Source organism: Dermochelys coriacea, chromosome 26, assembly GCF_009764565.3.
Source record: "Dermochelys coriacea isolate rDerCor1 chromosome 26, rDerCor1.pri.v4, whole genome shotgun sequence".
NCBI lineage: Eukaryota > Metazoa > Chordata > Testudines > Dermochelyidae > Dermochelys > Dermochelys coriacea.
Genome location: NC_050093.1, coordinates 15,823,476 through 16,105,099, shown reverse-complemented (window position 1 = coordinate 16,105,099; position 281,624 = coordinate 15,823,476). Strand labels below are relative to the sequence as shown.

The window sequence follows — 281,624 nt, the reverse complement described above, 5'->3', positions numbered from 1 at the left end:
GGCCACAGCCTCTCTGAGCCGTGCCCCTCGGCGCTCCCTCCCCACCAGGGTAGGGTCCTGCGCCTCCGGTGTGGTACCCTCCCCAAGGTCGGGGTGCAGTGCTCCTCGCCAGCTCTGGCTACAGGTCACAACCAGGGCAGTCTGGGGGTTGCTTGGCTAGTCCTCTAGGTCCCCCTCCACATCAAAACCTCAGTGGGCAAATGCTGGTGCACCCTCACATCCTTGGGGCCCTCCTTGGCTCCCCATTTCAGGTGTACCCTTGCCACGGGCACCTTGAATGGGGTCCCACCCACCCCCGTCAGGGTCAGGTAGGTGTTGGGCACCACCCAATCTAGGGCCATCACCTCGGGCCAGGCCAGCGTCACCTCCGCGCCCATATCCCAGTATCCATTGACCTTCCTCCCATCCACCTCCAGGGGAAGAAGTCCCTCTCTCCGGAGGGACAGCCACACGCCCACCCTGTAAACTGAGAACCCTGAGTCCAGAGCCTCCAGCCCTCTGGCGCAGCTGGCCAGGGGTATCTTCCTTCCTGAGCAGGTGGTAAGCTGGCAGCCCCCTTCCTTGGGCCGACTGCCCCTCGTCCAGCTGGATCCCTACCCAGTTAACACTGGGTAGGTTGGATCTGCTCAGTCTGTCCCTGAGCCTGGGGCACTGGGTCCATATGTGGCCTCTCTGGCCACAGTGATAGCAGCTCAGGTCACGCTGGTCCCCTCTAGCGGGTCAGAGGGTCCTGATGCCACGCGTTCCCCTTGGGAGAACTCTCTATACAGAACTCTCTATATTTCCCCTCTGGGAGGTCCCATGGTGACTCTCTTTCTGCATCGTGGGGGCCCTGTTCTTTTGGGACTCCTCCCTGCTACCCCCTGACTGACTGTTCATAAACTCGTCGGCCAGCTGCCCTGCGTGCTGTGGGTTCTCTAGCTTTTTGTCCACCAACCATAGCCTCCGGTCGGAGGGACACTGTTCATATAGTTGCTCCAGTACAATTAGGTCAAGCAGGTCCTCTTTCACTTGGGCTCCAGCTGTCCACTTGCGGGCATATCCCTACATTTGGTTGACCAGTTGTAGGTATGTGACCTCAGGCACTTTACGCTGACTCCGGAACCTTTTCCGGTATATCTCAGGGGTCAGCCCAAACTCACGGAGCAGGGCCTTTTTGAACAGTTCGTAGTCCCCTGCCTCCGCCCCTGTCTTTTGGCTGTACACCTCCATGGCTTTGGGGTCCAGTAAGGGGGTGAGAAACTGGAGCCTGTCTGCAGGGTCAACCCTGTGCATCTCGCGGGCATTCTCAAAGGCCGTCAGGAAGCTATCTATGTCCTCCCCCTCCTTACGCTGGGCCAGGAAGCACTTATCAAAGCTCTTTGCAGTCTTGGGTCCCTCCTCACTCACTGCAGCCAGGGCCTTACTGCTCCTTAGCCTGGCCAACTCCAGTTCATGCTGTCTCTGCTTCTCTTGATGCCGCCTCTGTTTCTCCTTCTCCTCCTGCTCATGCTGACGTTACCTCTCCTCCTCCTCCTGCTCATGCTAACGCTGCTTTTCATGATCCTCCAACTCCCTCATTTTCATCTCCCTCTCCCATTCCAGCCGCCTCCGCTCCAGGGATGGGGAGTTCCGCTGGGAGGATCCCCTGCTGGCTGCCGGGGTCAGAGTACCCTTGGTATTCGCTGAGCTTCCCCCAACCCCTCCCCCAGGCATAGGTAGGAAGGGTCTCGGGATGTCCTCAGCAGCAGTCTGACCCCTCCCAGCCTGGTCAGGCCCCAGGGCCCACGCTGCTTCCACTGGGTGGCTTCCCTCAGGGACAAGGATCAGGTCATCCAAGTGATCCCTCTCCTCCAACTGGGCAATCAGCTGTTCTGTGGTGGACCTCCCAACACGCAGCCCCCTCTGCCTGCACAGCTCCACCAAGTCACTCTTAAGGCGTTTAGCAAACATCTCCCTGCTGGCCACTCGCAGGCCTGGGCAGCTTTCCACGTTTTCCAGAAAGAACCCCTAGGGTGCCAGTTCTTCTTGAGGTCACCACCTCTTTGCCAGGGTCGAGTTGCAGACTCCTCCGCCCCTGGGACCGCTCACTGCAATCCCCCGGGGGACCCTGTTACTGCAAAAGTCCTTCTCTCTGGTCACACATTCCCAGGGGTTAACCGCCCCCTGAAACCGTCTCTCGCTGAATCTTCAGCATGCCTGGTCCCCGTCAATCCCCCTTTGTTTTACTGTTCCCCAGTCACTTACTGCAGGAAGCGCCGTTCACGAGGTGCAGTAGATCCCACCCCTGCCACCAGTTGTCACAGAGTGTGGGGGAGTCCGGGGCCTGCACCCCTCTTCCTGGGATTCACTGTGACTCTCAGCCAGCCAGTAAAATAAAAGGTTTATTGGACAATAGGAACACAGTCTAAAACAGAGCTTGGGGGTACAATCAGGACCCCTCAGTCAAGTCCTTCTGGGGAAGCAGGGAGCTTAGACCCCAGCCTTGGGGTTCCCTGCATTCCCCCACCCAGCACCAAACTGAAACTAAACCCCCCCCCCGCCCCGCCAGAAGGCTCTTTCCTGCAGCCTTTGTCCACATTCCCAGGGCAGAGGTGTTACCTCCCCCTCCTCCTCCTGGCTCAGGTGACAGGCTCTAAGGTATCCCATCCCCAGTGAAACTCCTCTGCCACATTCCCAGGTTAACACTCCCCCCTCCCTGCTGCGTCTCAACCACCTCCAGAGCCCAGGTCAGAGAACCTTCCCCAGTGACTTCTGCATCCAGAACTCCTGCTTGGGCTATAGTGTAGCTTTCAGGAAGATGTCCAACTTTGTTTTAAATACTCTACAGTGATGAATATACCACCACATCCCTAGGTAAACTGTTCCACTGGTTAATTACCCCTCACTGTTAAACATTTGTTCTTTATTTCTAGCCTGAATTTGTCTATCGATTAGAGAGACAAGGTGTGGGAGATAATATCTTTTATTGGACCAACTTCTGTTGGTGAAAGAGACAAGCTTTCGAGCTACACAGAGCTCTTCTTCAGGGCTGGGAAGGCATTCAGAGTGTCACAGCTAAATACAAGATGAAACAGATCGTTTAGCATAAGGAGCAAATTCGCAGTGTAAGAGACCATTCGAGGTGAAGTGGGTAGTTAACACACCTAAAGTCATCGGACAAAAAAGGGGGGTTAATGGGTTACAGAGTGTTGTAATAAGCCAGAAATCCAGGGTCTTTATTAATAGTATCTAGCAAGGTTATGAATGTAAGCTCCCTGGCTCGTTGTCTGAAACCGGTGTGCAGGGTTCCTTGGACTGGAGGATGATGACTGAGAGGTCAGATATGGAGTCATCATTTTGTGAAGAGCGTTCTCCCATGGATGATCTGGTGTTTTTGTCTTTTATCATTTTCCTATGTGAGTTCATTTGAGAGCAGAGCGACTGTCTGGCTGGTTTCACTCACAAAGCTGTTGGTGTGGTATTTAGTGCATGGGATGAGGTAAGCCACATATTTGTGATTGGCATGTGTAGGACCCACAGATCTTGAGTGGTGTGTTATGGGGGGTGTTGATCATCGTAGCAGTGGAGAGATGTCTAAAGCTTTTGCAGCTGTTCTAGCATGGTCTGGTGCTGCTTTGAGTTGGTGGATCCTGGTCTGTGGGGAGCTTGTTTCTAATGATAAGCTTGACGAGGTTGGGGGTTGACTGAAGGCCATGGAGGGGGGTTCAGGGAAGATCTCTTTCAGGATGTGGTCCGCACTGAGTATGGATTGTAATAGTTTAATGATACCCCATATGGGTCCTGTGTGGGGTGGTAGGTGATAATTAGGCGTTTGCAGCCCGATGGATTTTTTCCCTGTATTGAAGCGGGTACTCTCAGGATATTTGGGTGGCCTATTCCATGATGCGATCTACTTCTCCGGTGGAGTGTCCTGGTTTGCTGAGGACAGCTTTAACCATGTTAAGGGGTATGTGAGTGCTTCACAGCAATTAATGTCTTTATCCTCACAACTCCCCGTGCAGCAGTGCAGTGCTATTCTCTCCCCTTTACAGATGGGGAACTAAGGTACAGAGATACTTAGGCCCAGATCCTCAAAATCCTGAAATCAATGGATGTTGGCCTTCTAAATGCCTTAGAGGGTCTGGATCTAAAGGCATGTCTACACTACAACCTTAAATTGACCTAGGTTAGGTCAACTTACAGCCACTGCAGTAATTACTGTAGTGGCTGATGTCCAAACTACCCTCCTTCTGTCGGTCGTGCATGTCCTCACCAAGAGGGCTTCCACTGACCGAAGGAGGAGCTCTCAGCTCCGCACAGTTCCCCCCAGGAGCTCACCTGCCCCCTGGGGCTTCTCACCTCCCTGCTCACAGCCAGGAGCTGGTGGGGGGAGATGCCCAGGGCTTCTCACCTCCGGTGGGTAGATCCATACCTGGAGTCCGGGTTGGCTGCCATGCTCCCAGTAGGGAATGGGGAGCCAGGACCCTGGGATGCAGCATGGCCCCCACTAGGGAGTGGGGAGTTTGGGCAGCAGCCCAAGTTGGGAGCATGGGGGGCAGCCCAGCTTGGAGCGGAGACCCAGCAGCAGCCAGCTGGGTAGCCAGGAGCAGGGCTTTCTTTGTCGGTTTCACAGCTTCAGCAGAGGGCCCTATGTTCCCTGCCCATCAGTTCCCTGAGGGAGTCAAAGTCTGCTTTTCTGAAGTCCAGGGTCCATATTCTGCTGCTCTCCTTTCTTCCCTGTGTCAGGATCCTGAACTCCACCATCTCATGGTGGCCCAGGTTGCCACCCACTTCTACTTCCCCTACCAATTCTTCCCTGTTTGTAAGCAGCAGGTCAAGAGGAAAACAGCCCCTGGTTGGTTCCTCCAATAGTTGCACCAGAAGTTGTCCCTAACACTCTCCAAAAACGTTCTGGATTGTCTGTGCTCTGCTGTCCCAGCAGACATCAGGGTGATTGAAGTCCCCCAGGAGAACCAGGGCCTGTATTGTGGAAACTTCAGTCAATTGTCCGAAGAAAGCCTCGTCTACTTCCTCCTCCTGGTCTGGTGGTCTATAGCAGACGCCCACCATGACATCACCCTTGTTGCTCTCGCCTCTAAACTTAACCCAAAGACTCTCAACAGGCTTTTCTCCCGTTTCATACTGGAGCTCTGAGCAATCATACAATGCAAATCCTCCCCCTTTCTCCCCTGCCTGTCCTTCCTGAACAGTTTATACCCATCCATGATATTCTCCAGTCATGTGAGCTACCCACCAAGTCTCTGTTATTCCAATCACATCATAGTTCTTTGGCTGTGCCAGCACTTCAAATTCTTCCAGCTTGTTTCCCAGGCTTCTTGTGTTCGTGTACAGGCACCTAAGATAATTAGCCAATTGCCCTACTTTCTCAGTGTGAATCAGGAGGCCCCTCCCCCCGTTGCACCCTCCTCCTTGTGTTTCCTCCTGGTATCCCACTTCCCCACTTACCTCAGGGCTTAGGTCACCGTCCCCCGGTGAACCTAATTTAAAGCCCTCCTCACTAGGTTAGCAAGCGTGCCTGCAAAGATACTCTTCCCTCTCTTCGTTAGGTGGATCCCATCTCTTCCTAGCAATCCTTCTTCCTGGAACAACATTACATGGTTGAAGAATCCAAAGCCCTCTCTCTGACAGCACCTGCGTAACCACACATTTACCTCCACAGTTTGATGGTCCCTACCTGGGCCTTTTACTTCAACAGGGAGGATGGACAAGAACATGACTTGTGCCTCAAACTCCTTTTTCCTTCTTCCCAGAGTCACATTGTCTGAAGTGACCCGCTCAAGGTCATTCTTGGCAGTATCATTGGTGCTTACATGGAGAAGTAGGAAGGGGTAGCGGTCCGAGGGCTTGATCAGTCTCAGCAGACACTCTGTCACATCCTGAATTCTAGCTCCAGGCAAGCAGCACACTTCTCGAGTCTCTTGGTCTGGTTGGCAGATGGATGACTCCATCTTCCTTAGGAGGGAATCCCCGACCACCACCACCTATCTCCTCCTCTTGGGAGTGGTGGCCGTGTAATCCCCATCCCTTGGACAATGCATCTCATGCCTTCTGGTCGATGGGGTCTCCTTCTGATCCCTTCCCTCAGATGGCTCTTCCAAATCATTCTCCGCAGTAGTACTTGTGCAGAAAGCCTGAAAATGGTTTCTTACCTCTATCTGCATAGGTGGTACATGGGTTCTCCTCATTCTTCTTCTGGAGGTCACGTTCTGCCAATTTGCTTCCCCGTTCTGCACTGCCCCCTCTGATTCTTCAGCATGTTCTGCCTCCAGAACGAAACGTTGACTTCTATCCAGAAAATCTTCATTTTCATCCGATGAAGTGAGCTGTAGCTCACGAAAGCCCTTATGCTCAAATAAATTTGTTAGTCTCTAAGGTGCCACAAGTACTCCTTTTCTTTCATATTCTCTGATGCAACACAGGGTTGTATTTGGGTCTCTAGTCCTTTAACCTTCTCTTCCAATATGGAGGCCAGCTTGCACTTCGTACAGACAAAGTCTCTTCTATCCTCTGGAAGAAAGACAAACATGGCACATCCTGTGCAGGTCACAACAGCTGAATGGTCCCCATCCTTATTGTCTTCCTTCTAAGAGCCTCTTCAGATGTTGTATTTACTGCTCACAGAAGACTGAAAGGTAAAGAACTCTGTGGGAACTCCCCCCAGGCGAACTCCCAGGCAAACTCCCTCTGTTCACGGCTCACTCAGTTTGCAACTGGCTGCCTTTTTATAAGACTTCTGACTTGAAGCAGTTGGCCTGGCTCAAAGCCTTCCCTCCAATCAACGCAGCTAACAGAGAGCCCCCTACCCCAGCAAGGGTCTGGGTAACATATCAATGACCAGCTGTCCCATCCAGCAGCGGCTGTGGCAAAGGATAGAGCCCATCCCAGAAAGGGCAGGTATTGCAGGGGGTGGGGTGGGTAATAGGGTCCTATATAAGACAAAGTGCTTAATACTCAGGAAGAAGCATTTCTTAAATGCAGTCACCAGGGGATTTTTCTGCAACTCTTGGGTAGAGATAGGGGAGGGGGCAAAGCAGTGGCCCCACCCTGTAGCACCCAGCTGTTGCTCCTAGCTGCCTTGGTGTTTGCTGGCTCCACCAGCAGGAGATCAGCACCCTGCACCACGCAGCCTCCTGGGGGCTCAGGGCAGCACCTCTGCAGACATGTGGGGCCAGTGTGTGTTCTCAGCAGGCTTTGGGCTTCAGCCCTGGGGCTCTGGCTCTGGGCTTGGAAAAACGGTCAGAGCAGTCACCAGCAAGGGTTGGTGGCCACATTCTGAGGCCACCCTAAGCTCTGGTCACATTACTGGGGCAGTGGGCGGGACTGGGTGCACTAATGAATTAGTCTGGGTCTTTTATGAAACCACTAGCCTACATCTGTTGGCAAATTTCCCATACCATAGAATCGTAAAATATCAGGGTTGGAAGGGATCTCAGCAGGTCATCTAGTCCAACCCCCTGCTCACAGCAGGACCAATCCCCAACTAAATCATCCAGCTTCTCTGCCCAACGCCTGAACTTGGGGGGCAGTTAAACATTGCGGCTAAGCACCAGCCTGTCCAACATACCCATGCTCCCATTGCCAGCCCAGTGCATTGTGGGAGAACATGCAAAGCATTGTGGGATCAGACAGGTTTTTTCCGACTGTGGCACAAGAAATCTGGTGTTGGATGCAGACTGAACTTGGGGAAAGATTTTCCTAAAGCACTCAGCGCTGGGCAGCACCAGTCGATATCAGGGCTCTGCAGGGGTTCACTGCGTGGGATTGTACAGACCTACACGAGTGTTTGTGAAGTTGTGCCTATGAAAAGTGGAGGAGACCATCCGGGCTTGCAAGGAGCATAGATGTAGGGTTGATTGCTTGGAAACCAAATGCAAATTTTGGACTGAGCATAGCTTGACATTCAGGCTGGTATTTCAATAGACCGGGGTGGACAAACTTACTGATGCTCCAAGCCACGTACGATAATCTTCAGAAGTTCGAGAGCTGGGTGAGTCTGCCAGGGCTCGGGCCTTCTGCCCTGCAGCAGGGTGGTGGGTCTCAGGCCTGAAACCCTGCAGGAGGCACCTGCCAGGGCTTGGGACTTCAGCAAGACTGGGGCTGATAGGTAGAGCGTGAATTTAAAGCACAATAACTATTCCTGATTAACTCCATGTGAGGACACTCTTATTCCAGAATGAGTGCCTTGTTCCAGTTTAGCTTAATCCACTTTCAGGAATAGCTAGCCTGGATTAGACAAACCCTACACACAGGCTGCAAAACCAGTATTCTAGCCCTTGTGTTTGCAATCAGGGAATTCCCTCAACTCTCACAGTTTCTCTCAGGCCTTTCATGTGCCTTAGAATCATAGAATCATAGAATATCAGGGTTGGAAGGGACCTCAGGAGGTCATCTAGTTCAATCCCCTGCTCAAAGCAGGACCAGTCCCCAATTAAATCATCCCAGCCAGGGCTTTGTCAAGCCTGACCTTAAAAACTTCTAAGGAAGGAGATACCACCACCTCCCTAGGTAACGCATTCCAGTGTTTCACCACGCTCCTAGTGAAAAGGTTTTTCCTAATATCCAACCTAAACCTCCCCCACTGCAACTTGAGACCATTACTCCTCGTTCTCCCAAATCCCAACAGGTGCCTCCCGCAGGGCTGAAGCCCCTAGCCCCACCACACCGCTGGAGGGCAGAAGCCCTGAACACACACCTCCCAATTCTGGTAGGCGGAGAATGGGTGGAGGCTCTGCAAGCCACACTTTACCTGTAAAGGAGCCGCATGTGGTTCGCGAGCTGTGCTTTGGCCACCCCTGCAATAGACTCTCTTGCTAAAGCACGAATGAAAAGCACAATTTGGGCTTAAAAAAAGCTTCGTGCCGAGTAACTGGCATTACACTATTGGAATTTTTAACCAGTGCCCTGAAATGCTAACCAGCCATTCCCAAACACAGTGCGCTGTGCGTCTCTCATTATGCACATGCGCCCTTGCTTTGACTGCTCATCAGTATGCTCTGATCTTTCCTTGTGCGCAGTAAAACTAGCCAGCTGATCACCTCTCTGGAGCAACCTCCCCTTGTCCTAGACTAAATTGCACCCCACCCCGCAGTGTAACCCCGGTATGTGCAGGGCTGGGATGAGAATTCTGGGCAGAGCAGAGCGGCAGTGTCTCAAAGCCAAGGAGGAAGCACCGAACCATCATGCGTGAGGCCATATGCCCCAAGTGATCCCTTCAGCTCTCAGGGGATCCACATGTCCCATTGTTCAAACTTTCTCCCAAGCACAGCCCAGTTCAAAGTGTCTATCCCTCTTCCACTCTCCCCGTTGCTCTGGTGGTTTAAAGGAGCAGTTTGCTGTGTCTACACGCAGATGTTTCCCCAGATTATCTGAGGCCTTACCTTGGGTTTAACTACACTGGGCTGGGATGCAGGAGACCTGGGTTCTATTTCCAACTCTGCCACTGCCCTGCTGGGTGGCCATGGGCAAGTTACTTTCCTGCTCTCTGTCTCATTTTCCCCATCTATATAATGGGAATAGTTCTACTGACCCACTTTTGCAAAATGCTTTGAGATCTATGGCTGAAAAGTGCAATAAAAGAGTGTGGTATTATTATTATTATTACTATTATTTATAATTTATTACACAAGAAAGCGGATCTGATTTAAATAATTCGGGGAGTGGGGGGTTTCTTTTCAGATTAAACTGAATGGAAATAAGCCACTGCGACTCATATGCAAACTTGCACTGTTTTAAACCACACCCTTAATCAAAACCGTGCAAATTGGTAATTAGACATTAGAGGCATATGCCCTCACCATAGCTGTAAATATTTTCATTGAGCACAATCATGGGTTCTGCAGAAACATGCTACACCCCAGGGAAATTCTGGCCCCCACGACTCTTTATTATGCTTGCCACAGGGAAATCAGGGAAGCCCAATGAGAGTTGATGCAGACGCAGTCTGTGACATGTTTCAGAGTAGCAGCCGTGTTAGTCTGTATTCGCAAAAAGAAAAGGAGGACTTGTGGCACCTTAGAGACTAACAAATTTATTAGAGCATAAGCTTTCGTGAGCTACAGCTCACTTCATCGGATGCATTTGGTGGAAAAAACAGAGGAGAGATTTATATACACACACACAGAGAACATGAAACAATGGGTTTATCATACACACTGTAAGGAGAGTGATCACTTAAGATAAGCCATCACCAACAGCAGGGGGGGGAAAGGAGGAAAACCTTTCATGGTGACAAGCAGGTAGGCTAATTCCAGCAGTTAACAAGAATATCAGAGGAACAGTGGGGGGTGGGGTGGGAGGGAGAAATACCATGGGGAAATAGTTTTACTTTGTGTAATGACTCATCCATTCCCAGTCTCTATTCAAGCCTAAGTTAATTGTATCCAGTTTGCAAATTAATTCCAATTCAGCAGTCTCTCGTTGGAGTCTGTTTTTGAAGCTTTTTTGTTGAAGGATAGCCACTCTTAGGTCTGTGATCGAGTGACCAGAGAGATTGAAGTGTTCTCCGACTGGTTTTTGAATGTTATAATTCTTGACGTCTGATTTGTGTCCATTCATTCTTTTACGTAGAGACTGTCCAGTTTGGCCAATGTACATGGCAGAGGGGCATTGCTGGCACATGATGGCATATATCACATTGGTAGATGCGCAGGTGAACGAGCCTCTGATAGAGTGGCTGATGTGATTAGGCCCTATGATGGTATCCCCTGAATAGATATGTGGACAGAGTTGGCAACAGGCCTTGTTGCAAGGATAGGTTCCTGGGTTAGTGGTTCTGTTGTGTGGTGTGTGGTTGCTGGTGAGTATTTGCTTCAGATTGGGGGGCTGTCTGTAAGCAAGGACTGGTCTGTCTCCCAAGATCTGTGAGAGTGATGGGTTGTCCTGTATCCCCGATACTGTCACGGCTAACCTGGTGGCAGAACTTTGTGACTTTGTCCTGACCCATAACTATTTCACATTTGGTGACAATGTATACCTTCAAATCAGCGGCACTGCGATGGGTACCCGCGTGGCCCCACAGTATGCCACATTTTTATGGCTGACTTAGAACAACGCTTCCTCAGCTCTCGTCCCCTAATGCCCCTACTCTACTTGCGCTACATTGATGACATCTTCATCATCTGGACCCATGGAAAAGAAGCTCTTGAGGAATTCCACCATGATTTCAACAATTTCCATCCCACCATCAACCTCAGCCTGGACCAGTCCACACAAGAGATCCACTTCCTGGACACTACGGTGCTAATAAGCGATGGTCACATAAACACCACCCTATATCGGAAACCTACTGACCGCTATTCCTACCTACATGCCTCTAGCTTTCATCCAGATCATACCACTCGATCCATTGTCTACAGCCAAGCGCTACGATATAACCGCATTTGCTCCAACCCCTCAGACAGAGACAAACACCTACAAGATCTCTATCATGCATTCCTACAACTACAATACCCACCTGCTGAAGTGAAGAAACAGATTGACAGAGCCAGAAGAGTACCCAGAAGTCACCTACTACAGGACAGGCCCAACAAAGAAAACAACAGAACGCCACTAGCCATCACCTTCAGCCCCCAACTAAAACCTCTCCAACGCATCATCAAGGATCTACAACCTATCCTGAAGGACAACCCATCACTCTCACAGATCTTGGGAGACAGACCAGTCCTTGCTTACAGACAGCCCCCCAATCTGAAGCAAATACTCACCAGCAACCACACACCACACAACAGAACCACTAACCCAGGAACCTATCCTTGCAACAAGGCCCGTTGCCAACTCTGTCCACATATCTATTCAGGGGATACCATCATAGGGCCTAATCACATCAGCCACACTATCAGAGGCTCGTTCACCTGCGCATCTACCAATGTGATATATGCCATCATGTGCCAGCAATGCCCCTCTGCCATGTACATTGGCCAAACTGGACAGTCTCTACGTAAAAGAATGAATGGACACAAATCAGACGTCAAGAATTATAACATTCAAAAACCAGTTGGAGAACACTTCAATCTCTCTGGTCACTCGATCACAAACCTAAGAGTGGCTATACTTCAACAAAAAAGCTTCAAAAACAGACTCCAGCGAGAGACTGCTGAATTGGAATTAATTTGCAAACTGGATACAATTAACTTAGGCTTGAATAGAGACTGGGAATGGATGAGTCATTACACAAAGTAAAACTATTTCCCCATGGTATTTCTCCCTCCCACCCCACCCCCCACTGTTCCTCTGATATTCTTGTTAACTGCTGGAATTAGCCTACCTGCTTGTCACCATGAAAGGTTTTCCTCCTTCCCCCCCCTGCTGTTGGTGATGGCTTATCTTAAGTGATCACTCTCCTTACAGTGTGTATGATAAACCCATTGTTTCATGTTCTCTGTGTGTGTGTATATAAATCTCTCCTCTGTTTTTTCCACCAAATGCATCCGATGAAGTGAGCTGTAGCTCACGAAAGCTTATGCTCTAATAAATTTGTTAGTCTGTGACATGTTGAAGCATCCGGGTTTGCTTCAGCTTCCTGTTTTTGCATATTGTTCCTCCTATGATGAAATATACAAATGTACATGGCGAAGGGAAACGCTGTGGAATCTGCCTGGAGGCTGAGCTGCAATGAGGAAATAAACAGCCCATGCTGTTTCCTTACTGTGTGATGAAGGATAAAGAAGGACTGAATGGGTTTTATTTTTGCCTGCCTTTTTATTTTTTATCTTCGAAATTGTGATCTCGACAATATTTTTGTTGCATAGATTCAAACGCCAGAAAGAGCTGTTACAGCTAGTCTGACCTGGCCTCACTTTTTCTTAGAAGGTTCCATGTAGTAGCTTCGTGACTTAGCTTCATGACGCCACAAAAATAAAGACGTGAACCTGACTCACTGAGAAATGAGGCTGGTTTACTGACTCTTCATCACCCTGTGGGGAGTTCGTTTGTTTGGCCTCAGAAGGGCAAATACAGGACTGCTCTTTAAAAAGGGGAACAAAGAGGACCTGGAAAATTATAGACTGGTCAGCCCAACTTCAATGCCTGGAAAGATACTGAAACAAATCATTTAACAGTCAATTTGTAAGTACCTAGGGGATAACAGGGCTATAAGGAATAGTCAGCAAGAACAAATCATGTCTTTCTTTGATAGCATTACTGGCCTAGTGGCTGAGGGGAAGCAATCGATGTGATATGTTTTGATTTTTATAAGACTATTGTCACAGTCCCACAAGACATTCTCATAAGCAAACTAGGGAAATGGGGTTAGATGAAATCACTATAAGGTAGGTGCAGAACTGGTTGAACGACCACACTCGAAGAGTAGTTATCAAAGGTTCACTGTCAAACTGGGAGGCCATCTCTAGTTGGTTCCTGCAGGGGTCAGTCCTGCATCTGGTACAATTCAATATTGTCATTAATGACTTGGACAACAGAGTGGAGAGTATGTGCAGATGACACCAAGCTGGGAGGGGTTGCAAGCACTTCGGAGGTCAGGTTTAAAATTCAAAGTGACCTTGTCAAATTGGAGCATTGGTCTGAATTCAGCAAGATGAAATTCAATAATGACAAATGCAAAGTACTACTTTTAGGAAAGAAATCAAAAGCACAACAGCAAGGGGAATAACTGGTTAGGCAATAGTACTGCTGCAAAGGCTCTGGGGCTTATAGTGGATCACAAATTGAATAGGAGTCAACACTGTGATGCAATTGTGAAAAAGGCTACTACGATTCTGGGTGTATGAACAGGAGAGTCATATGTAAGAAACAGGAGGTAAATGCCCCTCTTTATTTGGCATTGGTGAAGCCTTCGCTTGAGTACTATGTCCGGTTTTGGGTGCTTTAGGAAAGATGAGAATAAATTGGAGAGGGTCCAGAGGAGAGCAACAGAAATGATCAAGGTTTAGAAAGCCTGACCTGTGAGGAAAGGTTAAAAACCCTGGGCCTGTTTAGCCTTGAGAAAAGAAGATTGAGGTAGGACCTGATAAAAATCTTCAAACATGTTAAGGGCTGTTATAGAGAGGGCAGCAATCAATTGTTCTCCATGTGCACTGAAGGCAGGACAAGATGTAATGGGCTTAATCTGCAGCAAGGAAGATTTAGGTTAGATATTAGGAGAAGCTTTCTAACTATATAGATAGCTAAGCTCTGGACCAGGCTTCCAAGGGAGGTTCTGGAATCCCCATCATTGGAGGCTTTTAAGAACAGGTTGGATGAACACCTGTCAGATCCTTGCGGTCCGCACCCCTTCCCGCAGATCCCATTGGCCGGGAACAGCAAACCGTGGCCACTGGGAGCTGCGGGCGGCCATGCCTGCGGACGGTCAATGTAAACAGTCTCGCGGCCCACCAGTGGATTACCCTGATGGGCCGCATGGGGCCTGCGGTCTGCAGGTTGCCCACCATTGGCCCAGACCATTTCAGCGCCCCCTTGTGACCTTTCCTCTGAATCCTTCCATACGTGGCTGCATAGGGCACCAAAATATTTGGAGCACGTCTGGGTCTTAGTGTCCACGCTTCCGCCTCTTCCTATCCCTGTTCTGACCCTTCCTGCAGGCTCCCACCACAGCTGGCTGCTGCAGCCTGGTGAGTCTGCCTCTGGAGGGGACCTAGTACTTAAAAGTGAAAAGCCTGCCAGACCTATTAGCACAACATTGAAATTGTTAAAGAGCTATTCAAGTGGTAATGAAGCCATTTAACGGCATTTGCCAACCCCCAGGTATGTACTGTCAGTTTCTGAATTTACAGACAAAAACAGTTGTGCATTACACGGAACCCATCACAGGACACTGTCAGTACCAGGTCGAGTAACTGAGAATGCCAACCAGGCAAATAACCTACTTCCTTCCCTGTTGAACTGATGCACCCCACCCATGTACTTATTCTCTACACCAATACTGACTTGGACTCTTAATACATTCCATGGGTGGCGTAGCTGAGCCCCCTATCCACTGAGGCTTTAAAAACTCCCACACTCCAATCTGGATCTATGCTGGTTATGTGATATGTATGTACCTTGTAAACCTTGTAACCAATACTTGCAATTCCCCCATAACCCAAGCCCAACCCCAGATGTACAGTACCTTCCCTCTTAACTTGTGTAAATTTGATTTTAAACATTAACTTTAATAAAAATTACATCAATAAAATAGGTTTCAGAGTAGCAGCCATGTTAGTCTGTATTCGCAAAAAGAAAAGGAGTACTTGTGGCACCTTAGAGACTAACAAATTTATTTGAGCATAAGCTTTCATGAGCTACAGCTCACTTCATCGGATGAAAGCTTATGCTCATCAATAAAATAAAATCACATCTCTAAAAAATCCTTGCATAGATTTTTAGATGCACAATCTGAGTATTCATCTTTAGCCTTAAATGCTTGGATCTTCAGACATATAGTTTTTTAAATAAATCCTTCAAAAGACCACCCTTATCTACAATACACAAGTGAGCCCGGGCTGCTGTCAGGCATAGGGGCACCAGTTTAATAACACTGCATAGGGCCCCATAAATCCTAAGGGTGGCCCTGGGCTCGCCCTGGTGGAATAGACTGGGAGATCCATCCCCATTTGGATTATGCAATCCGAGAGATTGCATCAGAGACTGAGCCCTGGGAATTTCCCAGTTTAAGAGACACTATAAAGCTGAATGACGTGCTCCAAAGAAATCATTCAGAACTACAGGGAGCAGAAGACACCCTGAATTGCACGAAGAAGTTGTGCAGACACAGGTATTGTCATTGCATTTCTCTGCCGTGGTGCCCTTCAGCTGGGGCGTCTGTGCGTCAGACAGCGGCCTCTTCCTTTCTTCTCCCTTGGTTGTCTGTGTGGTGCAATCTTTTGAGGCAGTTTCCCACAGAAGAGTTAAAACAGAGAACAGCTGGATTTCTAGTTATAGCAATGTTACTTAATGTTGCCTGTCTGGTAGCTCCCAAGGGGAGGGATGGCTCAGTGGTTTGAGCATTGGCCTGCTAAACCCAGGTTTGTGAGCTCAATCCTCGAGGGGGCCATTTAGGGATCTGGGACAAAAATTGAGGATTGGTCCTGCTTTGAGCAGGGGGTTGGACTAGATGACCTCCTTCCAACCCTGATATTCTATGAATCAGAAGCCAATCAACTAGAGGAGGCTTTCCTGCAGGGCTGGCTCCCAAATAGCAGGAGGAAGGCTAGATGGAGCACGTTCAGATGGGAATATTATACCTGGAGCTGAATCTAATGTTTTTCCTCTTCCAGAAGCAGCAATGGCCAGAGTACCTGAACCGCTCACTGAGCTGATAGGATGTGATAGGTAATTACTGGTTCCTACTCATTCAGAAACTGGAGGTTCAGGTCTGTCCTGTCATTGCTGGGCTGCCTTTGGAGATGAGTTTATGGGCCAGATTCTTAGTTCAGTTAAGGCGAGGATGGAGTAATTCCATGGGCTTCATTGGTGCCACGCTGGATTTACACTGGTGCAGTTGTGATTAGGATCTGGCATTGCATCCATGAGCAGATGCTGTGCACAGAGGCTATAAACAGCCTTCCCCCAGGGATGGATAGGAATGAAGGTGACCCGTTGCCTTTGACGGGAACTGTGTTGCTGTGTGCACCATTAGATGAGCACGTCAATTAGCCTCTGTAGCAGTCAAGGGTCAAATCCCACTTGGATGATGTGGGTGGAGCACCAATGAAGTCAGGGAGTGGCACCCAATTAATTGGGGTAATTTGGTTTCATGAGTCCAACAAGGAAACACCACCAATTTGAGCCTTCTGCTTAAGGTTAAATTGCCTCTCTTTAATATGCTGGGGCATGATAACTGACTGAAGGTCCTACAGCTACAGACTGGGAAGAACCAAGCTCTTTCCATCACGCCTACAAGAAGCCCACCTTCTCAGGGCACTCTGCCATCTTTGTATCTTTCTTGTCTAGACAGGTAGCTGTCTCCACTTGGTCTTGTCCAGAAATGAGCTTCCTGTCAGTGCTTAATGATGACTCCATTCAAATGTCCCGAATGTCTGGATGATAAAAAGAACAGTTACTTATATCACAGTCACTGTGGTTCTTCTTTGATCCCTTTGAGCCCTACTGTGTGTGGATCCCATTTGATCCACATGGATAAAGCCTTGAAGAAGAAACCATCTTTTTTTATTACCAGTTTCACCAAAGGCTAGCACAGATCATACTGAGCTATCTTTGATTTGTCTGTTTTTTGCCCCCCATAGTTACCACCATGAAATTGACTGTCCCTGCCGGATGAAGGTAAAGAGCCAAGTTTAATTTTGAGATGATTGTAAGATTCGCTATCCTGGGTGATTTCTGATTTAGCTTCAAGGAAGGGCCTGTGTGTTCCGATGTGTGTGTATAGCACCCACATGACGACTCCCAAGGAGGGCTTCTGGGTGCTATCACAATAAATAACAATGTTCTCTCTTTGGCGTGAGTGGTAGCCAATATCTGGGGGCATGCAGGGCTGTCTCTGCCTTGAAGGGTGTAGTGAAGTGGTCATCAAGGGGTTCGCTGGGTTAGTCAGAGCACAGTCACACTCCACCCCTTACTTACTTCCTGTTTAGTTATTGGATGTGCTTCTTGTGCACTGAGCAGTCCCTTTATTACAAAAAAAAGGGCTTGTCTACACTTGAAAGTTAATTCAGATAGGTAGGGCGTGAATTTAAAGCACAATAACTATTCCTGATTAACTCCATGTGAGGACACTCTTATTCCAGAATGAGTGCCTTGTTCCAGTTTAGCTTAATCCACTTTCAGGAATAGCTAGCCTGGATTAGACAAACCCTACACACAGGCTGCAAAACCAGTATCCTAGCCCTTGTGTTTGCAATCAGGGAATTCCCTCAACTCTCACAGTTTCTCTCAGGCCTTTCATGTGCCTTAGAATCATAGAATATCAGGGTTGGAAGGGACCTCAGGAGGTCATCTAGTTCAATCCCCTGCTCAAAGCAGGACCAATCCCCAACTAAATCATCCCAGCCAGGGCTTTGTCAAGCCTGACCTTAAAAACCTCTAAGGAAGGAGATACCACCACCTCCCTAGGTAACGCATTCCAGTGTTTCACCACCCTCCTAGTGAAAAGGTTTTTCCTAATATCCAACCTAAACCTCCCCCACTGCAACTTGAGACCAGTACTCCTTGTTCTGTCATCTGCTACCACTGAGAACAGTCTAGATCCATCCTCTTTGGAACCCCCTTTCTGGTAGTTGAAAGCAGCTATCAAATCCCCCCTCATTCTTCTCTTCCGCAGACTAAACAATCCCAGTTCCCTCAGCCTCTCCTCATAAGTCATGTGCTCCAGTCCCCTAATCATTTTTGTTGCCATCCGCTGGAAGTTTTCCAATTTTTTCGCAGCCTTCTTGTAGTGTGGGGCCCAAAACTGGACACAGTACTCCAGATGAGGCCTCAGCAATGTCGAATAGAGGGGAACGATCACGTCCCTCGATCTGCTGGCAATGCCCGTACTTATACAGCCCAAAATGCCATTGGCCTTCTTGGCAACAAGGGCACACTGATGACTCATATCCAGCTTCTCGTCCACTGTAACCCCTAGGTCCTTTTCTGCAGAACTGCTGCTGAGCCATTCGGTCCCTAGTCTGTAGCAGTGCATGGGATTCTTCCATCCTAAGTGCAGGTCTCTGCACTTGTCCTTGTTGAACCTCATCCGATTTCTTTTGGCCCAATCCTCTAATTTGTCTAGGGCCCTCTGTATCCTATCCCTACCCTCCAGCATATCTACCTCTCCTCCCAGTTTAGTGTCATCTGCAAACTTGCTGAGGGTGCAAGCCACACCATCCTCCAGATCATTAATGAAAATATTGAACAAAACTCGCCCGAGGACCGACCCTTGGGGCACTCCACTTGATACCGGCTGCCAACTAGACATGGAGCCATTGATCACTAGCCATTGAACCTGATGATCTAGCCAGCTTTCTATCCACCTTATAGTCCATTCATCCAGCCCATACTTCTTTAACTTGCTGGCAAGAATACTGTGGGAGACTATGTCAAAAGCTTTGCTAAAGTCAAGGAACAACACGTCCACTGCTTTCCCCTCATCTACAGAGCCAGTTGCCTCATCATAGAAGGCAATTAGATTAGTCAGGCATAACTTGCACAGGTGAATCCACGCTGACTGTTCCTGATCACTTTCCTGTTCTCTAAGTGCTTCAGAATTGATTCCTTGAGGACCTGCTCCATGATTTTTCCAGGGACTGAGGAGAGGCTGACTGGCCTGTAGTTCCCCGGATCCTCCTGCTTCCCTTTATTAAAAGATGGACACTACATTAGCCTTTTTCCAGTCGTCCAGGACTTCCCCCGATCGCCATGAGTTTTCAAAGATAATGGCCAATGGCTCTGCAATCACATCCCCCAGCTCCTTTAGCACTCTCAGATGCAGCACATCTGGCCCCATGGACTTATGCTCGTCCAGCTTTTCTAAATAGTCCTGAACCACTTCTTTCTCCACTGAGGGCTGGTCACCTCCTCCCCATGCTGCGCTGCCCAGTGCAGTAGTCTGGGAGGTGACCTTGTTTGTGAAAACAGAGACAAAAAAAGCATTGAGTACATTAACTTTTTTCACATCCTCTGTCACTAGATTGCCTCCCTCATTCAGTAAGGGGCCCACACTTTCCTTGACTTTCTTCTTGTTGCTAACATATCTGAAGAAACCCTTCTTGTTACTCTTAACATCTCTTGCTAGCTGCAACTCCAGGTGTGATTTGCCCTTCCTCATTTCACTCCTGCATGCCTGAGCAATATTTTTATACTCTTCCCTGGTCATTTGTCCAGTCTTCCACTTCTTGTAAACTTCTTTTTTGTGTTTAAGATCAGCAAGGATTTCACTGTGAAGCCAAGCTGGTCACCTGCCATATTTACTATTCTTTCTACACATTGGGATGGTTTGTCCCTGTAAAGTCTCCACTGCAGTCTCCACAGTTTGTAGCTGTCTCTGCTACATGAAGGGTCTTATTTGCTCCTTCCAGTCTGTGAGTGATTGACACAGCCCTGGGAGTTCATGAGATTTAATGGGATTGTCTTTGGGCTAGACTTACAAGGTGACAGCCATTAGCACCTTTCACACTAACAGTAACGAAAGAGCCATATGGACAGAAACAAACGGTTCTGAGACTAGATCAGAATCCAGAACAACAGAGCACAATGTGCAGATTCCCATCCTCCCAGGAACCAGAACCAGGGCCCAAACTGAAGGAGCAGCCCACTTATCCTGCAAAGGGGTCCCCAGACTGATGCTACGCTGGTGCCTAATGTGAAAGGTTTAGGAACAGTAAAGGGGCCTTAGGAAGACTTGGGGCTGGACTTGGGGCTCTGTGCTCAGAAACACTCTGGCACAGCAGCAAATGGGGCAGTTTTCTGGACTGTGTGATACAGAAGCTCAGACGAGAGGCTCACAATGGTCCCTTCTGGCCTTAGATTCTATGAAAGGGTTAACCGGGGTAGCCAATTAGCTTTGCAGTGATCACAGTCATCCTGGTCCCCAGTGGCAGAGGTTAAGGTGCTCTGCTGGCGCATCTCTGGAATAGTCTCAGCCCTGCAGGCTTGTTGCGGATGAAGATCAGTTGTCCCTGTGGACAAGGAAGGCTCTAAATAGCGGATCAGACTGGGAGGCTTGGGGGCATGTCTAGATCAAACTTAGTTGGAGCTCACATGGGCAGCGGAATGAGAGCACACACGAGAGAAGTGAGGGGATGTATCTTGTTTTCTGGCTGTTGAAATCATTGCTTCATTGCTCCACAAAGCTCCTTCTATGACTCCAGTCCTTGTCCCTTCCCCAAGAATCACTCTCTGTCGGAGTTGGGCAGCCATTGGAAGGCCATTGACCAAGTCGATTCGGTGGCCTTCAGGTGGGCTGCAGAGGTGCCTCAAGGGGAGACAAGAAGGAGGATGAACCGGCTTGCCAGATCATTCACAGACATTGACTTCATGAGGATGCTGAACAGTGCCCTGGTGGAAGGTACAGATATAGACAGTTTCCTTTTCTGCACACTGTTTGAGTAGAGATAATCTGTGCACTCCCAGGCCTCAGGGAAATTTAGATCTAAGCTCAGACTCCACTGCTTTCCAGAAGCAGTCCTTTCCAGAAGAAACTGAATGACATGGAAAATTAAAAGGAATTAATTTAGTCAGTGCAGTCTACAGGCTTAATGATGTTTAGCAGCACAGAGTTTTCCTGTGTGTGGGAAAACCTACATAGGATGGCCTATAATCTTCATTAAGGGTACAAAAAAGAACGAAAGCCTTGGTGAAAGAGCACAGAGTGTGTGTCTCTTCTGTCCATCCGCACTGAACTGAGCGCACAATGGATGCTGTCTCTGCAGGTGGAAAAGTGAAAGCAAAGGTATACCAGTTTCTTAGCCAAATATGCCAAGCAAAGGAAATGCACTGTCTTTACTAACCAATGCGTCTATTCCAGGGTGTGGGGGACATGTCCCAGTGAGAGATTTCAAACTGTGTAAGACCCTACAGAAAGATAAGAGGGGCCAGGCCTGTTAGTGACTGAACAGTGGGGAATTCTGCAGCTCTTGTGCTATGGGTAACCCGGGGACGGGGTGGGGGAGTAGGAGGGGAGGGGAAGGAAGGGGAGAGCGGGGGGAGGGCCTGATTCTCTCCTCACACCTATTACACTTATGCAAACTCCATGGATTTCAGTCAAGCTGCTCCTAGATTTCCAACGGGCTAAGTGGGAAGAGAATTGAGCCTCTCAAGTTTGAAACCTTGGGCCCCTGCAACAGATACAAGTGCCTCTTGCCAGGTGTAAATTCTGAATCTGGCACTTGCTGTCTTTGTGACTCTGTGATCTTGGTCCTCATACACTCCATGTTTTCAGATCCTGTATTCTTCAACAACAACTCCTTCACGCATGCAGAGAACTTCATCTACAAATACACCCGCTCCAAGCTGTACGCAGTCCAAGACGAGGAACACAAGAGTTTTGTCCTGCGGCATCATGCCAACCAGGCCCAGCTGATGGCGGTGCATTTACAAGGCCCCAATATCAGCAAAGCAGGTAAATTTCAAAATATTTCTTTCCTCTGGCCCCACCCCCAGTTTATCTCCTCTTGCTCAGTTACCTACTGATATAGGTGTGAGGTTCTGGGGATCACCCAGACCAGCAAGGGAGTCAGTCACCGCCTGCCTGGGTAATTTTGAGGGCCTTAATGCTGGGCTGCTATGGGTGAGAGCTCTGACACCTGTAGTTGGCCTTCAAGCACAAGGACTCACCCTCACTTCTACCAGCCTAGTTACTCCTTGCAGGGTGACCTCAGCTATCCCTTCTGGTCCCAAGTCTCCCCAGATCCATTTCCCTGAGTTCTTAATTATAGACACTTGGACTTTTCCACTGTGGTTCATCAACCCCGAGGGCATGAAACTCTCCCCCAATTATAAGTTCTCTCTGGGGGACCCACACTCCAACAGTTTGGACACCAGTGACCTGCCTGGGGTAGAAATAAACAAACAGCTTATTGAATAGAAAAATCATAGCTTACAAGATTGAATATTCAGAAAAGCAAACGCTGACAAGTTACACAGAAAACAAATGTAAAGATGCAATCTCAGGCTTTACACTTCTACATTGGCTAAATACCCTTTTCTAATCCAAGTTACAGTGTGCCCTCTGTCCTAGAAAGGATCCCGTGTTTCATGGTCAGGACCCCACTTAAATGTTAGTCCTCCCTTTCTGGATAAAAAATCCCAAATCCATGCTCCTGACGGGGAGACAAGAGCCCAGTGCTCAGCAGGGCTCCCAGTGCGGAACAGGAAGCCAGGATCCCAGGGGGCAACAGGGCTGCCAGTGGGGAACTTGGCTGTCAGTCCAAACTGGGACCCTGGGTGGCAGCCCAGCTTGGAGTGGAGACCCGGCAGCGGGAGCCAGGAGCAGGGCTTTCTTGTCAATTTCACGGCTTCAAGCCCATGTAAGGAATACAGTGTCTACACAGACACTGACACCCTAATGACACTGACATAAGCCCTACGCCTCTCGTAGAGGTGGAGTTATTATGTCTGTGTAGTAGGGCACTTACATCGGCTGGAGCAAGGCTGTAGTGTAGACACGGACATAATTAGGTCAACCTAAGGCCTGGTCTACACTACACAGTTAGGTCAACATGAGGCAGCTTATGTGGACCTAATTATGTCAGTGTCTATAGGACAGCCTTAAATTGGCTGTTGGTTATCTTGTCAATTTTACAGCAGGAGCCGTGAAACTGACAAGGAATTGGGGCAGCTAGAACCCAGTTGCTCCAATAGGATCCTGTGACATTCCCCTGGTGTTATCTGGACTGGTGATCCACTAGGTCACTCCAATCCTTGACTCCGGGAGCCAGCCTTATCCTGCTCTGCTAAGAGAATCCCCACTCCTGGGCTGTTCACGCATAGCCTCTGGTATGTAAGGTGCTCCTTGGCTTGTGCAACCGAATGATACTAGCCAGTATCTCCGGTCCCAGACACAACCCTAGGAACCTCTGTCTTGCAGTACTTGTGAGACTAACAAATTTATTTGAGCATAAGCTTTCGTGAGCTACAGCTCACCAACCTGTCTTGCAGTGTCCAGTTATGCCCGCTGGATGCTGCAAGCTTATATGAGTTTATCAATTTAACAAAGAACTTGATATGCACCAGGCTTGTTATCACAAGGGGAGTCTCTGACACACTTCAAACCAAATACACTGCTTCAGCTAGAATAAACAAACAAATTTATTAACTACAAAGACAGATTTTAAGTGATTTTAAGTCAAAACACAAGAAGTCAGATTTGGTCAAATGAAATAAAAGCAAAACGCATTCTAAGCTGATTTTAACAATCTCAGTGCCCTTACAAACTTAGATGCTTCTCACCACAGGCTGGCTGGTTGCCCTTCAGCCAGGCTCTCCCCTCTGATCAGCGCTTCAGTCGCTTGGTGGTGATGTCTGCAGATGGAGGTGGAATAGAGAGTGGCATGGCAAACATCTTTCCCTTTTATCATGTTCTTTTTTCCCTTTTGGCTTTGCCCCCCCCCTTCAGGGTCAGGTGAGCATTACCTCATCACAGTCCCAAACTAACCAAGGGAAGGGGGGTGACTCACTCAAGAGTCCAACAGATCCTTTGTTGCTGCTTAGGCCAGTGTCCTTTGTTCCTGTGAGGCTGGGCTGGGTTTGTCCCATACATGCCCTGATGAGGTGTGAACTGCCCCTCTGCTCTTGGAGAGTTTTTGCCTGAGCTTGTTTTAAGCCAGAATACATTTTCCGAATACATTTTCAGCCTCATAACTATATACATGAAATTACAACCTATAACATTACTATAATGACAATTACTACATCACAATAACAAAAATGCTCAGTGCATCATGAGCCTTCCGAAGGCACCCGACATGACAAACTTTGCACTGGATACCACACAATCATTTTATAAGGATGAACATGGGGTGCAGGGTGTTCCCACAAGGTACAGAACGTTACAGACCCTGCTCCCTGAAATTGACAAGGCTGCCTGGCTCCCAGCGAGAGTGAGCGGGGCAAGGGGGAGGGAAGAGGACGGGAGCCTGGGAACCTGTAGGGCAGCCAAGCTCCTGGCAGGGAGCTGCCAGTGGAGCTGAGAGACCATGCTTTCAGCTCCCCACACTGCCCCTCTTCAGTTGATGGAAGTGCTCCTGTTGAGGATGTGCACCCCTGACCCAAGGAGGGTAGTGTGGCAGCTGTAAATCAACCTCATATAGGTCCGCTTAAGTTTCTTATATAGTCATGCCCTAAGCTGCCTTACGCTGACCTGTTTAGTGTAGACCAGCCTTTTCTCTCTTCCCCCCCCCTTTTTTTTCTCTTCCCTCTGGCTTGATGACTCATGGTTATTCAGAGTAGAATGCCTGCTTTCTCAGTTTTCCAAGACTGAGGGTATGTCTTCACTAGCAACGTTAAAGTGCTGCTGTGGCAGCATATGGCTGTGTAGTCGCAGCTTTCTCAGAGCTGTAAAAAAACCACGCACATGAGAGGAGTAGCTCCCAGTGCTGGGAGCATGGCTTGCAGTGCTGATGCACTGTCTATACTGGCACTTTACAGCACTGAAACTTGCAGTGCTCAGGGGGCTGTTTTTTCACACCCCTGAGTGAGAAAGTTGCAGCGCTGTAAAGTGGCAGCGTAGACAAGGCCTGAGATTTTCTTTTTGGCTTCAATGGCTTTCCATTGACTTTAATGGCCCACCATTGTGTCTTCCTAGCTGGACAATGGATGGGTACTTGAAGTTGGTTTTGTGTAAACAACTAGCCTCCGGGGGCAGGGAGGGATAGATGGGGGGGTGCCCTACCCTGCCCTGCCCCGCTTGATTGCTTCACCACCTGTGGCAAGGTGATGCTGTAGCTGCACCACAGTTACAATGTTCTACACATGCACACAAGTGAAGATTCACAGCCATAACCTGGCTATAGATCTCTTAATGACCAGCAAGTTCGAAACATTACAGACTTTCATAAAAGATCTTGCTTGACATATATTTACACACTATGTCATTGCACACAACCAGTTGATTCAATTGCTTATTCTTTGGGGTTCATCCCTCTTGTTCTCCCTTCGGGGTGTGTGATGGGATGTACACACCCCACGCTGGACCAGAAGGGGTTAAAGGGCAATACTGGGCCCAGAGCATGGGCCAACTGGAGAGGAAACGTACAAGGGAGCAACCCAGCTCAGAAGAGGGAGGCTGGGGAAGAAGATGGACCTACTCTGAGGGTGCCAAAGAAGCCACCTTGTGAGAAAGACGACTGCGCACTGAGCCCATTGGGGCTGAAGCTTTACTTGTCTTTCCTTTTCTTTTGCTAACCTATATTGGACTTGGAGGTGTGGGGGAGATGGATGGTAGGAAGTGACCCAGACAGGCAGCTCCGAGGACAATCCAGAGTTCCAGACACTGTTGTCTCTCATGGGGCCCTGGGTCAGCGCCCAGTGGAATGGGAGGACCTGGGCTCCCTTGCCAACTGCATTTGGTGCTGGAGGTGCATAAATCTAATTTCTACCCCTGCCAAGTAAGGGGAGGGGGAGGACATTGAAAACCCTGAGGTGAAGCCACATCCACGGTAAGGAACTGGACTGAAAGCCCTTCCCACTGGGAGTTGTAAGACTGGAAACTGAGTGCACTACCCACTAGGTCACTGGCCTTCTGGGGACTCTATTACATCTGGTGGAGAATTCAGGCATGCTAGTGTCCCAGGCCTGATGGTAGGCCAGAGAAAGAGGGGAAGTAAAACCAAAAACCAGAGATGGATTTTGAGAAACTGCTGAAGTGGGTCCTCCTCAACCAGTAGCAGCAGGTGGCCCAGCAGCGGGAGGAGCAGCTGATTAAGGAAATGGCAGAAGCACAGCAGCAGCTCATCCGGCAGATGGCGATGCTCCTAAAGCCATGGAGGGGGAGCTGCTGACCTAGTATCACCCATCCCGGTAAAGCTGACAACAATGGGTCCTGTAGACAACCTAGAGGCATTCCTTGTCACATTCGAGAGAGTTGCCATCACGGCCCGATGCCTCAAGGGAAACTGGGCCAACCTATTGGCCTACTACTTGACAGCGTGCTGGGCCAGGCAGCATACTGGCACCTCAGTGTGGCAGCTGCACGGGGCTACACTCATTCGAGACACCTGAACATCTCCCCTGAAACCTATCTGCAGCAGTTCTACCGCCAGAAATTCCCAGCCAAAGCCTGACCCCGGACTGTCGCCCATAATCTGAAGGATCTTGGCTGGCATTGGCTCCAGCCCAAGGGATGCCTAGGGGTTCAGGTAGGAGAGAAGATCGTCATGGAGCAGTTCACCCAAGTTCTCCCCCGGGGCAGAGGGAGAGGGCGGAGTGAGTGGGTGTTAAGACATTGACTGGAAACCTTGGCAGAGGCGATGGCTTTGGTAGAGAGTTACCTGATGTCCCTCAAGCTTGTGGGGGAAAACCAAAAGTCAGCCCTGAGTGCCCCCTGCCCTCACATACCCCCCCATATCCTGCTGAGGGTACCTAGAGGAACTTGGACACCCAACCCTAGTGGAGGGGATACAGGGGCCAAGTGAGAAACCCAGAAGCCTGCCCTCAACCAGCCAGGAGGGATCCAGGTGCAACCGAGTGGCCATATTCAAAGGGGCCATCCCACTTGGGAGTATCAACAGTGGATCCGACTTCTCCCGCGGGGGGCCATTCTGTATGTGGACAGGAAGGCCATTTCAGAAAGGAGTCCATTCATGGACTATAATTATAGTCAGGCCTGGGCAGCTTATAACAGGGCTCAGAAGAGAGGCTCAAGGAAAATGTTACTTCCCGTGCATATGGATGCAGTATCAGTACAAGGACTGATGGACTCTGACTGTAGCCAGACTTTAGTTGGGGGACAGCTTGTGGTGCCGGATTGTAAATCTGGAGTTATGATCTACCTCCAGTGCATCCATGGAAACATACACCCTACCTGACGAGAGAAGTATGACTGACTGTGCAGAACGGTGCAGGTCGGAATGGCCAAAGACCTGGCCTACGAGCTCATACGTTGGCTCAGTTGGTAGTTTTTTTGAAGAAGTCACATCCATCCTAATTGAACTGGCCTTGTTACCACTGACCGCCCCCCCTCCCCACTTGGTAAGGCAACTCTCATCTTTTCATGTGTTGTATATTTATACCTGCTTACTGTATTTTTCACTCCATGCATCTGATGAAGTGGGTTTTAGCCCACGAAAACTTATGCCCAAATAAATTTGTTAGTCTCTAAGTGCCACAAGAACTCCCGTTGTTTTTTCAATGTGTAGCAGGGCGCATCCATAGACGGTGCCAAGCCAGAGAAGGAAGGCCCAGGAAGCAGGAGATGGCCATGGTGGCTGAGAAGGGGCCTTGAGAGAAGAAGGTTCCAAGGGAAGACAAAGACCCAGGAGAGTGATCATCCTTGTGGGGAAGGACCATTCTCTTGAACCCAGCTGGAGTAGTAGGGGCCCGCTGCCACCTCTCCACCTTGACCTGCTGTCTAGTGAGGTAAACTTTGTGGAAGAAGAAAGAAATGAACCAACCCTGTGTAGGGTTTATGAGCAGCTCGCCTGCCCAGATGACAAACTATTAGACTCTCAGCAGTTGAAACAGTGGCCCCATTTCAAACTGGTAGAGGAGGGGACGTATCAGGAATTGAAAGATCCCAAGATGGAGGAGGTAAGAATGCAGCTCTGAGGGCCAAGGAAGTTTCAAAGAGGGGTGCTTCAACTGGCCATGCAGTACCATGTGGGGGTCATTAGGGCGAGAGAAGACTCTTAACAGAGTGACCACGAGGTTCTACTGGCTGGGCGTCCATCCAGAGGCGTGGGATTATTATGCATCATTCTCTGAGTGCCAGTGGATGGGCCAGAAAAAGGTTACCGCCAGTACCACTACCCATTGTAGGGGTACCCTCTAATCTGGGGGGCCCATTAGAGAAGTCTGCAGTGGGGCACAAATATATCCTTGTAATCTTAGACTTTGCCACCAGCTACCCTGAGGCCATTCCCATCCGGTGAGCAACGGTGGCTGTCGATGCTAATGAACTCACAGAAGTATTTGCCCAAGTGAGGCTCCCCAGAGAAATACTAAGAGAGCAAGGGACGAACTTCACCTCCCAGTTGATGAAGGACAATGCATGATGTGCCAGGTCTCAAAGTTGGGCCTGGGAGGCCCAGACAGCTGCTGCATCCTGGCCTCCACCCAGAGTCCACTGAAACCATGTGGGCCAAGGAGCTACTAGGGCTATAGCCTCAGCCAAGACTCCACCCATGGGAGCCCTGATTGGAGGCTCTCCTGGCTCCACCGTTTGGTCCAACTTTGCTAAGCCAGAAGGAAGCACAGGAAGCTCATCTGAGAAACAAGGTGGTTTCCTGTTGTGGCTGCACTGGACCCTGCTTGTGCCTGTCTTCTGCACTGCTCCTGGCTCCTACCTTTGCTCCTGCCGTATGTTGACCTGCCTATGTAGTGTAGACCAGGCCTTAGGTTGACCTAATTATGTCAATGTCTACTCTACAGCCTTGCTCCAGCCGAAGTAAGTGCCCTATTACACCGACATAATAAGTCCACCTCCACGAGAGGCGTAGGGCTTATGTTGGTGTCGTGAGGGTGACACAGTGTCTACACACTTACATGGGCTCCGAGCCATGAAATTGACAAGAAAGCCCTGCTCCCCAGCCAGGCGGCTGCACACTCAATCCTCACCTCTCCTCCAGTTCCTGCCCGCACACCTCGCCACCAATCCTCAGTGACCAGTCCTGGCTCTGGCCTCTGACTTCTGACCCTTGACTCTGACATTTGGTATCTGACCCTAACTTTGACCCTCAGCTTCGATTTCTAATTCGGACTCAGGCTTGACCCCCTGGTTCTGATAACTGGCAGTTGACTCTGGTGCCCTTGGCTTTATTCCCCAGCCTGTATGGCTGCTCCGCCCATCGAATCTGACTCCTGCTCTGACTACTAGGCCAGATTGCCTACATCCCAGTCCATAACAACCTGGTGCTCAATCACCTCCAGGTTGCTGAGAGCTGCAGTCTGATCAGCTTCTACCTGAGCAGCAGTCTCCTGTGGGAAAGTAAGGTCCGGCTGGACAAGGGTTATTCACAGCTCTGATTCACCTTCAGAGTAGGTCCATCCTGCGTACCGAATGAGGCAAGGCTCCTGTGGAAAAAATAGTATGTGATCAGGTAATTAAATACGATCATAATAGATATGGTCACAGGGCCGAATTCAGATTGTAACAGGCATTCTGGCATTTCTTACCTTTGGAGTGCTTGACTTTGCAACCTCTAATATTCTTTTAATGTCATTTTCGGCATGTAATTATTATTAAGATCTGATTTTCCAACTCCTGTTTCTTCGGAGTATTTTGTCTTCAGGCACAGTCCCACTGAAGTGGATGGTATTACTCAGATGAGTAAAAGTGCACAACTGAACCTCTGATGTGCAGTTATTTTTAAAAGTGCTATCAGTGTCACCGGTAAAGTGATATGGCAGCTACTGTGCATGGATTTCAGGTTCCTCACTCACTAGTTATAAATGATGGTGCTTCCCAGCTCTTCACAGACAGACAGGCTGCCTTTTTTATTGTAATTGAGTCTGGATTTCCTCTTGCTTTTCTCTTCCCAGTGAAATTAAATCTGGATTTATATCGCTCACCGCACATCTCCCCAAAGCGCATCACTCCTGTTGCTATGAACATTGTGGAAAGTAACACTGTGGAAAACAATCTGTATCTGTGCTGTGTGAAGGCTGAAGGCAGCCCTGTGCTGCAGCTGGAGGTGAGTGGGATTAGCAGACCTTTAGCATCATCACAAACTCCACAGTGACTGAAATTCAATCCACATCTCTAGTTTTTATTGATACCTTTACATGGGACTCACTGTTTTCCCCAGATACTCTTTATGATTACTATTATCAGTTATTGCTATTACAGTAGCACCTTGATTCTTCATTCGAGATCAGGCCCTGTTGTGGTAGGCACTGCGCAGTCACATAATAAGAAGGTTCCTTCCTCAAAGATTATCATCTAAATAAAGGTTTCAGAGTAGCAGCCGTGTTAGTCTGTATTCGCAAAAAGAAAAGGAGTACTTGTGGCACCTTAGAGACTAACAAATTTATTAGAGCATAAGCTTTCGTGAGCTACAGCTCACTTCATCGGGCACCTTAGAGACTAACAAATTTATTAGAGCATAAGCTTTCGTGAGCTACAGCTCACTTCATCGGATGCATCCGATGAAGTGAGCTGTAGCTCACGAAAGCTTATGCTCTAATAAATTTGTTAGTCTCTAAGGTGCCACAAGTACTCTTCTTCATCTAAATACAGAAGACAAAGAGTGGAAGGAGAAGCAGAGATAAGAAGTGACTTTACCAGGAACCCAGGTCACCTGAATCCCAGTCCATCACACCACACTAATTCATTAGATCATGTAGTCTCTTGTGCCCTGGGGGTATGTCTATACCGCAGCTGGCAGTGAGCCTCCCTGTGTGGGTAGACAGACTTGCCCAAGCGGGGTTTGAGCTAGTCCACTAAAAAGGGGAGCTTGGGCTTCCAAGCCCAGCTGCCCCCCTGGTTCTGAGCCCAGGTGGCTAGCCCGAGTCTATGCCGGAGCTGCCATGTCCACATGGTTATTTTTAAAGTGATAGTTTGAGCAAAGCTAGTGCAAGCCTGTCTACAGTACTGATGGGCTTGCTCCCAGCTGCAGTGAAAACGTATCATTAGTGATCAAGGTTTACAACTGCAGCCATGCTTTTGCAGCTTCTGTGTAGTTATTGTCTACCGTTGGGCCTCATCCTTCTTACATTGAAATCCCATTTAATAGGAGCAGGAATAGGTTCCTTGTTTGGTGGACAGTCTTTCTCAGGTGTATGAAACTCCTTTGGTGTCTGGGTCAGAGTTTCCTGTCTATGTTCACCAGGTGTTTTCATTACAATCAGAGGGCCAGCATTTCACACCCACTTTGCACTGGTGTAAATGACAGCCCAAAGTAGAAGGCAGGGGAGAGTCAAGCCCAGTGTTTCCTTGGACCAAATTCTGCTCAGGGATACCCACATAATAGTTGCATAGGCACAAGTGAGAGCAGACACTAGCTCTGTGTCCTAATTAGAAGCCCCTTCTCATATTCATCCCATTGCAGGATGAAAGCCTTGGAAAGAGCACCCCTGTTTCTAACTGGCCTCTGTTATTTCCCATAGAAGGTGAAGGGGCCTATGAAGGAGATCAGGACCGGGGATCAGGAGCGTTTCCTCTTTTTCAAGACCAGTTCTGGTTCCACTTCCAGCTTTGAGTCAGCTACCCATCCAGGCTGGTTCCTCAGCACCTCAAAACTGAACGACAAACCCGTCAGGATGGTGAATCAAACCGGAGAGCGGGACATCACTGATTTGTATTTGGTTGAAATCTAATCCCCAGTCAGCAGTTACTGGTTTAGAACTGAATGCTTGTATGTACTATGTACAATAGGAGCATAACTATTTATGGGATCTCAGCATTTCCATATTTATTCAGTTTTATTAATTAATTCATTCATTAATTCAAATTAATTAATTTAATTGTTGGTTTAAAAATAATTAAATTGAATTGTACTATGTATGTATCTTGTGAACCTTGTAACCGATACTTGTAATCTCTCATAACTCAAGCCTGACCCCAGATGTACAGTACCTTCCTTCTTAACTTGTACATTTGATTCTAAATATTAGCATTAATTGCATATTAATTCAGTTTTATTTATTATTAATTATATAATAATAATAATTATTATTACAGTAGCATCTAGAGGCACCAGCCACGATGGGATGTCTCATTACTTTAGGCACTATACATATAGTTTTGTTCCCTAATTATTTATAGGGACACTGTTAGATCAAATCCTGCCTCTATTATTAATTGTTAGGTTTTTGTGGGTTTTTAAATATTTTTTTACAAAATATCAAGAGAAAAAAAATTGTCTTTTTAAATTCCAGTGGAAATGTTTTTGGGGAGGGTGGTTATAAGCAAATAAACCAGCCCCTGCAGTATTTGCAACCAGCACTGGTGTCTAGGGAGTTGAAAACCTGAAGGTGCAATTGGCTTGAAACTGATTTGTTACTAATGTGTAACCAACTAGTCTTTTTTCATTGTCTGAACTGAAATGCAAAGAGAAAGCAAACAGCATGAATGGGATGTCTTTTACAGTTTCTTGCAGTTTGAGTAATCTAAGGTGGTGATATATTTATTACAAAACTGTCAATCTCAACAGTATGTGGATTATAAAGTAGCAATGTTATGTTGTAGCAATTAAGTTATAGTAATTGAGTATTATATTATTATAGTATTATTATTTCTTTATTTTTATAAAGTTGGTATTTAAAAATTGTTAACTCCTTTTGTTCATTTTGGACTTGAATGTGGGGAGGTTGACCATATGCAATTCTTGCTGAACATCCTTAGTGACTGAATTCTGGGTTTCTAGGTGCTTTTCTATGAGAGTTGGGTTTTTTTAGGCCCTGGAGAAGGCCAGTGAAGTAAACTCTAGCCCAGGGGTTCTCAACCTTTTTCCTTTCTGAGGCCTGCCCCCCACCCCCCAACATGCTATAAAAATTCCACTGGCCCACCTGTGCCACAACAATTGTTTTTCTGCATATAAAAGCCAGGGCTGGCATTAGGGGGAAGCAAGCAGGGCAAATGCATGGGGCCCTTCAGCCCTGGGTGTTGAGGTCAGGGCAGCATGGGCTTTCTGCCCTGGGCCCCAATTAGTCTAATGCCAGCCCTGTTTGGCAGACCCCCTGAAACCTGCTTGGGAACCCCCAAGGGGCCTTGGATGCCTGGTTGAGAACTGTTGCTCTAGCCCACCCAAAGGTTAAAGAGGCTTAAAGAAAATCATGGGAGTTGTGATAAAATTGCGAGAGGTCTGGTCTACACTAAAAAGTCAGATCGACCCAGCTATATCGCTCAGAGGTGTGCAAAATCCACATGCGAGTGGTGTAATTAAGCCAATTTAACCCCAGGTGTAGATAGCATTCTTCCGTTGGCCAGGCCACCATTATCTGTATGCAGTGGTGCCTGGATGTCCTAATTAGGATCATTGTACTGAGAGACGGACGACCACTGTCCCAGCAAGCTCCCAGGCTGTGTGTGTGTGTGAATCTTTTTTTTTCTCTTCAGTGTGATTTGGTGGCTGACAGCCATGGGCAGCGGGTGAACCCCCGCTTTGGGGAGACCTGCTGTCCCCGCCCCTTCCACCCGAGGCCTCGCCCTCTGCACTGGAGCCCCAAACACCGCCCCCCTGTAAAAGGAAAAAGCCCTGAGGAGCCATGGCCCACCTGCTCCAGCTGGCCCCTCCGACCCACTGCATTCCCCCCCAGCACCAGACTGAGATGCCAGACCCCCAAGGAGGAGGGACGTGGGGAGTAGCGGGGACCTTGGAGGTGGGTGTCTCGGGGAAGGAGGGTGCGCTGTGGCCCAGTTGTCCTGCGGCAGGTCGGCGGCAAAGCCTTCCCTGGCCTATCATACCCGCTGCCCATGCTGACAGCATCCCCTGGAAAGGTTGGTTAGTGACCATCTTGGTTGGCTCTGTTATCCCCAAAAGCTGCGTTAGCCATCTGGATGGAGTACAGCAGGGATGCAACCTGTTAACGGGTTTATCATTGGACATTATGGAGTTTGATCAGGGGTGTGGTGGTTATTTCATGGGGATCTAGCTGTTGAAGAGAGCTGCGTGCCAGGTCAGTCTCCTTGGCCTCTGTGTAATGAGTAGGGTTGCCAGGCGTCCGGTTTTTGACGGAACGCCCGGTCAAAAAGGGACCCTGGTGACTCCGATCAGCACTGCTGACTGGGCCCCCCACCCCAACCCCCTGCCCCACCCCAGAGCTCTCTTCCATACCCTGAATGCCTCCTTTCTGGCTCCACCCAGAGCTCACACCCCCAGCCGGAGCCCTAGCCCCCTGCACCCCAAGCCCCGCCCCACCCCACAGCCCCCTCCTGCACCCCAAACCCCTCATCCCTGGCCCCACCCCAGAGTCCATACCCATGCAGTTAGTGGCCACAAGGACTTGGCAGCCACCTTCAGGAGCTAGGGCAGGTAGGGAGCCTGCCGTAGGCCACACCCCCAGCCGGAGCCCTCACTCCCTCCTGCACTTCAAAACCCGCGGCCCCAGCCCAGAGCCCCCTCCTGCACCCCAAACCCCTTATCCCTGGCCCCACTGTTGTAGCAACCAGGCAAGGTACTAACAAACTTCAACAGGACTTTATTTTAAAAAGTGGAAACCTCTTTACCAGCTGCTGCTGCACCCTCACTAGTTCTCACTCTGCCTCCTCAACTTCCCCCCGCTCCTTCGTGTTTTCTGTCCTTTCAGACTCCCAACAGCCAGTGCTCCCAGTTCTAATAATTACAAGCAGCATCTAAACACAACATTCCCTCCTCTCTTAAGAAACTCTCCCAATTAAAATAAACATTGTTGTTCTAACCACAGGAACAAATATGAAACAAGACACTATACTACTGGGAGAAATATTACACTGAAAACACTGTAGATGCTACATAACAGTCTCTAGTCCAGACAGGTGGTCATCTGGGTCTGACAGTCTCTCAAGCCCCGGTTCCAGTGCAATGTCTTGTTGTGTTGGTACTACGGTGAAGTCATCCAATGCAGACTGGCTGTTGGCATAATCTCCTCTTGGTGCATAGGCAGGTGCAAGATAAGAAGCATTCCATACCCGCCCATCAGAAAGTCAATAGGTATAAGGTCCCTTCTTCTCTAGGATTTTAAGAGGAGCTGTGAATTTATGGTCCCCTTTGCGTAAAATTCCAGGTTTTCGTATTCTAACGAAGGAACCACACTTGAACTTTGGTTCCTTAGCACCCCGCCGCTTGTCTGTGAAAGGCTTATACTTTGCTTTGTTCTGTTCAATTGTTTTTCCCACATTATCCTCGGTTGGGGCATCAGGTCGTGCCTTTAACAGTCCAGCAATGTTCAGTTTAGTATTCATCTGTTTCCCTGTAACTCTGCGGGTGATCTTTGCGTTGTGGCATGTCGTGTAGCCTGGTGTACTTGCAATAAATCAGTAGTGAAGGGTATCCACAATCGCCCTTCCAGTTTAGCAGTTTGCAAACTCTCTTTCAAACTTCTGTTAAACCGTTCGATTTCCCCATTGGCTTGAGGGTAATATAGGGATGACCTTCTGTGTAAAATGTTTCTCTGTGCTAGAAAAGTTTCAAACTCCAGGGAAGTAAATTGACTACCATTATCTGAAACCAGTTCTTTGGGGTTACCTTCCCTGCTAAAAACTGAAGAGAGGAACTTAATTACTATAGCAGAAGAGATTTGCGACGTAAACGCTACCTCAGGCCATTTACTGAAATAGTCTATTAAAGTGATGGCATAACGGCAGTCAATTGAAGCAGTATCAAAGGGTCCTACAATGTCAATTGCCACTTTTCCCCATGCAGATTCAGGAAGAGGAACAGGCTGTAATGGAGGGGAACATGTCACTGCTGTCTTATCATGCATTTGGCAAGTGACAAAGGATTTTATGCGTGCTTCAGTTTGAGAGTCCATCCTGGCCACCAATACAGATCCCGTAATCGTTGTTTGGTTCGGACAATTCCTTGATGAGTATCATGTGCCAGATGTATGAGATTTGACTGTAATTCTTCTGGCACCAGTAGCCAGTGCGTACCTCATAGCACACAGCCATCAAACAAAGAAAGTTCATCCAGAATTCTAAAATAAGGCAGCAAAACTGGGTCAAGGTTTTTAGGGTGACTGGGCCATCTCTTTGTCAGAAATTCCCATAGTTTTTGTTGAATTGGACATGCTGAACAACCAGCTTGAAATTGTTCTTTTGTAACTGCTGTGAGAGTGCTTGTAATAAGCGCAACCACTACATCCTCATCCTCCGGTGGACCATCTAGTGAAGGCAAAGGCAAGTGAGAAAGGCAATCAGCGACCACATTTTGGTTTCCAGGCTTATATTCCAGTTCATAATTGAAAGGAGTAGTCTTGCAGACCATCTAGCAATATGAGATCTTGCTCTTCCCAGTTCTTTCGTGGTGAGCAACATCAAAGTGCTGTGGTCTGTGCACAACTTGAACGTGTGGCCCCACAGGTAAGTTCTCCATTTTTCAGTAGCCCAGAAACAAGCAAGTGCTTCTTTTTCGACTGTAGAATATTCCCCCTCAGTATTACTTAGTGTTGTCAGGGTTCCTTCCCCACTGTGAATGCTAGGATACAGACGTGGGGACCCGCATGAAAGACCCCCTAAGCTTATTCTTACCAGCTTAGGTTAAAAACTTCCCCAAGGTACAAACTTTGCCTTGTCCTTGAACAGTATGCTGCCATCACCAAGCATTTTAAACAAAGAACAGGGAAAGAGACCACTTGGAGATATCTTCCCCCAAAATATCCCCCCAAGCCCTACACACCCCCTTTCCTAGGGAGGCTTGAGAATAATATCCTAACCAATTTGTTACAAAATCATCAAAGACCCAAACCCCTGGATCTTGGAACAATGGAAAAATCAGTCAGGTTCTTAAAAGAAGGGTTTTGTTAAAAAAAAAAAAAAAAAAAAAAGAAAGGTAAAAATCATCTCCGTAAAATCAGGATGGAAAATACTTTACAGGGTATTCAGATTCAAAACACAGAGTATCCCCCTCTGGGCAAACCCTTAAAGTTACAGAAAACAGGAATAAACCTCCCTCTTAATACAGGGAAAATTCACATAAAACAAAAGATAAACTAATCCGCCTTGCCTGGCTTACCTCTACTGGTTGCAATATTGGAGACTTGGATTAGGATGGAGAAGATGGATTTCTGTCTGGCCTCTCTTAGTCCCAAGAGAGAACAACCATGTAAACAAAGAGCACAACAAAAGCCTTCCCCCCACCCAAGATTTGAAAGTATCTTGTCCCCTTATCAGTCCTTTGGGTCAGGTGCCAGCCTGGTTAGCTGAGCTTCTTAACCCTTGCATAATGACAGGTTTCAGAGTAGCAGCCGTGCATCGGAATGCATTCGATGAAGTGAGCTGTAGCTCACGAAAGCTTATGCTCTAATAAATTTGTTAGTCTCTAAGGTGCCACAAGTACTCCTTTTCTTCTTAACCCTTTACAGGTAACAGGATGTTGCCTCTGGCCAGGAGGGATTTTATAGCACTGTATACAGAAAGGTGGTTACCCTTCCCTTTATATTTATGACAAGTGTCCTAGAAGTGAGGAGAGCCCCAAGTCCATAATCAGAAGCATCAGTAGTTACAGTTGTGGGCAATGCAGGAATGAATAGTGCAAGTACTGGTCTATGTATAATCAAGTCTTTCACCGTTTCAAAACTAGCTTGTGCATCCGTTGTCCACACTAAGGTTGAACTTCTCCGTAGTAATTTTCGTAATAGTTCAATGACAGAAGCATAATTGGGAATGAATTTTGTATACCAGGAGCTAAGACCCAAGAAGGAACGTAAGGTTTGCAAATCTGTTGGAGGAGGAGCATTTGAAATTGCCAGGATATTATCTGGATCAGGTTTTAGTCCAGTCTGTGAAATTGTATGCCCTAGAAAGGAGAGTTCAGTTTGTCTAAATTTGCATTTGAACCTATTGAACTTGAGGACTGCTTTGCTGAGGCAGTTTAGTACAGATTGCAGGTTATTGTGATGCTCCTCAGAAGTATTTCCAAACACAATAATATCATCCATATAGCACTGAACTCCATGTTGATCCTTCAGAATTAATGACATCATCTTTTGGAAGTCACTTGAGCGAGACAGTATGGAACATGTTTAAAATGACTATTTCACGTGTAATAAATGCTGTGAGGTCTCTGCTATCTTCATGCAACATAACCTGGTAGTATGCGATCTGCAAATCAAGAGTAGAAAACATCTTTGCTCCACAGAGTTCTGCAAATACTTCTTCTATGTGAGGAAGAAGATGGCTGTCAATCACAATCGCTTTATTTTGCTCCCTTAAGTCCACACAAAGGCGACTGCCTCCACCCTTCTTCTGCATCACTACTATAGGTGAAACCCATTCCAAGGAGTCAAACTCTTCAATAATGTCCTTTTGAACAAGTTTTCTAAGTTTCTCTGAAACAGCTTCCCTGACTGAAAATTGTAAGCGCCATAACTTCTGTCGAACAGGCATCACATTATTCCGCATTTTCACTTTTCAGAAACCCATAAGCGCAGCTGAGTTTCTCCTCAACCTGGTGTTTGATCCCAGCTGAAACTGGTGTGTGTTCCGCAAGAGTGCTTTGCTGAAGAAGATCAATTCGTCCATTAACTATCCTGAGATTTAAAGCAGCCAATAAATCTCTGCCAAGGATAGGAGGGCCTTTGTGGACAATGTAGAACTCTGCAGTTACACAGCAATCACCAAAAGTAACTATTGCTGGCAGGCAGCCATGTACTGGAACATGGTTTTTCAAATAGCACATCAAGTGAAGTTTGGGTTCAGTAAGAGGCACATCTTTAAAGTAATGCAAATAAATGGAATCAGGTAGTATAGATACTGCTGATCCAGTGTCCAACATTAGCTGAATAGAGTGTGATTTTCCTGAGGGTATGGAGGAAACATTTACAGTGCACTTTATTTGTTCTGGCATATGTGCAATAGTGATTTTGTCCACGTTCAACACAGTAACAACTGGTATTGTAACTGCATGCACTTGTTGATTGAACTGGCTGCTGCAACATACTTTAGCAAAATGTCCAATCTTTTTGCAATGATTGCACAGAGCTACTTTTGCTGGACATCCTGTATAGCTTGCAAGGTCTTGTGGGGATCCACAGCAAAAGTATGCTTTTACTGTATTTTGAATTTGCTGATTTGGTGGTTTTCCCTTAGTTTTCCTCTTGTAATTGTTTATCTTCAGCGATAGTGAACTTTTCTGCAAAGGAGTCACAGCCTGGACTGTGCCTCCTGTATCCATGCTCATTATTTTGGCTTCAGCTGTAGCTGACTCAATCTGAGTAGCAATGGTTATTGCTTTTTCTAGTGTATTGGGGTTCTAGAAGTAGGTGTTCTCTTACACGAAGCATGGTTGTTTTCTCAATGAGCTGGTCTCTAATAATCTCATCTGCCATATTCCCAAAGTCAAAAGCAATAATCAGACTCCTCAGGGAAGCAATATACTGCATTATAGTCTCCCCTGTTTTCTGCTCAAACTGGTGAAATCTGTAGCGATTAGCTACCACATTCACTTTTGGCACAAAAAAGTTCTTTAATGCAGTGAGTGCAGTCTCATATTTATCATCTGTAAGGGGAAAAGTGTAAAATATCGCTGCCCTTCTGCTCCAAGGCAGTGGATTAGCAGAGCACACATTCTTACTTCAGAAATCTCTGTAGCAGTGATTGCAAGCAGATAAGTCTCAAACATATGGATCCAGGCAGTAAAAGCAATTGGAGGCTCATGTGGGCTTTGCAGAAAGGGTGCAGGAGAGTTCAGAGGCAGAAGATCTATCCTCGTCGCCAAAATGTTGTAGCAACTAGGCAAGGTACTAACAAACTTCAACAGGACTTTATTTTAAAAATGGAAACCTCTTTACCAAGCTGCTGCTGCACCCTTGGTAGGTCTCACTCCGCCTCCTCAACTCCCCCCCCTTCCTGTTTCCTGTCCTTTCAGACTCCCAACAGCCAGTGCTCCCAGTTCTAATTACAAACAGCATCTAAACACCACACCCACCCCAGAGCCTGCATCCGCAGCCCTCATCCCCCTGCACCCCAACCCCCTGCCCTACCTCAGAGCCCCCTCCTGCACCCCAAACCCCTCACCTCAAACCCCTCATGAATGGGGGAGGCAACCTAGTGACAGAGGATGTGGAAAAAGCTTGAAGTACTCAATGCTTTTTTTTGCCTCGGTCTTCACAGACAAGGTCAGCTCCCACACTGCTGTCCTGGGCAACACAGTATGGGGAGGAGCCCTCAGTGGTGGAAGAACAGGATCAGGACTATTTAGAAAAGCTGGACATGCAAAAGTCCATGGGTCCAGATCTAATGCATTCAAGGGTCCTAAGGGAATTGGCTGATGTGATTGCAGTGCTACTGGCCATTATCTTTGAAAGCTCGTGGCACTCGCGGGAGGTACCAGACTATTGGAAAAAGGCAAATATAGTACCCATATTTTAAAAAGCGAAGAAGGAGAACTTGGGGATCTACAGACCAGTCAGTCTCACCTCAGTGCCTGGAAAAATCATGGAGCAGGTCCTCAAGGAAACCTTTTTGAAGCACTTGGAGGAGAGGAAGGTGATTGGGAACAGTCAACATGGATTCACCAAGGGCAAGTCATAGATTCATAGATATTAAGGTCAGAAGGGACCATTATGATCATCTAGTCTGACCTCCTGCACAACGCAAGCCACAGAATCTCACCCACCCACTCCCACAAAAAACCTCTCATCTATGTCTGAGCTATTGAAGTCCTCAAATCATGGTTTAAAGACTTCAAGGAGCAGAGACTCCTCCAGCAAGTGACCCATGCCCCATGCTACAGAGGAAGGCAAAAAACCTCCAGGGCCTCTTTCAATCTGCCCTGGAGGAAAATTCCTTCCCGACCCCAAATATGGCGATCAGCTGAACCCTGAGCATATGGGCAAGATTCACCAGCCAGATACCCAGTAAAGCATTCTCTGTAATAACTCAGATCCCACCCCATCTAACATCCCATCACAGGCCATTGGGCCTATTTACCATGAATATTTAAAGATCAGTTAACTGCCAAAATCATGTTATCCCATCATACCTCCATAAATTTATCGAGTTTAATCTTAAAGCCAGATAGGTCTTTTGCACCCACTGCTTCCCTTGGAAGGCTACTCCAAAACTTCACTCCTCTGATCGTTAGAAACCTTCGTCTAATTTCAAGTCTAAACTTCCAATGACCAGTTTATATCCATTTGTTCTTGTGTCCACATTGGTACTGAGCTTAAATAATTCCTCTCCCTCTCCGGTATTTATCCCTCTGATATATTTATAGAGAGCAATCATATCTCCCCTCAACTTTCTTTTGGTTAGGCTAAACAAGCCAAGCTCCTTGAGTCTCCTTTCATAAGACAAAAAGAAAAGGAGTACTTGTGGCACCTTAGAGACTAACAAATTTATTAGAGCATAAGCTTTCGTGAGCTACAGCTCACTTCATCGGATGCATTTGGACCAAATACCAAATGCATCCGATGAAGTGAGCTGTAGCTCACGAAAGCTTATGCTCTAATAAATTTGTTAGTCTCTAAGGTGCCACAAGTACTCCTTTTCTTTTTGCGAATACAGACTAACACGGCTGCTACTCTGAAACCTTTCGTAAGACAGGTTTTCCATTCCTATCATCCTACTAGCCCTTCTCTGTACCTTTTCCAGTTTGCATTTATCCTTCTTAAACATGGGAGACCAGAACTGCACACAATATTCCAGGTGAGGTCTCAACAGTGTCTTGTATAACAGTACTAAAACCTCCTTATCTCTACTGGAAATACTTCACCTGATGCATCCCAAGACCGCATTAGCTTTTTTCATGGCCATTTCACGTTGGCAACTCATAGTCATCCTATGATCAACCAATACTCCAAGGTCCTTCTCCTCCTCCATTACTTCTAATTGATGCGTCCCCAGCTTATAACTAAAATTCTTTTTATGAATCCGTAAATGCATGATCTTACACTTCTCACTATTAAATTTCATCCTATTACTATTACTCCAGTTTACAAGGTCATCCAGATCTTCCTGTATGATATCCCGGTCTCTCTCTAAATTGGCAATACCTCCCCGCTTTGTATCATCCGCAAACTTTATTAGCACACTCCCACTTTTTGTGCCAAGGTCAGTAATAAAAAGATTAAATAAGATTGGTCCCAAAACTGATCCTGAGGAACTCCACTGGTAACCTCCCTCCAGCCTGAGGGTTCACCTTTCAGTTTGACCAGCGGTAGTCTCCCTGTTAACCATTTCCTTATCCACCTTTCAGTATTCATATTGATCCCCATCTTTTTCAATTTAACTAATAATTCCCCATGTGGCACTGTATCAAACACCTTACTGAAATCTAGGTAAATTAGATCCACTGTTCAGAGTAGCAGCCGTGTTAGTCTGTATTCGCAAAAAGAAAAGGAGTACTTGTGGCACCTTAGAGACTAACAAATTTATTAGAGCATAAGCTTTCTGAGCTGTAGCTCACGAAAGCTTATGCTCTAATAAATTTGTTAGTCTCTAAGGTGCCACAAGTACTCCTTTTCTTAGATCCACTGTGTTTCCTTTGTCTAAAAAATCTGTTACTTTCTCAAAGAAGGAGATCAGGTTGGTTTGGCACGATCTACCTTTTGTAAAACCATGTTGTATTTTGTCCCATTTACCATTGATGTCAATGTCCTTAACTACTTTCTCCTTCAAAATTTTTTCCAAAACTAACAGGCCTGTAGTTACCCAGATCACTTTTTTTTCCTTTCTTAAAAATAGGAACTATATTAGCAATTCTCCAATCATTCGGTACTACTCCTGAGTTTACAGATTCATTAAAAATTCTTGCTAATGGGCTTGCAATTTCAGGTGCCAATTCCTTCAATATTCTTGGATGAAGATTATCTGGGCCCCCTGATTTAGTCCCATTAAGCTGTTCAAGTTTTGCTTCTACCTCAGATACGGTAATATCTACCTCCATATCCTCATTGCCCTTTGTCATGTTACCATTATCCCTAAGATCCTCATTAGCCTTATTAAAGACTGAGACAAAGTATTTGTTTAGATATTGGGCCATGCCTAGATTATCCTTAACTTCCACTCCATTCTCAGTGTTTAGAGGTTCCACTTCTTCTTTCTTTGTTTTGTTCTTATTTATATGGCTATAGAACCTTTTACTATAGGTTTTAATTCCCTTTGCAAGATCCAACACTACTTGACTTTTAGCCTGTCTCACTTTATCCCTACATGTTCTGATCTCAATAAGGTAGTTTCCTTACTGATACCTCCCATCTTCCACTCCTTGTATGCTTTCTGCTTTTTCTTAATCACCTCTCTGAGATGCTTGCTCATCCAGCTTGGTCAACAACTCCTGCCTATGAATTTTTTCCCCTTTCTTGGATTGCAGGCTTCCGATAGCTTCTGCAGCTTTGACTTAAAGTAATCCCAGGCCTCCTCTGCCTTTAGATCCATAAATTCTTCAGTCCAATCCACTTCCCTAACTAATTTCCTTAACTTTTGAAAGTCAGCCCTTTTGAAATCAAAAACCCTAGTTGCAGATTTATTTTTGTTTATCCTTCTGTTCAGTTTGAATTGAATTAGCTCATGATCACTTGAACCAAGATTGTCCCCTACAGCCATTTCTTCTATGAGGTCCTCACTACTCACCAAAACCAAATCTAAAATGGCATCCCCTCTAGTCGGTTCAGCAACTACTTGATGAAGGAATCCATCAGCTATCATATCTAGGAAAATTTGAGCCCTATTATTATTACTAGCACTCATCCTCCATTCTATATCTGGGAAGTTAAAGTCTCCCATGATCACGCAGTTTCCATTAGTATTTACTTCATTAAAAACATTAAAGAGGGCTCTATCCATATCCAAATTAGATCCCAGCGGTCTATAGCACACCCCAAGCACTATCCCAGGGGAGGCTCTAGTAGTTTTGGTTGGAATGTTGGTGTAGAAGCCCTCTACACCAACATTGCACACAAAGATGGACTACAAGTCATCAGGAACAATATCCCCGATAATGTCACGGCTAACCTGGTAGCTGAACTTTGTGACTTTGTCCTCACCCATAACTATTTCACATTTGGGGACAATGTATACCTTCAAATCAGCGGCACTGCAATGGGTACCGGCATGGCCCCACAGTATGCCAACATTTTTATGGCTGACTTAGAACAACGCTTCCTCAGCTCTCGTCCCCTAATGCCCCTACTCCACTTGCGCTACACTGATGACATCTTCATCATCTGGACCCATGGAAAAGAAGCCCTTGAGGAATTCCACCATGATTTCAACAATTTCCATCCCACTATCAATCTCTGCCTGGACCAGTCCACACAAGAGATCCACTTCCTGGACACTACGGTGCTAATAAGCGATGGTCACATAAACACCACCCTATATCAGAAACCTACTGACCGCTATTCCTACCTACATGCCTCCAGCTTTCATCCAGACCACACCACACGATCCATTGTCTACAGCCAAGCTCTAGCCGCATTTTCTCCAACCCCTCAGACAGAGACAAACACCTACAAGATATCTATCATGCATTCTTACAACTACAATACCCACCTGCTGAAGTGAAGAAACAGATTGACGGAGCCAGAAGAGTACCCAGAAGTCACCTACTACAGGACAGGCCCAACAAAGAAAACAACAGAACGCCACTAGCCATCACCTTCAGCCCCCAACTAAAACCTCTCCAACGCATCATCAAGGATCTACAACCTATCCTGAAGGACGACCCATCACTCTCACAGATCTTGGGAGACAGGCCAGTCCTTGCTTATAGACAGCCCCCCAACCTGAAGCAAATACTCACCAGCAACCACACACCACACAACAGAACCACTAACCCAGGAACCTATCCTTGCAACAAAGCCCGTTGCCAACTCTGTCCACATATCTATTCAGGGGATACCATCATAGGGCCTAATCACATCAGCCACACTATCAGAGGCTCGTTCACCTGCGCATCTACCAATGTGATATATGCCATCATGTGCCAGCAATGCCCCTCTGCCATGTACATTGGCCAAACTGGACAGTCTCTACGTAAAAGAATGAATGGACACAAATCAGACGTCAAGAATTATAACATTCAAAAACCAGTTGGAGAACACTTCAATCTCTCTGGTCACTCGATTACAGACCTGAGAGTGGCTATCCTTCAACAAAAAAACTTCAAAAACAGACTCCAATGAGAGACTGCTGAATTGGAATTAATTTGCAAACTGGATACAATTAACTTAGGCTTGAATAGAGACTGGGAGTGGATGGGTCATTATATAAAGTAAAACTATTTCCCCATGTTATTTCTCCCCCCACCCCACCCCCTACTGTTCCTCAGACGTTAACTGCTGGAAATGGCCCACCTTGATTATCACCACAAAAGGTTTTCCTCCTTCCCCCGCTCCTTCCTGCTGGTGATGGCTCATCTTAAGTGATCACTCTTCTTACAGTGTGTATGATAAAACCCATTGTTTCATATTCTCTGTGTGTGTATATAAATCTCCCCACTGTATTTTCCACCAAATGCATCCGATGAAGTGAGCTGTAGCTCACGAAAGCTTATGCTCAAATAAATTTGTTAGTCTCTAAGGTGCCACAAGTCCTCCTTTTCTTCTTATTTCTTTACATTCTACCTCATCATTGATATACAATGCTACTCCACCACCTTTACCTTTATTTCTGTCTTTCCTAAACAGCACACACCCTTCAATACCCGTAGTCCAATCATGACGACTGTTCCACCATGTTTCTGTTATTCCTATAATATCTGGTTTCACTTCCTGCACCAGTAGCTTTAGTTCCTCCATTTTGTTACCTAGGCTCCTCGCATTGGTGTACAAACATCTTAATTTTTGCTGTTTGGCCTCACTCACATTCTGTACCCCTGGTCATTCTACAACCAGTATGACCTATTAGACTGGTATCCACAAATGCCCTTCCTCCTTATATCCATTCTCCTACCCATGGCTGTATCCTTTCTTACTTTGTTTTCTTCCCTCTCAATGCTAAAATCCAGTGTGGAGATTACCTGGACATCTCCCAACCATCTCCCCCAAATTCCTAGTTTAAAGCTCTCTTAATCAGTTGTAAAAAAGAAAAGGAGTACTTGTGGCACCTTAGAGACTAACAAATTTATTTGAGCATAAGCTTTCGTGAGCTACAGCTCACTTCATCGGATGCATTCTAACACGGCTGCTACTCTGAAACCTGTTAATCAGTTATGCCAGCCTCCATCCTAGAATTCTATTTCCTTCCCTACTCAGATGAAGTCCATCCCGAGAGAACTGTCCTCTGTCCATGAATGCCTCCCAGTGGCCATACATCCCAAAGCCCTCCTTATAGCACCACTGCCTGAGCCATCTGTTGATTGTCATAATCTTGTCACACCTTTGTTGCCCTTCTCTAGGAACAGGCAGAATCACACTAAGGAACACCTGAGCCTCGATTTCCTTAAGCGCCTTCCCCAGCCTAGCATAGTCTCTCTTAATACTTTCCAGTGAGAATCTAGCCATATCATTTGTTCCCACATGAAGGATAATTAGTGGATTCTTTCCCGCTCCCTTTAGGATCCTTTTCAACCTCAGATCTACATCCCGTATCTTAGCACCTGGAAGACAGCACACCCTTCTATTCTCTGGATCAGCTCTGGTTATAGACCTGTCTATTCTTCTCATGCCTGACGAACCTGATTGCCTTCTATGATGAGATAACTGGCTTTGTGGACATGGGAAAAGTGGGGGACGTGATATATCTTGCCTTTAGCAAAGCTTTTGATACAGTTTCCTACAGTATTCTTGCCAGCAAGTTAAAGACGTATGGACTGGATGAATGGACTATAAGGTAGAAGGAAGGTGGCTAGATTTTTGGGCTCAACGGGTAGTGATCAACGGCTTGATGTCTAGTTGACAGCTAGTATCAAGCTAGGGGTCAGTCCTGGGGCCGTTTTTTTCCCAGCATTTTTATTAATGATCTGGATGATGGGATGGATTGCATCCTCAGCAAGTTCGCAGATGACACTAAAGCTGTGGGGAGAAGTCGATATGCTGGAGGGTAGGGATAGGGTCCAGAGTGACCTAGACAAACTGGAGGATTGGGGCAAAAGAAATCTGATGAGGTTCAACAAGGACAAGTACATAGTCCTGCACTTAGGACGGAAGAATCCCATGCACCGCTACAGGCTGGAGACCGACTGGCTAAGCAGCAGTTCTGCAGAAAAGGGCCTGGGGATTACAGTGAACGAGAAGCTGGATATGAGCCAGCAGTGTGCCCTTGTTGCCAAAAGGCTAACAGCATATTGGGCTGCATTAGTAGGAGCATTGCCAGCAGGTCAAGGGAAGTGATTATTTCCCTCTATTTGGCATTGATGAGGCCATATCTGGAGTATTGCATCCAGTTATGGGGCCCCTACTACAGAAAGGATGTGGACAAATTGGAGAGAGTACAACGGAGGGCAACAAAAATGATCAGGGAGCTGTGGCTCATGATTTATGAGAAGAGGCTGAGGGAACTAGGCTTGTTTAATCTGCAGAAGAGAAGAGTGATAGGAGTCTTCAACTACCTGAAAGCAGGTTCCAAAGAGGATGGATCTAGCCTGTTCTCAGTGGTACCAAGTGATAGAATAAGGAGTAATGGTCTCAAGTTGCAGTGGGGGAGGTTTAGGTTGGATATTAGGAAACACTATTTCACTAGGAGGGTGTGAAGCACAGGAGGTGGTGGAAGGTCCATCCTTAGAGGTTTTTAAGGCCCGGCTTGACAAAGCCTTGGCTGGGATGATTTAGTTGGTGTTGGTCCTGCTTTGAGCAGGGGGTTGGACTAGCTAACCTCCTGAGGTCTCTTCCAACCCTAATCTTCTATGATCCCTGGCCCCACCCCAGAGCCTGCATCCCCAACTGGAGCCCTCACCCTCCCACACCCCAACCCTCTGCCCCACCCCAAAGCCCCCTCCTACACCACAAACTCCTCATCCCCAGGCCCAGCCCCATCCAGAGCCCACACCCCCTCCTGCCCCAGCCCTGTGAAAGAGAGTGAAGGTGGGGGGAGAGCAAGAGAGGGAGGATGGAGCAAGTAGGGGCAGGGCAGGAGTGTTATAGAATCATAGAATATCAGGGTTGGAAGGGACCTCAGGAAGTCATGTAGCCCAACCCCCTGCTCCAAGCAGGACCAATCCTCAATTTTTGCCCCGATCCCTAAATGGCCCCCTCAGGGATTGAACTCACAACCCTGGGTTTAGCAGGCCAATGCTCAAACCACTGAGCTAGCCCACCCCTAACCAATGGTTTGGTTTTGTACCATAGTGGAAGTTGCCAAGTATCGGGGGGGGGGGGGGGAGCCATTAGTCTGTATCCACAAAAACAATGAGGAGTCTGGTGGCACCTTAAAGACTAAATAAATCCGTTAGTCCTCATTAGAGAGTGGGCACCCGCGGCAGGGAGACGGTGCAGTGTACAGCGCCGAGCGCCCTGATCCCGAGCCTGGCCCGCAGTCTGCAGCCGGGGAGGCGTCTTTCTCCCCGCCCCCTCAGAAAGGAGGCGGGAACCGAGCGCGCACCCCATGATTGACACCCCGCGGTCCCGCTCGCCGCGCCTCGCAAGCCAATCGCCTGCGCCGCGGGCTGCCGCAAGCTCGGCTTCTCTCTTATTGGCTGCTTCGAACGCCGCGGCGGCCAATGGGCGCGCAGGAACGGTCGGCCGCGACAGCTGCGGGCCGCGGGCCGAGAAGTCGGGGCGCCATGGAGCGGGCCAGGGCCGCGGCCGCCCAGGGTGAGCGCGGGGTGGGGGCCCGTCCCCCCTCCGGCTGGGGCTGGGGCTGAGGCACGGTAGGGGGGGAGGGGGCTCCTCGGTCCTCGGGGGGCCCCGTCTCAGGTCGCCGGGGTGTCGAGCGCCCGCCCCCCTCGCTCCTGGGGGAGAGGCCGGGCCCCGTGCGGGCCGCCCTGGGGGAGGGGGAGCAGCGCTTCTCCGGGCGTGGGTAGGAGACGCTGCAGCGCCTTCCTGTGCCCCTTTTGTCTCGCCTACCCCCGCGTCTACCTCCCTTGGAAACGACTCGTTTCCAACCCCCCCACACCGAACACAGAGGCGTCAGCCACGCTATTGCTGACCCTCTCACTTTAGCATGTCGGTATAAAATAACTCGGCCGGGGTATGCATTTTGTACTTGCGCTCCCGTGGCTAGTATACACAGCGGTATAGATATTTCCTTGTCTGTATGACATTTTAGTTTTGTACTCGGGGTGTAAGGGGTTAACTGATCAGCTTCAGAGGAGCAGCCGTGTTAGGCTGTGTCCGCAAAAAGAGCAGGAGGACTCGTGGCCCCTTAGAGACTAACACATTTATTAGAGCAGAAGCTTTCCTGAGCTACAGCTCACTTCATGGGATGCATTGATGCTTATGGGTTTCTTATGCTTATGCATCCCATGAAGTGAGCTGTAGCTCAGGAAAGCTTCTGCTCTAATAAATGTGTTAGTCTCTAAGGGGCCACGAGTCCTCCTTTTCTTTTTGCGAATACAGACTAACACGGCTGCTACTCTGAAACTTATGGGTTTCTGTTAATGGTTGAACTCTGGCCTGGTAGCTTGGGGCTGCAGGTGCCCAGGGTCCCTCGGGGCTGCCGGCTCTGCTGCTGCTGGGAATCCCTGCGTGCCTGGGGTCTCTCTGGGCTGTGGCACCCTAGGTGGGGGGCCAGTGACTAGGACCCCTAATTCCCCAGGTAAATGTTTAATCATGTAACCGATAGAATTTTAATCGGTTGCATGGGTACTGTTTTTACATGTTGCTTACATCCCTAATTTGTACTGACTCTGCTAGTGTTTTTGATGTAGCCTCTTGTAAAACTAGGCTAATATCTAGATGAGTTGTTGTACTTCCTAGAAGATCTCAGTGTATCCCCATGGGTACACCTGGTCGAGAACCACTGCTCTAGTCTAATACCTCATTCTGTTTCCACCTTGAATTCCCTTTATGCCAAACGCCTGAACACTGAACTCCTTGTTTTTCTTTTCTTTTTTTTTTTTTTGGTCAATAAATGCATTTGTGTGTGCTGTACTGGCCTAATACCTTCCCCTATATTCATAGTCAGGCACCCAACCTGCTGCACTAGGGCATTCTCTCCAGAATGATGTTGCCTCTTTATTTTATGGGACTCAAATTAAGGGTGTCTCTGTTTCCTTATGTTTTGCCCCATCTGTCTTTCTGTGTTGTCTGTCTCTAGTCTTATAGTGGGTTGTAATCCCTGACCCAAAGAGTTTATCTTTTAGTTCTATTTGCACAGCATTTGACACAACAGTATACTGGGGGTTCCTAGGTAATGCAGGTAATTCCTATGGTAATGCAAATAATAAAATGGAAATAGCTATATACTTCAATGACAGACCTCTTTGGGCTGGTCTACACTAGTGAGGTACTGCAGGAATTCAGCTGGGTTAGGGTTGGCAACTGGTTGAGATACCACTTGGGGCCGGTTGCCCAAGGCTACTCAGCTTGGGCATCCAGCTGCCTAATGTCTGGTCTCCCCACATACAAAACACTGTAAGGTGGGGGGGGGCAGCGGGGACGGGCCCAGGACCAGATTGAAAGGGCAGTGAGGTACTATAGGGATTCAACTGGCCATGATTCTGTCCCTGACTAGGCTTCTGGGCCTTGCACCTGCAGTTCTTTTGGGTATGTCCGAGACACCCACAGTTGTAACAGGTTACCTTATTTTTTTGTTGTTGCCACAAATGCAGTGTTTGTACACAGCACCTAGTTACACTGAGTGCTAAGTAAAAGGCTCCATATTCCAGCTGCCTGAGCCTTCCCATCTGTTTCTGTACTGCCCATTGATGGGGGTGTGACTGCTCTTGACTCAGCTATGACTCGTGTTCTTACTCTAGGTCCAGGATATTGAATTCACCCAGATTGAAATGAAGGTGATTTAAGGCCTGAAAATTGGCAATGAATGTCTGAATAGCCTGGCTTTTTATATCTTTAGCTTGTCTGGCTTCACATTCAGAGGCCCACATATAGATGGGCTCATAATCAGAGCCTGGATTCACTCCCAAGTAAAGGGCTATTTGCAGGTGGGAGTTAAAACCTTCCTGTAGCATTTTTAGAAACACCTGATCAGTTTTCTTTGCATTGGGAATGCTTGCATTACTTGAATACATTTCCCATTTTCGCTCACAATATTAAGCAGCAGGTTCATCCTTGCCTTGTATGCATCCCACTATTAGTCCCCAGTTACTGGCTCCATTCCCCCGAGATGTTTTGGATGGCTTCCTTAAAATCAGTGCAGGCATGAATCACATCACTTTCTGATTTAAGTTTGATGGAGGCCCAAGTACCATTCCGCTGCTCTTCTGAGAGGATCTTGACCCATGAAAGGTTGAGACTTTTAGCCTTAGTTAGGATATGAAGATCCCTGGGATGTAATGTATCGGTGATAACCATCTGACTTTTTTTTTTTTTTTTTCAAAAATTTGGGATCTTTGGGCTTTAAATCGGGGAGATTTTTCAGTAAGCCTTTCATTTCTTCTGTGCTGAGAGGAATGTAATTATAAGTATTATGAGCCACTCTGTTATCTGCTGGCCCTGACCATGGTGTGGTTACTTGGAGAGGGGCCAGGGTAGTGCTGGCACTTAAGTCTGGGTTAGGAGGAGGGGCAGGAGGCCAATTATCCCAGTTTTTCCCTGTGTGTGCCAGGTTCCAATCTTGGATTTGTTTTTCAAGGTGTTTCTAATTAATTTAGTTTTGGTCTTTTTCAGTATCGCTGCTTGAATCAGGGTCAGTAAAATTACCCTTCTGTTGTATGCTAGCAGCAATACGGCATGCAAAGGAGCTGGTTTCTTTTATATTTGCTTTCAGAGTATTGTTTTCTGCTTGAAGCTTACTTAATATGTGGTTTAAATCTGTCTTTTGCTTCAGCTCTGATGTAAGTGTCTTTTGGAGCGTTTCTAGTTCCCGTAACTTCCTTTCATATTCACAGTATAGTATTACAATCCCCTTCTCTAAACTTCCTTTTGTCTGACCAGACCACACAACACACTATCCATTGTACTCCCACCCTCATTCCATCCATCTTTTGTCATCATCTTTTGAACCTTTTCATGTCTTCCTTTTATAAAATCAATGAGCCTCCCTCTTGTAGAGGGCATCACTGATGTTCCCTGAGGCCAGTCAATGAGTTTCCCTCCTGTAGAGGGTATCATTGGGGCATGCCAACAAGTCCCCCTCCCATAGAGGGTATAGTTGACGCATTCTGAGGCAATTCATACGACATCGTATCCCAGCTTCCACAAACCCACTTAAGCTGTGCTTCAGGGGAGACTGACTGAGCATACCCTTGTACTCGGTCTACTGCAGCATGCACTCTGGTGTTCAATACCTGGCGATGAAGCCTTCGCCTCCAGCAATCTCTGCACCCCAAAAACCTTGGCCACAAACACAGTCCCGTTCAGTCCTCTTGTCTGTATCCTATATGTGGTTTGTATTAAGAAGGGGGGTGAAGGGGCGTTTTGGAGTCCCAAACCAAAGTGCGCGCTAGTAAAAGGGTACTCGCCTCTATCCCTGGTTGTGAGAAACTCTTTCTGAGGATTCCCGATCACACCTTGCTCGCTGCGCCAGTCTGTTAAGTAAGGAGATTTTTTTCCCCCAAGAATCAGGCAGGCACAGACAATACTGAAGGAGGCACAGGTGCCAACTTTTCCTGGCGCTAGTGAGTGCTTGTGCCCCCCTGCCCCGCCCCAACTCCACCCCTGCCTCGCCCTCATTCCAACCCCTTCCCCAAAGTCCCTGCCCCAACTCCGCCTCCTCCCCTGAGGGCGCCATGTTCCCCGTCCTCCCCCCTCCCTCCCAGTGCTTGCCACCGCAAAACAGCTGTTTCGCGATGCAAGTGCTGGGAGCCAGGGGGAGAAGCAGGACGTGGCGGCGCGCTCGGGGGAGGAGGCGGCGGAGGTGAGCTGGGTGGCGGGGAGCTGCCAGTGAGTGCAGAGCACCCACCAATTTTTCCCCATGGATGCTCCAGCTCCGGAGCACCCATGGAGTTGGTGCCTCTGGAAGGAGGATTTATTCATGGTACCAGGAAGATTGGTAAACAGCTTCCAAGGTGTGGGGTTACAGTGACCAATTATATACCTTTCTTTTATCACTTCATTTGCATTTATTTTGTTCTTACAGAGACAAACGTTGTTTCAGAGACAGAGAACACACTTAACATGACAGTGATAGGAACAGAACATACGCATAAAACTGTTTTGATTACGTTAATTATTCATGACTACTTTAAGGAAAAGGGGTGGGGCGGAGGTGAATGTTTACAGATATCCAGAGGGCTGTGAAGGGAGGGTTTATTCTGTTCTAAGAGCTGAGTTACTGCACGGACATTTGACCATATAAGTTTATAAAGTGTTTAGTTTTCAGTGTCCTTGGGCTTCTGGTGTTTCTGCTTGTTAGTTTTGTGGGTTTCTGTCTCATGACTAACTGAATTTTAAGTAAAAGAAAAGGAGTACTTGTGGCACCTTAGAGACTAACAAATTTATTTGAGCATAAGCTTTCGTGAGCTACAGCTCACTTCATCGGATGCAGTCAGTGGAAAATACAGTGGGGAGATTTATATACACACAGAGAAAATGAAACAATGGGTTTTATCATCACTCTCCTTATAGTGTGTATGATAAAACACATGGGGGGGGTGTAAATCTCCCCACTATATTTTCCACCGAATGCATTCGATGAAGTGAGCTGTAGCTCACAAAAGCTTATGCTCTAATAAATTTGTTAGTCTCTAAGGTGCCACAAGTACTCCTTTTCTTTTTGCGAATACAGACTAACACGGCTGCTACTCTGAAACCTGAATTTTAACTGTTGCCTAACATCACTGAGGTTTGTCTAAAGAGTTTGGAATTAAGCGTTAGCCTACAAAGCAGAGAAAATTGTGCTCTTTTTGGTAAGTTTGCATAAATAAAGGTTAGGAGTTGTATTTTTTTCTGGTTGTCTTTTTAATATTAGACATATCTGGTCTTGTCTAGCCCATTTTTTAGTAGAGGACTCTGGATGACTAGAGAACTAGTGACTTTAAGAAGATGAAAATTAAATAACTGAGGGAGAAGAAATTTTAGGCAAGACTCACTGTGATGCTCTGTACCTCAGGGGGAACACCCCGCACCCCCATGTTCATCCTTGTAAAATGATTGTGTGGTATCTAGTGCAAAGTTTGTCATGTCAGGTGTCTTCAGAAGGCTCATGATGCACTGAGCATTGTTGTTATAGTGATGTTACCATAATTGTTACAGCAATGTTATAGGTTATAATTTCATGTATATAGTTGGGAGACTGAAAATGTGTCTTCATGGCTTAAAATAAGCTCAGGCAAAAACTTTCCAAGAGCAAAGAGGCAGTTCACACCTCATCAGGGCATGTATGGGATAAACCCAGTCCAGCCTCACAGGAGCCCTAGGCCAATGTCCTTTGCAGCAACAAAGGATCTTTTGGACTCTCAAGTGAGTCACACACACCCCCTTCCTTTTGTCAGTTTGGGACTGTGATGAGGTAATGCTCACCTGACTCTGAAGGGTGGGGGCAAAGCCAAGAGGGAAGAAAGAACATGATAAAAGAGAGAGATGTTTGCCATGCTTCCTCTCTGTTCCACCTACATCTACAGACACCACACAAAGTGACTAAAGCCCTGATCAAAGGGGAGAGCCTGGCTGAAGGGCAACCAGCCAGCCTGTGGTGAGAAGCATCAACGGCAGAGGTGGGCAAACTACGGCCCATGGGCCACATCCGGCCCACAGAACCCTCCTTCCCAGCTCCTGGCCCTGGAGGCTAGCCCTTGGGCCCTCCCCCACTGTTCTCCCTCCCCCTCAGCCTTGTGCTCTGGGTTGCCGGGAAGTGCAGTTGCAGAGCCGCGGCCTGACCCAATGCTCCAGGCAGCACAGTAAGGGGGTGGAGAGCGGGGGGGAGGGGTAGGATAGAGGGCAGGGGAGTTGGGGTGGTGGTCAAGGGCGGGGGTGTGGATAGGGTCGGGGCAGTCAGAGGACTGGGAACAGGGGGGTTGGATGGGGCAGGGGTCCTGGGAGGGCAGTCAGGAAGGAGTGGGGGGTTGGATGGGGCAGCAGGGGGCAGTCGGGTTTTCAGGGAGCAGAGGGGGTTAGATGAGGCAGGAGCCCCAGGGAGCTGTCAGGTCAGATAGGAGGTGGGGGCTGGGCCATACCTGGCTGTTTGGGGAGACACAGCCTCCCCTAACTGGCCCTCCATACAATTTTGGAAACCCAGTGTGGCCCTCAGGCCAAAAAGTTTGCCCGCCCCTGATCTAAGGGCTTGGCTACACTTGCAAGTTAGAGTGCATTAAAGCAGCCCAGGGCACCCTAACCCCTGACGTGGCCACACTGGCAAGGCACGTAGAATGCCTGGACTCCACGGCTGGAGCGCTCCTGATAATCCACCTCTACGAGAAGCATAACGCTTGCTGCTCCCCAGCTGGAGCATCGCAGCGCCATTTAGGTGCCCTGGCCTATTAATGCGCTCGGATTGGCCTCTAGTAGTGTCCCACAATGCCTCTTCTAGACGCTCTGGTCATCACTTTGAACTCTACTGCCCTGCCTTCAGGTGACCAACCATCAGACCCGCCCTTTAAATTCTCTGGGAATTTTGAAAATCCCCTTCCTGTCTTCTTAGCCAAGCGTGGAGTGCTCTCGGTGAATCTTTCCAGGTGACCATGCTTCCACCTGCTAGGTGATCCCCAGTATGGAGCAATGGCAAAGTGCTGGACCTTCTTGGTGTTTGAGGGGAGGAAGCTGTCAGGTCCCAGCTGCGCTCCAGCTGTAGGAATTACAATACCATAGGGCAGACATCAAGGGACATGATGGAAAGGAGCCAAGAGCAGGACACACTGCAGTGCAGGGTCAAAGTGAAGGAGCTGCGGAATGCCTACCTCAAAGCGCAGAAGGCAAACTGCCACTCTGGTGCTGCCCCCGTGACCTGCCGTTTCTACGAAGAGATGGACGCAATACTTGGGGGCGACGCCACCTCCACTCCAAAGACCACCATGTACACTTCACAGCCCAGTTCAACAAGGCGGGAGGAGGAAAGGGGGGGACAGCCTGGCATCTCTAGATGCATGCAGTCAGGAGCTGTTTTCAAGCCAGGAGGAAGGTAGCCAGTCGCAGCGGATGGTACTTGGGGAAGAACAAATAGCAGAGGAGGTTCCCAGTAAGCGGCTTTTATTTTGGGAAGGAAGTTGTTTGGTGTGGGGCTCTTGGGGCGAGGAGGGTTAGGGCTGCACGCATGCCTAGATGCGGAATAGGGCATTGATGTGCTCTCTCATATTGTGGTAATTGGCCTCAGTGATCTCTTCAAAGGTCTCATGCAGAAGCTGGGCAATCTGCTTGCACAGGTTCCTTGGCAGAGCTACTGTGCTCCATGTCTCAGTAAGGCTAACGTGTCCGCACCACTGCACCGTGATGGGTGGGGCGGACCATTGCTGCACACAGGCAAGCTGTCTATGGGCCAGAGCGGAAGCCGCATTGTAGTTGAAGACCCTCCCTTGCTTCCCAGGTCACCCTCAGCAGCGAGATATCTTCCAACATGAACTCATCCTGTGGAAAATGTGGAGATAGTGTTCAGTATAAGGTCCTCCTGCAGCTGTTGACTCTCCCCAAGGCACAGAACCCCAGAGGACAGTACGGCCATAAAACAATCAGTCCCTCTTGCCCCTGTGCTTACTCACCATCTTGGGACTCCTGTGGGTTATGTGCGCTCGCTTTGGGACGGGCAATTTCTGCTGTTGTGTACATTGTACTTTAAGTATGTCCGAATCATTGCTCTGTCTGGTGTGAACAATGCTGCCTGCGTTAAGTGTTGCATTTTGGCTTTACAGATGCAACCTTGAGATCCTAGCCGTCCTTGTTATCAACGGCCGAAAGACTCCAAAGAGTCAAAACGTCCGTGAAGAAGCAAAGAGGACATGCTGCATGAAGTCATGCAGCAGTCCTTAATGAAAATCAAAAAGTGCAGGAGAGTGAAAGGCGGGTCCGCCAGCAGAATGCAGCTCGCCGGCACCAAAGCATGGAGTGGCTGCTAAGCATCATGGAATGCCAAACGGACTTGATACAGGCACTCGTAGCAATGCAGGTGGAGAACTTCCATGCCTGCAGTCCTTGTCCCAAAACTTTTCCTTGTGCCCCCATGTCACCGCCAACCCACTTTTCCCAACATCCGGATTCTTATCGCCACCAGCTGCCTCCAACAGTTGTAGCTTTACCACCTGCAAACTACGATCCTTACCCACTGCACTGAACCCCTATCACCATGCATTTTAGCCAGCCTGAAGTGCCACATTCATTGCATGGCACTCCAGACACGAAGACTGAGTGTGATAACGGGACATACACATCTGTGATTGTCCCGTTCCCCACTCCACCCCCTTCCCTCATGCTACACAGCACAGATGTGTCATTCCCTTTCTGTTCCCCAAGCAGTTGTTTCTTTTCAATAAATGAATTTTTTGGCTTTGAAAACCTTCTTTATTACTGCATTAAGTAAAAGATGCAGTGCTGTTGCTTTCCTGGGCTACAGTAAGTCAGTGCATCATGCGTAGCAAACCACAGATTCCTACTAACATTGGAACTGCTGCACTTCACTCCCGTGCAGGGCAACAAACATTACTGGTGGCTTTCAGCCTCAAGTTGCTCCCTCAACGCATCCCTAATCCTTGCAGCCCTGCGCTGGGCCCCTCTAATAGCCCTTGTCTCTGGCTGTTCAAATTCAGCCTCCAGATGTTGAACCTCCAAGGTCCGTGCCTGACTGAATCTTTCACCCTTCCATTAACAAATGTTATGGAGGGTACAAGCATGCAGATATAACCATGGGGATGTCATCGGCTAGGTCCAGCTTCCCATACAGACAGCACCAGCAGCCCTTTAAATGGCCAAAAGCACACTCCACAGCCATTCTGCACTGACTCAGCCTGTTGTTGAATCGCTCCTTGCTGCTGTCAAGGCTCCCTGTGTAGGGTTTCATGAGCCACGGCATTAAAGGGTAAGTGGGGTCTCCAAGGATCACAATGGGCATTTTGACTTCCCCTACAGTGATCTTTCGGTCTGGGAAGAAAGTCCCGGCTTGCAGCTTCCTGAACAGGCCTGCGTTCCAAAAGATGCGTGAGTCATGCACCTTTCTGGACCACCCTGCATTAATGTGAATGAAATGCCCACAGTGATCCACATGCACCTGGAGAACCACAGAGGAATATCCCTTCTGATTTATATACTCGGCGGCTAGGTGGGCTGGTGCCAGAATTGGAATGTGCGTCCCATCTATCACTCTTCCGCAGTTAGGGAAACCCATTTGTGCAAAGCCGGCCACAATGTCATGCACGTTACCCAGAGTCGTCATTTTTCTGAGCAGGATGCAATTAATGGCCCTGCAAACTTGCATTAATACGATTTCAACAGTTGACTTTCCCAATCCAAACTGGTTAGTGACCGATCAGTAGCTTTATGGAGTTGCCAGATTTCAATAGCCACCCATTTCTCCACTGGGAGGGCAGCTCTCAATCTTGTATCCTTGCGCTGCAGAGTGGGGGCGAGCTCAGCACACAGTCCCATGAAAGTGGTTTTTCTCATCTGAAAGTTCTGCAGCCACTGCTCGTCATCCCAGACTTGCATGCCGATGTGATCCCATCACTCAAGGCTTATTTCCCAAGCCCAAAAGCAGCGTTCCACTGTGGTGAGCATGTCCGTGAATGCCACAAGCAATTTCATGTTGTATGCGAGTAGACATCGTCGGACTCCTCACTGTCAGTTTGTAGCTTAAGGAGTAACTCGACTGCAATTCGTGACATGCTGGCAAGACCCATCAGCATATTCCTCAGCAGTTCGGGATCCATTCCCGCAGACCGAAAGGGAAAACAACACACGCAGTACAAAAAATGTTGAAAGATGGTGCCAAATGTGGATGGAATCACAGGGATCGCTGGGATGCAAAGCAATGCATCATGGGGCATTGGGAGAGAACCCAGAATGCCCCGCCCCCTTCCCACAAGGCACAGTGCCAGAATGGGAAGAGGTGCTCTGTGGGATAGCTGCCCATAATGCATAGCTTGCAATGCAATGCAAATGCAGCAAATGTGGCCACGCCAGTGCACTTACAGTTGACAGTGTGAACACACTGCAGCACTTTCCCTGCTGCAGTCTCCGAGGGCTGGTTTAACTAAGTGCTCTACATCTGCAAGTGTAGCCATGCCCTAAGATTGTAAGGGTGCTGGAAGTGTTAAAATCAGCTTAGAACGCGTTCTGCTTTTATTTCATTTGGCCAAATCCAACTTGTTATGCTTTGACTTATAATCACTTAAAACCTCAACCTATCTTTCATAGTTAATAAATTTGTTTGTTTGTTCTACCAGAAGCAGTGCGTTTGGTTTGAAGCATGTCAGAGACTCCCTTTGCGATAACAAGCCTGGTACATATTAATATCTTCGTTAAACTGACGAACTTATACAAGCTTGCAGCGTCCAGTGGGCATACCTGGACACTGCAAGACAGAGGTTTCCTAGGGTTGTGTCTGGGACCGGAGATATTGGCTAGTGTCATTCAGTTGCACAATCCAAGGAGCAAAAAGAAAAGGAGGACTTGTGGCACCTTAGAGACTAACAAATTTATTAGAGCATAAGCTTTCGTGAGCTACAGCTCACTTCATCGGATGCATTACGTGAGCTGTAGCTCACGAAAGCTTATGCTCTAATAAATTTGTTAGTCTCTAAGGTGCCACAAGTACTCCTTTTTTTCTTTTTGCGAATACAGACTAACACGGCTGCTACTCTGAATCCAAGGAGCAGCTTACATGCCAGACGCTGTGCATGAACAGCCTAAGAACGGGGGCTCTCACAGCAGAGCAGGGTAAGGCTGGCTCCCAGAATCAAGGATTGGAGTAACCTAGCAGATCACTGGTCCAGATAATACCAGAGAGGAATGCCCCACTCACTTTGGGGGTGGGGGAAAGCATCTATTAACTCATTTTTCGTTAACATGTTTATTATGCTAGTGCCTAGGGGCCAACCCCATTGCGCTAGGCGCTGTACAAACAATAGATGGCTTCTGTCCCCAAAAAGCTTTTGTATCTAAATAGATAGGACAGACACTAGGTGGGGCAAGGGGTATAACAGACAAGCAGAGTGAACTATGTGATGGCAGCAAACGTCATGTTAGGCTTTGTCTACACTAGCACTTAAGTTGGCAAAATTTTGTCAGTCCGGGATGTGAACACCCCCCCGCCCGACTGACATAAGTTTCCCTCCAACATAGTGCTATCCACCCCGACGCTTTTGTTGGTGAGAGCGTCTCCTGCCGACATTGGAGGTGGTTTAATTATGCCGGCGGGAGAGCACTCTCCCACTGTCATATAGCTGCTACACAGGAGACCTTCGCCTCTCTAAGGTCTGTAGTGTAGACATAGCCTCAGTTCTCCTTTTTAGTTTAACCTTTGAAAAATTCAGCATAGCACCATCCTGCCCTGTACTCCCAAAATCACCCCAAACAAAACAAACTTTCATCTGAAAGATGAGGCCTTGTTTTGTCACATCTTATAGAACTCAAGTCTTACTTTCAGATGTTAGCTTGAATACTAACACCACAAATATAAACTAGTTTTATGGTACATCTGTTTCAGTGACATATTTCTAGGAATAGTGTCACCTAGTGCAGTCAGCAGAGAAGGGGAGCCCAAGAGATGTTTTAGGGTAAAATAATTTAAATGTGAATTAAAACAAATCAGCCACTCTCATTAATATGTTAGAAATATTAAGTCCTATGATTTTTTTTTAAATGTATATTATACTTTTACTGTGATCTCGTTGCAGAAGAGCGGCAGAACAAGCTTCAGGAGTATTTAGCAGCTAAAGGAAAGCTGAAATGTCCAAATACAAAGTGAGTTTGAACAAATTTTTAATTGAATCCTGTGTTGCTTGCTAATATTTAACTTCAGAATTCTCAGTTAATTATTAGCTGAGAATTCCTGTTTCCCTGTGCTTAGCTGCCCCTATAATGACAAAGAGGAACATATTTTAGTACCCCGGTTCTCAAGTTGTGGTCCCCACAGAGTTGCTGTCACAAAACAGAATCATCTCTTCTTAGTTATAGTCTCTTCAGGTATTTTTTTGAGTCTTTTTGTCCAATTAAAGGGATATAGTTGACTCAAATTACACTGGTCAGAATATGTTGACTATAGTTAGACCTAAGATTACTGTAACTGAAAAATTAATCACCCTGTATATTTGACAAAAAAAATCTTATTCGTTGTGAGTTAGGGCCCAATCTTGGAATAGGATTTCTGAGGACAGACTCTTATGCTTAAGGAAATCCTGTTGGAGGACAGAGGCCTTGGTCAGTTTCCCTTGTTTCTGTGGGGGATCTCTCACAGAAAAGCATTTCACTTTTTAAAAATGAGGTTGTAAGCCACAAATTGGCAGATGAATTCGTGTGGGAGGGAGCAGGTGTAGAACCTGAAATTGTTCTTAATTCACCTTTTTAAAAAAATAAAAAAGACTAGATTTCTAGTTGACTTTCAACTATATTCTGAGTAAATGCTTTGTCTCTAATTTTGAGGTTTGTAAATTGCACAATGACTGCATTTTGTGCCTGGTGCCAACATTAGAGGTAGTAAAAATATAGGGGAGCAGAACCTAATAACTGTGACCTGGAGAGAATAGAGCAGGGGAATTTGAAGGTGATATGGGGAGATTTGGTGCTAATGTTTTTAAAGTCATGCTCCCAAGGAGAGGAAGCAAATAGCTCAGATAGTGTGAGGTGGTAGAGGAGAGGCATTAGAGACTTTCTCATCTTGACTCTTTAATTCTGATATAATAATCAGTTGACAGGTACTAGTACTATGGCAAAAGTGAGTCCTCTTTGTAAAAATAAAAAAAAATTCATACATGTTTGTGGGGTGATGAGGAATAAGGGCTGGGAGCCAGGGTTAGAAAACTGCTCCCTGCCTTTCAAATAATGGCCAAAATTGAATCCATATGTTGCCTTTGGTAGTGGAGGGCCTCGAGGGCTGCATGGCTTGGCGGTTTCTAAAGATCAGAAATACAGCTTAGTAAGGAGGGGAGAAAATCCATAATCTTTCAGTCACTTAGTCAGTGCACAGTTATGATCAGAGATGTATTCTCTATCTAGGCCCTTGTATCCCACCATCCAAGTATTATCTGAGCTCCTTACTGAGCAAAAATTAATCTCTATAGAAATTCCTGTTGAGTTGGTAATCTTTATTAATATTGCACTGCAGTTTGTCATGCTGTCTGGAGTGGCTCCTGGCCCTAAGAGAGGGACTCGGGGTCGATACCCCAAGCTGGTGATGTGTTCTATAATTAGATTTCACCAAGCCAGTAATAAATGTGAACTCCTGGATCACTATATGAGTCTTATTATGGAGTCACAGACAGTCCCCTTAGGGCAGGGGTGGGGAACCTTTTTTCTATTGGGGGGCCACTGACTGACAGAAAAATCAGTCATGGGGCCCACACAGCCCTGTCAGGGGGGAAGGGGCCATCAGGGCTTCCCCTAGATTCTGGGGTGGGGCCAGAAATGAGAGGTTCAGGGAGTGGGCTAGGGTAGGGGGTTGGGTGCAGGCTCTGGGAGGGGGTTGGGGTGCAGGAGGGGGCTGGGGTGTGGGAGGGGGCTTGGGGTTGGGGTGCAGGAGGGGGCTTATGGCTGGGGCAGGGAGTTTGGAGTGGACGTGCAGGCTCTGCGAGTGAGTTAGGGTGCAGGAGGGAGTTTTGACTTTGGGCTGGGGGTTTGGGGTGGGTGTACATTCTCTGGGAGTGGGTTGGGGTGCGGGGGGGGGCTCAGGGCTGGGGCCGGGGGGTTGTGGTGTGGGAGAGGGTGAGGGGTGTGGGCTCTGGCCAGGTGCTGCTTAGCTCAGATGGCAGCGCAGCAGGTTCCCCTCCCTGCCCTAGCCCTTTGCCACTCCTGGAAGCGGCCACGATGTGGCCAGGCGGCTCTGTATGGTGCAGGCAGAGATAGGCGCACATGGATTTGGAGCTTCCCTGATCACCCCTGTGCCTAGAAAGAGCCACAGAGATAGCTGACCGACAGGCCTGGCATCCTAGTTTCCCCACACAGTGGGGCGAGCCAGTGCTTGCAGTTCCAGCCCCATGGAGGGGACACCGAGGCTCAGGGCTTCCAGCCAGTGGCGCAGAGACTTGCCGTGGGCCAGATGTAATTAAGTAGGGGGCCAGAGGTTCCCCACCCCTGCCTTACAGTATGTCTACATTGGTAAGTTTTTATGCCAAAAGTTATACCATTTTTAAAGCCCTTTAATTAAAAGCGCTGTTGCATGTCCACACTAACTCCTTGTGCTGCTGGAGCAGCTGTGGTAGCTATTCCACTATGCAACTGGCCGTAGGGTGCTTTGGGAAGGGTTTGCAATGCCTCTTGGAGCAGGGACAACCTCACATGATGTAGGTTTCTCAATTCCATTGCCAGCTGCTTTTCAACTAACGTGGGGGGGACGGTGTGTGACTGCAAGTGTGTGTAGGGGGAGAAGACAGACAGCATGTGTTATAGTAGAGTGTTGGCATGCTGTCTCATAAATTCAGACAGTCGTTGGAAGTAACCAGTCCTGAGTCATGGGGAGGGGGAGACCCCAACCTTAGGGGAGCCTCCCTCCCTAGCTCTGCACCTCAGTCTCTCTCACTGTCATGCACGCATGCACCCCTGTTTGCCTCTGTTTCTATTGTGGGAGATAGCAGGAGCATTCCTCAATAATGATTTGCTTTATGTCCCAGCCCAGGCTGTCAGAACATCAGAAAGGAGCTTTGAAAGGGGAGGGACTCAGGGCTGCCGAGTTCAAAACAATGAGCAGAGTGGTCACTGCAGGCATTGTGGGACACTTCCGGAGACCAACTGCAGCGCTAAAAGCAACCAAGGCGTTCACACTGGCACTACAGCATTAAAGCCTCAGCGCAAAAGGCCTTATGTCTATCATTGGGATGGTTTTATTACAGCGCTGAAACTTAGGAGTTTGGGCGCAAAAGACTTGTCAATGTGGATGCCACTTTGTTTCAGTGCAAAAAGCTGACTTTTAGTGCAAAGCTTACAAATGTAGACCAGGCCTTACACTGGAAAGTCTATCTTGCCACCCAGCTGAAATTGGACTTTGTGATAAAACGGTTGGTTACACCAAAAATCACATCACATTTAGATTGCTTCTAGTCCTAAGAGACTAGTCACTTGCCCTAAATCAACTGGTACTCTATATCTTACACTCAAGACAGTGCTGGTAGTCAATTCTATAGTAAACTAAGTTTTATTAGCTAAGAAAGGGAAATAAGAGTTTGAGAGGTTAAAGCAGGTAAAATATATTGACAGATAAGTCAGTTTGTCATTCTAAATGGTGGCAGTGATATAATAAACTGTCAGTTTCCCAAAAGTCTTTTCAGGGTTCTCCGATTGTCTCTGGGGATTTCTGCTTTGTGTCTGGTACACTTCCCTGTAAAGAGTCCAAACAATCCAGAGATGAAAGATCTTTCCTTGAATCCATACTTATAGCTTCTTCTCACAGAAAACAAGCTGACAGTGTTAGTACCCACATGGGCTTTTCCTTTGACAGAGAACAAGGAAAGCATTTTGGGTCTTTGACCTCTCACAGAATGACCACTTGCTTTGAAATTAGTACTTTTCTGTTAAAGTTCTTCATTTGCATTTCACAATGTGTCCTTGTTCTTTGATGGGTTATTTTGTTACGGGGATGTACACAATGTAAATGTTTGCTACTACATTATAACAGGATACAGATAAGTGAAAACAATGCAAGAAACTTCTCATGAAGTTTAAACACCAAGTACACTCTCATACTGTGACAGGTTCCCTGGGGTGCAACCTGGAACTGGGGTACTGCTGAGCCTTCTGGCTTACCAACCTGGGCTCCTTCTCACACTGTGATGCTATTACAAACAGCAAACCTCTCCAGGTACTGCACTTAACACATCATCAAGCAGTTGGTGCTTGGTGGTCACTCCTTTCAAAATCTTTAGCAAGACAGCTGTTCTTTAAGAGCGAGGATGTGCTGTGGTTTAAGCTGGTGGAGCTGAGGACCAAGTGGGGCCACAAAGGACACATCACAGAGCTGCTAGGGACTCATGGTCACATGAAGTGTCATTTTGATGGGCAGCTGAAATCCTAGGACATGGTGCTGCTGAATCTGTACAAGTGCATCTTTCCTAAATGGACTTATGACCCGCATGTGCCGGAGCCGGTACCGTGGGTGAGAAAAGAACAGCAGCTCCCTATGCAGGACGTGAAGATGGAATAACCCTCCAGGCCTAATGTGGCTGCTGTGGTTCGCACCTCCTGCACCCCACGTGGGTGCTTTGGCTGTTTCAAAGCCTCGGGAGAAGTAGGAAGAATTGCCCTGGACTTTGCCTTTCCTGGGGTTTGTATCTAGCATTCACGCTGGCTGCTGCAGCATTAGATCTGGCTCACAACTGCCTATGCCCTAGCCTCCAATGCCAGTTTATTTCAATGGTAAATATATCTTCACTTCAATTTAAAAAAAAAAAAATCCATAGGCAGGGACACGCCTAGCTGTGATACATGAATGCTTTTGACAACCATTCATGAACCAACAATAAAGAGGCTCCAGCCAATTCCTCACAGCTCCCTCGTCTAGGACCCCAGAACTGCTCCCTCGTCTAGGACCCCAGAACTGTACCCTCTTGCCCTGGACAGAAGCCTGACCAGTGTAAGTTTATAACCCAGTCCACCATTCCCTCAGTGTGGAGAGGACATGCGCTAGCTCTTGTTCCTAAGCAGATTTCCCAAGCACTTTATGCCAAAACACATTGTTTTAGGTAAAATATAAAACAGATTTATTAACTACAGAAAGATAGATTTTAAGTGACTATAAGTAATAAGCATACAAATCAAAATTGATTACCTAAGAAATAAAAGTAAAATCACAATTTGAGCTCTATAAACTAGACAGGATTTAAATCAAGCATTGTCTCACCCTAATGGTATAGTTCCTTAATACAGGGGGTGGGATTTCTCTCTTCAGCCTCGGACCACCTCCCCAGTTCAGTCTTTTGTTCTCCAGATGTGTTTCCAGGTGTTGAGTTGTGAGGGGAGCAAGGACAAGCGATGATGTCACTTCCCCCTTTTATAGCTTCTTCCAGCTTGCTGGAAAGATCCTTTGCTATGATGTGAGGCAAGCAGTCTCAATAGGTGCTATCTCTGAGAAGTCCCCATTGTATATCGTTCTTGGGACAGTCCTTGTGAGTATGTATTCCCTTTAATGGGTCATTAGCGCACCTGCTTCCTCCATTGTTGTACCTGAAAGACTGGATGTGGGTGTTTCCAACTTCACAACAGTTTTCAGTAACACACACACACAGCAAAACTCCATAACTCCACATAGCACATACAATTCCACAGGATATTAATGTTCAACAGATTAAGACTTTTAAAATGATACCTTTAAAAGGAAGGCTTTGTATAAAACATATCATAATCATAACACCATGGTAAATATGGGGTTGGCAGGGTGTTGCTTTAGGGTACAGTGTCACATATACATTTAACAATCACTTTGATCTATACTAATACATAAGTGAATTGACCTGGGGCTCTGGCATGAGCTGGCACCTGGTTTGCCAGTGTCACACAGTTTACTAACTAGTCTCTGCTATTAAAAAGCATCTCAGAAACTACTAACACTAAAACTGCTTTTGAATTGTTGCCTAATGTTTAATCCTTCATCCAACATCCTGTTTGGTACATTGATATTTTGTTTGATTTTTATAGACCCTATTTAAAGGACCGGACCAATCAGCCAAATCCACAGTTACCACCACTTTCTAAATCAGGGCCTGTAAGTAGAAAAGACCTTTCTCTTATGACGTTCTAGTTTTGTATTCTTTGCTGGAATCAGCCCAGACATGGTTAGGGACTCTGTAGAAACACACAATAAGAGCCACACCAGCAGGGGCTCGTTCACCTGCACATCTAGCAATGTGATATATGGTAGCATATATCAGGATGGTGTGGATTGCACCCTCAGCAAGTTTGCAGATGACACTAAACTGGGAGGAGAGGTAGATATGTTGGAGGTTAGGGATAGGATACAGAGGGCCCTAGACAAATTAGAGGATTGGGGCAAAAGAAATCTGATGAGGTTCAGCAAGGACAAGTGCAGAGTCCTGCACTTAGGACGGAAGAATCCCATGCACCGCTACAGACTCTGGACCGAATGGCTCAGCAGCAGTTCTGCAGAAAAGGACCTAGGGGTTACAGTGGACGAGAAGCTGGATACGAGTCAACAGTGTGCCCTTGTTGCCAAGAAGGCCAATGGCATTTTGGGATGTATAAGCAGGGGAATTGCCAGCAGATTGAGGGACGTGATTGTTCCCCTCTATTCGACATTGGTGAGGCCTCATCTGGAGTATTGAGTCCAGTTTTGGGCCCCACACTACAAGAAAGATGTGGAAAAATTGGAAAATGTCCAGCGGAGGGCAACAAAAGTGATTAGGAGACTGGAACACATGATTTATGAGGAGAGACTGAGGGAACTGGGATTGTTTAGTCTGCGGAAGAGAAGAATGAGGGGGGATTTGATAGCTGCTTTCAACTACCTGAAAGGGGGTTCTAAAGATGATGGATCTAGACTGTTCTCAGTGGTAGCAGATGACAGAACGAGGAGTAATGGTCTCAAGTTGCAGTGGGGAAGGTTTAGGTTGGATATTAGGAAAAACTTTTTCACTAGGAGGGTGGTGAAGCACTGGAATGCGTTACCTAGGGAGGTGGTGGAATCTCCTTCCTTAGAGGTTTTTAAGGTCAGGCTTGACAAAGCCCTGGCTGGGATGATTTAGTTGGGGATTAGTCCTGCGTTGAGCAGGGGATTGGACTAGATGACCTCCTGAGATCCCTTCCAACCCTGATATTCTATGATATGCCAGCAGTGCCCCCTGCCATGTATATTGGCCAAACTGCACAGTCTCTACACAAAAGAATAAATGAACACAAATCGGACATCAAGAATTGTAACATTTAAAACCCAGTAGGAAAGCACTTCAGTCTCCCTGGACACTCAATAACTGACTTAAAAGTGGCGTTTTTTCAACAAAAAAAACTTCAAAAACAGACTTCAACGAGAAACTGCAGAACTGGAATTAATTTGCAAATTAGACACCAACAAATTAGGCCTGAATAAAGACTAGGAGTGGCTGGGTCACTACAAAAAGTAACTTCCCCTCTGTTGATATTCACCCCTCCTTGTCAACTGTTTAGAATAGGTCACTTCCACCTTGATTGAATTGGCCACCTAAGAACTGACCCCTCCACACACAACCCCAACTTGCTACGGAAACTCCCAACTTTTCATGTGCTGTAATATATATATACACTGCTTACTGTATTTTTCACTCCCTGCATCTGATGAAGTGGGTTTTAGCCCACGAAAGCTTATGCCCAAATAAATTTGTTAGTCTCTAAGGTGCCGCAAGGACTCCCGTTGTTTTTGCTGATACAGACTAACACGGCTACCCACTCTGAAACCTGACACAATAAAATGGATTCCTTGCCCTAAAGAGATTGGTGTCAATGGAGTGCTAGCTAGCTTGGCACAAGAGGCAATTAAATACAAATCTTTTCTTACTAAATGTATTAAAAATGCTGAAGACCTGTAGTCACTAAGCATTAAATTCAGACTTTAAAATATCACCATTATAGATTTTCCTTCTGGAAACATGCCAATATGCTTGTTGTTTCAGCCACTGTTAAGATAGAGTTATCTCTGGGGTGAAACACCAGCTCTCTACCAGGGTAGCAACACTGCACAGAAGTTCAGAACTGAAAGTGTGTACTACATCCAAACAAAACTAAATCACCTTAAATTGCTATTTTTAAATGATTTTTGTTCTCCTTTGGGTGATTGTCAACATACATATTTCACTGTTGGTATGTGCATGCCTAGTTAACTTGAGAGGGAGGCTTTTGGTCAGCAGTCCCTGTTGGATTGGCGCATGTATGTATTTCAAAAATTAAGGAAATTAGTTAGGGAAGTGGATTGGACTGAAGAACTTGTGGATCTAAAGGTAGAGGAGGCCTGGGATTACTTTAAATCAAAGCTGCAGAAGCTATCGGAAGCCTGTATCCCAAGAAAGGGGAAAAAATTCATAGGAAGGAGTTGTAGACCAAGCTGGATGAGCAAGCATCTTAGAGAGGTGATTAAGAAAAAGCAGAAAGCATACAGGGAGTGGAAGATGGGAGGGATCAGTAAGGAAAGCTACCTAATTGAGGTCAGAACATGTAGGGATAAAGTGAGAAAGGCTAAAAGTCGAGTTGAGTTGGACCTTGCAAAGGGAATTAAAACCAATAGTAAAAGGTTCTATAGCTATATAAATAAGAAGAAAACTAAGAAGAAGTGGGGCCGCTAAACACTGAGGATGGAGTGGAGGTTAAAGATAATCTAGGCATGGCCCAATATCTAAACAAATACTTTGCCTCAGTCTTTAATAAGGCTAAAGAGGATCTTGGGGATAATGGTAGCATGACAAATGGGAATGAGGATATGGAGGCAGATATTACCATATCTGAGGTAGAAGCGAAACTGAAACAGCTTAATGGGACTAAATCGGGGGGCCCAGATAATCTTCATCCAAGAATACTAAAGGAATTGGCACCTGAAATTGCAAGCCCATTAGCAAGAATTTTTAATGAATCTGTAAACTCAGGAGTTGTACCGAATGATTGGAGAATTGCTAATATAGTTCCTATTTTTAAGAAAGGGAAAAAAATGTGATCCGGGTAACTACAGGCCAGTTAGTTTGACATCTGTAGTATGCAAGGTCCTGGAAAAAATTCTGAAGGAGAAATTAGTTAAGGACATTGACGTCAATGGTAAATGGGACAAAATACAACATGGTTTTACAAAAGGTAGATTGTGCCAAACCAACCTAATCTCCTTTTTTGAAAAAGTAACAGATTTTTTAGATAAAGGAAACGCAGTGGATCTAATTTACCTAGATTTCAGTAAGGCATTTGATACCGTGCCACATGGGGAATTATTAGTTAAATTGGAGAAGATGGGGATCAATATGAACATCAAAAGGTGGATAAGGAATTGGTTAAAAGGGAGACTGCAACGGGTCCTACTGAAAGGCGAACTGTCAGGTTGGAGGGAGGTTACCAGTGAGGTTCCTCAGGGACCGGTTTTGGGACCAATTTTATTTAATCTTTTTATTACTGACCTTGGCACAAAAAGTGGGAGTGTGCTAATAAAGTTTGCAGATGATACAAAGCTGGGAGGTATTGCCAATTCGGAGAAGGATCGGGATATTATACAGGAGGATCTGGATGACCTTGTAAACTAGAGTAATAGTAATAGGATGAAATTTAATAGTGAGAAGTGCAAGGTTATGCATTTAGGGATTAATAACAAGAATTTTAGTTATAAGTTGGGGATGCATCAATTAGAAGTAACGGAAGAGGAGAAGGACCTTGGAGTATTGGTTGATCATAGGATGACTATGAGCTGCCAATGTGATATGGCTGTGAAAAAAGCTAATGCGGTTTTAGGATGCATCAGGAGAGGCATTTCCAGTAGGGATAAGGAGGTTTTAGTACCATTATACAAGGCACTGGTGAGACCTCCCCTAGAATACTGAGTGCAGTTCTGGTCTCCCATGTTTAAAAAGGATGAATTCAAACTGGAGCAGGTACAGAGAAGGGCTCCTAGGATGATCCGAGGAATGGAAAACTTGTCTTATGAAAGGAGACTTAAGGAGCTTGGCTTGTTTAACCTAACTAAAAGAAGGTTGAGGGGAGATATGATTGCTCTCTATAAATATATTAGAGGGATAAATACAGGAGAGGGAGAGGAATTATTTCAGCTCAGCACCAATGTGGACACAAGAACAAATGGGTATAAATTGGCCACCAGGAAGTTTAGACTTGAAATTAGATGAAGGTTTCTAACCATCAGAGGAGTGAAGTTTTGGAATAGCCTTCCAAGGGAAGCAGTGGGGGCAAAAGATCTATCTGGCTTTAAGATTAAACTCAATAAGTTTATGGAGGAGATGGTATGATGGGATAATGTGATTTTGGTAAGTAATTGATCTTTAAATATTCAGGGTAAATAGGACTAATCCCCTGAGATGGGATATTAGATGGATGGGATCTCAGTTACCCAGGAAAGAATTTTCTGTAGTATCTGGCTGGTGAATCTTACCCATATGCTCAGGGTTTAGCTGATCGCCATATTTGGGGTCGGGAAGGAATTTTCCTCCCGGGCAGATTGGAGAGGCCCTGGAGGTTTTTTGCCTTCCTCTGTAGCATGGGGCATGGGTGACTTGAGGGAAGCTTCTCTGCTCCTTGAAGTCTTTAAACCATGATTTGAGGACTTCAATAGCTCAGACATAGGTGAGGTTTTCGTAGGAGTGGGTGGGTGAGATTCTGTGGCCTGCGCTGTGCAGGAGGTCGGACTAGATCAGAATGGTCCCTTCTGACCTTAGTATCTATGAATCTATTGGGATAGCACTCCAACACTGAGTACAATGCATACATCCCCAAGCATTAAGAACTACCCTGTTTGCAAGGCTCTTGTGCCTTTTAACGATGGATACACTCAGTGCCTCATTTGCTTAGAAGATGGGCACATCACAGACTTCTCTGAGTGCACTCAAAAGTTGAGTCTCATCTCAAGATGCACCTTATGGAGAGGTCCATGCATGTGGCCTCTGATATTGAAAACTTCAGGACAGCTGTGTCCATTACTCTTTCATGTAGACAGCTACCACAGGGCCTCTGTGCGATAGAGAATGGTTGTGGAAAGAGGGCCCAAGAATTGCAAACAAGAAAGAACTATCTCTCAAATGTATATGAAGTATGAACTCCTGGTCTAATTTTGAATCTGGGGGTGGATTCTGTTCATTTCTCTTATTTTTAAGACTAATGTTTATCTTTTCTCTCCTCAGGTTGTCCAGACCAAGAAGGATGTTCTCTCAAAAGTGTCCAAATGCATACCAAAGGATCATGCACCTGCTGTCAAAAATACAAGAAGTGCAGGTCATGCTCTTCAGCACAGGTCCTCAAATGCCCCTGGGTCCCAGAGGCCAAAAACTGTACCTCCCAACCTTCTGGGAAGGAGTACAAGGCCACCTGCCAACCTTCTGCCAAACAAAAGCCATTGTGTGCAACTGAACAGAATGGCAACATCTTCTACCTGTCATCAGTTAAATCAAATACAAGAGACTGGGAAATCTGAAAATCGGGAGACAGTCACAGATCAAAGGGCTGTAATGTTGACCCAGACTGGAAAAGATCCCCAGTGTGGGGAGCACCACTCAGTAACTGAGAATTTGCAAAAAATGGTAGACTGTGATAAAGTAAACCTTCCTAGTAAAACCACTCTAGAATCTTCTGAGAACAGGACAGAGTCTGGGCTGGACATCAAAGTACAATCTAGGACTGGTTTAAACAAGCCAGAGAGCAAAATAGGTTTGGTTCACAGGCATACCTTGGGCACAGCTCCAAGGAATAATGTGGGTCTGAAAGACCGAGTTACTGCCTGTTGGACCAGTAAGGAACTAATTCAGAATAAACTAGCAAAATCTCCACCTGGCTGTAAAGTCATGTGTCCTCAAAGACCAAGCAGCAAAGCCCTGGGGTCAGTGCCTCCTTCCCAGATATTTACTGTTTCTAGGACTTGGCTATCCAAGAAATCAGGTGCAGAAAAACAGTGTCTACGTCCCAGTTTTGTGAGGCAAAACACAGTGAAATTACAGGCAGTTGGAAGGCTCAGTCTTGCAAGACAGCCCACACAAAAGCAATATGTGAAGCACTCAAGAACATGTAAAACTCCTGGCACTCTGGAAGTTGGAAGGTCCAAACAACAGGCTAGAGCTGGACAAGATTTGAAACTGACAAGGTGTCCCATAAATTCTCATGTCTCCAAGAGGCCCTCTGTGATGGAACTGAAAGCAAAATCAAAACCCATGTCAGAGAGACCCAATTCAAAAACAAGTGGCACAGCCAACTGGCAAATGAATGCAACAAAAGGGAAGCAGTGCATTAAAGACTTGAGGGAAGCTTCTCAGACTTGTAATACAAAATCCAAAAGCACTCTCCCCAGAAATTGTACTGCAAGCACATGCATGTCCAGAGACCAAACCAGTGTTGGCATGCTTAGGAATATGAGAGAAACACCTAAGCGGGAGCTGTTAAGGGTAAAAGAGGTTCTGGGTAATCAGGATCCCAAGACCTCAGCTGCTGAGAATCGCAAGTGAGTAACTTCCTTTCTGGTTCTCCTCATTTCTCTCCTGCCTGTAACCCTGAACATGGCAGCTAACCTGTTTCCTCACTCCTTCACCAAACCAGGTTGTCTTCATGGAGAGACAGGAGTCAACCCAAAGGAGATGAGCTCCTGCCTCATGGTGGCAAGGGCTCTGCTTTACCTTTCTGTTGCCTCCCTCTCCATGAGGGAGTCAAATGCCCTGGCTGGGCCTCTACCTTCTCCCCCACTCCACTGGTGCAGTAACTGTGTCTAATTCAGCTACTGATACCTCTTGAAGGAAGTTTCTCTTCAAGGGAAAGCTTACTTATTGCTAAATTAGATACAGCCATCCTGAGGCAGAATAAAATGCTCGAGGTTCATTTGTTCACCAGGATTCCAGTGTTTTTCCACCTCACAGATGGATGCTTACCACCAGATTTCGTCCACAATTTGGATATGTATTAAACTGCAGTATTCTGTCAGTACCCTTCTAAACAACACTGTGAATAAGAGAGAAGGGCTCAGTATTTCCCATGCAACAAGCAATATCTAAAACATATGCAGGAAATGTAGCTCTTTGAATTGTATTCAGTGCATTGTTTGAGGTGGTCTGCTGAAAGCAGGCTAGGGTAAATCCTATTGTCTGGGATATGGACAGATCCGGTCTCGGGAAGTGAAATGTTTATTACCTAGTGCCAGGTAGACATGCTGCTAATCTGCACCAAGATATCTGTAACATTTCAATAGGTGTTCTATTCCTTCAGAAATAGTTTACCAGATCTATTCAGGATTATGTCAACCTGAAAGGGGATGGAATATCTTCTTAAATTGACCTGCAAATTCTGTTGGTAGTAGTCTGTCCTTTTTAGTGGTTTGGGGCTACTGAAGTGTTCTACATTCTGACTGGCATTAATGTCCAGAGCAGGGATCTGCAACCTTTGGCACGCGGCCCACCAGGGTAAGCCCCCTGGCAGGCTGGGCTGGTTTGTTTACCTGGCGCGTCTGCAGGTTCGGCCAATCGCAGCTCCCACTGGCCATGGTTTGCCGCTCCAGGCCAATGGGGGCTGCAGAAAGGGCGGCCAGCACATCCCTTGGCCCGTGCCACTTCCCACTGCCCCCATTGGCCTGGAGCGGTGAACCGCGGCCAGTGGGATCTGCAATCGGCCGAATCTGCGGACCCACCAGGTAAACAAACCAGTTCAGCTCGCCATGGGGTCTTACTCTGGTGGGCCGCATGCCAAAGGTTGTCGATTCTTGGTCCAGAGACCGAAAAAACACATGAATGAGAAATAGATGAGATTTCTAAGCCACGAGTCTGCCTCAGCATCCAGGTTACAATCAAGCTCTGGCCTGTTTCTGACCAGAACATTTGAAAGGTAAAGAACCGTACTCTTTTCCCTCTGTCCTGCAGACTATGCAAACTGGCTGCTTTGAAAAGCAATCATCTTGGGTGGTGGGCCCATTCTTTTACTAAAATCACTGCTCCTCGCCTCCAGAAAAACCCTACAACTTTACTGCCTATTGAATTCCTCTCTCTTGTGCTCATTTCAAGCTGCTGTCTGGGAAAGCACAGAATCTAAACCTTCTAATGTATCTGAAAGTACCTGAAAAATTCTATGAATTATGGAGTTGCTTTAAGGCAAATATTTGGCCCTGAATATAATAATTTTAAACTGGATGGGTTTGTTTAGAGCTGCCTATTAGTAGGGCCTAAATCTGCCAGGTCATCATATCTTCTAGTCTGAGCTTCAAAAACATACCTAATTAACTAAAGGTTGATCAAGAATGGAGACAGAGTCCTGCTGAAATTCCAGGGTACACCTAGGAGAAGGGAAGGGGAGGCACTCTGGGCTCCTTTCTTCTCCCATCAGAGTGTTATCTCTGGAACTCACTGGGTAGCTTCTTTCATATCAACCTGGTAAGTAGGTCTCTGCTAAACTTGGAGCTCTCCCTTTCTCCTGTGCATATCTTACCCCGCCCCGCTACTTACCCCCAGCAAAAACAGTAAAGTGAAACTTGCTAGAACAGGGCCAGTTTCACTTTGCAGTGGGCCTGAGAGTGCAATGAGATTGTGCTAATGTTGCACTTTGGATAGAAAGGGATTGTAAATTCAGATGCAGCAAGAAGGGTTCTCTGAAATTTCCCATAGCATAGGACAAGTGTTGAAGCTTATGGCTTTAGTTTAATGCTGAATCAGCAGAAGGCTGTATTCAGAATGTAGTAATTTGTTTATAAATCAGTCAAGCACTGTAGCGATGGTCTGACTGGAAACACCAGTGATCTCACCATCTTACTGAGTAGGAAAGAAGAGGTGCACCTGACTCTTTAATTTTAAAAAAGAGGGTTCTTTCCTAGCCTTGCCCAGCTCTTTCAATAGATCTTGAAATATTTGTCATATCTATTAGCTCTTTATGAGCAACACAGTGGACTCAACATATGACTAAGACAAAAATCAGAGCTGTAGCCCAGGGGATAGCGTTGGTAAATGAGAACTGGTAATCTGATGTTGATGACCTAATGATCTATTTGCCCTTTGATAGGAAGCAACTGAAGCAGTGGTTGGCATCCAAAGGGAAATCGTATAAACGTCCGCCCATGACACTGCCTGCTAAAAAGTCAGTCAAGACGATGATGAACCTGTCCTTCTGGAATGGCATGGAGGAGGAGGAGAAGAGAAAGCAGCTCTGTGTGTCGGACAAGATCAACAGCATGTTGACAGAGTGTCTGGAACTCGCTGAGAAGGTGAGGACAGAGCAGGAGTGGCTTTAACAACCTGCTCCTCTTAATGTCTTTTGGGAGACTGTTAGGCAGAGATAGCATATGAAGTTTTGCAGAGGTAGCTTGAGGCAACCCTAACTTATAATACAGGGGCATGGTTTGTGAAGACTGCAGGCCCCAGCATGCAGCATTCTTTTTGCTCAGTGGCCTTACTGCTTGGATCTGGCCTGCCAGATGCTTCCACTGGATAATGGGATGGATCACTTGATAGTTGCCCTGTTCTGTTCATTCCCTCTGAAGCATCTGGCATTGACCACTGTCGAAAGACAGGATACTGGACTAGACAGACCATCAGTCTGGCCGTTATTATAGTTATCAATCAGACCCATTCTGCAGTGTCTCTGTAGTCAACATGAGGACCATTGCAATTTGCTCTTTAATGCCTAAATTAGGTGCAGCCATCTGGGTTGGAGCAAACTCCCAGTACAGATCTAAGGCAAAATTGCAGTGTCCATACTGACCCAATTTCTTTCCTACCAATGAAATATTAATGTGATAGGATGAAAATCTGTTGCTCAGCTTTCCTTGAAGGATTCCATAGCCCACTGCAGTAAGAGATGTAATTGAGATCCTGTGGACTGTGGAGTTTTCAGTTACCGAGCAAAGCAGCACTGAAATCTGTGCTAAAATGAGAATTTTACATCATTAATAGATGACAAACTAATTGATACCTTGAGCGTTACCCATGATTTAAAAGTTCTTGTCAGAAATTTTTTCTTGCTGCTCACAGTGCATTTGGTCCCAGAAACTTCCAAGTCCAGCATCATACCTTAACTTGTGTCTAAATCTGAACATTTTAAGAACCTTACTGTTGTTGAATTTCATTGCTGGAAATGCCACGTGACTGTACATGATCTGTATAGGTATTTATGTGGTCCCCCATCACCACAGTATCAGCTCCTCAAAAATGAAATGTATCTTCGCAACACCCCTGTGATACATCTGTGACACTTCGGGATTCAACCCAGATCAGGAAGGGATTGTGTAATTGCCTGCCCCACAACCCTGGGTACCTTACATGTTATGCTGCTGTGGCTGACAGCTCTGACACCAACAGCATGCACACAATCATGCAGGTCACATCCTGGCTTCCACTGTCCAGTGACCAACATTCTCCCAGTCCCAAATTTCCCCAAAGCTATCTCCTTGCAGTGTCCAGCCCTCTCCTGGAGCACTTGCAAAAGTTAAATTTGTTGCTCCTTTTAAAGAGACCAGTACGCTACAACTCATTAATTTAACTGTGATTTGACATACATTTCAATCACAGCACTGAACTGGTTTATAGTAAAATTAAAACAAGTTCATTTAACAAAAGGACACAGGATTAAGTGATACCAGGTGTAAGGAATAAAGATAGAAAGGATCACAAACAAATGTAAAAAATGCTTTCTAATGACTTAAGACCTAACTTAACAAGCTACAGTCTTTGGTGAGGACTCCTTGAATGATCTTTCTTTTCCAGCAGTAGTTGACTAGCTCTTAGTCAGAATCCGCACAGACTCCAAGCTGCTGGTTTTCCTTGCCTTCTCAGGTGAAAGATAACTTAGGGGTTCTGTGCCCTTTTCTCTATAGTCCAGTAAACCTTTGAAAAGAGTGTCTGTCATAGAATCATGGAATATCAGGGTTGGAGGGGACCTCAGGAGGTCATCCAGTCCAACCCCCTGCTCAAAGCAGGACCAATCCCCAACTAAATCATCCCAGCCAGGGCTTTGTCAAGCCTGACCTTAAAAACTTCTAAGGAAGGAGATTCCACCACCTCCCTAGGTAACGCATTCCCGTGTTTCACCACCCTCCTAGTGAAAAAGTTTTTCCTAATATCCAACCTAAACCTCCCCCACTGCAACTTGATACCATTACTCCTCGTTCTGTCATCTGCTACCACTGAGAACAGTCTAGATCCATCCTCTTTGGAATCCCCTTTCAGGTAGTTGAAAGCAGCTATCAAATCCCCCCTAATTCTTCTCTTCCGCAGACTAAACAATCCCAGTTCCCTCAGCCTCTCCTCATAGGTCATGTGTTCCAGTCCCCTAATCATTTTTGTTGCCCTCCGCTGGACTCTCTCCATTTTTTCCCACATCCTTCTTGTAGTGTGGGGCCCAAAACTGGACACAGTACTCCAGATGAGGCCTCACCAATGTCGAATAAAGGGGAACGATCACGTCCCTCAATCTGCTGGCGATGCCCCTACTTATACATCCCAAAATTGGCCGCCTTGGCAACAAGGGCCCACTGTTTACTCATATCCAGCTTCTCATCCACTGTAACCCCTAGGTCCTTTTCTGCAGAACTGCTGCTGAGCCATTCGGTCCTTAGTCTGTAGCGGTGCATGGGATTCTTCTGTCCTAAGTGCAGGACTCTGCACTTGTCCTTGCTGAACTTCATCAGATTTCTTTTGGCCCAATCCTCTAATTTGTCTAGGGCCCTCTGTATCCTATCCCTACCCTCCAGTGTATCTACCTCTTTTCCCAATTTAGTGTCATCTGCAAACTTGCTGAGGGTGCAATCCACACCATCCTCCAGATCATTTATGAAGATACTGAACAAAACCGGCCCCAGGACCGACCCTTGGGGCACTTCACTTGATACCGGCTGCCAACTAGACATGGAGCCATTGATCACTACCTCTTGAGCCTGACAATCTAGCCAACTTTCTATCCACCTTATAGTCCATTCATCCAGCCCATACTTCTTTAACTTGCTGGAAAGAATACTGTGGGAGACAGTGTCAAAAGCTTTGCTAAAGTCAAGGTACAACACGTCCACTGCTTTCCCCTCATCCACAGAGCCAGCTATCTCGTCATAGAAGGCAATTAGGTTAGTCAGGCATGACTTGCCCTTGGTGAATCCACGCTGACGTTCCTGATCACTTTCCTGTCCTCTAAGTGCTTCAGAATTGATTCCTTGAGGACCTGCTCCATGATTTTTCCAGGGACTGAGGTGAGGCTGACTGGCCTGTAGTTCCCCGGATCCTCCTCCTTCCCTTTTTTAAAGATGGGCACTACATTAGCCTTTTTCCAGTCGTCCGGGACTTCCCCCGATCGCCATGAGTTTTCAAAGATAATGGCCAATGGCTCTGTAATCCCATCTGCCAACTCCTTTAGCACTCTCTGATGCAGCGCATCCAGCCCCATGGACTCGTCCAGCTTTTCTAAATAGTGCTGAACCACTTCTTTCTCCACAGAGGGCTGGTCACCTCCTCCCCATGCTGTGCTGCCCAGAGCAGTAGTCTGGGAGCTGAGCTTCTTCGTGAAGACAGAGGCAAAAAAAGCATTGAGTACATTAGCTTTTTCCACATCCTCTGTCACTAGGTTGCCCCCCTCATTCAGTAAGGGGCCCACACTTTCCTTGACTTTCTTCTTGTTGCTCACATACCTGAAGAAACCCTTCTCGTTACTCTTAACATCTCTTGCTAGCTGCAACTCCAGGTGTGACTGGGCCTTTCTGATTTCACTCCTGCATGCCCGAGCAATATTTTTAGACTCTTCCCTGGTTTTGTCCAGTCTTCCACTTCTTATAAGCTTCTTTTTTGTGTTTAAGATCAGCAAGGATTTCACTGTTAAGCCAAGCTGGTCGCCTGCCATATTTGCTATTCTTTCTACACATCGGGATGGTTTGTCTCTGTAACCTCAATAAGGAGTCTTTAATTCCGTTCTCTCTCTCTCTCTCTCTTACTCACTCAAATTTTAAGAGGCAGGAAGGTTTCCTGGGGGCGCAGTCTCCATCCCCCGGTGAGATTAAGGGATCACTTTTTCCTCCACGGGCTCTACGGATGTCTTTGATTGCCTGGCATGCAAATAGGCTTTTCTTTGTCTTTGGTCACACCTTGCTCAATTTATATAGCGGACACATTCAAGCAGGCGGAACTGCATTCCTTTGTCTGGAAAATACCTCTTTATCAACTCCGCCATTCCTGTCTGTCTTAAATACATTTTAATCATAATTCCAGCACATCTGTATAATCCTTTGTGAGTTGATCATACATACAAGAATATTAATGATTAATAAGTTGTTAGTTTTTCAATGATCTATTACATGACACCTTTGGGGTATATATCCTGACCAGTGTATTAGGTGTAGTGAGTATGTCAGGTCTAATGAGTTGTTGACACACAGCTGTGAACCACCAATAGGCCTGTCACAACATTATCCTTATTTTGCTGATGACCAACTGAGGCAAGAGAAAATGAATGATTTTCCCAATGTCACCACAGTAAATATATGTTAGAACTGGGTATTTAACTGAGTCCCAGTCAGGTGCCTCAAATATAAGACCATCCTTCCTCTCCTTGAGGGATGTTAACCATTAACCTTGTCAGTGGCTTTCCTCCCTTCTAACCTGCACCTCTCTTTCTGATATGATTTGTAGGGTTTTCCTTCAGAGGAGCTCTTCACCACATTGTCCAGTGTTCCAGAGGCAGAGAAGTTTGCAAAGTTCTGGATATGCAAGGCAAAGCTGCTGGCTCGTAATGGCACCATTGACATGACTGGGTTGTATAAAGCAGCGGTTTGTGCTGGTGCTGCGGTGAGTGATTGCTTCACAAACTTCTCATCAGAACTTCCTCTGAATTTGCAAATGTCCCAGCTAGTTCTGGTGGCCTCGACATCAGCAAACCTCATTCAGATATTTCCTGTCTCAGGAGGCTGGGGAAAACAGCGATGGTGACCCATTGTCTCCAATAAGCTAAACAAATTTTCCAGAGATCAATAGCCAGATCTGACTGGAGGGTGTGTGTTTGTGGGTAAACATACTAGTTGAATGTCTCTTAAAGCTGCTTATATGGGGGTGAATAGTGTTTGGCAAAAAGATTCTTTTCCCCAAGAATCATCCAGGCACAGACAATACAGAAAGGGGTTTATTTACAGTACCGGGAAGACTGATAAACAGCTTCCAAGGTGTGGGGTTGCAGTGACCAATTATATACCTTTCTTTTATCACTTCATTTGCATTTATTTTGTTCTTACAGAGACAAACATTGTTTCAGAGACTGAGAATGCACTTAACATGACAGTGACAGGAACGGAACATATGTATCAAACTGTTTTGATTACATCACTTATTCATAACTACATTAAGGCGAAGGGGTGGGGTGGGGGTGAGTGTTTACATATATCCGGAGGGCTGTGAAGAGAGGGTTGTTCTGCTCTAAGAGCCGAGTTCCTGGGCGGACATTTGACCATATACATTTATTAAGTGTCAGTGTCCTTGGGCTTCCAGTGTTTCTGCTTGTTAGATACATAGGTTTCTGTCTTCAAACTGCTAACTGAATTTTAAGTCTTGCCTAACAATAGACACTGAAATGGCTACACTCTAGCCCTAATTTTAGGTGAGCATGGTTGGTCAACTGTATAATCATGTTCCTTTCTCCAAACACACAGGAGTTACTGAGACACCTGCTCCCCATCACAGTGTAGGAAGGAGGGCAATATTAAGTTTTCCATTCAACCAGAGTTTGGAAGTCGACGTGGCTTGATGAAGGCAGCATAGTTTGGTGGGAGGGGCTCTGGAAAGAGCTATGGGCAGACTGCACAGCTGACAATTTGCAGCCATAGTATGTAGGTCTCTTATGCACTTGTACTATTTCTTGTTATCTTCCATCTACTCAAGCCCAGCCTGTTTCCACCTGGTGTCACTGCAGCCTCTGGCTTGTAGCCCTCTCGGTAGCATGGGATGGTGGCAGTTAATCTTTGTTTTCGAAAGTCTGACATTGAGGTGTGTGACAGGCTTTCCCAGAGGACAGGTACATACTGTGGACACCAGAACTGTAACGACACAGACCAAAGTGTGGAGGGGGTGGAATGTTTCTCTTCTTGCTGACAGCATCTAGCAATCCTCTGCTTGCTTGTTCAAGAACAGACTTCAGTCGGCTTACAAATATTTCCCCTTCTCTTTATTGATTCACCTTGGTTTGGCTGCCTGGTGCGGGGAGATAGGTTGTGATTTAATGGAATAGTGAGTTCCGAACACACTACAGTCTTTGGGACCCAAAGTCTTGGTTCAGGTGCCCACATTTTCCTGAGTCAAGTGTGCTCTGACCTTAAAGTTCTCAGTTTTTTTCTTGCAGCCAATCCAGGAGCTGAGAGAAGTTGTTGTTGAGTTTTTGAAAAATACAGACAACGCATCCCAAGGTAACACATACTAAACGAAACTTAAGCCTTGAAAAGACTGAGCAAATGGTTAGCTGGGTGAAACTGGAAGAACACATGAATGGGAAAAGGCCCTCTAAAGAGGGATGATGTTTCCTTAGGAGTGGAGGAAAATAAGATCACAGCTTTCTGACCTGGGTGTCTAAATTTGGGCATCAAAGTGCTCTGATTTTCATAGGTGCTGAGCAACCCCCCAAATACCCTCCCCCCCCCCCCCCCCCCGACTTGCCTGGAGATTGCAGATGCTCAGCTCCTCTGAAACCCAGGCTAGCTTTTTAAGTCTTGAAAATGTAGGTCACATAGAGCTGCAGCCCCAGCCAGGTATCAGTAACTCCTAGGCAGCCCTGCCCCCATCAGCCAGTTAGTAGACAGCTGGGTTAATCACCTATGAGCTGTTCAACTTTTGTAGCTCCTGGGCTTGCTGCTGTAGAGCCTGACCCAACCCTACTTCAGCCCTGGGGGTGGGGCCCCTCCTCCAGCAGCTTCAGGGAGCTGCTCCACTGCTCCAGCCAGGGTTAGGGGTGGACAAGGGGGGAGTGCAGGGCTCCCTCTGCTCAGCAGAAGCCCAGTCTGATCAGCAGCAGTGAGACCCTGCTCACCTGGGTGGCCCTGCCTCCTACCTAGATCTCCTGGGCAAGCTCCAGCTCCAACTGCAATCAGCGCTAGATGAGTCCTGTTTCAGGCAGAGGGAGCCTGGCTGGAGTGGGTGCTGCAGTGTCAGGAGAGGGGGAGGGGAGTCCACCATGGGTGCAGTTTAGGGATGGGGGGACATTCAGAGTCACTGCACTGCCTTCCCCAATTTCTGCCAGTGCCAAGCTCCTCTGCTCTGCCTAGGTGGGGTACTATTTAGGGGAGAAAGGGTGGGGGAACTGTCCTGACCCCCCACCCGCTCCAGGATAGTAAAAATATGGGGGCAAATTTGTCTCTCTCATCCTCCCTTGCACCTATGCATTCTTTATCTAAAATACTCATTTGGCACTGAAATTAAATAGATGTTAACAAAATCTGACAAAACAGTTTTTCAAAATGTGATTTAAAATCCCTTCTCCTCTCCTTTGCTCAATTTTCTGTCTCTTGTGAATTATATCATTTCACTAGTTCTCTTGGTATCATAGGCTTTGTCTGGACTAGCATTTGTCCTCCTGTTGTAATTATTAGCATTTACTGTCAGATTGCCAATTGCTTGTTAAGTATCAGGACATGGTGGCTCAGACTCAGACAAACCACAAAACTTTGTGCCCCATCCCCCCCAAAAAAATTGGAGAGAACCTCAGTTATCAACATAATTAGCATTTGCAATCAATTAGCTCAAATTATAACAGGACCACCAACTCCAGTCTAGACAAAGCCAAAGCATGAGTCCCCCAGGCTAGGCAGGACCTGGATCTTTAATATAAAAGGAGGCAACATAAATGTATCTTCCCTCCCCAAAACAAACATGCAAGCAAACAAACAAAACACCTAGGCCCCCTAATCTTCATGCCGCCTTTACACATCCGAAAAAAATCAAATGAAGGCACAGTCTCAGTTATTGCCCCTTACAGATTACCTTTAAAAATGAAATTATCCTCTACAAACCTAATTCCCTGAAATCAGGATAACTGCTGACTTTGTGGGGATGAAAGACTGGTGTCGGACTAGATGATCAGAATGGTCCCTTCTGACCTTAGTATCTATGAATCTAAGTTCATATAGAACAGAGTGCTGGGTTAGGGTAAGAGAAAGCCGATTAAGAAAAAGAGGGCCTCAAAAAAATCTTGTCTTTGAAAATAGCCACAGGGTTGGTTTAGTAGTCAAGATCTTTGAGGTCATTTAAGTGAGATACAGTCCCACTAAAATAATCATGTAACATTCAAATTTTACACTTCTTATAACTTTTTTTTTTTTAAACACATACTTGGGGCTCAAACTGAGGCTCTGGTCCTGATATTACTCTTTTGGGATCAATCGTGGGATAATTTTCACCACCCACTTCCATTTTGGGGAAGCAATAATTAAAAAGCTATTAAGGGTTTGGGGTAGAATTTATGGTGCAAATTTAGGTCATTTGGTCAAGAGGTTCCCAATATATGTCCTCCCCCTGCATTATTAACTTCTTTTTCAAAGTACTCTAAATTCTACAAGCAAAATGAGATTATCTAGGAGATTGGTATACCACAACAGGGGCAATGGTGCAAGTTTGGAATAATTTGGGTCAGGCATTCCTCAGATACTGCCCCCCCCATAAGAAAATTTTAATATTCCAGTTGCTCTAAAACTGACATGCATAGTGAGATTACCTTGAACAATGGTATTCCACAACTGAAACTGAGGTACAGGGGAACTCCCATTGAGATAAATCGGTCATTTCACACCACCCAGAGCTATTGCGTTAGACTGTTCATCTCTTTGGACCATCGTAATTCATCTGAGCACACCCCACTGAATGGGCCATTCCACACATCAACAGTACTCCTGTATTGTATTGCTCCCTAAAGTAGATACAAAGTCAGGGGCTTCCTGCTATTCCTCCAGCTGGTGGATGTGCTCCTCACAGCCCATTAGTTACCATCCTCCTTTCTTCCCTTGGCCCTTCCAGCCCTACCGGGGGAATGGTGGGACCAGGAGGAGGGCAAAGCTGGTAGCTAAAGTGGCAGATCATTCCCCTCCCATAGGTGCCCTCCAATCATGCCCCCCTCACTAACAGCTCTTCCTCAAGAAAAAATGTAAATTAACTGCCCAAAAACATGGTTAATGCAGGTCTTGTTTACACTACAGTGCCTTTCCTAACCCTAAACTATGCCAGCTAGACTCACCCCTGCTTAGTACTCTCTTCAACTCAAGAAAAGTGTTTCAGATTCCTGCTGGCACTGCCAGTGTGACATGCCTTCTCTGGCTTGTCAGATTGGGTTTATATCTGCTGGTGAACCACAGAGCCACTCATTAGACTGCTTCCCAGGCTGGTGAACCAACTATGATTCATTAATTTTATACCAGTGTAACTCCAATGATTTCATTGGAATTGCTTCTGATTTACACTGCTACAAGTGAGGAGAGACTCAGGCACAGGCACTGACTGTGTGGGTGCTCCAGGGCTTAAGCACCCATGGGGAAAAAAATAGTGGGGGTGGTCAACACCTGCTAGCCACAGCTGGACTGCCCTTCAACCGTTCGGCAACTGGCATGGGGCCTCGGGGGGGGGGCAGGAAGAGGTGGAATGAGGGCGGGGCTTGAGAGAATGAGCAGGGACAGGAAGAGTCGGAGCGAGGGTGGGGCCTCGAGGGAAGGGGTGGAGTAGGGCGGGGCTGTAGGGTGAAGTGGAGGTGGAGCACCCACTGGGAAAAATAAAAGTCAGTGCCTATGGCAGGTCATGCTATAGGCAAGGGGATAGAAAGTAACAATGGGGTCTATTGAATACAATGCTCCTTTAAGCCTGACCATGCAACACATCCTTGCATATGGGGCTGGAATAGGGCCTATTTGGAAGGGTAAAGGATGCAAGATCAGGTGTTACAGAGCAGGACAGCAAAGATTTCAGTTTTTCTCCACCTATGGGCAGCAGAAAGGTATGGCTGGGAATCCTGGTTTGTACCTTTAGTTTCCTGCGATCGTTAAGAGATGAAGTGCAGGTTTCTCAGTGCACATGCAATGGGGGAGAGAAGCAGTGATGACCATTATCAAGAAGTTAAGAAAAGATAATACCTCTTGTCCCGTCCCACCCTCAAGCCTCTGCTGGTCTTCTAATCAAACAGCCATCCCCAGTAGTATATCTGGTATCTCGGCATCCACTCTCTAATCTGCTCATCCTTCTGAGGGGCATTAATGTGCTTAATGTTCCTAAATGAATGAGTCACTAACTGAAATTGCTCTGTAAAGATGACTAGCCAAGGAAAAATAAATAGAGGTCTGTCTTTTGCTGCTTTGAGATAAAGAAGGCCTCAGGTTTTTAAATATTTTTCATGCTTGTTTGTTATCTTAGTATCGAGACCACCAAACCTGTTTTTTTCTGGAAGTCTTGGAGGTGTGTTAAAAGCTTTCCACTCATGGGCCAGTGTTGCTAAATCTTAATAGAGAACTCTTTTTTTTCCTCCCATTTGTTTGTAGGGTGTTTGGGTTAAATAGAGGTTACAGTTGGAATAAAAGTCCCTTTCCCCTCTCAGCTAATCAGCTGTCACTTCCTTGGTGTTCGCTATAATACATCAATTTCTCCAAAGATCCATAGTGCTTTCCAGTTTAGAGAAGATACATATTGTATAGATGTTATGGCCAGAAAGGCCCATTGTGATCCAGGCAAGAGATTATCATCCTGTGACTTCACTGTCAAGCCCAATAATTCACGATTGCATTACAAGATATCTCTGTAGGAAAAAGAAAAAAAAAAAAAAAAAAGATTTCTAATCTGGATTTAAAGACTCAAGTGCTGATGAATTTATCCCATCCGTTAGGAAGCACATCTGGGGGTTAATTTCCCTCCCTGTTAAACGTGTGCCTTTTTTCCAGGGTGAATTTTTCAGAAATCAGCTTCCTAATATTTCTAAAAACAGAAAAACCTTCCTTAGCAGTGCCTCACTCCATCACAGAGAAAGACCCACAACCAGTTTTCTTTTGCAAGTCATTGTTTGCTATAACAGATTTGAAAACTGGCTTCTTCCAAAGTGTTTCATTACTGTAACCCTACTCGAGCTTGCAGCTTCCTTCCTTCCCTCTTTAAGCCAAGCTGAGGCCACAAAACTTGGAATTGACATGCTGTCATAACCATAAGGGTAGCCTAAAATTCCTCCTTACCTGTAAGGGGTTAAGAAGCTCAAATAACCTGATTGGCATCTGACCAAAGGAACCAATGGGGACAAAAGATACTTTCAAATCTGGGTGGGGGAAGGCTTTGTTTTGGGTTCTTGGATTCATGTCCGGTCCCGCTTAGTCCCAAGAGCGAACGAACACAGAAACAAGTCCTCCAAATCATTCTGAACCAGTCTTATCATATTACAGAAATTGTAAGTACAGTCACCAAGGCATATTAGTTTATCTTTGTTTTCTCAACTTGTGAATTTTCCCTTTGCTGGAGGGAGGTTTATCCCTGTTTTGCTGTAACTTTGAAACTAAGGCTAAAGGGGGTTCCTCTGTGTTTTGTGCATCTTTGGTTACCCTGTAAAGTTATCTTCCAACCTGATTTTACAGAGGGGATTTTTACGTTTTCTTTTTTCTTAAATAAAATTCTTCTTTTAAGAACCGATTGATTTTTTCCCCCCCCTCCCCCCGGTGTCCAAAGATCCAGGGATTTGGGTCTGTGTTCACGTTGTAACCAACAGGTTAGGATATTATTCTCAAGCCTCCCCAGGAATGGGATTGTAAGGGTTTGGGGGGATATTTTGGGGGAACAGGAACTCCAAGTGGTCCTTTCCCTCATTCTTTGTCTAAATCATTTGGTGGTGGCAGCATGCTGTTCAAGGACAGGGTGGAATTTGTGCCTTGGGAAAGTTTTTAACCTAAGCTGGTAAAAATAAGTTTAGGGGGTCTTGCATGCAGGTCCCCACATCTATACACCAGAGTTCAGCGTGGGGAAGGAACAGTGACACATGCTGTTTTTCTTCCTCTCCAGGAGTCCCTGCAGACCCTTCTGCTGAAGTCGGCTCTCTCTCAGTGGAGGATACATCTGAACAGCCAGTGCTTCAGGGGCCCAGAACTCCTTGCCCTGGCTTGAGAGAGCAGGTTGTGGCAACTCCACAATCCAGTTTAAGGTTCTTGACTAGCAAGCCAGTCTCCTTGGTCAAGTTACAAGTTGTCCCAATGCCCAGGTAAGAACCTGTAACTTGCAGTTCAAGCTGCTCTTATCCCTACTGTTGTATACTGTTCCTCACGTCCAGTGATCAGACCTTTCTACCTGTTGCTATCAGCCAGCATGTCATTAGCCAAGAGATCGACCATGCCTCTCCCTTCAGTGTGTGGGGTCATGAGGCAGGTGTTTGGCTTCCTGTCTTGCTCCTGAGCTTTGCAGGGCAAGGCTCCCTGGGACTTTGATCCTACAGTATCTTGATTATGGCTGCAACTACATTAGCCCTGAGTTCTTGTTTCCAGGTCAGCAAAATGTGGGGAAGACCTTAACAGGATGGCGGACAGGGGTGGGCAGAGTGGCCATCAGCACAATGAGCCCTGTAGAGCTGTGGTAGCCCTAATTAGAGATTTTTTTTTTTTAAGGGGGAGACCGATCTGAAGGGATCCTTGTTGTAGCCTTTCAGATGGGTGTAGGCCTTTCATTGTGGGGAGGGGTAATCCCAGCCTGGATGGTAGGAATCTAGTAGCTCCCCAAACCTCTTCTGCTTTATAGTGCTGTGTCTTTGTCTAGGGTCTACGTGTGGGAGACCAGACCAGGGCAATGGGACTCTTCAACCAGCCAAGCTTCAGCTAAGGGGCTTTTTCTCTTCTTCTCTTTGCAGAATGAAGGGACTGTCTAATATGCAAGACTGGAAATTCTTAACCCCAGTGCGGCGTTCTCTGCGGATAGAGCATGCCATATCCCGCTACCCAGAGATGCTGAAGGAACATGACACTGTAGTGTCTTCCCTTGATGAAATAATGGCCATGGAGGATGTGAGCCAGTTCGTGTTTCGTAAAAATGAGGCCCTGCTGGAAGAGGAGGACCTGAAGCTTTAGGGCTTGTAGTGCTCAGAAGGGAAATGCTGCAGCAAGAACATCCAAAGCATTTCCACTGCATCAAAAGGGGCTCCAAGTACAGGCTGGTGGCACCCACAATGTTATCCAAGCTTCATGGCCAGAGCTTCTGTTATGCCTGACTAAAGGGGAGGCTGTAAATATCCTGGGGGAAATGTGTAAATTGCCTTTCTACAGTGTTACTACTCTTAATAATGTACATACCCTGTGACACAGTATAACCTAGCACATTGCACACTAGCCTGGGACACAAGGTAGCTGTTTTTGGCTCTACTACTGGCCTGCTAGGTGACCTTGAACAACTCATTTCATCTCTCTGTGCCTCAGATTTCCCATATATAAAATAGGGGAGAATAATACTGACCTCCTTTGTAAAGTGCTGTGAGATCAATGCATGGAAGAGCACTATGTAAGACCTAGGTGGTGGTACTGTGATGAATAAACTAATGCTGAATACTTGGAGCCATTAAATAGCATTAAATAGAAGCTTTTTTCCCTACCACATACTGCAGGCCTCAGAATAGCAGGCCTGCAGTATGATGAGCCAAGAGGGGACACCAGAGCAAAGCAAAGACCTTGCAACCTTTGCCTTGGGTTCTAATCCCACCACAGGGGTAGGGCTTCTCAGCACAACTAATGTTGGCACCTCCAATAGCTTTGTGCCTCTTTAAAATGGTTGTGCGGAGTTGGGGGACATATATCAGACCCTCTCTCCCGAAAGACCCTAGCCACTGGTCTTATTTTGTAGTGTCATAAACTAAACTAAATTTTAAAAAAATGTATACAATAGCCTTAAAAATTCTCCTCCATTCTCAAAGAGCTACCTGTGTGCTTTGAGCCATGAAAGGCAATGCAGGAGCAGTTCTGCATACAGCCTAGGGTGCTCAGACCCAAAGGAGAACAAACACATGTGCATGCACACACACAACTATTCTCCATCCCTTTTTACCTATGATAGGTAGGGCCCTCTCAGCACTATTTCAGGGATAGATGGTATGTATACTTGGATGCTGCTGTGATCTGGATGCCTATTCACTTTGGGATAGTCTTTGCACCACTCGGGTAGCTGACTTGATTTAAATTTATGATCAGGAACTTTCTCTGCCCTGCTCTGGAAGGCTGCAGTGCTAGGGTTCACCTGCATTTCCAGTGGAGCCATCATTTAGCACCAAAGGGAAAAAGTATGGAGCTTGTGACTTTAAATTTCAGTCAGGTTTGAGCCTTACTGGGACAACTTGGATTCCTTTCTTCCCTGAACAGACCTAGGACAACCTTCATTCATAAGCCTTCATTTGTATAGCACATGCCTTTAAAAATAGAGACTGCAGTGAGACAGATAAGCCCAATGTTCTCAGGCTAGGAAACTTAACGGTACTCAGTTTGTGGGAGGGGGTTGGGCACTATCAAGCATCCCTGCTGATATAAATGCAGTGGGGCTGCAGTGTTTCCTGAATGCATTCGATGAAGTGAGCTGTAGCTCACAAAAGCTTATGCTCAAATTTGTTAGTCTCTAAGGTACAAGTACTCCTTTTCTTTTTCCTGAAGGAGCTGGAATTCCAGCTCAAAAGAAATCCAATGTATACTGAATGAGAGTTCACACTGCCTGGGGGGATGGTGGGGGAGTGGAGGCAGAGGGCACAGACCAGCACTGCCTGCTCCAAGCCCCAGAATCCAGGTTCAGCCACAATCCCCAGAGAATGAGAGCCTTCTTTTCCAAAAAGAAAAGGAGTACTGGTGGCACCTTAGAGACTAACAAATTTATTAGAGCATAAGCTTTCGTGAGCTACAGCTCACTTCATCGGATGCATTTGGTGGAAAAAACAGAGCGGCAGTGGAATCGGTCAGGGTCACTCCTGCCTTGTAAGGGGTGGGTATCTGACTACTTGTAAGGGAATCCCACCGCTGTAGTAGACTCGCACAAAGCAACAACTGCTACATGAGTCAACTTAGCAAAGGAGAAATCAGAGTTGGGACTGGACAGAGAAACTAGGGTACCCCAGACTTCTTGTGCACCAGCAGTGGCCTCTTACCCTTCCCTGGCTGCTGCAAGCCTTCCTGCCTCGGGGCAGTTGAGGGGATGCCTGGCCATGAACTGTCTCTACTGAATAAATCCCTGGAGGAAAATGTAAATAACTGCTGGATTCCAAAGGGGCCCCCTAGGCAGGGACAGTTTCAGAACACCCTCAGGGTTCACAGGATTTTGATGCCTCAGAAAAATGCTTTGTTCTAGATTTGGCAGCTGCTGTCCAGTCAACAATCAGCCTGTGGCCCGTCATCATCCTCAGCCTCGTCGGTGTCCTGAAAAATGCCTTCAAGTTTTCTGAGTTAATAAACATTTAAAGGACAAAAGACAGCAAATCTGAGCTGGGTTGCGACATCTCCCTCAAGCCATGAGCATGGGCCTGGATAAGCTGACCCAGCAGCATCTGGCTAACCTGATTTGATTTGTGTAGATGATGCACCCAGTCGAAAAGGAGATCAGAGAGGCAGTACGAGGCTGGGGTCATTGAGCCCTGCGGTGCTCAGCTCAAAGCTTTGCTGGAATACTACAGTGATGGACACTAAAGAACCAAAAGACAGTTGTAGCTTCCTGTCTAATTCAAAACCATCCAGTAGCCTGACTGAGTACTACAGGCAATTACTTGGCTGATTTCCTCCTCTGCGGCTCCATGGATCTCACTTTACTGGCTGTGGAGCAGGATTTCTGCAAAGGTGGAGGCACAAGCATTTCCCACAGGGTGTGTGTGGCGGGGGGTGTTCTTCAGGAGCCTTACAGCCTTTGCAACTCCCCTGGCTCCCATCACATGACCTGAACCCCAAACACAGCTTGGCTTGCGAGGGCAGGCTGGAGTTGGAGTTAGGAACAGGCTGGCTTCAGTGCACCATCCCTTGGGTTTTAATTAGGAGGGATATTTGCATGAAAACAGGATATTTCCTGGTCTGGCTGCTTTTCCGCACCAGGAGAAGGATTAAGGCTCTTTGAAGCCTGTGGCAAGCTCAAAGGAGCCCAGCTCCCAGGACATGTCGGAGTGGGATGGCTGCAAGCTGACTGGCACGATGGCTTTAAGGAAGCCCAGCAGCGGCTGTAGCTAGGGCACAGCCCAGTCTTTGATTGCTGTGCCAGCCTGAACCGGGGGCAGTTGTGTTAGGAGACACACACAGCACGCTCTCAGAGAGCGCTTGGGCTCACCCCTGGTTGCTTTTCCTGAATGGAAGGGGTGAGGGCTGAAAGCTGTGAATGTGCAAGGGTCTAACTTGGCTCAATGACTTGTTTGCTCACAGACAGTTGCCTTGGGGAAGAAGCCTCCCTTGGCCTCGCTGTCCTGCAGTACCTGTTGCTGGAGAACAGGCCCAGCTGTAGCCTACCTGGGCAGAATGGTTGCAGGCATCGTTACTGGCCAAGTGCTGTGCAAAAGCCCAACTCAGTGAGGTCCGAGATCCAAATGCATCTGATCAGCTCAGAGAGCAGATCCTGTTCTGGGGCTGTACTGAGTTCAGTGCTGGCCCAGCCCGCTTAGCACCTGAGCCTGCTAAAAACTGAGTCTGGTACACAATCTGTGCTTTTTGGGAGCTGCTGCATTAGTTTTGCTAGACATATCTACTCTTCACAGCCTGGCTGAGGTATGCTAAGCACCTTCCAGGAGAGGAGAAATACACAGCACCTGCCCCACAAGGGCTACCACAATCCTCAGAGGTCAGACGGAAGGGCAGAAAGTACTGCTTTAGCCAGCACTGGTCAGGAAATCCACCCCCATTGAACTCCCACCAGTGCTAGCAGCAGCGCTAGTGTAGATTAGCACAGGCTTTATCCACTCTGGGCAGGGTAAGAAGGCCTGTGCCCACTCCCAACTGCTGCTACCATCTGTGGAGCTGCAATGGTGGGAGGTCTTTGGAAAAGGCTAAAGCAGCCCCAGCTGCAGGGTGCTGGTGACATGGTAGGGGCCGCTTTTTGGTTAGGACACGGTCAAGAAATAGCCCATGGGCTGGATGCAGGGCAGCTGGGCAGACAAGGTGGGCAGTGAGGGGCAGCAGAAGCCCAGTACAGAGGCTGATGCCCCTTAGTTGTAGGGAGAGGGAGGGGGCAGCTGGGGGAGTGAAGCAGATCAGGCAAGAGGAGAGAGAAGCCAGGCGCAATGAACGTAGAAGGTGGAAAGATGGGAGGTGAGAGAGCACAAGGTCAAGAGCGCAACCACCCACCTGATGGCCATGGAAGCTGAGCTAGTGCAGCTGATGCCCTGTTAACAAAAGCCTGACTCCCTGCAATCCAGGCATAAGTGCTCTACAGTCGATTCATGCGACATCTGTGGAAGCAGAGAGAGCATTTGTACACAGATTTTGGGCCCTGAACTTTGTTTCCCAGGAGTGAGCCTGAGCTTTTCCTCCAGCTCTACACTTCCCTGGGTTGGGGCCCCACCTTGTGAGCTGTACCAGGGCAGATCTAGGGAAGCAGTGACTGGATGGACCCAGTGCCCATAAGACGCAATGGCCTCTCCCCCCGTATCTAGAGGCACCAGAAGAGCCACCTCCCTGCCTTTATACATCTCCTTCCATCAAGGGCTTCAAAAGTACCTCCCACATATTAATGAAGCCTCACAAGAGGGGTCAGTAGCAGCATGCCCGTTGGGGAAACTGAGGCCCAGAAGTCCCTGGCAGGGCTGGGAATAGAGCCCAGCTCTCCGGGCTCCCAGCTCAGTGCCTGAACCACAAGGCCTTTCTTGCCCTCAGCAGGGCCAGCTGCATCCTGGCCTCGGGCAAACCTGATCCCATTGGATGGCCCTGTTGAGTTTCCCTCTGGACAATGGCCAAGCTCCCAGGACAGGCCAGCCAGACTGACCCAGGGCAGAGTCCTGGCCATCATCTCCCTCTCTAACCCAGGAGTTCCAGGCTCCCTGTGGATCCAGCCCATCTTCTTGCCCTGGATTAGCCGTCAAGTGCATAGCAGCACGGGTGGTGCACGGAACAGGTAGCTGAAGGGGTAGTAGAGGAAGTTGATGAAGGAAGCTGCGTAGAGGTCTGCATAGCGCATGAGCTGGTTGGCGAAGAGTGTCTGGCAGGAACCACAGCGGAAGAGGCTGCCCATCTTCCCGTAGCACATGTCCATCTCATGAGTGACTTTCTGCAGGAGACAGTATGTGAGTCAGCATGGCCTGAGGCCCAGCCCTGCCCTGGCTCCCCAGTGAAGAGACAGGGGCCTGTCAGTGTAGGACCCTTTTTTAAATGGAGAGTCAGATACAGGACAGACACTGCAACAGACATCACAACAGGCCCAGGTGCAAGCTCCGGGGGACTAGCCAACGCTCAGGGCTATGTACCACAAGGCCCAACAAAGTCCTATGGGATCCCTGCCAGGGATCCCCAGATCCTACTGTGTCAGGCTCTGCCTGCTTTCTCCAGTGCTATCTCTTCCTGGCCTGGAAGCTCAAACATCACCACAGCAGAGAGTCACTCTTCTGTCTGGCACAGGCAGCTCAGAATTTGCTGCCCCTTTGGCACCAGCCTGGCACCTACTGTGTTCATTCCTTTTGCCCCTCCGTGCAGAGATCAGCTCTGGCAACAGAGGATTTGGGCATCTGCTTCTGCAGAGCAAGCAGGGGGGAGCCACAGCACCAGCAAACAGCAGGAGAAGGCACGCAAGCCTTTCTGATGTGGGAAAGGGATCAGAAGGTGAACTCGGGAGCCCCAGCACACTCAGGCCTCCCCCCCCACACACACACACACCCCCAACAGCAGCTATAACTAGACACGAGGAAGCAGGGATCATTCTGTGGCCAGGCCCTGGGGGCTGGGGTGGGCTCCCCGGTGGTGGAGCAGGATGAGCCAGGAGCACCGGCTGACAGGCTTCCCTTCACACCTTCCTGCCCCCTGTGGCCAGAGGCATGGAGGGAACTGGAAGCATGTTTCTGCTCTCTCACTCCCACAGCTCTTAAAACAAGTGGCAGGACCCCAGAGCCCCTCCCTGAGCCAAGAGCACTGGATACCTGGATCTGGTGCTTGATGGAACTGATGTCCAGGCGCTCGCTGTTGCCACTGTCCAAGGGCCTGAGAAGAGCACAGCACAGCACCAGGGTGAGTGTGGCTGGAGGGAGCAGTCCCAGCCGCTCCCCACACAGTGCTCAGCTTGACTGAACAAGAGCCAGAAGGGGCCATTGCTACATGCCCACAAGGGGGCCCAGTTAACATCACAGACCCGGGCTGATTCTGCCAAGTGCGTGTCAGATGCCCCTGAGCCCCCCTCCTCGCAGGAGGGCATCCCACCCTACCCAGTCTGGGTGTAACTGACATGAGCGGCAGGACTAAGGCCCTTCCCGACTCTGGGAGGGTCATGGCGCAGCCCTCGCCCAGTGCTAACAAGGGGTTGTTGGTTTCCAAGGCTCTGGAGAGACGTCGGAACAAGGGAAAGCATCAGGCCCCTGACAGACCCTGCAGGCAGCACCCACTCAGCACATTGGCACAGTGTGACAGCAATGAGCAGGCATCAGAGAGAAGGCCTGGCACAGCCAGCGCCTTTCCCAGACCTGGGACCTAAGCTTCAGGGACACTCCAGCAACAGCTGGAGGCCTTAGGAGAGGGAGAAAGGGTCCCCAGGGAATAGCCCCATTGCAGGGGCCTGCCTGGCTGGCAGAGAGCAGCTGGACAGCAGCTCCTGGCACAAGGGGCTGAGGCAGGAGTGCACGGCATTATGGGTATTCTCTGCATCCCAGCGTATATGTTAAGAGCAGCCCCAGAGCTTCTCCAGCTTACAGTGCATGGCCCCAGAACTCAGGGAGCTCCAAAGGGGCTTAAAACCCACCTAACACCCCCTCCCTGTCGTGCCTCAAGTGCCGTGGCTCAGGCCTTCCGACATGGGGACATTCCCTGGAGGGCCTCATGTGCAATTCCAAACATCCAGAATGCTGAGCATTCCCAACCCCTTTCTGCCAGCCCCCAGCTGGAGAATACACTTAGGGAGGCTTTTGCTCAGCCACCCCCCACACCTCACAAAGTCACACGATGTAACTTGCAGCTGCAGCTCTATGTAAGGGGAGCAGCATGGAATGGGCACAGGTCACTGCTGGGAAGGTGCCCACCAGGCTGCCTACATAGGGCGTTGCAGAGTCTTGGGACTGTTGGGGGCTAGCTGGCTCGGTGACCATTGCTCTTCACATGGGGGTGGAGGGATTGTGCTTGTGGGGTTTCCCTTTCCCATTCACATCCAGCTCAAAAACCAGATTTCCCAACACCTTCCCCAGCCACAAGACCCTTGGGGGCAGAGCCAAAGGCAGATTCTCTTTCTACTTCCACCAGGTTAAGGCCTTGTCTACACTACAAAATTAAGTCGACCTACAGCCACTGCAGTAATTACTGTGGTTTTTCACGTCCACACTGTCCTCTTTCTGCCAGGAGTGCACATCCTCACCAGGAGTGCTTGCACTGACAAGTGGGGCAGTGTGGGGGGCTCACAACCTGAGCTGTCAGCCCTGTGCCAGGCTCACTGCTGGAGCCCCCCCCACCCCAAGCTATCAGCCCCACCCAGGGCAGGGGGTGAGCCTGGCATGGGGCTGACAGCCAAGAGGGCAATGGCAATAATGGCTGCATTTTAAAGAATCCTTATTGAGGTTACAGGGACAAACCATCCCCATGTGTAGAAAGAATAGCAAATATGGCAGGTGACCAACTTGGCTTAACAGTGAAATCCTTGCTGATCTTAAACATAAAAAAGAAGCTTACAAGAAGTGGAAGATTGGACAAATGAACAGGGAAGAGTATAAAAATATTACTCTTGCATGAGTGAAATTAGGAAGGCCAAATCACACCTGGAGTTGCAGCTAGCAAGGGATGTTAAGAGTAACAAGAAGGGTTTCTACAGGTTGTGACGAAGCGGGACTGTTCTTAATGTTTCCTCTGAATATTGTGGGGGTGCCTCAGTTTCCCCTATGCAGTTCTTAACTGTCTAGGTGGGGGGATAAGGGGGTATGATCGTTGCAGAGCCCTAGAGGGCAGGTGTGTGCACAGGTCTTGACACAGAGAATGGCCGACACCCTGTTTCCTGGCAACTGATGGCCTGGCCCCTCCCCTGCAAGGTGAGAGCTAAAGGGTTGGAGACCAAAGGGATCAGGTGATCCCCTGGCCCGGGAAAGGGACAAAGCCCAGAGGAGTGGGGGCTGAAGCGGGAGTCAGTTTGGGACTGGCTGGGGACATGGAGTGAAGTGCAGACGGGGCTGTCTGGCTCACTGCCCCCCAAAATGGACCCGGTTGAGGGGTCCTGTTCTCTGTACCTACAAGCTCTGTTTTAGACCATGTTCCTGTCGTCTAATAAACCTTCTGTTTTACTGGCTGGCTGAGAGTCCCGTCTGACTGCGAAGATGGGGTGCAGGACCCTCTGGCTTCCCCAGGACCCCGCCTGGGCGGACTCGCTGTGGGAAGCGCACGGAGGGGCAGAGGATGCTGAATGCTCTCAGGTCAGACCCAGGAAGGTGGAAGTTGTGTGAGCTACGTGTCCTGAAGACAGTCTGCTCACAGAAAGGAGACTCCCCCAGAGTCCTGACTGGCTTCGTAGGGAGCAGTTCCAGAGCATTGCCCGGGGACTCCGTGACACAGCTATGTTAGCAACAAGAAGAAAGTCAAGGAAAGTGTGGGCCCCTTACTGAATGAGGAAGGCAACCTAGTGACAGAGGATGTGAAAAAAGTTAATGTACTCAATGCTTTTTTTGCTTCTGTCTTCATGAACAAGATCAGCTCCTAGACTACTGCACTGGGCAGCACAGCATGGGGAGGAGGTGACCAGCCCTCTGTGGAGAAAGAAGTGGTTCAGGACTATTTAGAAAAGCTGGACGAGCACAAGTCCATGGGGCCAGATGCGCTGCATCTGAGAGTGCTAAAGGAGCTGGCGGATGTGATTGCAGAGCCACTGGCTATTATCTTTGAAAACTCATGGCAATCGGGGGAAGTCCCGGACGACTGGAAAAAGGCTAATGTAGTGCCCATCTTTAAAAAAGGGAAGAAGGAGGATCCGGGGAACTACAGGCCAGTCAGCCTCACCTCAGTCCCTGGAAAAATCATGGAGCAGGTCCTCAAGGAATCAATTCTGAAGCACTTAGAGGAGAGGAAAGTGATTAGGAACAGTCAGCATGGATTCACCAAGGGCAAGTTATGCCTGACTAATCTAATTGCCTTCTATGATGAGATAACTGGCTCTGTGGATGAGGGGAAAGCAGTGGGCATGTTATTCCTTGACTTTATCAGAGCTTTTGACACGGTCTCCCACAGTATTCTTGCCAGCAAGTTAAAGAAGTATGGGCTGGATGAATGGACTATAAGGTGGATAGAAAGCTGGCTAGATCATCAGGTTCAATGGCTAGTGATCAATGGCTCCATGTCTAGTTGGCAGCCGGTATCAAGCGGAGTGCCCCAAGGGTCGGTCCTGGGGCCAGTTTTGTTCAGTATCTTCATTAATGATCTGGAGGATGGTGTGGATTGCACCCTCAGCAAGTTTGCAGATGACACTAAACTGGGAGGAGAGGTAGATACTCTGGAGGGTAGGGATAGGATACAGAGGGCCCTAGACAAATTAGAGGACTGGGCCAAAAGAAATCGGATGAGGTTCAACAAGGACAAGTGCAGAGTCCTGCACTTAGGACGGAAGAATCCCATGCACCGCTACAGACTAGGGACCGAATGGCTAGACAGAAATTCTGCAGAAAAGAACCTAGGTTACAGTGGACGAGAAGCTGGATATGAGTAAACAGTGGGCCCTTGTTGCCAAGAAGGCCAATTTTGGGATGTATAAGTAGGGGCATCGCCAGCAGATTGAGGGACGTGATTGTTCCCCTTTATTCGACATTGGTGAGGCCTCATCTGGAGTACTGTGTCCAGTTTTGGGCCCCACACTACAAGAAGGATGTGAAAAAAATTGGAAAGTGTCCAGCGGAGGGCAACAAAAATGATTAGGGGACTGGAACACATGACTTATGCGGAGAGGCTGAGGGAACTGGGATTGTTTAGTCTGCGGAAGAGAAGAATGAGGGGGGATTTGATAGCTGCTTTCAACTACCTGAAAGGGGGTTCCAAAGAGGATGGATCTAGACTGTTCTCAGTGGTAGCAGATGACAGAACGAGGAGTAATGGTCTCAAGTTGCAGTGGGGGAGGTTTAGGTTGGATATTAGGAAAAATGTTTCACAAGAAAGGTTGGTGAAGCACTGGAATGCGTTACCTAGGGAGGTGGTGGAATCTCCTTCCTTAGAAGTTTTTAAAGTCAGGCTTGACAAAGCCCTGGCTGGGATGCTTCAGTTGGGGATTGGTCCTGCTTTGAGCAGGGGATTGGACTAGATGACCTTCTGACGTCCCTTCCAACCCTGATATTCTAGGATTCTATGATTAATGCAGTGTCTACACTGACAATGTGTTGCCCTTACTAAAGCGACCTAAGCCATGCCTCTCATGGAGGTGGCACTATTAGCTTGGTGTAATGGGTGACTTACATCATCCGGAGCGATGTTGTAGTGTCAGCTGCCTTACGCCGACCTAACTCTGTAGTGGAGACCTGGCCTAAGTCAGGTCAGAGTTGGCTGAAAGCAGTGGGGCTGCCCCTGGAGTAGAGGAACCAGGTCCGGCTGGAGACAGCTAGCCCAAGGGGAACGGGTGAGCGTGTACTAATGGGGTGGGGTCTAACCCTAACCACTTTGCAACCTTCCCTGCAGTATTCGCATCCACGCCAATCTAGAATTCACACTCTCCCTCTCCAGCTGGATTCACGAGCAACAAAACCTCATGTACACAATGGGCCCAGCAAATTCAGCCACGGAGGTGGTGACTCTCTGGCACCAGCAATGTAGAGAACAGCGCAGGCACACGGAGAGGCCTCAGCCTGCTGCTGCTGTTGAGTCACTCCGGGCTCACTCCAGCCGGAAGTTGGCCCACAGAGCGTCCGGTGCCTTCCCCCACCACTGGCTGCTGGACGCTCGCCTTTGCTGTTTCATAGGAAGGTAGGATGCGGCTGCTCCTCTCTCGTTCCAAAGCTGGCACCATGACAAGCTTGCTGCTCTCTGACTCCCTGGCTAGAGAGCAACAGCTGATCGGTGTCTGCGCAGAGCCTGGCACAGTGGGGCCCTAGTCCATGCCTGGGGTTCCCAGGCACTAGCACCGCACAAACAATAGATGATGGACAAGGGGGCAGGAGGGGCCACTTTAAAATGATCCAGCCAGGGCACTCCAGGGCACTGCTAGCTCATTGCCTAAGGTGGTCCAAGCACTTTGTGGACACAGTGACATAGGCTAACAGAGAATCACTATCCCTGTTGCACAGATAGGGAAACTGAGGCACAGAGCGAGGAAGGGGATACACAGTGAATCAGTGGCAGATCTGAGAGTAGAACCCAGGAGTCCTGCTCTAACCCACTAGACCCCACTCCCCTCCCAGAGCTGGGGATAGAACCCAGGAGTCCTGGCTCCCAATCCTGGTTTTGAACAGTATTTCTCATTCCCCGTTCGAGGTGCTGCATGAACACAGAACACAGGGCCTGGCCCCAGGGAGCTTACAACCTACCAGTGCTCCCTCTCCAAGTCTGCTTTCCCTACACTGCCCCGGACACCCAGGGGTCTGATCAGCTCCCGGCACAGGCTCCACACCAGTGGGTGTTGCTGCTGTCCTTCCCCTTGGGTTATTCAGTCAGACAGCCACAGGTTTGCCCTGTTCCAGTTGCAGAGAGAGAAGCTGACATGTTCCCTGCAGCTCTGGGCTCTGTGGGGAGGAACCAAACTGGGGGTCTGAGCCCCAAGCCAAGCACCAAGTGACCTTCCCCCACCTCTCTGCACCCCCAGGGGCAGTCAGGCTGCACCATGAATCCTAGAATAGCAGGGTTGGAAGGGACCTCAGGAGGTCATCTAGTCCCACTCCCTGCTCAAAGTAGGACCAATCCCCAATTTTTGCCCCAGATCCCTAAATGGCCCCCTCAAGGATTGAACTCACAACCCTGGGTTTAGCAAGCCAATGCTCAAACCACTGAGCTATCCCTCCTCCCACGGAGCTAGGGCTCGGCTTCTCTCCTTCCACTTACTGGTACAGCTCCACCAGCTGCACATCCAGGCTCCGCACCACCTTGAAGATCTCTGCAAGCAGAAGTGTGGGGGAGGGGTGGGGGGAGTTAGCTGGGAGTGACATCCTCTGTCAGTCCTGGCTCCCCATGGCCCCAGTCCACCTGGGGGGTCAGATGCGGATCCTTTCTCCAGCTGCATGAAGCTCAACACAGCAAGGCCCCCCTCAAACACCACAGCTGGCCCAGTGCCAGACCCACAGCTGGATGCAGCACCCCTGGGAGCCCACGGTGACAGAATCAATCCCAGCTCAGCCTTTCTCTGGACTATCCCATAGCATGAAGCTTCAAAGAGATTCTTAGCAGGTCCCTGGCACTTCGCTGTTAGTCTGTACCTGCTCAAGGGGGGTACACAGGCCTGGGAGGCAGGGGGAAGAGGTTCCCCATCAGTGGGGGTGGGGAACAGAACCAGGCTTGGCTCTAAAATCCCCCTGCCTGGGCACTGGCTGTAGGGCTTCCCAGCACTTTGCCTCTGACCCTCCCTCCCCCCGCTTCCAGCCCTGGGCCCCACGCTCTCCCACCCGGCATCCAGGCCAGGGCATTCCTCACCGCTCTTCTCCATTCACACATGCAGCTCTCAGGCCAGCTCCGGCACCACCAGGAAGGTGCGCCAGCCATGCCTCTTCTTGGACTTGAGGATGTCCCCAAAGACGTGGTCCCCGATGTAAAGGATGTCCTTACCCTTCACTCCCAGGAGGTCGCACACCATGTCCGAGGAACCTGGGGCGAGAGGACCAGCGGTCAGCGCCCGTAGCCTGAGGGCGCACTCTGCCCCCAGGAAAGCGTGTGCAGGAGGAAGGTCCCAGCAGGATTCCTGGGGGCCAGCAGAGCAGCTAGAGGCCAGAGGGCAGGTGCGGGTACCAAGCATTACCTCCAGAATAGACAGTGCAGTGCTAGAGGGGTCCAGAGTAGGTCCCAATCCGCAGCTTCCCCATGTCCTGGAAGTAAAGGCAGGGTGTTACACTGGGCAGACAGCGAGGAGCCATGCACAGAGGGCTGGATTCTTGAGCACAAGGGGCCCACTTGGCAGGCCCAGGAGTCCCCTGATGAGGGAGGGTCAGGGCCTCACCAGGGAGCGGGTGAGGAGCGTGCTGCGTGGGATCCACTGACTCAGACAATGGCTGCTGGGCGGACGGGACGAAGAAAGCAGCCCTCAGGGAGTGGTTGGAGAGGCCAGGATGGAGACAGGTCTTTGCTGCACCCCACGCAATGCGGAAGCCAGCTAGTGCAGGAACGGCAATGAGATGAGGGCTGGAAGTGCCCACAGTGGAGCACAAGCCATTTCAAACCCATCCAACGCACCGAGTGCTGGACAATCCCAGCCTAACCCGCCAGCACGTGGAATTCCAGCTCCATTGACCAGGTGGCTAATCCACGGGCATGGCTAACATTTGCAGCTATGCCGGCTAATCTCATGCTTCAGGGCACAGAAACTGATCCCTTGCAGAGATCAGGCAGGTGCCACCCACTTCCTGCAGCGCTCGGTAGGGCAGTCTCTTTGCCTCTGGAGCAGAGCCAGGATTGTGGGGTAACCGGACCCACGCTCTGCTCCAGTCTTGCACTGCCAGCAAGCCCTGGCTGGCTTTCTGGGGAAGCCGCTGCAGCAGGGGCCCTACCATGTTGACCTGCCGCAGGACAGTCCCCTTGGCGAAGAAGAGTGGCTTGCGCGTGTCCATGACAATCAGGTTGAAGTAGGAGCGCCAGGTTGCTCCCAGGTCTGGGCCCACTAGGTCAGAGACAGACTTCCCACCCCACATTGCCAGCACTCGGTTTTCCTGCAGCCGATCCCAGCCTGGCAACCAGTGCCCAGGAGCGGCGGTCAGATCCCACGGTGATGGCCAGATCTCCCAGTCTGCCTCAAGAGCCGCAGCCCAGGAGCCAATCCCTCTCCCCGACAGTTCCCTCTTGGGGTTTGTCCCGATTCACCTTGTCTCCCGGGTCAAAGGTGAACAGTACGTCATTATCGCCTGCCAAAGACACAAGCGTGGAGTTGGCATCCGCTGCGCTGGCACAAGACGCTCTGCTTAGGGGAAGCAGATGAACGCCACTCAGAATACATGCACTGAAAGCCAGGCTGGCTGACAGGGGCCTGGCCCCTCCTAAGGAGACAGGCTCCGGGGCGTGGGGAGCTGCACAGCAAGTGCTGTGATCACACAAAGGCTGCCCAGCCTGGCGCCAGACCAACACAGGGAGCCCTGGATATGCCCCACTTACTGGCCCCCAGACCTCAAGTCTAGCTCACTCCTGCGCAACATGGGGTGCAGGTCGTTTGCTGATTGAGCATCTCTCACACACAGGGCCCCTCTGTCCCTCCTGTTCTCTGCCGGTGGCTCTCAACAGCTGGCTCTCCTGAGGACTGAAACGCTTTGGGCTAATGCTGGTCACAGGTTTTGAGGGGGTCTGGCTTGTCCCTTCCACTCTGACTCTGAGACAGACATAGCTGCTGGGAGTCACTTTCTGATTTTTAAAGCAGCATGACTCTTAATTTGGACCAGGCCAGGCCCGGCCCCAGAGCACCCTCCTATGGTGAAACCAGGCTGCATTGGCTGGGAGCTAGCGACCCAGAGACAACCACAGGGCCCCGTCCCCTTTCTGTTCGTTGCAGGCAAGCCCTGATGCTGTCTGACAAGGGAGAAGATGCAACCCCCTTTGTCAGGCGCTCTCCCCCTGCCCCATGCATGTATTTCAGCTTGGGTGCTCGACGTGCCCCCCACCAGCAGAGAGCACTGCAGACCCACAGGTGGGGCAGGGAGGCCAGGGCAAACAGGGCTTTGGCTCAGGCTGAGAGCACGGGCCACACCAGCTCCCAGGGGAGGGCTGGGTACTCACATCCGTGTAGTTGTAATTGCTGTTAGTGGCCAGGAAAACCTTCCCCGCTTCCTTCATGTGGCTCAGCAGCGGGGGCTGCACAGAATGAGACAGGCTCCATGCAAGGGGCTGGCTTTGTGGGCCCGGATGAGGGGGCAGCGGTGCCGCCCTGGGGCTGGGTCCTAGGCCCAGCGCTAGCTGGGGGAGTTCTGGTGGGCGAGGCCCTATGCCCACAGAGCTGGAGGAGCAGGGTTCCTGGTAATGCAGCAGCTGGGGGTGGGGGTCGTCCAGCCGGGGAATGGGGGGATGGTTTTGCTCAATTCCCCCACCCCACACACACACTGCAGGAAGGGAGCTTGAGAGAGATCTCAGTGCGGGAGGGGAGGGAGCCAGTGTGGTCCCAGGGGGTTGGGGGAGCAGGACAGGTTCAGGAACCATGCCAGCCATAGAGCCCAGGGGAGGGGACGCCAAGGAAGGATGCATGGGGGCCATGTCGACCCAGCAGGACACAGGTGTGATGCCCTCCAGTCCCGTGGTGGGGAGCAGCCGTTCCAAGTGGGGGACGCAACACTCACATCTTTCACCACCAACTTCTCCAGATTCTCCAGCGTCTTCTCCTTCAGGCAGCCCTGGACAAGTGCGCGGAGAGGGGGCGGGTCACAATTGCTGCCATCTGCCCCTGTAGGCTGCTTGCCCCCTTCCCCTGCCCACATGGTGTGGGGGACTCTTCTTATACCAGGAAATGGACCGCGGCCCCAATTCCAACTTCGCCCTCCCCCACACCTGGTATCCCCACTGCATGCCTGGCTGGGCCACAACACAGCCCATCACATGCTGTGTTGCAGCGTGGGCACTGAGGCCCAGGGAGTGTTAGACCCACCCTCTGCACCCCGGGGCACTGCCCAGCCATGCACGGATGGTGCTGTACAAAAATCCCCTTGAGGGCACCTGTCCCAGCTACCAGTGCCCCAAGCTGCAGGACAGAACCAGCCCCCATTGTACGGCATGGGCCCATGCCCTCAGGAGAAACACAACTTCACATGAGAGAGGACAGCACCCGGCACCCCCTCACTGGGGCAGGCATGTGCTGCCAGCCGGCATCCAATCACCCAGATAGTCCCGTCCAGTCAGTGCTTCATTTGTAATGAAAGAGGGGCTGGGGCTCCGGACTGCCAGGCCCAGAGGGGCCAGGGCTCCGGACTGGCACAAATAAAGCACTGGTTCCAATGCTGTAACTCACCTTGCTCATTTGGGGCCAGGGCTCCACACTTGCCACTCTGGGCAATGGGCTGAGCTGGGCTACGCCCAAACCCACAGCTGGAGTCCATGGCCCAGAGGTAGCAGCCCAGCCAGGTCAGCCAGATGGGCACCTCCCCCTGGCTGAGCCAATCCCATCAGAGAATCACCCTCGCCTGACAAAGCCCCTGGGATCCCCCTCGCACCAGTCCCATCTGCACAGGGAGCAGGTGGAGTAGAGTGTCCCGGGGAGGGTGCTGCTGGTGGGGCCTGTGCAGCCCAGGGCCCAGCCTGTCCACTGGGTTGGGATTACACAGCTGAGCTGCCAGCTTTCCTGGGCTGAGCATCAGTTTCCCATGCAGGCACCCGTCTCCCTGTACGTCTGCGTGCCACTGACTTGGCTCAAAGAGCCAATCGGGAGCCCCCACCCTCACGTGGGCTGCAGCAGCCCGTGCACAAACACCGGCGAGCCCCATGCTGCCCGGGGCCGTGTCTGGACTGGAGACCACGTCCTGGTGTCAACAAGATCAAACCTCTTGTCACCCACGCACCCCCCCAGCTACAGATGGGAGCAAGCGGGTATAGCCCACGGCAGTAACTTGCCATGTTACATTGGTTAAGCTTGCTTGGAACCTGTTTCGGTGGGTTTACACTGGGATTTTAAACACGTTCCTGTGCAAGCTTCCCAATTCAGACCCGGCCTCCCAGCCCACCGTGGGGTTCCATGCAGCGACCGACCGAGAGATGCACGTGGTCCATGGCATCGCGCACGTCCTGGAAGATGCTGCAGAAGGACATGAAGAGATTGCCATGTTTGTAGCCTGTGTCACAGCTGGGAAAGGGAGGAGAGAAAATGGTCAGTGGGGAAAGGGGGTCACTGGGTTGGGGGGCTTTGAGTGGGGCAGGGGGAGGTGTAGCTGGGATGGCAGCCAAGGCGCTCCTAGACACACCAGGGAAGGTGTGAATTGCAGGAATTGCAGTCCCCATGAGTCCCAGGCTCCCCAGATAGACAGTTCCCCTGAGAGCAAAATGCTTCTTCCCCATCACATCCAGGAGAGGCAAACCCTGCCCCTGCCAGGCCCCAGAGCAGCTGGGCACTTCCCACAGCAGCTCCCAGGGGTCGGAAATTGGGGGGCTCGGCTCAGAAACAGGTACTCAGGCGGGCTGGAGTCTCAATGGGAGGAGATTGGGCTGCCTGTTGGGTGGGGGGCGGGCAGCAGGGTGGCGTGGCAGCTTGCCTGCTGGCCACCCAGCATCTGCTACCGCCAGGCCCCAGGGCTCTCGCTATGGCTATCAGCAGGGACATTGAACCTCGCAAACCTGCCAGCCTCCCTAGCCCCGGGGATCCTCTCCCAAGCCCCAAGGAAAGCTCTGCTCAGAGCCAAACGCAGCCAGCCGCACTCTTTGGCAGAGCTTCTGGAGCTTCCCCAGCCTGCTGTGGAGATAGCAGGATGCAGCCGGGCTTCTGGGCGCATGGATCAGCAGAATGTGCCCCCACACACCCCAAACCCTCCGTGTGCTGCAAGGCAGGGGCTCTCACTTGACGTATCTGGAGCAGTTAGTGAAGAAATCCACCAGGCAGGCGTAGAGAAGGCCTCTGCCAAGGGAAAGGGAGGGCAGGTCAGCAAGGTGGCTGGCTAAGAGAGAACAGGCTGCAGGAGAGGGGCCCTGGGAGCTGTGGATGTGGCCCAGGCATACAACCACTAGCCTGGGACATGGGTTCAAGCCCTGCTCTGCTACAGACACATCTGGGCCAACACTTAGCCTCTCTGGGCCTCCGATCCCAGCTGTCACCTGCACGGCCCTGGCACACGGGGGGTAAACGCATTAGGTTGAGATGCTCAGATACTTTGGTGATGAAGGACAGATAGGTATCAGAGAGAGGTAAGGAGCCTGGAGGGCTAGCCAAGGAGCTGGGTGAGTGAGGAGGGCCCCAGGGGAAATGGGGGGTGAATTTTACAGCAGGGCTGCCCCCTGCACATGGGCGGAAGCTGTAGCTTTGCATACCTGTGAGGTTGACGAGCATGTTGAGAATGTGAAATCGCTTCATATTGTCCCGCTGAATTAACTTGTTGGGGTAATAATTCCAGATCTCAGCCCTGGAGGGGGAGACGAACCCATGTAAGGGGCTGGGAGTGAGGGCCAGGTGCAGGGTCAGGGCAGAGCTACCAGAGAAGGCAGATGCTGTAGAGCAGAGGCAGGGCTCAGCTGTGATGAATCCTAAGGGGGATTTTCCCAGGGAGTCTACTGGACACAGACAGACCCTGGGGTTCTCTCTAGCTTCCAGCCTGCAATGCCCAGTGTTACCACAAGCTGGCGACCTAAGTCCAGGGCTCCTGCCCTGTGTAGGTGGCTGAAGCGGGCGTGTTCTGTACACGCTGAGCACCGCAAAGAGCCAGCTGCATCCCCCTAAGCCACGCGCTTGTCTGCACGGCCCTGTGCAACATCCCAGCAGGTGCAGCACCCGCACAGGGAGCCGGCCAGCCTGAAGTGCCCACCCAGCTCCACGCAAGGAGCCCAGCGGCCACAGGCCGAGAGCACTGATTGGCTGCTGCTGTGTGGCAAAGAGATTAAAAACTAGGTTATAAAGCATGAAAATGGGACACCCCTCTGTGCCCCAATTGGCACTGACAGCATGCCCCCCCAGCCTCATGGCCACTGACACCATGCCCCCCACCAACCAACAGGATGCCCCAGGATGGTCAGCAGGGCATGCTGGGCTGCGCTATTTATACACTACAATGCAGGGCATTTGCTGGTCACTTTCCCACCAAAGCCCCCCCCCCCAAAATCCTACTCACATCTGGTCCCGTTCTCGTCCTGCTCCCTGCCCCATGGGGTACCAGCACTTCTGCCCCCATCCAGAGATCTAGCCCCATGGCCAGAGGGCTCAAACAGGCCCCTGATATGATGCTCCCTGGCTGGGCCTTTTGTCCCAAGCTGCCACTGCCCAAACCTCAGGAGTTTTCCAGATAAACCCAGCACAACCTGAGTCCCTCGACATGAGGCCTTCCTCCCTGTCCAGGAAGGGGACAACCTTCTCCATGCTCTTCCCGGGAATGTCTCCCCAGAGGGCCAGGATAGTGGGGGGGATACACCACATTCCCATGTTTCCCTAAATCTTCTGCATGTTTCCACTGCCCCCGGCGGCCACAGGGAGCTGCAAAGCCGGTGGCCCAGTCGCTCAGGCCTCAGGGATGGAAGGTAACAATAGCCCCGGCCCAGTGCCTAGGTGGAAAGAAAACACACTGGCTAAATATATCCCCTGCCTGGCAAGCGACGGAACCGCTGGTCCCATTGTGCCCAGCTGCTGCACCACCCCACAGCCCCCCATCTGGGAGCATGCGGCTGTCCCCCAATCTGCCCCAGTGCTTCCCAACGCAGCCACAAGGGAGCTGCTGGTGCAGCCGCCAGGGGCAGCCATCTCCCTGCGGAAGCGGAGATGGCCATGCCAGGTGACAGGCAAAGAGCTGTGACCAAGGGCAGGGCAGAGCCAGCCCTCTCAGATCTCCCTTCTTCAAGAGGAGTTCTGGGGCAGGGAAGCAAGGGTGGACTGGGGCAAGCCCCATGCCCTGATGCGCCCCCGGTGCCAGCCTCAGCACTGGGGTGAATTTGCCCCTTGGAGAGTAACCCCAGCCTGCCCCACCTCCCCCTGCAGTTCAGGGGCAGCTCCTCCAGGATGAGTGCCAGGCTGGGACGGCGGAGAGCGCAGCTGGAGCAGGACGCTGGACAACGCTGTGTTTATAAAGATGAAGTGGTGGGCTAGCAGCAGGCTGGTGTTGGCACGCCATATTCAGAACCATGACAGCAGCCCAGAGACATCCCTCCGCCCCAGCCTGGTTCCCCCCACCTCCCGGGAGCTATTTGCAGCCTGCCAGCCCATCGTTGTGCCCAGGATCAGAGCACAGGCAGCAATCCCAGGAGTGTAAGGATGGCCCACTGGTCAGGGGCTGGCCTGGGAGACTAGGCAAAGTCACTTTGGTGCTCTGTGCCTCAGTTTCCCCCTCTGTCCAATGGGGAGAACATCCCTGCCCCACCAGGGCTGGGTGAGGATAAATCCATTAAAGACTGGGGGGCATTCAGAGGCCAAGGCAATGGGGGCCTCAGAAATACCTTCACTAAGTTTGGTACAGCAGGCTTCTGTCAGTGGTGGGGGGAGTCCCACTCTAGTTGCCCTGCAAGGGGAAGGACATGGGGGTAGGCATCTCTGGAGAGGCCAGAGCAGGTGGGTTTGTCAGGGACGTGATCAGTTGCAGCCCACAGTAGCTGAGTCAGACCCTTCCCGCATGGATAGTGCCAGAGTCAGGGGCAAGCCCCACTCCGTGACTCAAGGGCAATTTGGGGATTGATCCCTGCAAGGCCCTTTCTCCTCTCCCCCAAAGCACCAAACCAGGGAGCCAGTTCCAGGGCCCTTTGTGCCCACCTCAATGCCACCACCCCTGCTGTACAGCGAAACACCAGGAAATCCACCCCCCCACCCCCTCCCCCGGCGCAGCAGCGATGGAGACAAAGGCAAGGAACAAACAAACCACTCGGGGGCAACAGGTGCATTTGGTTCCCAACCCCCTCCCTGATTCCTGGCGCTCGTAGGGCCCCGCTGTGCAGCCAGGCCAGGCACCCAGAAGCAGACCCTGGGCAGTGCAGGCTGGGAGCCCCCGGTCTGTCTGTGCCCAGCATCCTCCGTCATGCGGCTCCTGGGAGGAGAGGAGCCACCGAATGCTGCTGTCTTGACAGCACCCCTGGTCTCCTCCAGTTCCTAGACATGCCCCAGCTGAGTGCTGGATCGTCCCTCATTGCCCTCCCCCACCCGCCAGCCTTCCCTTATTTGCAGGGCACACCCGCTAGTCCCTGCAGCACCTGCGGGCAGAGAGGGTGGCAGGACCGAGCAACCGCCTTCGAACCCGGCCAGGAATAGCTCTTATCCAGCAGGGATAAGAGCTGGCCCAGCGCGTCAGGACCATTCAGCCCGGGGACCAAGTGTCCACAATAGGAGGAAATCTAATAGGGGCTGTTGCAAGGCAGACGCCTCTGTACATCACAGGGGTCATGGGGAGGGAATTGGTGGGTGGCAGTGGAGGATACGCAGGGCCTGAGGCTGCGCTGGCAATGCCCAGGGACCGAAAGCCCTTGCCACCCCACGAGTGCCCATGCCCAGCGGGCACTCTGCCCTCAGCAGGATCAGTGCCCACCAGTCTGCTGGCTTCCACCGGATTCAAGGGGCGAGGAGGTCAGAGGAGCCAGGGGTCCCGATGGGACAGGGGCACACAGGAGAGCAACACTGCCGCGTATCTGCACTCAGGAGCCCATGGACGCAGCATGGGAAGAACTCCGGACGGCGGAGGATTGCTCCAGCGTCTCCCGGGGCTCCCAGCCCAACCCAGGGCTGTGCCCGCAGCAGACAGCCTGCTGGGCTGGCAAGGGGAGCAGTGAAGGCACCGACCCCTTGAGGAAGCAGAAGCCGTGGGCACAGACCAGCAGGTTCCCATGGGAGTCAACCTTCAGCAGGTTCCCATACTGAGCGTCAAACACCAGGCCCCTGCAGGGGGAAGAGGAGAGTCCAGGGGTGGGGGGAGTCCCATTCAGAGGGCAGCCAGCTCTGGGAGCTGCTATAACCTCCCGGCGCCAACCCCCCACGCAGGGGAATTCAGCCCCAGCAGTAGAGGTTCAGCCCCTGCGTTCGAAGTGCAGGGTGATGGGCACCACTGGCAGGGCCTTTGGTTCTGAAGCACTGGGACCGGGGGGGACCGGGGGGGGGAAGGCCAGCTCCCCCTTGTTCGTCCTTCATCACCTGGTGGCTTGTCTGACTCCACAGGCCTCAGGAAACCACTCAGACCCTTGGCTGAACGGCACCACCAAAACGGCATCTTCCGTCACTGGGTTTACACCTGGGACCAATCAGGCCTCCAGGTTCCAACCCATCATGTCTTGCACCTTGTGCAGCTGTTTACACCTGGGCACGGGAGTGCCAACTTGGAATGGCAGCAACAGCCCCCCGCTTGGAAGAGGGTAAGTGACAAGGCAGGGTGGCAACGGATGGGGCCCAAGCCCCCTGGGAACAATGGAGGTTCCCCCATCTCCCCCTCCCCATGAAGAACAATGGAACCCTCCCGACCGGAGCTCCTGGGCACTGAGCAACACAGCCCCTGGCCATTCACTCCAGAGGACAATACCCATGGAGCAGGGAGCCCAGCTTGACTCTCAGATCCAAGGGGGCAAATAACCACTAAGTGGTGTAAGCCAAACCCCTTTGAACTGGGGGTATTCAGACACCATGAGCCTGGTGCACTGGAGAAGAGGGGGCACTTTAAAACATCACTGCCCCCGCCCCAAGCAGTTGGTGGGGCTCGCTCAGGGACACAGCCAGAGCAGCTCGGGAGGGTGGGGGGGAGGGGCAGCGCTCACCTGGTGGGGAAGGTCGGGTCATACTGGTACTTCAGGATCTCGTGTGGGTACCCGATGGAGACCAGCCGGTCCAGCAGCAGAGCAAAGGCCAACTCCTCGTAATCTGGGACTTTGTACACTGCGAGGTGGGGGGGCACAAGCCAGAGCTCCAGCAGCCAGGAGGAGCCCTCTTCTTCCCCCCCAAGCCCCAGAACCAGGGAATAGGGCCCAGGGCTGCCTCCCGCAAAGACCCCAAGCTGTAGGGACACCGGGGGGGAGGGAGGGGGGTTACAGCAGGGAACCCAGTTAGCCCACTGGCACTGATGTGCTGCAAACAGCGTAACCAGCATGAGCCCCGCTGGGGCAGGAAAATGGAACCTGCCTTTGGAATGTGAGCAGCCCCTGGCACTCGTGCCCCATCCCCACTGCGGCATGGCCCATCCGGGGCCAGCTAGCTGATAAATGTGAGAGGCAGCCTTAGAACTAACTATGGCCTTGCCCCTGCTCCCATCCAAGCCGATGGCCAGAACCTGGTGTGAATCCAGAGCTGCTCCGAGGCTGAGGAGCGGGTTAGTCCAGATCTCTGGGAACAAGATGGGGGGCTCAGCAGGCAGCCATCACAGACAGTCCTGGGTGCCAGAGCAAACTGGGAAGTGGGGATCAAACTGGGGGAAGCCAGCAGAACCCCCAAACCAGTGACAAAGCCACCAGGCCAAACTGTGGGGACCCCAGATACAGGCCAGCTCCAGAACCTCACAGACCAAACCATGGACCAGGCAGGTTAGCTCGGTGCCTACCCAGAATTCTTCCTGGGCCCATCAGCTGGATCCCATGGTGCCACTCAACTCCTCACGGGCCAGGCCAGAGGTGGGTCCTGCCCTATAGGGACCCCACCCCGCCCCCGGTATTCTCAGCCCAGAACTCACTCGCCAGCGTATAGCCCATGTCAAAGCCAAAGCACCTGATCTTCTCCAGAGCCAGGCTGCGATTCACAAAGATCCTGGAAGGGAAACGACAGCAGAGGATGAATGGGGGGTACCACTGACCATGAATCATGCGTCAGAGCCTCGCACAATCTCCAGGGCTCTCTCTACAAACAGCTGAGACGTGATTCGTTGAACCACAGTGGCCAGCACAGCAAAGCCAAGGTGACAAAATGCCTGCATACTGCTTCATAGCAGCCTTTCCTTGGTACAGGGGCACAGACCCCAGCCTGATCAGGAACCCCTACATACCCCAACCCCCCACACCAACTGGCATCGAAGACACAGGATTCAGGGGTCTTTAGTGTTTGTCTGAAAGCCCCCAATCCCAGAATCGCGAGACTCAACTTGCATTTAAAAAAAAAGTTTCCAGCTCTCGCCACTGCAAAGAAGAGTTGGGGAATGCAAAACAAGCACACCCTAAAGGCAAGAAAGAAAGAAAGAAAGAAAGAAAGAAAGAAAGAAAGAAAGAAAGAAAGAAAGAAAGAAAGAAAGAAAGAAAGAGATCACATGATCTCGTGATTTTTTAAGAAAGTCTCAGGATTCTGGGGGCCAGAGTAATGATTTTTGTCCATTTTGCATTGGCAGCACTAGAGACATCCCATTAGCTACACACTGGGGAAGGTCCCCCCCACCAACTAGCTGAGGTTTTTATTCCTACAGGGCATTCATTGATGAGTTAGTCTATGCAGACCCAATTTGAGTAACCAGTTTGGAATCCATTCTTTGTCCAGGTCTTTCCTCCATCGCAAGCCAGTGAGCTGCAAAACCTCGCGCTGCTTTTGCACGTCACCAGCCGAGACCCATCGCCCAGCTGCGCAATCATTAACACATTTTGATTTTCTCTCTTTGCAATATGGACGGAGCAACACGCACTTGCAATGTCTGCTTTTTTTGCAAGCAGAAGCACATTCGCAAAAAGAAAAGGAGTACTTGTGGCACCTTAGAGACTAACAAATTTATTAGAGCATAAGCTTTCGTGAGCTACAGCTCACTTCATCGGATGCATTTGGTGGAAAAAACAGAGGAGAGATTTATATACACACACACAGAGAACATGAAACAATGGGTTTATCATACACACTGTAAGGAGAGTGATCACTTAAGATAAGCCATCACCAACAGCAGGGGGGGGAAGGAGGAAAACCTTTCATGGTGACAAGCAGGTAGGCTAATTCCAGCAGTTAACAAGAATATCAGAGGAACAGTGGGGGGTGGGTGGGAGGGAGAAATACCATGGGGAAATAGTTTTACTTTGTGTAATGACTCATCCATTCCCAGTCTCTATTCAAGCCTAAGTTAATTGTATCCAGTTTGCAAATTAATTCCAATTCAGCAGTCTCTCGTTGGAGTCTGTTTTTGAAGCTTTTTTGTTGAAGTATAGCCACTCTTAGGTCTGTGATCGAGTGACCAGAGAGATTGAAGTGTTCTCCAACTGGTTTTTGAATGTTATAATTCTTGACGTCTGATTTGTGTCCATTGCCAGCTCTGTCCACATATCTATTCAGGGGATACCATCATAGGGCCTAATCACATCAGCCACACTATCAGAGGCTCGTTCACCTGCGCATCTACCAATGTGATATATGCCATCATGTGCCAGCAATGCCCCTCTGCCATGTACATTGGCCAAACTGGACAGTCTCTACGTAAAAGAATGAATGGACACAAATCAGACGTCAAGAATTATAACATTCAAAAACCAGTTGGAGAACACTTTTTGCCACCATCAAAGCTGTTTTTGGGGAGCCCAGGGCTGGGATAGCAGGAGGGCTGCAGGTCAGGATTGAGGGCAGTGGAGGGGGCTAGTCCCTGCCCCCACATCACACTGCACTCTCAAGCCCTTGCTTTCATGGGCACCAAATTGCCTCTAAACCATTTAAAACACAGAAGACTCCCAGCAGGGGAGAGAGGCTAGTGCATTCCCTGCCCTGGGGTGGGAGCAGGCAAGCAGGGGGTGCAGGGGATCAGGGGGGCTGAATTGCCCCCCATGGGTCAGCATTGCCAGCCCCACTCATCCCCCAATAGCCCATCTGCAGCAGTCTCTGCTTCCCACAGCTGATTCCTCCTCGTCCGGCCCACACTCCCCCAGCCTGGCTGACCCCAGTGGCCCCAGCCCCCTTATCACTCCTGTTCAAACAGTCAGCACTGCATCAGCAGCAAAGTGCTCAGCAATGGGACCTCGAAGAAGGGGGAAGGAGGTGGGTTGGAGGTAGGACCAGATGTCCTAATTTTATAGGGACAGTCCCAATATTTGGGACTTTGTCTTATATAGGCGCCTATTACCCCCCACCCCCATCCTGATTTTTCACACTTGCTGTCTGGTCACCATAGTTAGAGGAGGATTCATCCGGTGGGGGTGCAGGGGGTGATGGTGAAGGAATTCCCTGCAAATGGCAAACAAGCAAAATTCAAGGTCTCCTTCTTTCCCAGTGGCGAGGGGGGGCAGCACTCCTACAGGCACCAGATTCTGCCAGGTCACTCTGCTCGGGAGAGGGCATTTCCCACTGGATCCCCCCCAGCCCCCAAAGCCAACCTGCTGCTGCCCAGGGGAGATCCTTCAAGCTGCAAACAGGGCACGTGGTGGGAGTTGTAGTCCGACCCCTGCTGTCTGTGTATTTCATTAATCCAGGGAGGCTGCCATGGATTAGGACACCCCCCTAATTTTACAAAGGGGGCCAGTGGGCTGGCCGCCTAGATCTCCAGCACAGTGGCCACAAATGCACCCAATCTACAAGTGCTGGTCAGCCTAGCTCTGACTGTTACCACACATGCCCCTCTGAGAGCCAAGGCTGGAACCCAGGCATTCTGATCCCCAGGGCACTGCTGGTGGAGCAAACAAGTGTGTGCCCCCTAAGAAAAGCTTGTCATGTCTCCCGCTGGCTGCAGACTCTGAACAGCAGCCAGCTGTTAGTTCTGGGGTGGGGCAGTGCCGGGCAAGGCTGGGGGGCTGGAAGGTTGAGGCAGCCACTGGAGCAGGTTGCGGGAGCTGCCTAGCTGGAAAAGCTGCTTTATGTAATTCATGGGAGGAGAAACCAGACCAGATCCCAGAGGCAAAAAGAAGAGATTGGGACCGAGGTTAAGAGGTTGCAGAAGCTGGGAGTCACTGAGGAGTGCCATAGTCAATGGTCCAGTCCAGTCGTTCTGGTGCCTAAGCCAGATGGCACCAGGAGATTCTGCAATGACTTCCAGAAATTAAACCAGGTGGCCCAGTTTGATGCTGCCCCATACCTCAGATAGACGAGCTAATTGACCAACTGGGAGAAGCACGATTCTTGTCCACCCTCAACCTGACCATAGGTTATTGGCCAATCCCTCTGGCCAAGGAAGCTAAAGAGAAGACTGCCTTTTCTACACCAGAAGGGTAGTGCCAGTACACCATCCTCCCTTTTGGATTGCATGGGGCTCCAGCAACCTTCCAACAGCTCATTGATAAACTATTATGTCCACACAGCAAGTATGCCGTTGCTCGCGTGGATGACATGGTCATACACAGCCCAGACTGTGGGACGCACCTGGAAAAGGTGGACACAGTACTGAATATCCCAAGGAAAGCGGTTTCACTGTGAATCCCTCAAAATGTGCAAACGAAGCCAAATACCTCAGGTACCGCGGGAAGAGGCGTCGTGAAACACCAGCCGCACAAGCTAGAGGCGATACAAAGTTGGCTGTGACTGATCCGGAAGAAACAGGTCAGAGCATGTGTCATAACCTTAGGGGTAGCCTAAATTCCTCCTTACCTGTAAGGGGTTAAGAAGCTCAAGTAACCTGGTTGGCACCTTACCAAAGAAACCAATGGGGACAAAAGATACTTTCAAATCTGGTTGGGGGGAGAGGTTTTGTTTTGGGTTCTTTGTTTTCTGTGGCAGTTTGCTCTTGGGACTAAGAGGGACCGGACATCATCCATGTCCTCCAAATCTTCCTGAACAAGTCTCTCATATTTCAAACTTGTAACTAACAGCCAGGCAAGGCATATTAGTTTACCTTTGTTTTCTCAACTTGTGAATTTTCCCTTCGCTGGAGGGAGGTTTATCCCTTTTTTGCTGTAACTTTGAAACTAAGGCTAGAGGGGCTTCCTCTGTGCTCTTTGAATTTTCTGCTACTCTGTAAGGTTAACTACCAGCCTTTTACCTTTTTCTCATTAAATAAAATTTTTCTTTTTAAGAACCTGACTGATTTTTCCTTTGTTCCAAGACCCAGGGGTTTGGGTCTTTGATCATTTTGTAACAAATCGGTTAGGATATTATTCTAAAGCCTCCCCAGGAAAGGGGGTATAGGCTTGGGGGAATATTTTGGGGGAACAGGATTCCAAGTGGTCCTTTCCCTGATTGTTTGTTAAATCACTTGGTGGTGGCAGCAATCCCAAGGCAAGAAGGAAATCTGTGCCTTGGGGAAGTTTTAACCTAAGCTAGTAAGAATAAGCTTAGGGGGTCTTTCATGTGGGTCCCCACATCTGTACCCCAGAGTTCAGAGTGGGGAAGGAACACTGACAACATGTCATAAATATACAGGGAAGGGTTTATGTATGTAGTAATATAAAATCCCTCCTGGCCAGAGATACAGAATCCTCTTACCTGTAAGGGGTTAAGAAGCTCAAATAACCTAGTTGGCACCTGACCAAAAGGACCAATGGGGAAGGAAGATACTTTCAAATCGGGGAAGGGGGTGAGAAAGGCTTTTGTTTGTGCTCTTTGTTTGGGTGTTCTCTCAAGGAGAGAGAGAGACCGGGGCAGAAAAAAAATCTCTTAAGAACCTGCCTAAAAAAGCATCCAGAATTACTAAAATAGTAAGTAAAGCCAGGAAAGGTGTCAGATTATCTTTTGTTTTAGCTTGTGAATTTTCCTATGCTGGAGAGAGGTTTATTCCTGTTTTTGTAACTTTGAAACTAAGCCTAGAGGGGAATTCTCTGTGTCTTAAATCTTTTTTTCCCTGTAAAATTGTCTTCCATCTTGATTTTACAGAGGTGATTCTTTTACTTTTTTTAATAAAATTCTTCTTTTAAGAACCTGATTGATTTTCAGTGTCCTAAAGACCCAAGGGTTTGGTCTGTGCTCACCTGTACCAATTGGTGAGGATATTATTCTCAAGCCTCCCAAGAAAAGGGGGTGTTGGGGCTTGGGGGGATATTTTGGGAGAATAGGAACTCCAAGTGATCCTTTCCCTGAATCTTGGTTAAATCACTTGGTGGTGGCAGCATACCGTCCGTGCAAGGACAAGGGATTTGTGCCTTGGGGAAATTTGAACCTAAGCTGGTAAGAATAAGCATAGGAGTCTTTCATGCGGGTCCCCACATCTGTACCCCAGAGTTCAGAGTGGGGAGGGAAACTTGACAGAGCATTTCTGGAGATCATGCGGTATTACCACCGATTCATTCCCCACTTTGCTACCAGGGTGTCACTGGGCCTCAGAGGGACACAGCTGAGGAAGCCAAATTCAGGATACGCTGCTGAGAAATGGGGAAGGCTCACATGGGCATAGCACATGACTTTACATGCTCTGATGACTCACAGGGGCACCCATTGCCCATATCCTTACTGGGGTGACCTCAGGAAGGCTTACAGGGTGGGATGAATTTCTTCTATGGCCCATTGTTAGAGTGGAGTGTCCTTAATGGGCTATCAGCACATACCTGATGTAAAGCTGTGGGAGGGTGTCACCCAGGAATACAACACATGTTTTAGATACAAGTCCATGGCCAATATTCATAACTGCAGATACAACGATACATGCTTATAAACTGGATAGTCATATTTAGCAATTCATAGCCATTCCATTGACATCGTCCTTTGTACCAGAGTCATTGCAATTGTATAACCACAGTAATATCAATCATACAGCATCACACACCATAGCCATTGACAGACCTGATCAAGGCCCAGGGCACAGATGTCATGAAATGGAGCAGTGCAGCTGAAGAGGCTTGTGCAGAGCTGAGGACAGCTCTCTGAAGTAACCCAGTGCTGATGGCCCCAGACTCTGAGAAGGAGTTTATACTACAAAGGGATGCCTCCAAGGTCTGGTTGGGAGCTGGACTTCCCCACATGGTTGGAGAGGAAGAACACCTGGTCTTGTACCTTAGTAGGAAACTCCTTCCCAGAGAGCCAAAGTACGCCATGGTGAAGAAGGAATGCTTGGCAGTAAAACAGGCCATTCGAACCCTCCAGCACTACCTACTCGGACAGAGGTTTGCCCTTATCACAGACCCCCAGAAATGGTTGCACCAGAACAAGGACAGACATGCTAGGGAACACAACAGTTCCTGTCACACCAACCCTTCTGCTTCAGAGTGCCACACAGGGCACAGCCTGTCGAGGGTGCCCTGGTTCTCAGCCCACAGCTCAGCCTCAGGGTGTTGAGCAGGAGAGGATTTGTGACGAAGTCAGATTGGATGGCTGTAACAGGGTGGAAGGCCAGTATATTAGGCCTTTTCCCTATAAGCTGAAAAGGAGTTACCTCCAGTCAGCTAGGGACCCCTGGGAGATGACTGCCTAGGAAGGAGTACTGTTGAAGGGGATCTGGGGGTCCTAGTGGATCACAAGCTAAATATGAGTCAACAGTGTAAAGCTGCTGCAAAAAAAGCGAACATCATTCTGGCTGGATTAGCAGGATTGTTGTAAGCAAGACACGAGAAGTAATTCTTCCACTTTACTCTGCGCTGATTAGGCCTCAACTGGAGTATTGTGTCCAGTTCTGGGCACCACATTTTGGGAAATATGTGGACAAATGGGAGAACATCCAGAGAAGAGCAACAAAATGATTAAAGGTCTAGAAAACATGACCTGTGAGGGAAGATTGAAAAAACTGGGTTTGTTTAGTCTGGAGAAGAGAAGACTGAGAGGGGACATGAGAACAGTTTTCAAGTACATAAAAGGTTGTTACAAGGAGGAGGGAGAAAATTTGTTCTTTTTAACCTCTGAAGACAGGACAAGGACAATGGGCTGAAATTGCAGCAAGGGAGGTTTAGGCTGGGCATGAGGAAAAACTTTCTGTCAGGGTGGTTAAGCCCTGGAATAAATTGCCCAGGGAGGTTGTGGAATCTCCATCACAGGGGATTTTTAAGAGCAGGTTGGACAAACACCTGTCGGTGTTGGTCTAATGTGACGTTCCCCTCTGGTGTTATCCGGACCGATGATCTGCTAGGCCTCTCCAGTCCTTGACTCTGGGACCCAGCCTTACCCTGCTCTGCTAGGAGAATCTCCATTCCTGGGCTGGTCACGCTCAGCCTCTGGCATGTAAGCTGCTCCCAGGTACTTGCAGCTGAATGACACTAGCCAATACCCCCAGTCCCAGACACAACCTTGGGAACCTCTGTCTTGCAGTATCCAGTTATGCCCACTGGATACTGCAAGCTTATATGAGTTCATCAATTTAACAAAGAAATTGATATTTACCAGGCTTGTTCTCCCAAGGGGAGTCTCTGACACACTGCAAACCAAACGCACTTCAGGTCGAATAAACAAACAGATTTATTAACTATAAAGGTAGATTTAAGTGATTATAAGTCAAAGCACAAGAAGTCAGATCTGGTCAAATGAAATGAAAGCAAAATGCATTCTAAGCTGATCTGAAACACTTTCAATGTCCTTACAAATTTAGATGTTTCTCACCACAGGCTGGCTGTTCAGCCAGGCTCTCCCTTTTGATCAGTGGTTCAGTCACTTGGTAGTGGTGGTGCGCAGCTGTAGATGTAGGTGAAAGAGAGGGAGCAGGGCAAAATGTCTCTCCCTTTTATCATGTCCTTTCTTTCCTCCTCCCCTTTGGAGTTGGGTGAGCATTACCTCATTGCACTCCCAGACTGCCAAAAGGAAGGGGGTGACCATTGTTCCTGTGAGGCTGGGCTGGGTTCATAGACTATCAGGGTTGGAAGGGACCTCAGGAGGTCATCTAGTCCAACCCCCTGCTCAACACAGGACCAATCCCCAATTTTTGCCCCAGATCCCTAAACGGCCCCCTCAAGGATTGAACTTACAACCCTGGGTTTAGCAGGCCAATGCTCAAACCACTGAGCTATCCCTCCCCCCATCCATGTCCTGATGAGGAGTAAACTGCCTCTCTGTTCTTGGAGAGTTTTTGCATGGGCTGGCTTTAAGCCGTGAGGATACATTTTCAGCCTCATAACTATATCCATTAAATTATAAACAATAACCTTACTACAACATGACTGTAACAATCAATCACTATAACAACAATGCTCAATGCATGATCAGCCTTCTGAAGACACCCAACATGACAAAATTTGCATTGGATACCACACAATCATTTTACAGAGATGAACATGGGGGTGTAGGGTGTTCCCCCAAGGTACAGAGCGTCACATCTAGATAACACTTAAGCCTGCCATGAGTACAAGGGATTGGACTAGATGACCTCTGGAGGTCCCCTTCAGTTCTAGGATTCTATGATCCAGTTAAGGGCTGCCTCCTGTCTGCGATCTTTACACACTCCTTCTGCAAGGAGAGACAAGATGCTGCAGGCAAGGAAGGCTGCGCCAGGGCTGAGGGATGCTCTCCTCCAGACCCACCAGGAAGCTACAAACCAGACTGCCTCTTTGGGGGAAGGACTGACACCCATGACCTGGGGAACCAGCTGCTCCTGCTCCTTCACAAGAAGGGTCACCACAGGGCTGATCCCTGCCCTCGCAGCATGTCTCCCAGGGCTGTCAGGAACCCAGCGACAGACACAGAGTGGGGCTACCAAGATGCTCAATGTCTAGTTGGCAACCAGTATTAAGCGGAGTGCCCCAGGGGTCAGTCATGGGGCCAGTTTTGTTCAACATCTTTATTAATGATCTGGATGACGGGATGGATTGCACCCTCAGCAAGTTCGCAGATGACACTAAGCTGGGGGGAGAGGTAGATATGCTGGAGGGTAGGGGATAGGGTACAGAGTGACCTAGACAAATTGGAAGATTGGGCCAAAAGAAATCTGATGAGGTTCAACAAAGACAAGAGCAGAATCCTGCATTTAGGATGGAAGAATCCCATGCACTGCTCCAGACTGGGGACCGACTGGCTAAGCAGCAGTTCTGCAGAAAAGGACCCGGGTATGGATGAGAAGCTGGATATAAGTCAGCAGGCTAACGGCATATTGAGCTGCATTAGTCGGAGCATTGCCTGCAGATCAAGGGAAGTGATTATTCCCCTCTATTTGGCACTGGTGAGGCCACATCTGAAATACTGCATCCAGTTTTGGGGCCCCCACTACAGAAAGGATGTGAACAAATTGCAGAGTGTCCAGCAGAGGGCAATGAAAATGATCAGGGGGCTGGGGCACAGGACTTACAAGGAGAGGCTGAGGGAACTGGGCTTGTTTAATCTGCAGAAGAGAAGAATGAGGGGGGATTTGATAGCAGCCTTCAACTACCTGAAGGGGGGTTCCAAAGACGATAGATCAAGGCTGTTCTCAGTGGCGGCAGATGACAGAACAAGGCGTACTGGTCTCAAGTTGCAGTAGGGGAGGTCTAGGTTGTATATTAGGAAACACTATTTCACTAGGAGGGTGGTGAAGCATGGGAATGGGTTACCTAGGGAGGTGATGGATCTCCATCCTTAGAGGTTTTTAAGGCCCAGCTTGGCAAAGCCCTGGCTGGGATGATTTAGTTGGGGTTGGTCCTGCCTTGAGCAGGGGGTTGGACTAGATGACCTCCTGAGGGCTCTTCCAACCCTAATATTCTATGATTCTATGGCCTGATCTACACTGGGGGGGGATTGATCTAAGATACGCAACTTCAGCTACGAGAATAGCGTAGCTGAAGTTGACGTATCTTAGATCGACTTAGAATCACATACTTCGCGTCCTCGCGGCGTGGGACCGACGGCCGTCGCTCCCCCGTCGAGTCCGCTTCCACCTCTTGCCGTGGTTGAGTTCTGGAGTTGACGGCAGAGCGATCAGGGATTGATCACTACCCACCGATCTGGCGGGTAGTGTAGATGTGGCCTAAGGGTAGGTCTTCAAGACCCGCCGTATTGGCGGGCAGCGATCGAGCCAGCGGGGATCGATTTATCGTGTCTAGTCTAGTCTCGATATGATAAATCGACCCCCAAGCACTCTTCCGTCGGCTCCTGTACTCCAGCGCTGCAAGAGGCGCAGGTGGAGTTGACGGGCGAGCGGCAGCAGTCGACTCACCGTAGTGAAGATGCGGTAAGTCGATCTAAGTATGTTGACTTCAACTACGTTATTTACATAGCTGAAGTTGCGTAACTTAGATCGATCCCCCCCAGCATAGACCAGGGCTATGATACCCATGTGACGTTAATGACAGAATCTCTAACCATATAGATCATTGTTGCAACCACTGTTATATATTTCAGAGTAGCAGCTGTGTTAGTCTGTATTCGCAAAAAGAAAAGGAGGACTTGTGGCACCTTAGAGACCTGATATTCTATGACTAACAAATTTATTTGAGCATAAGCTTTCGTGAGCTACAGCTCACTTCATCGGATGCATCCCCTCCCACTCTGGATGCATCTGATGAAGTGAGCTGTAGCTCACGAAAGCTTATTCTCAAATAAATTTGTTAGTCTCTAAGGTGCCACAAGTCCTCCTTTTCTTTTTGTTATATATTTGCAGCAAATATTGTACAAAGGTTGTCGTGTGAGGGGCCTATGGGAAGGTTATGATTTGCTGGTTATGATTATGGTATCTGTATGGGTGTATCAATTTTGTAGTTAAAGTTATGAATATTGGCTATGTACTTGTATCTCAATGTGTTTTGATTCTAAGAAGCCTCAGTGAAGCATTTGGTCGGCTTCTTGAGAAGGGACTATTCTCAGTAAGTGCCCAATCAAGAAACACTTAATGGACAATAGACCTTGGAAGACTCCAATCCACATAAGAAGTCTTCCTGGGAACGTTCAAGATAGCATGTAAGCAATGGCTGCCGCCTGTAAAGAACTGAGTCATGCATTGACATGTGACTTGCCCATGTGACTCCAAACTCCATTTTTGCTGTAATTTTCCACAGTAAGAACAAAGAAATGTCCTTACACCTGGAAGAGACTATAAAAGGCAGCTGCCTCGCCTCCATCTTGTCTTCAATCCTGCTTCTTGCCTCTGGAGGGACTTTGCTACAAAATGAAGCTCTGCACAAAGGGCTGAATGACCCATCCCAGCTGTGGATGTTCTCCAGAGACTTGATTTGAACCTGCAGCTTATTCCATCACTGCTACAAGCCTGAACCAAGAACTTTGCCATTACTGTATGCAATTGATTCCATTTAACCAATTCTAGCGCTCATCTATATCTTTTTCCTTTTATGAATAAATCTTTAGATTTTAGATTCTAAAGGATTGGCAACAGTGTGATTTGTGGGTAAGATCTGATTTGTATATTGACCTGGGTCTGGAGCTTGGTCCTTTGAGATCGGGAGAACATTGTTTTTTTACTGGGGCATTGGTTTTCATAACCATTCATCCCCATAATGAGTGGCACTGGTGGTGATACTGGGAAACTGGAGTGTCTAAGGGAATTGCTTGTATGACTCATGGTTAGCCAGTGGGGCAAAACCGAAGTCTTCTCTGTTTGGCTGGTTTAGTTTCCTTTGGTGTTCAAAGGAACCCCAGCCTTGGGCTGTAACATCCCTGCTTTAAGCAATTTGTCCTGAATTGGTCCTCTCAGTTGGGTCCCACCAGAACCAGCATCATTACAACCTGCACACAGACAGACAAGCACAGTCAGTGTGGGAATGCATGCAAGCCTATAGCCCACACTCATAGATTGTAAGGTTAGAAGGGACCATCTTGATCCTCTAGTCTGACCTCCTGCACATCGCAGGCCACAGAACTGCATCCACCCCATCCTGTAATAAACTCCGAACCTCTGGCTGAGTGACTGATGTCCTCGACTCATGGTTTAAAGACCCCAAGTTACCGAGAATCCTCCATTTCCACTAGTTTAAACCTGCAAGTGACCTGGGCCCCATGCTGCAGAGGAAGGCGAACCCCCACTGGTCTCTGCCAATCTGACCTGGGGAAATTCCAAATCTGGTGATCGGTTAGACCAGAGGTGGGCAAACCATGGCCCGTGGGACCATCCTGCCCGGCCCTTGAGCTCCTGGCTGGGGAGGCTAGCTCCCGGCCCCTCCTCTGCTGTCCCCCCTCCCCCGCAGCCATGCCACTGCATGGGCAGCGTGGCTGCTGCCAGTCTTGCCACTCTGAACAGCATGGTAAGGGGGCAGCGAGTGGGGGTTGGATAAGAGGCAGGGGGTCTCAGGAGTCCAGTCCAGTTGGATGGGGCAGAGATTCTGGGGTGGGGTGGTCAGGGGACGGGGAACAGGGAGCGGGTTGGATAGGCGTGGGCAGGGGCGGCAGGTTTGTATAATTTTTGGTGGTGCCCAAACTCTGCCCCCCCCCACCTGCCCAAGGCTCTGGGAGGGAGTTTCGGTGGGGGAGGAGGTCTAGGGTGCAGGCCCTAGGCTGGGCCAGGGGATTGGGGTGCAGGGTGCAGGCTCTGGGAGGGAGTTTGAGGATGGGAGGGAGGGGGTGCAGGTTTTGGGAGGGGGTGCAGGGGTGAGGGGTGTGGTGTATGGCTGCAGATGAGAGGGTATGGGAGGGTCTCAGGGCGAGAGTAGGGGTGTAGGGGGTGAGGGCTCTGTCTGGGGATAAGGTGTTTGGGGTGTTGGAGGGGCTCAGGGCTGGGGTAGAGGGTGTGGTGGGAGAGTGAAAGCTCTGGTTGGGGGTGTGGACTCTGGGATGGGGCAGAGCATTGGGGGTGTGTGTGGGGGGTGAAAGCTCTGGCTGGGGGTGTGGGCTCTGGGGTGGGGCAGAGGGTTGGGGGTGTGTGGGGGGGTGAAAGCTCTGGCTGGGGGTGTGGGCTCTGGGGTGGGGCAGGGCTGGGGATGAGTTTGGGGTGCAGGCAGGTTGCTCCGGGGCAGGGGCCAGAGAGGAGGACTCCCCCCAGCCCTTTCCCTGCCGGCAGCAGCGAGCTCTGGGAGATCAGCCCCCCTTTCCCGCCCCCCCAGCAGCACACTCACCCCCACCACTGTCACTGCATGTGCTCCTAGGGCCCCTCTCAGGTCCAGGAATCTCCCTCGCCTCCCCCGTGGTGGGTGCCGGGGGGTGCTGCGTGCGCCTCCCCCCCTGCTGTTGCCCCCATCTGTAGCCTCACTGGGGGAGAGGGATGGGGCTGCCCCTTGCCCAGCATGGGGCAGGAGCGGTGACTGCGGGCGGGGGGCCCTGTGCGAGTGGAGGGCCCCAGCGGGAAAGGGAAGGGTCCGAGGTGGAAGGGCAGGCTCAGAGGGGGCCCTAGGACCCTGCGGCAGCAGCTGCTGCAGGAAGGCGGCATGGAGCCGCAGGGGGGAGGCCGGGACCCTCTGCTTGGGGGCAGGTGGGGCTGGGGCGGGGGGGGACACAGCCTCAAATATTGGTGGAGCTGGGCCCCGGGCTCTGGATATTGCTGGTGCCAAGGCACCACGGGCCCATGTAACTCGCCGCCTATGTGGGAGTCCCAGGGGGCCTGTCAGGGGGTGGGGGTTAGAGGGGGGTGGGGTCCCGGAGGGTGGTTGGGGCAGGGGGTCCCGGGGGGGCGCTCAGGGGACAAGGAGCTGGGGGGGGTTGGATGGGTTGGGGGTTCTGAGTGGGGCAGGAAGTGGGAGGGGGCCAGGCTGTTTGGGGGGCACAGCCTTCCCTACCCGGCCCGCCGTACAGTTTCACACCCCCGATGTGGCCCTCGGGCCAAAAAGTTTGCCCACCCCCGGGTTAGCCCCTGAGCATGTGGGCCGGTCCCACCAGCCAGACACCTGGGAAGGATTCTCTGTAGTAACTCAGAGCCCCCCCCCCCCAGTGTCCCATCACCCCCCCAGTGTCCCATCACCGCCGCTGGGGATTTTGCTGCTAGCAGCAAAGCAGCTCCAGGCCATTGTAGACAGTCCCACCGCCCCCCCCTCCATAAACTTATCAAGCTCAGCCTTACGTCCAGAGATGCTGGAACCATTCGTATAGTGGGGGTGCCGAGAGCCACTGAACCAAACAATAAATCCTGTATATGATGGAAACCATTTCAAGCCCTAGCACCCCTGGACGTAAGGAGCACCTATGGTTATGTCTGGGTTTTCTTCCCAGCTCTGGGGAAGGAGTGGTATCTAGTGGTTAGGGCTGGGAGCCAGGACTCCTGGGTTCTCTCCCTGGCTGTGGGAGGGAAGTAGTCCATACTAGTTAGAGCGGGAGGCATGTATGCGCAAATATACACACACACTTCATTCCACTCTTAAGCTGGGACCCATTGTTCCTCTTGGGAACTGAGTCTCCCGGGAGAGGGAGCAGGGACAACAGCTGGAGGGGTAATCATACTCCTCTCCTCCCAGCTGGATTTCAGCTTCATTTCTGGGCATCAGCCAGCATTCTCCCACAGCCAGGGAGAGAACCCAGGAGTTCTGGCTCCCAGCCCCCCCCTTCTCTAACCACTAGATCCCACTCCCCTCTCAGAGGTGTTTGGCTGTGGGGTGAGTCATGTACCTGGCAGTCAGCCCACTCACCAGGGCACCAGCTCAGAACCCAGGGGCATGGGTCCAGGACACAGCACAACGACCTCCAACACCCCCCACAACCCACTGTGCTCCCCAGCTCTCCATGGCTTTCAGCACCTGCCCAGTGGGCCAGTGTAAGCGTCTCCCAGCCCAGAATTCCCAGAGCACCCGTTAGCAGAGGTGCTAGAACCATTTTTATAGTGGGGGTGCTGAGAGTCATTGAACCCAACTATAAACCCTGGATATGATGGAAACCACTTCAAGCCAAGGGGTACTGCAGCACCACTCACATCCCTAGTTCCAGCACCTCTGCCCGTGAGCGCTCTGAGTGCTCATGTGCCAGGGTGATCAGCACAACATAGATAGAAACGGGGGGAGACAGACAGACAGATATGTAAGTGGGGGAATAGTCCCACTCTTGTGGGCAACTTTCCTGGCTTCTGCACGACCCCGGTGAAGTGGGCTAGCGAAAGGATCCGAGTCCTCGCTCCCACTTCCTTTACCCAGTGGCCTCCCTGCCCTTGAGGACTCCCCTTCCACTCTCCTGTCTGGCAGAGCCCTTGTAACCCCAACAAGGCTGTGCCCAGGATTCCTGGGGGGCTCGACCCCAACCCTGCTGTGGTCATCTAGGACAGGGGCTAGGGTGTCCCCACTCTGGGGTACTCTCTGCACTGGGCACTTCTCTGACCCACTGACCATTACATACAATTTGAAGCAAATGCAAGGTATTTAATCAACAATTAATTTTATAAAGAATAAGGGGAAATGGGAAAGGTTAAAGGAAACACATCACCCCGCTCTGTGGCAGGGAACATCACAGACAGTGTCTCTGGAACGTCCGGGCCGTTCACAGTCTGTTCCTTGTCAGTCCCAGGCCTCCTGCTCCGGCCCTGGCTGTGCTGCAGGGATGCTGCGGGTTGGACACTTGCTCTGGTGATGGCCACATGCTCTCGGTGGCAGGACCCTTCTTCCCAGCGTTGCCCCCGCCCTGTCGGGGTTACCAATCCCCCTCCGAGTCTGGCCGGCAGAGCCTCCTGGCTGAGGCGTCTCCCTGTGCTGGGCCCGCTGCCCAGGGTCCCCCTCGGTCTCTCCAGCTGCTCACAACACCCGGCTCCGGACTGCTCCAGCCCCAGCTCCAGCTCCACTCTGCCTCAGCACGGCTGCTGCTCTGCCTCCAGCTCCCTGGGCTGCTTCTCTGGCCCCTCTGGCTCTGGTTGCTGCAGCTCTGCTCCCAGCACAGGGGCTGCTCTCTCTGGGCTGCTTTTCTGGTCCCTCTGGATCTGGCCCAGCTCAGCTCGGGCCCCTACTTTCTCCTTAGCTCGGCCTCACTCTGTCTGACCCAGGCAAATCCAGCTCACCCGGAGGATGGGATCCCCCTGGCCTCCTGACTCCCTGATTAGCCTGCCCGCCCCATCATTCAGGCTGACCTGGAGCATTGGTCTCTCCCCATTGCTCCTGGGGACTGTCAGTCTCAGGGTCCTGGTTTCCCATGGACCCTTTTCCTTTCAGTACTGGGAGTTAGCAACCAAAACACCCTCACTGAATGTTAGTAGGGGGGCAAAGATATTTCCTGATATCTGCTGGGAGAGCAATACAGCGGTGCATAGACAATCCAGGAAGTTTTTGGAAAGCGTAGGGGACAATTTCCTGGTGCAAGTGCTAGGGGAGCCAACTAGGGGGAGCGCTTTTCTTGACCTGCTGCTCACAAACCGGGTAGAATTAGTGGGGGAAGCAAAAGTGGATGGGAATCTGGGAGGCAGTGACCATGAGTTGGTTGAGTTCAGGATCCTGACGCAGGGAAGAAAGGTAAGCAGCAGGATACGGACCCTGGACTTCAGGAAAGCAGACTTTGACTCCCTCAGGGAACAGATGGCCAGGATCCCCTGGGGGACTAACATGAAAGGGAAGGGAGTCCAGGAGAGCTGGCTGTATTTCAAGGAATCCCTGTTGAGGTTACAGGGACAAACCATCCCGATGAGTCGAAAGAATAGTAAATATGGCAGGCGACCAGCTTGGCTTAATGGTGAAATCCTAGCGGATCTTAAACATAAAAAGAAGCTTACAAGAAGTGGAAGGTTGGACATATGACCAGGGAAGAGTATAAAAATATTGCTCGGGCATGTAGGAAAGATATCAGGAGGGCCAAATCGCACCTGGAGCTGCAGCTAGCAAGAGATGTCAAGAGTAACAAGAAGGGTTTCTTCAGGTATGTTGGCAACAAGAAGAAAGCCAAGGAAAGTGTGGGCCCCTTACTGAATGAGGGAGGCAAGCTAGTGACAGAGGATGTGGAAAAAGCTAATGTACTCAATGCTTTTTTTGCCTCTGTTTTCACTAACAAGGTCAGCTCCCAGACTGCTGTGCTGGGCATCACAAAATGGGGAAGAGATGGCCAGCCCTCTGTAGAGATAGAGGTGGTTAGGGACTATTTAGAAAAGCTGGACGTGCACAAGTCCATGGGGCCGGACGAATTGCATCCGAGAGTGCTGAGGGAATTGGCGGCTGTGATTGCAGAGCCCTTGGCCATTATCTTTGAAAACTCGTGGCGAACGGGGGAAGTCCCGGATGACTGGAAAAAGGCTAATGTAGTGCCCATCTTTAAAAAAGGGAAGAAGGAGGATCCTGGGAACTACAGGCCGGTCAGCCTCACCTCAGTCCCTGGAAAAATCATGGAGCAGGTCCTCAAAGAATCAATCCTGAAGCACTTAGAGGAGAGGAAAGTGATCAGGAACAGTCAGCATGGATTCACCAAGGGAAGGTCATGCCTGACTAATCTAATCGCCTTTTATGATGAGATTACTGGTTCTGTGGATGAAGGGAAAGCAGTGGATGTATTGTTTCTTGACTTTAGCAAAGCTTTTGACACGGTCTCCCACAGCATTCTTGTCAGCAAGTTAAGGAAGTATGGGCTGGATGAATGCACTATAAGGTGGGTAGAAAGCTGGCTAGATTGTCGGGCTCAACGGGTAGTGATCAATGGCTCCATGTCTAGTTGGCAGCCGGTGTCAAGTGGAGTGCCCCAGGGGTCGGTCCTGGGGCCCGTTTTGTTCAATATCTTCATAAATGATCTGGAAGATGGTGTGGATTGCACTCTCAGCAAATTTGCGGATGATACTAAACTGGGAGGAGTGGTAGATACGCTGGAGGGGAGGGATAGGATACAGAAGGACCTAGACAAATTGGAGGATTGGACCAAAAGAAATCTAATGAGGTTCAATAAGGATAAGTGCAGGGTCCTGCACTTAGGATGGAAGAATCCAATGCACCGCTACAGACTAGGGACCGAATGGCTCGGCAGCAGTTCTGCGGAAAAGGACCTAGGGGTGACAGTGGACGAGAAGCTGGATATGAGTCAGCAGTGTGCCCTTGTTGCCAAGAAGGCCAATGGCATTTTGGGATGTATAAGTAGGGGCATAGCGAGCAGATCGAGGGACGTGATCGTTCCCCTCTATTCGACACTGGTGAGGCCTCATCTGGAGTACTGTGTCCAGTTTTGGGCCCCACACTACAGGAAGGATGTGGATAAATTGGAAAGAGTACAACGAAGGGCAACGAAAATGATTAGGGGTCTAGAGCACATGACTTATGAGGAGAGGCTGAGGGAGCTGGGATTGTTTAGTCTGCAGAAGAGAAGAATGAGGGGGGATTTGATAGCTGCTTTCAACTACCTGAAAGGGGGTTTCAAAGAGGATGGCTCTAGACTGTTCTCAATGGTAGCAGATGACAGAACGAGGAGTAATGGTCTCAAGTTGCAATGGGGGAGGTTTAGATTGGATATTAGGAAAAACTTTTTCACTAAGAGGGTGGTGAAACACTGGAATGCGTTACCTAGGGAGGTGGTAGAATCTCCTTCCTTAGAGGTTTTTAAGGTCAGGCTTGACAAAGCCCTAGCTGGGATGATTTAACTGGGACTTGGTCCTGCTTTGAGCAGGGGGTTGGACTAGATGACCTTCTGGGGTCCCTTCCAACCCTGATATTCTATGATTCTATGATTCTATGAACAGTCCCCTTACAGATAGATAGATAGATGGGGTGGCTGGGGATAGATCAGGGGTGGTCAAACTTTTTGGTCCGAGGGCCACATTGGGGTTGCAAAACTGTATGGAGGGCCGGATAGGGAAGGCTGTGCCTCCCCAAACAGCCTGGCCCCCACTCCCTATTCGCCCCCTCCCACTTCCTGCCCCCTGACTGCCCCCCTCAGAACTCTGACCCATCCAACCCCATCCCCGCTCCTTGTCCCCTAACTGCCCCCTCCTGGGACCCCCTGCCCCTATCCAACCCCCCTGCTCTCTGTCCCCTGACTACCCCTTCCCAGGACCCCACACCCCAAACTGCCCCCCCCAGGATCCCACCCCCTATCCAACCCCCCCCTCCCCGCTCCCTGACTGCCTCACCCCCTATCCACAACCCCACCCCCTGACAGGCCCCCTGGGACTCCACACCTATCCATCCCCCCCGTTCCCCATCCCCTGACTGCCCCCCCACAGAACCTTTCCCCCATCCAACTGCTCCCTGTCCCCTGACTGCCCCCTGGGACCCCCGGCCCCTTATCCAACCCCGTGGCCCCAGCCTCGGCCCCCGTACCATGCTGCTCAGAGCAGCATATCTGGCAGCTGCGCCGCCCGGCTGGAGCTAGACACGCTGCCACTCTGCTCGGCAGAAGCGCGCAGCTCCGCCACCCAGAGTGCTGCCCGCTTGGTGGCGTGGCTGCAGGGGGGGACATCAGGGGAGAGGCTGGGGTCAAGCCTCCCCGCCCGGGAGCTCAAGGGCCAGGCTGGATTGTCCCACGGGCCATAGTTTGCCCACCTCTAGGCTAGATAGGGTGTGTGGGGCTAGCTAGCTAGCTAGATAGAGGGGGTGGCTGGGATAGATAGATTGGGGGTGTCTGACGCAGGATAGATTGCGGGGGGGGGGGGATAGGTTGATCTCCTCCTCCATTGGAAGGCTGAGTTACCAATGGACTTGGGGCCTCGGTTTTTTGGTGCCAGGGTGTCCCCTGGTGGTGGATTCACCTGTTGAGTTCAGCTCCCAGGTTCCTTTCTGCTGTGCCGTACTGCGCCATGGCGGGCCGGCGGGCGGGCGGGGAGGGGGGGCGATTCTGCATTTGCTTTCCCTGCTCCACAGTTCCATTGCCCCCTTTCTGTTGGTTTTGCCCTTTCATCGCCCTTCCCGCCGGTGCCCCAGGCCAGACCCGGCCTTGACTCCCGCCAAGGTCTATGAAGAGTGACTGCACTGGGGTTGATGCAGTTACACTGAAGTGATCCCCCAGGGGGCTGGGAAGGGGGGCCCCAGGCCATCAGTCTGCTGGCTGCCCTGACCCCCTGGCTATGGCGGACTGCTAGGGTGACTCCGATCCCCATGTTCCACTGTAGGGTATTGCTCACAGGGCCCGCTCAGGATCGGAGCCCCTTGGACCAGTCACCTCCCAGCTGCAGAGTCCAATTCCAACCCAGGGCTCAAGGCATCTGTCCCCACACTTCACTCAGCAGCCAGGGGAAAGCTGGGGTCCTACACCCCCCACCCCTTTGCTGCCCAGCTTCCTGGGCCTAGAATAGTCCCTGGCCTGATTGGCAGGTGCCCCGGGTGGTGGAAGCTGCAAAGCTGGCCTGCCCCAAGGAGCTGTGTCTGCCAGCCCCTTCCCCAACCCCTCTCTGGGGCTGGGGCTGCCCCCCCCCCCGTCTGCCTTCAGTCACTCTGGACAGCTCTGCTAATCCAGTCACCTTCACACATGCCCTGGCTCAGGGTGTGCTGTGTGATCCCCAGAGCTGTGAGCTTGCTCACAACAGTGCCCTACAAATACTAGCTGCTGAATTGTCTGCTGTGCTGGCACTAGGGCCAGCACAGGGACTGAGGGAAGGTAGCTGGTACCATAGTGGGGAGGGGATGCCCCATGCTGCCCTCCCTGTGGTGCGGAACAGCATAGCCCAGCCACCAGCTCCTGCCCCCAATCCACCTCCCTTGGAATGACTCCTGCATCGGGGTCCCCTCTAGGGTGGCATAGAGCCCCCCAGTGCCCAGGCATTCCCTGAGGGAAGCTCACCAGCCCCACACCCCTCAGTGCTGGCAGAGTTCAAACTGCAGAGTAACTCTGCAACCCCCTGTGGATGTTGCGACACAGATGAGCTCAGCTGGGCTCTGGCCCCAAGGTCAGGCTGACGCCTGTCTCTCCCTATCCTGCCAGCCTGTCCTTGAATGCCAGAGGTTGCCCTAACCAGGGGGCCCAGAGCCATCCAGCAAGGATGCAGGATGCTGATTGTGTGCCCAGGCCCTGCCTCTCTATCAGACGAGTCACCAATGGGGGAATGGTAGGCAAAGGAGTGGGGTGGCTGGGCCTCAGCTGCAGGACCTTCTGTTCGAGAAGGCTGCAGTTCAGTGCAGCGCTGCAAGCTTCCCCAGGAGCAGTGGTGCAGTGAGTCTATCAGCGCTGCAAGCTTCCCCAGGAGCAGTGGCGCAGTAAGTCTATCAGCGCTGCAAGCTTCCCCAGGAGCAGTGGCGCAGTGATTCTATCAGCGCTGCAAGCTTCCCCAGGAGCAGTGGCGCAGTGAGTCTATCAGCGCTGCAAGCTTCCCCAGGAGCAGTGGCGCAGTGAGTCTATCAGTGCTGCAAGCTTCCCCGGGAGCAGTGGGTCTGTTGCAGCACCAGAGCCATAATGCTGTGAGCTTCCTCCAAGCCCAACTCGCTGACTCCGAAAGCTGTCAGCTTCCTGGCTCCCAGGAACAGAGCCCAGGAGTCCGGACTCCAGCCCCCCACTGTAGACACTAGTCCACCAGTGTAGTAGCCATGTGACCGCACAGGTGGTTTGCCTGCTCAGCAGGGCCCCATGGAGAACAGCCTTCACCCAGCCCAGATGCCAGCCAGCGGCTGTGCCCTCCTGGCTGTCTAGACAGCATGTGGGAACTCCCTGGGCCCCACCCTCTAAGCAGGCTGCAGGCAGTGATGAGATGCCAAAATCTTAACCACCGGTTCCCTCCTCACCCCATGAGGGGTTGTTGCCCCCCCACCCCCCGGGACTCCTGCTCCATCCAACCCCCCGCGTTCCTTGACGGCCCCCCCCCCGGACCCCTGCCCCATCCACCCCCTCCCCGTCCCCTGACTGCCCCCAGAACCGGGCAGGGGGGTCTCGTGGGCCACCATAGTGGGTGTCCACCCCACCCCTAAGAGCCAGAGGGACCTGCTGGGGGGTGAGGTGGGGAGTCCCAGCAGTGCTTACCTGGGGCAGCTCCCAGGAAGCATCTGGCAGGTCCCTCTGGCTCCTAGGGGTGGGGGAGCGTAGCTAGGGGAGGAGCAGGGGGAGCAGCTGCTCCCCCCACTGATCACATCAAAAGTGGCACCTTAGGCACCGACTCTGGGGTGCGCCAGGGCTTGAGCCCCCATGGGGAAAATATGATGGGTGCAGAGCCCCCACCGGCAGCCCCGCGCCCAGCCTCAGCTCATCTCCCCTCCGCCTCCGCCCCTGAACCCACCGCCCCGCTCTGCTTCTCCGCGCCCCCCACTGGCTTCCCGTTGTTCGCGCGGGAAGCCGGGAGTTCTGAGAAGCAGGCGGCAGCTTCCCACTCAGACTGAGGGAGGCGGAGGTGAGCTGGGGCGGGGAGCGGTTCCTCTGCGGGGCCCCCCCCCCAGGTTACCTGCTGCGGCGTGGGCGGCCCTCCTCGTGCCCCCCCCCGCCCCAGCTCACCTCCGCTCCACCTCCCTGGGCCTGAGCGCGAAGCCGCCGCCTGCTTCTCAGCCCCCCCAGGCTTCCCGCGCGAACAGCTGGTTCCTGGGAAGCCGGGGGGGGGGGGTGGCGCAGAGAAGCAGAGCGGGGGGGGCGGAGAAGCAGAGCGGGGCGGCATGTTCAGGGTCGAAGGCGGAGTGGAGGTGAGGTGAGCTGGGGCCGGGCGCGGGGCAGGGAGCTGCCAGTGGGGGCTCTGCACCCACCAAATTTTCCCCGTGGGTGCTCCAGCCCCAGAGCACCCACGGAGTCGGCGCCTAAGGTGCCACTTTTAGCCGGTTAAATGCAGAAGCCCTCGCGGGACAACCGGTTCTAAAAGGGCTTCTACATTTAACAACCGGTTCTAGCGAACCGGCTCCAGCTCACCACTGCAGGGTGCCTAACACCTCCCCCGTGCCAGTCAGGGGCTAAGTCAGCAAAGGGGTGAGCGTGAGCTGAGGACCCTCGACCCCTGGAAACAGCCTGGTACAGCCACAGAGCACCCACTTTGAGTGGGGGCAGGCAGGACCTCACCCCCAGCTCCTGCTGGGGTGGGACATGAAGTGCCCAATCAGTCTGCAGGATTTAAAGGGGGCTCCCCTGCCCTGCCCAGGACCCCCAGGGCCTGCCATGAGCCAGGAGGGGCGCAGCCCTCCTCCGCTACCCTTCCTCACAGGTCTGAGTTCCAGGGCAGATCCAGAGCCTGGACAGGTACCCGGGGGCCCAGCGCTCTGCCAGGGAGGTTCAGGAAAACCTGGGGCAGTGCGGGGAGACGTAGCCATCCATTGTGACTGCAAGGCCGCCTTTGGGGTGTGTCGAACAGGCTCCCGCCCAAGGGCGTGCCGTGGCAGGGTTTGGATTCCCACCAGACCCGCTGCCCAGTGCCAGCTGGGCTGGCGGAGGCTGCATGCCGGCGGGTGAGCAGCAGCCTGGGGGAGGGGGAGAGACCCAAGCTGCAGGGGGCAGGTGGAGGAACAGAGTCCGAGCAGAGTCCCTGGACCAGGGGTCACCCCCCGCGGCTCCACGTGCTCAGCCACTGCTGTTCCCGTCCCCCGCACCCTTTGTCCCTGGAGTCGCCCCTGGCCACTCTGGACTGGGAGCCTCCTCCTGTCTGTTCTGCAGGGGGGGCTGGTGGCGCGGTCCCCCCCGTACCCGATTTCCACTGAGCTGGGGTAACGGGACAGGGGGAATCTGTCTGGCTGCAGCCTCTCTGGGGCCTGAACAAGCCTAGCTCAGGCTCCTGACCCTGAGTGCTTTCTTAAAGAGACAGCGCACTCCTATACACACACGCACACACTCTTCTCAACACAACACCCACCCACACACCCACCTTCACACAGTCCCTCAACACAGACACCAGGGCTCTCTGCATCCAGGTCATTCCCCACCTGGGCTGTGCTGAGGCATCAGGAGCTGCTGTTCCCCTTCCCTCTCATAACACAGCCCAGGCAGGGAAGGTGACCTGGATGCAGGGTGGCACAGTGCAGGGGTTAGGGGCACAGCGGGGATGTGCAGGGGGTGGAAGCATTGGGGCGCAGGAGGGGAGGTGAAGGGGCACAGTGCAAGGGTTAGGGGTACAGGAGGGGGCAGAGGTTGGGGTGAAGGGGCACAGTGCAGGGGTTAGGGGCACAGGAGGGGGCAGGGGTTGGGGGCAGGAGGAGGGCAGGAGTTGGGGTGAGGGGGCACAGTGCAGGGGTTAGGGGCACAGGAGGAAGGTGCAGGGATTGGGGTGAAGGTGGCACAGTGTAGGGATTATGGCACAGGAGGGGCAGTGGTTGGGAGTGAAGGAGGTGTAGGGATTAGGGGAGCTGGAGCAGGCAGGGGTGAAGGGGGTGCAGTGCAGGGTTTGTGGGGGGAAGGGAGGGTGCCACACCCATGGGGGCCAGGGCACCAAAATGCAAGTTCGCCCAGGGTGCCATTTTCCCTAAGTCTGGCCCTGGCGACCGGCCCACGGCCTGCCTTGGGCTCTGTCCTGCCTGGCAGGGAGCACTGCCCACTCCAGCTACTGACCAGACAAACAGCCGGTCAGCCCTCCCTGGCCTGACTGATAAGGCACCAGAAAGGCCCTTTGCTGACAGTCCCTTGCTGCTCTGCCCTGATAAGGGTGGCGTCAGCACAGCCTGCTGCTGTCTTTTCTCTCCCCCAGGAACAGGCTGCAGGCGGAAGCAGGGGTTCCAGGCCCCCCAACTTTACGCACCAAGCCCAGATCAGTGGGGGTGAGGTGGGGGGGCAGATGGCAGCCTTGGGTGTGTGGGGGGCTGTTTTTCTCAGATGCTCTGGAGTTCCCCGTCCTGACACAGGCTGAGCTGCGTGCCAGTATTATCAGCTGCACGGTTCTGGGCGACATCCTCCAAAATGGGCTCTCAAGATTCTGGGTGGGAGAAACAGCCCAGGAATGCCTGTTAAACACCCAGAGGTCAGCTGGCAGGGGCCGTGGGCAGCCACGTGGGGTGGGATGGGATCTGTCTCTCATCGGAGCAGTTGAATAATGGATCTGTCGTCCCCCAGGGTGGGGCACGGAGTCAGGGATCAGACAGGGCCTTTCCCTGCTCGCTGCTGGAGACAAGCTTCTGAACAGCTCCACCCTGAACCTATCTCCACCAAAAACTCTGCCTTTGGGATTTCTTATCACAGGGCGCGGTCAGTGTAGCGCTGGCAATCAGAAGACCCCGCCTGTGACCTCAGGGCAAGTCACGCCCTGGTGCCGTGCCTCAGTTTACCCAGCTGTCCAGTGTGGATCATCCTGACAGCCGTGGGAAGACAGGAGCAGGAGGTGGTGAGGGTAGTGTTTGTTGATGTTTGAAAAGCATGTTGGGATCCTGAGGTGGAAGGAGCTAAAGAGAGTGAAGGATGATTATTGGCTATTATTAATAATCATTATATTTGTGTGCAGGGAAATGATCCTAGGGTCCTTGGTCCCCTAATGTTGAGCATAAGAAAGAAAGAAGAAGCTAGATGGGGTGTATGGAGCTAGATTCCCCAGTCACCCCCATCCCTCCCTGCTCTGATCCTGTCGGTCATGCCTATCCCAAGCACTCGGTTGCCATGTGGTCCTAGCCAATGCAGCGGCTGGTTGTTATAGTTGCCTCAGCTGTTTCCTGCTCCCCCCACCATCACCCAGAGCACAGAGCTGTCCCAACCCAGCCTCGTCCATGGTTTGCCCCCTTCCCACCTCCCCCACCCGGCTCCAGGGAGAAGAGCCAAACCCTCATCCCCATCTCAGCAGCTTCTGGGGGAAGGGTTTAGCGCAAGCCCTCAGGATGCTGCTGTGGCTGTAGCATCGGCAAGCCAACACCCCTGATCTCATGCTTGGAAACAGCTGAGCCCTTTTATCTGAAGCTTTTCCAAAAAAATGCCTCTGGAGGCTGACACCTGGCCTGGGAAATTTCAGCCCAAACCGGTTCAATTAGGGTAAAGTGACAAGCAACTGAAGACAAGGTCTTATCATAGGACATGTTAGGCAATGCTAACTCCAGGCAGTGCTACCAGTCCTGATGCTCTGGGCCTCAGTTTCCCCCTCTACAGAACGGGGAGAATGATACTCAGCTCCTTGGTAAAATGCTCTGAGATCTATAGATGAAACGTGCTAGGTAAGAGGTAGGAATTATAAGTTCTTATCCCACCCCATCACCATGATATCTGGGCTCCTTGCAGTCATGCATTAAGCACCTGTCACGTGTGATTTGTTCTCTCCCAGGAGGCGTGTGTGGGCAGCATGTATGTGTTTTGGTAGGGTTGGTTTTAATGCCCATGCTGCTCTGTGTTGATATCAGAGGAGGCCTGATATAGAACCCAGGAGTCCTGATAGCCAGTCCTGCTGCTCTAACCCCCATGCCCCTCCCTGAGCAGACCCCCTACAGCTCGTGGTCCCAGCATTGGTGATCCTGTGACAGCTGCTCCTCCCAGGGATCATGTGCCCAGCCCGCAGGGACAGCCCATTTGTATTCAGCCCCTGCGGCATTCACGGTGCTGCCAGCCAGGGCTCTGAATGAGCTTCCTCTGGGGCCTCTGGTTCCCAGGTGAAGAGTCCAATGCCCCCCAACTTGCCCTGGCATGGCTCCCATGAGCAGTGAAAGCCCTGAGCTCCCTTCCCAGGGCCAGGATCTGTTCCCACTGCCCAAGAGGCAGCTTTATATAAGAGCCCACACCAGCTGTTGGGGTCCTGCCATGCTCGGTGCCAGGCGGCGGGGGGAGCCCGCCATGCTCAACTGGGCCTGCTGGCCCCCCCACCTCCCAAGCCCTTCACCTTCCATAGCTGGCATTTCTGTGGGAGCAGCAGCCTGGCTTTCCCATGGCATTCTATGGGTGGGGAGCTGCAAGGCTGGGCTGGTCACTGCCGTCACCCCATGGTGCCCATAGCTCAGGCCAGCTTGGACCCTGCACTGCTGCCAAGCTCGGAGGGGGGGGGGCAAAGTCTTCCAGCCAAGCGTCAGGACAAGGGCTGCTTCTTCTGGAATTTCATGCCGTGACCGGAACCTGCCAGCTGCCAGCATGTGAGAATAGACCACAAGCTGGAGAGCCAGGCCTCCTGGGTTCTGTTTTCATGGTGTTACCTTAGGGCAGTCCCTTCTCCTGCCCCAGGCCTCAGTTTTCCCCATAACACTGGTCAGTTCAGTCTGTGGGTTTGGGTTTCCTGGATTCCTCACTGATGCTCAGCTCTCACAGGTGCTGCTTTCACCATCTCCGGCTGCGTCCCACCCTGGCAGGCATTAGTGCTACTGACTAGTGTCCCCTCCCGCCTGGGCTCCAGCACTGCCATAAATCTGGGTATGAAGCCCTCAGAGAGCTCCAGCGTGCTAAACGCTGCACCACATGCTCCCATGAGCTCACCCCCATCAGCTCCCCGTGAGCAGGTCCCACTGTCGCCAACCTCAAGAGAGCAAAAAACCTGAGTCAGACCTGAAAACATGAGGAGATTGGCTCCAAAAACATGGGATATTTTTGTTTTTAAAGTACATCTTGTGTTTTATTCTTTCAACTGTTGCTCTCGCCTGGCCCATCCCAGAAGTGTGCATGAGGGGCAACCAGTGCTGTCCGCTCTCCCAAACAGTGTGTCCTTGGGGGGCCAGCCCAGCCTGAGACAATAGGAACATCTGCATTCATCTTGGCCAAGGGCAGTGGGGTCTACTGGGGAGAGCGCTGCTCAGGAGGCAGGAGAGTTGGGTTCTCTCCCCAGATCTGCTGCTTGGCTGATGTGTGAGCTTCAGTAAGTCGCTTCCTCTCTGTTGCTTTCCCCTCCCACCCTTCAACTGTCGTGTCTTCTCTGAGCTCTTTGGGACAGGAATTGTGTCTGTGCAGCACCCAGCAAAACGGGGCCCTGAGCTATCAGGGTCTGTGCAGCGCTCGGCACAGCGGGGGGCTGATCTCAGTTGGGGTCTGTGCAGCGCCCGGCACAGTGGGGCCCTGATCTGTCAGGGTCTGTGCAGCACCCGGCACAGCGGGGGGCTGACCTCAGTTGGGGTCTGTGCAGCGCTCGGCACAGCGGGGGGCTGATCTCAGTTGGGGTCTGTGCAGCACCCGGCACAGCGGGGCCCTGATCTGTCAGGGTCTGTGCAGCACCCGGCACAGCGGGGGGCTGACCTCAGTGGGGGTCTGTGCAGCGCCCGGCACAGCGGGGGGCTGATCTCAGTTGGGGTCTGGGCAGCGCCTGGCACAGTGGGGGGCTGATCTTAGTCGGGGTCTGGGCAGCACCTCCATTCGGCCCTCTGTTCCAGTGTGGATAATGACACTACTTGTGAAAGAAATCACACTTGTGAGCTGTTGCTCTTATTAACAATTTATATTTATTAGCCATTTGAATCCCACAATGCCCTGGGGCATTTCATATTGCAGCATGAACTTTTCAATTCTTGCTAAAATGCAGCCACCTTTGGGGTGAAGCGTTGCCGTTGTCTACCAGCGTGTAGCAATGCCATACCACAGCTTCTGGCAAGGGCTAGGACAGGAAGTGCAGGCAAATCTTCTCTCCCACTGATATCGAAAGGCGAACGCACAGGCCAGAGAGCCGTTGTGTGTGGCCAGCACCCCTTAAATCATGGAAGCGCTTTGGAAATTCTTCCAACCCCTGCGCTGGCTTCAGAAGTGATTTTTGCCCTTCCTAGTGCTGAAGTGGCTCCATTTGATCTCACTCAATGCCAATGTCAATAGATTTTGGCCCCAAAACCTGTTGACCTCAATGGTGCCAACAGATTAGCAGAACCCATGATCCTGCCCAGCTCTGCCAACTGGATCCCGGGGGGGGGGGGGGTTACGTAGTAGTAATGCAGTGTTGCTTGCACCCGGGAGAATTGCCAGCCTTGGGAGGAAATGTTCCTAGCACCAGGGCAGGGATTTCCCATCCCTGGAGCCAACCGCAGAGCTCAGGGAAACAGGGCAGGGAAGCCGCCCCCATGTCTTGGAGCCTAATTTCAGGCTGCTCCACTTCCCCGTTTGGGATGAGGGCTGGGAATGGGGTGCTCTAGGGAACGCTCTGAGCTGAGGCAGGAGTGTTGCGTGTATACATCCTGCATGTGTGGGTGTGCATCCCGTGCGTGCGTGTGCATGTATCCCGTGTGTGTCCTATGCATGTGTTCTGTGTGCCTATCTCATGTATCCCATCTGTATGTGTGTGGATCCCGTGTGTGTACACACATATCCCACCTGTGTGTATCCTGTGTGTACATATGGGTTACCCATCTCTGTATGTCCTGTTTGTGTGTCCATATGCACAGACATATCCCATCTGTGTGCACTCCATGTGTGTGTGTATCCTGTGTGAGTCTGCGTCCCCCCCGTGTGTGTCTCAGGTAGCCGAGGAGTGTGATCAGGGGGTGACACTAATCTGTTCTCTTTGCAGTGGCTGCTCCCACTCAGCAGGGGGGCCCTGGGCCCTTTCCATTTGCATCTGAAGGTCACCTGGGACACCCAGTGAGTCACGGCCCCTGGCAGTGCAGCCTGGGGACACCCTGTCCTGGCCCCTTGGGAATCAAGCACATGAGAACTGAGTGGGCCAGGCCATGGTGCGGCTGTGCCTGCTAGGCCTACGCAGCCCTCCCTGCATCCCCTCACATGCATGGGAACCCCTCCCCCAGCATGCTCCCTGCTACGGTCCCATGGTCCGTCCCCTCCCCTGACAGATTCACTCCCAGGGGAAGGGCTCAGACCCAGTGGGGTCATGACTGGACCCCTGGACTCTCTGACCCGGCTGCAGGCTCTCACTCTGGGGGTGATCCACGGGGCAGAAGATGGGGCTTTAGCTCCAGGGCCAGACACAGCAGATCCCACCAGGACTCCATCCTCCTTCGACCACGGTGCAGTGACACCCAGCATCCAGCCTGCAACTGAGCCAGAGGGATCCGAACTGCCCTCTGAAAACTGGGGGGAGGATGGAGGGCACATCTGCTGTGTGTGTGGTGATGGTGGGAGGCTCAGAGAGTCCCCCCTCCCCTGGAAATAAATACCACTCCTGTTGCACAGATGAGGAAACTAAGGCACAGGTACACACATCATGCAGTGAACCAGGGGCACAGTTTGGAGTGGAACCCCAGGAGCTAATTCTCTGGGGCACGCTTCATGGGTGCAGGGCTGCCTCCTGCATGGCAGGGATGGGGTACTGCACAGCTCTGCTTGAGAAGCAGCATCCCTACATGGCCCCCAGGTCCAGTGAGCTCCCAGGGGATCATCAGCTACCCCCAACCTGCAGTACCCAGTCTCTTGCCTTTTACATAAATCTCTGGAGGCCCCTATTTCCTAGCACCACTGGGACATGGCAGATGCTGTGGGTGGGTCAGTCTGGGTGCCCATCCCCTTGGTGCCTGTGGAAGGTGCATGGTGGTGGCTGACCAGCAGGGTGGTGCAGCTGGCACACTGGGGATGGCAGTGCTGTAAGTCTGGCAGAGCAGCACCGAGAGCTGGCGAGAGGGGAGTTGATCTAAATGAGCTGGTGGCATCTGACTGCAACAGCTGCCCGTGACCTTGCACTGACATTGGGCTGGAGCTTGGTGGGAGGTACCCATAGCCAAGCAGCAGGTGGAGGGGCCATGGGTTTCCTCTTAGAGCCAGCACAAATCTGGGCTGCTACCCACCCACCCACCCCCAGCCCCACTGGTCTAGGCTGAGTCCCATGCTTCACATTCTTGCAAGCCCTCCTCATAGCAACATGCTAGATCCCAGCAGCCAGTGTGTGGGAAAGCCCAGAGCTGCTGTAAGCTGAAGAATCACCCACCTCTCCCCTCCCCGTCCCTACTACCAGGCCTGGGCCTGGGGTAGCAGTTCAAATCACTCCCTTGTGACACAGGGAATGCTATCAGATCCTCAGAGACTGGAGCTGCATGGTCTAGTGGTTAAAGCACAGGAATAGTAGCCACCACTGCTAGATTCTAGCCCTGGCTTTTCTATTGCCTCAGTTTCCTCAGCTGTAATCCAGGAAGAGTTCTTGTGCCTCCTTGCAAAGCCAAGTGAGTGATGGCAGACAGGCACTGGGGTCAGGGTGGCACCAACCCATCTCCTGAGGGGGCTGACCCTAGCGTGCACGTTCCCCTTAGATGGGAGGCACCAGCATTTCCCAGCTGTGGGTGAGGCCAGCAGTCTTTTCCACTCTCATTCCTCCTCTTCTACAGAGCTCATCACAAACCAGAGCAGGCACCAGCTCCTTCCCCCACCCCCAGCATAGCTTTTCAGGCCAGGACATCTCTGTACAGAAATCCATCCTGCCAGAGGGCTCTGGGACTACTGTGCCCCACAGCAGCAGGATCCGGCCCAGGAGAGGTCCCCACGCAGCGCTCTGCCACAGGCTGCCAGGGTTTGCTCTACAGAGGCCTCTTGGCCCCAGCAGTGGTCTACACACCTGCTGAAGGGAAAGGTGTTGCTTGGATTGTGCCTTTTAGTTTCCACACAGCAGCCTGGGGTGCCTGAAAATACTGTGCTGGACCCTGGGGAGATGCCACCCAATTCACTGAGGACAAGGTACATGGGTCTGAGATCCACCAGGCTCTGGCCCCAGCCAGCCCTGTTGGGGCAGGTGGAGAGCTCCTGAGCAGCAGGAGTCAGAACGGTGCCTGCTGCAGGGAATTCAGCCTTATTGGCAGATGGGCTCCATAGGGAACTGCAGGGAACATGGAAGCGACAGACTGGGCGGCTGTAGAGATGCCACACCTGGGAGACAAATGAACCCCATCCATGGCAGGGCAGCACAGAGCACCCTCTGCATCTATGAACAAGGGAATAGCATCTGTGATGGAGGCACACAAATCTTCCTCCTCACCCATCACAGCCAGGAGAGCCACACTTGCAGGATTTAGCCAGTCACTGTTATTAACAGAACAGGGGGAGTGCTTGTCCCTCAGCCTACTGATACAGGCTGGGAAAGCACCCAGGGGCTCACTCAGAATTGTTGCCTCCGTTATCTTCCACACTTATGTTTCCTGCTAATTTATGCTGCCCCCATAACATTGGGAGTACATCAATTAATGTAATGCTCTAATTACAGATTGTAAACTGCAAGGCAGGAGACAGCGGGGATCAGGTTGAACATGAGGGCTCTGTGTGCCAGGCCAACCCCTGTGAGGCAATTAAAAGGGCTAAGCAGCACAGCTGGATCTTAAACTGCACAGGGACAGGCATGCAGGTGAGCACTATTGCTCATGCACCCCAGTGGGGGTGAAGCCCTGGATCACCTCAGGCTAACATGAGGCTGGTCTAGGCTAGAGCTGCCCCCCAGAGCAGAGGTGGCATGGCATTTTCCCCACTCCAACTAGTCTACTGAACCCAGCACATACCCAAGCCATGTAGCAGGCTCCCAGCATGCCCATTTGTGGTTACCTGTGACCCCTAAAGTGGCTGGGGTCCCACTATGACAACACCTCCTCCTCTGTCCTTCTATGCAATTGCAGCACAGAGGTCCTTGTGCCAACAGCCCCTACCCTGGTCTAAAATGGGGGGGGGGGGGGAGCATGGCCTTGTAACTTCTTTCCTTGGGGTTGTCCACCCCAACCCTTCCAGGGGAGAGATGGTTGGGCCAGTGGAGAAGCTGGGATGTCAAGTCCAGCATCTGTCCTAGAGTGAGGATGGTTTGGGGAGGTGGGCTAGCTGGATGCAGTGGATTCACTAGGTCACAGCACCAGGAGGGCCAGTGTTCCCAAAACAACCATGCAACATGGGTGGCGCTGGATTCAGAGAAGTTCCAGGCAGCAACAGCACTAGAAGTGATTGGGCACTCACTTGGCCCTACACTGCTCCACTTAGGCACCCACAATGCAGAGGTCCATCACAGGGGACAGCGTGCTATTCTGGAACAGGTTCAGTGAGAGTTTCCACTCTAGCCCCACGCAGGGGAGTTCAAAGGAAGTGTCAGGGACTCCACAATCTTGCATAAAGCCCTCCAGCCACTTCCTCTTTCTACACTAGTTCCCTCTTCCCCTGCACCAAGCTCTGTTCTGCTTCTCTTCCCTTGGTGCTGTCCCCCTTCTCCCAGCACCCATCTGCCCAAGGGTGAAGCTCAGCTTTATGCCCCCTCTCTTTTCTAGATGTAGGAGTAACAGGTTGGGCCAATGGACAGAGCACAGCCTGGGATTCTGCAGGTTCAGGCAAGCCACTTCCACTTTCTGCACCTTCATTTCACCCCCTATGAAAGGGGCTAGGACAAGCCTTGGCCAAGTGCTTGGAGAGGGAAGAGGGTTTGTGGTAGTCTTTAACACAAGCACAGGTAGGTTGCTGGAGGATGTTTTGGATTAGGAGATCCCCAAAACTGAAAGAAGCAAAGGGAGTATTACAAGCCACTTCCTTAACCCCTCCCCCACTACCAACAGAACCCAACCACTTGAGGAACAGTTCTGTGGCAGTGCTATCTGTGACACCCCAGCATCAGCCCTGCCTGGTAGAGCACTGCTGTAAACAGGGTCCAGCTGTCTGGGAACAGACAGGGGAAACCAACCCTCAACCCTACAATGACAGGCTGAGAAAGTTGCCACTGTGTCCCCCACCAAATCTGTGCTTTCATACTCCAGTGAAACAGGAGGGAGAGTTGAGAACAGAAGGATCAAGCCCACCTCTATACCCTGAGAGCAGCAACAACAGTCTCCCTGTGTAGGGCACCTTCAGATTACTCCTCCATTCCTTCTGCTAGGCCAGACAGCAATTGGGCTGGAGGGCTTATGCGACAGCAACAGGCTGGGGCTGCAGAGTGCAATTAGTTCACTCCAGCTCTTGCACTGGTTTCCTGGGAGAGTGCGGATCAGTAAAATGGAGAGGACTCTGATGGAAAGTATTAACTCCTTCCTTCTAAACCTCTTCTCAGTCTGCCACAGCAGCTTCTGTATGTTTAAGACAGGAAGCTGCAGGGCAAAGGGGCCCACTGTTCAAATGCTATGCTGCCTTCTGCCACTATAGCAGTAGCAAAGTGAGACTGTTCTAACAGTACAGTTCAGTCTGGCTCCAAAGCAAGTCTATGGCTGTACTTTCTGCTGCAGGGAAGAACATTCCCACTCTAGCTCTGGTGTATTTGCTGAGACCAACTGTTACAAATGACAGCATCACCTAGGATTGCCCTGACCTAAGTGCACTGCATGAACATGAACATTCAGGCTGTGTTATAATCCCAAATTGACAGGCAGACTGAGTACTGGATTAGAGGATGTGCCAAAATCAGGGGTTGTCTTAAACTGAGCATGCATCTGCCTTGAGAAGCTGCTTTAACAGTACATCAGCTGAGAAAATGAGAGGTTGGGCACAGCAACACAGCTGCTTTACTAGTAACAAAGGCAGAGTCTAATGACTGGTTAGGCACCTACTGCTTTCCTCAGGCAAAGTGAGAGTCGAGTTTAGACTGCACTGGATTCTCCCCTTATCCCAATTTAAGCAGCAGGAAAGATGAGCTCATTTATTTGCTAGATTACTAGATCAGGGAGGGTCTAGCTTAACCAGGTAACTCACTCAAATCCTGCCAGCTGCTGTAGCTTTGGAAGGGGGTCATTTCCTCCAGCTGTAGCTAGTCATGCTGAGATCACGGGATGGATCACACCGCTTGTGGAATTAGCATGTTAACATTGTGCTGGATGGAAAAATCCCAAAGATTTGTTTAAAAAAAAAATGAAGCTTTTATTCAGTTAGAGGTAGCAATGGGGAGCAGAGTCTTGTAGTGTCAGGGTCACTGGAGACAGCTAGGTTCTTGGCCAGTAGGGGGAAGGAGCAGTGAATGATCTCAACATTAAGATTTTAGCACATCCTAGATTCAAAACAAAACTCCCCCCTGGAGCTTAGGTGCACTTGCACAAAATGAAAAGACCACGCAAGACCAGAACATCATGGTACCACAGGTTTCTCTTTTTTTCCCACCTGTAAGTACTGAAATGGAGGCAAAGCTGGACATACTACAACCTGCTTCTAGCAAGAACCAGTGCCATCTTTCACAGTTCTTGGGGCAGTGGTAACATGTCACACAGTACCATGTGAGCTGCAGAAGGGGGTGTGTGGGGAAATGGTGTGCAATAGGTATTGCTCCACAAGGAGTTAGCCAATAGGTATGTTTAGTTTAAAAGTTTTATTTAAAAAAAGTGGGGCCTCTGGGCATAGTACCCGTTACTGCTAACCTAGAGCAAACATGGCAGTGGAACAGTCACCCCTCCAAGCTAGTCACACCAGACTTTACTGTGCCTGCCAGTTCTAAGATTTAGTGCCAAGGAAAAACATTTAAAAAAAGGATGCTACTTCAGTGAAAAACCATAATGGAAGGTAAGCTTGATACAAAAGAAAATACAGAAATATGTACAGTAATTCACAGCCCAAATAGGAAATGGACCTTAATCAGATCAGTCGGGGCACTGGTTATTTTGCAGCTAATTTAGAGATGAGTCATTCAGCATGAAAGCAGTTACAGCATAAATGCAATATTCCCATCTCCTCCCCAGGCAAGTCACCCTAGCACTGTTCCAGTTGCTCAGAGCAGCAAGATATGGATTTCACCCAAGCTGGTCTCACATTCCCAGGATGGCATACTTGAACAGTGCCATGATGGCTGCACTGATGAGGCCAGAAATCGGGACAGTGACAAACCATGCCAGGAAGATGTTACGGAAGAGACGCCAGTCCACAGCCTTCCTGGAACGGAGCCAGCCCACTGAGACCACAGAGCCCACCTATGGAAGATACACCAAGGGACTGATTTAAAGACTAGGAGACCACTATGGTCTTGTCTCCTGCACAGCAGGCCAGAGACCACCACCTGGTGCTTCCAGCATCAAGCTGAACAGATCACAGTCTTTCTAAAAGATACTCTAGCTGACCAGAATTTTTAGAGACTGAGCAGCACGTGCAGGGAGGCAGCTTGTGCACCCCACCCAAATCCCAGCTGCCTAGATTGGCAGCTCATGCATGGCAGTTCCACCCCCTATCTGCATGTGTGCACATGCACCAGGTCCAAGGTCTCTGCAATGGGGCCAGGACACCTGTGCAGCACAGCTGTCATGTTGATTCCCAGTGAAGCCACAGGGGAAATGAGTTCTCCTCCAAAGGCTGTGAGCTGGGTAATTGGGGCCCAGCCTCCTCCCACCCACCCTGCACCAAGGCACACAGGGTTGGGTAGGAACCCTAGGGAGTAAGACTGGGCTCTCTTATTCTGCCTTTGTCTGCTAGAAGCATGTCCCTAGCTCTCAAACTTCCTCAACCTTCTCTAAATTAAGCTAGATTGAGTTTGCCTGCAGAGGGGAAACATGTTGGAATGCTGACAGATTGGGAAGGGTACCTAAAGACCTAAAACCTACCTTCTAGTGAGCAAGCTCAGGTTTCCAATTTGGCAGGGGTGGCCAACCTGTGGCTCTGGAGCCACATGTGGCTCCTTATATAGGCACTGATCCTGGGGCTGGAGCTACAGGCACCAACTTTCCAATGTGCCAGGGTGCTCACTGCTCAACCCCTGGCTCAGCCCCCATTTCACCCCTTCCCATGCCCTCCCCTGAGCCTGCTGTGCCCTTGCCCCTCCCCCAGAACCTCCTTCACCCCATGAAACAGCTGATCTGGAGGGAGGGGGAGGCACTGGGAGCGGGGTGGGAGCTAATGGGGGCTGCTGACTTATTACTGTGGCTCTTTGGGAATGTATAGTGGTAAATTCTGGCTCCTTCTCTGGCTCAGGTTGGCCACTCCTGCAATATAAATATGGCCTTACTAAGGAGAGCAGCATTGAATAGGTTCAGACACAAGACAAGCCTGAATCCAATGAGAACTGCCCAAAGAAAACCAGAGTCATGTTGAAATGTGGGCCAAGTGCCTTGTTCATGTTTTGGAGGGCAATCTCCCTGTTGGAACTGTAGTGCACAGCCAGCACAGCATGGGGCCAGGCAGCAAGGGACCAGCAGAGAAGAATTTCACAATGAGATTATAGGTGCACAAGTGCAAGGATTATAGGAATGAAGCTTCCCATGATGTGAGTGGCCCAGGGAGCTTGGCAGCTTCATAATTGATCTGTTTGACAGTTTTTTGTACAGTACTTTTCCTCCATGCCCATTTCTCTTTAGCTTCCCCCTACACCACTTCCTACATTTATTCTATGTTCATTATCCACAAATGGATAGATTTGCATGCAAATTATAGACCCGTCAAACTCCAGACCAATGCTTGGTGTATTTTGGAAGCTATTCTACTAGAACTCAATTTTGGATCTGGTTAGTATTGAAGAGGGAAAAAAGGCAAGAACCAGTACTTTGAGACAACTGAATTCTCATACAGTACACCAGACCATCACTTCCTGGTCCCATGCCCTACACCACTAACTCCACCTCTTGAGACATGAGGTTTCCTGCAGAACTCATAGGCAGGTCACCACAGGAGCCATTTAACATACTGGCAAGCATTTCACTTACTTTGCAGTGCGTTGTACTGATGGGAAGACCAACATTTGATGCAATCACTACAGTCAATGCAGATGCCAGTTCAATGCTGAAGCCACTGTGTACACACAAAGATAGTAACTGTCAGAGGTTGGTATGAGCCACACAATGTCAGCAAGGGATTCTTGCACAGCAGACAGCCTGTGCAAATGGCAAGTACAGAACTTTGGCTTACAGCTCCTGTTCTATGCATGGTTCCAGGTCTCCCTCATTAACCAGTTTGTTAAGGCATTTGATTTTGTACACACTTCTGCTTTGTATGGAGTACATCTGGGGCCTCTTGACAGCTCCTAGATGGAGGCCAGAATCAAGGCTAGAGACCTTTAATCCAGGGCTTTGGAGCTGTGCTCTGGCTCCACTCCAGCTCCAGGCAAAAACCTGCAGCTCCACTGCTCTGGAGCTGCTCCAGCTCTGGGCTCCGCTCCAAAGCCCTGCTTTAATCAGAGCTTCATTTTTCCTTCCATTTCTAGTGGATACATACATCTCTGTGGGAAGTTTAGAAAAAAGCCAAATATCCATAACTCAATGGCACCCCCCTTTACACAATGGAGACTGAGCAGATTTCACAGTCACTCCCTGAGCTCAGTTATTTGCATTCAAAGCAAATGCCTTGAGGAATTGATCTGGGTCCTGGATATCAGAGATCAGTCCCTTTTGGGACAGCCAATTGGAGATGGTGGCAGGGAATTCAGTGGATGATCTTTGCAGTCCATTTCCCCCCTCCAGAGGGTGGAGCTATAAGGCACAGTGGAAGGTCCAGCTCTTCTGACTTTTGACCGAGAGGCGTGGGGGTGTGTGTGTGTACACAAGCACCTGATCCCATGCAGGGGCCATGACCAACTGTTCAAATGCATGTTGGAACCATACCAATGGAAATGACAATGAGGGGTGATATTTGTGGTAGTTACCTTCAGGAAAGCTTCCTGAATATCAAAGCTATTGTACCTCAGAGCACTAGGAAGTTTGGAATGTGAGCAAACAAGGTGGAAAGAATTAATGAACACTTCAGTTTCAGTAGGCTGCAGACTCTGCATTGTATAATTACATGCTCACCCAGCCTCTGAGTAATAATGTTATGTACACAATGGTGAGTGCAGAAACATCATAAGCATCTTCCTGTGTCCCCCATGAAGCATCTTACCTAGATGGTGTGATGGGAGTCAGATCCTTCCCCATGGTCTGAATGACTCTTCTCCCCCAGACCCACAGGCCAATGCAGATCCCAGCACCTCCATACAGCAGCAGCCAGATGGGAGTTGCCACTTTGGAAGCCACCTCACCTGTCTGATAGACTAGGTACAGAGCCACCAGAGGGCCAATGGCATTGCTGAAAGGAAACAAAGATGCATTCCACTCAGACAATTAAGGGATCTTTCCATGCTGCTGGCTTGAGAAGTGATGAACTCCAATCTTGTTATAAACCCTAACTTGTCATCCAGAAAATGTAGCCAGGTTCGTGGTGAGCAAGTATTTGCCAGAAAAGCCCTCACAATAAGCAGCTTTCACACCAGCATGCTAGGCATACATGCTCCAGAGAAGCTGGTGAACATATTGCATTAACATTTCTACTTAGAGAGTAGCCAGCTAAAACCTGTCATGCAGATTAAGTCTACTGACCTGACATCGTTGCCACCATGAGCAAAGGAACCAAAGCAGGCCGTGAGAATTTGCAGGAACTGGAAGAGCAGGGACACTTCTGGTCTATCCTGGTCATGCCACTCCTCCAGAGAGCCAGTGCTGCACTTCCTTTCACCACTGCCCATTTCCACCTTGCCTGCATCCATATCCACATCAGCAGCCGGGTGGGTATCTGCCACAGCATTGCAGTAGCTAGTGTAGCTGTCCATACGGATCCTCTTCTTAGTGTCTGCTCCAGGCCAAGTCAGCTTCTCCATCTCCTCCCCCTTGGGCTCGCCCTCTTTGGGACGGAATGAATCCAGCGGCATGCCACAAATGGCCATAGTGTACGATGTGTAGCTGTTGTTGCGTCTCAGGGGCTTGTCACCAGAGTCCCCCATGCAATCACCCACTTTGGCCAGGTGAAGCTTGTGCAGCAGCTCTTTGTACAGGCCTGAATCCTTGTGCACAGTGTGGTACTGGTAGTGGCCACTGTAATTGATCTGATTGCTGACAGCTTGGTTGAACTGAACAAGATTGCCACTAGGTAACTGCACAGCTCCTGCAAATAGAAGTGGAGTTTAACCCACATCCACATGGCCAGGTGAGAAACATGCCTCAAACAGGAGCCCAACCAAAAGCACTACAGACCTCATGCTTGTGCCACTCTGCCCTGATATATTTGCTGGTGGACTATGCCTCTACATGGCATGCTTAAGGGACTCCCACTTCATCTGGACTTGCCAGGGCCATCTGGCAGGCAGGGCAGGCTGCTAACCCCAACTCACCGCTATCAATGTTTGTTTCCTTCAGGTCAACACTAGGGAGCCTCTCCTGCTCTGGTGCTTCCTCCACATCTCCCAGATTGAAGGAGACTGTTCTCTCCTCCATGGCTGCCCTGTGGTGCACGGCAGACACATCAGTGATAGGGCTCTTGTCACCCAAACCATTGCCCAGTGGCACTTTAGACTCATCTTGATCATCCTTCTGGTTCTTTTTCTCCATCAAGGGACTCTCAGAAGGACTTGACTTGATCTCTCCTGTGGAAAGAAGAGACTTAGTTCCCTTTCCCAAAGGCTACCGCCATTTAAAGCCCATTCAGCCCTTTAGCTCCTGATTCCAGCCTACTCTGCATCCACTGAACTGAGCAATGCTGGCACTTGTCAGAACCCAGATTTATGCATGCTGGATTTCTGGTTACAGCTCAAGTTAGTAACCAAGTAACTACTCACATGCTTGTGTTACACAATGTGCTGTACATGGGACATCCAGATCTCCAGACACAGAACTTGCTAGTCTGAACTGTGCTCTTTTGCAATTTCAAGCCCCCTCTTGGCACCCAGCATAGGTGTGGTTAGAACTGGCAAAGTGACTAATGGCATAGCAGGGTTCTGCATTTGTTACAAGCACTGGTTCTTCATTCTACACTGAGAATAATGGTGGGCCACCAGGAACTAACTGACTGGACAGATGGTGCCAATTCTTTGCTTCCAGTTTAGTGTTAGGAAAAGCTAAAGATACATTTCTAGTATTGCACAAGCAGCCGCACAGAGAAGTTACATGGTTGAGAGCTGGCCCATCATATGGCCAAGACATGCACCACATTACAATGGTGCAAGAAAGCTTATTTTGATTACAAGTAAAGATTTTTAAATCTAGATGACGGAGCCACTCTTCTTGGGAGCAGTGTTCAGCAGCAAATCCTCACCAGGGTATCATTGGTGAAGTTCTGCAATTTGCACTATGATGCAAGAGCCATAGGGGTATACAGGTGACTCATCTGTGCCTTTTGCAGGGTTAAAGCATGTGACAATACAGAGACTGCACTGGGCAGGAAGGTACCTTTTCACATGGTGATGAGCCGTGACAGCACTAGGGTTTCACTACAAGGAATTTGGAAAAATGCACCATACTTGACTTTAAAGTTTACACAACTTTAACATCTAGAGTAGAGGCAGGCAAAAAAAATTCAGCAAATAAGAAGTCTGCTAAAAAAAGTAATAGGGAAAGTAATGTTGTAGCTGTGTTGGTCTAGGATATGAGAGACAAGGTGGGTCAGGTACTTTTGTTGGACCAACTTCTGTTGGTAAAAAAAGGAAGGTTTCAAGCTTACACAGAGCTCTTCTCAGCTCTGTGTAAGCTTGAAACCTAGTCTCAACAGAAGTTGGTCCAATAAAACAATGCTTCTCAACAACCCATCTGTGGGCCAACGCTGGTCCCTGAAATCTCCCCGATAGTTTAGGAAGGCAGGAAGCCAGTCACTGGTATTGAAAAGGTTGAGAAACACTGCAATAAGAGATTACCTCATCCACCTTCTCTCTCTCTCTCTCTCTCAAGTTGAAATGGCTCATTTTGGCCACTGCAACAGTGTTTCATGTCAATTCTAAATGTTTTGACTTTCAAAATGGTGGTTTTGAAATTTTGCTATGAAAACCAAAAAAGTGAAATCACCTAAACCACCAAAAACAAGACAATATGGGCCAAACAAAACCCCATAAAAAGTTTTGGTTCTCATTCCAGGGAGGAAAAAAAACTGAAAGAGCGGCTAGTTTCAAATTGAAAATGAGGTTCTGTTTGGCCCCCCAAACCAAAAGATTATTCACTCAGCTCTAATCTAGAGCCTTGGTGAGACTTTAGCTTTCCAACATGAACAAAAACACTACTAGTTAGGGTAGAACTGGGACTTGGAGTGATCCTGCCTCTGAGGGCATGATCTTGCCTAAATTCACTGTGGGTTCTCAGTTCTCTGAAAAAGCATGGCCTGTTATTTAAAGAGCCTAACCAGGCCCACAGGACTGTCCTGCCTGGCCCCCGAGCTCCTGGCCAGGGAGGCTAGGTTCTGGCCCCTCCCCTGCAACCACATGGGCAGCACAGCTTGTGCCTGCCCACCTCCCAGGCTTTCCAATAAGCCTGTTACCATGCTGCTCAGAGCAGCATGGTAAGGGGGGGTTGTGGGAGTTGGATAAGGGGCAGGAGGTCCTGGGGGACAGGGGGTGGTTGGATGTGGCAGAGGTTTGGGGCAGTCCTGGGAGGAGGGGGGTCAGGGGACAAGGAATGAGGGCTTGGATGGGAAAGGGGTCCAGGGGGCCTGTCAGGGGATGGGGGTCCCTGACCACCCCCTTCCTGGGACAAGGAGCTGGGGGGGTTGGATGGGTCAGGGGTTCTGAGTGGGGCTGTCAGTGGGAGGGGGGCAGGCTGTTTGCAGAGGCACAGCCTTCCCTACCCAGCCCTCCATACCATTTTGCAACCCTGATGTGGCGATCAGGCCACAAAAAAGTTTGTCCACCCCTGGCTTAACCAGATAGCCAATTTTCAAACCTGGCTCTAACATCTGTGTTTCCCCAGGCCATAAAATGGAAAAAACTTCTACCTTACAGAAGGGAGGGCAAAGCTAACAAATGCTTAAAATCTTCAGAGCAAGACCACCAGCAGTCAATTAAAAGCTTCCCAATCTGTACTATATTAAAGAGACAACGGATTTCAGAACTCATTAGTTCATTGCAAGCACTTGGTCAGAACTTTAGTATCTGACCTGACCAGCCAGACTTAACAGCATGAAGCCTCTATAGTTCCCTAGTTCTGATGCAGTGCTATGTGGGGCTGCCCACACTACTGCAGTATGTGTCACTGGGGTTGTTTAGGAATAGGCTATGCTGAAACCCCAACAGCTGCAAACAGTTTTGCTAAGTCACATTAATGAGAGGGAAAATTTGAATTACTGTCAAGAGTATGAAATGCCTTTAACAGCTGGAAGGATGAGCTGTCTCTAGACAGATTTCAAAGGCAACCAGAAAGTATCTACCAAGCTATTAGTTATGCACCACTTATGCAAACCTGACAAGGGTACTTGTGAATAGTTATTTTCTCTTAGCTACTGCTTAGAGACAGGTTTCAGAGTAGCAGCTGTGTTAGTCTGTATTCACAAAAATAAGAGTACTTGTGGCACCTTAGAGACTAACAAATGTATTTGAGCACATTTGTTAGTCTCTAAGGTGCCACAAGTACTCCTTTTCTACTGCTTAGGATGCCTTTCCCAAGTCTCACGAGTAATTTATAGGTGAAACAGTGCTCAACTATCAGGAGCCCCACAGAATATTAGGAAAGTAAAGCTGGGGAATGCTATTTGAGTGCCTTTCAACAGGTATTCTTTGCTACAGGGCAGGGATTTTATGAGATCACCTGCTTAAAACTAATCTGCATCAGCAAGGTCAGATTGCTCACTGGGAGTGAGATTTGTAAGACACTTCTTTCCACCCCCCCCACCCCCTGGCAAGATGAACCAAAACAGGATATTTAAGTAGCTCATCAAGGAGAACAGGATTTTATGTCATTCTAAAGTGTTACTTACGTTCTATTTTCTTCTTCATTCTTGGACACACAAAGAACCAGACGACGAGAGCACAGACAACAGCACTCCCCGCTGAAGTTAGAAGGATACCCCAAATAGGAAGTTTGTCAAAGCCCAGCACTAGGAAATAAAACAATGAATCTTGAAACCCCCAGGGCAAGAGCCCCTTCAATGTATGACTACCCTCTTCACAGGAGATCTGTTCATAACTGGATCAAGGGGTGCTTGGCACATGACATTCACTGCTACCTCCCAGGAGTCTGCAGTGCCCTGCACCAGCTTTGCTATGTTAGCAGCAAATCTGAGTAGAAGTGAATACATAATAGAAAATCCAATACTAACCCTACAAAAATTAGAACTTAACCCACATGGGAGCCCCCACCAGGTTACACTCTCCCCATCTACTCTTCCCCTCCCTAGAGAAAACTGGATTACTGAGAGCATTGTACACTCTGGTAACCCAGCAGCAACTGACTAGACATTCTCCATCCTCCCCTCAGTTTAGTTGTCAACATAGTACACACAGAGGCTTGTCCTGACTTGCTGCAATGTCAAAGAAAAAAGCAAGTCTGCTGCTGCAGCAGACAGTGCTATTCCCCTGGCATGCCAGTCTGCTAGTAGCCAGGGGGAGAAGAGTTGTACCCACTTGAGATCTCCAACAGATTTATAGTAACGTGACATTTTAGGTTTGTGATGGGATAGGACTTTTCCAGCCAAATGGTGCAACAATGGCTTCTGCATCTCACTCCAGAACACTTATTTTTAAATTAGAATCAAATCTACATCTTTCGAAACAGGAGAGGCTTTAAGGTGTTAACTGACCTAGTTACACAATCATTTACAAATGAGTGGCTGGATTTTTTATTTTTCCCCATAACCTCAAGCTAAGGTATTAAGTGTTTGCTAAATGGCCATCAAAAATGCTTCTGCAGCTTCTGCTGCAGCCAAGAACTATAAACACTCCCAGTACATAGAGGACGGATAAAGGAACTGCAGAGGTCAAGTGTATGATGTGTCACACCTATTTCGTATGGCTTAGTTAACATGCCACACTAATAGCAGCTTACAACAAATAGAGTCTGGCAAACCTCCCAGCTAAAGTGGAACAAAGTTTAACTGAACCTTGTCCACAGATTGTAAATTCAACATGAATCTGGCTAGTAAAGTGCAAACTTGTAAACTGAATCACATGGTGCAATGCTGTTTATACTTTAACTGGTTAAGATTCCTACTTCACAGGACAATGCCATATTCACAGGCATAAAGAACACTTTGGCTGAACTCCATTAGTCCTGCAACATGTGTTAGAATTTCAGGACCATAAAGTGCATTTGAATGGACCAATGTATGAAGGGAAAGCTGGAGTCATTACTTCATAGCTATACTGAAATAGATTTAGTGTTGAGTAGTGAAATAGCCTGAACTGTCCAATATGACTTTGTGAATACCTGCCACTGTCAGCCTCTACCTAGCTCTAGTTCCTTGATGACCTGTTTAATACATCACAGAAGAAAGCCCCAGCTGAAGCTGCCATCACAGTCCAGGGTAGCAGGCCCTGAATAAGGTAGCTCAGTATCCAGAGTTTTGAAATTGACTGTTAAGTTAGCTGTGACTGATATTTTCTACAGCTTGCCTTGTAATTCCGCAGGTCTCCAGGCCCTTCTGTGCCAAACTACTTTGGATTATGATAGCAGCTGCCTGTTCCATTCATCAGTTGTGTTCCCCTGCCCACGACAAAGTTAAACATTTTGATCTGGAGCTCCCAAAAGATTTCAACTCTGAAGCATGAATTCCTCTTCGGAGTACTCGTGCTGGCTATGACATGCCAGTTCTTCTTGGTCAGGAAGTGTCAGGACAGTTAATATATTCTTGGGGATGAAAAGCAAGCAAGCTCTCATGCTGGAAAGGCCAAACTGAGCAAATCCAATACAAGACTCCAGTGCCGACTAGCCTTACTGGAGAATAAGAAAAACTTAAGGAGACTCTTCAGCAGCTGGGTTCCTGAGCTCTAGCATAAGTAGGAGAGAGGAAAGGGGAAGTCATGTTATCTGCCATTCCTGTGAAGATTAAGGAGAAAGCTCTGTAGTAATTTAGATTTGAGCAGGCCTCTTTGGTTGGGTAACTATCTAGGTTAGAACTCGGCACACACTAGCCTGCAGCCTTCTGTAGCCAGCACAGGCCAGCAGCCTTCTAGAAGATTTCAGCCCTGTAAAGCAAAAAGGGGTAAATCATGCATTTAATGGAGGTTTTTGTAAAGAATTATAAAAGTAGCACTGAAGTATTCTGACATGTACTTACAAGGTGCACCACTGTACATAATGGAAAAGAGGTTGATCCCAATTGTACAGGCATAGAAGACTGGCAAAGCTCGCAACCCATTGGGAACTGGATCTGCCTGTAAAACAGATTAGTTGATACTATACAAATCCAGATCCCAGATTCTAAACACAACAGCAAAGCAGACACTTAAAGTACACTTCTACATGGAAGAGGGTCTAAAAATGCTAACTTCTTACAAAGATCTGTTTTGTGCACTTCACAGACTTAAGTTTATTACTTCCCTCCTACTAGCCCAGCAGAAGCAGCTCCAGAAGAAGGGGATGGAGTCTCTTGTGCATCAAACAGAATTGTTTGCTAAATGCCAATTACAGGCTAATCCATTACAGTTGTGAAAGCTCCATCAGTGGGGATGCATAGGAGTCAGCAAGGAGAGAATTGGGTCTGAAGAACCCTTAGAACTCACACATCATGAGTTACTGAACCCTGCATACCCAGTGGGTGGTTAGGGTTGCCAATGAGTGCTCTGCTCACAAGTAAAAAGACTTTTGATGTACAAGACAAATGTGCCTCCCCTCACCCCCCATGCCATTGTGGTTTCAAAGCAGAAATGCACATTCCCTGAAACAGCAACGTAGCCTTTTGAACAGCCCATCCCACAGAAAGAGTGGATGGAATCTGATGCTTGAGAACTCTTCACTTAAGAGTATTTTACTTCTAAGTTTTAGACAAAGTAGTCATGTCCCAAGACTTGTTTTCTCTGTAAGGCTCTGGATTTTGCCTTCAGATATTCAATAGCCTACCCATCAGAACAAGACTAAAACTGACAGTTTTAGCCAACAGCACTTTCTAAAAGTCTTTGCTTGAATTCACTAAAGCAATTCTCTTTTGGAAAAAAGCCCATTTGTCAGAGGCTTCCCTCCATTTCCCCAGGTGAGTCAGGCCAATTGTTAAAATCATTTAACTGATTCAGAGGGATTATTCACAAATGCATTCCTACATATTGAAAGGAACACCTCATCTAGGCAGTGGAATTGTTTGAAACTGCTGACCAGAAGCCAAATTCTAGTGTTCTGATGCTCAATGTTCAGTGAAATTTAATGTATTGAAAAGCATGTTTGCTCTGTCCTATTACAAAAGGATCTGAACAAGTGTAAAGTAGTGAGTACAACTTTGAAAGGCCAGTTATACAATATTAATCTGACAGCTGTGCTAAGTTAACTACTGTCAGGTTGTAAAAACGAACACAGAAGGATGGGGGAAACCAACAAAATTACTGCATTTTTCAAAGCAGAAACCACAGGAGTTAGATTTGAGAGCTGAAGTTACATTTTAAACTACTCAACAACATCCTCAAAATATACTTGGTAACTCCAGAGCTAATTTTATGTTTTATATTTGAAAGCTGTTTACACACGAGTCCTGGACACCAGACTATATATAATTACAAAAAAAGAAGAGTACTTGTGGCACCCTAGAGACTAACAAATTTGAGCATAAGCTTTCGTGAGCTACAGCTCACTTCATCGGATGGAGCTGTAGCTCACGAAAGCTTATGCTCAAATTTGTTAATCTCTAAGGTGCCACAAGTACTCTTCTTTTGTGAATACAGACTAACATGGTTGCTACTCTGAAACCTATATAATTACAGCATCTGTTTGACCAGCAGTCTAGTCTGTACACTACCAGCATGCTTAGTGTTAATTCATGTTCAGATTACTGATCTACTCAGCATGCTGAGCAGCAGGAGTATAGAGAGTGGCTTGTGTTAAATCATTCAAACAAGTTTAGTTTTGTTCTCCCATTTCCAACTGCTACTTTTGTTCCACTTACTAGAACAGTATTTGTAAAGAGTTCCAAACCAAGGAGCCTTACAACAGAAAGCATTTGTCTGGATGAGTAGAATTCAGCCCAATACACCCAAACCTCCCGGACAAAGCCCATCCTGAAGTTCAAGCAACTGGTTTTAGGTTGGTGGAATCAAGACAAGAATTTGTTTTGGGAACCTCTGGTCTGCAGGTTTAATTTAAGACATGAGCCCCAGATCCATGAGGGCTTGCTTACATCAAGAAAATTAGCAAAATTATATTGCTGTAGTTATTCCAATATAACTGCCCATGTGGACACATTCAAGTACATGTTTCAGAGTAGCAGCTGTGTTAGTCTGCATTTGCAAAAAAGAAAAGGAGTACTTATGGCACCTTAGAGACTAAAGCTATAGCAGATATTGATCAGTACAGTTCTGCTGCTAAGGGCATGTCTTCACTGGCAATGTTAAAGCACTGCTGCGTACTTTAATGTGACTTTTGAAGCTCTCCCAGTGCTTTAAAAAGAACACCTCCACAATAGTAATAGCTCCCAGTGCTGGTGCACTATCTACACTAGCACTTTACAGTGCTGAAACTTGAAGTGCTGGGGGGGTGTTTTTTCACACCCGAGTGAGAAAGTTGCAGTGCTGTAAAGTGCCAGTTTACACAAGCCCTAGATTTCCCTGCATAGACAAGCTGCCAGTTCAGTCATGCATAGAAGTAGAGTTTCCATCACAAGGGTAGAGTTCTCCCAGGTATTTTAATGCTAAGGCAGGTCATTCAAGTTATAGCTAGTTCTAACTGGCACTTCCACACACTTCTCTTTACCACCACCACCAATCCTAACAGCTATAACAAGTATAAGCTTGGGGCGGGGGGGCGAGAGGGGGAAAGAGACTTGGATACTCTAAGCAAGAGGCAGACACTATGGTATTAACATGAAATGACTGAGGATAAGGCATTTCAAAAATTTGGTCTACTCAGCTAGCCTTTCCTTGGAATTCAGGGCATGGCTACACTGGAGACTTCAAAGAGCTCCCTTGACAGCGCTTTGAAGTGTGAGTGTGGTCTCATGCTAGCCTGGAGCACGCTCCTGGTAATCCACCCTTCATGAGGGGATTAGCTCCAAGCACAGCTCCCAGCGCTCTGAGCCGTTTACACTAGTGCTTAAAGCTCTGACTTGCTGTGCTCAGGGGGGTGATTTCTCACACCCCTGAGCCAGCAAGTTAGAGCACTATAAAAATGTAAGTGTAGCCAAGCCTCTAGGTGCATAAGCCAGTGTCTACAGAATTTATGTTTTATTAAAGAGAAGTCTCTAGCCCTTTAGTTGCAGTGATACTTTTCCAGTTGCAGCCAGAATTAACTCTGCTACTAGGTAATAACCTGCACCATGAAGCCAAAATGGACTGGTCATTTTTTTTGCAGCCCACAAGGCAGGGGTGGCCAACTGTGGCTCCTTGCATTGGCGCCAACAGTGGAGCTGGAGCTACAGGTGCCAACTTTCCAATGTGCCAGGGGGTGCTCATTGCTCAATCTCTGGCTCTGCCACAGGTCCTGCTCCAACTCCACCCCTTCCTCACCCCCTCCGAGCCTACCATGCCCTCACTCCTCCCCCCCCAGTCCCCTGCACAACAGCTAATCAGGAGGTGTGGGGAGGGAGAAGGAGACTGATCTGCAGGAGGCACTGGGAGCAGGGTGGAGGGGAGCTAATGGGGGGGGTGATGACGTATTACTGTGGCAATGTACATTGGTAAACTCTGGCTCCTTCTCAGGCTGGCCACCCCTGTCACAAGGCATTGGATAGCAGCACAAGTAGCCAGTGTCTTATCAGTTTCATGCTGCTGCAGCTGGGGAAGCTATGCCTTCTTCTGTTCCCCATCTGGTTGGGCATGAGATAAGTGTGGAATATTAGCCCCTGAACAAGCAGCTTTGGATGGGAGGGCAAGAAGACTGTCTTCAAGCCTCCAGAGTGTTGAGATAACAGTTAGCCAGAGACAGATGAAAGATGGAGCACTCAAACAAGGCCTGGAGACACTTGCCAGGTTACTATCCCAGCAACCTCTTCCATGCCCACTGCTGAGGACAGGGCTTCTCAGAACATGGCACTGGATCTCTACGCTCCTTCCCCACAAAAAAGTTCATATCAGCCTGTGGCAAGTAGGGACCCAGTAATTATGAGGAAGGGCAGCCCAGCAGCTAGGGTGCTAGTCCAGGAGATGCATGGATCAAAACATTAATATTATGAATCACTCAGTAATAAGCATTTAAGACAGTCCTGACCAGAAGTGGTTATTCCCATTATCTGCTCATTTCAGTAGCAGAACAGTTTCTGCACAGCAGCCGAGTATTGTGGAGATCTGGCCCCCTTACCTTACGAAGAATGAACATACGGACAAGGAAGAACAGGATAGCAGACATGATGCCAGAAAGCAGGGGAGAGATGAACCAGGACAACACTAGGACAGAAGATAGAGGCAATTAATATCCTGGCTACTAGAAGGTGGCTCTGAAATCCAGATATACTTTTCATACTAATCCAATGTTGGGGACAAGGCCATAGGTTTATAAATGCCACATGTTGGCATCTGAAAAAACCAGTGGTTGCATTTTACTTACCAATTTTAAGCAGCTCTGACCACTGGACGCCTTTCTGTCCTTTGGCCACCAGCGAAAAGCCAATTGTTGCTCCAACAATGCAATGGGTACCAGAAATGGGAAGTCTCAAGAATGAAGCTGCTAGCTGCCACACAGCTGACCCTAAATCAACAAAGTTGTCTGAGTGACTAGTCACCATTGAAATACATGGCAGATTTGGGGACACAAGCCACTCCAACAAGATAACTTATCCATGTGTACTTAATCACTTTGTTGCTGCAGCTAGAATGTTACTCACCAAACATAGCGCTGATTGAGCCAGCCATGAGCAGCTCTTGCGTAGAGTTGTACATCTCCACGTCAATCAACCCCTTCCGGATGGTCTCACTCACTTTAGCACCCAGCAGAACAGAGCCCACAGTTTCAAAGATAGATGCCAGGATACATGCTTGCCGCAGAGTCACCACACCTGACCCCACTGCGGTTCCGAACGAGTTTGCCACATCATTGGCACCCACAGAAAACGCCAAGACAAAGGCAATGATGAAGCCCAATATCAGCATCCAGAGGAAAGTTATCATGGGACCAGATGCCTTACTTCCTATTGTACTGGTTAGCAGATCCAGAGACGTCGTTGGTTCAATTGTGAATTCCATGTTATTAATTTTAGTGGTTTCAAATCAACAGGAATTTGCAACTTTGATATGTAAACAAAATACGAGGTATGAAAATATTATAATAAATAATGTTACAAAATTAAATAAACTAAACTAAGGTATGTTCAGAACCAGCGAGTTACTGCTATACGGTGTGTATGGGAATCTCTTTTCTAAAGTTTCTGTGGCTCTGGAGAATTAGAAGAGCTGAATAAAATTCCATGGTGCAGAAAACAGAGAACACAAGTTCTTCATCCTGAAATGAGAGAGGCAGAACTGAGTCCCCATGGTCCATGAATGCTGGCTAAGTGAGCACAAGGCTAAGGCATAGTGAGACTTCCCCCAAATAGTTAAAGCAAGGCCAAGCTTATAAGCTTACATCTATTTAGCAGCTAGAAGCCATACTGGGTACCCATTAGGAAACTTAGGCTATGGCTATACTGGCACTTTACAGCACTGCAACTTTCTCACTCAGGGGTGTGAAAAAACACCACCCTAATGCAGCAAGTTACAGCGCTGAAAAGCACCAATGTAAACAGTGCCCCTGTGCTGGGAGCTGTGCTCTAAGTTAATCCCCTCATGGAGGTGGAGTACCAGGAGCTCCCTCTGGAGCACTTTGAAGTTTCAAGTGTAGCCATGCCCTAAGTGACTGACTGCTGCTCCATTAGTGCTGTATTCCTGGCCTTCTGCCTATGTTCCACAATGCAGATGGGGGACACAAGATCCCTTGTGATTTCTACCCTCCTACCATCCAAGCTGAACGCCAGCTCCCCCTGCTCGTATGCCTAAAAAAGTATGACCACATTGACAATGTCATCAGGATTTGTAATGGAGCCATATGACCATCAGCTTCTCTCCAGCCTATTGAGAAGAGGATTTAAGCCAGTGATTTTAGAGAGCACTTCACTGGAGTCTAGTTGTGCAACATGGTAAGTAAGATGGCATGAGACCCACAGCATGTACCAGATCAATTATTTTTCCTTGGGGAGAGATACAAGTTCTGGACTAGAATGGCATGGATTCCAACTTTCTTGCCATGCTGCTGTGTGGAACAGGGCCCTAAAAGCAAGCAGGCAGTAGTAACAGGATCCTACCTTAAATCTATTGGTCAAACTTATCCACCATTCCCTACCAGCCTGAAAGGCACACTCCAGGCCAAGTGTTTCCTGAACAGGCTACAAACATTAGCTGCTCTTGCTGGGTTCCAGGAAGGAACTAAGAACACTCCCCCCAGCCTATGAGGAGGATCCACTGGGCCCAGGGACTCATAAGTGATTATGAGGGACAACAGAACAAACAAGGACCGGTTGAGAGTCTCTGCCTGGGCGTGTGAGCAGAGAGGGGACTGGAAATAAGCTCCACAGTCACAGAGAACCCACCCAGCCAACATCTCCTCTCTGGTGTTATATATTGCCACTTTGGGCATCACTAGGAGGAGGCTGATGAGGAGGTCCCACAACTTTATGGAGCCACTGACAGGGTGTGCATATGCAAGAAGGTGGGAGAAGTGCAGCCAAAAATGCAAAAGTAAGGCCAGGAGGAAAACATTATCTGCTGGAAGGTAAGCATGTCAGGCACCAAGTCTACCAATTTCAGCTCTTTCCACAAAGACTCAGCACAGAGCCCTTTCAACCCTTAAAACCCAGCCAAAACACAACCTCTACCCAATAGAGTTTTGGCCTCAAAAAGAGAGAAGTGCCAGACTCCATGAAGCTCATAAGGGACTTCAGTATTGCTACTGCTATTAAATTGCAGGTGTTCAGATACTATAATGTTGGTGTAACAAAACCCCAAGATCGCTAGCTCTGCCAGCCAGCAAAGATTTCTGGACTAAGTGGGCTGTTGCTATGCCCCAGATGCAAGCTGCAGTGGACCAGGAATGGAAGTGGCTTTCCTTTGAAGCCCTGCAGCAAGACAACAAACACCACAGCTCTCACTGGCCAGCTAACATGTTAAAACTGCAACTTATCCCATCTACACCAGGATTTTAACATGTTAAAATGGGACAGCTAACAGCACCTCTACCTAGTGTGGACAAGCAGCAAGATAAGGGAAAGCCCCAGTCAGTCTGCAAATCCTGTACCTGAACAATGACTTGAGTAAGACACATTGGCAGCTCAGCTGAATTCCCTATAGTACCTTGTGTCCTAAGCTGCAGTCTTTTGTGCTTAGCCTGGCTATTGCTGCTGCAGAGATTACTCACTCTTGAGTGTGTTTGCTGCTGTCCCTACACTGACAGCCCTGGCTCTGGCTGTCCCTGAAAAGGGCCATCAGAAGAGGGAGCAAGCCCTCTCCCCACCCCCAAGAATCAGAGCAGGAAAGACACTGTTCATTAAGATGCTTGCCTTTCCCCAAGAGCATTTGGGGAGGAAGAATCCCATCACAGATGTTGTCAGAAGGTCTTACACCTCTGTTATTTCCCACTCTACCCTAACTGTGTGGCAGCCATGCTTCACCACAACACTAAGGGGCAGGAGATGAATATCCAGCCAATCCAACATCAGGTTTTCCAATACGACCAGCCCCAGATCTCCTCACACCCCATTACCAGCTTTGCTGCTAAGTAGGAGGAAGGGCTGCAGATACCTTGACCGCGAGTTGGAATGAAGCAGTAACAACTTTCATCTAAACAGGCCCACTTAAACTCCCTGAAACATTGCCAAGGATCATCCCCCTACCAGACTGGAGGGAGAAAAGGCAGAACAATGTGCCTGAAAAAGGCAAGCCTATAAAGCATGCTCTGGGGAACAACCTCCACTGCATGGAGGCAGAAGATTGGGTTTTCTATGTGGCTGCAGTACCTCAAGTGAACAAGTGGGGGTCCCAGCTGGCACTCAGATTTGAAGATGTAACCTTTCAAGAGGGATTGTGCCCACCATCCATGGCAGGGACTGCCCGCACTGCCACAGCCCCACCACCGGTCGCAGCGTCCCTACCCGCTGCTCCCTTCACCAGCTCTGTGGGTGTCCCTCCCTCGGCCCCCAGGGCATACGCCCAAGTGGCAGCGCCCCCCTCCCCCCCGCCTGTCACTACATCATCTCTCCTGCCCACCAACTCCGCTACCAGCTATAGCGGCCAGGGCCCCCTTTCCCACCATGACCAGGAAGCACGGCGTCCGTGGCCTCCTGGTGCCCGCCTCGCCCCACGTGGAGACCTACGTGCGGGCGTTGGCGAGGGTGGTGGGGCCCACGGCCATTGTGGCGGCCTCCAAAACGTATCAGCCCCCTGAGGAAATTACAAAGTCCACACTGAGGCATCTAAGTGAGCCTGATCGCTTGAGGCACCAAAGAGTCACTATGCACCTGGAAATCAGGCTCTGTGGACGCTCAGCCCCTCACTGTTTTAGGCACCCGTTAAGGCTGAGTCTTCACTGCAAAAAAAAAAAAAAAGGGGGTGTTTTTACATCAAGTTGGCCATCTTTGGGTTTGTCTAATAAACTCTAATAAATAAGCTCTAATAAATGTGTTAGTCTCTAAGGGGCCAAAACTACCCACAGACGATTAAGAACTACCTGAGCCTTATCTCGGCTACCCCCACTATAAAATCAAAGCAAACCCAACGGTCACCCTCCATTTTGCACTACAGGCAGGCCAGGTGAAAGAGCCCTGCCTAGCTAGCCCGCCCCCCCCGCGCCCCCGCATGGCGCTTCCACCAGCCCCCTGGGAATCCGGGGCTTTGCTTTGAGCCCCCCCGAGCGGGCGGCCACACGCGCCGCGGAGCCGCAGCTCGGCCAGGCACCAGGCACCAGGCCCCGCGGGGCCGGCGCGCCGATGGGCACCCCCGAAACCACAAAGCGAGCAGGCGCGGGCGTCAGCCGCCCCACAGCTCCGTCTCTCCCCCGGCAGCGCCCCCGGGCTGGGGGCCCCCCGCCGCTGCCCCACACCCGGGCCCCCCCGCCCAGCCGCCCGCCCGCGCGGCCCCACGCGCCGGCCTTTCCTTCCCGCGCAGCAGGAAACGGCCGCTCCCGCGCGCGCCGCGCCGCGCCGCGCCTCAGGCGGGCCCGGGGCCGCGCGGGCAGCCGGGCGCGCGAGGCGGGGCGCGCGGCGTGCAGAGCCCGCTCCCGCTCCCCCTCTCGGCCCGGCCCGGCCCGGCCCGGCCCTCACCGCGGTGTCGGTCCCCTGCAGCTCCACTGCCCCCCTCGACCGGCCCACAGCCGGCCGCCGGCGCCGGGCAGCTCTTTATAGCCTGAGCCGGTCCACGTGACCCGCCGGTCCCGCCCACCCGCTCGAGCACGCATCCGGCGCCTGACGCCGGGGGAACGCGGCCCCCCCTTCCTCGCTGCCGCGCGGCCATTGGCCGCCCCCGGATCGCGGCCACGCCCCCCGGCGGGCGGGGCGGGGCGGGGCGGGGCTCCCGTGCCAGTCGGGCCGGCCGCGGGCTGTTCACTCCGGACCCTAACGAGGAGCGGAAGGCCGTGCGCTTCCCTGCCGATCGGGAACGGGGGTCGGTACCACGCTGCCTCCCAGCCGCAGGCTGAGCCTGCCTCAGTGCAGGGTCTGGTCCCAGCCCCACCAGGGCACCCAGCTCCTGGGTTTCCTCCCTCCCCGCCCCCCGGGGCCGGGACAGGCCCCTCGGTTTGTCGCTCTCACTCATCCCGCATGGGATGCTTGTTCTCCCGCCCTGCTAGGAGGGACTGAGGCGGCTCCTGGGCTCCTGTCTGGTCCCTGTGCTTGTTGGTTCTGGTTTTAGGGGGATCATGACTTGCATTCCTGTAAACACCATCAGCTGACTCAAAGGACACCACGCCCTCTGCCAGCTAGAAACAGGAACAGATCAGTCTGGGGCTTGGCATCGTCCTTTGTACCATGAGCCCCACGGCTCTACCAACTTTGTCACCCCAAGCAGTTGCCGCCGAATTGCTGCCGTGCCCGGAAGAGCAGCGGAACTGCCGAATTACCGTTGCCGGACACGGACTGCCGCCCCATTCTGAATGCCACCCCAAGCAGCTGCCTGGAGCCGGCCCCGGGCTCTGCCCGTGCACTGTGGGGTGCCCAAAACATGATGCACAGCCCCCCAGCCGTGGGTGGCAGAGGGTCCAGCTATGAGCTTCCATGGGTGGCTCTAACACAGATTAGGCAAGGCCATGCACAGGATCATAGAGCAGGACAGGTCTCACTGTGATGCTCTTACAACAACACCAAAGCTCCCCTTGACAATGGGATGGGGCCCCCGTGCAGCCCACAATGCTTAGCACCCCAGACATCTGGTCTGTCCTGATCCAAATGCGGGTGCAGCAACACAGGTTGCCGATGGTGCTGCATCTTGATTCAAGCAGTCTACAGAACAAGGTGGTGCTTTAGAGTAGGGTTTCTCCACCTGTGCGTCGGGACCCAAAATTGGGTCGCCAGAATGTTTCAAAGGGTCACGTGGCACCTCCTGCGGCTCCTGTTCCAAAGGACAGGCTGGGCTTGCCCATCTCTTTCAGGCACTGCAACCTCTGGAGTCCCAGCACCACTCACGTTTGGCCCAGCTGTCAAGATGATGGGAGTCCGGGCAGCCCAAATTTGAGTGAGTGGCACTGCAACCCCATAAGCCAGGTCACAACTCCACTCACACAAATTTGGTCCAATCCCGAGGGGGGTGGGGCTGAGCAGCGCTGCAATCCTAGAGGCTGCACAGCTTGGAGCGGAGAGCTAAGCCCAGCCATCCTCACAGCACAGGAGCCGCCACTGTGAGATGAGTGTCAGCTGCACCCAAACCCCGCCGAGGGGCAGAATCCAACCAAAACCGCCCCAGGGCCTCCATCCCTAGTCTATTTACTGGGTTGTGACTGGCATAAACATTTACAAATGGGTCCTGAGCCCAGAAAGGTTGAGAACCACTGCTTTAGAGCTCAGGATGGAGTAGTGCATTCTGGGAATGACAGGCTCCAGGCAGCTCTTTGATGCAAAGAGATACAGGTGCTGATTCGTTGGCCCAGTGTGCTTCTTGACTGGGAAGAGTTACCCGGCATGGCCCGTTAGTGGTTAATGAAGTATTGATGAATTTCTGTCTGTGATTAGATCACGACTTTCTAGCCGTTATTGCTTACTACATAGGCACCCTGTGCACAGTCTGTTCCTGGTCAGGGCCCCCGCCCTTCTCTGTGACAACTGCTTTTCAGTCAGACCTTGTGCCTCTTTTTTGTATCCATTGTCCTATTTGGCCCTGATCCTGCATGTGCTTCATTTTCCCATGAGTGAGTAGTCCCCTAGGCATCTGCAGGATCAGGGCCTTAGATTGTAAGATCCTTGGGGCAGGGCCTCTCTTTTTGTGCCATGTTTGTACAGCACCCAGAATAATGGAATTCTTATCTACGATGGCCCCCACTAGGAGCTAGTGCGAACCAGTGATTTGCTGTATCATTTCTATGAGCGATCTTTGGGCTGCTGCTCATTGGTGAACTGGTTCCCAAGACCATTCTGCAGACGACGGCCAAGCTGTTTTTGTTGGACGGGTGCTTTGTTTCTCTTTCCTGATTGATTGAGCATCACTCTGAGGAACCATTTACAGATGCAAAACCTTGTGATTACACATTGGAAACTGGCTCCTTGCAAGTATCCAGAAATAGTTGTTAAAAATTCACAATTTCCAAGACGTTCCTTGGCTAGAATCATCCCGAAAAGTGATCCCAAAGAGGGAATGAAGCATTTGGACAAACATTAGTGGGAAATAATAATAATGTCCTGCTCTTCTATAGCATCAGTATCTTACAGCACTTCACAATCTTTCATGTATATGTTTTCACAAACCCCTGTGGGGCAGGACTCTTGTCCCCATTGTACAGATGGGGAACTGCAGCGCAGATAACTAAGTGACTTGCCCGTGGTCACACAGGAAGTCTGTGGCGGAGCATGGAATTGACTCCAAGTCATAGGCTAGTGCCCCAACCACTGGACCGTCCTTCCTGGATGTGCTTAATTTGCAAGCTGGTTTGCAATTCCTTTCAATCTGCTGCATCAGTCAGCGCACTGAATTCTCCTTCTACCCCTGAGCCTCCACTTTGTAACTAGTATAAGAGAGGGCAGCTAAGGTTTCTGGCCCTGATCCTGTAACTGGATCCTGTCTGTAGGGCTCACGACACCTGTAGAGAGGATCAGTTGATGCAAAAAAGGGCATATTCCTTAACACTGTGGCATCCCTGCTCCACAGACAGAGCCGCCGGGCAGAATGAACTGGAGAACTCAGAGTAAGCAATGTTTTGCAATGGCTGCTTTACGCCTTGTCTCCCGCTGTCCCAGTAGCACCGCTGCCATCAGATTGGTGTAACCCCTGTAACAATATCAGTTTGAATTGTGCTGAAACACCATGTAGACAGGTTTAAGAGGTGGTTGGCATTATACTCTGGGAGGTGAACCTCAAACTCCTTTATATAACCCTCCACCTATTATAATAAGATCCTGCTGCTTGGCTAATAAGTCACTAATGGTTTGTTTACTTTCATTGCTGTTTTCTCCTCTGGGTGACACAGAGACCATCTGTTAATGTCTGACAAGAACATACATTGCAAGTGGTTAGCCTTTGTCCTGACCTCCCAAACCAAACACCCTCAAAACTGTCCCCCTGAAAAGCTGGATTTGTGGCAATCAGTGGCCCAGCTGCTGGGCTCTGCGGGTTATGTTGCAATATTAGCTGTTTTATAGCTTTGATAAGGCACAAAGATAAAGTCAAAAACCTGCTCTGACCACCTCCCATGCTGAAAGATGATTTGGATGGCAAATGAGCTCTTTGCAATCTCCATTTCCCAGAGCTCTGTGTTCTCACTGCACTGACAACCATGGGGCCTTTTTCTGAATGGATCAAGCTCCCTGCCGAGAGGGGAAAGTCTTTCCAGACCATGGGCTTGTTTATAGATGCCACTTTTGTGTCTAATTATCTTTAATATGTTTGTAAAGCTCAAGACAGGCTGACCTGCGGTGCCAGAACCTGCCTAGGGAGTAGATTTTCTCCCCACTTCCCGTTTATGCTGTCTCCAGGTTGGCTTATTTCAAGGGTGTTTTTGGAAGAGGCCAATCTGTGTTAATTACAATATTTAGCAATCACCCCAGAGGGGTCAGGGCTTTGCAGGGCGCAGGTTGCAAATAACATGTAGCCAGATATTTATAATTAAACCATTGGTCAGTTTCAGCTTGGCTTGGAGCCAGCACCCACTCTGCCTGTATCACACACACACACACACACACACACAGAGGCTGTGCTCCTTTTCAGTAGTCCCATCAGCCTTGTTTTAAAGAGGCAATTCCCGTTTTGTGTGGAGGATTTGGTGCTTCAATGCAAACCCAGCACTGTGAGTCACCGTGGACAGGAGAATTACAGCTTGTGTTTTCAAAGGGAGCCGTGTTTACAGAGCCTTTCCCAGCTCCTTTTCCATCTGGTGGGTTGAAAGGAAGCTTGCCAGGGATTTGCCATACCCCGGGGGGCAGGGGACAGGCCCCTTTCCCTCTGTCTCAGCAGCTCAGGCCCTGCTCAGTTTTAAAGCCATTCCTACCTGCAGGCTGTTGGGGGTCTTGCTCCCCCAGATCAGCCTCACCTAAGAGGACTGAGGACAGCCCTGCCCCATCCATCACCACAGGACCCCCGTGTGAGGGGCACAGAGAGCACTGCCTGGTGATGTGGAGGAGGGGCTGCTTGGCGCTGCCCACGCTCCCAGCTGCTCGGAGGAGCAGAGCAGGCCACGGAGGCTGGGCCAGCACAGCCCCAGCTGTGGGAGGCTGGGGGGTGTGATCAACTCCGCTCCAGCCCCCCTTACAGAGCAGGGCCCAGAGCCAGGCCCTGACTCAGGGAGTGTGGGCTGGAGCAGTGAGGTCAGATGGCTGCTCAGCCAGTGAGCGGGGGCGAGATCCTGGTTTCCCACCCTTGTGGCCTGCCAGACAGTGGCTTTGGCAAGCAAGGTGCTGTGGTCAGTCTGGAGGCCAACATGACGCCCAGCTGCCGCCCCCCCTTCCCTCTCCTGGCAAGTCGCTGCCTTGGGAGCACCCATCTCTGACCATCCACATCTCCCCCCGCAGGCTCCATGAAACCTGGGAGGACCCCTGGCCCAGGCAGTGCCATCACCCACAGCAGCAGCCTGTCCCAGCTCAGAGCACCCACTGATCTCAGCCCCCCGCTCCACTGAAGGGCAGCCAGGACTCGCTCACCTGGGGCAGAAGGTCCTGAGAGAAGTACATGTGGGGGGAGGGAAGATTGTTTTGTGCATCAGGAATATTATTAACCCAACTTTGCATTGGATTTCTTAAGACCCCTGTGTGTGAGAGAGCTCCTTTGGGGCGCACCTGGATGAGATGCTGTCATAACCATACAGCTAAGGGTAGCCTAGAATTCCTCCTTACCTGTCCGATGAAGTGAGCTGTAGCTCACGAAAGCTTATGCTCTAATAAATTTGTTAGTCTCTAAGGTGCCACAAGTACTCCTTTTCTTTTTCCTTACCTGTAAGGGGTTAAGAAGCTCAATTAACCTGGTTGGCACCTGACCAAAAGGACCAATGGGGAAAGAAGATACTTTCAAAACTTGGGGGTAGGCTTGTTTTGTGTGTTCTCTTCGGAAGCATCAGATCAGAAAACTCCTTCTCCTGTAAACCATCCTAAAAGTCTCTCATATTACAAAAATTGTAATAGGTAAGTAAAAGCCAGGCCAGGCGTGTTAGATTATCTTTTGTTGTGCTTGTGAATTTTTCCTTTGCTGGAGGGAGGTTTATACCTGTTTTTTCTAACTTTGAAACTAAGCCTAGGAGAAGCTCTGCTATGTTTTTGAATCTTTTGTTACCCTGTAAAGCTATTTTCCATTCTGATTTTACAGAGGTGATTTTTTACCTTTTTTTTTTTTTTTCTTTTTTTAATAAAATCCTTCTTTTAAGAACCTGACTGATTTCTCTATTGTCCTAAGACTCAGGGGTTTGGGTCTGTGATCACTTTGTAACCAATTGGTTAGGATATTATTCTCAAGCCTCCCTAGGAAAGGGGGTGTAAGGGCTTGGAGGAATAGGAACTCCAAGTGGTCCTTTCCCTGATTCTTTGTTAAATCACTTTGGAGGGTACCGAGCTACCACCACCATCACTTGGTACCCTCCAAGGGCAAAGAATTTGTGCCTTGGGGAAGTTTTAACCTAAGCTGGTAGAAATAAGCTTAGGGGGGTCTTTCATGTGGGTCACCACATCTGTATCCTAGAGTTCCCTTTGGGGTGTGCCTGAATGAGATGCCCAGGGGGCAGATGCTGAGCACAAATGCACCAGGAAGCATTTGTCCTCAGATTTTGCCCTCCAGGAAGGGAGTCCTAGGCAGAGTGTGGGATTCTGTGAAGGGTTATTAGGCAGGACTTGGAGACAGCAACGCCCAGACAGCTGGGTGGGTTGCCCAGGCACTCCAGAGGTCTGCCCGATGAGGACACTGGTAGGGAAGGGGGTGGGGGTGGGCACTGGCAGGGAGGAGGCACAGGTGGGGCAAAGGGGCTGGGGGCATTGGAAGGGGGTGGGCACTGGCAGGGGCGGGGGATGAGGACACTGGTAAGGAAGGAGGTGGGGTAGGCACTGGCAGGGAGGGGGCACAGGTGGGGCAAAGGGGCTGGGGGCATTGGAAGGGGGTGGACACTGGCAGGGGAGGGGGATGAGGACACTGGTAAGGAAGGAGGTGGGGGTAGGCACTGGCAGGGAGGGGGCACAGGTGGGGCAGAGGGGCTGGGGGCATTGGGTGGGGGGGACGGCACTGGCAGGGAGGAGACAGGGGGAGGATAATGAGGCACTGTCAGAGTTAAGGGGTGTGGGGAGGACACTGGTAGGAAACTGGGGCACAGGAACACGGGTAGAGGGGGAGGCTGGGGGCACTGGCCGGAGGCAGCGTAGAGCAGAGTCCTGCACCATGCCCTGCACCCCTTAAACCCAAGCTGGCTCAGCCTGGCCCATGGCTGCAGCCCATCGAGGAGAGGTGGGGGGACACTTCCCTAATCCCCCAGGATTCCTGTCCTCACCCATCTGCCCCCTTGCCCTCCACCCCCCCCCCCGGGCTGGCTGGTGGGGGTGGGCAGCTCCCAGATTGGGCTGGGAGGGAGCCCCACCTGGGTGAGGCCTAGGAGAACAGCTAGGGCGGTCAGAGACACCTGGGACAAGGGTGTGGGGCAGGGATTGAGCAAGCATCTGCCGCTCCTTCCGCTCAGACCCAGGATCCTTGTCCCAGCCCCTTTCCTCTCCTCGCAGGGGGGTGGGGAGGGGATTGAACATTTACTTACAGGAAGCACGGCTCACCAAACAGAGGGGGATGTGGTGGGGGGGGTGGCTGGCTGGCTGAGAGCCAGGGCTCTTGGGTTCCTTTCCTGACTTGGGGAGAGGAGCGGGGCCTTGTGAGCTAGAGCAGAGGAGCTCGGAGCCAGGACTCGTGGGTTCTGTCCCCAGCTCTGGGAGGGAAGTGGAGTCTAGGGGTTAGAGTGGGAGGGCTGGGAGCCAGGACTCCTGGGTTCTGTCCCCAGCGTGGCCACTGGCGCACTGAATGGCTGTGGGGAGTTCCATCTTGCCTCTCTGTCCCAGTTTAACCCTCACCCTGTGGGCAGGCCCTTCCTGGTAAGGACATGGGAACCCCAGAGCCCTGGCTGGGCAGTCTGCTGGGCATGGGGTGGGGGCGCTGTGCACAGGCAATCAGTGCTGCAGGCGGCACTTGGATGAGATCTAATGCTGAGGTTTTAAGCTGAGCCGCCCAGGTCACGCTGTCGCGCTGGCTGTTCTGGGCCGGAGAGCCCATCTCCCATGCCTCCATTTCACCTCCCTAAACACCCCCTGCAGGCTCCATTCCATACAGGCCCCTCTTTCCCCGCCTGCGTGCCTGGTGAACAGCTGCTGTGCCTCACCCTAGAGGCAGCTGCATTTCTGGGCTGGCTGGGGCACTCTCCAGATGTGCAAAGTCAATGGCTCCCTGGCTCTGATGCGCTGGGGGGAGGGTGCCCCATGGGGGGCCCAGCCCAGTGGCTCCTGACTGTCTGTTGCTAGGCCCTGAGCAGAACCTGGCAGTGCCATCAGCATGTGCCCAAGTGATCCCAGCCATTTGGATTGCCCACGCAGTCCTGGCACCGCCTGGCCCCAGCGGGCGCCGGAGGAATAAATCTTTTGGAGTGACGACTCAGATAACACCCTGCAAACGCCCAGCACTCATGACCTGCCTGGCCTTGGTGATGGGGCTGGGCTGGGAGATAATCAACCACCCAGCCCACGGGACTGTCACCTTGCCCTCCCAGGCATTGCACTGCCAGCACTGGCACAGATTTTTGATCATCTCCTTTGCCGCCCTGCACCGCACAGGCCAGATCCCAGCCTGAAATAATTCCTGCCTAAACTCAATGCACCGGCAAGGGGAGTTGAGATGGATTATTTCCCCCCAGGGGGGTGTCTGGGTGGTAGCCCAGTCTAAAGAGAGGGGGCCCTTTCTAATAGTTGGTTCCAGGTAAGGATCATTAAGAGCTAATGCCAGAGCCTTGGGCAGTTTGAACAGGGTGGGTCAGGCTGGGAGAACCAGACCAAGATGCCTTCCGAGGCTCTGGGCTGGCTCCCATCTGTGCCGCTGTGCAGATAATTGTTTGCACTCCAGGAGCAAGTAGATGTTAACCAGTTTCATAGCAATGGGATTTAGGTACAGCCGGTCAAAGGACTTGCTGGCTCGCTCCAGCCACAAATGCCTGTATGGTATGGTGCAAAGTAGTTTTAATACTCTCCCGCTTGGAAGTGGATTTGGGTTTTTTTTTAACCGGTTTCTTTGTTTTTTTTTCTCTGAAATTCCCCGGAAATGAGGCTGTTTCCCAGGAATTGACCCCTGAGAGCATGTAAGAGTGGAAAACCTTGCTTTGGTGGAGCAGATTTAAAGTCAAACTGCATCCTTGTCACCACTTCATTTTTACCCTGGAAAAACAAAAGGAAGCATCAGGGCTGTTAAGAGTTTTGACATTCCTAGTAGAACATTTGTTGACAATTCCTTGTTGGGATTTAAGCAAAAAACATCACCCTGTTTCAGAGACAGGGTAGGGGAGGCCAGATCTCTTATTGGGTCAGCAGCTGCTGCTGGGGAGAGACACCAGCCTTGGAGCTGCAGAGTTTGTCTTCAAAGCAGCTCGGTGTGGCTCACAAACTTGTCTCTCTCCCCAGCAGAAGTTGGTCTAATAGTAGGTATGACCTTACCCACCCTGTCTCGCCAATATCTCGGGACTCAAATGGCTGTAACAGCACTGCACACAACGGCAGATATCCCGCTTCAGCGCATTCATTTCCTGCGCACCGAGGTGCAACAAAAACCTTCCTTTCACAGCCAAAGGGAGGCAAACCACTGATGCGCCGCATCAGGAAGAGCTCGTAGGTATTTAACAAGAGCCTGGCTTCGCAGGGACTGAGGAGTGTAAGGTGCTGTATACAAATGGCACTGTTGCAGGACAGGATGGGGAATAGCTGTATGGGTACAAAGCTCCTTTATGCCTGTGCCAGCCCTAGGTGTAGCTATGTCAATGATCATCGCCCCCCGATAACTTTTAAATGCAGGCAGGCCGGAGAGGCCCCTGGGCCCAGGCTGGTGAGGAGACTACACTATTGAATCAGAAATGGCATCTCCCCATCCCGTCTAGCTTAGCTTGGAGGTGTAGGGTTAGAAGAGACCGATCCATTCAGGTGGTTGGTTGAGTAGTTGGAAGCTTTTTGCTCTGGGCCAGCAGAGAGCAGGAGCAGGAGAGGATGGTGGGGCTGCCCCTAGGCCACTTTGCCTCCTTAGCCACTCACAACCCCAAAGGTGGAGGTGAAATCTATTGCCAGGACAGCTCAGTGGGCAGCAGTCTGGCAGGAGGGAGACAGTGCTGATCTATTCCCAGCTGGCTTCCCTAAGGGAACTGCTCGCCCCCAGTGAAATTCTCTTTGTTAGCACCTCCAGTTTGTGAGTGTAAAGCCTGTGAGATCAGTCCAGCTACATCACTTGGGGCGGGGGGGGAATCCTCACACACCCCGGGCACTGTATTAACCCAACCTAACCCCCGGTGCAAACAACGCTGGGTCGCCAGAAGAACGTTTCCCGCCACCCAGCACTGCAGTGAGGGTCTACGCTGAAGCCAGCGGGCTGCTGTCACATTCCAGGCCCTACAGACTGTTCATTCAGGGCACCAAGGGGCATGTAGATCGTTCCCCAGGGCTCAGGCTGACTGGTTACGTTTTCCGAAGGCTCCCCACCCTGTTTGAACCCGGCCTGGCGGCTGCTGCCACCACTTCACAAAAGCATCACATGGGCACAGCTGGGTTGGGCCTGGATCACCCCCCACCCCCGATGTTTTTGTTTACACAACAACATCACCATAAAGCCCCAGCGCAAGAGCGGAAGTTGCCTTCCAAAGGGTAAAATTGATCAATGCTAGTCCCTGAGCCGCGCATGCTGCAATACAAGTGATGCAGTGGACAATCAAAACACAGGGGAGAGAAGCAGAGGGCAAGAAAGGGGGTGGGAAGGAGCTGGAACCCAGCCCACCAGCTGATTGCACCATTTCCATGGAGCTTGCCCAGGGGGCAGTGACCTTGGTTTTATTGCCACAGGTGGAGCTCTGCATGGCCCCCCCAGCACAGCCCCATGTGTCACCCCAGGGGCTGGATCTGGAACTCCGGCACAAAGAGCCAGGCTGCTAGCCACCAGCCGGGCTCTGTACAGACACAGCCTCTTGGCATGACCCAGGCTAAGCCCAGCAGAGCTGACAGTTGGAGGCCTGATTGTCCAGACAGCCCGGGGGGGCTGCGGGCGTGTGTGTAACCCTTCTGCCCGTCAGAGTTGGCAGCAACAAGGGCCGGGTTCAGAAAACTCTTTTTCTCTGCTACTTTGTTCCATTTGCTCAGTCAAAACCTGGGGAGAAGGAGGGGGGAAGGAGGCTGGTGGTCACTGCCTCCCTGGTCCCGGGGTCCCAGTGGGACCTGCAGGGCACCAATGGTTGTTACCCACGGTCCTGCACCTGTGTCTGGCCTGAGAGTGGGAGAATCATGTGATCCAACCTCAGGGCAGGTGGAGGCAGAGGGAGAACACCGGCTGCGGGTCCTCAGAGAGACTAGAACAGGACAGAAGTATAGTGAACCCCATAACAATCACCATTGTTAACCTGCGAAAACCGAGGCACGGAGCAGGGAAGGGGTTTGTCCAATGTCAGCGGCAAAATTAGGAATAGGAGCCATGAGTCCTGGCTCCCCACCGCTCTCCCGCTCCCATCCCACTCCTTTCCCAGAGCTGGGGTAGAACCCAGGAGTCCTGACTCCCAGCTCTGCCCCCTGGCTCTAACCACTAGACCCCACTCCCCTTCCAGAACTGGGGACAGATGCCGCCACTGGCCTCTCCCTGATCCAGCTCATCCAGGGTCCCAGAACGGGGCTTGTCAAAGACACATCTGAGCCCCTGAGCCAAGTGTGGGCCCGATCCTGTGATGGGCCCAATCCAGAACATCCTGCGACAGCCCCACAATCCCAGTCCAGCCACCAAGGCCAGGCTTGGCCCTGCCAAAGCTGCGGAGCTGGGCTGCTCTCCCCCACGCTGGCCCAGAGTTGCAGCCCAGCCAGATCCTCTGGTTCCTTGCAGCCTCCTGCCCCCCCGCTCCCTGCCATGCCATCTTGGCTGCACCCCCAACCCCAGGGGAGCACGGCTCAGCTCACTGCCCTTTCCCGCCCACTCTGAGCCTGAATCACTTCCCTGCTGGGAACCCTGCCCCTACTGCTCACTGTGATTCTCCCCCCAGCTGTTTGTCCACCAATGGGCCCCACAGACGCTGGGCTCCAAGGCCCCCACAGTCCCTGAGGCAGCAGCAGGACCATGCTCCTGAAGTGCTAGGAGCTGAGTGAATGGGTGGAGCCGGCTGGCCCATGCATGGGGGAACCCATGGATTCTGCCAGGGAGCCCTGGGCTCTGGGCTGCTCCTGGACCAGCATGGGCACAGCAAGCTCACTGTGCTCCCAGCTCTGAGTAGCCACCAAGCAAAGCCATGGCACTGGGGCATAGCTGCTGCATCTGGTCCTCTAGCCTGCATGCCTTTCGGCCCCTGCGGGTGGGGATCTCCAAAGGGCTCAGTGCCCAGGATTAGGGCCACACCCCAAATGAACCGAGAGCAGTCAGGTGCCCGTGGGGGGGCTGGATGCGCTGAATCTGGCACTAGCTTGACCCTTCGGGTTCGGGGCATCAGACTTGCAGCAGCAGCTTCCCTGTGCTCCTTTGCAGGGGCAGAATCCAAATTCAAACACAAGGCCAAGAGATGCGGGGAAGGGAGGCAGGGAGGGGAGACTTTGAACCATGCGTGACAATGAAAACAGCCCCCTCCCCATCAACTTCCCAGATGGGGCTATGGGGACTTGCTCGAGGAAGTGGTCTGAGCTCCCTATGGGGGGATGGGGCTGGGATCTGGCCGTCTTGTCTGATGGCGGTGGGCGAACGGGCCCAAGTTGGGCACTGCCCAACAGTTGGCACGCATCGCCCCACAGGTCAAATCCTGGCAGGGCGGGTGTGTTTGCTCCAGGTTAGCGCCCAAGCGGCTGTGCTGGGCTGATCCCACAGGCGACATGTGAGTCATGTGGGTGCAGCATGATCACGCCTGCCCTGCGTGGGGTGGGGATGTGTCCAGGTACCAGGCAAAGAGTGACCGGTGCCAACGACTCGGGGGTTCACGTCTGGGCAACTCCCTTGAACTGGGGAGGCTGGAGTCATCCACTGCGTTTGACCGCCCAGACACCCACTGGTGGGCATGCTTGTCAACCCCGGCAGGTGCACGAATCTGCCCCTCAGAAACCGCAGGAGGAGCAGGCTGCTCAAAGAGCCTCCCTGTCCCCCGCATACAAGGAGAGGTGTCACCCTCCCCAATCCGCACCCCAAAGAGCCAGGCATCCATATCTGGGGAGGGGGAAGGGCGGAGTGGTGAGGACAAAGTGAGGGCATTCTCCTGTGCTGTGACATCCCCTGATCTGTGGGCACTGCCCAGGCCCCGACCGAAATCAGGGCTGCGTCGTGCCGGGAACTGCCCAGACCCCAACCAAGATCAGTCATGCTGGGCGCTGCCCAGACCCTGCCCGGAGATCAGGGCCCCACTTTGCTGGGCACTGCCCAGACCCCGCCTGAGATCAGAGCCCCTTCGTGCCGGGCGCTGCCCAGACCCCAACCGATATCAGTCGTGCCAGGCACTGCCCAGACCCTGCTTGAGATCAGGGCCCCATTGTCCTGGGCGCTGCCCAGACCCAACTGAGATCAGGGCCCCGTCGTGCCGGGCGCTACCCAGACCCAACTGAGATCAGAGCCCCGTTGTGCTGGGTGCTGCCCAGAGCAGGAGATGGATTGTCAGTGTGCCCACCATGCTGGGAGCTGAACTCTTGGCTTGCAGCCACAGAGCCAGACAGCCCCTGCCCAGTGAACCCAGTCCAGTAAGCAGCAGGGGGCAGGGCGGGTCCCCTCCCCGGGGCACAGAGCTGCCCAGGGCATGAAGGCACCCTGCCTAGTGGGGTTACATGGCCGGAGGGGAAGGCCCAGGACCCAGGAACTCTGGGGGCATCAGCTAACCCTGTCTGCCCCAGTGAGGGGAGGGGAGGGCATGTTTCACCCCCAGGGGTGCGTGCGGGGGTCCTAGCATGACTAATCCAGAAGTCAGGAAGGGCAGCTGTTCAGCCCCCCATCCAACCCCCGCCCCTGCTGCAATTTCAAACCCGCTGGAGGAGCTTTTCTTTAACACAGAGATCATCTCCTCCACGCAACGCTGAATTCATTAACGCCCCCCTGACGCCAGCCCCGGACCTCGTCACAGAGCTCCCAACTAGGCCATAGCCCTGGCACCGAGCCAGCCAGGAGTGGGTGAAGGAGCTGGCGAGCCAGATCTTCCTAGGGTGGGCAGCAGCCTGGGTGCTTAGCACCCTATCGCCCTCGTTGTGACAGAGCACCCTGGGGTGCCGCTCACACACCCCAGAATACCAGAACTGCAGTCCCCCCCGCACAGACCCTCACGCATGGGATCTGCGAGGGCACACCAGCAGCGGGGTGGGGGAGCAGTGTGCCCTTCCAGATGATGTCCCCAGGCAAAGACACGTCCAGTTTTCTCTTAGTACTGGATGGGGGACAAATCACCCAAACAAGGCACTGGTCGGCTCAGACTGGAAGAGTGGCCCTAACTGCCTTAATGAATAAGAAGCACCAGACCTGGAAGGTTATAAGTTACATTATATCTGTGTGGGTGCTTCCCAGACCCCAACCAAGATCAGGGCCCCGTCATGCCAGGCACTGCTCAGACCCCGACCAAGATCAGGGCCCCGTCATGCCAGGCGCTGCTCAGACCCCAACCGAGATCAGGGCCCCGTCATGCCAGGCGCTGCTCAGACCCCAACCGAGATCAGGGCCCCATCATGCCAGGCGCTGCTCAGACCCCAACCGAGATCAGGGCCCCATTGTGCCAGGTGCTGCTCAGACCCTGACCAAGATCAGGGCCTCGTCATACCAGGCACTGCTCAGATCCTGACCAAGATCAGGGCCTCGTCGTGCCAGGCGCTGCTCAGATCCTGACCAAGATCAGGGCCCTGTCGTGCCAGGCGCTGCTCAGATCCTGACCAAGATCAGGGCCCTGTCATGCCAGGCACTGCCCAGACTCCAACTGAGATCAGGGCCCTGTCATGCCAGGTGCTGCTCAGACCCAGACCAAGATCGGGGCCCTGTCGTGCCAGGCACTGCTCACATCCTGACCAAGATCAGGGCCCTGACATGCCAGGCGCTGCCCAGATTCCAACTGAGATCAGGGCCCCGTCGTGCCGGATGCTGCCTAGACCCTGATGAAGACCAGGGACTAGCTGAGAGGGGCAGGCTTGAGGGCTGGTGTTCCTTGGCTCTGGCACAGGGGGACTTGGGGCTGATGGCAAGGCCCAGAGCTGCCTCTGCCCCTGGCCTGGGGGCTGGCACCTGGCTCCGCCTGACTGGCGCAAGGCTGGGGGCACAGCTCTGCCTCCTACGGCTGGGACCCTGGCACTGTCCTTGCAGGCCACCAGGCCTCTCAGCTGAGGGAAGAGGGCTAGACTGGGGAGTCCCCCTCCCCCTCCAAGTAGGGACAGTCCCAAGCCGAACAGCTCAGGGTGCCAGGGCCCTGGTGCCTCCCCCACACAGATGCTCTCCAGTGTCCTGGCCATGGCTCTGCCTCCTCCTGCCCCAGGCTGGGCTAGGGATCAGGGACTGAGCTCCGAGCTGCTCCCTGATGCCAGCGGAAGGGCAAGGTCCATCACTGCCCCTTCCTCCCCCCCCCCAGATCGAAGAGGAGCAGCCAGGGCATGTGGGCATGAAATGCTGCATGTGAACAGCCAACATGACAAGGGTGAGGGCCAAAGAGGGCATGGGGTGCAGGGGGCTACTGCAGGGGCAGTGCTAGGGCAGAGAACATACTGGGGGTAGCAGTAGGCCAGTGGGTACCACTGGGGCCATGACTCTCCCTGCTCCCCTCCCTTGGGCTATCACTCACCGGACTAGAATACCGGGGTGCTGCAGGTCGGGATTGAGGGGCACCAGCAGCGCTGCATGTGGGGAGCCCAGATGCACCTTCCGGCACTGCCCAGGGTGCCCAGACAATGGGGCAGGGACGCGTGCCTGGCCAAGCACAGAGCCCTGGGCGCTTTCCTGCTTGGCAGCACCCAGCTGGCACCTGGCCCCACACTGCGGGACCCAGCCCTGGTCTGGCCCAGCCCTGGCACCTGCCACAGAGCAGGCCCGAGCCAGTGCCGCACCCTGCCCCAGGGCACCTGCCTTCTCCCACACTGCACACACCCACCTGCCACCCGAGCACTGCACCGGGAACTGGGAGTCCTGGCTTTGGAAGGGGAAAAGGGCTCCAGTGATTAGCTGGGAAGCAGGACTCCTAGGTTCTTTTCCCGGCTCCGCCCTAGACAAGTCAGTTTGCCACTCCTTGCCTCAGTTTCCACAGCAGCGAGGTCACATCCCCACTCCCTACCTCAGGTTCCCCAGCAGTGAGAATGATCCTGAGCAAATTACAGTCTATGGGGCACAGTTGGGGTTGGTGTCAGAGGGGCAGGGAGGAGCCCTGCTTTGTCCAGAGACTGCTCCCTGCTGCCAGGGGTCAGTGCTAACTCGGGGGCAGAACAGCCCCTACAACCCCACCCAGCTGACTGTAGCACCCTCTGTTCAGGTCTCCCAGCCGCACACTGGCCAGGCCCAAGCTGGCTTGGCATGAGGGCACAGGCCTGGGAACAACCCAGCCCTGCCCTGCCAGGAAAGTTAGTTTCCCGCAACTCATCCTTTGCCCTCTGCCCCGCTTCGGGCAACCATGGGAACAGTGCGGTAAATAGCTCAGCCAGGATGGATGATTCTGCCTCACTCCGGTTTGACTCACGTGCTCGGAGCTGGCACGAGCCCCGCGCAAGGTCAGGGCGTGCCTGCGTGCCACCCAGGATGCAGCTACATAGCCCCGGCCTCATGCCAGGGATGGGAGCAGGGACCGGGCTGTGAATTGGCACCATTGTGGTTTGTGGTGCCCACTCAGCAGTGGGATGCCCCCGCTGGGACCATCACACGAGAGCTGGCGTGTGAACACCTTCCCCCCACCGCCCAAGGCTGATCATAGCGCAGCCTGCCTCCCTGAGGCTGGGGTCCAACTGCCAGCTCCACCCCAGAGCAGGCTGCATCTCCCAGGTACCAAGGGAACCCTGGGTATTTTCTTCTCCCTTGCTGAGCTGCTGGCCCCTTGAGGATGGGCAGGTGGATGGCACGGTACAGCCCCGAGAGCCTCCTGCAGAACACCCCTCTGGGCCAGAGCACCGTGTATCTGCACCACTTCGTGCGGGCCCCAGGAAACGCTGCAGCATCATCTGTGGAGTGGCCAATTGCCAGCCTGCCAGAGCTGGGGCAGTGGGCAATCCATGTGCCCATTGCGCACGCATGCTAGCAGCCACGTCTCTTCAGTGCTGAGGTCCTGCCCAGTGCCTCATGCCCTGGGTCCAGCGGCACCCCACACCAAGATCTCCATGGCACTGCCTCAGCCTTGCCCCTTTTCAGCCCACTGAGATGTGAGCAGGGCCCATTCCTCCCCCCGCTGGGCATTGATCAGCAGCGGGTTCCCCTCCCGCTGCCTTACTCACCTCCTTGAGCCCCACTGCACCCTTTGGGTGAGACAGACCTTGCCCCCACCCTCTGCTCCTGCCATGCTCCTGCCAGACCCCTCATTCCTGCTGGTTTCTCTCCCTTACCCCTCCCCTCTGCCCCATTATCAGGCCTGGCAGTACAGCACATCAGGTTGGCCCCCCAGTGCCCCAGTCAGGTACCCCAGTGCTTGGGGCAAGGCTCTGCTATCACCAGAAGGGGTTCCCACCCCCACCCCTTTTACAGAGCAGGCACCAATGCAGGGTGTGACGAAGTGGAGATTTTCCCTTATGTTGTATGCGAGTCTTTCTGTTTTGCATGAATGCTGTGTGTGCCTCAGTTTCCCATTGTATTGCACCAATGTCTAGGTGGTGGGCATAGGCACTGACTTCTAATGGTGCCAGTGGGTGCTCGACCCCCCTCCACCTCTGCCCTGCCCCCTCCCACCTCCATTCCAACCCCTTCCCCAAATCCCTGCCCTGGCCCCACCTCCTCCCCTGAGCGCACCATGTTCCCACTCCTCCCCAGAGCTTGCTACAGTTGTTTGGCTGTGGCAAGTGCTGGGAGGAGCAGGGCGGCGCGCTCAGGGGAGGAGGCGGAGGGTGAGGTGAGGTGGGGCAGGGAGCTTGGCTGCTGGTGGGTGCAGAGCACCCCGTGGGTGTTCCAGCCCCAGAGCACCCATGGAGTCGGAGCCTATGGTGGTGGGAATAAGCGTGTGAGACTTTTGTGGAGGCTGCTCCAACTGCCTGCATGGATGCTTTGGCCGCTGCTTCGTCACCTGAGACCCAGGAGGGGGATGCGAGCAGGTGACTCTTGGCCCAGGAAGCGAGACAAAGGCCAGAGGAGGAGCAACAGGCCGGGAAGGGGCCTGGCGGCTGGAAGCGAGTCAGTCTCTGCTGGCTTGAGGCACAGAAGGAGGGCCAGAGCCCTGGCTCTGGTCTCCCTTCCCTCCCAAGATGGACTTGGGTGAAAATCACGGATTTCTGTGCTAACAAGTTCTGTTCTGTGCTGTGTTCCTTTTGACTAATAAACCTGTTTTACCGGCTGGCTGAGAGTCATGTCTGACTGCAGTGTTGGTGTGCAGGGCTCTCTGGCTTCCCCAGGACCCTGCCTGAGTGGACTCGCTGCGGGAAGCGTCGGGTGTGGAAGGGGATGCTGAATGCTCCGAGGTCAGCCCCAGGAAGGTCGAAGCTGCGTGAGCTTCTTGACCTGGAGACAGTCTGCTCAGAGAGAGGAGGCTCCCCAACAGTCCTGACTGGCTTTGTAGGCAGTAGTTCCAGAGCATCACCTCAGTGACACAGTGCCCAATCCCGCCATGCTGGCTTTCCCAGGTTTATGTCTGCGTGTAGGTCCCACAGGGATGGGGGGAGGTCTTCGTGGGGGAAGGCAGCAGGAGGGAGCCCTCATGGACTTGGCCATGTCCCACACAGGGTAGGGATGCGAAACTGCTGGCTCCCAGGCATGGGTGGCGAATGAACCGCCGGCTGGGGGAGGCTAGCCCCCAACCCCGTCCCTTCCGCCTGAGGCTCCACACCTTCTGCTACCTGCTGGAGCCCAGAGGGCCCCCCCCCCCACAACATGGCCACCAGCCCAGTCCCGTAGCTAGTCCCGCAGCTCCAAAGGAGTGTCAAGAGGGAGGGTGGTGCGCGGCCCCAGCCCCGGAGTCCTGGGAAGGCGGTTGGCCCCAGCCTCCCCGCTGGAGCACTGTGGGGCTGGAGCTGGAGGACTGGAGCCACATGCAGGGAGCAGTCACAGCATGGGGAGGGGCCACAGAATCCTAGAATATCAGGGTTGGAAGGGACCTCAGGAGGGCATCTAGTCCAATCCCCTGCTCAAAGCAAGACCAATCCCCAACGAAATCATCCCAGCCAGGGCTTTGCCAAGCCTGACTTTAAAAACCACAAAGGAAGGAGATTCCACCACCTCCCTAGGTAACGCATTCCAGTGCTTCACCACCCTCCTAGTGAAAAAGTTTTTCCTAATATCCAATCTAAACCTCCCCCATTGCAACTTGAGACCCGTACTCCTTGTTCTGTCATCTGCTACCACTGAGAACAGTCTAGAGCCATCCTCTTTGGAACCCCCTTTCTGGTAGTTGAAGGCTGCTATCAAATCCCCCCTCATTCTTCTCTTCTGCAGACTAAACAGTCCCAGTTCCCTCAGCCTCAGTTTTTCCCACATCCTTCTGTAGTGTGGGGCCCAAAACTGGACACAGTACTCCAGATGAGGCCTCACCAGTGTCGAATAGAGGGGAACCATCACGTCTCTCGATCTGCTGGCAATGCCCCTACTTATACAGCCCAAAATGCCATTGGCCTTCTTGGCAACAAGGGCACACTGTTGACTCATATCCAGCTTCTCGCCCACTGTAACCCCTAGGTCTTTTTCTGCAGAACTGCTGCCCAGCCACTCGGTCCCTAGTCTGTAGCAGTGCATGGGATTCTTCCGTCCTAAGTGCAGGACTCTGCACTTGTCCTTGTTGAACCTCATTAGATTTCTTTTGGCCCAATCCTCTAATTTGTCAAGGCCATGCCTGGCTGTTTGGGGAGGCAAAGCCTCCCTTAACCTATGCGACCCGTTACATGCTCCCAGGCCCACACTCTGACCGCCCCGAGACCAAGCTGGGAGGAATTGGGCTACGGTGACTCCAGAGATGGACACAGGGGCCAGAGTGCTTTTATTCCCCATTGCTGGGCTGGGCCACTGCTACATCCAGAGCCTCAGTAACACTCACACCACAGCACCCCACATGGGTCCATGGCCTCCTCGGGCCCATGTGGAGCCTGGGTGTCCTGCCCCACAACGAGCCAGTGAGAGACAGGGCAGCAGGTGACCTGGCTCAGGCACAGGCTAGCCCAGGGGAAAGGCGGGGTGCCTGGCTGCCGGGGGGCAGGCCTCGCCCAGGGGCTCCAGCAGCGCTATAGGTACTTGTAGATGACCCTCTCGGGCAGGGTCTGCACTTCCAGCCGGACAGGGCACTTGTAGAGGAAGGAAAGCAACGTCTCGGTGTAGCCCACCAGGAAGTAGAACTTGTAGGGCGGCAGGCGCTGCAGGAAGACAGCGCAGATGACCAGCACGTTGGCGCGGCGCTTCAGCACAATCTCGTTGGCCAGGCAGCCATGGAAAGTGCCGTAGATGAACTTGCGGATGAAGACGTCCTCCACGGTGCGCTCGGCCGCCCCGCCCTCCCCGTCCAGGTTACCTGCAGGGCAGACAGGGCAGCGGGAGGTGAGGGGACAGTGCCAGGCGCCCCATGCCCACAGGGCACCTTTAAGAGATGGTACGAGCAGCACCAGCCAGAGCAGGGGACTGCATGGGTGTCCGGCCAGGCACTGCATCAGGATCTGGCCACGGAACACACATCTGCCAGGGGACAGGGACTCCTGCTCCCTCCCCTCCCCTCCCCCATGCCTGGAGAAGAGCTCGGGGAGGGAGAACGGCCCATGCCCAGATTGAAGACCCCTCACCCCCTTTTGTTAAGTCAGAGGGGCCACACAACAGGCGATGTTGTGGGGAGCGGGGCAGGAGCACTGGTTGTGGGGGGAGCTCCCAGCTATTCCAGCCCCAGCCTCTCCCAGCAGGGGGCGCTCTGGGGGGTGGGGCAGGAATGCTGGCTGTGGGGGAGCTCCTGGCTATACCAGCCCTGGCCTTGTAGTAGTAGGATTTTATGTTTGTATTTTGTATAATTTAAAATAAAAAATAATAATGTAGCATGTATTACATTTATTGATGTATAATTTGACTATATTTTGCCAGCTATTCTTTTTGAAAGCAGAAAAGAATGGCCTAATGGGCCATTGGTAAAGATGCATCAGCCAGAATTTGTATCGGAGCTGATTTTAAGGCAGTAACAGACCTTTTAGGGTTATCATTTTGTTGTAGTTTTAGTATTTTAAAATAAGTAAAAAAACGCAATGACTTGGGTTTTTTTGCATTGCAATTTGATGTTTTTGTTTAAATGCTTTGGGTAAATTAATTCTGTGTTGTGTGTTAAATGAGGTTAAGAAATAAGTGCAAAGGCCAACGCTGAACCAGATGTTTTAGGGAAAAACCGAGATGTAAGGGCACCAGAAAGCTGCAACACGCCTATGTCAGAGAAGGGCAGAGTGACGACTTTAAAAATAAGACCAGCACCTATCAATGGGGACAAGATAGCTGTGATTAAAACCAGCATGGGGTAACCTTTTAAAAGACTTAATAAAAAATAAAAAATAATGTAAGAAAACAAGCACTTGTCAAACAACAACTGATTACAGCATGATGGGAAAATCACTATGGAAACAGGGGGCCTGGCCATGAAACTTTGGGTTCATCCTGCCAAGACTTTTTTTCTCTCTCTCTCTCTCTCTCTGTGTGTGCGTGCATTTAAATGCATATGCTAATTGTTGCATTTTTAATAAACAAGGTGTATTGCTTTTTCCCCTAAAAAAGATCCCGTGTGCTTCCTATAAGCATAACTGCCTCTCCCAGCAGGGGGCGCTGTGGGGAGCGGGGCAGGAGTACCGGCTGGAGGGGAGCTCCTGGCTACTCCAGTCCCAGCCTCTCCCAGCAGAAGGCATGGTGGGGATCAGGGCAGGCACTGAAAGATGGGGAAGCCCAGGTACCCCCAGGGCAGCAGCTGGCAGGTCACTCACTGGTGTGCAGGGAGAGCCAGCCCTTGCGATGGGCGATGTAGTGGGGTGGGTGGGCCTGTTCGTACGTCACCGGCTTGTCTCCTTTCCCGACTCGCACTCGGGCTGCCCGGTTCTGTAAGACAACACCCATGGGAGGGGGGTGAAAAACAACAGTGGGGGCTACCCCCGCTGGGCAGGGCCAGGAGCAGGGGACGGATCTTCCCCTGCTCCATAGGCGTTAATGGTACGGAGGAACCGGGGCAGCATGTATTTCAAAGCATTTGGCAGTACCCAGGGCCCAGAGCACTGACCCCCTGGTGCTAGCAGGCTGATCCCACTGCCCACATGCCCCCTTCCTCGGGTCTGGCACCGTCATGACCAGCAGCGTCAAGCCCTGGCTACACGTGGCAGCAGAACGGCATGCAGCCTGTGTGTGAGGCAGCCTGCAGGAAGCTTTAGCCTGAGTGTTCATTTCCCCGCTAAGGACACCCCCAGGTCCTGCCCAGTCTGACATCTCCGACTCACTCACACTCTCAGCGGGCACCTCAGGGGCGCTGAAGGTGCAGAATCACCTCATGTCCTGGGGGAAACTGAGGTATGAGCAAGAAAGGACCCGCCCCAGGTCATCCAATGAGTCAGTGACAAACCTGCGTGTAGAAGCCAGGAGTCCTGACTCCTTGCCCTAACCACACCTGCCATGCAGGGCTGTTTGGGGGACACGGAGCTGGGATGGGCTCCACAGGAGAGAGCAAAGGCTCATGGCACAGGTTGCTGGGGTACACAGGGGGTTTCCAAGGCCTCACCCAGAACTCTGTGCCTCTGCCCCTGCTCGGGAGAGGCTTTGCTGGGTGGGTGAGGCCCTGTCTCACAGGCCCCTCTCCAGCTTTGGTTTTGCAGGTTCAGAGGGAGGGACAGCTGTTGCTTACCTTAAAGCTCCTGGGATTCTTTGAGGGGCTGTCCATGGGATCCCATCGCTGGCACCTGTGTCTCACAAGCGCATGAGCCGTGTATGCCAGTGCTGGGATCCACACGGACAGACCCTCGCAGCAGCAGCCGAGGGGCTAACAGGCAGGATTCCCCACCGCAGCCCGCCACGCACTTACCTTGTGACAGACAGCTGTGGTCTGAATAGCCCGGCTGCAGGGAAGGAGCGACGAGAAAGCGCCCCTGGTCCATGGAGCGGCCTAGCAAAGCAAAGCACAGACATCAGGGAGCAGGGGAGGCGGCGAGCGCAACAGACCCTTAGTTGCACATTAGGGATTGAACGAGGGAGCTGCAGCACCAGAGATACAAACCCTTGGCAACTGAGCTGCGGGGGGGTCACATTCGTGGGAACCGGGAGCCAGCTGCTAGAACAGGGGTGGGCAAATTACGGCCCGGGAGCCACATACAGCCCTTCAGACATTTGAATCTGGCCCTCAAACTCCCGCTGGGGAGAAGGGTCCAGGGCTTGCCCTGCTTCAGCGCTTCAGCTGGGTAGCAGGGTTGGGGGTTTGTCCTGCTCCGTGCATGCTGTGGTTCCGTGCGGCTCCTGGAAGCATCAGCATGTCCCCCCTTCGGCTCCTACATGTAGGGGCAGCAGGGGAATCCGCACGCTGCCCCCGCTCCAGGTGCTGCCTTCGCAGCTCCCATTGGCCGGGAACCACAGCCAGTGGAAGCTGAAGGGGCAGTGCCTGCGGATGGGGCAGCGTGCAGACCCGCCTAGCTGCGCCTCTGCACAGGAGCCAGAAGGGGGACATGCCACTGCTTCCGGGAGCTGCTTGAGGTAAGCGCCACCCAGAGCCTGCACACCTGACTCCCTCCCACGCCCAGCCCCCTCCCGCCCTCCATACCCTTCCGTCCCAGCCCGGAGTACCCTCCTGACCCCCAACCCCTCATCCTCAGCCCCACCCCAGACCTCGTACCCTTAGCCGGAGCTGCACTCCCCCGCACCCCAACCCCCTGCCCCAGCCCCGAGTCCCCTCCCGCACCCTGAACTCCTCCTTTCTGGCCCCACCCCAGAGCCAGCACCCCCAGCCGGAGCACTCACCCCCTCCCACACTCCAACCCCCAATTTCGTGAGCATTCATGGCCCGCCATACAATTTCCATACCCAGATGTAGCCCTCGGGCCAAAAAGTTTGCCTGCCCCTGTGCTAGAGCCACTGGAGGGAGACGCGCCCAGAGTCAGTCTATTGCTGTAGCGCCCCTCTGGCTGGCTCCAAAGCCGCGGGCACCTCTGGGTGCTGCGCATTCCTCCTGCAAGCCCGGCTCCACGGACGCCCAGGGGGCCATTTCGGTGCTGGGGCCGTGGGGTTCGGACGAAATGTTCCCGAGGCGGCTTGCCAGAGCGCGCGGGGCTCTGACAGGAGCCGGGGCTGGCTCCGGGGTGCAGCGGGCACTTGGACTGCCAGCTCTCCGGGCAAAGGGGCATTAATACCTGTGGGCAGGGGAAGGGAGCGACTCTGGGCGGCAGCTGCACCCCCCTCTCCTGGGCACCCCCCCGCCCCGGTTGTTTCACACACTCCGTCCCCTCTGTGCTCGCAACAGGCCTTAGCGCAACGTACCGCGCCGAGCACATCCCCACCGCTGGGCGCTGGCCGGCTAAATCCGCCGCGAGCCTCAGCTCCGCCCCCTCTGCGGCCCCCCGCGCGCCGCGGGGGGGTCCCCGCGCTAGGCCCCGCCCCGCCCCGCCCCGCCCCCCCCAGGCTTGCTCCGGCCGCGGCGCCCCCTCACCGTCAGGCCCCTTCCGCACGCGGGCGCCGCCATCTTGTGACGCGCCAAGCTCCGCCCGCTGAGCGAGGGCGGGGCCGTGGGAGGAGCCGAGCGGGGGGGGGGTAACCCCGCCCCCAAGGGCCCCGGGGGGGGGACTCAGGCGGGGCCGGCCGGTCTCCGCCGCCCCTGCGTTGCTCACCCGGGAGGGGGGGGGCTCCTCAGCAGCAGGCCCTGGCGAGGCTGGAGCACCCCCAGCCCCGGGGGTCCCCTGTGAACTGATCACCCCCCCGGGGGGGCTGGCACGCGGGGCTCCCGAGCGTTTACACGTGCCAGTGGGTATTTTGTGTGTTACAGGAGCACCCAGTCGCCCGCCCGGAGGGGCCCCCTGTGCCCGGCGCTGCCCAGACCCCCGGCCGAGAGCGGGGCTCCTGGCACCGCGCTACCTTTGGTGGGACGCTTTTGAAAGTATCAACTCGGGACAACTTGCTCCGAGCAGGGCGGCTGCAGCCCACGGCTGGGGGCTCCTTTGCACACCAAGGCAAGGCAAACCAGCCAGCCGGAGAGGACTTCGGTTTTACCCGACTGGCTATCCAGAAGTCATACAAGCAATTCTCTCAGACCGGCGGTGGCTCTCCTATCCGCACCCGCAGCAGGCGCCATGGCTACGAGCCGCGTGCAGCCCATCAAACTGGCCCGGGTCACCAAGGTGCTGGGCCGGACGGGCTCGCGGGGCCAGTGCACCCAGGTTCGTGTTGAATTCATGGACGACGCCAGTACATCCATCATCCGGTGGCCAATCTGTGGCTCCGGAGCCACATGCGGCTCTGCAGAAATTAATATGAGGCTCCTTGTATAGGTACCAATTCTGGGGCTGGAGCTACAGGCGCCAACTTTCCAATGGGCCAGGGGGTGCTCACTGCTCAACCCCTGGCTTTGGCACAGGCCCCACTCCCATTTCACCCCTTCCCACCCCCTCCCCTGAGCCTGCCGTGCCCTCGCTCCTCCCCCATCCCTCCAGAGCCTCCTGCACACCACCAAACAGCTGATCAGGAGACCATGGGAGCGGGGGAGTGGAGCTGATGGGGGGGCTGCTGACATATTACTGTGGCTCTTTGGCAATGTACACTGGTAAATTCTGGCTCCTTCTCAAGCTCAGGCTGGCCACCCCTGCCTTAGACACTCCAGTTTCCCATATCACCACCAGTGCCACTTGTTATAGGGACAAATGGTTATGAAAACCAATACCCCAGTAAAAGAAAAAGGTTCTCCCGATCCCAAAGGACCAAGCCCTGGACCCAGGTCAATATACAAGTTAGATCTTAGCCACAAATCACGCTGTTGCCCATCCTTTAGAATCTAAAATCAAAAGGTTTATTCATAAAAGGAAAAAAATATAGATGAGAGCTAGAATTGGTTTAATGGAATCAATTGCATACAGTCATGGCAAAGTTCTTGGTTCAGGCTTGTAGCAGTGATGGAATAAACTGCAGGTTCAAATCAAGTCTCTGGAGAACATCCACAGTTGGGATAGGTCATTCAGTCCTTTGTTGAGAGCTTCAGTTTATAGCAAAGTCCCTCCAGAGGTCAGAAGCACAATTGAAGACAAAATGGAGGGGTTTTCAGGGCCTTTTATATTCTCTGCCCGTGGAAGGACTCCTCGTTGTTCTTACTGTGGAAAATCACAGCAGCAAGATGGAGCTTGGAGTCACATGGGCAAATCACATGTCCAACTGAGTTTGCAGGCCAATGCCATTGTTTACATCAGGGGTCTCAAACTCAATTTACTTTAGGGCCAGTGCCAGTCCTCAAATCCTCCCAGCAGCCAATAATGTCACCGAAGACAGTGTTCAGAAAAGAAAATGTTTATAGTGTATTTTCATTTTGAATTTCTTAGAAATAATAAAACTATCATACAACATTATACAGTTCTTGGCCTGCCAGAGAGTTTGTAGTGTTTGTCAGACACCTGGCAATGCTTCAGTTCTGTTGGTTTGTTGATGTTTGGCCTCCGTGACTGAGCAGTTGAAACCTTCAGGATGCAGCGAAGTGGGCATCAGGTAGTTGTGTTTGGGATATTGACTTGTTTATATTCATTGTGGAAAAAAGTGATGCTGCCTCCATGGCTGACTCTGCCCAGCGACTAGTGATGGTATCTCTGTCCCTCTCCCGCAGCGAATGGGAGCTGTGGGGGAGGGCACCTGCAACAACCGTTGCCGGCAGCCTGTCTGCCTTCATCTCTCCTCTTGGGCCGCAGCTGGCCCGCAGGCCGTGTTTTTGAGACCCCTGGTTTACATGTTAGTTTGGATGTTCCCAGGAAAGCTCAAATTGTGGATTGGCGTCTCCCAAAGTCCATTGTCATAGAATCATAGAAGATCAGGGTTGAAAGGGACCTCAGGAGGTCACCTAGTCCAACCCCCTGCTCAAAGCAGGACCAATCCCCAACGAAATCATCCCAGCCAGGGCTTTGTCAAGCCTGACCTTAAAAACCTCTAAGGAAGGAGATTCCACCACCGCCCTAGGTAACCCATTCCAGTGCTTCACCACCCTCCTAGTGAAAAAGTTTTTCCTAATATCCAACCTAAACCTTCCCCACTGCAACATGAGACCAGTACTCCTTGTTCTGTCATCTGCCACCACTGAGAACAGTCTAGATCCATCCTCCTAGAATACTGTGTGCAGTTCTGGTCTCCCATGTTTAAAAAGGATGAATTCAAACTGGAGCAGGTACAGAGAAGGGCTACTAGGATGATCCGAGGAATGGAAAACTTGTCTTATGAAAGGAGACTTAAGGAGCTTGGCTTGTTTAGCCTAACTAAAAAAGGTTGAGGGGAGATATGATTGCTCTCTATAAATATATCGGAGGGATAAATACAGGAGAGGGAGAGGAATTATTTAAGCTCAGCACCAAGGTGGACACAAGAACAAATGGGTATAAACTGGCCACCAGGAAGTTTAGACTTGAAATCAGACGAAGGTTTTTAACCATCAGAGGAGTGAAGTTTTGGAATAGCCTTCCAAGGGAAGCAATGGGGGCAAAAGACCTATCTGGTTTTAAGATTCTACTTGATAAGTTTATGGAGAAGATGGTATGATGGGATAATGGGATTTTGGTAAGTAATTGATCTTTAAATATTCAGGGTAAATAGGACTAATCCCCTGAGATGGGATATTAGATGGATGGGATCTGAGTTACCCAGGAAAGAATTTTCTGTAGTATGTGGCTGGTGAATCTTGCCCATATGCTCAGGGTTTAGCTGATCGCCATATTTGGGGTCGGGAAGGAATTTTCCTCCAGGGCAGATTGGAGAGGCCCTGGAGGTTTTTCGCCTTCCTCTGTAGCATGGGGCATGGTTGACTTGAGGGAGGCTTCTCTGCTCCTTGAAGTCTTTAAACCATGATTTAAGGACTTCAATAGCTCAGACATAGGTGAGATTTTTCATAGGAGTGGGTGGATGAGATTCTGTGGCCTGCGCTGTGCAGGAGGTGAGACTAGATGATCAGAATGGTCTCTTCTGACCTTAGTATCTATGAATCTTTAGAACCCCCTTTCAGGTAGTTGAAAGCAGCTATCAAATCCCCCCTCATTCTTCTCTTCCGCAGACTAAACAATCCCAGTTCCCTCAGCCTCTCTGCATAAGTCATGTGCTCCAGCCCCCTAATCATTTTTGTTGCCCTCCGCTGTACGCTTTCCAATTTTTCCACATCCTTCTTGTAGTGTGGGGCCCAAAACTGGACACAGTACTCCAGCTGAGGCCTTACCAATGTCGAATAGAGGGGAACAATCACGTCCTTCGATCTGCTGGCAATGCCCCTACTTATACAGCCCAAAATACCGTTAGCCTTCTTGGCAACAAGAGCACACTGTTGACTCTCATCCAGCTTCTCATCCACTGTAATCCCTAGGTCCTTTTCTGCAGAACTGTTGCCGACCCACTCGGTCCCTAGTCTGTAGCGGTGCATGGGATTCTTCCGTCCTAAGTGCAGGACTCTGCACTTGTCCTTGTTGAACCTCATCCGATTTCTTTTGGTCCAATCCTCTAATTTGTCTTGGTCCCTCTGTATCCTATCCTTACCCTCCAGCGTATCTACCTCTCCTCCCAGTTATCGTCATCTGCAAACTTGCTGAGGGTGCAATCCACACCATCCTCCAGTTCATTCATGAAGATATTGAACAAAACCAGCCCCAGGACCGACCCTTAGTACCTGCTGCCAACTAGACATGGAGCCATTGATCACTACCAATTGAGCCCGACGATCTAGCCAGCTTTCTATCCTCTGTGACAGGGTCGGGCCAGATGGCTATAGGAGAGTAATAGAAGGCAGATATATTAGCCCCAGGCTAAGTAGGTCCCTTTTCCCTGGGTAAGGTAACAGGGAAGGTTCCAGAACAATCAAGAACCTTCTGTAGACAATTAAGACAGGCTGATTAGAACACCTGCAGCCAATCAAGAAGCTGCTAGAATCAATTAAGGCAGGCTAATCAGGGCACCTGGGTTTTAAAAAGGAGCTCACTTCAGTGTGTGGTATGTGTGAGGAGCTGGGAGCAAGAGGCATTAGGAGCTGAGAGTGAGAATGTGGACTATTGGAGGACTGAGGTGTACAAGCATCATCAGACACCAGGGGAAAGGTCCTATGGTGAGGATAAAGAAGGTGCTGGGAGGAGGCCATGGGGAAGTAGCCCAGGGAGTTGTAGCTGTCGCACAGCTGTTCCAGGAGGCACTCTAGACAGCTGCTTTCCACAGGGCCCTGGGCTGGAACCCGGAGTAGAGGGCGGGCCCGGGTTCCCCCCAAATCCTCCCAACTCCTGGTCAGACACAGGAGTTGTCGACCTGGCCTGTGGGTTCAGAAAAATGGCCAAGCTGAGGGCTGCAGTGAAGCTCCAAGGCGAGCAAATCCGCCAATAAGCACAAGACCCACCAAGGTAGAGCAGGAACTTTGTCACAACTGGTTTCGGAAGTGGGATCTGGTGTCCACAATGCGGCGGAAGAAGGAGGGTGTTTGGAAGGGGGGAAAAGAAAAAAAGGGGAAGAGGGTCTATTTTTATTTTTCCCCACCACAATGGAGGAGGTCGTGCGGGCCCTGATACAAGCCACGGCTGCCCAGCAGGAGGCTACTCATGTCCAGGCAGCCGCCCAACAGGAGGCCGTGCGGCTGCAGCAAGAGACTAATCGCCTGCTGATGGACCAGGCTGTTCAAACTGGGCTATGTTGCGGGAACTGGTAAACCAGGTAAAGGCCCTTACAGAGCTGAACCGCGGCCATGATGGGACACAGATCATGCGAGCCAGCAACTGGCTGCAGAAAATGACGCAGGAGGGTGATGTAGAGGCATACCTCCTGGCCTTGGAGAGGACAGCCCTGCGGGAGGCTTGGTCCCGAGAACAGGGGTCTGGCATCCTCGCTCCATTCCTGTGTGGGGAGGCCCAGAAGGCCTCCTATGATCTGTCTTAAGAGGCTGCAGCAGACTAACCCCAGCTGAAAGCAGAGATCCTGGCCAGATCTGGGGTAACGACCGCAGTGCAGGCCCAGCAATATCATGAGTGGAGGTATCAGGAAAACAAAACCCCGCAGTCCCAATTATATGACCTCATCCATCTCACACGAAAGTGGTTACGAACTGAGTCCCAGAGTCCGGAGGAGATACTAGAGGTTCTGGTCATCGACGGGTACATGAGAGGACTACCGCCAGACCTTCGCGCCTGGGTAAGCCAGAACGAACCCTCCACCTATGACAAGGTTGTCGCGCTGGTAGAGAGGTGAAGAACGGCGAGGGAGCTGACCCGACCAGTTAAGGAAGAAGCATCCTGGGTTAAACTAGCAGCACAAAGCCCTAGAGCTCGGGTGACTGGGCCACCAGGAGAACCCAGGTGGAAAAAGAGAGGGGCTGAAGGCCCACCAGAAGCCACAAAGAGTCGGAGCACTGAGGGGGAAGAGATGTTAGACTACCCAAACCAAGAGACCGGGGAACGCCTAGGGCTCCATACAGATGTTACGCCTGCAGGGAGTGGGGACACATAGCTGCACAGTGTCTCAATGCCGAGGAGCCTATGCAGTGTAACCTAGGGAACTGGGCAGACCCATGCTCCCTAATCCACCTTGTGGGGGTCTCACTAACCCCACGTATGTCCACTAGACCATGAAGCTAAATGGGGTAGAGACCACAGCACTGGTTGATTCGGGGAGTGCTATCACGCTTGTGTCGGGGAAGCTCGTGAAGCGTAGTCAGCTGCTGTGGGCTAAGCATACGGGGATAACATGCGTCCATGGGACAGTTGGTTATTACCCCACCATCCCAGTAAAAATCAAGATTCAGGGGAACACTACTGAGGTAGCAGCAGGTGTAGTCCCTAAACTCCCATACCCGGTGCTCATAAGGAGGAACTTCTCAGGGTTTGGAGACTTACTCCCAGTAGGGGAATTGGAGAAAGGGGGAAGCCCTGAAAGTAGTGAGGCATCCACAGTAGACTGTCAACCCCCAACCTTCTCTGAAATATCCCCAGATTTGTTCTCCACTCCCAGACAGCGTAGAAAGACGAAAAGGGAAAGAAGGGCAGCTAAGGCATTGGGAACCCGAATACTGGCCCAAAGCCAGAGGTTGCTCTCGTAGGTAGGCGGACCCCAGTAGCTGAAAAGAAGGCCACCCAGGAGGAAGAAGCACCCGAGTCTGACCCACACCCTAACGCCTCTGAACCAGGAGAGGCAACAGAGACTGGCCCCCTAGATCTTGGGCAGATTAGCCCTGGGAGAGGAAATTTTGGACGGGACCAGGCTGAAGACCGAAGGTATGACAACATTAGGAAGGAGGTGACCGAAACTGATGGGGTCCGCGAGGAAGGGAAAACACAGGACCAGGACCCTACTTCATAATGAAGAAGAATCTCTTATACCGGGTTGCATCAGTACAGGGGCAGAAGGTACAGCAGATCCTAGTACCTCAAAAACACCAGAACGCTGTATTAAGTCTGGCCCATAGTCATCTTTTGGGGGGGGCATTTGGGGGTAGAGAAGACCCTGGCACGGGTCCTATGATGATTCTTCTGGCCCGGAGTACATGAAGAAGTGCAGAGGTACTGTGCGTCCTGCCCGGAGTGTCAGCTGCACAGTCCCTGTCCCCACTTGAGGGCACCTTTAGTACCCCTTCCCATCATAGAGGTCCCCTTAGAGTGAATAGCCATGGACCTAGTGGGACCCCTGGAGAAGACAGCCCGGGGCCACCAATATATACTTGTCGTTCTGGATTATGCTACTCGCTACCCAGAAGCCGTCCCCCTGCGGAACACGGCTTCTAAAACGATAGCTAAAGAGTTGGTGGGGATCTTTGCCCGAGCAGGGCTACCAAAGGAAATATTAACAGACCAAGGTACCCCATTTATGTCGAAGCTAACGAAGGACCTCTGTACGCTGCTCCATATACATACCCTGAGAACTTCAGTCTATCACCTGCAGACCGATTGGCTGGTAGAAAGGTTTAACTGAATCCTCAAGGCAATGATAAGGAAAGTGGTAAGTCGAGACGGGAAGGATTGGGACACCCTACTACCCTACCTTATGTTTGCAACCCGGGAGGTACCTCAGGCCTCAACTGGGTTTTCCCCCTTTGAATTATTATACGGACGCCGCCCCCATGGCATACTAGATATCGCAAAAGAAATCTGGGAAGAGGAACCCATTGAGGGGAGGAATATAACTAACCATGTGTTGCAGATACGAGAACTGAGAGCCCGGGTCACCCCTATTGTACGGGAACATTTGGAAAAGGCTCAGGAGGCCCAGCGAACCCATTACAATCGCCAGGCAAAAGTCCGACAGTCCCAGCCAGGGGATCAGGTGATAGTGTTGGTACCCGCGGCAGAAAGCAAGCTTCTGGCCCAATGGCAGGGGCCCTATGAGGTGGCTGAACCCGTGGGGGAAGTAACCTACAAGGTGGGGCAGCCAGGACGCCGGAAACAAGAATAAATTTATCCCATTAACCTCTCAAAGTCTTGGCACCAACGAGAGGCGTGTGTAGTGGCCCAAGAGACCCCGATCCAGGGAAATAACCTGCAGGAGCAGATCAGGATATCCCCTGATCTGACACCAAACCAGAAGAAGGAGGTAACTGAGATGATAAACCAATACCAGGACGTGTTTTTAACCAAACCAGGCCGGACCACTGAAGCATATCACCACATTATCACAGACCCTGGGGCAAAGGTAACTTTAAGGCCCTATCGGGTCCCAGCAGCAAAAAGGGAGGAGATCAAGGCAGCGGTAAAAAGGATGTTGGAGCTGGGAGTCATCAAAGAGTCCCACAGTCAGTGGTCAAGTCCGATTGTGTTATGCCCAAATCCGATGGCACCACTAGGTTTTGTAATGACTTTCGCCGGCTGAATGAGATATACAAATTTGATGCATACCCCATATCGATGAGCTAGTTGACCGACTGGGCAATGCCCGATTTTTGACCACCCTTGATTTAACAAAGGGATACTGGCAAATTCCCCTTGCCAAAGATGTGAAAGAAAAGACGGTGTTCTCTACACCTGAGGGTCTGTTTCAATATCCTGTTCTTCCTTTAGGATTGTATGGGGCACCTGCCACCTTCCAGCGTCTTATGGACAAGCTCCTATGGCCCCATACCAGTTATGCAGCGGCATACCTGGATGATGTGATTATTCACACCCCCGACTGGGAAACCCACTTAGGAAAGGTGGAAGCGGTTCTGGACACACTAAGATAGGCTGGCCTCACAGCCAACCTAGCCAAGTGTGCTATAGGGCTAGCGGAAACTAAATACCTTGGCTACATTGTAGGAAGGGGCATGGTCAAGCCCTGACTAAACAAACTAGAGGCTATCCAAAACTGGCCCCAGCCGAATCGGAAAAAGCAAGTCCAGGCATTCCGGGGTGTGGTGGGGTACTACCAACGATTTATTCCCCATTTTGCTACCAGAGCGAGTCCCCTGACAGACCTGATAAAAGCCCGGGGTCCAGACATGGTGAAGTGGACAGATACTGCAGATAAAGCATTCATGGATCTACAGACAGCCCTCTGCAGTAACCCCGTGCTTATAGCCCCAGACTTCAACAAAGAATTCATTTTATAAACAGATGCATCTGAAGTAGGATTGGGAACTGTCCTATCGCAGATGGTCGGAGATGAAGAACACCCAATCCTCTACCTCAGCAGGAAACTCCTCCCGAGAGAGCAGAAGTATGCCGTGGTTGAAAGAGAGTGCCTAGCTGTGAAACGGGCCATGGAAACACTATGTTATTACCTTCTGGGACAACGGTTTACCCTTGTGACCGACCATACACCCCTCCAGTGGATGCAGCGAAATAAAGAGAAGAATGCAAGGGTGACTAGATGGTTCCTGTCCCTACAACCTTTCCAATTCACCATACAACACCGGGCTGGAAGCCACCATGGCAATGCAGATGGCTTGTCACGAGTACACTGCCTGACATCCCAAGTTGCCCAAACCTGTAGTGTTGAGCAGAGGGGTGGGGATATGTGACAGGTCGGGCCAGATGGCTATAGGAGAGTAATCCTATTGGGATCCGGGAAGTGGGCGGGCAAAGCCTGTCCACTGCTAAAGGATCCCCCCTCCAGCCTAAGATGGGGATCCACAGTACCTAGATACCAAATAAATCCAGGGGACAACTAATGAAATAACAGGGACAGGAGTGTGTTCAAAGGATCAAACGAAGGGAACTGGATGGGGACACCCAGCAGAGAACCCCGGACAGCACCCACTGCTCCTCGAAGGCGTCAAGGGAGTCAGTGGACGCTGCCCAAAGGAACTCTGCCCGGATATGTGAATAGACCGAGGATCGGAAATAGGCCCCACAGTCACAGGAGACTCCATCGGCCAACCTCCTCACTCTGGTTTTATAGATGGCCATTTTAGCTAGGGCCAGGAGGAGGTTGACCAGGAGATCCCGTGACTTTGTGGGTCCACGGATAGGGAGTGCATCAATAAGAAGGTGAGGGGAAAACTGCAACCAAAAACAATGAAATATTTGTGAGGAGCCGGAATAGGGGCTCCAGATATGTGTGTGGCAGGGTTTCCCTCATGCCACAAAAGGGGCAGGTGTCTGTCTGAGATTGAGGTGAACCGTGCCAAGAACATACCCGTGCTCACGGCTCCATGAAGGAGCCGCCAACTGACATCCCCGGCCGGCCTCGGGACCAAGGTGGAATATAGGCTGGCCCACCGGGACTCCTCACCCTCCAAAGATGGCAGGAGGTTCCGTCATTTTGTATTGGGGTGGGACACGAGGGTGAGGGCGTGAAGGGTATGGAGCACAAGCGTGTATAGATGTTTCCTTGGCGCGGTTTGGAAACAGACTACAGCCGGCTCACGGTGAAGGGCTGAGGGGGTCGGTTGGGACCATGGGGTAGGGCCCAATTAAAAGGTCTGGTGGGCCTGGGGTAGAGGGTGGGCGGGGTGCGCCCTCATGCAGGACCCGGTCGAGATAAACCCGAGCAGTGGGCGGCAAAGTGGCCTTCACCTCCTGAAGTATGCACCGGGGAGTACAAGGTCTGGAGAGCCCCATGCGCTGAGCGAGCGTCTATCTCCCTATTGTGACTTCTGCCAGGACCAACCTCTGGTGCACCGAGCGGGACTCCGCCACCTGCACACGGAGCTGGGGGTTGTGTAGCAGGGGCTCCACAAGGAGATCTGCCCCCTCAGTGGCTGCCACGGACCTGGTTGTTGAAAACAGTTTCCAGGTGTGGAGGAGGTCCTGGTAGAAGACCAGCAGCCCGGAGAGGGCTCGCGGAAGACCTCTCGGATGGAGATAAAGGAGCTGCCGGTCGTATTGGAGCCCTCGGAAGCGGCGCAGGAAAGCGTGCGCCAGTATGCTCCATGCCGGACTACCTGCACCATCAAGGAGCCTCTGCAGGGCCTGGAGGCGGAAGACATGGACCTGAGTGTGCAGACACTTCAGGCCCTCCTCTCCTTCCTTCGCGGGGGGGTACTCTGTGGTTTTCCTGCAGGAGACCCATACGGATCCGACTGCCAAAGACAGCTGGCGGCTGGCCTGGCGGGGACAGGGTCTACTTTAGCCATCTCACAGTTCAGATGGCTGGAGTAGCGACCCTGTTCTCCCCTGACCTACGGCCCGAGGTGCTGGGGGTCGCTGAGGCTGTGCCGGGCCACCTGCTGCACCTCCGGGTCTGTATGGAGGGGCTCGTAGTCAACCTCGTTAACGTCTATGCGCCGGCAGCAAGCCCGGAGAGGCTGCAATTGTATCAGCATGTGTCCGCCTTCCTCGAGTGCCTGGTCCTGGGAGGGGACTTTAACATCACCCTCAAGGAGTGGGACCGCTCGGGGACCGAGCGGAGCCCGGCTGCCACCATCGTCCTCCGGGAGATAGCTGAACACCCTCCCTGGTGTACATCTGGCGCGGATGACACTTCCACGGATGACACTTCCACGGTTCCACCACCCGAATGACACTTCCACGTTCACCTTTGTCCGGGTGGAGGTCCTTCGGTTGAGCCACTCCCAGTTGGACAGCATTTATTTATCACGCTTCCATCTTTCACGAGCCCACTCCTCCAGCATCCGGCCGGCCGCATTTTTGACCATCATTTAGCCACCATGACGGCCTCCCTCTGCGCGGAGAGGCCGGGGCCGGCCTATTGGCATTTCAACAACAGCTTGCTGGAGGAGGTGGGCTTTGTGGCGACCTTCCGGGAGTTCTGGCTGGCCTTTCCCTCGATGTGGCGGTGGTGGGACCTAGGGAAGGTGTGCGCCCGGCTCTTCTGCCGTGACCACATCCAGGACGCCAGCTGATGGAGGAATGCGGCAATGGAGCAGTTGGAACAGGAGGTCTTGGAGCTGGAGAGGCGTCTGGCTGCCAGCCCCAAGGATCCGCCCCTCTGAGGAGCATGTCAGGAGTAGAGGGAGGAGCTCTGGGCCCTCGAGGACCATCAGGCCCGGGGTGCCTTTGTTCGATCCCGCATCCGTCTCCTTAGGGAGATGGATCGCAGCTTCCGCTTCTTCTACGCCCTGGAGAAAAGGAGGGGAGCCAAGAAACATGTCATCTGCCTTCTGGCAGAAGATGGCACCCCCCTCACGGATTCGGTGGAGATGTGTGGGAGGGCGAGAGCCTTCTACGCAAGCCTTTTCTCGCCAGATCTGACCGATCCTAACACTTGCAGAGTGCTGTGGGAGGAGTTCCCTACAGTCCACATGGGCGACCGAGACCGGCTAGAGCTGCCTCTCACTCTGGCTGAGTTCTCGGAAGCCCTCCGTCGCATGCCCACCAATAAATCTCCGGGCATGGACGGGCTGACCGTGGAGCTCTACCATGTGTTCCGGGATGTCCTTGACCCAGACCTAGTCACCGTCTGGGCCAAGTCTTTACAGAGTGGGGTCCTCCCTCTTTCATGCAGGCGAACCGTGCTCGCCTTATTGCTGAAGAAGGGGGACCTCCGTGATTTACGAAATTGGTGTCCCGTCTCGCTCCTCAGCATGGACTACAAAGTCGTGGCAAAAGCCATCTCGCTGTGGCTAGGGTCCGTGCTACTGTACGTGGTCCACCCAGACCAGACCTACACTCCTGTCCCTGTTATTTCATTAGTTGTCCCCCGGAATTATTTGGTATCTAGGTCTTGTGGATCCCCCTTTTAGGCTGGGGGGGATCCTTTAGCAGTGGACGGGCTTTGCCCGCTCACTTCCCGGATCCCAATAGGATGTTCCCTTACCCAGGGAAAAGGGACCCGCTTAACCTGGGACCCACAGCTCTCTCATTGATCACTCTCCTGTAGCCCTCTGGCCTGGAGGGAGAGGGCTGCTGCTCCTGGTACTGCTGCTAAACCCTGGGCTGTCCCTGCTGCTGTTGCTGCTCTAGCTGCTCCCCTGGCTGGGCCAGACACCACCCCCTTTCTCTGCTACCTGGTTGCTGGCCAGCTGCTGGACCCCCCCACCCACGGGTGCTGCTACTGCTCCAGGAGGACAGGAGGGCGAACGACAGACCATCCCTACACCTGAGTTCCAAAAGGTCCCAGACCAGATATAGGTTGTCGAAGATGCTGCGGCCCGGGACGGTGTTGGTCTGGTCTGGGTGGACCACGTCCGCCAGCACGGACCCTAGCCGCAGCGAGATGGCTTTTGCCACGACTTTGTAGTCCGTGCTGAGGAGCGAGACAGGACGCCGATTTTGTAAATCACGGAGGTCCCCCTTCTTCGGCAATAAGGCGAGCACGGCTCGCCTGCACGAAAGAGGGAGGACCCGGCTCTGCAAAGACTTGGCCCAGACGGTGACTAGGTCTGGGCCCAGGACGTCCCAGAACACGCGGTAGAACTCCACGGTCAGCCCGTCCATGCCCGGAGATTTATTGGTGGGCATGCGACGGAGGGCTTCCGAGAACTCGGCCAGAGTGAGAGGCAGCTCTAGCCGGTCTCGGTCGCCCACGCTGACCGTCGGGAGCTCCTCCCAGAGCACTCTGCAAGTGTTAGGATCGGTCGGATCCGGGGAGAAAAGGCTTGTGTAGAAGGCTCTTGCCCTCCCGCGCATCTCCACTGGATCCGTGAGGGGGGTGCCGTCTTCTGCCAGAAGGCAAATGATATGTTTCTTGGTCCCCCTCTTTTTCTCCAGGGCGTAGAAGAAGCGGGAGCCGCGATCCATCTCCCAAAGGAGACGGATGCGGGATCGAACAAAGGCACCCCGGGCCCGATGGTCCTTGAGGGTCCGGAGCTCCTCCCGCTTCTCCCAGCACCCTCCAGACGTGCCCCGTTGCCCGGCAGCGGTAGCACCGGGCCTCCCCCATGGAGTAGTGCACCCGGTAATGGGCCCCCTGGTAGGGGACTAGGAAGGACCCTCGAGCGCCTCTCCGTCACGCGCCGCCGGCAGCAGTTGAAGCTGCACTTGCCGGCGGAAGGAGAGGACATGACGGAGGGCGGGGTCCTTGCAGCCCAACGGGAGAGGGCTGATGACAGAGATGGGTTTCCCCAGGGAAGAGAGGGCAGGTAACAGGGCGGCATTGGGGAGAAAGGGAGGGACAGAGGTCAAGACCAGGCGGACGCCCAGGTCCTCTAGCGGCTCGAGGGCGACGAACACCCCCCCCACCGCCAGGCCCTTCTCCACCGTCTCCTGGGCGGTGGCCTCCGATGTTAAGAAGAAGACGACCTTCCTGTACATTTTGGAGGCCGCCACAATGGCCGTGGGCCCCACCACCCTCGCCAACGCCCGCACGTAGGTCTCCACGTGGGGCGAGGCGGGCACCAGGAGGCCACGGACGCCGTGCTTCCTGGTCATGGTGGGAAAGGGGCCCCGGCCGCTAGAGATGGTAGCGGAGGCGGTGGGTGGGAGAGATGACGTAGCGGCAGGCGGGGGGGCTGCTGCCACCTGGGCGTACGCTCTGGGGGCCGCGGGAGGGACACCCGCAGAGCTGGTGGAGGGAACAGCGGGGAGGGACGCCGCAGACGGTGGCGGGGCCGGGGCAGTGGGGCCGTCCCTGCCATGGAGGGCCTGGTCTTTTTGGCGGGGCCCTTCCCCTTCTTCTTCCCCTGGCCGTTCTCGCCGGCTGGGGGGGCTCCCCCCAAAATCCGAGGGGGTGAAGGACGTGGCAGCAGTGGAGGTCACCCCAGTGCCCGCCGCTGCCCGCGCCCCAACGGGGGCAGGTGGTTTGGCAGTGGCGGGTGAGGTAGAGGCTTGGGGTGGTGATGGAGAGGCAGGCGGGGAAAGGGTGTCTGGGGCTGCTGTAGGGGCCCCACCGGTCATGTCCCCCGCCATAAGAAGCAGGGAGGGAGGGGAAGATACCAGAGAGTGGAGGGGAGGGGGAAGCAGGTCTACCACTCCTCCCCGCTAGGCTGCAGGCAGGGGAGGAGGGCGCCAAAAAATGGGGGGGCGAGACGGGGGGGTTTCAAGGGCTCGGAGGGGACAGTCACCGACTCAGGATAGGAATCCGGCTCCTCTAGCTGCACTAGGGGAGGGAGGTCACAAGTACGTTAGGGGGGTGCAGTGAAATGGGGGCAAACTCAAACGGGGGAAGAGCACAAGCGCTTGGGCAGGGATATGGGCGCACTGGGTAAGGGGCCAATCAGGGAAGGGGTACCATGTCGGGGGGGGGGGAACCAGGCTGGAGGCAGGACAGGGAACCGAGGAGCTAGCTCCAGAGCTGGGCAAACAAACAAAAGCGGCAGGGGTAAAAGGGCGGGGCAGGCAAACAAACTGAAGCCAGCGAGGTGCTGGGGTAAAGGGGGGGCAAAAAGGCTGCAAGGGGCAAAATGGGGCAGGGGGTGGGGGACAAAGCTGGGGCTCACTAAAGGGGTCCAGTCCGGGGGGGGGGGGATCACGTGCACCCACGTGCGCTGGCAAAGAGTCAGTTTGGGCTGGCTGCTGCTTCAGGCCCAAAAGGTGGGGAAATGGCGCGGCCGGCCCAGCAAGCAGCCAAGTCCCAGTGGCAGGAGCTGAGGCAGATGGTACGCAGCCAGTAGGGGTGGAGGAGGGGGCAGCGGTGGTGGTACTAGTGGGGGTTGGTGGGGGACACATGGATGGATCAGGGGGCAGCTCCACGCCACACCCCCCCGTGTCCCTGGAAACACACTCAAGACCCCCACCACAGGAGCACAGTTGGAAAGTTACTCCATCTTAAGGCCCCCTCCACGGTGGTCTGCAAAGTCTCTAGATGCTCCCCCATTGATAGATGGTCCCCTTCTTCTCCTCCTCAGGGTGTCAGCAGCTCCAGGCAGCAGACTCCGCAGCAGCAGCAGCTCCAGGAACTCCAGGTGATGGTCCAGGCAGGCAGAAGGACCCCTCTCAGGTGGTGGTGGTGTTCACAGCAGCAAAGGCTGGGGTCCCTCACTCCCCCCTTCTGGGGAGTAGGCCAGCAGCCCCCCCAAGGGGCTGCAGTTGGAACAGTAGCAGCACCCAAGGGTGGGGGGTCCAGCAGCCGGTCAGCAACCAGGTAGCAGAGAACGGGGAGGGGGGGCAGTGTCTGGCCCAGCCCAAAGGAGCAGCTGAAGCAGCCGTTGCAGCAGGGGGAGCCCAGGGCCTAGCAGCATCAGCAGCAGCCCTCTCCCTTCTTCTTCCTCCCGGCCAGAGGGATGCAGGAGTGAAATAGAAGGGAGAGATCTTGGTCCCAAGTTAAGCAGGTCCCTTTTCCCAGGATAAGGCAACAGGGAAGGTTCCAGAACAATCAGGAACCTTCTGGAGACAATTAAGACAGGCTGATTAGAACACCTGCAGCCAATCAAGAAGCTGCTAAAATCAATTAAGGCAGGCTAATCAGGGCACCTGGGTTTTAAAAAGGAGCTCACTTCAGTTTGTGGTGTGCATGTGAGGTGCTGGGAGCAAGAGGCACTAGGAGCTGAGAGTGAGAACGCGGACTGTTGGAGGACTGAGGTGTACAAGCATCATCAGACACCAGGAGGAAGGTCCTATGGTGAGGATAAAGAAGGTGTTGGGAGGAGGCCATGGGGAAGTAGCCCAGGGAGTTGTAGCTGTTGCACAGCTGTTCCAGGAGGCTCTTGAGACAGCTGCTTTCCACAGGGCCCTGGGCTGGAACCCGGAGTAGAGGGCGGGCCTGGGTTCCCCCCAAATCCTCCCAACTCCTGGTCAGACACGGGAGGAGTTAACCTGGACTGTGAATTCAGAAAAACAGCCAAGCTGAGGGTTGCCGTGAAGCTCCAAGGCAAGCAAATCCACCAATAAGCGCAAGACCCACCAAGATAAAGCAGGAACTTTATCACACCTCCTTATTCATCCATCCCATACTTCTTTAACTTGCTGGCAAGAATACTGTGGGAGACGGTGTCAAAAACTTTCCTAAAGTCAAGGAACAACAGGTCCACTGCTTTCCCCTCATCCACAGAGCCAGTTATCTCATCGTAGAAGGCAATTAGATTAGTCAGGCATGACTTACCCTTGGTGAATCCATGCTGACTGTTCCTGATCGCTTTCCTCTCCTCCAAGTGCTTCAGAATTGATTCCTTGAGGACCTGCTCCATGATTTTTCCAGGGACTGAGGTGAGGCTGACTGGCCTGTAGTTCCCCAATCCTCCTTCTTCCCTTTTTTAAAGATGGGCCCTACATTAGCCTTTTTCCAGTCTTCCGGGACCTTCCCCAATCACCATGAGTTTTCAAAGATAATGGCCAATGGCTCTGCAATCACAGCCGCCAGCTTTTTTAGCACTCTCGGATGCAGCACATCTGGCCCCATTGGCTTGTTCTCGTCCAGCTTTTCTAAGTCGTCCCAAACCACTTCTTTCTCCACAGAGGGCTGGTCACCTCCTCCCCATGCTGTGCTGCCCAGTGCAGTAGTTTGGGAGCTGACCTTGTTCGTGAAGACAGAGGCAAAAAAAGCATTGAGTACATTCACTTTTTCCACATCCTCTGTCACTAGGTTGCCTCCCTCATTCAGTAAGGGGCCCACACTTTCCTTGACCTTCTTCTTGTTGTTAACATACCTGAAGAAACCCTTGTTGTTACTCTTAACATCTCTTGCTAGCTGCAACTCCAAGTGTGATTTGGCCTTCCTGATTTCACTCCTGTATGCCCGAGCAAAATTTTTATGCTCTTCCCTGTTCATTTGTCCAATCTTCCACTTCTTGTAAGCTTCTTTTTTGTGTTTAAGATCAGCAAGGATTTCACTGTTAAGCCAAGCTGGTCGCCTGCCATATTTACTATTCTTTCTACACATCGGGATGGTTTGTCCCTGTAACCTCAATAAGGATTCTTTAAAATACAGCCAGTTAAATGTCAGTTAAGTTTTCTTGATTGGGCACTTACTGAGAATAGTCCCTTCTCAAGAAGCCGACCAAATGCTTCACTGAGGCTACTTAGAATCAAAACTCATTGAGATACAAGTACAGAGCCAATATTCATAATTGCAACTAGAAAATTGATACACCCATACAGATAGCATAATCATACCCAACAAATCATAACCTTCCCATAGACCCCTCACACGAGAACCTTTGCACAATATTTGCTGCAAATATATAACAGTGGTTGCAAAAATGATCTATACAGTCACAGTTTATGTCAATAACATCACACCCTCAATGCAAAATTGATGCAGGAAGGGATGACACAAACATCACTGACTGCATCCCAAGAGCTCCCCATCCTTGGTTCTGTCTTACTACAACTAGTATTGGTGTAGAACAGAAATGGTTTATCAAAGTCATGTTCAATAACATGATTGAATCTCTTTACAAACTCAAGGTAAAATTTCATTAGAACAATAGTGGATTGGATCTGCTTTTGCAGCATGGTTCCTGTATGTCTCATGTGATCTTGCCAAGAGCCAAAGAATATAGCTACTTTATCCATATAAGCTCTGACAAATGTTTGGAACCCAATTAATATTAAGACAATGTAGATATTAATGTTGTCCATAGTATAGAAATCTTGGCATTTAGTCGTGAAAGCAATATGGTAGTGTGCCTCAGTTTCCCTTTTCATACAGCACATTAGGTTTGGAATGTCTTTTCCCCTATGAAAAGTTCCAATACTGTTTACAGACATTAACTGTGAAACATCAGTTTAGTAAAGCCTTTTAACATAAAGTGTGTTCTCATGTGATCCTTTTAACATGTTCAAGAGTTTTTTTCAAAAGATTTGACACATTGTACATTTTTACCATTCTTGGTAATAGCAACACATTAGTTACAAGATTACCATTAGCAATAGCAACAAATCCATTGCAAGTGTCCATTTACAATCATTTTTGTCATGCCACACCTCTGGCTCAATACCACTGGGGTTTGGGCCTTTTAGGGTTACCCTGTGGCTTCCCTTTGCAAAATTTAGTTCTCTCTTTTCTTCTTGTCCTGAAGGATTAAACCCTGATTTTGCTTGCTTAACTGAATTCACTGGTTTCAGAGTAGCAGCCGTGTTAGTCTGTATTCACAAAAAGAAAAGGAGTACTTGTGGCACCTTAGAGACTAACAAATTTATTTGAGCATAAGCTTTTGTGAGCTACAGCTCACTTCATCGGATGCATTCAGTGGAAAATACAGTGGGGAGATTTTATATATTCATTGGCTGATTGGGTGGGCTCTCTTTGCTAAAAGCTATCAGCAAGTCTTTCTTCTCCCTGTCAGTCAGGTAATTTGCAGGTAATTTGCATCAACACAAACACTAGCTTTTAAATTATAGGGCCTAATCACATCAGCCACACTATCAGAGGCTCGTTCACCTGCGCATCTACCAATGTGATATATGCCATCATGTGCCAGCAATGACCCTCTGCCATGTACATTGGCCGAACTGGACAGTCTCTACGTAAAAGAATAAATGGACACAAATCAGACGTCAAGAATTATAATATTCAAAAACCTGTTGGAGAACACTTCAATCTCTCTGGTCACTCGATTACATACCTAAGAGTGGCTATTCTTCAACAAAAAAACTTCAAAAACAGACTCCAGCGAGAGACTGCTGAATTGGAATTAATTTGCAAACTGGATACAATTAATTTAGGCTTAAATAGAGACTGGGAGTGGATGGGTCATTATACAAAGTAAAACTATTTCCCCATGTTATTTTCCCCCAACCCCACCCCCACCCCACCACTGTTCCTCAGACGTTCTTGTCAACTGCTGGAAATGGCCCACCTTGATTATCATTACAAAAGGTTTTCGCACTCCCCCCCCCCCCCCGCAGGTAATAGCTCATCTTAAGTGATCACTCTCCTTACAGTGTGTATGATAAACCCATTGTTTCATGTTCTCTGTGTATATAAATCATCTCCCCACTGTATTTTCTACTGAATGCATCCAGTGAAGTGAGCTGTAGCTCACGAAAGCTTATGCTCAAATAAATTTGTTAGTCTCTAAGGTGCCATAAGTACTCCTTTTCTTTTCATGGGACTGTGTGCTGAGCTTGCCCCCACCCTGCGGTGCAAGGACATGAGATTGAGAGCTGCCCTGCCGGTGGAGAAGTGGGTGACTATTGCAATCTGGAAGCTGGCAACTCCAGACAGCTACCGATCGGTCGCTAACCAGTTTGGAGTGGGGAAGTTGACCGTCGGAATCGTGTTGATGCAAGTTTACAGAGCCATTAGTCACATCCTGCTCAGAAGAACCGTGACTCTGGGTAATGTGCATGACATTGTGGCCGGTTTTGCACAAATGGGTTTCCCTAACTGCGGAAGGGTGATAGATGGGAGGCATATTCCAGTTCTGGCACCAGTCCACCTAGCCTCCGAGTATATAAATTGGAAGGGGTATTTCTCTATGGTTCTCCAGGAGCTTGTGGATCACCATGGGTGTTTCATTGACATTAACACAGGCTGGCCTGGAAAGGTGCATGACGCACGCATCTTTTGGAATCCTGGCCTGTTCAGGAAGCTGAAAGCCGGGACTTTTTTCCCAGACCAGAAGATCACCGTAGGGGAAGTCGAAATGCCCATTGTGATCCTTGGAGATCCCACTTACCCTTTAATGCCGTGGCTCATGAAACCCTACACAGGGAGCCTTGACAGCACCAAGGAGCGATTCAACAACAGGCTGAGCCAGTGCAGAATGGCTGTGGAAAGTGCATTTGGCTGTTTAAAGGGCCGCTGGTACTGTCTGTATGGGAAGCTGGACCTGGCCAATAACAGCATCCCCATGGTTATATCCGCGTGCTGTACCCTCCATAACATTTGTGAAGGGAAGGGCGAAAGATTCACTCAGGCATGGACCTTGGAGTTTCAACACCTATAGGCTGAATTTGAACAGCCAGAGACCAGGGCTATTAAAGGGGCCCAGTGTGGGGCTGCAAGAATTAGGGATATATTGAGGGAGCAATATGGGGCTGAAAGCCACCAGTAATGTTTGGTGCCCTGCACGGGAGTGAAGTGCAGTGGTTCCAATGTTAGTAGGAAACTGTGTTTTGCTACGCTGACTTGAAGTCCTGTTGCTTTCCTGGGCTAAGGTATTTTTTACTTTATGCAATAAATAATAAAGAATATTTTCAAAGCCAGAAAATCCATTCACTGAAAATAAAATTCATTTATTGAAAAGAAACACAACTGCTTGGGAAACAGAAAGGGCAATGGGGTGGAGTGGGGAACGGTACAATCACAGATTTGCGTATGTCCTGTTATCATACTCTGCCTTCCTGTCTGGAGTGCTGTGCAATGAGTGCTGCATTTCAAAATGGCTATACTGCATGGTGATGGGGGTTCAGTGCAGTGGTAAGGGTTGTAGTTTTCAGGGCTGGGGGGTGAAGCTACAGGTGTTGGAGGCAGCTGATGGTGGTAAGAACCCAGATGTTGGGGAAAGTGGGTTGGTGGTGATATGGGGGCACAAGGGAATGAGTTTTGGGACAAGGGCTGCAAGGGAGGGCGGGTGTGGTCGTGCTCCACCTGCACGGCTACGAGTGCCTGGATAGAGTCTGCTTGGCGCTCCAAGATGCTTTGTGCTTTGCTGCCAGAGCACTGCGCTTTTGTGCCAGTTCCCCTCATTCTGCTGGCGGATCCTCCTTTCACTGTCCCACCACTCCTGCAATTTTTGATTCTCGTTAAGGGACTGCTGCATGACTTCATGTAGCATGTCCTCTTTGCTTTTACGTGGCCTCTCCCTAATTCATTGAAGTTTTTTGGCCGGTGATAACATGGACGGCTGAGATCTCAAGGTTGCATCTGTAAAGGCAAAATGCAACACTTAACAGAGGCAGCATTGTTCACACCAGACAGAACAATGATTCCCCTATACTTAAGGGCAAGCACAGTCTACACAATAGCATCCCAAAGCGAGCGCGCATAACCTCTGGGAGCCCCAGAATGGTGCGTAAGCACAGGGTCAATGGGCACTGATTGTTTCATGGCTGTACTGTCCTCTGGGTTTCTGTGCCTTGGGGAGAGCCATCAGCAGTAGGAGGCCCTATACTGAACACTGTCCCCACATTTTCCACAGGAGTTCATCCTGGAAGATATCTCGCTGCTGAGGGTGACCTGGGAAGCAAGGGAGGGTTTTCTACTGCAATGCGGATTCCGCCCTGGCCCCTATGCAGCTTGCCTGTGTGCAGCAATGGTCCCCCCCCACCCCTCACAACACAGTGGCGTGGATAAGTTAGCCTTACTGGGACAAGGAACACAGTGGCTCTCCTGAGAAACCTGCGCAAGTGCATTGCCCAAGTTCTGGATGAGACCTTTGAAAAGATCACTGAGGCCAATTACCGCGATGTGAGAGAGCACATCAACGCCCTATTCCGCATCTAGTCATGCATGCAGCCCTAACCCTCCTCACCCAAGAGCCCGCACCAAATAACTTTCTTCCCAAAACAAAAGCTGCTTACCGGGAGCCTCCTCCAGTGTTTGTCCTTCCCCAAGCACCGGTCACTGAGACTGGCTACCTCCCTCCTGGCTTGAGAACAGCTCCTGCCTGCATAAATCTAGGGATGCTGGGGTGTCTCCCTCCACCTCAGCACCCTCGCTCCTGCTTTTCTGCTCCTCCTCCTCCTCCCGCCTTGTTGAACTAGGCTCTGAAGTGTCCATGGTGATACTCGGAGTGGAGGTGGGGTCGGCCCCAAATATTGCATCCAGCTCTTTGTAGAAATGGCAAGTGGCAGGGACAGCACTGGAGCGGCTGTTTTCCTTGTGGGCTTTGCGGTAGGCATTCCACAGCTCCTTCACTTTAACCCTGCACTGCAGTGCGTCCAGGTCATGGCCCCTTTCCACCATGTCCCTTGATATCTGCCCGAAGGTAGCATAATTCCTATGGCTGGAGTGCAGCTGGGACCGGACACCTTCCTCCCCACAAACACTGATGAGGTCCTGCACCTCACCATTGCTCCATACAGGGGATCGCCTGGCGCGTGGAGGCATGGTAACCTGGAAAGATTCACTGAGAGCACTCCGCACCTGGCTGAGCAAACAGGAAGGGGATTTTCAAAATTCCCAGAGAATTTAAAGGGCGGGTCTGATGGGTGGTCACCCGAGGGCAGGGTAGTAGAGTTCAAAGTGATGACCAGAGTGGCTAGAACAGGCATTGTGGGACACTTCTGGAGGCCGATCAGAGCGCACTAACAGACTAGGGCGTCCACGCTGGCGCCGCAGCACTCCAGCAGGGGCGCAGCAAACATTATTCCACTTGCCGAGGCCGAGTGCCGGGAGCGCTCTAGCCGCAGAGTCAGAGCGCTCTATGTGCCTTGCCAGTGTGGACGGGGAGTGAGCTAGGGTGCCTGAGGCTGCTTTAATGCGCTCTGCCTCGCAAATGTAGCCAAGCCCTAAGACACTAACTGGATGCAACCCACCATCAACCTCAGCCTGGACCAGTCCACACAAGAGATCCACTGTGATGCTAATAAGTGATGGTCACATAAACACCACCCTATACTGGAAACCTACCAACCGCTATTCCTACCTACATGGCTCCAGCTTTCACCCAGATCACACCACACGATCCATTGTCTACAGCCAAGCGCTACGATATAACCGCATTTGCTCCAACCCCTCAGACAGAGACAAACACCTACAAGATCTCTGTCAAGCATTCTTACAACTACAATACCCACCTGCTGAAGTGAAGAAACAGATTGACAGAGCCAGAAGAGTACCAGAAGTCACCTACTACAAGACAGGCCCAACAAAGAAAATAACAGAACGCCACTAGCCATCACCTTCAACCCCTAAATAAAACCTCTCCAACGCATCCTCAAGGATCTACAACCTATTCTGAAGGACGACACCATCACTCTCACAGATCTTGGGAGACAGGCCCGTCCTTGCTTACAGACAGCCCCCCAACGTGAAGCAAATACTCACCAGCAACCACGCACCACACAACAGAACCACTAACCCAGGAACCTATCCTTGCAACAAAGCCCGTTGCCAACTCTGTTCACATATCTATTCAGGGGACACCATCATAGGGCCTAATCACATCAGCCACACTATCAGAGGCTCGTTCACCTGCGCATCTACCAATGTGATATATGCCATCATGTGCCAGCAATGCCCCTCTGCCATGTACATTGGTCAAACTGGACAGTCTCTACGTAAAAGAATAAAAGGACACAAATCAGACGTCAAGAATTATAACATTCAAAAATCAGTTGGAGAACACTTCAATCTCTTTGGTCACTCGATTGCAGATCTAAAAGTTGCAATTCTTCAACAAAAAAACTTCAAAAACAGACTCCAATGAGAGACTGCTGAATTGGAATTAATTTGCAAACTGGATACAATTAATTTAGGCTTGAATAAAGACTGGGAGTGGATGTGTCATTACACAAAGTAAAACTATTTCCCCATGTTTATTCCCCATCCCCACAACTGTTTCTCAGATGTTCTTGTTAACTGCTGGAAATGGCCCACATTGATTATCACTACAAAAGGTTCCCCCCCAGCCCCGCTCCGCTCTCCTGCTGGTAATAGCTCACCTTACCTGATCACTCTTGTTACAGTGTGTATGGTAACACCCATCGGATGCATACAGTGGAAAATATAGGGGGGAGAATTTATATACACAGAGAACATGAAACAATGGGTGTTACCATACAGACTGTAACAAGAGTGATCAAGAAAGGTGAGCTATTACCAGCAGGAGAGCGGGCGGGGTGGGGGGGGACCTTTTGTAGTGATAATCAACGTGGGCCATTTCCAGCACTTTACAAGAACAGCAGGAGGGGAAATAAACAAGGGGAAATAGTTTTACTTTGTGTAATGACCCATCCACTCCCAGGCTTTATTCAAGCCTAAATTAATTGTATCCAGTTTGCAAATTAATTCCAATTCAGCAATTTCTCGCTGGAGTCTGTTTTTGAAGTTTTTTGTTGAAGAATTGCAACTTTTAGATCTGCAGTCGAGTGACCAAAGAGATTGAAGTGTTCTCCGACTGGTTTTTGAATGTTATAATTCTTGACGTCTGATTTGTGTCCATTCATTCTTTTACGTAGAGACTGTCCAGTTTGGCCAATGTACTTGGCAGAGTGGCATTGCTGGCACATGATGGCATATATCACATTGGTAGATGCGCAGGTGAACGAGCCTCTGATGGTGTGGCTGATGTGATTAGGCCCTATGATGGTGTCCCCTGAATAGATATGTGGACAGAGTTGGCAACGGGCTTTGTTGCAAGGATAGGTTCCTGGGTTGGTGTTCTCTGTGTATATACAATCTCCCCACTATATTTTCCACCAAATGCATCCGATGAAGTGAGCTGTAGCTCACGAAAGCTTATGCTCTAATAAATGAGTTAGTCTCTAAGGTGCCACAAGTACTCCTTTTCTTTTTATGGATATAGACTAACATGGCTGCTACTCTGAAACCAGTAAACTCATAGAGGACGACAACTTTCACACTCTGATTTGGTAAGTAATCTTCCTCTTTGACAAGATCTACTTTAACAAGAGTGATGTTAGAAGCTATAATTTGCCATAAACAGTTTTTACCATTGACTTTTACACTCTCTATGAATTTTCCATTGCCACTCCCATACAGAGCATTGCCACAATTTATGGGGTCACCCTCTACTGAACTCACAGTAACAGCATTTACATAAAAGGTGGCAGTGTTGGGGTACATTTGGTTGTACCCAGACAACTGCTCAGAATTATACAACATACCAACATTGTTATAAACTGGACTTCCAAGATGATACAGTTTCTGCTGTTGTTCCCTTGCTTTTTTTGACTTGGAGCTGAAGTCTGGCAGTTTCTTGTCATGTCTGGCAGGTCCTCTCCTCAGCAGCCAGCAGCTTAATATGCTCCCTAGGAGCCCTTTGCTCCTCTCTCATCAGCCTCCTTCTTTCTTTCATCAGCTTCTTTCTCCAGCTGGGCCTAGGCTTGCTTCTCTCTCATTCGAATTTCTGCCAGTTTTTGTTCATGTTCAAACGGCAGGCTGTCTCTCAGGGCTTGCAGTTTCATTGCTTCTGCTGCTGCTTTCTGGCTCATGGTCACTGCTCTTTAACCAATAAAACTCTCAATACAAAAATTCAAATGTGGATAGCTTAGGGTTCTGATCCAAAGCTTAATTGACCTGGTTCTGTGGATCCTAGCCGGACTATGCCACTGTAACGATGCTGCCCTTGGTGGCACACTTCTGAGAGTATCAATTCAGGACAAATTGCTTAGAGCAGGGCAGCTACAGCCCAAGGCTGGGGTTCCTTTGCAAACCAGCCAAACAGAGAAGACTGAGATCAGGGCTCCATTGTGGCACGTTGGGGTATGTGTCCCAGCATCCGTTGCCTGCAGGTTTACAGCTTTGGGGGCTGTTTTGCAGCATCTTGCCCCCTCGCACTGCCACTTGCCCGCCTGCCAGGGAAGAGCTGGCTGGTTTCTGGGGGTTCTAGGAACAGAACCTCAAACCAGGGCCATGCAGGCTGTGGTTAGCAGGGCATGTGCTCAGACCCAGGGGCTCTGATCTCGTCTGGGAGTGAGTTCCAGAGTCCAGCCCAATGTTGTCCCAGTGCCACATGGCTGCAGCAGGAGCTCACAGGGAGACATGTCTCTGGAACATGGGACCTGTTCCACGGGCCCTGGGAATAGCAGGGCAGAACGTGTCCAGTGGGGTGGTGCTGTGGAGTTCTTGAGGCTGGTTCCTGGGAGCAGTTGTTGAGCCTGGAAGTGATCGGTGCATGGATTGCTGTGTCCAGTTCTGTACCCAGGCCCTGATACCAGGGTGGTGGGCGCAGAAAGCCTATCTTGGTCTCAGATGGGAGTGGCCGTGTCTGTCAGCCTGGGTGGGCGAACATAACAGCTGAGGGCAGGTGCCCTCCATAGCCCCATGCAGGGGCCAGACTGGCTGCCGCTCCGTTTGCAGTGGGGCTGGAGTGGGTCACTGCTGGGCCCTGCCCCAGGGAGCATTGCCACAGGTCCGACCCACTCGCAGGGCTGGGAAACAGGCTCTGGGCTTTGCCAAACTCGTTAAGGACCATGCCCGTGTGGGGCCCCGAGATTTCAGTGAGTCAGAGCTGCGGTGTGTGGCTGGTTAGTACTCCAAGGGGCTGGGGCCAGGCTCTATGCTTTGTGTGAGTCCCACCTTAGCTGGGGATGAGGCACCCTACCAACACTCTGGGGCCCTGGCTCAGCATGGGTAAGAGGGGCCTGCAGCGAGAGCAGGGCAGGGATAAGGGTTGTTGTGGGGGGCAGCTGGATCCATATGGGGGATAGGATTTCCCCACTGCCTCTGCAAACTGGGAAATCCCCAGGGTCAGGGTATGGGGCCCACCTCCTGCTATGCCACCCCCTGCAGCAGAGAGGCCTGGCTGGGCCATGGGGCCTGACCCCTACCTGGCAGGACCCCTGAGAGCAGGGCAGAGGAGCCCATGGGCAGGTAGCACTGCCCCTGGGTGATCAGCATGTGAATGGGCCAGAGCCCTGCACCCACCCAGCTGGCCTGCCCTGGCGCACAGAGGCACACCTTAGAAATCTGGGGCTGGAGGGTCCAGCTTAATGGTGGGAGCAGGCTGGGCAGGAGTAGCAACGGGGGCAGGGCATAGGGCACTGTAGAGCCAATATTGAAGGGGGGGGTGGGCGGAATCCTGTCCTCTCTGATTTACAAGTGATCCAGCTCTGCCTATGTGTGTGGCAGGGGAGGGTTAGGAGTCAGGACTCCTGGGTTCTATCCCCAGCTCTGGGAGGGGAATGGGGTCTCCTGGTTAGAGCAGGGGCCGCGGGGAGCCACGACTCCTGGGTTCTATTCCCACTTGGGGCTGCCTGGCTGCAGCACAGCCAGAGGGAAATAAAGTCACTGCTCCAGGCCCTCACTGGTAACAGGCTGGGAGGCCTGGCACTGCTGGGGGGGGGCCGATCTGTAAGGACCCGCATTGCATGGACCACACAGGACCTGCAGGAGATGGAGAAAACCTGGCTCATGGATTGCACTGGGGCATTGTTATGGAGAGCTATTAGTTGAGGGGGGGATGCTTCTAGCAGGGTCCTCCGGGGCTCAGTCCTTGGGCCAAAGCTGTTTAAGTACTCCCCCCCCCCCTAGTGGAGGCTCAGATCTTTGCTGGCGCAGTTGGCAGGCGAGTGGGAGGCTGGGGTGGGTGTAAGTCCCGATGGGCCGGGTTCCTGCGACAGAGACCTGCCATGCCCTTGGATCAGCAGCGTCTGAATGCAGCCCAAGGCCAGGCAGCACAGCAGAGACCCCGGGTTTTCCCTGCGGGGTGGGAGATGGCGCCCTGGTGAGCAGGGACTCAGACAAAGGACATGCAAGTTGTGGCTAATGAGTGCTCGGTGCAAGGCTGTGGCTAACTGGGCCCCGGAGATCCTTAGGAGACCCAAAGGAGCTGTTGAAGGCCATGAGCTTCCTGCAGGACACAGCCCCAGTGAGCCCATTACAGGAATCCCGGGTCCAGTGCTGGGGTCCACACCCCAGGAAGGGTGGGGAGATACTGGAGGGTGGCCCAACAATCACCATGGAGTGCGACTGAATCGGCCTGTGGATGAGGAGGCCGAGAGTGATGGGGCATTGTGCCAAGGTCCTGCCGTGTGGATGAAGGTCTGAGAGCGGCTGGGGCATTCCCAACTTGTGACTGGAAGCGGGACAAACTCCCGGCAGTGACAGTTAAATTTCAGGACAGTGCAGTAAGGAGGTGCTGGAGGGCTGGAGTCACCATGGCTTGAAGTCTCAACACCTCGAGCTGATCACTTTTTAAAGGCTAGGCTCTAAGCCGAATTCTCAGAGGAACTCTACAGCCCATGGGTCGGGCTGCGGGGGTCCCTTCTGCCCCTGGAGTCTGCAAAGCCGAGTCTCCCTGGCCGTCGCCCTCAACATGTGCAGAATGCCTTGCACCAAGATAACAACAGTAATCCAACCGCATGCTTCAGGGCTGCAGTTGATCACCTGTAGGGGTCAGGAAGGAATCTTTCTTCCAGTGCCCAACTGGTCAGACCCATCAGAGCTTGCCCACAGTGGAGCCAGGACACTGTGGGAGAGGGGGTGGGGGTGCAAGTGTTTGGAGGTGGCACAGAGAATCTGTTCTAGATGCCCAGCGGGTGTGCCTTTCCGCAGGTCAGACTGGCAGGAATCTGGGGGGGGGCAATGGGGGGAGTATCGCCTTCCCCTGCAGTTGGGGGAGCAGATCGCCTGCTAGCATCATCTGGGCATGTTGCACCTGGTTAAGTTCCTGCCCTCTCAGGGGCCTCGGGCATGGGTGCCCCTCAGTCTCTCCTGGTCTGGGCTTAGACTGAGTGAAAATTACTGGCCTGTGCTGAACAGGGGCTGTTCTGGCTCAAGAGTCCATGAAACAATTTCATCCCCAAGTGCTTAGCAAAGGCAGGAATCCTTTGCACTGAAATGCAGCTGCCTCTGGGATGGAGCACAGCCGCCATGCAACAGCCTGCGCCAATGCCCCAGTGTGGGATGGAGACGGAGGAACCCCGCCCCCAGGGTTCCCATTTGCAAGGTTAAACGCAGACAAAGGCAGAAGGGTGAGAGCAAGGTTTAAATACAATTCAGGTAGCAAATTGTCTTGTAAACACTGAGAGGCAGATTACATCCAGCACAAGGGCCAGAATCTGCCTGGAATTAAACACAGCAAATCAGAGCCCCCAGACTTCCGGGGATCAGAGCCATGCAGGCCCCCCAGCTCGGCCTGTCCTAGGGGCTGACAACTCACTGGGCAAGGAAAGTTCATGAGCCCCCACAGGGGCCCGAGTGACGGGGTGTCTCGCTGGGGTAGCACTGAGTGTGAGGAGAGAGCGCTCCTTAGCGCTGAGCTAGGGCTTCAAGGTCAGTGCTGAAGGTGGGGAGCCCCCACCACACTCCCTGAAAACACCCCCTGGTTCTGCCCTGGGGCAGGCACTGAATGCGTGGGGAGAGCACCTCACACTATGTGGTGTTCCCATCCCCCCAGTCCTGAGCTGCTGGCCTGGCCCCTCCAAGGCGGTGGCGGTGGTGGTGGTGGTGGTGGGGAGATTTGAAGATTCAAACGGTTGGGGGCTATCCAGCAGCAGCAGAACCTCCCAACCCGCATTGAGTCAGAGAAGAGTGACCCCCGCGGCAGTAGCAGCAGCTCAGTGCCCCCTGGTTCTGCCCCTCAGAGGCGGTGGGAGGCCGTGGGGGGGTCCTCTGGCCCCTGGCCCTTGCGCTGCTCTTCCTTTTCCTGGAAGCTGGGGTTCCTCATGGTCAGGCTGCCATCAGGGTTCCTCTTCTCCGGCTCCGGCTCCAGCTGCGGGGCCTTGGCCAGGGCTGTGGCGGAGTTGGCACTGGGCCCTAGGGTACAGGAGGGGCAGGTTAGAGCTGGGTGGGATGGCAGATGCTGTGGCTAAGGGTACTACAGGCAGCTCCCCCCCCCCGCCAACCATGGTGCCCCTGTGCCCTGACTCCTTCCCCCCAGCTCCGACCTCTAGAGCAGGAGCCCTGGGTGTTGAACAGGTGGACATTGAAGGGTAGTGGGGCAGGCACTGTGGGGTAAGCGGGAAGCACGGGCCGAGTGGGATGCTGTGGGGGAGGCAGGTAGTACAGGGCAGCTGGGTTGGGCGCTGGTGGGCAGCCTGGGGTGGATGGGGCACTGGGGAAGGCAGGATGGGTGAGGTACTGTATGAGTGGTGGGGGCAGATGGGCAGCACAGGTGGCTGGGGCAGGCACTGGGGCAGGCACTGGGGCAGGTGGGCAGCGCAGGTAGCCGGGGGGAAGGCGTTGGGCGCAACCGGGCAGCGTGGAGGCCTGGGGGAGGGCGCTGGGCGCAGCCGGGAAGCGTGGAGGCTGGGGGGAGGGCGCTGGGCGAAGCCGGGAAGCGTGGAGGCCGGGGGGAGGGCCCTGGGCGCAGGCGGGCAGCGTGGAGGCCGGGGGGAGGGCGCTGGGCACAGGCGGGCAGCGTGGAGGCCTGGGGGAGGGCGCTGGGCGCAGCTGGGCAGCGTGGAGGCCAGGGGGAGGGCACGGGGTGCAGGCGGGCAGCGTGGAGGCCGGGGGGAGGGCGCTGGGCGCAGCCGGGCAGCGTGGAGGCCGGGGGGAGGGCGCTGGGCGCAGGCGGGCAGCGTGGAGGCCTGGGGGAGGGCGCTGGGCGCAGCCGGGCAGCGTGGAGGCCTGGGGGAGGGCGCTGGGCGCAGCCGGGCAGCGTGGAGGTCTGGGGGAGGGCGCTGGGCACAGCCGGGCAGCGTGGAGGCCGGGGGGAGGGCGCGGGGCGCAGGCGGGCAGCGTGGAGACGGGGGGGAGGGCGCTGGGCGCAGCCGGGCAGCGTGAAGGCCGGGGGGAGGGCGCTGGGCACAGCCGGGCAGCGTGAAGGCCGGGGGGAGGGCGCTGGGCACAGGCGGGCAGCGTGGCGATAGGCACCGAAATAGCTGAGCAGCACGGGTAGGAAGACCAGGCCATGCAGCAGGCCCAGCAGCGTGATGAGCAGGTTCAGGCGGAAGAAGAAGATCTGGATGAGCTGGGCCTTGGCAAACGCCAGCACCACGATTCCCGGCAGGTTGGTCATGGCCACGCCAGCGAAGACCTGCGGGGAAGGGGGTTGGTCAGAGATGGCCCCGGCCACACCCTCACAGGCCCTCCCTCCCCGGGACTGGCCGGCCCCGACCCCCCACCTTGCCCCACAACCCCCCACTCACCGCGCTGCCCATGTTGATGGTGGCCTCCTTGGCCCTCTCCAGCCGGGTGGGCTGGGTGCTGACGGCGAAGGCCCGGGTTATGTGGGACACGAACTCCACCGAGATGCCCACGGCCTGCAAGGGGCACAGGGCAGTTAGCAGGGCTGGGGCAGGCAGGGCTGCAGCAGGCTCACAACACCCCCCAGCACCTGCAGCCCGCTCAGCACCCATACCCCATGCCCAGGATCAGAGACCCTGTCCCATGGGGTACAGTGGCATAGGGCAGCGAGGGGGCACTGGCCCTGCTGGGTAACAGGCTCTCCATGCAGCACTGAATCGAGGACCCACCCACCCGCCAAGTCCTGTCCCAGCATGCAATGGGCTTCAGGGCATCACAGCCATGCCCTCCCCTACCAGTGCCCACCTGTGAATGACAGCATGGGCAGGGTGGGGGTTGCTGGGAAGCAGGCACCTGGGGCTCGAGGCTGGGTGGCTGGGTGCTAGGCAGTCAGGGCTGGGGGTTGGGTTCCTGGGGATGGAGGCTGGAAGTTGGGTGTCCAGGTCTGGGTGCCAGGTGGCAGGAACTGGAGGCCGGGTGGCTGGAGGCTGGGTAATGTGTGCCCAGGGCTGGGTGTGCAGGGCTGGGTGCCCAGGGCTGGAGGCTGGGTGCCCAAGGCTAGATGCCAGGGCTGGAGGCCGGGTGGCTGGGTGCCCAGGGCTGGGTGCCAGCCGCCAGGAGCTGGAGGCCGGGTGGCTGGAGGCTGGGTAATGTGTGCCCAGGGCTGGGTGTGCAGGGCTGGGTGCTGGAGGCTGGGTGCCCAGGGCTGGAGGCTGGGTGCCCAAGGCTAGATGCCAGGGCTGGAGGCTGGGTGCCCGGGGCTGGAGGCCGGGTGGCTGGGTGCCCGGTGCCAGGGGCTGGGTACCCGGGGTCAGCACGCACCGTCACCAGGTTGATGAGGGAGATGGCATTGTAGCTGATGCCCCAGAGCGTCATGGCACCCACGGTGTCCACCAGGATCATGACGATGGTGAGCAGGTTGATGAGGCCTGAACGCAGGTCCATGCCCAGCAGCACGCAGCAGACGGCGAAGGTGGGCACCAGGCAGAGTGCCAGGTTGAAGAGCCCCTCGCTGACGATGGTGAGGTATTGCTCGTAGAACACGTAGGTGACCCTGGGGGCCGGGCATGGCATGAGACAGCAATGAGGCCCCCTGAGACCCTCCCCTGCCTCCGACCTGGGACACAGGCCTCTGGACAGTCCCCCCCGGATCCTCCCTTGCCTCCCCCTTGGGTCACGGCCCCTTGAATGGCACCCTGGGACCCCCCTTCTTCCCCCCTGAGACACAGGTCCCTGGACGGTCCCCCCCCCACTTCCCCCTGGGACGGCCCCCAGGACCCATCCCCCTGTGCCTGGGACATGGCCCCCCCGACTGCCCTCGGGACCCCCACCTTGCCCAGGACATGGGCCCCTGGATGTCCCCTGGGATCATCCCCTGCCTCCCCCTGGGACGTGGGCCTCTGGACAGCCCCCCAGGACCCTCCCCTGCCTCCCTCCTGGGACGTGGGCCCCTGGACAGCCCCCCAGGACCCTCTCCTGCCTCCCTCCTGGGAGCACAAGTCCATGGGGCCGGATGCACTGCATCCAAGAGTGCTAAAGGAGTTGGCGGATGTGATTGCAGAGCCATTGGCCATTATCTTTGAAAACTCATGGTGATCGGGGGAAGTCCCGGACGACTGGAAAAAGGCTAATGTAGGGCCCATCTTTAAAAAAGGGAAGGAGGAGGATCCAGGGAACTACAGGCCGGTCAGCCTCACCTCAGTCCCTGGAAAAATCATGGAGCAGGTCCTCAAGGAATCAATTCTGAAGCACTTAGGGGAGAGGAAAGCGATCAGGAACAGTCAGCATGGATTCACCAAGGGCAAGTCATGCCTGACTAATCTAATTGCCTTCTACGATGAGATAACTGGCTCTGTGGATGAGGGAAAAGCAGTGGATGTGTTGTTCCTTGACTTTAGCAAAGCTTTTGACACGGTCTCCCACAGAATTCTTGCCAGCAAGTTAAAGAAGTATGGGCTGGATGAATGGACTATAAGGTGGATAGAAAGTTGGCTAGATCATCAGGTTCAACGGGTAGTGATCAATGGCTCCATGTCTAGTTGGCAGCCTGTATCAAGTGAAGTGCCCCAAGGGTCAGTCCTGGGGCCGGTTTTGTTCAATATCTTCATAAATGATCTGGAGGATGGTGTGGATTGCACCCTCAGCAAATTTGCAGATGACACTAACCTGGGAGCAGAGGTAGATACGCTGGAGGGTAGGGATAGGATACAGAAGGACCTAGACAAATTAGAGGATTGGGCCAAAAGAAATCTGATGAGGTTCAACAAGGACAAGTGCAGAGTCCTGCACTTAGGACGGAAGAATCTCATGCACCGCTACAGACTAGGGACCAAATGGCTCGGCAGCAGTTCTGCAGAAAAGGACCTAGGGGTTACAGTGGACGAGAAGCTGGATATGAGTCAGCAGTGGGCCCTTGTTGCCAAGAAGGCCAATGGCATTTTGGGATGTATAAATAGGGGCATTGCCAGCAGATTGAGGGACGTGATGGTTCCCCTCTATTTGACATTGGTGAGGCCTCATCTGGAGTACTGTGTCCAGTTTTGGGCCCCACACTACAAGAAGGATGTGGAAACATTGGAAAGAGTCTAGCGGAGTGCAACAAAAATGATTAGGAGACTGGAACACATGACTTATGAGGAGAGACTGAGGGAACTGGGATTGTTTAGTCTGCAGAAGAGAAGAATGAGGGGGGATTTGATAGCTACCCACTGTATTTTCCACTGAATGCATCCGATGAAGTGAGCTGTAGCTCACGAAAGCTTATGCTCAAATAAATTTGTTAGTCTCTAAGGTGCCACAAGTCCTCCTTTTCTTTTTGCGAATACAGACTAACACGGCTGCTACTCTGATACCTGAAAGGGGGTTCCAAAGAGGATGGAGCTCAGCTCTTCTCAGTGGTGGCAGATGACAGAACGAGGAGTAATGGTCTCAAGTTGCAGTAGGGGAGGTTAATTGGATATTAGGAAAAACTTTTTCACTAAGAGGGTGGTGAAACACTGGAATGCGTTACCTAGGGAGGTGGTGGAATCTCCTTCCTTAGAGGTCTTTAAGGTCAGGCTTGACAAAGCCCTGGCTGGGATGATTTAGTTGGGGTCCTGCTTTGAGCAGGGGGTGGGACTAGATGCCCTCCTGAGGTCCCTTCCAACCCTGATAGTCTATGATTCTATGACACGGGTCCCTTCCACAGCTCCCCGAGACCCATCCCCCTGTGCCTTGGACATGGGCCCCTGGACAGCCCCCTGGGACAATACCCTCCCTGCAGCAGGGACATGGGCCCCATTGTGCTGCCCCTCTACCCCTGCTCCCACTGGACTGGCCCCCTCCCCAATCCCTCCAGACATGGACCCAACCAGGCTGCACCCCACAGGGGACCCAATGGGCATCCCCTCCCCATTCTCCTCGTGGGACAAGGCAGCAACATCCTTATGGGAAACACTCCCCAGAGCGCCCCCCCGACACCTCTATGCCATCTGCCCCCTCACGTGTAGGGGAAGACCCGGAAGCCGGGGTCGGTGCCCGGCACCTGCCGCATGGAGTGGGTGATGTTGGTCGCCAGTGCCCGCACCGCCCTCAGTGCGGCCGTGAATTCCTGGGAGTTAGTGAGGGGCGTGTGGTAGGCCATGAACCGCGAGGCTGGGGGAGATGTGGGGGGTAAGACTACTGCCCACGGGCTTGAAGAGCTCCCCTGGGACCCCCACCCCTCCCACTGTCCTGCTCCTCCCATATCCTGGGACCTCCCTCTCCCACTATGCCCTCACCCCTATATCCTGGGACGCCCTCCCCCACTATGCCCTCCCAGTGCCCTCCCCCCCATATCCTGGGAACCCCTCCATCCTCTTCTTGTACCCTCCTCCCCTCCCCACTACCCACATTGCTGGATCCTGCCCCCACTATGGTCCCACAGGGCCCCCTTGTGCCCAGTCTTTCCCTGGCATGCGACAGGCAGTGGGGCTGGACCCCCAGCGCTGTGTGGCATGGGAGGGCAGTGTGGTCCTAGTGCCCCCAGGGGAAAGACTGCTGTGTGCCATTCCCCCCTCCCCTGGGAGCAGGCCCTCCCCATTCATCTCACTGCAGAGGGGGTCTCCCCCTGACCCCTGTGTGGGTTTTCCCAGCGCGGCTGGTACTTACCCTGGATCTCGCCGTCCGGGCCCAGCTTCACAGCGGTGTCGTAGGCACCCAGCCCCCTGGGCGGGGATAGGAGAGGAGTGGGTGAGAGTGGGGAGGGGCAGGGGCTTCCATGGGAAGCCCTCCCCCCACCTGAGTCTGCCTACAGCTTGAGCTGCCCGCTATGGGGAAGGGGTGGAGAAGTCCCCAGCGGGGCAGACATGGGGTCCCCGTGTGGGGCAGGGCTGGGCCCCAGGGTGCCAGCATGGGGCTCCGAGTCCAGCCCCATTAGCCAGGGTATGTGTGTCCTACACTGCTAGCCAGGCTGACAGAGGTGGGGCTGGGGGTACAGCCTGGGGGTGCTGCTAGCCGGTCCCAGAGGCGGTGGCTTCCCAGGGCAGAACGCCCCTAGAATGGCAAACTCGGGGGGGGCGAGGCAGAGCAAGGAGTCAGTTGGAAATGTTTCCCCGTAGGTTGGCCCAGCGCGAATGGCCAGTGCCCATGGGTCCCGCCAGAAGGCTGCGCCCCGCCCAGCACAGCCACGGGCACAGCCAAGGGCCTGGCGAGAGCTGTAGGCGCCTGTGACAGTCAGTTACTCTCTGTGTGTGTGAGACACCCCTGGCCAGCAGGAGGTGCCGGCTGTCTGACCCCTCACCAGCAGGGGGCACTGTGTGTCTGTCTATTAGACCCTTCGCCAGCCGGGGGTGCGGCACCTGTGTGTGCCTGTCTCACTCCTGGCCAGCAGGGGGTGCTGTGCGGGGCATGTGCTGCACCTCAATCCCAGCCCCCCTGCCTGGCCCCTCCCCACTGCGGCCCTGCCCCCACCAGCACCTACCCCTTGGGACAGTTGAGGTTGGGCATGTCCTGCAGGAACCAGGGCAGGAAGTGGTTGAATTGCTCCACCGAGGGGCGAATGACCTCGCTCAGGTTCCTCATGCAGCTGAGCGGGCAGCTTGTGGTGGCTGTGGGGTGAGAGGCCAGGATGGTGAGGGGGCCGCAGGGCGAGAATGATGGGCGGGTGGGCATGGGGGCTCTCCTCACCCAGAGGAACCTGGCTCTGCCCAGACCCGTCTCCTCTCCCACGAGGCCAATCCCAGGGACGTGCCAGAGCCCCCATCCCATGGCTGTTCTGGAATCACTGGCCCCTTGGAGCTGTTTCCCCCAGACCCTGTCAGTCCGGGGCCGGCTCATGGCTAGGGATGGGAGGGCTCAGATCCCTGCTGCTGCTTTATCCCTCCAGGGAGCTCCAACTGTGTTCGCTGCCCAGATCAATGCAGGGCTCTGCTCAGCTCTCGGAGATCTAGTGGCAGGGAGTTCCACAGGCTGCACTGAATCAAAAACCAGTGTGTCGTGCACTTCATTGCTTATGCAGGATGAGCTTTGCACCCAGCTGTGCCCTTTGCCATCCCACTATGGCCAGACTCCCCCCCCGCCCCTCCCAGCCATCCCCTTGCCCCCCACTCCTGCCCCCCAACACATACTGAACAGAACTGAGTCTGGCAAGCACTGGCAAAATCGCTTTTGGCTGAAACCTGCTTTCCAGTGTGCCTGCGGGGGTGGCCAGACCCCACTGACTCTACCACCAAGCTCGCTGCCTCAGCCTGCTCCCACCGGGATCTCACGGCGATCTGAGGGGAAATCCAGCTCTTCCGCCCTGCCCCAAACCCCTGGGGTTCTGGCCGGCCCCTAGCATTGGAATTGCCTGGCCGTGGCATTCAGCAGTGGCCCCTCTGTCCTTCTCCCCAGACTGCAGGGGCCCTCAACCCCACAGGCCCCACTCCCCACATCTCTGACCCCTCTCTGCAGTGACCACCTGCCCCCTTGTCTGGCAGGTCACAGTGCCGCACCTGCCAGGGGAAGCAGGGTCCTGGTATCCCTTTCTGTGCCCAGCCCTGGCCAGCACAGTCAGGTTAACCCCCCCAGCCCCGCGGGCGAGACCTACTGTTGGTGGATGGGCAGAACTGGCCGTCACTGGAGCTGATGCGGCAGCATCTCGACAGAGGGTGGAGCCAGTCAATAAAGTCATCCACCCAGGACGAAGCCGGGATGGCCAGGTAGGATCTGCAAGAGGAGCAGGGGCGGCTGGTTAGACACCGGGCAGTGGGGGCCCTGCCTGCGGTTGCAGGCCCAGCTGTAGGGCACCATGGGCCTACCCAGGCCAGGCTAGGGTCAGAGCTGGACAGGAGGCAGCCACCCGTGTGGGCTGGGGGACACAGCGCAGATAATGACTTAGGTCCCAAGCAACTATCAAAGGCGCCCACTTTTGTTCAAACAGAACAAATCAACACAGCGGGGCGCCCAGAAGACTTGGGGGTGATGGCCTGCAGATAGAGAGTGAGGGGTACTGGCAGAACTGGGTGGCAGGGGCATCGGGGCAGAGTGAGGGGTCCTGACAGAGCTGGGGGGGCAGGGGCTGTGGGTCGGAATGAGGGCCCCGCAGAGCCAGGGGGCAGGGGCTGTGGGTCGGAGCGAGGGCCCTGCAGAGCCCGGGGGCGGGGGCTGTGGATCGGAGCGAGGGCCCCGCAGAGCCGGGGGGCAGGGGCTGTGGATTGGAGCGAGGGCCCTGCAGAGCCGGGGGGCAGGAGCTGTGGGTTGGAGCGAGGGCCCCGCAGAGCTGTGTGCGGCCCCACGGCTGGGCGCCCTTCTCCCGGCCCCAGGGGCACTCACACATTGGGGAAGCTTGTGGCGTACTGGATCTTCTGGGTCAGGGAGTTGTTGTCGCATCCAGCACTGGAGCAGATGCCATTCAGGCCAGGCACAGTGGAGAAGTTGTACCCGCCGGTGGTGACGAAGTAGGTGGGGACGCCCACCATGAAGTATTGATTCAGGTACTGGAAGTATTGCACCATGTAGGAGTCCTGAGGAGACACCGCAGGACCCATCATGCCAGCTCCCTGCCCCTACCACCTGGAGGGAGGCAGCTAGGTTGGCTCGAAGACTGCACCCCACCCAGCCATGGCACTACCCACCACCATCTCCCCGCCTTGCACTGGCACCAACCTGGGCACGAGCCGTGGCTAGCATGTTGCCCCCTTCACTGGCTCCCAGAACAGAGGTCGGTGCCAGGGTGTGGCCTGCCCTCCCAGGCACCCCCCAGCCTGGTCCCCACAGAGGTGCCAGGCCCAGAGCTCCCAGTGGGGCCGCAGCCCCAGGAACCTCCTGCCCCAGGACAAGCTGGTGTCTTTGAGCGGGAGATGGAGCAACCTAAGGGCTATGGGGCACCCCACACCTCCCTAGGCCCCACCCAACCCACCAGGTGCCTGCCTCCAGCCAGCTTCCTCGAAGCCCAGTACAGGGCAATGCCCCCAGTGGAAAGCGAGCCACACACGGCTGGAAGGTGCCCAGATACCCTGGTGATGGGGGCATCAGAAGGGCCTGGGCGGTGCAGGACCGAGTGTGAAGAAGTGGGAATGTTCTTAATGTTTTCTCTGAATACTGTGTGAGTGCCTCAGTTTCCCCTAGGCATTTCTTAAGTATCTAGGTGGTGGGATAAAGGTGTGTGATTGTCGCAGAGCCCTAGAGGGCAGGTGTGACAATGGCTGACACCCTGTCTCCTGGCAACTGATGGTCTGGGCCCCTCCTCTGCAAAGGTGCCAACTGAGGGTGTTGCAGAACAAAGAGATCAGGTGGCCTCCTGGCCCGGAAAAGGGAGAAAGGCCAGAGGAGGGGCTGGAGAGTTTCAGTTTGGAGCTGGCTGGGGAAATGCAGGGAGGCCCAGATGGGGCTCTGGCCTCCCTGCCCCCCAAGATGGACCTGACTGAGGGGTCCTCTTCTCTGCACCTACAAGCTCTGTGTTAGACCATGTTCCTGTCATCTAATAAACCTCTGTTTTACTGGCTGGCTGAGAGTCACGTCTGACTGTGGAGTTGGGGGGCAGGACCCTCTGGCTTCCCCAGGACCCTGCCTGGGTGGACTGGCTGGGGGAAGCGCACGGAGGGGCAGAGGATGGTGGATGCTCCGAGGTCAGACCCAGGAAGGGGGAGCCGGGTGAGCTGTGTGTCCTGCAGACAGGCTGCTCCCAGAGAGGAGACTCCCCCAGAGTCCTGCCTGGCTTCGTAGGGAGCAGCTCCAGAGCATCGCCCGGGGACGCCGTGACATAGAGCTGCCCTGTTGGGGCTCCCGGGAAGCTGCCAACATGGGTGGGTGGGGTGCGACTGGCCAAGGGGCATCAGGGCCAGGCAGCGCCTGGACAGGGCCTGTTGCCCAGGCTCCAGGTGCCCTGTGAGAGCCATGTGGCCCACAGGGCCCGGGCAGACACTGGGCACGTGCGCAGGGCTGCGGGGGGGTCTCACCTTGGGCATCGCCAGCTCCTGGTCCAGACCCACAGGCACCTGCAGCGCTAGGTAGATCCCAGCACAGAACATGAACAGGAAAAGCAGCATCTGGTGGGGAGGGGGGGGCCGTGGTGAGTGCAGCTCTACTGCCCCACCCCCCAGCACCCTCCCCTTCCCTGCCTCCAGTCCCTGCCCTCTCCCTGCTGCACAGCACCCCAGCCCCAGCACAAGGGCCCATCCCTTGGGCCCAACAGGCTCTCTGCCCCCCCCATCCTGGCATCCAGGCCCCCGCCCTGCCCCCTGTGCGTGGCCCTCACTCACCACCAGGGCCCTGACGGTGCAGTTCAGCAGCACGGGGGTGTAGATGCGCCGCATGAAGGGGCGCAGCAGCCCCTCACTCTGCGCTGGGCACCCCGGCTTGCTCAGGCGGTGGCAGCAGCAGAGGTCGAGGCAGGCGGCCTGGGGACGAAGGGGGGCGTCAGCGGCACGAGGGCACAGGGCACAGCCCTGCCAGGACGGGGAAGCCAGGGGATATCTGTCCGGCCAGCGGCCTGGACGCAGGAGCCCTGCAGCCCTAGCCCTGGCCCAGCCCAAGGGGCTCCTAGCCCTGCCCGTAAATCTGCCTGCTCGGTGCAGTCGGGGCACGGCCCCGCCCCTTCCCTCCCCATGGCCCCCAGCGGGCGCCCCTCCCCCTCCCCTCCTGCCCCACTGACCCCTGGCGGGCGCCCCTCCTCTTGTGCCCCCCAGTCCCCTGTCCCCCGGTGGGTGCCCCACCCCTCCTGCCCCCCCAGTCCCGTGTCCCCCAGCGGGCGCCCCTCCCCTCCTGCCCTCCATCCCCGAGCTGCCCGGCAGGCACCCCTCCCCTCCTGCCCCCGAGCCCCATGCCCCCTGGCGGGTGCCCCTCCCGTCCTACCCCCCAGCCCTGTGCCCCACAGCAGATGGCCCTCCCCTTGTGCTCTCCAGCCCTGTGTCCCACAGCAGATGCCCCTCCCGTCGTGCCCCCCAGCCCCGTACCCCCCAGAAGGGGCACCTCACCTCCTGCCTGCGGGAGTCAAGGGAGACTAGCGCCACGAACATGGACATCTGGAGCAGGAAGTCAAAGAGCACAGCCAGGGCAGCATTGAGGGCGAAGGTGCGAACTGCGGGCATCTGGGTCAGGGAGCCTGTGGGCACGAGAGCTCATGAGCGAGGGGGGGTCTTTGTGCCTGGGGGGAGCAGCTTGTGAGTGTGGGGGAGGGGCCCTGTGTGCAGCCGGAGCTACCCTGGCCAGACTAGCATTTCCTGGCATGGGTCCCGATGCCCCAGCCATGGCCCGGCAGCATACCAGGAAGGGCACAAGCAGCCATGGCGCTTGGCACCCCCAGATGCCCCACACCTGGGCCCAGCCCGCCCCCAGCTCAGGCCCCCCTACCCTGCACCACGGGCACTCACCCAGGAAGAAGCAGGTGGCCTCGGAGAAGCTGCATAGGAGCATGCTGGGTGCCACAGTGCCCAGCACCCGCCCGATGTGCTGCTCACGCCGCTCGCCCGGCTCCCGCACCGACCTCTGCAAAGCACCCGCCAGGATGAGGGGAGGGGCTGGGCGATGCCCCCCAACTGCCCCGCCCTGGCAGGGATATACCCCCTGCCTATTGCCCCTCCCACCTGTCCTGCCAGTGGACCCCCCCCCAACAGGACCTGCCCCAGCGTGGTTTTCTTCTTTTCATCACCTACTCCCACAGCCAGACAGGATCGATCCCCATCCCCCCGCTGCTGTGGGAAGGGCCCCTCTGACCCCCATGCTCATGAGGGTCAGTCCCTGACCCCAGCCCCCTCAGCCCCGCCCCAGTGGGACACCCCAGCCCATGACCGATGGGATATCCCCAGCGGGCCCCAGGAGTGATGGGATGCTGCCCAGTAGGATGTGCCAGGAGGGGTCACTGCCCTAGGGTGTGGGGGATGGAAGGGATTCCCTGGAGGGCTGGGCATTCTGGGGGGCTGGGCTGGGTGTTCTGGGGGGGGGGGGGCGCTGGGTGCCCCAGCTCACCTGGTACTCCAGCACAAAGATGAAGATGTTGTCGGCGCCCACAGCCAGCACGAGGAAGGGCACCACCTCGAGGATGATGAGGGAGGAGGGCAGCCCCACGTAGGCGTAGAAGCCCATGGAGGAGAACACGGCCCCCAGCACCACCAGGACCCCACCCAGGCCCAGCGTCACCTTGGAGTCCACCTGCAGGGGGCAGCGCAGCAGGTCAGGGCGCCTGGCACCCGTGGGGGGCAGGGCCTCTTGGGAATGACACGGGGACTGGGGCTGCAGGGAGTGGGCTCGGGGGCTCGGCAGGGGGCGTTCTGCCCTGGTGCTCAGGGCAGGCTATGGGGCTGTAGTTGTGGCAGTGCCAGGGGACACTTGGCTATGGGGTCAGCAGGGGGCACTCTCCCACGGCGCTCAGGGCAGGCTATAGGGCTGGGGCTGTGTGTGGCAAAGCCAGGGAGCACTGGGCTGTGGGGCAGGGGAGCCAGGGCTGTGCAGAGGTGCGGGGTGCATGTAGTGGACCCTGGTCATTCTGTGGCGGCTGGTTGAGTCCTTTCCAAGCTGGGCAAAGGGACCCAACCAGCTTTAGAGACTGAGGGTCCCCCACAGGCAGCCCCAGCCCCCTACTCTGCAGGGAAAGGCCAGCCCCCTCTCCAGGGCCTGCTCAGCCCCAGGATGTGCCAGCGATGGGTGGGTGCAGGGGTGCTTGGCTACTAGAGACTGGTGTGAGCACAGGCCAGCAGACAGACAGTGCCCTCACCGCAGGCTCATGCCAGGGCCCCATCCCAGTCCCCTGTTTCCCAGCTGGCACGATGGGCCCAAATCAAGCCCCAAAGCCTCCCACCAGCCCCGCTGCCCCCGTACCAGGATGCGCCTGCAGCTGGAGTACTCGCCCAGGGCCAGAGCGATGTAGAGGAAGATCACCAAGTAGCTGATGGCGAAGATGGGGATGTCCTCGGCTGTGGTGCGGTTAATCTCATCCTCCAGGGAGCGCTGGGGGGGGGGCAGGGGGTTAGAAACAGGCAGTGCCACAGGGGGAAGGGGCAGCGCCTGCTTCCCATGGCCACTGGCTGGAATTGTGCCCACTGGAGCCAAGAGCTGTGCCCTGGGGCCTCCTATGGGGCTAGAGGGCTGGGCTTCCCCCGTGCACCCTGAAGTGCCCTCTGTTTGCCCCTGCCCTGGCTGTGGCTGTCCCTCCCTCATCCCTTCCTGCTGTCCCCCCTCTCTCCCCAGCCCCAGTCTGGCATCAGGAAATGCCCTGTGCCCAGCACCATCACCTGCGCATATGCCCCAAACCAGAGCTTGTCCACTGTACCAGCAGCAGAGGCTCATCCTTGGCCTTTAATGGAGCAAGGAGAGGGGGCAACAGGATGTGGGGGTCACTCTGGGCTGGGGGATACTCCGGGCTGGGGGGGCACGCTGCATCCTTTGCAGTGTTGGGGTCCTGGCTCCAAGACCCCAACAGACCTGAACAGCCCTGAGCCATAAGAGAATTCCTGATGTGGGGGGTCTTTGAGCCCCCATTGTTCAGGGTTGGAACCCCAGGCCCTGGCCCCCAGCCGGGTCTCTGTGATGCCAGGGCCTGGCACTACCCCCAGTACCTCGGCCATGTAGACAACGGTGTAGTTGTTGATGTGGGCCTGCTGGAACTCCTGCACCACCTGCAGGAAGCGCTGCTCCCACAGCAGAGCCCAGTCATAACCTGACTCGCTCCGCAGGTAGTTGTTCAGCGAGAAGGTGAGGATCAGTGCCTGGGCCTCCGAATAATCTTCACCTGGCGGGGGGGAGGACACTGAGAGCCGGCAGGCATGGACATCCCCCTCCTCCCGCCAGCCCTTGGCACTCAGCCTTCTGCCCCCACCCACGGCAGCACCCGGTTCACAGGAAAGGAGCTGGGCTGATAAGGGAGATCGTAAATATCCAGACTTTGCCACCCTGCCCCACCCGGGCACCTTCCAGCTCAGGATTTCGGGCCAATTCCAGAACACCAGCCCCCCGAGATCAGTGGGGGAGGGGCAAGGAGCCTTCCAACATCACTGACAGGCAGCCACCTCTGGGCTGCTGTGTGGTAGCTGGCTAACCCCACACTGCAACGCCTGCTGACCGTTTAAGACAGGAAGTGACAGTTCTGTACCCAGCTGATACTGCCACAGGGTGGAGGAAGGTCAGGGGGGCAGGCTGAAGTCCCTGGAGCGCTGGCTAGGACGCCGGGGTCCTTAGCAGAGTCCTGGAATCTCGAATGGCCCCAAGCAGCCAGAGCCTTGGTTCCGGTCTCCTCTTCCAGATGGCACCTCCAGGAGCACAGTGCCCCCAGCACTGGGCTGAGGCACAGAACCAGCTAAGTCATATGCCAGGGGCTGGGGGCTTCTCATCCAAATGCCGGGAGCCCCCCAGGGCTGACAATCCAGAGCGGAGCTGGTGCTGGAGTCGCCCTGGCTGTACTGGCACAATCCGCGCTCGGTCCCACCAGGCCAGATGCAGGCAAGTGGCTCCATGGCTCCCTGCTGCTCCCCACACCAGCCCCACCACCAGCTACCCCATGATCCAGCTCCCGGAGTGGGATGTCTGCGAGGCTCAGCCCTCTCCTGCCCATTCCTTCTGCAGCCCGTCTCTCCAGTCCTGGCTGTCCTCGCCCAGAGCTGGACCTTGGCCCCTCAGCGGCTGGCACTGCCGCTGCTCCATGCCCTCCCGCCCCACTCGGACGCTGCTGCTCCTCTCTTTGCCTCACACCTTCTCCGGTGCCTCGGACACCCGCCGCTGGTCTTCTCTTGCTAGGTTCTGCCTGGCTGTCCCCACCCTGCCCATCGCCTCTCTGCTCTGGCGAGCCCCGCTGTGCTTTGCCATTCATGCCAGCTGGCACCGCGCACTTGGTACATGCCCAACAAATACCGCTGTGCACCAGCTGCCCCTCACGCTGGGGAGACGCTCCCTTTGAACATCCCCAGAGACGCCTTGTTATCCACCTTTCAGCTGCTCCGTCACTCTGCCCCTGGCTGTGGTGCCAGGCTGCTGGGGCGCTGTGCCAACACCTGCCAGGCCAACCACCACATGCTTCCCTTGTGCCCCCTCCCCCACGGAGCTGTGAGCCCTGTGGAGGAGGTGGGTGGTCGCTGCCCATGAAGCCAAGGAGCTGGGTGCCTGCCTGGCACTGGTGCCCCTTACCTGTGTAGCCACCCACGGCCAGGAAGGGGAAGACAGGCACGCCGTAGTCAGCGATGCAGCTCAGCTGCAGGTTGGTGATGTCCTTGAAGGAGAGCGGCGAGCTGGGAGGCAGAGGGAGTGAGTGAGAGGGGGATGCCTGCCAGGGGCACTGCAGAGCCCCCACACCCTGGGACTCCGGGGGCCACGGTCCCAATGTTTCTGCAGCCGTGTGCCTGTGCTCAGCGCTCTGCAAACTGCAGCCTGCCCCAGGAGCTCCCCCTAGGGATGGGCTTGGGGTGGGGCAGAGAGAAGGGGGGCTGGAGGCAGAACGCAGGGTGGGGAGGGGAACTACGAAGTGGGAGGGTGGAGAGAAGAGATGGAGGAAGCCAGTGACAGGGGAGGAGCAGGCGGTGGGCATGGCAGGGGCAGAAGGAGAGGAAGGCCGGCACCCTCTAACCATCCCCATCTCCCATCTGCCCCATGGCAGAGCTACTTCCTCATAGGGAGCTCCCCACCCCAGGGCTGAGCCACTCCAGTCCCCCACAGCACTCCAGGGAGAGACCCCCAGTGTAGATCCAGAGCCTCCCAGCACACATCCCAGCAGGGAGCCCCCCAGAGCCCAGAGCCACCCTGTGAGGAAGTGGTAATTTTTGGCAGTATTTTTGTGAGGCGTACCCGTGACTCAGTTTCCCCCATACTTTTCATGGCAACCCCATGGGGGCGAAAGAGTTAAGACTGCCCTTGGAGCCGGGCAGGAGCTGGGGAGGTGGGAATGGCCAAGGTTGACCCAGGTCTATGGGAAATCCAGGCAGAGAGCTGCACATAGGAGGGGGCAAGGGATGGGCTCCCCGAGCTCTCACCAGGGACGCTGAGCAGAGGCAGCTGGAGAACAAAGCCCGAGGGGGCTGGGCTGGGGATACAGAGCCGGCTTCTGGGACAGGCAACAGGCTGGTGAAGCAGAGCCTGGCAGGCGCCCATGGCCGCGTGTCTGGGGGGCACTGGCTTGGCCAGCAGGGCCGTGTCTCAGCCTTCAGTCTCTGTGCTGAGCTCAGCCTGGCCTGCACCCAGCTGACCAATCAACCCTGCTCTGCTGGGACAGGCTGCCTGGGGTTTGTGCACACCCCGCAGGGCTGCACTGGGCCCGGCGAGGCTTTGCCCACCGTCTGGCTTGGCCGCACTCACTGGGCAGAGCTCTGGGTGCAACGCAGGAGGGCTGGGATGCCATGGCCCACCCTGAAGGAAAAGGGGGACCCCTGGAGGACTGGCACGCTGAAGTGGTCCCCGGAGTGTACCCGGTGGAGCTCTGGAGAAGAGCACGGCAAATCCGATTGTCCGGGCATGGAGACCTAGCAACCAACACTGCAGAGAGCAGCACTGCCCGTCTCGCCACAGGGGCTGAGCTGCAGCTCAGGGAGCTAAATGTGGGCTGTGGGAAGCAGTTGGGGCACCTGACTTGGGACAAAGGGAGGTCAGAGGGATGGGGCTGAGGGCTCTGGGCTAACCAGGATGGACGGGGCTGGATCTTTCTTTTCTCTGGGCTACCTAAGGCCTCCCTGTGCTGTGTCCAGCCGGGCGCCCATGCCGACTGGGTGTCCCTGCAGAGGCTAGTGGAGGGGCATGTGCTGCTCCCTGAGATCATCCCAGTCTCCCTCAGGAGCTACCTTGGTGGGACTTGCTGAGAGGAGCTCACGGTGGGAAGCTGGGGGCTGATGGCCTAAGGAGGCGGTGAAGCTGCAGGGCTTGTCCTGGAGGAATAGCGAGACTGCCAGGAGTCTGGCTCGCTAAAGGGAGTCTCCCAGAGACTGTGCCACAGCTGGGGCCATAGCCCCAGTCCTGCGGATCCATGGCACTAAGATGTCTGGGAGCTTCCTCCCGGGGATGGACTGGGAAAGGAGAGAGGCACTGAAGAGCCTGACACTGAACTGTCACTGGATTGACTGTGATGTCCGACACTTCACAGAACTCGGCAGTGCTGTAAGCACAAGAGGTGGCCAGATGGAGACATTAAAATCAGAATAGCGAAGCCAGAGTGATTCGCAACCCAAACCAAACACCATGTGCTGGGCCCAGCTGCCTAGGACAAATCCACACTAGCAGGCAGCCAGCAAAGCTCCCAAGCCCAGAACGTGCCAGGAGGATGAAAGGGAAAGTGACGGGCCAGGAAATGCTGGCATGAAAATGGAGGTGGTAGGAAATGCGTGGAGGGGAGAGCTGAGTCAGGGAACGAGGCAGGCGCTGGGCCAGAATCCCGAGGCCGAAAGGCAACAGGACAGACCTAGAACGGCTTGGGAACGCACGAGAGAAGCAGAGTGGAAAGCGATCGGTCCTGCTCTGGAAGGAATAGGCCACAGATGTGGGGGGGGACACAGGGAATAAAGGGGCATCAGTCAAGTCCAAGTCTCTATACACCGTTAGCGGGTATTGAACCATGACCTTCTGTGTTGACTCCTACCCCGCGAGCCAAAGGGGACAGCTGTGGGGGGGCCCAGGGCTGGACTAGCGGAGGGCTGCGGATCAGGAATGGGGCATTAGCAGAGCTGTATGGGAAGCATGCACGTCACCTGTTCTCCCACACCGGGGCCTGGCACTTACTTGACACAGTAGAGGAAGTGGTCTCTCCAGTCCACCATACCCGTCTCGCCCCCCTGCGTCTGGCTGGCTGTCATCTCCAGGCGGGTGCGGTTGTTCTGGAAGTACTGCACCAGGCTGTTCACGCAGCAGTCAGTAGCGCTGGCGTTGTTGGGGTTCAGGGGGGCGTAGCAGACGTCCTTGAGTGTCACATTCCTGCCGTCCTTCTCCGACCAGACCTCGATCTCCTTCAGCCGCGTCTGCAGCGCCAGCAGGTCCAGCAGGACAGCCCTGGAGAGGATCCCGCTGAAGTTCTTCCTGCCCAGGAGGACGGAGTCGTAGGTGTAGCTGGGGAGGCCCTTGGCCGTGAGGATCACCTGGTTGGTCCTGAAGAAGGGCCCAAAGTTCTGGTCGTAGAAGTCCTTCTCCTGCCGGGCTTGGCTGTCAGGCGAGGACCAGAGCTCCACGGGGTCCGTGGTGAGCTGGATAAAGACCATTCCACAGGAGAGCCCCACCACCACCATGGCTGAGACCAAGATGACCGAGACTGGGTGGGAAGCCACCATGGTGCCCCATTTCCTGAACGTCTCCCCTAGGACGCGGTGGGTGGCCTGGCTGAGCCTCTCCGAGCACTTCGGCCGGTCCCTCGGATGCTGCCACCCCTCACTGCCGGCCTGTCTGGACCTGGAGATGCAGCGCCACATCAGAAAGGCCCCGAAGAGCACGGTGAGCAGGCAGAAGAGCAGGCAGCACACAAACAAGATCCCGTCTAGGCTGCCCACCTTGAAGGGTGGGGGCTGGGACGTGGGGGTGGGGATCTGCGGGCAGGACTCGGCACAGTCCAGGCAGGAGCACGCCTCTCCGTTGCCACTGACGGCCTTGCCACAGCTCCATGTCTTGCTGTTGAGTGGCACGATGCCCGCCCCGACGACGCCATTGGCGGGCACCAGCTGAAAGTCGATCTCCAGTGGGGCCAGCCCGTTGCTGCTGTCCCCCTGGAAGTCCAGCCAGCGCTGGCTGGTGCACAGGGTGGCACCGTACTTGCCGCACATGGCAGTGATGGCATAGCCACCGGTGGCGGGGATCCGGACGCCTTTGCAGGAGTCATAGGACTGGTCAGCAAAGGTCTGGTTGTAGAAGCACTGGTACTCCAGCACACCCACCTGTGGCATGCCCTTGGGAGTGGTGCGGTTGAAGAAGCGGGTGACGTTGGTGAAGAGGCTCTGGTTGGGGCTGCAGATGTTTTGGCAGTAGATGTTGGCGAAGTTCTCGGAGCAGGCAGGGCAGCGGGTCAGGACGGCCTGGGAGATGGCCAGGCTGAGCTGCAGGGCCACCAGCTGGCTATAGGAGCAGCAGGCATAGGTGGCGGTCTCGCCTGTGTACAGCCGGGGGCACACCTCCTTCAGCTTCCTGAGGGTGGCACCTTTGAGCAGCCTGGCCTTAGTGTTGGACAGGCAGGGCACCGGCGACCACAGCAGGCTCACGTTGATCTCGGGGTTCCGCCCGCACTCGCCGTAGAAGGAGCAGTACCCGGCCTGGTGGATTTCCGTCAGCGCCACTGCAACCTTTCCCTGCAGGAGAGAAGGGAGACGGTTACCAGCAGCACAGCTTGGGGGCTGGGAGTCACCAGGGATGGGACCCGCCCTGATCCCCTAGCCCCACGACTCAGGGACACCCAGGGCAAGACTGACCTCCATGACCCAACCCCCAACCCGGAGACACCCCAGTGTGAGCCGACCAACTGCACCATGACCCTCAACCTGCGGACATCCCCAGTGTGAGCCGACCACCTGCACCCTGATCTCCAACCCAGGGACACCCTAGTGGGAGACTGACCCCCATATCTGGACACCCCAGTGCAAGACTGACTGCCACAACCCAACCACCAACCCAGGGACACCCCCAGTGTGAGACCGATCCCTTGCACCCCAACCCAAAAACCCTCCCAGTGGGAGACTGACCCACCCACACCCTGACCCCCAACTTGGTGACACTCCTAGTGTGACTCTGACCCAGTGCCTTGACAGCACCACATGACTCCTCCTAGAGTACAACTTGCCCCCAACCACACAACCCCCAACCTAATGAGACCATCCTCCTCACCCCAACCCCCAACACTGTGACCCCCTCCCCCCAAAGTGAGACCAGCGCCAGGCCCTGCTCCTGCCCTGTCCTCCCACCCTGCTGAGAGCTGCGTGCCCTTTTCCCACCCAGCCAGCTGCTCCCAGCGCTGCCTATTCCCAGATTGCCCCGAATTCTTTTCCACCCCTTAAGATCGTTTTTTGACCCACCATTTTTCTCAACTTTAAAATGGGGAATTTCCCAGATTTGAGTTTGGAAACCTGTAAGGTACCCAAGCCGACCAATCAAACCAGCAGCGGCCCCGCCCTGCCCAGCCCTGGACCCCTGGCAGGATTTGGGGGGAGCTCGGGGTTGGCCCTGGCTAGGTGCTTAATGACTTCCTTGTTTTGGTTTTCAGCCGATTGGATGTCTAACATAGCGACTGTCAGTGAGAATGAGGTAGAATCAGAGGCTAAAACAGGGAAAGACCAAGTTAAAAATTATTTAGACAAGTTAGATGTCTTCAAGTCAAATACATCCTAGAATACTCTAGGGCAAATCTAGTGCCCATCTATAAAAAGGGAAATAAGGACAACCCGGGGAATTACAGACCGGTCAGCTTAACTTCTGTACCCAGAAAGATAATGGAGCAAATAATTAAGCAATCAATTTGCAAACATCTAGAAGATAATAAAGTGATAAGTAACAGTCAGCATGGATTTGTCAAGAACAAATTGTGTCAAACCAACCAGATAGCTTTCTTTGACAGGGTACCAAGCCTTGTGGATGGGGAGAAGCGGTAGACGTGGTATATCTAGACTTTAGTAAACCTTTTGATACTGTCTTGCATGACCTTCTCATAAACAAACTAGGGAAATGCAACCTAGATGGAGCTCCTGTAAGGTCGGTGCAAAGCTGGTACGAAAACCATTCCCAGAGGGTAGTTATCAGTGGTTCACAGTCATGCTGGAAGGACATAACGAGTGGGGTCCCACAGGGGTCAGTTCTGGGTCCGGTTCTGTTCAATGTCTTCATCAATGATTTAGATAATGGCATAGAAGTACACTTACAAAGTTTGCAGAAGATACCAAATTGGGAGGGGTTGCAAGTGCTTTGGACGACAGGATTAAAATTCAAAATGATCTGGACAAACTGGAGAAATGGTCTGAAGTAACTAGGATGAAATTCAATAAGGACAAATGCAAAGTACTCCACTTAGGAAGGAACAATCAGTTGCACACATACAAAATGGGAAATGACTGCCCAGGAAGGAGCACTGCGGAAGGGGATCTGGGGGTCCTAGTGGATCATAAGCTACTTATGAGTCAACAGTGTAACGCTGCTACAAAAAAAGCAAACATCATTCTGGGCTGGATTAGCAGGACTGTTGTAAGCAAGACACGAGAAGTAATTCTTCCACTTTACTCTGCGCTGATTAGGCCTCAACTGGAGTATTGTGTCCAGTTCTGGGTGCCACATTTCGGGAAATATGTGGACAAATGGGAGAATGTCCAGAGAAGAGCAACAAAAATGATGAAAGGTCTAGAAAACATGACCTGTGAGGGAAGGTTGAAAAAATTGGGTTTGTTTAGTCTGGAGAAGAGAAGACTGAGAGGGGACATGAGAACAGTTTTCAAGTACATAAAAGGTTGTTACAAGGGGGATGGAGAAAAGTTGTTCTTCTTAACCTCTGAGAATAGGACAAGAAGCAATGGGTTTAAATTGCAGCAAGAGAGGTTTAGGTTGAACATTAGAAAAAACGTCCTGTCAGGGTGGTTAAGCACTGGAATAAATTGCCCAGGAAGGTTGTGAAATCTCCATCACTGGGGATTTTTAAGAGCAGGTTGGACAAACACCTGTCCGGGATGGTCTCCTTAATACTTAGTCCTGCCATGAGGCAGGGGACTGGACTCTCAAGGTCCCTTCCAGTCCTAGGATTCTATGATTGCACCCCTCACACACATGGGGCTGCCCACAAACATCCTAGCCAATGCCAGTCCCACCAGCCCAGAAACTGTGCACCCCGCAACTCTGTCAGATCTTTGGACACTGAAAGCCTTGGCTGGATTGGGGCCAGGGCCCCATATTCTCTCCCCTGCCCCCCTGAGCCAGCCAGTCCCTGCCCTGGGGGTGGATCGGAGCCTGCCCATTCCCTGCCCATCCTTGAAGCTGCCCCAGACTGGCACAATCACCCTGTTTTTGGAAGAGATGATGCCAGAGACGCCAGCCCAGCCCAGTCCCCTGGGTGGCACCAGCAACCCTTCAGCAGCTGTTCTGTATAAGGGTGCCCTGCCCTCCCAGCAATCCCCAAACCCAGCCAAACCAGCTGGTGTGGTAGGGAGTGGCTGGCCATGCCCAGGACGCACTCACCAGGCCCAGGGTGGCGCTGAGCAGCACCAGGGTGAGCGGGAAGTGGCCCGGCATCCTCTCAGTGTCGCCAGCCCTGGAGGAGCAGGTGGCAGTGGGAGCCCAAGGCCAGGTCTGCCCCACCCCCACAGACCCTGCATTAATGCAGCTACTGCCTGCTATTAGCCCATCTGGCCTGATGGCCAGGAAGCCAATCAGACTGCACCACAACCGTAAATCCCTTGTATCATTAACTCAGGGGCAGGCCGTCTGGGCCAGCAAGAGGAGCTGCTATTATACATATTGTAACGGGGATTTTTTTGGAGTGGGGGGCGTCTTTAAAAAAACAAACTGAAAACTAGAAGTCCTAGCATGTGAGGGGGACACCCCTCTGGGTTAGCAGCCGGGTTGCACCCTTCAGATCTCCGCCACCTAAGTTACTGCAGGAAGTGACAGCAGTAGTAGGTTGTCATCCTCTGCATGGACCAGCACTAGGGGAGACGGGACACACACTCCTCCAGGGGGTTTCATGGCTTTTTGCTGACAGCAGAGGAAGGGGGAGACTCAGGACTCCTGGGTTCCATGCCAGACTCTGGAGGGCAATGTCTGTAGTGGGCACAGACACTTCTGCCCATTTCTCCCAGATCAGATTTGATCCTTACTGCCCCACGCGCTCCAACTTGTCCTCAGCCCAGTCCTGTCTCCCCCACCCTGCCCAACTCCACATCCCAGCCCCAGTCTCCTCCGTCCTTCCATACACCCTCATAGCATGAAGCCCCACAGTCACATCGCACTGACCTGCACAAGGACTTCTCAGTCAGCAATTGTCCTCTGCGTTTTGCGGTTTCCACAAAGGCTTGAAAATCGGGCCATACTGCCTCCTGTCCAGCCAGCCGCATTGTTGAACCACACACACCCGCTCATCCGCCCCAGGTGTCCTGCCCCAACACAAGTTGGCTTTGGCTGCTCATCCTGTTGATCCCAGGGATCTCTCCGGGGATGCTGCAGGTTTGGGTGATGAGTTTTGCGTTAGTTGTGCACAAAGTGCAGCTAAAGTGCAGTGATTGCCGGTTCCCAGGCAGAGTGCCTCTTCGTTAGCGCCCTGTCTCACTGCTCACCTCCCACCCCAGACCCGTTGTCCCAGTCTGCGCAGAAGAGCCAGGCTCCTGGCCTGCCCTTGCGCTGGCCACTACCCCAGTGCCTGGGGGAATCGATGGCAGGAAACGTCCGGCTCAGCCCCTGCAGCCCTGGGCAGGGACACGCTCGGTTGCTCTGCAGAGACAGAGCATGCTCAGCGCATTCAGAATCGTCAGAAGGTAGCAGCCAAACTCTTACAAGTCTTTACTGGGCACTTGCTGCAAAGATTTTTCAAAGGCTCGTAACTTGGCCAAATGTGGGTGTATTTTCAGGAAAGCAGCAAAAGGCCCCTCCCAGCCACCAGGACGACCCCCTGCTCCAAAGCTTGGGGAAGCTAGAGCTTCTCAACCAAAGGTTATAGGTGGGGGGGGGGGGGTTAACAGGGATAAAACAACGTATTTCCCCCCCCCCCCCCCGATCTCCTTCTTGGAAACATCTGGGCTGAAACTTTTCTGAACATGCAGCTCGAGGCAGATGCTCGGCCTGGAAAATTTCCACCCAAAAGCCCAACCTGAGCCAAAGCAGCTGCAAACAGGATCGTGCATTGGCAGGCGCCAGGCGACTTTGATGAGAGATGCTGCTACCGGCTCCGCCTATGATAAAGAAGAGTGTGAGCCTGGCGTGGCTCGGTCTGATTCACCGCAGCGCATCTGCCCCAGGTGGAATTGAGCAGCACACGTAGTCTCACACGTTGGCAATAAAAGCTGTCGAGATAAAGGCTATCGCGGAGAAATTAGATCAGGGTTCGAGGGCAACCTGAAGTGTTGTTTCCCTGAACAGAGCAGGAACTCCCCTCCCCCTGCCGTGGGCCAAGTCAGTGGGTTCTGAGTGGGTGAGGGGCATAGCCCATGGCTGAAAGGGTAGGCGGGTGGGTGAGGGGCAGTGGCTTTGAGCATGGGTTGGTAGGTGGCTGGGGTGTGTGATGGCTGGTGGGCTGGAGTCGGTGTGTGATGTGGATGTGCAGTTGTGGTGGCTGGGGGTAGGTGTGGGGCTGGGGGTGTGCAGTGTGGGGGTGAGATGTGCAGTTGTGGTGGCTGGGGGTAGGTGTGGGGCTGGGGGTTTGGGGTGTATTGTTGTGGTGGCTGGGGATAGGTGTGGGGCCAGGGGTGTGCTGTGTGGGGATGACTGGCTGGGGGTGAGGTGTCTGGTTGTAGTGGCTGGGGGGGTGGTTTGGTGTATGGCTGGCAACTCCCCACACTGCTGAGGGATCCAGTGGCCGAGACCCTGGGCGCTTCACCCCTCTGGTGTCAGCGCAGAGCCCCAGCCCGGCCGTCTTGTGGGGTCCCCGGCACACGGACGGCGTGTGAGTGACCTGATCGCACAGAGCATGTGGGCCCCTGCCCAGCCCCTGTGCCCGGCGCTGACAATCAGCCTCCCCGGGAGCCGAGCACAGTCCCGCAGAGCATCCCGGGGCACCAGAGCACCCAGCCAGACGCTTTGCACAGAGTCTAGCCTGTCATTTCTCTTCACTTAACAGCCAACCAGAGAGATCACCTGCAACCCGCCCCACGCAGGGCCCCACCTCGCCCCCCTTCCCTGGGCAGCGCAGGGGGGCCAGCTGTGGCCCCTCCCCATCCAGCTCCTGCATGTGGCTGCACTCAGCGTGGGCAGGGGAGAATGACTGAAGAGACCAAGGCCCTCCAGGGCCGGCCAGTCCAGGACAAGCCCCACAGGTGTCCTCCTTGTAGGGGAGCACTTAAGTCAACGACTCTTTTGTTAGCCCTTTGCCACCGGCCTTCGGGGTCCCCGTAGGGTTGCCAGCTTTCTAACTGCACAAAACCGAACAACCTTTCCCCGCTCCCTGCTCTGCCCCTCCTCCAAGGCCCTGCTCCTGCCCCTGCCCCTGCCCCACCCCTTTTCTGAGGCCCCGTCTCTGGTCACTCCATCCCCCCTCCCTCTGTCACTCGCTCTCCCCACCCTCACTCACTTGCTCATTTTCACCGGGCTGGGGCGCAGGGTGGGGCCAGAAATGAGGTCAGGGTGCTGGAGGAGGCTCTGGGCTGGGGCAGGGGATTGGGGTGTGGGGGGATGTGGCGGGGGTGAGGGCTCTGGCTGAGGGTGCAGGCTCTGGGGTGGGGCCAGGGATGAGGGGTTTGGGGTGCGGGAGGGGTCTCTCAGCTGGGGCGAGGGGTTGGAGTGCGGGGCGGGGGGTGAGGGCTCTGGCTGGGGGTGCAGATTCTGGGGTGGGGCTGGAGATGAGGGGTTTGGGATGCAGGAGGGGGCTTTGGACTGAGATCAAGGGGTTCGGAGGGTGGGACAGGGATCAGGGCAAGGGCAGGGGGTTGGGGCATGGGAGGGGGTCGGGGTGCAAGCTCCGGGTGGTGCTTACCTCAAGCAACTCCCGGAAGCAGTCCCTGCCCCCGCCCCCAGTTCCCGGCCAATGGGAGCTGTGGGGGCAGCGCTTGGGGCAGGGCCAGCATGTGGAGCCGCCTGGCTGCCCCTACGCACAGGAGCCAAAGGCAGAACATGCCGCTGCTTCTGGGAGCTGCACAGCGCCACGGCAGGCAAGGAGCCTGCTTTAGACCCACCGCTGACTGGAGTCACCAGGGTCCCTTTTCGACTGGATGTTCCTGGCAATCCTAGATCCCTGTCCAATATGGAGGCCCCCCACCACATTCCCAACAGGGTTTGCAGCTTTGTGGGGATCCATATAATGTGTTCACAATGGCCCCTATACAGGTATGGGGTTGGGGGGGCTGGTTTCTTGTACGGTGTGTGAGGCTATGGGGGGTTGGTTTGTTGTCTGATGGGTGGGTGTGGGGCTGCGGTGGGACCATGTTGGGGGTTGGGGGTTGGTTGCCCCTCTTGGCCGGGCTGGTGCTGGTCTTTGGTTCATGTCCCTCCATGGGTGTAATGCACCGGGCCCCGCCATCAGCAGGGCCAGATTAGAACATTCTGAGGCCCTAAACTCTGTCAAGTGTAAGAGGGCCCATACTATTAAAAAAAAAATTAATTTGTTATTTTCACAGAAAGGACATTGAATATATAACACAAAGGCTTTATAGTTGCATATATACCAAGGCGAAGTTGTAAAAATAGAATAATAATCTAACTAAAACACATCTTGCAATATTCCTGTTTGTATTATAAAATAGTTTCAAATTAACATATTTTCATCTATGATTACTTAATTAGTAGATATGAAAATTTTATATCTACAGCAACACAAAAGCAATTAGTTACACAGTCCAGCTTAATTAATAGAAGCAATACAACAGCAGTATGTCTGTTTGCACATCACATTAATTTTAACACTGAAATTTAAAATATTTTCTTTTGTGATTTTGGGAAAGCAAAGTCATTGATGATGTCCTCAAATGATAAGCTATGGCGTTTGTCACTTTTGATGGCTGTATTATAAAGAATCCTTATTGAGGTTGCAGGAACAAACCATCCCAATGTGTAGAAAGAATAGTAAATATGGCAGGCGACCAGCTTGGCTTAACAGTGAAATCCTTGCTGATCTTAAACACAAAGAAGAAGCTTGCAAGAAGTGGAAGATTGGACAAATGATCAGGGAGGAGTATAAAAATATTGCTCAGGCATGCAGGAGTGAAATCAGTAAGGCCACATCACACTGGAGTTGCAGCTAGCAAGAGATGTTAAGAGTAACAAGAAGGGTTTCTTCAGGTATGTTAGCAACAAGAAGAAGGTCAAGGAAAGTGTGGGCCCCTTACTGAATGAGGGAGGCAACCTAGTGACAGAGGATGTGCAAAAAGCTAATGTACTCAATGCTTTTTTCATCTCTGTGTTCATGAACAAGGTCAGCTCCTAGACTACTGCACTGGGCAGCACAGCATGGGGAGGAGGTGACCAGCCCTTTGTGGAGAAAAGTAGTTCAGGACTATTTAGAAAAGCTAGCTGAGCACAAGTCCATGGGGCCGGATGCGCTGCATCTGAGAGTGCTAAAGGAGTTGGCTGATGTGATTGCAGAGCCATTGGCCATTATCTTTGAAAACTCATGGCGATTGGGGGAGGTCCTGGATGACTGAAAAAGGCTAATGTAATGCCCATCTTTAAAAAAGGGAAGAAGGAGGATCTGGGCAATTACAGGCCAGTTGGCCTCACCTCAGTCCCTGGAAAAATCATGGAGCAGGTCCTCAAGGAATCAATTCTGAAGCACTTGGAGGAGAGAAAAGTGATCAGGAACAGTCAGCATGGATTCACCAAGGGCAAGTCATGCCTGACTAACCTAATTGCCCTCTATGATGAGATAACTGGCTCTGTGGATGAGGGGAAAGCAGTGAACGTGTTGTTCCTTGACTTTAGCAAAGCTTTTGACACGGTCTCCACAGTGTTCTTGCCAGCAAGCTAAAGAAGTATGGGCTGGATGAATGGACTATAAAGTGGATAGAAACCTGGCTAGATTGTCGGGCTCAACAGGTAGTGATAAATAGCTTCATGTCTAGTTGGCAGCCAGTATCAAGTGGAGTGCCCTAATGGTTGGTCCTGGGGCCAGTTTTGTTCAATATCTTCATTAAAGATCTGGAGGACGGCATGGATTGCACCTCAGCAAGTTTGCAGATGACACTAAATTGGGAGGAGTGGTAGATACGCTGGAGGGTAGGGATAGGATACAGAGGGACCTAGACAAATTAGAGGATTGGGCCAAAAGAAATCTGATGAGGTTCAACAAGGACAAGTGCAGAGGCCTGCACTTAGAATGGAAGAATCCCATGCACCGCTACAGACTAGGGACCAAGTGGCTAGGCAGCAGTTCTGCAGAAAAGGACCTAGGGGTTACAGTGGACAAGAAGCTGGATATGAGTCAACAGTGTGCCCTTGTTGCCAAGAAGGCCAATGGCATTTTGGGCTGTATAAGTAGGGGCATTGCCAGCAGATCTAGGGATGTGATTGTTCCCCTCTATTTGACATTGATGAGGCCTCATCTGGAGTACCATATCCAGTTTTGGGCCCCACACTACAAGTTGGATGTGGAAAAATTGGAAAGAGTCCAGCAGAGGGCAACAAACCTTATTAGGGGGCTGGAGCACATGACTTATGCGGAGAGGCTGAGGGAACTGGGATTATTTAGTCTGAAGAAGAGAAGAATGGGGGGGGATTTGATAGCTACTTTCAACTACCTGAAAGGAGGTTTCAGAGAGGATGGATCTAGACTGTTCTCAGTGGTAGCAGATGACAGAACAAGGAGTAATGGTCTCAAGTTGCAGTGGGGGAGAATTAGGTTGGATATTAGGAAAAACTTTTTCACTAGGAGGGTGGTGAAGCACTGGAATGGGTTACCTAGGGAGGTGGTGGAATCTCCTTCCTTTGAGGTTTTTAAGGTCAAGCTTGACAAAGCCCTGGCTGGGATGATTTCGTTGGGGATTGGTCTTGCTTTGAGCAGGGGTTCGACTAGATGACCTCCTGAGTCCCTTCCAACCCTGATATTCTATGCTTCTATGATGCACAGAATGCTTAGGACAGATAGCTTTTCTTGCAACATTGTTGTCCACAGTTCATTTTTGATATATATTTCAGTTGCAAAATGACCTTTCTCCTGAGCAGTTTACCATTAGACTAAAAACAGCTGCAAAATCGCTTCCAAAAACCAGTAAAAAAGTTAATTTTATATTATAAATATTGAGATTCATATATCTATACAACAAATAATATTTTTATTAATATATATTTGCTGAAAACCTGTGTTATTGTACCAGGATATTTCTGTGAAAGTTAGTGCTATTTTGTCTATGTTCTCACAGGAAAACAAGAGAGGTTATATGATTTTTTTACACCATGAATAAATGAAAAAACGTTTGATTAATTTTGCTAGGGAAATACAAAGTTTATCCAGACTATATAAAATATATTTACAAATGTTTATTCCGATCAATTTTTGCTATGAAACAATGAATTGTTGGGATTTTTCTTGCCATACTATAAAAATACAATGTATTATGCATATGGTATGTGATTTATAAGTCTATATATTAATTTTTGCATAGCATACCACCTATAATAAAATATTATCTTGTGCGCTCCAAACCCATTGAGCGGAATATCCCACTCTTTTTTCTAGGCAGACATCTCTCTTTGCGTTTGCTTCTCTGTCCTCTGTCTCCACCAGGACCACTATTTTATCTTGAGCGAATACCTCGGACACACAGAGTGACAACAAGCAATATGTAAAATCAAAAGAATTTACCAGAAAAAAGACTGGTAATCTCTAGACAGGCACTGAGAAAGTCAGGAAAATCTAGCCTATACTCAAGCAAATATAATCAATATTTAATAGCCTATTAATCATATATGCACATAGTTTGAAATAACTTGCTCACCAAGTGCTCATAATATTTTGATATATATGTATATCTGCCTTCACTCCTCTCAAAACCTTCTATTTATCCTTTCATCAGCACTCTCTGATATTTATTGGGAAGGTTCCCGAAACTGATGGAGGAAAGCCAACAAATGTATCCTCCTCAAGATCCACTCGACCATAGTTCATAAGACGATCACCTGCAAACTCAATCATGTGAAGCATGGATAGCGCATGGAGCAGAAAGCGGTGTGCTCACTAAAATACTGTGGCAGGGTCAGACCAGATGGCTACAGGAGAGTGATCCTATTGGGATCCGGGAAGTGCTAAAGTATCCCCTCCAGCCTAAGAGGGGGATCCACAGGACCTGGAAACCAAATGAGTACGGGAGACAACTAATGAAATAACAGGGACAGGAGTGTGGTCAAAGGGTCAAACAAAGGGAACTGGATGGGGACACCCAGCAGAGAACCCCAGACAGCGCCCACTGCTCCTCGAAGGCATCAAGGGAGTCAGTGGATGCCGCCCAGAGGAACTCTGCCCAGATACGTGAAAGGACGGAGGATCGGAAATAGGCCCCACAGTCACAGGAGACTCCATCGGCCAACCTCCTCACTCTGGTTTTATAGATGGCCATTTTAGCTAGGGCCAGGAGGAGGTTGACCAGGAGATCCCGTGACTTTGTGGGGCCACAGATAGGGAGTGCATAAATAAGAAGGTGAGGGGAAAAGTGCAACCAAAACGTAATAAAATATTTGTAAGGAGCCAGAATAGGGACTGCAGCCTAGTACACTCCAGATATGTATGTGCCAGGGTTTCCCTCATGCCGCAAAAGGGGCAGGTGTCTGAGATAGAGGTGAACCGCGCCTAGAACACGCCCGTGCTCACGGCTCTGTGAAGGAGCCGCCAACTGATATCCCCAGCGGGCCTCGGGACCAAGGTGGAATATAGGCTGGCCCATTTTGTATTGGGGCGGGACATGAGGGTGAGGGCGTGAAGGGTGTGGAGCATGAGTGCATATAGATGTTTCCTTGGCGCGGTTTGGAAGCAGACCGGCTGCATCTCATGCAGCCGGCTCATGGTGAAGGGGTGAGGGGGTAGGTTGGGTCCACGGGGCAGGGGTCCAATTAAAAGGTCCGGCGGGCCTGGGGTAGTGGGTGGGCGGGGCGTGCCCTCGTGCAGGACCTGGTCGAGATAAACCTGAGCAGCAGGCAGCAAAGCGGCCTTCACCTCCTGAAGTATGCGCCGGAGAGTACAAGGTCTGGAGAGCCCCATGCGCTGAGCGAGCATCAGGGGATCCAGCCAGTCTCCCCAGTCGTAGTCCAGGAGGTTTCCGACTCTTCTGACTTCTGCCAGGACCAACCTCCGGCGCACCGCAGGGGACTCCGCCACCTGCACACGGAGCTGGGGGTTGTGTAGCAGGGGCTCCACAAGGAGATCTGTCCCCTCGGTGGCCGCCACGGACCTGGTCGTTGTAAAGAGTTTCCAGGTCCGGAGGAGGTCCTGGTAGAAGACCGGCAGCCCGGAGAGGTCTCGCGGAAGACCTCTCGGATGGAGATAAAGGAGCTGCCGGTCGTATCGGAGCCCTCGGAAGCGGCGCAGGAAGGCGTGCGCCAGTATGCTCCACGCCGGACTACCTGCACCATAAAGGAGCCTCTGCAGGGTCTGGAGGCGGAAGACATGGACCTGAGTAAGCAGACACTTTAGGCCCTGCCCTCCCTCCTCCAGAGGTAGATGGAGAACCCCTGCAGGGACCCAGTGCAGTCCTGACCAAAAGAACTCCAGAATCGACGTCCGGAGGCTGGCCAGGAAATCTGGGGCCGGGACCAGGGTGTTGAGCCAGTACCAGAGCATGGACAGGACTAGTTGATTAAGCACCAGCGCTCTCCCTCGAAGCGAGAGGCACCGGAGTAGTCCTGTCCATTTCCGGAGCCGCTCTATCACCCCGCCCTCTAAATTCTGCCAGTTCTCCGGCGGAGACGGATGCGTGGCAGAAAGGTAAAAGCCGAGATAGAGCAGCGGACCCGTGCTCCACCGGATGGCCTGAAACATGGGTGGGAGGGAGCTCGCCTGCCGCCTGTCCCCTACCACCAAGCCAGAGCTCTTGACACAGTTGACCCGTGCGGAGGAGGCTGACGAATAGATGGCCTGGCAAGCCTCCACCCGCGCCAAGTCGCCCGGGTCCTGGACCACGAGGAGCACGTCATCAGCGTACGCCGACAGGACCAGCCGCAGCTCCGGCTCCCGCAGCACCAACCCTGTCAACCTCCTTCGGAGGAGACAGAGGAAGGCTCGATCGCCAGAGTGTACAGCTGGCCCAAGAGGGGGCACCCCTGCTGTACTCCTCGCCCGAAGCTGACCGGTTTGGTCAGGCTCCAGTTGAGCCAGTTGAGCCCAGACACTCTGCGGAGGCATACAGCGCCCGGAGAAAATCTACAAACTGGGATCTGAAGCCAAACGCTCACAGAGTATTCAGGAGATACCCATGATCCACCCTGTCGAAAGCCTTCTCCTGATCCAAGAACAGGAGGGCGAATGACAGACCATCCCTACACCTGAGTTCCAAAAGGTCCCAGACCAGATATAGGTTGTCGAAGATGCTGCGGCCCGGGACGGTGCAGGTCTGGTCTGGGGTGGACCACGTCCGCCAGCACGGACCCTAGCCGCAGCGAGATGGCTTTTGCCACAACTTTGTAGTCCATGCTGAGGAGCGAGACGTGACGCCAATTTCATAAATCGCGGAGGTCCCCCTTCTTTGGCAATAAGGCGAGCACGGCTTGCCTGCACGAAAGAGGGAGGACCAGACTCTATAAAGACTCGGCCCAGACGGTGACTAGGTCTGGGTCGAGGACGTCCCAGAACACGCGGTAGAACTCCATGGTCAGCCCGTCCATGCCCGGAGATTTATTGGTGGGCATGCGACAGAGGGCTTCTGAGAACTAGGCCAGAGTGAGAGGCAGCTCTAGCCGGTCTCGGTCGCCCACGCTGACTGTAGGGAACTCCTTCCAGAGCACTCTGCAAGCGTTAGGATTGGTCGGATCCAGGGAGAAAAGGCTTGCGTAGAAGGCTCTCGCCCTCCTGCGCATCTCCACCAGATCCGTGAGGGGGGTGCCATCTTCTGCCAGAAGGCAGGTGACGTGTTTCTTGGCCTCCCTCCTTTTCTCCAGGGTGTAGAAGAAGCGGGAGCTGCGATCCATCTCCTGAAGGAGATGGATGCGGGATCGAACAAAGGCACCCCGGGCCCGATGGTCCTCGAGGGCCCGGAGCTCCTCCCTCTTCTCCCGGCACGCTCCGCAGAGGGGCAGATCCTCAGGGCTGGTGGCCAGACGCCTCTCCAGCTCTAAGACCTCCCGTTCCAACTGCTCTATCACTGCATCCCTCTGTCGCCTGGCACCCCGGGTGTAGTCACGGCAGAAGAGCCGGGCGCACACCTTCCCCAGGTCCCACCACTGCCGCGCTGAGGGAAAGGCCAGCCAGAACTCCCGGAAGGATGTCACAAAGCCCACATCCTCCAACAAGTTGTTGTTGAAATGCCAATAGGCCAGCCCCGGCCTCTCCGCGCAGAGGAAGGCCGTCACGGTGGCTAAATGATGGTCAGAAAATGGGGCCGGCCGGATGCTGGAGGAGTGGGCTCGTGAAAGATGGAAGCGTGATAAATAAATGCGGTCCAACCGGGAGTGGCGCGACCGATGGGCCTCCATCCGGACAAAGTTGAACGTGGAAATGTCATCTGGGTGGTGGTCGCGCCAGACGTCCACCAGGGAGGGTGTTCGACTATCTCCTGGAGGACGGCGGCTGGGCTCTGCTCAGTCCTCAAGCGGTCCCGCTCCTCGAGGGTGATGTTAAAGTCCCCTCCCAGGACCAGGCACTCATGGGGATCCAAGGTGCCGAGGAAGGCGGACGCCTGCTGATAGAATTGCAGCCGCTCCGGGCTCGCTGCTGGGGCATAGATGTTGATGAGGTTGACTACGAGCCCCTCCATGCGGACCCGGAGGTGCAGCAGGCGACCCGGCACAGCCTCGGTGACCCCCAGCACCTCGGGCCGTAGGTCAGGGGAGAACAGGGTCGCCACTCCAGCCGTACGAACTGTGAGATGGCTAAAGTAGACCCTGTCCCCCAAATCCAGCCGCCAGCTGTCTTCGGCGGCCGGATCCGTATTGGTCTCCTGCTGGAAAACCACAGAGTACCTCCCCTCCCGAAGGAAGGAGAGCACCTGGGACCTGCGGAGACCCATCCTACAGCCGCGTGTGTTCAACATTGCAATGGTGAGAGGTGCCACGAGGAGGGCTGGGGGGGATCCTCACTGGCAGGGACGCTCGTGGCTCCCGATGGGCCGCGCAACAGTCTGTGACCTATCCCGTAGGTGAGTAAAGAGTCACGGAAAGGCGAACCCACTGGTAGGCCGCAGCGCCCTGCCTCCCGGTCCTTTTACCCTTCCTCATGAAGGTCCTCGCGGCCCGGAGGATTTGATGGAAGTCTCCCCATCACTGGAGAGCGAGCTGCACCTTGTTACGGGAGCCACGGATGTCCTCAAGGAACTCCCGCAACTCCTCTCGCAGTGTATGGGGGGCCAGGGTCACTAACCCCTGGCTTTCCTCCTGAGGGACCACTGACACAGCCCCATGGCCCACCGAGACGGGCAGACAAAGGCGGATCCCCGACATGGCGCCCGATGGGCTGGCACCACATGGCCCCCCTCAAACCCTGGTCCAATTGTGGGCGGCGGAGGGAAGATAGCAGTCCCTGGTGAGTCGGGATTGGGAAATACAGAGGCCGCTCTCCGGGGGTTATCCTCTGGGAGCGAGGAGATGACGGCCCCAGGGGCAGCAATGATATCATGGGAGGTGGAGGGGACAGGGACGGGGTTGACATCAAGGGCAGGGCAGGGATCCAGAGTAGGAGCAGGGCAGGGGTCGGAAACAGAGTCAGGAAGAGGGGCAAAGGCAGGATCCTGGGCCTCAGTAGCCATACAGCTGGAAAATGGCCCCCACGATTGAGCAAAAGGCACTTGGGGGGTGGGAAGGGGGACCTCCATGATGCTGGGCTCTGGCACCACAGCTGGCGTAGTAGCCATGGCATCGTCAGTGGGGTCCCTGCTCGGGAAGGAGGTTGGTTGCCCCACGCCCACAAGGGACAGCCTGTGGGACCCGGGTCCCAGCCACACGGCACCGGCCATCGCCTCAATGGGCTCGGCGGCCGACAGCAGGGTGCCACCCGCGGCCGGGCAGATGGAGGAGCCCAGGGAAGGTGGGAGCAGAAGCAGCAGTTAGTGGGAGGGAGCATGGAGAAGGGGGGCCGGGGTGAGGTCGCTCAGATCGAGGCCCGCTGGCAGAGGTCGTTCCCCCCGGGTGACTGGGGTCAGACCCAGGGCCTTGATCTCCTCGTAGATGGAGGGGAGCTCCCCTTCCACCACCCTGGAGGTCTCCCTGCCAATGCCCGAAGTGACGCTCGCCTCGGGGCTCACAGGGGCTCCGGATGGTAACAGGGCAGGAGGCGCCCCATCGGGGGCCTTGGAGGGAAGGGGCTCCAGTGGAGGGACGGTACTGCCCTCCCGTACTGCCATGCCCTCCCCAGCCGGCACCGGGGGATGGAACGCGCCCATGGGCAACGCAGAGGGCTCGACATCGGTGCCCCCTTTTTTGGTCTTCCGGGGGGCTTCCGCATCGGTGGAAGGGAGTGGAGCTTGAGCCTTCCGCTTGCCCCGCTTCCCCTGGACTAGGGCCCAGCCCTCCATGGCATCATCAGGGGGCCAGCTAACAGGGGTCGGGTCAGGGGGCAGGGGCGATGGCTCAGGGACTGTGGGAGGCAGCGGTGGGGTGGCATGAGGGAAGGAAGAGTCCCCCTGGGGCAGGCCCTCTCCCACGCTTGCTGGTATCCCTGCCGCACCCTCCTCTAGATGCCCCGCCGGACTGCAGGCAGCAGAGGCGGGGCTCTCCCGCTCGTCTGGGCGTGCTGGGGGGAGTGCCCCTTGGGCCCGAGTTGGAGCAATGGTGGACTGAGGAGGAGGAGGGGCGGCTCCGGGTGCCGGGCAACCAGGGGCGCCAGCGATGACGGGGCCGGTGCCCCGCCAGGGCTTGGGGGTCCTGGATGCCTCTCCTTGCCGGGCCAAGGGGCAGCCCCTCTGGACGTGCCTTATCGCCCGGCAGCGGTAGCACCGGGCCTCCCCCATGGAGTAGTGCACCCGGTAATGGGCCCCCTGGTAGGGGACTAGGAAGGACCCTCGAGCGCCTCTCCGTCACGCGCCGCCGGCAGCAGTTGAAGCTGCACTTGCCGGCGGAAGGAGAGGACATGACGGAGGGCGGGGTCCTTGCAGCCCAACGGGAGAGGGCTGATGACAGAGATGGGTTTCCCCAGGGAAGAGAGGGCGGGTAACAGGGCGGCATTGGGGAGAAAGGGAGGGACGGAGGTCAGGACGAGGCGGACGCCCAGGTCATCCAGCGGCTTCAGGGAGACGAACACGCCCCCCCCACCGCCAGGCCCTTCTCCACCGTCTCCTGGGCGGTGGCCTCCGATGTTAAGAAGAAGACGACCTTCCTGTACATTTTGGAGGCCGCCACAATGGCCGTGGGCCCCACCACCCTCGCCAACGCCCGCACGTAGGTCTCCACGTGGGGCGAGGCGGGCACCAGGAGGCCACGGACGCCGTGCTTCCTGGTCATGGTGGGAAAGGGGCCCCGGCCGCTAGAGATGGTAGCGGAGGCGGTGGGTGGGAGAGATGACGTAGCGGCAGGCGGGGGGGCTGCTGCCACCTGGGCGTACGCTCTGGGGGCCGCGGGAGGGACACCCGCAGAGCTGGTGGAGGGAGCAGCGGGGAGGGACGCCGCAGACGGTGGCGGGGCCGGGGCAGTGGGGCCGTCCCTGCCATGGAGGGCCTGGTCTTTTTGGCGTGGCCCTTCCCCTTCTTCTTCCCCTGGCCGTTCCCGCCGGCTGGGGGGGGTCCCCCCAGAATCCGAGGGGGTGAAGGACGTGGCAGCAGTGGAGGTCACCCCAGTGCCCGCCGCTGCCCGCGCCCCAACGGGGGCAGGTGGTTTGGCAGCGGTGGTTGAGGTAGAGGCTTGGGGGGGTGACAGAGGGGCAGGTATGGGAGGGGAGTCTGGGGCTGCTGTAGGGCCCCTCCCGTCGTGTCCCCTGCCATCATGAGCAGGGAGGGAAGGGAAAACACCAGAGAGAGGAGGGGAGAGGGGAGGCAGGTCGACCACTCCTCCCCGCTAGGCTGCAGGCAGGGGAGGAGGGCGCCAAAAGCAGGGGGCTGGACAGGGGGTATCAAGGGCTCGGAGGGGACAGTCACTGACTCAGGATAGGAATCCGGCTCCTCTAGCTGCACTAGGGGAGGGAGGTCACAAGAACGTTAGGGGGGTGCAGTGAAATGGGGGCAAACTCAAACGGGGGAAGAGCACAAGCGCTTGGGCGGGGGCATGGGGGCACTGAGTAAGGGGCCAATCAGGGAGGGGGGGATACCCCATGGGGAGGGGGGAGAATCAGGCCGGAGGCAGGACAGGGAACCAAGGAGCTAGCTCCAGAGACTGGGGCGGGGCAAACAAACAAAAGCGGCAGGGGTAAAAGGGCGGGGCAGGCAAACAAACTGAAGCCAGCGAGGTGCTGGGGTAAAGGGGAGGGCAAAAAGGCTGCAAGGGGCAAATGGGGCAGGTAGCAAGAGACAAAACTAGGGACTTGCGAAAGGGGTCCAGTCCAGGGCGGGTACGTGCGCCCACGTGCGCTGGCAAAGAGTCAGTGCGGGCTGGCTGCTGTGTCAGGCCCAAAAGGTGGGGAAAGGGCGCAGCTGGCCCAGCAAGCAGCAGAGTCCCAGGGGCAGGAGCCTGAGGCAGATGGGAAGCGTCCACTGGGGGTGGTGGAGGGGGCAGCGATGATGGTGGTGGGGGTTGCGAGCGGGGGACACGCAGATGGACTGGGGGGCAGGCTCCACGTCACACCCCTGGTGTCCCCACAAACACAGTCAAAACCCCCACCACAAGAGCACAGTTGGCAAGTTGCTCAGCCTGAAGGCCCCCTCCACAGCGGTCGGCAGAGTCCCCGTGTGCTCCCCCAGCCGCAGACGGCCCCGTCCCCTCCTCCGTCGGGGTCCAGCAGCTCCCAGGCAGCAATGGCAGCAGCAGCCCAGCGGCCAGGCAGGCAGAGAGGACCCCTCACAGGTGGTGGTGTCCACAGCAGCAGGAGTGACGGCTGGGGTGGGGTCCCTCATTCCCCCCCTCTGGGGAGCGGGCCAGCAGCCCCCCCACCCAAGGGGCTGCAGTTGGAGCAGCAGCAGCCCTGGGGGGGGGGGGGGTCCAGCAGCTGGCCAGCAATCAGGTAGCAGAGAAGGGGGGTGGTGTCTGGCCCAGCTGGAGCAGCAGGGAGAGCCCAGGGCCTAGGAGCAGCAGCTCTCTCCCTCCTTCTCCCTCCAGGCCAGAGGGCTACTTGAGAGTGATCTTATTGGGATCCAGGATGTGGGGGGTCCACAGGACCTGGAAAGCTAAATAATTACGGGGGACAACTAATGAACAACAGGGACAGGAGTGCGGTCACAGGGTCAAACGAAGGGAACCGGACGGGGACGCCCAGCAGAGAACCCCGGACAGCACCCACTGCTCCTCGGAGGCGTACTTCTGGAGGACTGAGAAGTACAAGCATCATCAGATATCAGGAGGAAGATCCTGTGGTGAGAATAAAGAAGGTGTTGGGAAGCGGCCATGGGGAAGTAGCCGTCGCACAGCTGTTACAGGAGCCACTGTAGACAGCTGCAATCCACAGGGCCCTGGGCTGGAACCCGGAGTAGAGGGCGGGCCCGGGTTCGCCCCATCCCCCTAACTCCCTATTTGATATAATTGGGAGTTGATCTGGACTGTAGGTCCCACCAGAGGGGAAGGTCTCTGGCCTGTCCCCCGACCCATTAAGTGGGCCAACAGAGACTGCAGGGATTGTTCTCCGTCCTTTCCCCATGCTGGCCAGCGATGAGGTTAGCCGAGTGAACAGCAGGTTTGTGCCACTAGCAAAAGGAGCCAACCTGAGGGCGGCCGTGAACCTCTGAGGCGAGCAAATCCGCCAGAAAGTGCAGGATCCACCAAGGCAGAGGAGGAACGCTGTCACAATACACAATGGTCCCTATGTACAGATCAGAAGAGGGAAGAATACACTAATATTTAAGAAAATGAAGAAAAACAGGAGCGAAGGCACTATACAACTGAGTGTGCTGGACCATAAGCAAAAGATGGTGGCCTTCCAGCTATTACCAGCCAAGTAGGAGCATGGCAGGATTGCTTCACACACTGCCATCTCCAACCGCACATTTTCCCCGATTTTATTGGTAGGGGGGTCATTTATTTATTTAAATAAGTTCTGAAAGCGTGGTCAGAATTTTACCCATAGCAGCCGGCCCACAAAACGCTGCCTTCGGAGACTGACAGCAGACTTACTCGTAGAAATACTAATTTTACAAGAGCAATTATGGCTTTTTTCTCGGCCCTGGCCTCCCTCCTCTCAGTAATAAACAATTAGTGAAGGGTGAGAGTAGGGTAAGGGTATTTGTGTAGCCAGCTGTGTACATTTGTCATATTTGCACAAAAATGCGTTGAGAGAATCTTCTCTTCCCCATATGTCCTTTAGTTATCAACCAATTTTGATGAAATTGGAAATAGAGTCAGATTTTTCTTTGTTAGAGGTCCCAAGCTGTAGTTTAGTTAGTTTATGCATTAATCTGGCGCTGCGTGTCAGGGACTGCGGGTGCCCTCTGCCCCATCCTGTTATCACCCAGCTAACCAACGCCTACGGCCTTGGAGCACAGTCCCAGCCCCCAATAAGGCTGATGCAGCAGCAGATACGGGGAGCCTGGTCGACGTGCCAAGGACACCTGCTTACTCTGTCAGGAAGCCTGTGAATATACAGGCAAGGGCCCTGGGCAACCCTGACCCCACCCTCCCATCCCCCAGGTAACGGGAACTTGCCCTCCTGTCCCCCAGACCCTGACCCCATTCTCCTGTTCCCCAGGTAACAGGACCCCCTTCCGTCCCCCAGGCGACTCCAACCCCACCTTCGTGCCCCCAGCACACTTGCCCCCCCCCCCCACAAGACCTGTTGCTGTCTGGGATCTACCAGTCACCCCAAGCTGCAATATGGACGCAGAAACCCCCATAGATCGGTTGAGGCCTGCCCAGCGCATGCAGCAGATCGGCTCCAGCCAGAGCCCTGGGCGTGTGGGGCTGAGCCAGACCACGAAGCCAGCACACCCCTGAGCACGAACTTTCCCTTGTCAGGAGGAGGCTCACAGGTGGTGAGCGGGGTCCTGCCCCCATGGACACCCCAATGCAGGGCAGGGCTCAGTTCCAGGTAGCAGATCTCTGGCTTTCTGGGCTGCAGTTGTACTGGCCACCCCAGTGAGTCACCCTGCCACAGAAACTCCAGCAGGACAGTGCCTTAACCTCAACCCCCAGCCCCACCCAGCAATGAATGTGCCCAGGCCTGCTCAGGACATGGGCCTGCTGGGATCCCAGTTCCGACTGAGGGAGCCAGATGGGTGCCCCCAGCCTCTCCCTCTAAACCAGGAGTGTGAAATAACCAGGCTCCCTTGCCAAAGTGGCCCTGGGGCATTAGCCCATGGACCCTGTGGGCCTGGATTGATGCAAGGACTGGGGCCCTATCAGCATGGGTGGGGGCAGGCAGCAATAATTTCCCTGAGAGCAGCATGGCTGGTGGGGACAGAGAAAGGCCAGGCAGGACAGATGGAACATCCTCCTGACGCCCCCCAATCTCCGTAACCGCTAGAGGTACCCACCTGTCCCAGGGGACACACACTTTCAACACGGTCGGAACAGCTCCCTGCACGAGCCAGAGAAATGAAGGGCTGAAAGGGTCAGTACCCTGATTGCCCCAAGAAATCCAGCCCAGCCCCAGTCCGCTGGCCTGTCGTACAGGTGAGGAGAGCCTGGCTCATTCCTTCAATCCCAGCTCTTGTTTTGGGGCAAGCAGGGAAGGAGAAGGACTCCGTGTAATCAGATGGCCCACACCCTGGGCACTGAACAGAGGGGCCAGTTTTCTCGCTACCTGATGGCTGTGTTGGGGGTGATGGCACCGACCAGCCCAGGGGAGATACAAGCACCTGATGCATTTTTGACTTTGAAAGGTGAAGACAACTTGCTTTAAAAGGTGGTGGTGGTAGGCATTCTCTGGGGCCACAGAGAAACACAATCTTTGGCCATAACTAAATGTGGACTCCTCCTCTATGGCTCACGGCTGCCTCCTCTGGCACCCCCACCCCTCCCCCCGACACCAGGGTACGAAACCCGAGGCCACTGCGCAAAGTGGGTTTGCCAAAGCCCCCAGTGACATATGCTGCTGGATGCTAGTCCAGCCCCATGGATGCTGCCACAGCCGGGTCCCTGGAGGAAGCAGCATGCACCCGGGGTTTGAACCGAGCCAGGCTCCAGGCATGTCCCCCAAGTGTGAGTCCAAGTGAGCTGGCCAGAGAGCCTCACACAGTAACCAGGAGCCATCGAAGGTGATGGTTGAAAGTGGAACCTCTTGTCCCCAAGTCCGGGAGAATGGGACCCTCCGCCCAGTGCAGCCTGGCCCCTGCAGCAGGGCTTGCTGGAGCCAACACTAGCTGAGGCTGAGTAACCATGGTCAGAAAGCTGGGTCCCTCTGTATTAGCCTGCGCCAGCTGCAGTCCCCACAGGCTGGGTAACTCTGGCCAGATGGCCCCTGGGGGCAATGCCGCACTCGCTTACTAACAGAGCCAAGGCCAGAGCCGCGGGGGCTAAGCGGAGCCAGGCGAGCCAGCATGCCAAGGAGCCAGCGTTACAATTAGCGAGTGACTGGACAGAATGAGACATGGAAATGAAGAGGCCTGATCTTGCAGCCTGTGGGGTGTTGGCTCTCACCCTACCCTGTGCCTGGGTATCTGAGGGAGAGGGGGGCCTGAGGCACAGAGCTGGCACAGGTGGGAGCAGCCCTGCCCGGGGGAAACAAGGCCAGCCCTGACCAGAGCCCCCTCCTCCCTGTAGTTGTAAGGCCAGGCCTTGAGACAGCACCAAGGGGTCAGGGGGCACCAGCAGGACAGTGCATTAACTTCCAGCTCCCCAGTGCCCAAGGAGAGGTGCCGGCTCCTCATTAACCCCTAGAACGCTAGGGGAGCCCTCGCCCCTCACCCTGCAGATGGCTGGCACCACCCCCCTGTGGCTCTGGCAGAGGGAGTGCCAAGAGCAAGGGCAGCTGCCCAAAGACCCTCCCTCGCTCCCGAGCTAGGCACCTCCCAGTACTAGGCGGAGCAGGGGTTCTGCTGGCCGTGGAAAAGACCATCCAGGCTGGGCCTTCCAGACATGGTTCCACCCTCTATGGCAGCATAGCAGCCATGGGATGAGCATGGGCACTCACAGCTAGGCAGAGGGGCCAGCACTGCACCAGGCCTGGTGAGACCCCCGCAAAAGAAACATCCAGCCCCCGCCATCCCAGACAGAGCAGGCCGGGGGTGAGGAGACGGAGCAGTTCCCCCTCCTCCATGCTGCTCAGAGCAACCCCCAGCTGTGCCCTGGCTGGTGCCTCCATGGGAGCAATGGGTGGCCCAGCCCCAGGAGAGAGACCCAGCCGTGTGAAGCCAGCATTGAGCTTTATTGGGGTCAGCTGCCATCCGCAACCCTTCAGCCCCAGTCCCCTCTCCCCACAGCCAGACTCAGGCTCCCGGGGGCTGGCACTGGGATGTGGCTGATGCCAGCAGCAGAAGATGCCCACGCCCAGCCACAGGTGCCCCATAAGATCCCTGTTCTGAGAGCGGAGCCAGGCAGGGGCATGAGGGTGCAGGGGGCAGCGCTTGTCTCCTCTCAGCCTGGCGGGGGCATCAGCCCCAGCCACACAGGACGTTGTCTGTTCTGAGTCCAGCCAGGTGCTGTCACTGACGGGAACCCACGGCTCAGGATGTCTCCCCTTTGCTGGCTAGGTGCTGGGGTCTCCTCCCCATGTACCGGAAGCTCCGCAGAGGGTTGTGCCCCCCCCGGGCCTAGGAGAGAAGCAGTGGGGGTTAGGGACAGCAGCTGGGAGTCGGGGGGGGGCTCCACCTCCCTCCCACCACTGGCTGCCTCCCCTGCATTGGGGCCCCATTTCCACACAATGCAGTGGGGCTGGCTCCCCGGTGACCCCTGCTGGCTGGAAGCGGCTCTACCTCCCTGGATCAAGAACTTGGGCTGTTGGGACCCACTGGCTCCCAGAATTTCCTGCTGCCTTGGGACCCTCCCCTCCCAAATACTCCTCCACCCCCTACAATGTGGGTCTGACCCCCCCCCCCACATGCCCAGCACAAGGCGATGCCAGCTACTGAGCCCCTAGGATGAGGCCCTCTGGGGCTGGGTGGGCACCATCACAGCCCCTCCCCCTCCTGGGCCCATGGGCCTCTGCCTTGGCCTCAACTTCATATTGGGGACTGGAGGCACTGTGGGTACCCCCCCTCCAGCCATCACCCCCAGCATAAATGGCAGTGCCTGCTGAGGGCAGCAGGCAGGGTGCCCCCAGCGCCCATGCAGCGGGAAGGGGCACTGCAAAGCTCCATCCCACCTCAGACTGGCACTGTTGTGGCCAATCCCTCCCTCCAGGCCCAGGGCAGGGCTCAGAGTTCCCCTTGCACGCCCTCAAACTCTCCTGACACGGCCACCCCCAATGCTCTTGGGCTTGGGGAGGAGCCCAGCCCAGACACCCACCTGAAAGCCCCTCCTCGGGCGGCTGCTGCTGGGGGCCAAGTGTTTCCGTCGCTTGTGCTTGTGGAGCAGGGGCTGGGCGATGGCGCGCAGGGTGGGGGGCACTGCCAGCGGAGAAGACAGGTCAGGAACTGCAGCTGGGGCGGGCCAGGCCCTGTACCTGGGACTCCCTGCCCCATCCAGTGAGGCCAGGACAGAGCTGGGGGAACCCTACAGCCTGGATATCCCTCCTGCAGGGCCAGGCCGCCTCGAATCCTCCCCCAACTGGCAGGAGACCGTGCCCTGCAGCTAACAGCCCCTGCGCCCCACCCCAGATGGGCTGCATCTTGATGACGGGTCCCTGTATAACCAGCTCCCATGCCCCACCCCAGGGGAGCTGGGTCTCAGTGCTGGGTAAGGGGTCGCTGTACAACCAGGGCAAGGGGTCCCTATAAAGGGTCTGGAAGACCTTTGGGATCATGCTGGGTGAAAGGCGCTAGAGAGGCAACAAGGGACCCCAGAAGTGCCCCTGTCCCTGCTCCCCGCTTCCCCCGGCTGGGAACCTGTCAGCCCCAGGCCTTGGCAACCCCGCAGCGGGCGGCACTGACCCAGGTACTCGGGAACGTTGCGCAGGTGCGGTTTGATGATGGCCGGGTGCAGGGGCCGGTCGTGGCGCAGCAGCCGCAGGTCGTGTGGATTGTCCTCAAAGTATGTCTGAGGGGACACAATGAGTCTAGACCCAGCTGCAGAGACACAGGGCCCCTCTGAACTGCCTGCCCCAGGGTTCAGTGCACCCCGCCCAGCGCCTGTCACGGGAGTCAGTGTCCCCCAGGGGTTCCGTGGCCCCTCCCCTGCAGCTCACCCTGCCCCAGGGGTTCCCTGCCCTCCCATCCCCTGCAGCTTATCCCACCCCACTCCATATGGGGCCAAATGCCCACCCTGCAGGCCAGAGACAAGGCCATGCCTAGGCACACCCCACTGCAGCCAGCCCGTCTGTGCGCACTGGGGAGCCGACCCCTCAGGGCAGTGGGTTCACTCCCTGCAGAGGGAGGGGCTGCACACTGCTTCATTCCCAGCCCCCCCCCCCCCAACCTTCAGCTTTTCCGAGTTGAGTAGCTCCTCCTTGATCTCCCGTAGCCGCGCCTCCTTGATGGCATGCTTGGTGACAGAGCGCATGGCGTCCTGGGGTGGGAGGGGGAGGTCAGAGCCCCCTGCACAGACAAGGCCAGAACCCAGCTCCCCCAGACCCCAACACCTGCCCCCAGCACATCTCTCACCCACCCTTCTCCCCATGGCTCCCGCCCTCTGGTGGGACTTCAAGGCTGGAGTTGGGGTGTAGCTGCACCAACCCCATGGGCCCTGGCAACTCCCCCCACCCCAGCACCTGCTCCAAGCCCCCCTGCTCTGGCCAAGCTGCCTTGGGCCCCACTGTCCCTTCCCCGGTGCCAACATGGGGAAGGTCCCCCAGGTGCGGGGGAAGGCTGTGGGAGGGAAGGGGTGTTTCCCGCCCAGTCCCCGGCTACTTGGCAGGCTGGACCCTGTTTTGAGCTGGTATCTCTGCCCGTGCCCATCTCCTGCCCAACCGCCCCCATCCACTGACCCGGCATCTGTAGCGAAGCCCCTCGACTTCCTCCATCCGGAATTGGTAGGGGCGCAGCACGGGCTCGGTGCTCTCTGTGGGGACAGAAGGAACCTGTCAGGGCCAGGGACCCTGGCACCATGACCCAGGAGGGGACCCACAGCCCGACACCCTGGGGAGCGGGGGAGGGGCTGGGGCAGGACACAACTTGTGTGGTAGATACAGGGACATGCCCCCCCACCCAGCCCTCACCTGATAGCCATGCCCCTCCACAAGAATGGCAGCTCAAACCCTTTCCCAGCTGGGCAGCCAGTTGAGCTGCATGCTCAGATCTCCCCACCCCTCATCAGACCTCAGCCCCAGAACTCACTGACCTCCTGCAAGAGCCTCCTCGATTTCTGCCAGCAGGGGGCACTCTGGGTGTGTCACGAAAGTCAGGGCTGTGCCAGGGTTGTCAGCGCGGGCTGTCCTGCAGGGGGCAGAGAGGAGAACATTGGGGGCAGCCGGGCAGGAGGGATCAGCAGTGGGGTTCTCCTGCCAGGCCTAGGACCCAACAGCTCCCGCCTGCCCCACTGCGCAGAGGGGCCCTACTGCCCTGCCCCCCAGCCCCATGGGTAGGCAATCAGCCCCAGGGGCAGGGACCCACGTGGGAGGTACCGAGGCCAGGGCTGTGCCCTCTCCATAGCACTGGCTAGGCTGGACCCGTCCCGGACTGGGCCCAGTTAGCCAGGTGTCCTGGCCTCGCCGATGGGATGGGGCAGGGCCTGGGTCCCAGGAGACAGCCCTAGGGATTTCAAGAGGTCTCAGCGCCGGCTCCCAGACCCCTGGGCCTCCCTGCTGTCCCCCCCAGCCCCACCTGACCCAAGAACCTAGAGACAGAACGCCCTGACTTGGGGATTGCGGCTAGTGTGGCCCCAGCGAGCTCAGTGCCACCCAGGTGCCCTACACATGCGGGCACCACAGGGAGAGCCAGAGAAGCCCAGCCTGGTGCCTCTGGCTGGAGGCCCAGCTGTGGGAGAGTGCCCCTTGGGGACACCCTGGGGCTCCACAGCCAACCAGCTGGGCGCTACCAGCCCATACGGACCAGAGCAGAACCTCCCACCCCTCCCCAATGCACAAGACCCTACCTGCCGGCCCGGTGGATGTAGGACTCAACCGAGGCGGGCGGGTCGAAGTTGATGACCGTGGCGACATTCTGGAAGTCGATGCCCCGTGCCACGCCGTACTCTGGGTCTTTGCCCCTGCAAGGGAAGAGGAAGGGGCACCTCAGGGCATAGCCAAACACGCCAGCCCAACCAGAGACCCAGGAGAACAGCCCGCACTGCCAGTGCAGGACAGCTCCCTAGAGCTCTTCCTCCAGGGCAGGGCTGGGATGGCAGGGAGAGAGGGGCCCCGGCAGAGCTGGGGGTGGGCTGGGATGGCAGGGAGCTGCGGGTCAGGAGCAAGGGGCACCGGCAGAGGTGGAGGTGGGGCTGGATGGCAGGGGGCTGGGAGTGAGGGGCCCTGGCAGAGCTGGGGGGCAGTGCTCGGAATAAGGCAGGGGCAGCACGGCAGTCAGATGCCCCCTGCTGGTGACAGAGGCTGTTGCTGCCGGGCCTGGCTACCGTGGACACGGACCAAGTGTCTGGTCTCTGTTGCCAGTGCTGGCCAGCTCAGGGGTCCTGACGGGTCCTTACTTCTCTGACTTGGCACCCTTCTTCCTCTTGGCCCACGCTGCGGGCTCTGCCAGCACCTGCTCATCGGTGGCGACGATGTAGTCGTAGAAGCCCCGGTTGAACTGGCTGATGATGTGGCACCTGGAGTCCAAGCAGAGGTGCCAGTGAGAGCTGCAGGGACCAACCCCCGATCTATCCTGCCACAATGGGCTGCCCCTGCCCCTCCCCACGGCTCATTCCCAATCCCCCAGGGTTGCATGGGCCTCCCCTCCCCACAGAACTCCTCCCCCGGCCCCTCACCGGGACTGCACGGGCAGCTCTGCGTTGAGCACGCAGGCCGGGATGCTGAACTGCTCCAGGAAGAGCTTGAGGCGGTAGCCGCGCTCCACAGTGCTGACGAAGAGGATGGCCTTGCCCCGCACCAGCCCCAGCTTGAGCAGTGCGTAGAGCAGCAGGAACTTGTCCTCCTCAGTCGCACAGCGGATCTGGTACTGGCACAGCTGGGCTGCCTCCGGCAGCTGGGACTCCCGCAGCTTCAGGGTCACCTGCGGGCGAGGCAGGGTTTAGCGCTCCCCTTGGGGAGGGGGCCCAGCCCTCACGCGGCAGTGGGGCTGGGGGATCTTACCCCCCCTCCAATCCCACAGACCCCCAGGATAACAGGCCAGGATGGTTGAGTGAGGAGCCCCCCCCCCCAAGAGATTTAACCCCTTGTGCAGTAGCCAGACCGCAGAGCAGAGCTGCCCGTGGCCACGGGGGAAGATGCTGAACCTGCCTGGCGCCAGGCCAGCCTAGCCGCCCCCGGGTCCCCCCTTACCGGGTTGTGTAGCACCAGCTCCTTCAGTGCCTGCACCTCCTCGCTGAAGGTGGCCGACATCAGGAAGCTCTGGTAGATCTTGGGGAAGTGGCTGCCAAGGAACCAGAGACCTGCTCAGAGCCTCCTCCCAGCCCCAGAGCGACACCCCCCAGGGGCTCCAGGAGGGGCTGGCCACCCTGCTGCCGAGGCATCTGTTCACAGCCCACACAGGAGGGGTCTGACCCTGCCCCGCCCTACAACAGCAGTCGCTGTCTCATGGCCTTGAGCAATAGCCAGGCCAGGGGAGCCTTGGCTTGGCCTTATAGGCAGTACAGACCCTCAGGCAACAGGCAGCAAAGCAAATTTCCCTCCCCACAATCCCCCAATCAATCCCACTCACTGGGACCCCCCCCATCCTCCAGATCACATCCGTTCCCCAGGGACCCCCAATCCGCCAGAGCATATCCACTCCCCGGGCCCCCTGGCTCAGGTTGGCCAGCCTTGGCAACTCACCACAACAGGTTCTTCAGATCCTCCTCAAAGCCAAAGGAGAAGAGTAGGTCAGCCTCATCCAGGACCAGCACCTCCAGGGAGTGGCGCAGGCTCAGGCTGTGGCCCTGAAGATGAGCCAGGACCCGCGACGGCGTCCCCACCACCACGTCCGGCTTCTCCATCAGGATGGGCCTACCAGGGACACAGAGCGAGCGTGAGGGGCTGGGCCATGCGGGGCTGGGGGTCACCACCAGGCCAGCTACACAGTGATTGCCAGCACCTCCTACGGGGGCGGGAGAGAACGGAACTACCCATGGTTGCACAGCAAGTCAGAGACAGCCAGGAAAAAAAACCCAGGAGTCCTGCTCCTTGTCCCCTACCCAACCACTAGATCTTGCTGCCTGCCTGCAGGGTTCTAGTACAACAGCATTCCCCAGAGTGCAGCCAAGAGCCAGCCTGGCACACAGGCCCCCAGGCCAGGCCTCCGCACACACACACACACCCCTGGGCTCTAAGTCTTACGTTTGCAAAGAAAACCTTGTAGCCCAGGATTCCAGTACAACTGGGACAGCATCTGCCTGGGTTCACAGGCACCCCGATTGGCCCCGCTCCTTTCCCCAAGGATGACACAGCTCTCAGGGCCTGGCTGTTCCCCACAGCTGGTCAGAGAGCAGAAAGGGCCAGAGCAGAAGAGGCCCCAGGCACTGGCAGCCTCTACCAGCCGGGGACGGGGGGGTGAGAACGGGGTAACTTCCCCAGGGGCTCAGCTCTAAGGAGCTGCTAGCCAGTGATCCTCACTGAGCAGAGAGGCTGTGCCCCCAGCCCTGGGTCCCACCCCAAGTGGAGCTGGTCGATAGCCTGGGCTGGCCCAGCCAGGTCCATGCTGGTCCCGGTAGCCAACCTGGCTCTGATCACAGCCGGGCTTAGCTAGTCACCGCACCGCAGAGCCCCTATCCCCAACCAGGGCGGTGTCCCCGAAACCCCTTCATGGGGAGTCCGTGAGCCTACAGAGCTCCCAGGGATCCTGCCCAGGAGGAAGGGAAGGGCAGCACCCACATCAGGGCAGGAAAGGGCCAATCCACATGGAGAGCTTCAAGTCTGGCCGCCTGGCAGCCAGAGAGCAGCTGCCCACAGCGGGAGCCCTGCCTGACGCATTGCCACTGGCTCACATGGGCCTTCTAGTCTCTCCAGGGCAGCAGGGCCCCTGGGGTTGGGAGGGGCCAATAGCTCCCCATCATGTATCCCCAGATATGCTCCAAGTCAGCCAGCCCTTTGGCTCCATGGTGGACCTGGGGTGCATCGGGTCCCACAAATGACTGGCACTCAGGGCACAGGCTGTTCCCAGGGAGCAGGCAACTTGGACCACTGACTACGAGTGGGTACTAGGCCCCCCAACCCCACTCCCTTCCCCCTCCCATCCGCCCCAGCCTGCCCCTTCTCCCCGGGGCTCTCACCTCTGGGCAGACATGTCCACCTGCCCGGAGATGTCGGCGACACGGACATCACGGGAGCAGTACGCCGTCAGCTGCCGGATCATCTGCAGCACCTGCTGGCCCAGCTCCTTGGTGGGCACCAGGACCAGTGCATGCACGGCCTGCTCTGTCACCAAGGGAGACTGGAGGATAAGGGGCAGGGTCAGAAGCCAGCTGGGCACCTGCCGCCATACTCCAGTGCCCACAGCCTGCCATGTGCTCAGCAGGATGTCCCACGGTATCGTGCTGGAGAAGATACAATGCCTGTGCCCCAGAGATGGACACTGTCTTGAGCCAGTCCAGGGCAGCCCTCCTAGGAACTACTGTCTCCTGTTACACAACTGCACTGGGGCTCAAGAGGGCCCCAAGGCTGCTGAAGATCCAGGTTCTGATCTGATGCACTGTGGCCTCCCGGCTCTCCCCAGCAGAGACAGTCCCCATCCCTCCACCCGGGGCACCTTGGCATGAGCAGCAAAGGGGGCCCATGCGGGCTGAGAGGCAGAAGGGCCTCAGCTGCTCCCCCAGGGACTCAGGGTCCCATGGCCCTAGTCAGTGGGGTTCCCTACAGGATCAGGACCCAGTGCAGTGTGGGGCTGGCTGGCCCCTGGCTCGGAGCCAGTCCCGAGAAGGGAGCCCTACCCCCTGGGGCAGACGTACCATCTTCACTTGGAGCAAGTGCTGGATGAGGGGGATGGCATAGGCGGCCGTCTTCCCAGAGCCCGTCCTAGCCCGGGCTAGCAGGTCTTTGCCCTCCAGGGCCAGCGGAATGGCCTTCTCCTGGATCAGCGTGGGCTTGGCCCAGCCCAGCTCAGCGATGGCCTGTGAGGAGGGATGGAGAGAGCCTGGTAGGGATCCCAGAGAGCAGCCAAAACATCTGGGGCACAAGGAGGGGTGGCGCTGCAGGGCCCTTCCAGCCCCTTGGTCGGCTGAGACTAGAGCACTCGGTGCCCTGGGGTCTCCCCGCTAGGGGGTGGGAGGGCACATGAGTAAACAGACTCTATGCCCAAGCCTTGGGGTCCCTGCCAAGGCCAGGGGCTGGCAGCTGAGATCACACGGAGCTCTGCCAAGGAGATGAATTTCACCCCGGCCCCATCACCCCGTGCCACACATCCCCAGTCCCGCATGCCTGGGTGGCAGGGCCAGGGCCAGAACCCCAACCCCGGTGTCCTGACAGCCAGGCCAGTGCTCTAACCACTAGGCCATGCTCCCCACAGCACATCTGGGGGGATGCCAAGGGGAGCAGGGCTGGGGATGTCCGCACCATCACCCCCCCGACACACACACCCCCCCCGGGCAGCAGCTGGGCATTGCCAGGGGACCCAGACACCGGGCAGCAAGGGGCAATGCGATTGGTGGGACGCGCCTGGCCCCTCGCAGAGACACCCCCCCACGGGCACGGGGGTCTCCTGCGGCCCCCAGCCCGGGGACAGCACAGCCTCCGCAGGGAGAAGGGACTCCCGGCTTCGTGCCTCCCACCCTGCCCTGGGGGCGGCGCTGGCAGGACCCCATGCTCCTCTCCTGGCCCTGGGAGGGGCTAGGGATGGGGGGGCGGGAGCCGGGACTCCTGGGTTCTCTCCCCAGCCAGGGGTGGGATCTAGTGGTTAGAGCGGGGGCGGGGCGGGAGCCGGGACTCCTGGGTTCTCTCCCCAGCCAGGGGTGGGATCCTGGGGGGGATCTAGTGGTTAGAGCGGGGGCGGGGCGGGAGCCGGGACTCCTGGGTTCTCTCCCCAGCCAGGGGCGGCGGGGTGGGATCCTGGGGGGATCTAGTGGTTAGAGCGGGGGCGGGGCGGGAGCCGGGACTCCTGGGTTCCCGCCCGGAGCGGGGCCGGTACCTGCAGCAGCCGCCCGTCCAGCCCCATGTGCGCGAAGCTCGACCCGGGCTCCATCTCCAGCCGGCGCGGGCGGCCGCGCGTCCCCCCCCCTCAGGGCGCATGCGCCGCTCGCCGGGCGGAAGCAGCATAAAGGCGCAGCCACGAGTCTAGAGCGCCCTCCTTTCCCCTCTGCTGCCCCCTAGGCAGGAAGCGAGTCCTGCAGCCCGGGGGGCGGAGCCTGAGGAGGGGCGGGGGCAGGAGCGGAGCCCTGCCGAGAGCGCGTGGGCCAGGGCGGGGGAGCCCCCTGCTCTGACCCCTGGCCCTGGGAGAGAACCCAGGAGTCCTGGCTCCCAGACCCTCCTCCTCTCCCAGCGCTGGGATAGTGGGGCTTGGCCCTTCTTGGCCTCAGTCCCCAGAGCAGGGCTCAGGAGGCAAAAGGGCCATTAATGACCCTTTGGCTCAGGTTTTGAGATCCAGGGGGGCTGGGTTCCACCCCCAAACACAGCTGGCTGGGGGGGCATCAAAGGCATTGCTACAGGCCAGGGGCCGCCCAGGGAGAAACCACAGGATGGTGGCCGGTTCTGACACCCAGCTCCCGCCCAGCCGTTCCCCCGGGGGCTGGTTCCAACACCCAGCTGCCCCCACCCTCCAGGCTGCTTCCAGCACAGCCACTCCTGACTCCAGTGTTGTCACCTCTCAGCAGTCTGGGGATACCTGATGTTTAGTAAAGCACCTGCTCGTGGAGTCAGCCACTGGGAAACACCTTACCTAACAGCTCAGAGATATGAGGGCAAAGAAAAAGAACCAACTTTGAGCATTTTGGTTAAACTGGGGCCAGACTCGAGGTTCTTAGGCACCAGGGGCTGACTCCATGTGGATCCAGGCCATTTTACAACTAGTTTACTTGTATTGTGGCAGTACCCAAATGCCATTAGAGATCAGGGCCCCCCACTGCTTTGTAGATTTCAAGGCCAGAAGGAACCAATGTGAGCAGCTAGGCTGACCCCTGCATAACCCAGGCCCTAAAACTTCCCTGAATTAATTCCTGTTTGAAGTAGAGCAGATCTTGTAGAAACACATCCAGTATGGATTTAAATGTTGCCGGTGATGGAAAATGCACCATGACCCTTAGGAAATTGTTCTAGTGGTTAATTATCCTCTTTGTTAAAAATGTACATCTTATTTCCAGTCTGAATTTGTCTAGCTTCAACTTCCAACCCTTGCGCTGTTACATCTTTCCCCGCTAGATTGACAAGCCTCATTGAATTTGTTCCCCATGTAGGTGCTTATAGACTATAATCCAATCACCCCTTAGCCTTCTCTTTGTTGAGCTAAATAGATTGAGCTCCTTGAGTCTATCATTATAAAGCAGGTTTTCTAATCCTTTAATCATTGTCTTGGCTCTTCTCTGACCCCACTCCAATTAATCACCATCCTTCTTGAACCGTGGGCACCAGAACTGGGCGCTGGATTCCAGCAGTGCTCGCACCAGTGCCAGATACACAGATAAAATAACCTCTGTGCTCCAGATAATGTTTCTGCATCCCAGGATCACATTAGCTCTTTTGTGTCACTGGGAGCTCATGTTCAGGTGATTTTCCACCATGCCCCCCAAGTCCTTTTCAGTCACTGCTTCCCAGCATGGAATCCCCGTCACGTAAGTATGACCTGCGTTCTTTGTTGCTAGATGTAGGACTTTATATTCACTCATATTAAAATGTGTATTGCTTGCCCCCAGCTTACCAAGCGATCCAGTTGGCTCTGTACCAGTGACCTGTGCTCTTCATTACTTTACTACGCCCCCACCCTTTGGGGCACCTGCAAACTTCATCAGTGATTTTATTCTCTTTTCCAGGTCATTGATAAAAATATAAAACTGCCCAGGGCCAAGAACTGATCCCTGCAGAACCCCACAGGAAACACCAGTGATCCTCCTCGAGGGGAGGAGGTACTCTAGCATGTACCTCACCACGTACCCCCTTTGCAGTTCTTACTGTGCATCAGTTGTGAGTGATACACTCGCAGCCACGGTGACCCCGAGTGTGAATCTACATTCAGGGGTCATGTCTGTAGGTGAGCACAGGCATCTCCCCTCTCTTCCCAAATGCTTTGTGGGCCAGCTGTTGAGCTCAGAACAGCTCCCGTTGTGAACCAAGACCTTCGTAATGGCACTGACAAGGGGCTTACAGGTATATCCTGACTGGTCTGTACATGCTGGTTCATCACCAGATGTCAGGTGCAGTTTCATATGAAAGCCAGGGTCACACTGCTCCTTAGCATCGGTGTGAAATATACACCCGGATAGCCCATAAGGAGTTTTGTACGTAGACTGAAAATATGTTCTCAGAGTCTGCAGCAAAGTACGAGTCACTGGCAGAGATGAAAAGCACGACTGGGATGTAATTAAAGCATTGGAAGCTAACGCACTGGCTGCCCAGCTAAACACACTCAAATGTTAACAAAGAGATGTGACGTCAACAGGAATGGAGCACACAAGCCCGGTGGCAAGGGGGGGGATTATCCTGTCCATAAGCAAAGACAACTAACTTGGGGGGGTGGGGATTTCTAGAAGGCAAAGAACATTCCCCACCTTGGAAGTAAACAGACAGCGCAATTACATTCATGAAAACTGGCTCAGCCAACCTTGGCTGAAATGCTGCAGAGGACTTTGGGTGAGAGAAACTTCTCTAGAGAGGAAGTTAAGCTGGTGGGAGGCTCTAGAAAGCAGGTTATGATTGTGTTGCGTGTGTAACCATTTGCTCCCTGTATTTTTGTTCACTGTCACCTGAATCTCACGTCTTTGAAAACAAGACCATCTTTACAAACCCTAGATCCATTTTCTTCACAGCATGTTGGGGTGGGGCTCAGTGCTAGGCACTGTACACATGGGCCTCCCCAAAGAATTTACTAGGGTTATTTTTCTAGGATCTCCCTCATTTCCCCACCAGTAGAAGCAGCCAGACAGAGACCTCAGAAACCGGCCCCAGTCCAATAACCATCCCCCAGCACATGAGTTACCAGAAGAGGTTTTATTTCACTCCAAAATTGTAACAAAGAACATCTGTTATGAATTCTCCCTGCAGCACGGGGGCTGGGCCCAGACAGAACCAACCCAATTTGGTAGTACCATGAGGGAAGGAGAAAACAACAAACTGCATTTCAGATTTACTGCATCTTAACTATACCAGGGCAGCCCCACACCCATCTGCCTTCACCACCATAAATACCAAAAGGGGGGGGTGTCCACTGGCACCAGCCGCTTCCCCCTGCCACGCAACAAAGCTGGCAAAGCACCCACCACAATGTACTTCACCCCCCGAATAGATCCAGCTGAGGGAGGGTGCGTGGAGCCTGGGATCTCAGACAGAACTGAACAGGTCATGTGCTGGGGGCAAGACAGGCCAATACAGCCTGACATGTGGCCGGCCCTAGAGGGCTAAATTCAGCTCTCCCTTCCTGAGCGCTCCTGGCCATAGTCAGAGCATCTCTAGTCTCCTATGGGGGACTGGAGCAGATGAAGGGGAGAGAGTAGGTGGGGTCTGGACTCCCCTGCAGGTAAGGGGCAGGGCAGCAGGGGAAAGAAGAGGCCGGGCCACTGTCCTGGGCTGCAGTTATCAAAATAGATTCTGGTATAAAATAGCGGCTGCCCCTCACCTCTCCTCGCACCCAAGGGCTGAAACACACAAGCCGGGTGCAGAGCCGCCGACCAAACGCACCCCACTCCCCAATGCCTCAACTATTGACCACAGGCGGGATGAACCAGAGTGAAACAGGTGCCAGGTGGGTAAAGGACAGGGCAGCAGGGCCCCAGCAACTGGAAGGAGAGCAGCACCAATGGCACTCGTGTGCAAGGACAGAGCGGCCTCTGCCCAGGCTGGCACGCCCCTGATGCCCTGTCAGTAGCAGGGCAGATCAGTGCCACGCCCGCAGGAGGAGCTGCTAGCCCCAGCTGGCGAAGCACCAGAGGCACCTGCTGGAGTCAGCAAGACAGTCAGGATCTGGCCTCCTCCTGCCCGTCTGCTGGCAACACAGCAAGATGCCTGGTGGCCAGGCTGGCTATACATGGCCCCCCAGGGGTTTGGGAGCACAGTGGTGTGACAACCAGCAGGTACCCGGGCTTCCCAGTTCCAGTGCAATTCAGTGCCTACCTATGCCCAGAGGGGGAGGGGCAGTGAGGGGCATGCCAGTGTGGGGGAAAGTGGAGGGCGCTGCAGTCGCGATTGGAAAGGCAGGGGATTAAACCAGTTTCTTGGCCTCGAAGAAGCTCTTGAGGTGTCTCATCTGCCAGATGCCGGTGAGGATGAGGATGATGGTCTGGGTGATGGACCACCACAGCACCCGCTGGTTGGTGCTCTCACTGGTCATGCGGAACCGCTCCTCCCGGTACTGTGCAGGGATCACATGGGAAGAGGAGTCAGAGAGGGCGGGGAATCCTCCTCAATCCCTGGCCCCCAGGCACAATGCCATCCCCTGTTGGCAGGCCCCTCTCCATCTTGCCCTAAAGGGGTGACGACCCCTGCTACTGTGCAGCTAGCGTATGGGGCCCTCTTCACATGCACAAGCAGGCACACACCCACACTTACTGCCCCCCACCAATGGCTTCCAACCCGGGCAGGTCTCCCACATGCACACTTACATCCCCTGCCAACAGCTTCCAGATTAGGCAGGCGCCAACCCACTCAGTCCCCAGTGGTCCCAGGTGTGACACAGACCAGGATCAGGTGAAGTAGAGGGGGTGGCCATGGACATCCTGTGCCCAGCTGCCTCATGCCACCCTCACTCCTCACAAATCCCACCTCACGCAGCCACAACCCGAAGCACATCTTGTATTGCCCCTTTGGCAGAACGAGGCCAAGTGTATGTTTTCAGCCTGTACGTCCCCTGATGAGCCCTCTCTGCCATGGCCACTGGGATGGCTTTCCTGCCACGGTTCCCTGTCCCAGCCCTATGCAGATTCCAAGAACGCCAACCAGCACTCAGCAAGCAGGTCTTACAGCCCTGAACTCTTTGGAGAGGATAGAGGGGAGAATGGACAAGTCACCTCAGTAACCCTCAAGAGCTCCACATCCACATACCCCAGGGCTCCTTACCCTTTGGTAGTTCTGCTCCTTCTGGATCTGCTCCACTTGGTCCAGCAGCTGCCGGGCTCGAAGCTGCAGTTCTGTCAGCTTGTCCTTGGCTGCAATCTCGGGGTAGTTGTTGGTGTGCTCTCCAACCTGGATGTCCAGGTGCACGCGCTGCACATGACACACATGGGGTCAGAGGCACGGGGCTCCCAGCAACACAGCACACACGGTTACAGGTTAAGGCCCCAGAGAATCTGTCCTTCAGCTTCCACAAACCCCCTGGCCCCCTCCTTCCAGCATCTGATAGCACTTTACACATATCAGAGAGACCCACTTCCCCTTCCCACAAGCAGTAGGCATTACCCCTGTGCTACAGCTGGAGAAACTGAGGCACAAAAAGGGCAGGCAATGGCCCATGGTGATCATCCTGGGAGAGAGCGGAAGAGCCAGGATTGGAGCCCAGGGATCCCAGTCAGGCACGTTAGGCAGACAGCCCTTCCCCTCGGCCAACAGGCAGTGTTCGAACTGCTTTCCCGGAAGAAACAGACAACCTGCACCCTAAGCTCCCCACCCCACTGGGTTCAGAGGCAGAGCCCGGGTGAAGCTGCTGGAGTGAACTGGGGGATTCTCTTACCAGCTTGCCACCTGCAAAGAGCGCCATGCGCGTGGAGTTGGAGTGCAGGCAGATCTGGTGCTCGCCTGGGGTGTGCGAGGTGAAGGTGAAGCGGCCCTCTGAGCCATACTGCCGGGACAGAACCACCTGGAACCACCAGCAACAGAGCTGTGAGTGCCAAGCAAGACCCCCATCCCACCCCAAAGTGCTGCTGATGTCACTTTCCTAGGGCAAGGGAAGCCCTGGGCCAGCAAAGCCGGCAGCCCCTGAGCTCTGGCCCCAAAGGCCTTACCAAAGGGAGGCACCAGGAAGGGAGAGGGCACACGATGCCCCTGTGCAGGATAACTGGGCTCTGCCCAAAGCAGCAGGGAGAGTCCGGGCAAGGGGCGAAGCCACCCCCAGCCCTGCGCCCACCAGCAGCGTTACCTTTCCATCAGGATCCTTCACTTCTACATGCATGCCAAGTCCCGGCGTGGAGGGCAGGAACGACTCCGACTGCTTGTCCCACAGTTGTGTGCGGTAATTCCCTGCATGCCAGAGACGGGGATCATGGCAGGGGGCTGCCGTCATACCCCCAGCTAGCCCTGACCCCACCCCCAACTCCGTTATCCTCCACTGCCCTGTGCTACTCCACCCCCAGTGACCTGTCACCCCCTGCTGTCCATCACGCCAACCAGCCCCACATCAAACCCAGCCCCCCGCCTCGTGTCAACCCCCCTGCCTCCGCCCGCGCCGGCTGGTCTCGCCCCCCCACCGGCTGGTCTCGCCCCCCCCACCCACCCGCCCACCCATCGCCCTGCCTCCCCTGCCCCCCCCACCCATCGCCCTGCCTCCCCCGCCGGCTGGTCTCGCCCCCCCCACCCACCCATCGCCCTGCCTCCCCCCCCACCCACCGCCCTGTCTCCCCCGCCCCCCCCACCGGCCGGTCTCGCCCCCCCCCACCCACCCATCGCCCTGCCTCCCCCGCCCCCCCGCCGGCCGGTCTCGCCCCCCCCCCACCCATCGCCCTGCCTCCCCCGCCCCCCCGCCGGCCGGTCTCGCCCCCCCCCACCCATCGCCCTGCCTCCCCCGCCCCCCCGCCGGCCGGTCTCGCCCCCCCCCCCACCCATCGCCCTGCCTCCCCCGCCCCCCCGCCGGCCGGTCTCGCCCCCCCCCCACCCATCGCCCTGCCTCCCCCGCCCCCCCCGCCGGCCGGTCTCGCCCCCCCCCACCCATCGCCCTGCCTCCCCCGCCCCCCCGCCGGCCGGTCTCGCCCCCCCCACCCATCGCCCTGCCTCCCCCGCCCCCCCCGCCGGCCGGTCTCGCCCCCCCCCCCCACCCATCGCCCTGCCTCCCCCGCCCCCCCCGCCGGCCGGTCTCGCCCCCCCTCACCGATCACCATGGTCTCGTCCGGGATCTCCTCGATGAAGCAGCGCTTCTCGGTCTCCCCAATGTGGAAGTAGAGCGCATGCGCCCCCCGGCCCGCCAGCTGCGCCAGCAGCACCAAGGCCGCCACTGTCCGCAGCATCCCGGGTACCCGCTCCCCACCGCCGCCGACCACGGCGAGCCCCGCTCCCTCTCCCGACCTAGCGCGCATGCGCTGCCACGGCTCCCTGGAGAGCGAGGGCGACGCGCATGCGCAACCGCTTAGACGCCAGGCCCTGGAGGAGAACCGCGCAAGCGCCATGCCTGGGAGAAGGGCTCTGAGCATGCGCAGCCTACAACCACCAGTCACACACCCACACGCCACAGGTACGGGTGCGCGCGGGGATGCGGAGCGTCCTTCAGCCCCACCCCTAAACCTGTTGAGGAAGGGGGTCGCGCATGCGCATCAACTGTTAGCGCCTGAGTGTAGTGAGCATGCGTCCAGCAGCCTCGCTGCTTGGCGGGTTGGTTTAGCGGCTATAGCCCTCTCTGCTCACAACGGGGGAGTTGCGGGTTCGAGACTGGTGCTCTCGGCCAGGACGCCTGGCTCCTGTTTGCAGGGCTAGATCCCATACCATCTCTGCTGTTGCTCTGTAGCCTGCTATCAGGGGAGGTTGGGGTCAGAGTTCAGGTGTTTCTATTCTGGAGAGGTGCTTGTTGCTCACTGATTTTCCTGCTGTTTTCAGATCCTGCCAGAGTCCAACCAACTGGCCCACGGTAGAATATTCCTGGGCACTTGGAGCCAAACGAGAAGGCGGGTGGGGCTCCATTTTGGAAGCTCTTCCCAAGGTTTTATTGACTCAGGCAAAGCTGCTTGGCTGAGAAACTCTGATCTTGATCTTCCTGGCGAGGGACGTTGGCCAGGACCGGGGGAGGGTGTCTCCCAGTTAAAATCAACGGGGGCTGGTGCAGACTGGTGAAGTACACGTGGCCCAGGAGAGGCTCTGCTATAAATCCTGAACGGCCTAAATGCAGACGGGTGGAATTACACAGGCAGCAGCCTGGAAGGAACAAGAAGAGGACTAGCTTATGGGAGGCGCAGGGTTGGAACTGTACAGGCAGGAAATTGTCACATGGAGGTTAGGGGGGTTCTGCGAAGAATGGGTTCAATCCAGCATGGGTACTGCATGGCTAGGAGTCCACTAGGATCCGTAAGTGAGCTGGAAGATGTAGTTCACAGGAGGCAGTGGGGTGTCCAGTGCCTGACCTTACAGCACTCAAACGAATGTTCAATTCAGGATGGCCACAAGGTGCTGTTGTTAAGGTTTTAGATACGTGGACACAGATGTGACTACATGTCTCAAACACCGGCTCTCCAATGTACTAGGGAGCAAATTAATTCTTCCCCTCCCCCCCCCAGTGGACGACAAGGCCAAGATGACAGGCACAGTCACACAAATAGCGCATAAAATCTTACAGAATATTTCTTCCTCTGTCATAAGTCAATCAGGGCCCAGCAGGCAGGATGAAAAGGATTGCTGCATCTTCTAGGGGCCCGTTCTGGGTGATGCTGAGACAGGATAAGCAGTATGTCTTCTGTCTTAACCCAAAACACCTGCCCTGGCCAGCTCAGAACCAAACCCTAACGGCGCCTTAGTGGCCATCCTGAACTGAACATTCGTTTGAGTGCAATATTTGGCTTTGTTGCCTGAGCAAACCCAGTTTGTCCTGGTGTGTGTCCTGTTGATCCTATTGTCTTTCCTGCAGCAATAACTCTCTCTAGTATTGGTCCTTCTTAATTGTCCTCTGGGCAGCTTGTACCATGGTGAGAATGGCTAGATGGGGCGGTGGGAGTTTTCTGTGGCATGGAAGCTGTAAACATTGGGCGTCCCTACCTGGGTACGGCCATAAGGAAAGTGCAGTATATATTGGCACTGGTTTCACAGGCCGTGGTGATTCTGGTGTGGGTAACCAAGCCAGAGGACCCAGCTTATGCCGCTTGCCTGTTTGCTGCTGTGGCACCCGGCCAGCGTGGTGCAGAGTAGCATGGGAAAGCCTCCTATGGCGGGGGAAGAAACAAGACTGCCTTCCCTAGCAGAGAGGGTCATGGAGGATCTCCATGCAAGCTTCTTGGATATCTCTCAAGATGACCCAAGAGACAAAGGAATGAACAAAGCGCTTCACACAGCACCCCCTGTTGTTGCTGCTAGCAAGCTGGCTTACAGGACAATTGACATAGTTGCTGGTAAAAAGCACTTTATTTCCCTTCCCACAGCAATATATATACAGCACTTGTTTATTCCTTTTCTGTTGTTTATCACCCAATGTTCTCATCATTCTTATCTTTGGGTTCCATTATCTTGTGGTGGTAAAGACTCTCAGGTGCTGCTTATCTCATTAGTCCTTAATTCAGCCAAAGTTTAGTCCTCAGTCCAGCCAAAATCATCTGGCCTTGTCCTTCAACTTGCCACCCGCAGCCCCGCCTCTTATACTGTTATTTTCCATTACTTGGCACACATTTCTAAAACATCTGATACTCAGCATTTCCCACATCTCCCCCTTTTTGTTTAAAAGCAGCTTGAATCATCCGTGACATTCCCCAACGCATACATTGAACTATATATGGACCACATAAACAAATTATACCAATACGGATACCAATTAATAAAAGAGTGTGCTATAATGATGTTATTCATATTTTGTTCT

At 53.2% G+C, this 281,624-nt stretch overlaps 7 protein-coding genes, 2 long non-coding RNA genes and 1 pseudogene across 14 annotated transcripts; 4 read left to right on the top strand and 6 right to left on the bottom strand.

The window, feature by feature from the left end:
* The first annotated feature begins 15,654 nt into the window (after nt 1–15,654).
* On the top strand, nt 15,655–32,672 carry LOC119848579 (interleukin-1 beta-like). Its single transcript, XM_043502974.1, has 6 exons — nt 15,655–15,688; nt 17,160–17,196; nt 20,740–20,917; nt 21,791–21,970; nt 30,046–30,197; nt 31,612–32,672. Exons 2-6 carry the CDS (start codon nt 17,191–17,193, stop codon nt 31,819–31,821), a joined length of 726 nt encoding a protein of 241 aa, XP_043358909.1. The 5' UTR covers nt 15,655–15,688; nt 17,160–17,190; the 3' UTR covers nt 31,822–32,672.
* A 16,081-nt stretch (nt 32,673–48,753) lies between these two features.
* Nucleotides 48,754–89,350, top strand: CKAP2L (cytoskeleton associated protein 2 like). Of its 2 annotated transcripts, XM_038384880.1 has the most exons (9): nt 48,754–48,837; nt 60,900–60,966; nt 66,844–66,910; nt 72,012–73,318; nt 75,850–76,051; nt 80,454–80,609; nt 82,150–82,213; nt 87,810–88,005; nt 88,645–89,350. In XM_038384880.1, exons 1-9 carry the CDS (start codon nt 48,807–48,809, stop codon nt 88,859–88,861), a joined length of 2,307 nt encoding a protein of 768 aa, XP_038240808.1. In that variant the 5' UTR covers nt 48,754–48,806; the 3' UTR covers nt 88,862–89,350. The 2 variants fall into 2 exon arrangements, with proteins under 2 accessions (XP_038240808.1, XP_043358908.1); XM_043502973.1 differs by lacking the exon at nt 66,844–66,910 and having other exon boundaries at nt 48,823–48,837.
* Nucleotides 89,351–90,709: 1,359 nt separating this feature from the next.
* LOC119848578 lies at nt 90,710–124,238 on the bottom strand (annotated as a pseudogene).
* A 12,337-nt stretch (nt 124,239–136,575) lies between these two features.
* Nucleotides 136,576–139,459, top strand: LOC122457534. The gene is made up of 2 exons (XR_006277098.1): nt 136,576–138,094; nt 139,170–139,459. It is a non-coding gene; the product is annotated as an uncharacterized LOC122457534 (long non-coding RNA).
* Nucleotides 139,460–146,551: 7,092 nt separating this feature from the next.
* SLC20A1 (solute carrier family 20 member 1) lies at nt 146,552–166,893 on the bottom strand. 2 transcript variants are annotated; one of them, XM_038384601.2, is made up of 12 exons: nt 166,764–166,811; nt 165,963–166,030; nt 162,303–162,916; nt 162,026–162,166; nt 161,780–161,865; nt 157,623–157,719; nt 155,325–155,444; nt 151,765–152,016; nt 150,977–151,538; nt 150,501–150,686; nt 149,333–149,417; nt 146,552–147,613 (listed from the first exon to the last, which is right to left on the bottom strand). In XM_038384601.2, exons 3-12 carry the CDS (start codon nt 162,658–162,660, stop codon nt 147,452–147,454), a joined length of 2,049 nt encoding a protein of 682 aa, XP_038240529.1. In that variant the 5' UTR covers nt 162,661–162,916; nt 165,963–166,030; nt 166,764–166,811; the 3' UTR covers nt 146,552–147,451. The 2 variants fall into 2 exon arrangements, with proteins under 2 accessions (XP_038240529.1, XP_038240528.1); XM_038384600.2 differs by lacking the exon at nt 165,963–166,030 and having other exon boundaries at nt 166,764–166,893.
* A 19,475-nt stretch (nt 166,894–186,368) lies between these two features.
* Nucleotides 186,369–191,110, bottom strand: MRPS24 (mitochondrial ribosomal protein S24). 3 transcript variants are annotated; one of them, XM_038384819.1, is made up of 4 exons: nt 191,042–191,110; nt 189,431–189,511; nt 188,349–188,460; nt 186,369–186,916 (listed from the first exon to the last, which is right to left on the bottom strand). In XM_038384819.1, the coding sequence occupies exons 1-4, from the start codon at nt 191,072–191,074 to the stop codon at nt 186,633–186,635; spliced, it is 510 nt and encodes a 169-aa protein (XP_038240747.1). In that variant the 5' UTR covers nt 191,075–191,110; the 3' UTR covers nt 186,369–186,632. The 3 variants fall into 3 exon arrangements, with proteins under 3 accessions (XP_038240747.1, XP_043358907.1, XP_043358906.1); XM_043502972.1 differs by lacking the exon at nt 191,042–191,110 and adding an exon at nt 190,455–190,819; XM_043502971.1 differs by lacking the exons at nt 188,349–188,460; nt 191,042–191,110 and adding an exon at nt 190,487–190,835.
* Nucleotides 191,111–191,210: 100 nt separating this feature from the next.
* On the top strand, nt 191,211–207,087 carry LOC122457533. Its single transcript, XR_006277097.1, has 3 exons — nt 191,211–191,809; nt 198,516–198,522; nt 207,076–207,087. It is a non-coding gene; the product is annotated as an uncharacterized LOC122457533 (long non-coding RNA).
* Nucleotides 207,088–220,930: 13,843 nt separating this feature from the next.
* NPC1L1 (NPC1 like intracellular cholesterol transporter 1) lies at nt 220,931–243,120 on the bottom strand. Its single transcript, XM_043502917.1, has 19 exons — nt 243,067–243,120; nt 238,660–240,206; nt 236,089–236,189; nt 234,528–234,700; nt 233,791–233,919; nt 232,942–233,124; nt 232,347–232,461; nt 231,951–232,078; nt 231,237–231,374; nt 230,934–231,023; nt 229,309–229,499; nt 228,584–228,702; nt 227,477–227,603; nt 226,666–226,721; nt 226,020–226,170; nt 223,360–223,591; nt 222,441–222,554; nt 222,166–222,328; nt 220,931–221,106 (listed from the first exon to the last, which is right to left on the bottom strand). The coding sequence occupies exons 1-19, from the start codon at nt 243,118–243,120 to the stop codon at nt 220,931–220,933; spliced, it is 3,987 nt and encodes a 1,328-aa protein (XP_043358852.1).
* A 19,899-nt stretch (nt 243,121–263,019) lies between these two features.
* Nucleotides 263,020–272,081, bottom strand: DDX56 (DEAD-box helicase 56). 2 transcript variants are annotated; one of them, XM_038384748.2, is made up of 14 exons: nt 271,917–272,081; nt 270,742–270,903; nt 270,067–270,227; nt 268,634–268,804; nt 268,142–268,232; nt 267,628–267,872; nt 267,349–267,468; nt 266,800–266,913; nt 266,047–266,141; nt 265,694–265,767; nt 265,186–265,275; nt 264,702–264,807; nt 264,118–264,218; nt 263,020–263,423 (listed from the first exon to the last, which is right to left on the bottom strand). In XM_038384748.2, exons 1-14 carry the CDS (start codon nt 271,968–271,970, stop codon nt 263,337–263,339), a joined length of 1,671 nt encoding a protein of 556 aa, XP_038240676.1. In that variant the 5' UTR covers nt 271,971–272,081; the 3' UTR covers nt 263,020–263,336. The 2 variants fall into 2 exon arrangements, with proteins under 2 accessions (XP_038240676.1, XP_043358905.1); XM_043502970.1 differs by having other exon boundaries at nt 264,702–264,836; nt 271,917–272,066.
* Nucleotides 272,082–274,909: 2,828 nt separating this feature from the next.
* Nucleotides 274,910–279,629, bottom strand: LOC119848654 (transmembrane emp24 domain-containing protein 4). Its single transcript, XM_038384736.2, has 5 exons — nt 278,946–279,629; nt 278,001–278,101; nt 277,596–277,721; nt 276,986–277,132; nt 274,910–276,281 (listed from the first exon to the last, which is right to left on the bottom strand). The coding sequence occupies exons 1-5, from the start codon at nt 279,262–279,264 to the stop codon at nt 276,132–276,134; spliced, it is 843 nt and encodes a 280-aa protein (XP_038240664.2). The 5' UTR covers nt 279,265–279,629; the 3' UTR covers nt 274,910–276,131.
* Between the last annotated feature and the right edge of the window lie 1,995 nt (nt 279,630–281,624).

Coding starts and splice junctions, on each gene's coding strand:
- LOC119848579 (XM_043502974.1), top strand. Junction 20,918..21,790: donor GAACAGTGCCCTGGTGGAAG/GTACAGATATAG, acceptor CCATGTTTTCAG/ATCCTGTATTCTTCAACAAC. Junction 30,198..31,611: donor GCCCTGTGCTGCAGCTGGAG/GTGAGTGGGATT, acceptor TATTTCCCATAG/AAGGTGAAGGGGCCTATGAA.
- CKAP2L (XM_038384880.1), top strand. CDS start 48,807: ATGGAGCGGGCCAGGGCCGCGGCCGCCCAGG. Junction 80,610..82,149: donor CGGTTTGTGCTGGTGCTGCG/GTGAGTGATTGC, acceptor TTTTTCTTGCAG/CCAATCCAGGAGCTGAGAGA. Junction 88,006..88,644: donor CAAGTTGTCCCAATGCCCAG/GTAAGAACCTGT, acceptor TTCTCTTTGCAG/AATGAAGGGACTGTCTAATA.
- SLC20A1 (XM_038384600.2), bottom strand. CDS start 162,660: ATGGAATTCACAATTGAACCAACGACGTCTCTGGATCTGCTAACCAGT. Junction 162,167..162,302: donor CTCAATCAGCGCTATGTTTG/GTGAGTAACATT, acceptor TTGTTGATTTAG/GGTCAGCTGTGTGGCAGCTA. Junction 149,418..150,500: donor ACTCCCATCACACCATCTAG/GTAAGATGCTTC, acceptor GTGTGTACACAG/TGGCTTCAGCATTGAACTGG.
- MRPS24 (XM_043502972.1), bottom strand. CDS start 190,739: ATGCCCCTTTGCCCGGAGAGCTGGCAGTCCAAGTGCCCGCTGCACCCC. Junction 188,461..189,430: donor CCACAGCTGTCTGTCACAAG/GTAAGTGCGTGG, acceptor GTTGTCTTACAG/AACCGGGCAGCCCGAGTGCG. Junction 186,917..188,348: donor CTGGCTCTCCCTGCACACCA/GTGAGTGACCTG, acceptor TCTGCCCTGCAG/GTAACCTGGACGGGGAGGGC.
- NPC1L1 (XM_043502917.1), bottom strand. CDS start 243,120: ATGCCGGGCCACTTCCCGCTCACCCTGGTGCTGCTCAGCGCCACCCTG. Junction 232,462..232,941: donor TCTTTGTGCTGGAGTACCAG/GTGAGCTGGGGC, acceptor GGTGCTTTGCAG/AGGTCGGTGCGGGAGCCGGG. Junction 232,079..232,346: donor GGCCACCTGCTTCTTCCTGG/GTGAGTGCCCGT, acceptor TCGTGCCCACAG/GCTCCCTGACCCAGATGCCC.
- DDX56 (XM_043502970.1), bottom strand. CDS start 271,970: ATGGAGCCCGGGTCGAGCTTCGCGCACATGGGGCTGGACGGGCGGCTG. Junction 265,276..265,693: donor GGCTTCGCTACAGATGCCGG/GTCAGTGGATGG, acceptor CTCCCACCCCAG/GACGCCATGCGCTCTGTCAC. Junction 263,424..264,117: donor GCCCGAGGAGGGGCTTTCAG/GTGGGTGTCTGG, acceptor CTTCTCTCCTAG/GCCCGGGGGGGGCACAACCC.
- LOC119848654 (XM_038384736.2), bottom strand. CDS start 279,264: ATGCTCAGAGCCCTTCTCCCAGGCATGGCGCTTGCGCGGTTCTCCTCC. Junction 278,102..278,945: donor GGACGAGACCATGGTGATCG/GTGAGGGGGGGC, acceptor TCTGGCATGCAG/GGAATTACCGCACACAACTG. Junction 277,133..277,595: donor TCTTTGCAGGTGGCAAGCTG/GTAAGAGAATCC, acceptor TGTCATGTGCAG/CGCGTGCACCTGGACATCCA.